The sequence below is a fragment of the Mesocricetus auratus genome, unplaced genomic scaffold, assembly GCF_017639785.1.
Source record: "Mesocricetus auratus isolate SY011 unplaced genomic scaffold, BCM_Maur_2.0 Super-Scaffold_2245, whole genome shotgun sequence".
Lineage (NCBI taxonomy): Eukaryota > Metazoa > Chordata > Mammalia > Rodentia > Cricetidae > Mesocricetus > Mesocricetus auratus.
Window position 1 is genome coordinate 46,197,127 of NW_024429180.1, and position 263,126 is coordinate 46,460,252.

Below are 263,126 nucleotides of genomic sequence, written 5' to 3' on the forward strand. Positions count from 1 at the left end.
GTTCCTAGTGAGTATTTTGCTGCTGCTCTCATTAGCTTGTGTCTTTTCAGTGATAGAGTCCTGATTTGCAGGCTCATTTTAAGCAGAGTGACTTTCGCTCAGGACGTTTCGATGCTCACTTCTTGCTGTTCTGTACTCCCCACTGCCAGCCCTAAGTAACACCTCCGCCCCCACAGCACACACAGGGTTTCTCTGTGTAGCCCTGACTGCTATAGAACTCACTCTGTAGACCAGGCTGGTCTGGAATTCAGAGATCCACCTGCCTCTGCAAGTAACTCCTTAATGGCTGGCTTATGCCAGATTTTGGATTTCCTATCTCAGAATAATGCTAATGGCTTTGGAAATGCAGGCACCGGGCAAGGGCAAAGGGACACCTTGACTGAATATTTGCTCTTTTATTGCCTGCAAACCAGTGGCTATTTGTAAACTACTCTGGGTGGCAGTGAGCAGCCCTCTGAGAGTCTTTTGATTGTGGCATGTGCAGATACAGATACAGATACAGATACAGATACAGATACAGATACAGATACAGATACAGATAAGTGAAGTTGGATTCGCCTTACAAAATGTGTGTGCTGGAGTATCACACCCCATCAAGGCACAGCAGTGTCACCTCAGTCAGTCTCTGCTACGGTTCTCCCTCTATAGCGCAGCTTCACCTGCTCTGGAACATCAAGTGATCACACAGCGAGCTGACTTTTGTCTCAGGCTTCATTGGTTAGTGCCTGTTAAAGAAGCTTCCACATCATTGTGTGCCCTAGTAACTGACTCTTTCTGGCTGCTGGGTGGCATTCAGTTATAGCTGTAACAGGGTTTATTCACATCGGAGATGCCCTCAGTTTGGGGCTATTATGCGTGTAGCTGCTATGGATATTTGTCTACAAGGCTTTTTGCACGAGAGCCATTGCTAGGGAGCAAGCATGTGTAGTTGTTAAAGTCCCAACTGCTCCACATCATTCTCACTGCAGTCAGTCTTCCCACTGGAAAGCTATTCTAGTAAGTGTGTGGTATTTCTTATGATGTATACAGTGTTCTGTCTGCCTGTACACCAGAAGGGGGCACCAGATCTCATCACAGATGGTTGTGAACCACCATATTGAACTCAGGACCTCTGGAAGAGCAGCCAGTGCTCTTAACCTCTGAGCCGTCTCTCTAGCCCAGTGTGCTGTGTTTCTTGGTTTGGTTTTAGTTTATATTTTTCTGTTCCTGTTGACCACATGTGTGTATATGCGCCTATGTATATGGAGAGTGGTATGTGTGGTAAGATTGAAATATATAATGATAGCATATATCGGATACATTGTATATTTAGTGTGTATGTGTATTTATGTAGGCGTAGGCAGAGAGAAGTGTTGATTCCAATCATGTGTCTGATTTTGCTTGGGATTTTGTATGAGTAGTATGTACATCACTGTAAAAATGTGGAGGTCTGTGTGCAAGAAAAACTTGTAGGAGTTGGTTCTCTGTTTCCACCAAGTTGGTCTCAGGGATAAAATTCAGGTCATTAGACTTAGCAGCAAGTACTTTGCTTGGCCTGCTGAGCCATCTTGCTATTCCCTATTATTTTTAATCAGTTGCTTGTCTTACTACTGATGGGTAAGAATTATTACTACTGGAACTCAGTACTTTGTCTGACATACAGATTATATGGATGCACACACATACACACACACACACACACACACACACACACACAACCTCTTGGTCTCTTAGAAGTGCATCTTCTGAAAACATAAGGTTAGTAAGAGCCTATATCAGAGAGAGTTGTGGTAAGAGCTGAATGGGTGACATTTGAAAGTGATTGCCAAACAGGCACTCAGCACAGCTCGTTCATATTGAAGAGGTAAGTGAAAAAGTGTGAGCATGGCCAGTGTATGCTCCACTCAGAACCTCACCTGACCCATCACGACCCCAGAACAGCTAATCCTCTTCCTGTGCCATTTTAGGCGGTAAACTACCATGCAAAGAAATAGCCTAGCCGATACAGCAAATTGGATCATGGCCCCTCTGTGCATCAGTTTCGTTCACAGATTGGTTCTCCAGCTAATTTGGAATATTAGGTGGCAAAAATCTCCTAACATGGACTCCTGCAAGCCTCATAACCCGCTATCTTTATTAAGGAGAAGCTTCTGTAGCAATCGCTGTCTTGGAGTTTCTCCCTACTTCATGCAGTGTGAGAACAAGGGCCAGGACCATGGTGGCCTTGGCCAGATATTTCAGACAATGCACTTCAGACCCACCGTTAGGAACGAGCTGAGAGCCAATTAATTTGATGCCTTAAAAAAATTATGAGTTCAGATGCGGCTCGATTTCCAAGGTTTCCTTTTGAAATCACTCAGCCATTAAAGCTGCATAATCTTGGGAGGCTTTGAAAACATAATTGAGAGATCTTTTTCTGCTTCACACATTTTCTCTCATGTTTATTCATAGAATACGAATCTGTGTTATAATTTACACCAAGTCTTAGGGTGTTTGGCCTCCTCTGTCTCTAAAGCGAAGGAAAAACAACATTTTAAAAGACATTTAAAGAGCTGGAAGCTAACAGCTCAGTCCTGGGTTCCAATTTCCTTGCTCTGGTGACAAAAGACAGAGCCTGAGCTCTGGAGCACCATGAGGGTTGCCCAGCACCCACACAGGAGAGTGCCCATTGACTGGCCGGTTAAAGTCGGAGAGAGAGAAGGCTTATCTTTGGGAATTCTGTGAATTCATACTCATTTTGACATTCTGCTCACCTGCTGAGATGCTCCAGCCAGATCTCCCCGTTGGAGCAATACTCCAGACATAAAAACAGTAGGTCTCAAATGTCCCTGTACATTCAGTCACTTGGGGATCATTTCAGTATCCATGCTTAGACCAGATGTATCCAGATGCTGGGGCAGTGATTACCGACACAGACTTCCTCTTCCTATGCTGATTCCAACGAGCAGCCAGGATGCTGGCAGCTGCCCTGAGTCAGCCAAGCTCCCTCCAAGTGTGGTGCGTGAACCACAAGCTGTAGAATCATCTGGGGCAAATTACAGGCCCTGGCTGCACTGTAGGAACTGAGTCTCAGAGTAGGATATGGGGCATTTGTAGCTCCAGGTGGTTCCTACATTGTTTGAAGTGTAAAAAATCTCTCCTAAGCTTTTCCCTTGTCTACCTATTTCCAGAGATAGGTTCCCACTCCTAGACACACTGGTCTTTCATGTGTGTGTGTGTGTGTGTGTGTGTGTGTGTGTGTGTGTGTGTGTGTGTATACAGGTGCACATATGTGTGTGCATATGCACAAGGAGAGGTCAGAAGTCAACCTCCTCCAGTGCCGTTTCTTGGGTGTCATTCCACAGGCACCTTCCTCCTTATTTGAAATGATCCCCCGTTGGCTTGGGATTTTTCCAAGTAAGCTAGGTTGGCTGGCCAGTGAGCTCCAAGAGTCTGTAAATCTCAACCTCCCCACAGCTGGCATGACAACTGCACACCACTACATGGCCTTTTGGCTTTTTACATAGGTTCTGGAGCTCAAACTTCTGTCCCCACACTTACCGAATGTGCTGTTCTCTCAGCACCATCCTGGTCTTTTAGTTCCTCAAAGATGTTAAACCCCTTCCCTCTTTAGTGCTTTTTGTATACTTAGTAGACACACCTCCTCCTTCCCCTGCTGTCAGTGATTTGGCAGAAGTTAGAACTCCAGGAGTCACTGCATATTTGGGGAAAAGAAGAAATGATGGAAGGTTATTTCTCAAGCTACTTAGCTGTCACTGGGCGTTATAGACACACCATCCCAGAGATGGCCGAAGAAAAACATCTGGAGTTGATGTGAGCTGTAGAGAGACAGAGGAAAGATTTATGTGACTAGGCACAGACTAGGTCTGATCCATTAATGAGGCAGCCACCAGGAAAAGCTAATGTCCAGTGACCAGGAGAAGGTGGTGTCCAGTGACCAGGAGAAGGTGGTGTCCAGTGACCAGGAAAAGCTAATGTCCAGTGACCAGGAGAAGGTGGTGTCCAGCGACCAGGAGAAGGTGGTGTCCAGTGACCAGGAGAAGGTGATGTCCAGGCACCAGGAGAAGGTGATGTCCAGCGACCAGGAGAAGGTGGTGTCAAGTCACCAGGAGAAGTTGGTGCCCAGGTACTGGGAAAAGGTAGTGAACACCCTTAGGGAACTCAGGTCCGCTAGAAGACACAGCTCTTGGGACCTGTGCCAAAGAGAGGACAGGGCAGGAGAACACTGAAAGGCAACGTTGTGCCATGGAGGATGTAGAAATGGAGGGAAGACATTTAATCCTGCCTGTGTTTGTTTTCTGCCAGCTGCACATGTTTAATAAGCCCTCTGCCCTCTTGGTGTTTCTCCATCTTTGATGTAAACCTGAAGCGTCTCAGTCCATCCTCCCTGTTGGCACTTGAACGCCATAGCCTTAGCAAGTCATAAACAATAAACCTTCATTTCTTATAATTATGGGCCCTGGGAAGTCCAAGGGCAAGGGGCTCCTCTGCTGGGGGTCTTCTCTGCAGAGTCCCAAGGTGACACAAGGCACCTTGGTGAGACTGAGCAAGCATGACCAAGAGAGCTTGCTTGGTTTTTTTGTTTGTTTGTTTTGTTGTTGTTTTTTGTTTTTAATAGTAAATGTAGGCATTTTGGATGGATGGGGATGGGACAGGTATTCTGGCACTCGGAAGTCACAGAATACTGAGTGTTACACGGCTCAAATGGAAAGGTATCCTGGAGCTTGGGGTCTAAGGACTACCACAAGCCACAGTAAGCATAGCAGCTTACAGCCCTGTCTCAGGGAAAGGCTTCCCCAGTGTATCAGCTCTGCTCTGGCAGGAGAGGGTCTTCCAGCTGGGGATGTTTGTCCAGTGTAACAGTTTTGCTTTGGCAGAACTTAGTTGCTACAGTTCAGCTCTGCTCCCGGAGTGGAGAGCCAAGTGTAACAACTCCGCTCTGCCAAGGGAAGGTTTTCCCAGCAGAAGTGTTACAGCCCTGCTTGCTCTGCTCTGCCCAGGGTTGTCTCTGCTCTGCCCCAAAAGAAGGTCTTCACCTGAAGCTCATCAAAGGAGTTTATTGGGAGGGAAGAATCCAAAAGAGTGGCTGCCCTCTCTCTGCCAGAGTGGCAGAGGACAGCCGGTAGCGCAAACAGTCACAAGTTGAACAAACATAGGATTTATATAGGGCTTCCAGGATGGGGACTGGTCAGATTTCAATACTGACCTCACATTGGCTAGAGCTCTGCTCGAGAATTGGTTAGTTTTCTGCACAGGGTTAGGGTCAGATTTGGCTCTGGTTTTAGGGCCAAAGTGTGTTTCTTTCTCTGGTCCTTTTTAGCCTTTTGGCTCCAGTTTTAGGGCCAGGGTGCATTTCTTTCACTGACTCTGATTCCAGGGACAAAGTATGTTCCTTTGGCACTGGTTTCAGGGTCAGGGTACATTTCTTTGGTTCTGGTTGCAGGGCCAAAGTGTGTTTCTTTGGCTCTGCTCAGGGTGTGTTCCTTTGACTGGTCCCTTTTCCCCACAGTAAAGCTATTCCCATGATACCTCAGTTAATCTATGAGTCAATTGATCTACATATGAGAATAGACCCCTTAGTGTAAAAATCACCTCCCATCTTAGTTAGAATTTTATTGCTGTGAAGAGACTCCCACGACCACAGCAACTCTATAAAGGAAAACATTCAATTAGGGCTGGCTTACAGTTCAGAGGTTTAGTTCATTATTGTCACGGCAGGCAGCACAACATGCAGGCCGACACGTGCTGGAGGAGCTGAGAGTTCTATATCTGGATCAGCAGGCAGCAGGAAGTGAATGTCACACTAGCCCTGACTTGAGCATTTGAGATCTCAAAGCCCACCCACTAGCGACACACTTCCCCCAACAAAACCACACCTACTCCAACAAGGCTACACTTCCTAACAGGCTACACTTGCTAGTCCCTGTGAGTCTGTGGGGACCATTTTTATTCAAACCACTACACTTCCCAAAGATCTACCTCCAGAGAGCTTTGGGATTACATTTGCAGCAAGTGAATCTTTTGGCAAAACGTTCAAACCAAAGCATGAATCAAGTGGGGATCTTTGGAAATGCAGGTCTGATTCAGTATGGTTGGGGATGGCTGAGACTCAAATTTCTAAACAGGTTCTATCTGGGATAGAAAGGATTGAATACTTGGGATTCATGACAAACTGTGCCTTTGTTGTAACTGTCTATGGAGTCATTCAATTTTATGTCAGATTCCATAGAGTGTTAGAATGAGATATTGGCTTGCATTGTAGTTTTCTAAAGATTTCTGTTCCAAGAATAATGTGTGACAGCTCTCTATTAACCAAACTGCTTATTTAAATGAAATTCTTCAGCTTCCAAATGTCAGATAATATAAAAATTACCATCATCTTGTCTTCTTGTCTCTGAATTGTTGACAGAGAGTGTGCATTAACTAAATTGCCTATGATTTGTGTCTGTCATGATTTTTGTTTCATTAAAATCTTTTCCTTCATTTGTTAAAAATAGACTTTTCACATAATATATCCTGATTATGATTTCTCCTCCCTTTACTCCCGTCTGTCTTTCCCCCTCTCCCCTCCCATCTGAACCCACCCCTTTCTGTTTCTCATTAGAAAACAAACAGGCTTCTAAAGGGTAGTAACAAAATAAAATATAGTATAGTAAGATAAAAATAAAAACTAATATACCCCAATAAGACAAAACAAACAAACAGAAAGAGCCCAAGAAGAGAAACAAGAAACAAATATAGACACAGAAACCAAATCATTCAAATACATAAGAATCCCATAAAAACACTAAACTGGAAACCATAATATACACCCAAAGGGCCTGTGCAGGCCTCTTGAGTATGGCCCGAGTAGAGTCAGTTCATATGTACATTGATCCTGTTGATTTAGAGGCGTTGTTTCCTTGGTGTCCTTCATCCCCTTTGGCTCTTACACTCTTCCAGCCCCTTCTTCTGTAGGGTTCCTTGAACCCCAGAGGGAGGTATTTAATTGAGACATCCCATTTAGGGTTGAGTGTTCCAAAATCTGTCACTCTGTGCCTATTGTCTGGCCTTTGGCTTCTGTATTTGTTCCCATCTGCTGCAGGAGGAAGCTTCTCTGATGATGGCTGAGCAAGACACTGATCTATGAGTAGAGCAGAATGTCATTAGGAGTCATTTTATTTTGTTTTACCATAGGCCCCTGGGCTATCTAGTCTCTGGGTCTTTTAGTACTTCAGGCAGTGTCATGTATGGGTTCTACCTTGTGGAGTGGGCCTTCAGTCAGGCCAGATCGTGGCTGGTCACTCCCTCAAGCTTTGTGTCACCTTTGCCCTAGCATGCCTTGCAGGCAGGACACCATTGCAAATCCAAGGGTTTGTGGCTAGGTCAGTGTTCACATTTCTTCTTTGGTAGCATACAGAGTACCTTTCTGTACAGAAGATGCTAGCACATAGGGTGAAGGCTCTGTGTAGGCGCCAGTTCGACCTCTCCATGTTCAATGAATTGTGTGAATGTTGTCTCCAGCAACAGAACTTTGTCATCAGTTTGTGGAGAGAAACCTCTAGTCCTGGCAACAGGCTGTGTTCCGATAGCCATAGGTTCTTTTCTTTCTTTCTTTCTTTCTTTCTTTCTTTCTTTCTTTCTTTCTTTTTTTTTTTTTTTTTTTTTGAGACAGGGTATCTCTGTGGATTTGGAGGCTATCCTGGAACTAGCTCTTGTAGACCAGGCTGGTCTCAAACTCACAGAGATCCACCTCCCTCTGCCTCCCAAGTGCTGTGATTAAAGGCATGTACCATCATCATCTAGCAAGGTTTTTAAGTATATGTAGACATAAGGGGCCAGCAAGATGACTTGGGGGTAAGGGTGTTTGCTGCCAAATTGACAACCTGAGTTCAAGCTCTACAATCCACAAAGTGGAAGGAAAGAGTCAACCACAAGTTGCCTTGTGATTTCCACAAGCATGGCATGGCACACACACATACATACACAAATAAATCAATTTTAAAAATCTAAAAATATATTTACATAGACTTAAAGCATTAGGAAACACAAGCTCTGTCTTTCAGAAATAGGGAGAAAGGATGCTGAGTAAGAGAACCATTGTTACCAGGAAGGGTAGGGCAGTGGTTTCTATTCCCAGAATTTTAACAGGAAACTCTCCAGAGTGACTGATTTGTCTGTTCTGATCATCCAGCTGTCTGAAAGATTTGGGGACTGCAAATCCTCTCTGGGTAAAACAATGTCACGTTTACAAGAGAATATTGCAGGCCTTTACTCCAAGGCTGTGTGCCTTCTACTGATGAGATGAAGACTAAAGGTTGAGGCAGCAGAGGCAGTGACTGGAGGGAGAAGGCCACAAAGACTATCCCAGGGACGCTGGAGGCACACGGACATGCATATCATTCACAAAGCATGAGTGTGGCATAGGCTGGTCCAGGTAACCAAAGGGTTCACACAGTCTATGAAAGAGACTGATGGTGTGCCCTGGGACACCCTTGATGAGCATGTATGTGTGGTATATGCATGGCTAAGTGGATACAGTCGACTTTGCAAGTCACCTAATCCAACCATTGCATCATGCAGGCTCCAGCGTCCTAATTTCCAGGCAGATGGCAGTCGACTCTATGCTGAGACCTTTCCAGGCAGGTCCATTTCATAACTTTCCTTGTAATCATGTCTGTCTGTGCAGTGTTTCCCACACTCAGTAAACATTGCTTGTAACTAGTACAGATAACATTCGAAATAGTTTCCCTGCTCTTACTAAAAACTGGGGAATGTGCATGACCTTGTTGGGAGCACTAACACATGTAAGTCACCAATCCTGCCTACTTCTCATTCATCAGACCAGAGCCCCCACATAAATGTGGATCCTTCATTCAGAATTGGGTTTTGAGTTCCCATAGTACTTCATTCATAGCTTTGCTACTCTTTTTTTCTTTTGATTGTTCGAGACAGGGTTTCTTTGTGGCTTTTTTTCAGAGGCTGTTCTGGAACTAGCTCTTGTAGACCAGGCTGGCCTCGAACTCACAGAGATCTGCCTGCCTCTGCCTCCTGAGTGCTTGGATTAAAGGTGTGCGCCACCACCACTTTTTATTGAAGTCTACACTTTTTCTTTGCCTTGTATACATGCATGTGTTTACAGTATATCTTTGCTGTATTAACATCTTTAGATATAAAATGGAGAAGTTGGGATTGGTTTAGCTATTTGTCCTATGTAATATATATAATGAGGAAACATCAAAGAATCTCTGTTGTACTTCCCCAGTTCATAATGAATTGGATAAGTCAGAAATTGATAGGTTTATGTTCAATTAAAATTAAGTCTATGTTCAAGAAGTGGGTATACTATTATTCACTTTGGTCTTATTTGCTAGGTTAAAAAGATCAAGACAATATAAGCATCTATAAGCTACAAAACAAATCTAGCTTGGACACTGACACAATGCAAGGTATCTATTGAAAAGATTCAGTCGGATCTCTGTGTAAAGATATGGCTCCATCTCCAAGATAGCGTGTTAAGTGGAAAAAAGTAGGTAAAGAATAAAGCATTTTAGGATGTATGTGTGGCATGCACACAGATACTCCTGGGATGAAAATAAGTGGTAAGAGTGTTGATAACTGGGTGGAAAATTGAGGGGTTCAGACAGAGGCAATAGATGGTGGATGTGATAGCACGTGGAGGCTCACACATCCTAAGGGTAGAATTCATCAGACAATTCCTGTATTGGAAATATTCCCCCGTGCCAATTTTAAGCTGGCACTGTTTTAATAATAGTTGGACAAAATTCAGTTGCCTCCAGTGGATGAATAGGATATAGCTTCAGAGCATAACCCTAGCATCATGTATGTGGGTAGGGGAGTGGCCGCTGTTTGCTACAGATCTTTAGGTGCAGTTTAGGTAGGGAAGAGAGTAGCTTTTGTCTACTGCAATTCTTCGGTGCACTTTAATTCCTCATGCCTCACTTGGCTTGCCCAAGTGAAATATAACCATAAAAAGCTAAATTTAGAAAATCTCGAGTCCCTTCAGCTGCTGAGTACCTTGTCCTGCAATCATGATGGTTCTCCTTTCTTGGTAGAGCTTGCATGCTATCCTGTCCTTGTTCCGTGCTTATCTGTAAGACCTATAGCTGCAGTCTCGTCCCAACTAACAGTATCAATAGCTTCTTCATGTGTGTGGGACACAGATGCTGTGCTCACATAGGAGCCGAAAATATATCCGGTCTAGAAAAGAGTCACTTTTACATAAGCCACTGGGAAGGCTGGGCACACATTTTACATGCAAAAGATCAGTTCCCTAGCCACTGTAAAGCAGATGGCTTTTCTGTGGGTCAAGGTAGCGCCATGCCGCATTGATGGCCAATTTCTGTTGTCTCAGCAGTCCAGCCTAGAAGGAGCTGGCTACTACAGACTCTCTTCACATTCCCCCATAAGCTCACACTCCCTGACAAAGTGAGGTCCAGCCCAGAGGGGGAGGAGGCCCCAGATGCTACTCACTCAAAGCACAATTTTCTCAGTTCCCCCTAGAAGTCATTCCCCAATCTCTAAGCCCAATCTTCATGATTGGGTTCCAAGAGTTTTGAATGATTCTTGTTTCAACTTCCTTCATGTAAGTAATGACAATGTATCCCCTGGTTTCAGCCGACACATTTCTCCTCACCACTCGGAGCACACCTAGAGTTTTGTGTGGTGTCTGTTTTTGCCAGTCACTTGAGTACAATGACTATCTCTTGTATGGATGCCTTCCTCAGCTCTTAAATATTTCTTGTAGATATTAAAAGCACTCTGGGCTTGTGAGGGACAAGCAACCTTTAACATATTAAGAAACAGACAGAATTGAGAACATTTTATTTGTAAAGATTGGTAACATGATTTGTCTTCATTTTCCATTAAGGCAATACCACCCTTCCTTTATGGAGGCAGATGGGGAAACACCATCTGAGGAGACATGGAGTTCAGACTAAGGTCACAGTCAAACACTTTGCATTCATATGCAGCAGGGATACTGGTTGGGAGCTGGAAAGAGTCATTTATTAGTTTTCTGAGACCACTGCCAAGGAATGAAGTCAAGAGCCTGCATCTTCACTGCTTTGGAAGATGATGGACTTCCATTACACCCTGCTGTCCCCAAGGAAGACAGATACCTTGGGAATAAGTCTTTCACTAATGCAGAGGGAGTTTAGCATTGGTTCACAATGCTCCGTGGCTTTTTAGCTTGTGGTAAGTTTTCATGGAAATTGCTCATCTAGTGGATCTATTCAAATTCATATTGTCCTTTTTGTTTTGAAACCCAGGCAGTTCCTAGTAATCATTCTACTCTTGACATCCAGCTACAGATGTATGTGTGCCTGTGCAAGCATTTGGGTGAGGCAGGGACATATATTATTGGCACATATTGACCCCTAAGGAACTTGAAGGTGGTAAAAAGCTTTTGTAGTACCAACAAAGTGAGAATTGGTAATATGGCCTGGCAACAGCAACCAAAGCCGACCAGGATCGCTTTAGGATGTCACCAGACATTTTGCCAAGACCACAATAAGCAGATATCCCATAAGGAGAGAGAAATGTATGGAGATGCAGCAGCCAGAAAGGTAGGTGCGTCATGACCCCTCCATAGCTGCCCTTAGTGGTTTTACTCTTTATCACACTTTCCTTGCCATCCCCTCCAGTCTTGCAGTTTCCCAGAGGCTCTCGGGATGCCTGGAGCTTGACTGACTGGTCAGACGCTCCAGTGGCTTAGAGACAAAGATGGCAAGAAAGAGGACCACGAAGCAGGCGTGGTTCTGAGGGGCCTGGGACAAACTCACAGGCTGAGAGAAGGGGATGCAAGGAGAGGCTGTGACCATCCAGTGTGGGCCTCTAGTGACAGACTTTATTTAAGGCAGTTTGATGATCCCGTCCAGGTCCTCACTCTGGACAAGGGGAAAAGCAGCTAGATAAAACCGGCTTCAAAGATCAAGTGACAGTTAGGAACACTGCAGTTTTGTGTTTGACTACCAGCGGGAGCAGGGAGGGCGTCTGGAAAGAACTTCTTTTTAACTTTTTTCCCCCCTGGTAGAATTTCAAAGAATAAAGACATCTGTAGAAGAGTGGATCTTCTGAAGAAAAAAATAAACGAGAGACGCACATATTGCTAAGGAGAGCAGAAACTACTTGGCCGAACAGATACGCTCTTTCTGGAATCACATATAATGTCTGCGAGGTTCGGGGACTTTGGAATGGCTTGAATGTCCTTTGTATCGGGGGAGCACCCTGTGCTGATTCCCAGGGTTGACTGTGCCACCTTCTGGCTTGCTCTCCAGGGCCTTACACCCGCTTCATTCCTCTCCCCATGAGGCAGGCAAACACTGTCATGACCATTTTGGGGTTCACTTCTACCAGGTCTTCGGGAAGGGCATACACTCTTGCGCCAATTTTTCGGGCCATGGAGATGGCATACCTGAAATGGAGAGCAAACGTGAATCGTGATTAGCTGTAGATGAGGAGGACCCTTCAGGAGCATGCGCACAGCATCTCCAGTCAGGCCAGAGGCTGGTCGCCCTATCTGCCCACATGCGCAGATGAATCTTGGCTCAACAGGCTTCCACAAAAGCCTCACTCCTGCTCTCTAGTCACTGAGGTGATTGTGGAACACGTTTTGCCCTTGAAGGCCTTCCCAACTTTTACCTTTTAAATGTATATATGCATCTATATATGTGTTCTTGTGTGTAGAGGTCACAGGTCAACGCTTTTTCTCCATCACGCTTGACCTTATTTTTTGAGACAGGGTCTTTCACTGACTTGGGCTGGCTGACCAGCAAGCCCCAGGGCGACACCTGCCTCTACCCCAGCACTGGCACTATAGAGTGCAGGAGCACACGTGGACTTTTAGCATGGGTCCTGGGCATGCCCACACAGATCCTGTTTTTGGGTGGCAGGCACTTTTCCAATTGAGCCGTCTTTCCAGGCTCGCTTCTGCCGTTTTAAAGACCAATATGAAGAATATCCTCTTGGGGTACAGAGTGTGGCAGAAAAAGTCCAAGGATGAAGCCAGAATTGTTAGGAACGAACACTCCATGGACTGTATTTCTACTACAGAAACACATGAAGAAAACTGCATGTATAATATCTTGTCATACATAATACCCGAGTGTATCATTTCGTGTTCTGTATACAGATGTTTTATTTATAGTGTGCTGCTGTTAGACTAGTCAGAGTTTTGTGCTCTGTTTTTTTTTTCCAGATGGAATCATCCCAGCTACACAAGAACTTCAGTGCTCTGATAGATTACGTAATCTCGGCTAGCTGTTGGCAGGTGGATCTTTTGTCCCTCGCTTGTTGTACCCTCTTACTGTAGCTGCTCCTCAGATTCTGCCCCCCTACCACTACCATCTGCTCTCCAAAAGAACTTCTTACTTTAGTGACCATATTAACTTAAGAGCACCACCCATTCCTCCTCCTTGATCCCCTCTCAGTAACCTCCTCCATGTTAGTTATTCAGGAAGCAAAGTGAATGTTTCCATCAGAAAACACATAGGGAAAGTTGCAAGAAAATCTGTGAGTGTAAAATAAAAAAAAACAAACAAACAAAATACCCAACCCAAACCACTGACACAGTCTTGTCTCAAAAACAAAACCATTCTTAGCCTTTTGTGGACTTTTTAATCTTTCATTTCATGGTGTGTGTGTGTGTGTGTGTGTGTGTGTGTGTGTGTATGAGTGTGTGTGAGTGTGTGTGTATGAGTGTGTGTGTATGAGTGTGTGTGTATGAGTGTGTGTGTATGCGTGTGTGTGTGTGTGTATGAGTGTGTGTGTGTGTGTGAGTGTGTGTGAACCAGAGGACAGCTTTAGCTGTTGTCCCTCAGGCTCTGTCCAAATTATTTTATTATTTACTTTGGTTTTTTGGGTAGTGTCTCTCACTGCCCTGGAGCTCACCATTTTGGCTAGAGTGACAAAGACAAAGTCTGTCTTTGTCCCCCTGGCAGGGAGATTGCAGCCAGGCCACCACACCCAGATCCACCTGTAAGGCAGACACTCTACTCCCCAACTCTGTAAACTCTTTTCTATAACAAGAGTTTGTTTTGTTTCTCAATGCTAGAGGTCAACCCTGGGTTTCTTGCATATTTGGGATATTCCGCTGCTGACTCTGTCCCCATCCCTTAGTGATTTTTAAAGAATTTGTATCTTGTGTTTGAGGAGCTTGGTCTCGGAAGTCATCTGACTCTGTCTCTCACTTGTGCAGCTGAAAAATTGTGTGACCTTGGCAAGTCCCTGACACTGAACCACAGAGCCCAGGACTGGTTTGTTTCAAGCCTTTGTGGGGGTTTCAGTTTCTGTTTTGTTTTGTTTGTTTTGTTTTCATGGTGTTCTTCTATCTAGAATTTCTTCCTCCTTTATCTGTTTCCTGCCAGCTTACCTGTCCTTGCTGGTGAGCTCAGCTTAGAAGTGTTTGCTTTAAAGAGCTACAGCCCCTTGCTGCCCCCTCCCTGGCCTTGCACATCCGTTTGTATATCTTACCACACTCCATATAACCTCAGCTTAACTCTCTCTCCTGTAGACTGTACAGAGCATTACCGTATGGGAAATGCGGGTCTCTGTTTCCAAAGCTGACCACAGAGAAGAGGGCACTGCTGGGATTTTCAGCACTGGTATTGCCAGTTCGAGATTTGTAAGGGACTCTGTTGTGTCCCTTCTCCCAGAAAGATATGGGAATTCCTGAATCCCATAATATCTGACTATGGCCTTATTTGGAAATACAGTTGCTATAGATGCCACAAGACAAGGTCATGCTTCAATGAGTCTAACATGGCCCGTGTCCTCATACGGGAGAAGACACAGGGGAAGGCAGCCACATGAAGTCACACGCACAATGAGTAGACACAGAAATCAGGATTATGCTTTATGAGCCAATGAATTCAAAAGTTTGCTGGATATTGCAGAAGCCTGGAGTGAAAGCATGGGAGAGTCTGCCTCAGAGCTCTTGGGATCAGTCAGCTCTGATGTAGCTTGATTTTTAGTTTCCATGATTATGAAAGAATGCATTTCTGTTGCCTTAAACTACCCAGCTAGTGTGGTATTTTATCAAGGCATCCCTGGGGAGTTAATTTGAATTCATCTAAGAAAGGTAACTCTGTACAGCAACAGTTGGTACACTTTTTCTAAGAGGCCAGGCAGTGCCGTGACTTGGCCTTTTAGCTAGGATCAAGTGAAGCCCAGACAGTAACTACTTTAGGTTTTGCAGACCCTGCTGTAACTTCTGAACTCTGTTGTTGGAGCAGAGCAGCTCCTATGTAAATGAATAGACTGTGATTCAATAAATCTTTATTTAAAGATGCGTATAATGTGCTAGATTTGGAGACTGTTGTCCTCTGGCTGCCATCATAGAGGCTCATTGTCAGGACAGGAAAATCACAGTGACTGCTGGTGACATTCCTGACACTGAACTTTACTCTGCCTACTCACTTCTGTGGGTATTCATGAGCGAAGTGCTCATATTTGGAGTTTCCACATCAAACTTTCACTTTGAAATCTGTAGATTAGGATTAAGACCCCAGTTTTATAAAACTGTAGCCTTGCTTAGTACTTAGGAGAATATTCTAGATTTTGTTTTGCTCCACTCTAACTCAAGCAATCTTAAATTGCTATGGTACCACACCTAAATTGATGAGACCTTCATAAGTCATGAGAGGAAAAAATCAGGACTTGCAAATAAAGTATTTACAGAGAGCACCAACATCAGATTCCACAACCACCTAGTTGGCACCCTCATCCCTCACTCCAATCCCCAATTTTATTTACATACTTTGCATTGTTGAGTTTCTCTTCATCATCCAGGTTTTCTGTCTTTAGAAGGTCATAGTTTATGGAGCCTGGTTGGATGGCATCAATGAGATCCAGAACTGGGAGGCTGGTACTGATCTTCGGGTCCTAAGTAGAGAGAAAAGGAAGGTTTATCAACACATCCTAGAGTTACTTCTGTCTGCCTCGAGGGAAGTGGGTAGGTCTTTTTTTCTTAAATGTAGAATAGACATAGAAAGAAGAGACTAAAATGTCAGAAAATCCTGCTTTGTGTAAGAAGAGCATCCTAGAGTGAGTGGCAGGAGGCGGGTGTGGGCACAGGTAGACTGAGGATACAGGTAGGCTTGCTGGCAGTAGATGTTCTTTCTCTGAGGACCATGGAAAACTCAAGGTTTCCATGGAGACAGCACCAGCAACAGTGTGATTAACACAGTGACAGCAATCTGCACACTTTTTCCAGCCTCATCTTGTCTCCACAAGCCTCAGAAATCGGCATCTATTCTTTTGTTTTCCTTTTTTTTTTAAAGCTTAAGCTTCTGAAGTTTACTTCGTAATTGACACATAGCATTGTATGCATCCATTATAATTTGAAGTGAGTAGACATTATGAGATGGCTACATCCAGCTAACAAATATATAACCTTACAGAGTGGTCATTTTTGTGTGTGGGTATTTAATATTCATGCTTCATCTTTGTTAGTTTCTTCAGCGCTGGTGTCTGAACTCAGAGCCTCACACATGTCAGTACATGCTGTATCACTGACCTAGGCCTTATATTCCACAGTTAATCTTCATTTACAGAGAGGAGGGAATTTCTGGGGTTAAGTGAGTTGCTAGGAATTGGTAGCGCTAGGGCTTGAATCTATAATTCTGACTTAGCATCCTGGACATTTTTAAACATTTGGATGTTCACATCTAGTATTGAGAATACCTCTCAGTGCTTTTTTTAGTCATGTCCTGGGCAAAAGGAGTATGCCCATGTCACCGTCTAAGCATGCAGAGTCTGGGCAGTGGGCAAGAGGAGTGTGCCCATGCCGTCATCTAGAAACATGCTAAGTCCAATCAGTGCATGCTTGGATGGTGTGAGTCAGGTCAGATTCTAAGGCTCGTAAGAGATACCAGTCTTCTTTCTTGTCCAGTTTTCCAATATAGGTAAAACAATCATTTGTAATAACAGAATGAGTCTATTTTAATATTTTCTCTTGGTTGGCAAAAGAACTGATATGGCTAAAAACAAAGATGGATTCGCACTGGGATTTCTTCCTTTATCACCCATTGCCACCTCCACAGAGTTTTTTGGTGACAAAGCACCACTCAAGGGAAATGGAGAGATCAAAGTCCCACCTCCCTCCCTGCATTCTTCCCTGGGCGTGGAGCTGACAACAGGTGAGGGATGGTGGGCACCTGGTAGATGACAAGGGATTGGATTGGGCTTGTTTCCAAAATGGCTAATCATGAGTGAGCTGCATTCATTGTTGTCGAGTGTCACTGAAAAGAGACCCGCTAGTCTAATCTTTCCTTTCATGTCACCTTGTGGCCCCTTTTAATGAGTGCTGTAAGACTTAGTGAGAAGGTAGAGAAAATTAAACTACAGTGATTTGTGGAATAAGAATCATCAAGCACTCCTAAGAATGAGGGTCAGCATGACTTATCAAAGTCACACAGGACACCACCATGGAATCGGTGCCTGGGGCAGCAGCTGTGACTGGCCAGTTCATCTCATCGCTATGGTTAAGTGAGCCGTGGCCATGCTGCCCCAGGGAAAGGTGCTTTCCCCTCAGTTAGAGGGCAGCACCTGCGGCATTAGTTTCCTTACCTACAAAATAAGGAAAGCACTGAAGACAAGCACAGAGACAAGAGCCCCTGCGACTCAGAAAGCTGAGATGTCTTTGACGATTCCCCAGTGCTCTTCCAAATCTCTTTCAGGAAGGATCTGCTCCCTTCAGTCTCTAGCCTCCATGCTCACCTGTGCTCAGCCACCCAGGTAGAGCGGAAGGTTTGAAGTGGGCTGGAGCTCATCCAGGATGAGCTCACAACAGATAGAGCTCTTGCCACCACCATACCTGGCTCTGTCCTGGCAAGAAGAGACTTTCATTTCTCTTCTCCTTCCTGCAGGGTATGAGGGGTTCCTCCCCACAAATCCTGACCTTTATGTCAGAACACTGAAGTTACAATGCATGGACATTATTGCAATATGGATCAAGAGTCCAGGTGCTTGAGAAAGACTTGCAAACAGACATCCAATTTAATAAATCTTCTAACACATAATGATATTATCAATAAAAATAGGATTAGGATGAGGTACACCACCCAAAAAATAGCACACAAGATATTTTTTGGCATTTTATACTTCTCCGTTATAATGTAAAAAACTCTGAATTGGGAAAGTGTGTACGTTTTAAGAAATGTATTACTGTGTTTATACCACTTCAGAAGAACAGAGCCTAAAATGAGGTGTTTAAAAAAGGTTTTTAAAATTAACCATTAAAGGAAAAGTGATGAGAAATTTGTCAGCCAAATGGCCATGAACATGAAAATAAAAATGGGTCATTTAAGAAAAATCAAAGGGATCACCAACTCTCTAGCGCTGAAGGTCACTTAACATGTCATGAAAACAAAGAGGAGAATAGAAGATGACAATGTTACCTTGAAGCTAGAGATGGATGAGCTTTTCTGAGCATCCTTCAATGTTTCATTCACCCAGTTGACAATAATGTCATCATTGACCTTCTGTCCATCACCAATATCTTCCAGCATATTCAGTGTGTACCTGAATGAAATCAAGAATGAGTTTTGCAGAAAAGTAGCTAAGATGATCTTTCCTTTCTATACACATCATAGAAGAGAGTCTGAACATTGGAGAGGGAAGAGAGTATTTAACAACACTGGTCCCTTCTGCTCATCCTATGTTCATTGCCTCTCTATTCACAGCAGCTGGGAAATGGAAACAGCCTAGAGGTCCATCAACTGGTGAATGGGTAATGAAAATGTGATACAATTATACAATGGAATGTTATTTGACTGTTAAGAAAAATGAATCATGAAATTCCAGGATAAATGGAAGCAATAATTCTGAGTGAGGTAACCCAGGCTAGAGACAAACATATAGTTTCTATCATTTGTGGATACTAATTTTGAATCTTCAGGTAATGTGTGTTCCATTTGGAACACCCATAGAGGTCAGGCAATTAGTAATGGGTTATTGGGATGATTTCAAGCGAAGGCAGAGAGAACACAGTGCTATAAAGTGTTAAAGACAGAATGATGGCACAGGAAGGACTTAATGGGAAGGGTGACGGGAGGTCAGGATAGATGAGGGAATATGAGGAAGGACAATTAAAGATAAAGACCCTTTGAAAAAAGTCCTATAGAAGCCGGGCATTGGTGGTGCACGCCTTTAATCCCAGCACTCGGGAGGCAGAGGCAGGCGGATCTCTGTGAGTTCGAGGCCAGCCTGGTCTACAAAGTGAGTTCCAGGACATCCTCCAAAGCCACAGAGAAACCCTGTCTTGAAAAACCAAAAAAAAAAAAAAAATTCCTATAGAAACCCATGACAGCAGAAGTTTTGTAAAACACACACACACACACACACACACACACACACACACACACACACACACACACACACAGAGAGAGAGATGCATAATTAAATGGAATTACCCTAGACTAACTTAACACAAAAGCATACAGTTTTTATAGCAAACTACAAAGCAAATGCTTTCTTGTACCTGCTACCATTGCTCTGGGAAAGAAGAGCAATCAGGAGAACAGAGATGTGTGAGAAGGAGAACTCTAACCTGCAATGTTGTTCTTAAAGAGACCACACAAATTAAGGAGCAAGGGCCAGTGAGATGGCTCAGCAGGTAAAAGTGATTGCCACACAGACCAGAGAACAAGAGTCGGGTCTCCAGAATTCATGTAGAAGAGGAAGGAGAGAACCAACCCCACAGAGTTGTCCTCTGTCCTCCACACTGGAGCTGTAGCATGTACACATACAACACCCATAAACACACCACAACCACCCCAAATGTAACGAAGAACGTTTTAAATTGTTAAAATGTTGGGAAAATTGCAGCAGTGAACAGAATAAAGGGAAATACTGTAAGTCATTGGCAAAACAGTAAGACAGATGACCTCAGTCTGAGGGTCAGAGTCCCCCAATATATGGTGACTTTAGCATTGGTGTTTTTACAGAGAGAACGTTTGTTATAAGATCCATCCAGCCCTTAAAATTCTCTGACAAGGAATAGACAACCTGCTTCCTCCTGAACTGGAGGAGAGCAAAGCAGGCGAGTCACAGGCGGGCTTGCTGACATCATGGATCAAGTGAGCAGGAATGGGTACCCATCTTCTCAAATTGAAACCAAGAAAGCTGGTGACTGACTCTCACCTCAGGGGGCCTGCCTGAATGAGGGCACCATCCACTCAGGTGCCTTGGCTTAATCTGTCCTCCATCTTGCTCTGGTTCTCCAAAGCACGACATTCACACAAATGTCTACATGGATTTCAAGTTTAAACCCTGGAATTAGAGTAATGCCTAGGTTGCTCTGGGCTAAAACAGCTTCCATCACTGAAAAAGGGAGAACTGGACTTTGAAGCTTTTATCATTTAAAATCTTTTTGAATTAAAACAAATTTAGATTTATTTATTTTATGTGTATGAATGTTTGACTGTATGTATGTATGTATGGGCACCACATGTATACTTAGTGCCTGTGGAGGTCAAAAGAGGGAGATAAGGACTCTAGAACTGGAGTTATGGATGGTTACGAGCCACCTTGTGGGTACAGAGAACCGAACACGGGTCCTCTGCAAGAAGAGCACGTACTGTTAAAATGCTGAGCATCTCTCCAGGTTCTATTTTATTTTTAGTAGGATTCCAGGGGTGTAGGTGTGTGTGTGTGTGTGTGTGTGTAAACATGTTCAGTTACATGCACATGGAGACCAAAGGTTGACATGAAGTGTCTGTCTTAGTCATCTACTGAACTAGGAGTTTACCATCTAACTAGCCTGACTAGCTACTGAGCTCCAAGGATCCACTGTCTCAGCCCCACCAGTGCTCAGCTTTTATACAGGTGATGGGGATCCACACACACACACACTCACACACACTCATACACACACACTCATACACACACACACACACACACACACACACACACACACTCTTCAACTAAACAGAATCATCTCAACCCACACCTTGCATCCTCTTGCTTCAGGGAGTCATCTATGCTTGCTGGCTTAGATGTCCTTTGTTTCCCATGTATCTCTGATCCTTTGAACCCCTCTCAGCTCAAGTATCCCTTCCCCCAAGTCATACTGTATATTATTACACCTAATTTAAGCCTTTTTCTTTGAATTTTTGATGGAGACAATATCCACCATGTTCCCATGGAGATAGGTCCAGGTCTGTTTATCACAATTGTGGTGGTTTGAATGAAAATTGCCCTCATAGGCTCACGGGGAGGCCTACATTGAGGGTGTGGCCTTGTGGAAGGAAGTGTGTCATTGGGGATGGGTTTTGGGTTTTCAGAAGCCCAAACCAGGCCCAGTGTCACGCTCTTCCTGTTGCCTGCTGATCCAGATGTAGAATTCTTGCTGCCCCCCAGCACCATGTGGACCTTGACATCACCATGCTTCCCACTATGATGATAATAGACTAAACCTCTGAACTGTAAGCCAGCCCCAATTAAATGTTTCATTGTAAGAGTTGCCATGGAGCTGGGCATTGGTGGTACACGCTTTAATCCCAGCACATGGGAGGCAGAGGCAGAGGCAGGCAGATCTCTGTGAGTTCAAGGCCAGCCTGGTTCACAGAGCAAGTTCCAGGACAGTAAGAGCTACACAGAGAAACCCTGTCTAGAAAAACAAAAACAAAACAACAAGAAAAAAAAGGGGAAAAAAAAAAGAGTTGCTATGGTCCTGGTCCTGGTGTCTCTTCAGCAATAGAAACCTTAACTAAGACAGTAATGTTTTTAAGGAATAAGCAGAGTCCTAGTACATGCTGAGCATCCAGTAAGTGAAAATATAGATAGTTGGGTAAACTATGTGGAATTAAAGCAAGGAGATGCATGAGATATTTAGTTTGGACTGGGAAAATGGGACCAAATTGCTAGGAAATAATGAGCACCCAGGATCTAAGTATAAGGTGGGTTTAAAAAATACTCCTAGTTTGAAAAAGATCCTGCCTTTTGTATGTTCATAAAGATTTTATGTTACAGCAAAATGGGCCTCTTATTTTCTGTCAGCCAGTATATGCATTATTTGCATTAAGACAGTGCTTAAGAATTTCTGCCAGTGACCATTTCAGTAAGGAATGGTGGGTCAGTAATTATCTCATTAAGTCTTTCCTACATATAAGTTGTACCTCCATTCCCTTGACCTTGGGAACTACAGAGGAGAAGCCAACCTCTACACAAAGGCCTGTCTGTTGAAACAAGACCCACAGGTGAACAGACACCCTCCTCACAGGGCGGTGGGGCATTGCTGCAGTGGCTTCTGTCATTATGGTTTTAAGAGTAACTCTTCATGGTGGTATAGAGTTCTGGTGAGTACCAAGCAATGACATGCACCCCTCGTGGGCTACGGAAGCTGAATGGAACCAGACACGGATTTGTAAGTATAGTGAGAAAGGCAATGGGAAGAAAGGCTAGACTTGGGCTGTAATCTCAAGCAGGCAGTGCAATCAACAATTACTCATCCAGAGACAGCCTCAAAATGTGAAGCAAGGGGCCAGGGGACAGACAGCCCCGTGGATGACAGCACACACAGCTTCTGCAGAGGATCTGGGTTTGGATCTCAGCACCCACATGAGGAGGCTTAGTCACTGTACTTTCAGGTACAAGGGATCCAGCACCCTCTTCTGGCCTCCACAGGTATCAGCATCAGGTCTCCATACTTGACACCAACACACAGATACACACACACACACACACACACACACACACACACACACACAAACACACAAATGCGCATACACATTAAAAAAAATAAAACCAAGTAATGGTCCATGCCTGCCTAGGTTTTCCCCTTTGGAGGCCATTACCCCAAAATTTTATCACACAAAATTTGGGGTGGCTTTGCTTTTAGCTAAAATATTGCTGAGAAGATCTTAGTATGGCTGGTGCTTGCAAAACACACTGGGCTGAAAAGCCTTTTGTCCAAGTGAAATAGCAATGTAAGCTCCAGGTCTAACCAGCTCCTCACTCGACATGGTGTGGATGTAAGAGGCCAGGGAAGATGTGATATCCCACGTTTGCTCTCCTGCCTTTCCGTGCTCAACACTCATTTACTTAGCATTTGATAAGAGGGACAAAGCTTGGTGTTCTGTGAGTTGAGGACCTAGTCCGAAGTCACCGTCCACAGCCTGTGTGACTGCGGAGCATGTCCCCTCTTGCCTGCCTTAGCTTCTGTTCTCTGGCCTCCTCTGTCATTGCCATCTGCTGGCAGTTTACTTGGTTCTAGCTTCTGTCCCCTAATTTATACCTTACTTGCCAGCTGTCCAATCCTAGAATGATTTCCATGCTGCTGAAGGGGAAAAGGAAGGCTTAAGCATACAACCCTCCTTTGTTGTTGGAGGGAAAATGACATGCCATTTGTTGTCTTGATAAATGGCCAAATTAGCATATCTGTGCAATCCAAGTGAAATAAATTCTACCTAGAACTGGATGCAAATTGAATAGATCTGTTACTATGTGGCAGGCTGAGGGAAAAAAAGGGAAGGAAAACAAAGCAAAAACAAATCCCTTCTGGTACCGTTTACATAATCACCAGTCATTTTTCCTCCTTCCGCAGTAATGTATTTCTCTGTCCACTTCCTAGTATGCAGAAATCTTATGTAATAAACATTTGTGAGAGCTGTCACTGGTCATCTGTGTGAGGTCAGCTGCGGCTGCAGAAAGACCTTTCCTCATCTATACACCAGCCCTACAGAAAGGCCACATGTGACTGACACTTCTGAAGCAGGTGAGCACAGAAAATGATTTAGCAGCTCAGAGGACAGCTTGGTCTAGGCCATGAACACAGCCCTCTCCTAATAGTGCACTTAGTAGTCTGAGACCCTTACCTATGCATACCACACACACACACACACACACACACACACACACACACACACACACACACACACACACTCCTCCCCAAACAATGTGGCTAGCAATCTGGTAGTGATTCAGGACCCCACCTGTACTGAGCCAAGTGTACACTCATCTCTGAACAATGGATAGGTTTCCTCTTCCTTTGATGGTTGAAAACAGATAAACTCTTTACTCATACTCCATTATGTCTGGGTAAGACAATGTGCTGAAATTGGATCTGGGTATACCTGCAATAAGATGAACCATCCTCGGATGAACTCCTAGGGAGGTTCTCCTATTTGCTTGCCTTCTGATGCCAGTCTGTAACTGGGTATGCATATGATTAAATTAAGATGCATATGGGAAGGGGCCTGGCACGTGCAGTAAAAACAAACAGCTTATATAAGTTAAATCTGTCAATTAAAATAGAGAGCTACTCAAACTATGTCCCTAGTAACCAAACTTCCTCCTGGCCCCAAAGGAAGCCCCTGAATGCTCTCACTCACGCGGCCTGCTGAGACTCTCAGATGCACAGTTCTTTCTGATCTGCACCAGTGTCCATTTTAAAATAAGTTTCCTTGCTATTTGGGCAATCTCTGTGAGCCTCTCTGTCAATTCCATGAACGGTGAATAACACCGTCAGAACAAATATCACAGTGCAGGGTTTTTTTTTTTTAGGTAATATAAAATATACCACAGAATAGGGCTTGCTGAAGTTCTCTTATCATTAAATTAGATGATTATTATTATCCTATATTGTAACCCATGAGACAATGTAGTTATAACAGTGAAAAGGACTTTTTTTTTTTTTTTTTGGTTTTAACGAGACAGGGTTTCTCTGTATTGTTTTGGAGGCTATCAGTCCAGCCCAGCCTCGAACTCACAGAGATCCGCCTGCCATTGCCTCCCGAGAGCTGGGATTAAAGGCGTGCGCCACCACCGCCCGGCAGACTTTTGTTTTAAAGTACCCCATCCCCCCCAAATATGTGAAAGACAATGAAGCTCGTTTAGAAAAAGTTGATGGAACTAGAAACTGGTGAGACCAGTACTTGGGAACTTTCAGTCAAGTGTGTCCAAACGATGGCCTGTGGGCCCCATGGGACTGAGAACAGCCACGAACTGGCCTAACACAAAACCCACAAACCCACTTAAAACATTGGAGATGTTTTGGAAATTTTGCGGGTGGCACAACCGCATAGTGGTTCCTGAGCACGAACTTGACTGGCAGTGTGGTGTCGCGATGTCAAAGGTTAGATACACCTGTCGGAATTTGAATGTCAATGTTTCCCATGGACTCATGCATTTGAACCCTTGGCTCAGCTGGAGGTGCTGGCAGCGCTGTTTGGGAAGATCCTGGGACTTTAGGGAGGTGGAGGAAGTGACGGGGATGGGCCTCGAGGCTTTACAGTCCTCTCAGTTCCCATTCAACAGGAATGACCCGCCAGCTTGCTGGCACTGCCGTCCTGTCTTCCCCACCTGTCTTCTCTGCCACCAGAAACTCTATCCCTGTGGAACTCTGAGCCAAAGTAACCCCCATTCCCCTTGAGTTGCTTTTCTCAGGCTTTTTGGGGGGGGTTCAAGACAGGGTTTCTCCGTGTAGCTTTGGAGTCTGTCCGAGTGCTGGGATTAAAGGCTTGTGCCACCAGCGCCCAGCTGTCAGGCTATTTTTATTGCAGCGATGAAAAAGGAACTAAGAGAATGCCTTCGTGTGTCATACAGTAAAGCAGGGCTCAAATTTCTTTAGCTCTGGAGTTTTCCATACATTATGACATCATACATTTCAATACCTGCCATCCATCAGTTACAAGACCCCGATTTAGGGAATGGGTAAAGGCATCGAGTGCCAGAGACTAAAATACACCACGATCACTGCTGATTATTCCCCAGCAAGTAGAAACATTGCCAACCATGGAAACTGGGATCTGCAGGTGTGAGACTAAAGCTGGGGGCTGAGGGACACAACCACCCTGTTTTTGTCATGACCTTGTTAGACAGAATATAATCTGACATGTGATTTATAGTGTGCTTTCCTGAAGGTACAAAGTAAATTATGTCACACGGATACAGGATCTCTAATGGAAGGATATAAGATTCAGCCTGGTTAGAGCTATCGGCAGAGAGGGGAAGAATGCAATATTTTAAGAGAACCAAGTTTATTTTTATTTAATTAATTTCCTGTTTGTATTATTTTTACCTAGTAAATACATCACTAGGTAGCAATTCATTAATTAAGTTTACATCTGGCTCTCAAACATATCTAACATTCTCCACTGAAGAACTTTCCTAGAGATCAACTTTAAAATTCTTTATTAATGGGATATGATGAGGTACAAGGGACCGTCATTAGCACTCAGCACACAACGCTACTCAGACTTGGACGACATAAGGGACAGGATAGTGGCCTCTGCAAGCAAAACAAGGAGGTGACAAAGCCCTAAGACTGCCTATCACAGAGAGGTCTCCAAGCTGCAGACAGAGAGAAAATCCAAACAGAACATGTGCACCAGTTGAGGTGATATGGTTAGAACTCAGGGAAACTAAGGAGCCCAGGATTTGCAGTGCAGAGCTTCAGAGCCACTAGTATTTGCATGAAAAGGAAAAGTGTGATCTAGAAAGAAAGCCCCAGGGGGTCCTCAGGGGACTCTTCAAATGTCAGCTGAATTTTGCCCAGGGCATGCATGTGAGGCTGGCAAAAGGCCAGCCTGAACAGCCCTCAAAGCTCACCTGGGCATGAAATAATTTGGTTCCCACGAGCTGAAGAGGAAAGAAACCATAATGCACAGGTCATCAGCTATCATGCTCATTTAGCATCTCGTTACTAAGCAGCAAATGAGCTCTGGATGCAGAGCCCCAAAAGACTGAAGCTGGGTTTAGCCTAACTCCAGCCAGAACAAAAGAGACACATTGTTAAAGGAATGGAGACATACCCAGTATTGAGCAAGGTAAACCTTATGATGTTTGGTGCGTGATCAGAAAAATAAACAGCATGCAAAGAAGTAAGAAAACATGGCTTGTATGGAAGATAAAAGTGAATTAGTAGAAACAAACTAGAAGTCATCACAACTATATCCCTCTGCTCTAGAAGGCAAGCAGAAGGTAAGAAGTTGGAAATAGAAAAGATTCAACACTTTTTGATGTAGACACTATAATATAAAAGTAAATATATATATTTAATATATATATGCATATATACTAAATGGAGTTAATAAAACATGGCAGTACACAAGAGAGAAAAAAAGACAGATTGACTTAAAGATATGATGGCCTATCTCTTCCAAAATGGAACAAAAATAAAGGAAGCAAATTGACAAGAGAATCTTCAAATGATTACACATACACTCAGGGTTTCCCAAACAGGGGTGGGAGTGAATTCAGAACAAATAATTAAGGAAATTAAAAACTACAAGTTTGATGTGAAATTTAAACCAGTACCATCCAAGAATTCAAGGATCCTCAAATATAAGAAACAATTTTGCACAACACATGTAGTCAAATTATTTCAAACTGGTGATAAAGAGAAATCTTAAAAGAGACCAATGGAAAAAACTAGCATATTACATACAGCGAGCAAAGATGAGGCTCGCACAGGTTTTCTGCTGTTAATAACGCAAGTAAGAAGACGGTGAACATTGTTTCCAAAGTAGTAGAAGAAAAATACACTAACAGAATTCTACATTCAGGGAAAATATATTTCAAGAATAAAAAAGAAACTAAGGCTGTTTCTGGCATATAGAAACTGAAATACTTCATTATCAACAGACCTGTACTATTAGGAAGATTCCAGGTATAAGAAAAAGATATAAGGTGGAGACCTAAACCTATAGGAAAGTAATTCACTGCTACTGACACAAATTGGTTGAAGGTAAAAGGATGGGAACCGATAGACCAGGCAAGAGGAAGTAGTAGTGACTATATTAATGTCAGGAAGAGAATGTTCAGAACAAAGGACATGACCAGGCACACAGGAGGTTGCTCTATAATGAGATAAAAAGTATGATTCATTCAGATGAAACAAAAGTCTAAAATACTAATGAACCTGACAATAGGTTTTCATGAGAACTCAAACAAAAACCAAAACATGAAAAAAAAATGTAGCAGAAAAACAAAAGGCACTTCCTTAGTTACTTGACTTATGGTTTTACTGAATTAAACAGCTTTCCTGAGGCTTTCCCACTATGTTTCTAGATAAATAACCCATTCATTAAAATCTCATTCTCCCTGTGGATCATATTACCTTCTCATTAGCTGCCAAAGTAATGCCAGTGTGAGAGTGTGGTTTCCTTCGTTGAGATCTTGTCCAGCGATGCCAACCAGGGAAAATTTAGCTTGATTCTTCCCCAGATCCACTGCATAGTTACAGTTCTCAAGCTGTTAGTGAGGCAGAAAGAAAACAGCTTAAGGCATCATCTTGGTTATAATAAATATCAGGGAAATGATAAAAGATGAAGATACAAAATAAATAGCATCAGTCCTGTGCAATCTCTAATATAGATTGGGTTCTGCACTACTGTGATCTACATTAATTAAAGAGATTTCCATCTGTAAATATAATTCCTCAGCTCCACAAAAAACATTTGATGTGCTAGTGGGAAACTAGAAGAAATTTATTATCATGACTATTCTCATGATTATTCACACCCACATAGCGAGCCACCCTCAGTTATTTGTCTGTGATAGTTCTAAAATAGTTGGATGTTTGGAGATAGATGGACAGTAGATAAACTGGACCAGCCAAGTTGTGAGTACAAAGCTCCAATTCTTTAGGAAATTAGAATGACGATCTTGCTGGGGGCAAAAAAGAGAGTCCTATGGCTTTGCTTTGTCTAATTACCTTAATTGGAGAATGTTCATAATAGTCTGTAGAGACATCCAACATGACTTATAAATGAGTAGTAATCAACTGTAATGACAGGTTCAGTGTAATGGAAGTATTCATGGAGTCTCTGGTGTCAGCGCTTTTATTTAATCCCTGCTAAAGACTCAATGAAGCTTGGCCACCTGGTAGAGTGTTCACAAAGAGCTTTTGCAGGCTAATGCCTGTCTCATGGCCCATCAGAAAAATCATTGTTTACCTTTTTCATATTGCCCCCCAGCTTAGGGTATGGAGGTTTGTTCACTTTGTTCCAGTCAACAGGGACTTTGGTCTTTTCATAGAGCTGGAAGATGATCAGGGCATCCGATAGGTCACTGAACAAAAGAAACACAAAAGAATTCTCAGAGATCCAACATTTTACTTAGGGGCTACAGTACATGAGGCACCTAGTTTCTACAACATCCCCCAGCAACCCTGGAAGCTTGGTACGAATAGCTCCATCTTAAAAAATGGAGAAATTGTGATTCAGAGCAACAGGTTTACTCTCCCAGTGACTAACTAACTATATCCCTTCCACGGACATAAACTGCCTTTAGGCAGGAGAAGAAACATGGTTTTAGCAATAGCACAGGGACACTTAACTGCAAACTTAGTAGGGTTTTGCATAATCCTGAGCTTATGATGTGCATCAAGTTTGTCACTTGCACAATTTTTGTATTAAACACAGTGATAACTGGTGCATGGGGGTGAGATTCTCAGCGCAGCAGGGCACTGTGGCACTCCTGGATCCCATCAATGTACAATTTGGGGAAAATACACACACACACACACACACACACCATAGTGGTACAGTGTGTGGAATCCTGTGCTCTTTCGGGGTCGGTGTGTTGCATATCAAAGATGAGTCCCCAGCTCTTCATACCTGTACAAGTGATTGACTCGAGGGTTAACTCCCAAGGAGTTCATCCAGTTCCTGAATGTCCGCTCTTCCCTCGTCTCACCTAGGTGAGTGAAGACTGGTTAAATATATGCCCTAGGACAGGCCTTGTTTATGATCTAAGTTTATCCACAGTGGATGAAATATAGATGAAAGGTATAGAAGAAATCAGACACTACTAGAGGAGGACTGATATTCTAATTTTTCCCATCTAATTTCTACAAGCATTTCTATAGCATCTAACAAGATTCAGTGTCACCAAGCAGGGTTCATAGAGCCAGCTGGATGAACAGAGGGCGGGGGAAGACACATTTGCCGTTCTAGGTGAGACAGGGCAAAGAACCCATAGCCCTGAATTGGAAGCACAGACCTGAAGCTTCACTTTCTTGGGTCTGTAAAAGCTGAATCGGAATGAGGAGAGAAGAGAGCATTTTGGAAAATAGGCAAGAGTAGTAAGAGTGTCAACATGAGCGCAGAGGCAGCAATAGGCCAGCTCTCCGTTTAGAACCATGGGAAGTGGTGTGTTAGGGATCTAGGTAGTATAGCTACAGAGTTAAGCGAATCTCTGCAGGCAGAGTAGCAGATTTACATTGATGTATCATACAGTGCCAGGCATTGTAGGTTCTTCTGCTTGACTGCTATAATAAATTCTTGAGCAAGGCAGAGATATAATGAAAGCTAAGCCAGATGTGCCTCGCAGCGGTGTGCAAAATTACAGAAGGGTGATATGCATTTAGATTAAACATGCAGAAGAGATAGTAGTTGGTATTGGAGGGGAGCACATTTAACTGTCTGATGAATGGAGGAACAGGCCCCTAAGATCTACTAAGATAATTGGTGTATGACACAATATGAATCCAGAAGAACGGAAAGGGAGAATAAACCATCTAGGAGACATTCCAAATGAAGAATTATTGGTAGTTACTTACATAATAGATTAAGAGGGAAGGGCAGAAAGATATCTTAGTAAAACTTAGTAAGACCGTTAGTTTTGGTGACCAAAATAGCAACAAAATGGGATGCTGAACTGAAATGAGAATCACTGAAGGGGAGCGAAAGAGACAGAGAGTGGAAAAGGCGATGCGGATGAGGAGAAGTGTTCGGTTCCGCCTTGGATGGGCTTTATTGGGAAAGACACACATCGTGGTGCCAAAGCAGCAGCTAGAAATGCATGACCAGTCAACTCGATACATAGATTTGAAACCAGGAGACAAAAACACCAACCAAAGCGGCAGGGTTGGATATGGGCGATACTGTGTTGGTAACTGGAGTAAAGCTGCGTTGAAAAGGACTTAGACAAAAGTAACCCGGACTTCCTTGAGTTAATAACGTTCATTTCATACTAATATTTACTTTATTTTTACACCAATGTAGGAATTAGCTCATGTTTTTTTTAAAGGATCAGTAAATCTCTCTGGGATCATTAGCTGGTAGAAGCTGAACTAACTGAAGTTACATGCCACTTTATATGAGGGCTTTAATCTGCGAAACACGGCTGTCAGGACTCTGCTTCAAAATACTTTCTCATGCCCTAATGACCTCCTAAAGAGCAAAATAGAAGTGAAAACTTGAGCAACGTGTCCTAGTAAAATTTACATATCACATCAGATGGCGAGTAGTGGCCATTTCTTGCCTCTAGGAATTAACACAGTACATTAAGTACATACATTAAGATTTTGGGGTTTACAATTTATCTCATCCAATAACTAAATACATTGTCTTCCCTAAAACAGTTAATTCTAATAATGGAAGATGCCGGTGTATAACGGATGTGATATTATTATATTTGATTATTGCTGCTTGGCTATAATTGACTCGATTAATTCATTCTATTTGTTGTATATTAGAGAGCTGATGGCCTGCTTCTGTATGTGATGGGTTTGCATTTGCTCCTGACTGATTTTCAATTGCCATTGAACCAGAGCATTTTTTTTCTTGAACACCTTAAGAAGCTAGTATTATGGTTACCTTCCAGAGCCCCCCAGTCGATGTCCTGGTTCTCTGGCTTGTGCAAGGCAGGGTATTTGTTAAAGAGGTTGGCAATGAAAGCCAGGTTCAGCTTGGGGTTCCCTCGGACAACATCGGTGGCTGTGACAAACTGCCGGCAGCCCAGCCTCTCTGCCTGTTGCAACATGCATTCTGCCCTCTGGATGTCATCCTTCTCCTGCAATGCAAAAGATGTCAAGAGCCTGGGTCAGGGATCCACACACATTTGGGCATACATAACAAGAAGGAGATGAGGGTCTCATTAATGTGCCAAGTGCCTAACACAGGTAGATACCTGACTACAGCTGCCCATTACGCATACTAATTGCATGCAAATCAGAAACTCACAGGCTCCAGATGAGACCAAGATCCCCTCCCCCCCCATCATTTAACAAATTTGGATGAACAGCTGGTTGCACTTTAAAAGGAACTTCAGGAAAATCTGACATCTTTTACATTGACCTAAATTAGTTTCATTACTTAGACTTTCTTTTGTTATAGCTTTTTTTGCACAGATTTTACGAGAATTTGCTCTAATAAAAATTTATTAAGTAATAGTTTATAATCCTATTTCTAATTCATAAAGACATTTACAGTCATAAGTTAAGAATATCTGATTCATACAATTACTTTTCCCACACTGGGCTAGTTAAAACCCAAAGTAAGGGTCAGCCTCCATACCATTATTGGTAAATGTACCATAATAACTTGGCTTTGGCAAGTCTCCAGTTGAGGACTGTAGCAATGCTCAGGTGAGTAAGGACATCTGTAATCAGATTCTTAAAACAAGACTAAGCTGTCTTAGATGATGATCCAGTCTTTGTAAAGTCTATGGCGTTGCCTACTTCCACAGAGCACAGCCTCATATCGGAATGATTCCTTAGGCTGCTGTTTGAGTAGGAAACATACTCATTTCATGACCATTACTTCTTGCTCTCACTTCATTTCCCCTCCAGAGATGAGTTCACTTCAAGATTAACTCATTGGCTTTAATCCCAGTGACATTAGATGAGTCATGTTACCAGACAACATTTGAGGATCAGAGTTGTAAGTGGTGATAAAACCCAAGGGAGTGAGCTTCAAGGCAGTGGTAGAGCTTGCCTACATGTGTGAAGCCCGGGGGTCTCTCCCAAGCACTGTGAATCACAAACAAATAAAAACAAAACAACAAAAAATACTAACAACGGCATCAAAAGAATTTTTTCTTTTGACTGGATCATCACCCAAGACATATATATGTCCAGGTCAGCTTTCTGTTAGCTTAACACGAGCTAAAGTCACCTGAGAAGAGGACTCTCACCTGAGAAAATGCCTCCATCAGGTTAGCCTGTAGGCAAGTCTGTAGAGCATTCTAGATTTGATTGATGTGGCACTTCCCTGGCGAGTGTAGCCCAGTCACTAGCGAAAGTGCCACCCCTGGGCAGGTGCTTCGGATAGCGTGTATTAGAAAGCAGGCCAAGCAAGCCAGTAGCAGCCCTCCTCCATGCCCTCTGCTTCAGTTCCTGCCCTGACCTTTCCTCTAGGATGACTGCGATTGGGAAGTGTAAGCCAAATAAAATCAACCCTTTCCTCCTCACGTTGCTTTTTGTCAGAGTGTTTTATCAAATCAATAGAAACCTAAGACAGCATATGTAGTCATAGCCCATAAATCAATGGTTATTATGTATGGAGCAATTCAAGATAAAAAATACATGATAAAAAGAGCATTTAATATTTAGAGTTAGGTGGGTGCTGTTGTGCCTTTGAAATTGTGGGCTTACAAGGAAGTGCTCTGTGTGGCACACGGTACTTCATTAGTATCCATTTCTTATCCTGGTGTTTTATGTCCAAATTCAGTTTTCCGTAATGATTACCAAAAATTACTGACAGTGTCCAATGGTTTAACAGGTGCTTAAGCAGGACTGGGGACAAGGTGAGCACTAAAGAACATTTAACACCAAGAGCACAGCGTTCTTTGAAAGAAGCCGGTGAGCACAGCCTTACCCTCAGTCCTGACATGTCAATCACCACAGCGGGAATTCCCTCTTCGTCTCCTTTTGGAGCTACCTGCTCAAGCAGGTGGTAATAAGCTTTCGAGTCCTGAGGAAAAGTTAAGAAATTACAATTTCAAAACAGTGGAGCCAATTGCACACTCAACATACAACCATCTACTAAAAACAAACAACGCATTTCTTATCTCTGTTACTCAGGAGTATAGCAATTAGCTGAGCTAGAAACATTCACTCACTACAATGTCTACACTGTCCAGTTGTATATTATATTTGTTTTCTCTTTAAAGGAGTCTAACAACTAAAACAAACAAACAAACAAAAAAGCAAAAACAAAAATACAGGACCAATATAAACGGCAACACAAAGGTTGTCATCCTCAGTGGGAGAGAAACATCTTATTTACACGAATTAAATTGTATACAGGAAAATATGTATATACCTTTATACTGCTGTAGAAGTCAGTCAGCTAAGGTTTAATTAAAAGAAAAGTGACAGAGAAAAAGGAAGCAGAAGTTTAAAGCAGAGTTGTAAAATACATACAAATGGACAATCAGCAAAAGAAACAATTTCAAAGACAGATGATTGAGACGTTAGCAAGTCATCTTGTGTTGTTTTTGTTGTTCAAGTTACAATTTATTTATGTGTGTATGTGGAGGTCAGAGGACATCTTTTAGTGTGTTCTCTCTTTCCACCACATGGGTCCTGAGGATTGTACTCAGGTCCTCAGGCTTAACATAAAATATTTATCTGTTGAGCCATCTTGATGGCTTCTTTATTGTGTTTTATTTTTTAGACAGGGTTTCATCATGCATCCTGGGCTGGCAGGCCTTGAACTTATGGTTCTCCTCCTGCAACCTCCCAAGTGTTGGGATTACAGGCAATAAGTAGTCTTCTAGTAAAAGGAGAAATATCACCAGGATAAGTGCATTTCCTATTTCTTTAGAAACTAGAAAACACAGATAACCTGGCTTATAATGAATTGGGCTGAGGCTGAATTCTTAAGTTATATTAAATTCTTTAAGACGCTTATTGACAAGTAGAAGTTTTTACTGTCATGATCTTAAAAATACAAATTTATGCTCAGTCAATGGAAGCATACAGAATTTCACTTCATCTGTTAAGATAGTTTAAAAGCCTTTTAATTTAGTTTAAATACTGAAAACTCAGGAGTTGCACTGTTTTTAACTTGGGTACACACCTCAGACACATGTATTGTAGCAGCTCCTCCTACAGACACATGTATTGTAGCAGCTCTCCTACACACACACAGGCAGGCACAAGCGCTGTGTAAATGCCCCATTGACCTTCTCAAAGTCCAGAATGGTTAGTTAAGGGCACGCATAGTCTTTCAGTGAGAGTAAAGCAGGTCCACTTATGACTGAGATGATAATTTTGAACACATAGTTTTCCAACAATGACAGGACAGGACTATTGAACACAAAGGGAAGTGTGGCCTGGCTCCTGTTAGCCCCACTTTGGCTGGTGGTGCTAGAAGAAAGCTGATCACCAGTGAAACTGTGCCTAGAGGAGCCCCTTGGGAATAGGGGAGGGGCTGCCCGGCTACATGCTTTACTCTGATTGGCCCTGCGCCCGATGAAGGCCGAGTTCTGAATACACCATGTCAGTCCACTGGTGTAGCAGCCTGGCGGACACTTGGCAGGTCATGTGACCTTTCCTCTGGCTCTTTCTCTTTGGAGAATGTCTCCTTCTAGTTTAGGAGAGTAGACAGTGAAGTCTTTCCTGACGTTGGTCCCTGTATGTCACCCTGTTCCTCCAGGGACTGTTCTCTAATGCTCCTTAGCGGCTCCACAGGTGCTTTTCACCCTGGTCTATCTGTCACCTGTTACAGCCGTTTCCTCTCACCACAATATAGAATTTTTCATAATATGAAGACCACATGACTGCCTCCCTGGCGATTCTTTTATAGATCTCTTGTTTCTCTGTCTCCTTATTTGTGAAACCCTTAGGGCTGTGGTAAGGATTCAGTGAGTCAATCATAAAAGTACCTAGCGGTGCCTGGCATGTAGCTTACTTACTATTATTAGTAATCAGAAAGATGTGGTCATTAAACATTGTAAAAGGAAACTCTCTGCTGCCGTTTATAAAGTGAGAGACATCAAAGTGTTAACATACACTTTCCTAAGAGTTATTTATTTGCAGGTGTGTGCAGACATGTGCATGCATACGTATCTGCATGAGTGAATGATCTCATGTATCTGTGTGTGTGTGTGCAGGTACGCTTGCCTGTTAATACATAGAGGCCAAAAGAGGGCATTGGCTCTCTTGTAGCTGGAGTTACAAAGGTTTATGGGATGTCAGGCTTGTCATGGAGTGCTGGGAGCGAAACTCTGGTCCTCATGATGAGAACCATCTCTGCAGCCCCTACACCTAGTCTCTTCACCTTAAAGTAGCATTGCCCTTAAACCACCGTGCACTCTTGCTGATCTGCTTCCTGCTGCTGAAACTCAAAGAGAGACTCGTCTGCCTTTGAAGCTGCCTGAGGACTCTGGGCCGATGTGTGTGTGACCCAGAACAAGAGCTGGAGATTGACCCCAGGGGGAGGGGGAGTGGCTCCAAACAGAACCACACTAAGCCTAGGCTGCTAAGGCCCAGCAACTGTCCTTTCTCCACTAACTCCGCAAACCCCCTCCATTACAGTAGGCGTGCTCGGTGCCGGTCCCCTACCTTAATGTCAGTGCTGAAGTTGGTGATTTTGTTGCAACCTGCATTTTCCAGGTGGTAGTTAGCCCACCGCAGCAGCAGTTCCTCGGGAGACAACTTCATCAAGTCCTCCAGGCTCTCTCCTTCTCTCAAAAGAGCGATCAGAGCTGCAGAGGCACAATAAATTAATCAATAACAAATAAATACAATTACCCCAAATAAATACAGAGAGGTTTGGGGACATGTGTTACGCCTGACATGGAGCTCTGTTGGAATAGCAAAGAGCAGCACTGTCCCTTTGGATGTGATATCGAAGAGCCTTTAACATGAAATAAACAACTCACTTATATTTCCTAAAAGGAGTACATTGTTGTGAGATAACTTACTACCCCCATTTTTCAGTTAGTAAAAAACAAGGACCAAGGACTCTCAAGCCTTTGCTTATGAACGCTGGCTACATCACAAAGGTAACCTAGGAGACTTGCTGGAAGTACTCTTGTTGTGCCTCTTGGACCATACTTCATATCACAATGACATTTCTGCTTTGTAGAGATCGATTTTGCAATCATGACAATGTTCTCTTTTCTATTCCCGTCAGTGCTTTATAGTCCAAATGCTTACCTGTATAATTATAGCAACTCAACAATGCAACCAAGTTGCCTCTGTGTTTCCCCCAGATGAATAAACATTTTTCGCTTGGTTGGGTTTAAATATAGTTGATTCGATTTTGTAAATCAATATTCTTTCTCTTGGGTTTTAAGAGTCCTATTTGTTATTTCTTTGTTTTTACTTTTTAAATATAATGCTTAGTATTTGGGTTTCAAAGTGATATCTCAACATTTTCACTGTTTGCTATCATTTGAACGCATAGATTTAAAACATATGCATAGTTGGGGCTGAAGAGATGGCTCAGCAGTTAAGAACTTGGCTGCTCTTCCACAGGATCCAGATTCAATTCCAAGCACCCACATAATGGCTCACAACCATCTATGACTTCAGTCCCAGAGGACCCAACACCCTCTTCTGGTGTCCAGGGACACCAGGCATGCTGGTAGTATGCATACATACAAAATACTGACAAGCATAACATAAATAAATAAATAAATAAATTTAAAATTTAAGTATATGTACTGAAGATTATGATTTAGCTACAGATTTACCTGTTTACATTAGGTCTCTAGACTTATCCATCCACCTTGTATAAATGGAGCTTACAACTTCCTTGAGAGTCAGTAACAAAGAGACCAATCTCTCCCAATCTGGTCCACTTGCTAAACTGTTTGAATTTGATTCCCCTTACAAAATATGCATTAAAACTCATTCTGTTTACTGTGAAGCCCTGTAGACCATCTGAGCGTGAAGCAGTCGCTGGGGTTGGGGTTCCAGACAGGCTGGCAATATATTGCCAGTCCATGGTCTCTAAGAGTCTTTGCACTGTCATTTTAAAAGCCCAGTTTGCATAAGTAGAGTCTGTTACTTTAATTCCTTGGACTCAACATAACTGAGTGGTTTTCTCAGCTGGAGAAAGCCTGATGTCTTTCCCCAGTCACCAACACAGGCATGTTAGAAAGCTACGCATTTACAGAACTCAAGACTTTATCTTACCTTCATTTCTGCTGAGTTCAATGTCAGCAAACAACCCAATCTTGATGACTTGCCACAAAAGTCCCAGGACCAAATAAGGCTTCCCCTCCTTCAGGTCCTCGGCCCCTATATTGACCACATGGCACCCAATGGCTGAGGCGGAGTTCAGAGCCAAGTTCAAGTTTTCCTGAAGGAGAAAAAGTATGCAAGCTTGGTCCCTTCATTTTGCCAATGCTAAATGGTTACTGATTAGCAACAGCAGTAGTATTGTCCTTCTGGAATATTCACAGACCCAGAGGAAAGGTCTTCACTAGTTTAACACTGAGAAAAAGCAGTAAAATAATAATGAAGAAAGGTTTGATCACTGGCATGCTGAGCTTATCTAGTGACCTACCCAATCAAGCCAGTACCCAGTGTAGAAGACCCATTCTGGCAAGAGATTAATGAGTCCTATGTTTGTCTCTTCTGCACTCTGATGAAGCCTACACATTCAGAGCCTCCATTAGCTGGAGGACATCATTGTCCTGTCACTGCCTGTGGCTAAAAAGATAAGTGTTGATGTAAATTAAGGTCATAAAAAAGAACAACAGAATAGTCTTTTGATTTGCAAATTTATTGTCATGGAAAGAAAGTGATATAAATCAAATTCTTGGAAAAGACCAGTGGACTTTTAACAGAACAAGCTATTGAGTATCCATGATAACTAGAAAACTTTCATATGCACACCTGTATACAGGTTCCAGGTTGCTATAGTAACTCATACACAGCTGGAATAGTTGGAGTGTTCCATCTCTTGTATCCTATTTTTGGGCCCATGAAGGAAGGGGTCAGTGTCAGGGAAGTAGAACAGCCTTTTGGTATGTATGACAAACTAAGAATAAACTCCACCACAAAGTCCTTCCCAACCATTCCAAATAGTGAATAGAAAGTGCTGTTTCTATTATAGCCAAGATTATGAGTGAATCTAACATTAAGAGCATTCTCATATGTTCAATTCTTGTTCCCAACTTGGTTAGATTTCCATTTTAAAAGTACACAGGGTTGCTTAAGTCCAAATAGGCAATAACCCATTTTTCATGATTTAAGGTATTAGACATGGTTCCTGAGCTAGAGAATTGCAGTAATGTTAAAATATTGGTACATAAGATAGAAACACACTTATTTGCTGCTGGTGGCTATTTCGGCTAATCAACAAGCAGAGGGATAGATGCAGGTTGTATTTATTCCACTCTTGGCTGTGTCAGCAGCTCTGTGGAGGCCTCCCGAGCATTTCCCGTTTTTCATCCCTTCCCTGCTTAGAGAGGCTTGTCTTTTCAGCTAATTCTGTATACCCGGCATCAATTTACAAATGGCTTGGTAAGGAAAGCTTGAGTCACAACTACAGCCAATATGAAGTTTTTTCTTTAGTGGTCCAAACAGACCCAGTTACTAGCACACCCCCAGGCTCCTTTCTTGACCGCTCCAACAATAAACACGAGCCAGAAATGTGCCCTTCTACCCACCGGCGGTAAGAACCAACAGCCGAGGCCTATGGCGGGGAAGGAAGTCTGAGCGCGTTTCCGGAAGCTGACTCAGCAGCGATGACTCAGCAGCGATGACTCAGCAGCGATGACTCAGCAGTGATGGCTGGCAGTCACACCCAGCCACCACCCGCTCACTCGCACCCACCCTCTTGCATAGATAGCAATGGCAGACAAACCTGAATGGTGAAGGGCGTGAGCTTCTTTTTGTTGATTGTTCTCTCATCAATGGTGTCTGGCACTGACAGGTTGATCATTTTACTGAAAGAGAAACAGTAAAATTAAAGAAAGCAGCCCTTTGGGTGAGTCTGGTGGGATTCTAACTGGCAACACATTATCACCCACAATGTGAATGAGATGTGCCACTGTGGCCTGGATCTGGACGCGATGGGAACCGTCAATGTTCACGAAGCTATCACAATGCAGTGAGTTAAGAAGTGAAAGCCCGCTTCATTCACTCACCTAAGCTGGTTCTCACAGACCCGTGGTTCTCAGCCTTACTGCTGAGACCCTTTAATACAGTCCCTCTTGTTGTGGTGACCCCCGACCTTAAAATTATTTTCATTGCTACTTCATAACTATAATTTTACTACTATTGTGAATCATGATGTAGCTATCCCATATGCAACCCCCAATGAGGTCAGGATCCACAGGTTGAGAACTGCTGCCTTAAACCATCATTGAAAAGCAAATCCCCCATGATTTTCTCAGCCTTGTAAACTGTTCCCACTATTCAAGAGACTGCTGATCTATTTCTCAGTCTATATTATGCCTACATTTCCATTTGCTGTCTGATCAATACATTTAACTAAACATATAATGGCTTGTCCTAACGTTCTGCAGTTATTTGATCAATGTGTGATAAATTTTCCTTACTTAAGTATCCAACACATTGATCAGATATCTAAGCAAGTGTTTATGAAAAACTGCTATTTTCCAAGCTATTGTTTGTTTACTATTCACCAGGGTGTAAAAAAAAGCTATGATCTTAGTGACCTCTGTTTTATTTAAAGAAAGGAAATGAAAATCCAGTCCCCAAAAGGAAGCTAGACTTGATGGTGCAGGCTGCTAATCTCAGCTACTCAGGAGGCTGAAGCAGGAATACCACAAGTTCAAGGCATGTTTGGGCTAGGGAATGGGTTCAAGGCCAGCCTAGTCACCTTACTGAGACACTGTCTTGATGTAGACCAAAAAAGAGCAAAAGGAAGCCTGGAAATGTGGCACGGTGGGTCCTTGCCCAACACACGAGAAGCCCTGGGTTTGGCCCCCTAGGGAAGTACATCCAGAAAGAACAATACCAGACAAATGTAAACACTTTTGCTTATTTATGTGTCCATGTGTGAGCATGTGTGTGAGCATGCCTATGTCACTGTGCATTTGTGGAAGTCAGAGGACAACTTACAGGAGTCAGTTCTCTCCTCCTGGAGGTTGAATTCAGGTCGTCAGCCTTAGGGGAAGGTGCCTTGACCCACTAACCAATTCCACAGTCCCCCAAAAAGCAAATAAAAAATTGGGGAAATGTGAGTGACTATTTCCTCTTAGTAACTAATCGGTTTTTAATAAACTATCTTTTATAGTTACCTTTAAACATATATTTTCACAGCTTTGCTGTGTGTGCACGTGCTTGCGTGTCTCTATGTGCACATTCATGTACATTTATAATAAACTTTCCCTGCTCTGTCTCCATCTCCAGTCTATCCGGGGCAGGCCATGCTCAGATGAAGCAGAATGGCCCATACCCCGCCCCCCCCCATCAAATAACTGCTCAGGCCTGGCATCACTGTGTCTTGGTTTATGTACAAGCTCAGCTGTATACTTCGTGTCTTTTCTCTCCATGGAAACAACAGCAGTTTTATGGATTGTATGACAATTAGCTTCTGAAGTTAGTTAGCTCCCCTGTATCCTGTCAAGTAGAGTCCATAAAAGTACCACACACACACACACACACACACACACACACACACACACACACGCAAGCATCAAAAGGAATGGCCTACAGTAAACACACTCAGCTGCTGATGCTGCAAAATAAAAAAAGGGGGAGAGGGATCCTTTGGAAATCAAGAAGGAGCCTTCGTTTACCAAAGAACGATGCCATCCCCCACAGCGTTGAAGAGGTCATCGGTATTCGGGTTCATGGGGACGACATGCCGACAGTCGGGGTCACTCTCCAGGGCTTTGTTTATCCAGTTGACGAAGGCATACTTTTCTTCCTCTACAAATAAAGAACTGAAGTGACTTACATGCAGTATGAAAACCAGATAAAGACATTATCCACATGGACCTCACATTTTCACACCCAAGAGTGAAACTGCCAGGCTACCCAGCCCATCTTCTCATCATCGTGAATTTACTGGTTTAAAAAAAAAAACAGAGGTCCCTTAAGAAGCAGGCACTAATAAAGATACAATTAAAGATTTCAAGCAAAAATTTTAAAAATGCATGTCATATTTGGATAATTATAAGTAATAAAATATTTTGCGTGGGGGTAATTTAAATATAAATGTGATTTGATATTTACAGGATAAAGCTCAAGATCTTGCCTGTTTGTCCCCTTGTTTTAAATGTTGTATGTCACGGATGATCATTGTGCTATCATTGGGCTTTTTTCTACAGTTATAACAAAGCAGCTAGGAAATGAAGTCATCTGTGATAGAATTCTTCTTTCCTACAAGCAGAGCTACAATGAGTTGATCTTAAAAGTCTTAGGAAAGCCTGAGGCTCTGCCTTCTCCCCTAATCCCATGCTTTACAAATTCTATATCACTGAAAAGAAACATCTCTCAAAGGAATTCTGGATTGTTGAAACATTCAGAACCCTGCAAGCTTCAGAAACAACTGGCCTGGTAGAACATGCCCACTGGTATATAGTGGCACAAATATTACGGGAGTAACCAACCACCTCTGAAGAATTAGATCTGAGACACGTACACATCACACCCCACCCTCAGGGCTCTGGACCTTCTCGGAAGAGGGGTTGGAAAGACTGCAGGAGCCAGAGGTGGTTGCTAACATTAAGGAAACACTGTTTACCAGACACATCTGGGCAGCTGCATAGACGAACACACAGGGACTGTGATAGCGTGCACAAAACCTGAGCAAGCTTCAGCTAGACAAAATCCCAGCATGGACGGGGGAACGTGGGCATGAAATTCTACCACTGTCTGAGGAAAGGGACTATAACGAGGTGACAACCACACCAAGGCAGGGCCCACTCCCAAACTGACTGGGCAACACAAATTGGACTCAATGGAGAAAGAGGGTAGCTATGGGAGAAGTCGGGGGAGGGGTGTATATGTTCAAAATACATCACATAAAATTCCCAAAGACTAAAAGTATAGTATTAATTAAAAAAAGCTTAAAAAAGCTAAACTTTGTCTCGTCAACCATGAGTAATGCTTATCTATCAATGCATCTTTAACACTGAATCATCTTTTAGAAAAGTAAAGTTTGGGAAACGTTGAGTAACTGCAGCCTTTGGCATCTTAGATGCTTCCATTAAGGCTGCTTCGTGTCAGCCTTTGGAATAAACATAAAACTTCTCTTCCCAATCAATACTTTTTGACCACTCAGCAGGCGTTAAGAATAATCATTATACTAGGGCTGGAGTTCAGCTGTTAAAGGCTAGGCTCACAACCAAAAGTATAAGAATAATCATTATACTGAAGACAGTGACTCAAAGGGCTAATTTTGTCCATGAGATGTTTAAATGAGATCACTCAGTACAGGAAGGTCAGTGAAGCTCGGGGCTCCTGCATCCTGTGCCTGGCACTGGCCCGCTCCCACATGGGAAGATGGGTTTCCATCCACACAGGCGTGCTTGCTTCTTCAATTTTACTACTCTGGTTTGGGTACCAAATTTTGACTCTGTAACTCTAGAAAACACTGGTCCTCTCACCTCATTTTATCCTCCTTACCCCTTGCCACTCTCAGACACTCCGGCCCTCAGCCATCAGCACAGCCTACCTGAGTAGGAATGCTGGGTGCCAACGCTGGACTGCTCGGAGGTTCCGCCGATGGCACAGATCCCTTCCTTTTTGTTGATGGCTTTCCGGAAGGTTTTGGCAACCTCAGTGCTCTTCAGGCCATGGAAGACCTGTAAAAACACAATATTTTGGTTCATTTAGTTTCAAAACTTTTTGTTGACAGGGTCTTGTATGCAGTTTAGGCGGCTGGTACTCACTATGTAGCCCAGGCTAGCCTTGAACTCAAAGCAAATCCTCCTGCCTTAGGTTCCCAAATTCAGGGATTACAGTGGTGGGCTACTACACCCAGCTAGATTAAGGCATTTTTAGAAGCCCAAGGTATAGTCAAGAAAACCACAAAGGTAAGACTGTAACGATGAAGCAGGAAGGGAAGGATTTTCTCTCTGGATAAGTGTTGACACTTAGCTCAAGTTTCAAATGCATCCCCTTGAATTCAGTATCATGCCCACCTTGATAAACTCATCAAAGCTGATCTTTCCATCCTTGTCCAGATCACCTGTGGCCATCAGGTTTTCTGTGATTTCTCTTACTCGGTATCCAGGCAGGGGCAGGCAGGCAGCCTTGAACAAGTCGTTCAACTCATTGCAGCTGATGTATCCGTTGCCATCGGTGTCTGTAACACAAAGGACACAGTGAAGCTTTGGGGTAACTCAGGCACAGGCTTTACAAAGGGAGAGAATACTAAATGACAGGTGGGGGAGAGACCAGTCCTGGGTTTCAGCCTGACCCAGATAGAGGCAAAAATCTGCCAAGTGGCCAGTTGCTGTTGGATCCAGACAATCGCATCACTTCCAACATCCTCAGTAAAAGATTCATAATTCCAAAGCAGAGGTTTCAGTGACATGTCATTTAGGAACTGGTGCATGCATGCACATGTAAAAGGGCTTGTATGCAAGTTCATGTGTGTGAGAGAGCACAACATACATGTGGCTGTTGTTCCTCAGGAGCCTTCTCTTCAGAACAGGGTTTTCACACTGCAGCTAGAGCTCACCGATTGGCTAGAGGAGCTGGCCAGGGAGTCCCAGAGATTCACCTGTCTCTGCCTTCCCAGGGCTAGGATTACAAGACCTGTCACCCGCCCAGCATTTTATGTGGGAGCTGGGGATCGAACTCAGGTCGTCACACTTGGGTGGCAACACTTTACCAATTGAGTCATCTCTCTAGCCCCTTCTGCAATCCTTAGGAATTCTTAGAGAAACGAAAACGTAAGCCACTGACGTACGATAAAGAGTAAAACAATATTAAGATAAAGGAACCCAGGTGAAAGCAGGCAAGATGTAAACAATGAGGCAGAGGGAAGGAACATCTGCAGGAAAAGCAAGAGGCCTGGTCCCCGTTTTAACTAGGAAGGAAGTGGTTTTTTCTCAAGCACATCTTTCAGAAATCAACTCTCCTGAGTCATCAACCTTCCTAACCCTGGGGCCCTTTAATACATACAGTTCCTCATGCAGTGGTGACCCCCACCATAAAATTATTCTCGTTGCAGCTTCAAAAGTGTAATTTTGCTATTATTATGTTATTAATCATAAGTATCTGTATGTTCCGATGGCCTTAGGTGACTGATGTAAAAGGGTCTCTCTATGTCCAAAGGGTTGTGACCCACAGGCTGAGAACCTGTACTTTAACTTGTTCATGAAGCAACTTGGTAGAGAATGGTGTAAGGGATCCCAGGTCCACTCACCAACTTTGGCAAAAGCCTCTCTGAGCTCCATCATTTCCTCATCAGACACTGATCCTCTGGCCATTTTCACTGCTCAGGTGACGACCTAGGAGGAAGAGAACATAGGAGTGAGCTCTGTCTGTCTCAACTCTTACAACATCTTCGTGACAAATCCTGTTTATTAGAGGAGGACACGTCCTTCCTCGTCCTCCGTGACTTGTAGCCATCGTTCAAAACGTCCCAGCCTCCCATGTGGGGTCGTCAAAGACAGTGGTCTACAGTTTCTCCCTTCCCTGCGTGGAGACACAGCTTCTCACATGAGTGGAATTGATGCCAAGGACTGCGAATTCCCACCTCTTCTACTTTGAAACGTTCGTTCTTGGGCTACTCACCCTTCGTTAAATCCCCATGTTCTCTCACTAAGAAGCCAGTGAAGGAGAACTACACAGCAGCTCTCCACCCATGAACTCTGAGCTACGGGTTCACCCGGCAGCTGCCTGAGAAGGTCACTGCGGACCTTCTGGCCCATTTGAACGCTGATCCGACATTACAAGGGACGGAGAAAGGGATGACGGGGTTACTATATTTTGGAGTAATTTACCACATTGAGATATAGAATTAAAACATTTAAAGTTTACATATGTATCTTTTCAAATGCCATTATGATCTTAATGCTTGGCCAAGCTCCATAAATTCAAAGAGTTCTATGCACAGGTCTGACCATACATAGTCAAGGATGAAGGAAGGAGGTGACCTTCTAAGAATTCATATGTGAAAATCTGAGGCACTTTTCATGTGTTTTCTCAGAAAAACTTGCTGAGCAACCTGCCAGCCCTGTGCATCACTGCTGCCCTCTAGTGGGCAGAAAGTGAATGAAACAGAAAATGATATCTTTCTGGGCCCCTTGCTAATCCTCACATGTCAACATCCTTCATTGGGAGTCCATGGAAGTCAGCTGCATTTTCTGTTGGGGAAGTTGTAAATAGTGTGGAAGATGGCAGATGGGATGTTTCTAAATATAATTTCATCTTGACCACTGTAAAAAAAAAGTCTCTTTTAAAATGCCTTAAATTTGTGGGAAGGATATTTTAAACTGACTCCTTTTTAAAAATATTTTTTATTTTTACATCATTCTGCGGTGCCATATTCTTCTCAGTGATAACTGACATCCACACAAAAACGGAAACGTTTTAACAGTAAAACCTACAGGTCAAACTACACTACACTCAGCTTTGAAAACTCTGTGCCCATCCATTATCTATGAGTGAGACTTTCCCGCCATGGGCAGTGACAGTAGCTTCAAACTTTTCGTACCCTAGGTAACCTTTTGTTAACAAAATTCTTACATGTAAAATAAAATAAGGAAATAACCAACACCACGAGAGTAAACCAGTAAAAGTAACAACCCCAGGTGTTGTCTGAGATTGGACGGTCCCCTACCTGCCATGTTCTGATCCCCTTGTCACCATATGCATCTATGGGAGCACACTAGTGATCTGACCGCCACCTTCCCTCCATCTCCACGCCTCCTCTTACAATCACTGTTCCCAAAACTCATTTGAACCAAGTTGCAACGGGATCTCCAAGTCAGAGGAGGGTAAACACAGCAAGAGGACACAGTGAGGAACTTCGCAGTTGATGGATGCCTAAAACCTGTCTCGTTTGCCGGAAGTGGTTGAAAACTAAATTCTAGTTTTCTAAATGCTAACACTAAAAGAACGCTGGCTTGTCGCAAAATCCTTACGGGCATTAAGAAGAGGGAATTTGTGGCATGCAGTAAACACCACATTTTATTGTCCCTTGATGACACTCAGTGTAGGCTGATGGCTACATTAGCAGAAGGATTTCCATTTTATGGAGGACACAAGGAATCTCAGCAACATTCCAACTGCCAATTCACTGCCCTCCTCCAGCTGTCCACCTGGGCGCCACACCTTCACTCCCGGTAGACACGCCTCCTCTCCACTGGCTCATCGCTCAGCAATCACTTGGTAAGCATCTCAACTACCTTACTGGAGCAAGATTTGAACTTCACCATTATGGGCCTGTCTGGGAATTGCAGAAGAGGAAGCTCACACTTCTTTGTGTTATGCAACCAAGGCTTCTGTTACAGGAAGGTTGTTGTAACTTCATAAATCATTGGGACTGGGCTGGCTCCCCCTCCTCTATACCAGCACTGCACACCACGTACGCACACGCACACACACGTTCATAGCAGGGTTCCTCCATCACACTGTGGCAATTCCTGGATGTCACGGCCAGTCTGGCTCTACAGCTAGCAGGCCACACTCGTTAGACATCTTATACTTGGTTCATGGGTGTCCTTGGGATGAGACAGGTTCTTACAGTCAACGCATATTTTACAAATGCCCACTATGAGCCAGACCCTGTTTTTATTTCAAGTGATTGGTTAGTTACCTGGAAGCATGGCACAAATACTAAGCGTGTGGTGAGTAAACAGGTCGTGGAATCCAAACCTAGCCCTACCTACGTTTGCACAGAAGAGTGTCAGTTTATCAAATACAGTAAGAGACTGTGAGAAGTTTAAGTGAAAATAGGAGTGAGATTGCACTGTGTCAAAGCAGAACCAAGGGAAATGGAGAGATGGCTCAGCAGTTAAGAGCATTGCTACTCTTACAGAGGACCTGGATTCAGTTCCCACAACAGGTAGCTCACCAACACCTATAACTCCAACTCCAGGACACCCTCTAGCCTCACCTGCACAAATAAAATACACACTAGCTAATGCAGGAAGACAAATATGCATAAATAAAAATATAAACATTTTGTTTGTTTCGTTTCGAGACAGGGTTTCTCTGTGTAACAGCCCTAGCTGTTCTGGAACTATCTTTGTAGAGCAGGCTGGACTCGAACTCACACAGAGGTCCGCCTGTCTCTGCCTCCGGAGTGCTGGGATTAAAGGCTTGTGCCACCACTGTCTGGCAATATAAGTAAATTGAAGCAACCAGAAGAATCACAGCATTGGGTTAAAAAACAAAAATCTAAAAAACCTCCAAAGATCATGGTATAGAAGAGTAAAAATATTTTAGCATAAATACCACATGTCTCCCCAGATTGCATGACTCATCCAAACTAGGACCTTAAAAGGACATATTGGTTATCTTAAAACACAGTATGTTGGTCAGGAGCAAACATCTACTATAAAATCTAGTAATGTTCTCTTGGGAGGCTTACAAGCGGGAGGATAAACTCGAAGGTGCAAACAGTGAGAACAACTTCATGTTTAAAAACCCTCAAGTCTTCAGTGGCTTCACAAAAGAAAAGTGAAGATATGCGGTGTACAAAGTGGATTGAGAGGGGAGGGTAATGTGGCCAGCTGAAGCTGCTGTGACCACTGGGGGCCGTTGTAGGGCCCAGCCTTGAACAGACTGTCTTGTCTCTTTCACCTTCTCACCGAGCAGTAGGACCTAGAAACACAACCCCACTTTTAGAGACAGGGGAGCATCAGGAGCTGATTGCAGTGTTCTGACGTATACACAAGGAAACATATAACCACGTGAAACGCTTTCTCCATGCACATACCCAAAGGCCATGCCTGGCTGGTGTTCCCAATGCAGAGAAGAGGCAGGGTGAAGCTACCACTAGAAGGGTCGGTAAAGTCCTTAACTGAGAGGAGACCCTTCAACTAATTGAACTGAGTGGAGTGTGCAAAAGAGCTCTTCCACACAGTGGGGCAGGACGGGATTAATGTGAGACACTGCAGACAGGTCGCACCTAAGGCGGCCATCGCAGCAGCGGCATCTAACTTCAGATGTGTCATACAGCTTGTGTGCTTGCCTGAGGGGGCTGTGACCATTTTTGCTCACACATGCTTATTCACAGTGCCTTCCCATCTATTAGGCAGGTTCCTAGGGAAGTTGTCACTTTTCAATACTAGTACCACATAGGTAGCAGGAATGGGTCATGCTATGGCATCTGGAGCCCCAAAGGAGGACTGGAGAAATAATGCATGTGTCATCCAGGCCATGGATGAATACTTTCAACTCAGCTTTACAGACCCTGCAGAGCATGGTCCAAATTTTTAATTTCTTTTTGGTGCTAGGGCCTATATATGTCAGTCATGCTCCCTACCACTAAGCTACATCCCCAGGCCCCACCCAGCCCCTCCCTTTAGGTAAAACATTTAATTGCATGTTATTTAGTATGGAGAGGTGATCGTGTGGAGGTGTGGGGTGCCACATCGGACACGTAGGAGTCAGAAGACAACTTGAAGGAGTCATTGCTCTCTTTTTGCCACGTGGGACCCAGGGATCAAACTCAAGTAGTTAGACTAAGCCTAAAGCCCGTTTACCCACTGAAGCATCTCAGCAGTCCACGTGTCCCTGTATAAGAACTGTATCATCTAATCGGGCCCTGCCAGGAACCATTTTGATCAGCAGTCATCTCAGGAACTTCATTTATGAATCACTACCCAAATCAGATCTAAGAGGATGAGTCTCCAGTCATTTACCTGGGTCTCATCTGGCTGCTCGGTTTCCTGTGAGCATTTCTGCTCTTCAGATCAATCGCTGCAGAATCCCAAGACATTTGGCTAAAGGGATCACTAGCTTTCCTTTGGTTCTTTAAATGTTTAAGACTGTCCTTTAGCTCAAGTAGCTCCCAAGCTGCAAAAGCTGGAGTCTGTTCTTTCTTTAAAGATGGCATGGTTTATGTCTCTGTTACAGATACAAGGTGTTCCCCAGGTGGGTCATGTCCAGTGATTCTGAGAATGAGTTATTACCCAAGGACTTGACTCAAGTTTCCTGAAGCCTGAATGTGGAAGCCATTTGTGGAATTTACCACGGAACAGAGTGCTGAGGGTTTCACAGAAGAAAACAGTTCTCTAAGTGAGTGTGCATTTGGGAGCAGAAACTTCTCAGTTTCAGAACTGATCATGAATACAGCAGGAAGAGGGGCAAGGGCCTGTCCTGATGAGATACTCATGGCAACTCTGGGTTCATCCGAATTGAGGTTAGGGACAGTGGCAGCCAGTTATCAACCTGCTAGAGTCCGAGGGCATCTGTCGCCCAGTATCACATCACCAAGGAATTCTTCCGACTGTGTCCCACTTCTCCTGCAACTTGACTCTGTGGTTACGGGAAAACTGGAGAGCTCTGACACTTAGTCCCAGGTGTCTCAGAAACCTCAGGACATCCCCAGGGAAACTACAAAACATCCAGACACCTCCATGAACCGTGAAAAACCAGAAATATGCTGTATAACCAACAGGGATGGTACTGGACTCAGCGCCTGCTTAAGATGACTAAGAAATGAAGAAAACGTCACAAGGTTCTGTAGCGAAAGAAAACACTCTATAGTTTAAAACAGAAAAGTTTGCTTTTTTCTTGGTGCTGTCCTTTCTGTTTCACAGGGCCACTTCTAGAAGAACTAATGGAGACACAGCAACTCACTCTACATCCTCGGATACCGATTCTGCACGCCTATCTTTCATGCAAAGGATGACTCTGAAATCACAGTTCTAAAAGACTTTGTTTTTTAAACAACACAGCTCCAGGGGTTGGAGAAATGTCTCAGGGATTAAAGAGCACTGTCTGTTCTCACAAAGAACCTGGGTTTGATTTACAGCACCCACAACTGACCCCAGTTCCAGGGGCTGTAGCTCCTGTCTCTGACCTCCACCGGCACCATGCACACAATGTGTGCCCAGACATACATGCAGGCAAAACGCCCAAACATCTTTAAAAAATGAATTCAATTACAAATGGCCCCAAATATAAATGGGCTCTTAGAGGGACTCTTACGAATCCTTCTATCAAGGTAAAACTCAACTTTGATGTTTCTTTTCCTTTCTTTCTGCAAATGTACCAGTTTCCCCACAGGCTGCTCTTGGGCACAGAATCCTTTCTCTGCAGCCTGTGACTTCAAGGCCTCAGGGAAGAAGACAAAGGAGGCCTGTGACAGCAAGTCTGGGCTGTGTAAACACTATTGGGAAGCCAGCAGATCAAGGCACTCTAACCTGTTCCCCACGGCGGCGCCCTGAAAGCCTCCATAGGCTGATCATTCAATTGAGGGACTTCTGAAGCCCTACAGACAGGACCAGGCACACAGATTCCAGCCCTATCTCCAACTTAAGAGACCACATTGCCTCACGCTTGTGGTCCAGCACATCCCCCATACCTATGATCGCTACCAAGGTACCCACGCAAACTTGGGAAGCGAGGGTAAAACACCAGGCTGGATTTGAGGATACCTTAGCGTCTCTGCAGCCCTCTCCTTCCCTAGGCATTGTAGCCCAGGGAAGGCACTAGCCTCTTGGAAATCCCTGCTACTACTTTTCATCCTGCAGTCTAACATGGGGACTTTTAAGGACCAAGTTTCTCCCCACACTGAAAGCTTAGGCCATGCCAAATATACTGTTATTACCTGAGTATCAAACACCATTCACCCCATCTAGAAGTTTCTATACAAAGTTCTGGTCTGGTTACTGGGAGAAGCAGAAAGAAGTGCAAGAATGGAGGACCCAAAGACTAGGGCTTCATGGAGCCCACAGTTAAATGTCAAGTTTTGAATATAACACATAGATGATGGTAAATGTAATGCAACATGGTTAACACAATGAGATTTTTGTGGAGCTCATGAACAAATGGGTGAAAAGGTTAAACATATACCACTGAAAATGAGGGAAAAAAACTAGATAGGAGAAATAAACCTAGAGGCCTAGCTAAAATTAAAATAGCATGCCAGGCATTGTGACACAGACCTATAAGCCTAGCACTTAGGATACTGAGACAAGAAGATCTCCTTGAGTTTGAGGCCAGCCTTTGTTACATGGTGAGTTCCAGGCCAGCCGGGACTACCCTCTCTCAATTTACAGAAATACATATAAATAAATAAAAATATTAAACACCCAAATCAGCCCATACAATTCACGGAATGAGTAAGTTCACCAAAGGAGACTCAACTGAAGTAAGGCCAGGGAGTGAGGGAAAGTTCTATGTAGGCTCACGTGAGGAGACCCTGCCTTCCTCCTGGCTGTGTAGCATCAGCCTCCAGCTGGTTCTCTGGGCCTCTGTTTCTTCATCCATGAATTGAGAAAGGAAGTCCCTTCCATGTTAAAAGCATCATGATCCCACTCAGTGGCTGACCAGTGAATATGTAGATTAGAGGCAAGCTTGCAGACAATAGCATGGTTGGTATAGGTGCCCTCCGGAGCAGGCTGTGCCCCAAAGGTGCCTCTTAAGACTTGAGGGAGGGAGGGAGGGGGCCTGGCTCCCAGGGACAGTCACTGTCCCTGCTCTTACCTCATCAGCACACAGAGCCGTCCCAGATGCATCTCCTCCCGGACCCCAGGCAGATGCCCCTGCTCAGCTGCCCAGCAGAGCAGTTCAGAGCAGGAGAGCAGTCAAAGTGGCCTGTGGGACCTATTTTCTGGGATGGCATCACACACTGCTAAAGACAAGCTGATCCAGTTCACTTCTAGCTTCTAGGCAAGACAGTGCACAGACTGTCCCAGAAAGAGAGCCATCTAGTATTCTCTTTAAAAAGACCCAAATAAGGAAACTCTATAACCCTGCTGGTGTCTTCTGTCCCCACCTTGTAACCTAAATCTTTTCTGATACCTTTACAGCTGCTCCTTTCTTAGGCGAATCTCAGAGGGAAAGGAAGGAGCTGCTGAATTCAAATTATTCCTTTTAGATGTTGGCTTAGAACTTTCCAGCCTTTAAATCAATTGTCTTTGGGATTTTCTGATTTTGTACCAACTTCCTTAACCAGTGAACTCGAGAATACCAAAATTATAGGATAGCCATTACAAAGAGCAGGGAGATTCCTGAAGGGGTTAAAAACAGAACTGTCTTGTGGCCCAGCTACCCCACTACTGGGTATTTACCAAAGGACAAGAAACCATTAGGTTAAGAAATATGCACCCCAGTGTTACACAACACTGTTCTTGATAGCCAGGAAATGCCAGGCATGGTGGCATACACTGTAACTCCAGTACCTTGGAGGCTGAGGCAGGAGGATGGTAAGCTGAAGGCCAGCCTGGGCTACATAGTAAGGTGCTGCCTCAAAGGGGAAAAAAGGCCAAGAAATGGAAGCAATCTAAATGTCTATTAACTGATGACTGGATAAAGACAAAGTTGTACAAATGTGGTAAGTATATAAACACAACGAAATTCATACTCCTTAAAAAGATAGGAAGAAGAAAATCTGAGAGTGCAAGACTTTAGATGAACCTGAAGGCAGCCAGAGAAAAACAGATACCACCTCACTAATATGTAGAACATTTTAAAAATGATGATCTTATGGCAGTCGTGAGTAAAACAGAGGCTGGAGTGGCTGGTTGGTGGGTATCAACAAGTACACTGTTGCAGCTGCATGGACGAATAAGTTCAGGAGAGTTGTTGTGCAGCATGGTGACATACATAGTTGATGACAGCATGACATGTTCTTGAAAATGCTAAGGAAGTGGACAGAAAGGGTTGACTACAGTAAAAAGTAACTATGAGGTAGCACACTCATGCAACAATTTCTATATAATATATATATGTATATATTTCAAAGCCACTATTGCACATGAGAAATAATACTGTTTCATATGTCAACTAAAAATCAATTTGGAGCAAAGCATTTAAAAAACAAAAAGCATTAAAAAAACAAAATATATAATATAACATATATTAAACAGTATATATAAACAAAATATGAAAGAAACCCATCTATTTTAAGTCATAGAAATTAAGTGATGGACATAAAGGGGAGACCTCATACTATCTCTGCAATGTTTCTAAGCTCTAAAAGTAGCCAAGACAGTTTATGTAAAAAAAAAAATCAAAGAATCATAGTGTTCACTTGAATGTAATTTGAATATCATCAACTGGGCTATGAAAACCATTCTCTGGCAATCCTAAATGAGTCCCACTTAGCAAACTCATAAATCAGTTATCCTTTCAACTGACATATGCCAAATATCTGCTGCACCCAGGGCCTGGGTTAGACACTGAGAATACAAAAGTAGGCTGTAGCTTGTTTAGTAAGGAAGACAGATACCACTCAATATAGAATTCAGGAGGATTCCTTGGATTCACAGATTCACAGGAAGTGTGTGTGTGTGTGTGTGTGTGTGTGTGTGTGTGTGTGTGTGTGTGTGTGTCCGGAAAGAAAGAAATAAGCCCTAGAGGAAAACACCTAGTGCTACAATTCAAATGTATACTCCAAAGTCGTGTGTTCGAAACCCAACTGTAATGTAGTGCTGTTAAACGGAAGCTAACGACAGTGTTTAGCACAGAGACCTCTTTGGTCATTTATTGCCAATATGGCAGGAGTTTTGTTCTGGTAGAAGCAAGTTGATCCACCCTTCCGTGCCTGAGCCTTCTCCCCTGCCTGCTACCATGGACAATGTAAAGGAATTAAAGGTAGCCCTTCAACCTTCAACTTCCCAGCCTCTAAAACAGAAAGAAACAAATCTCTCTGCATTTACACACTGCTCAGCCTCAGGCATTTGGTCACAGTGGCACAAAATGAACTAAGATGTGTGGACTCAACAGATGAGCCGGAGAGTTCTTGAGGGTCAGCCTTTTTCCTCCCTTATGTGGGCTCTTTGACCCAGAGTCTCTAGAGAGCAAACAGTAGCGAAGGACAGTGGAAAGACCTGGACGATCACACAGCAGCTCACATTTCCTGGATGCTTCATCTGCACCACGATGCTGAGGTCTGGCACTGAGCATTGCGGGGGGTGAGGTTAAACGACCAGCCTAGGGTCATGTCGCTGTGATCTAGGGAAGGCTCCTCACTTTCCAAGTGCCCAGGCTACTGGATTCCTGTATCTGTTCTCTGCCCTTCCTCAGGGTGACCCAAAAGGAAACTCCAAAAAGTCAAAGCCCTCTTGTCATGTTGATTATACTCATACAAACTCAGGGCTAGAACTCTCTGGAGAAAATTCTAAATGTCTCTTCTCTCAAGTTCCTCAGCATCTTAAAGGAAGTGTTAAGACAGTGAGCAAGGCCACCACCGGGGTTGGTCCTTCCTGCCTGCGTCCCCGTGCTCCTGTGGAAGAGGGTCCTGTATTTGGGAGACCTGCATGCTTTGGTCTATTGTGTCACCACTGTATTATGTAACAGATGTCTTGTCTTGGGTACTAAAAATAAAATCTGCCTTCAGGGACACACAGTCAAGTGAAGGAAAGTCATCATGTACGTGAAAGGCTATCCTGAGTAGTTTAGACATGATGTCATCAAGGGTTTGAGAGAACACAGAGAAGGAAGGCCCGGATTCTGCCTGGGAATGGAGGAAGAGGGGAAAGGGTAGAGGAAGGAGAAGGGAGGAGGAAGGGTAGTGAGAGGGAAATGAGAGGGAGGAGACAGGAGGGGCAGGGGGTGGAAGAGAGATGGGGTAAGGCAAGAAAGGGAAGGCTTTCCAGAGAGGGCAGTATCGAACTAAGTCTTAGGGACTCATTATGGAGTTTTTCATGGGAATGAGATGGAAATGGTTCCTTAGAATGAAAGGCAAGTGAAAGCACACAGACTGTTGCTGCTGGCTCGTTAGCTGGTCAGGGATGCAGGATGCTGAACCCCGCACAAAGAAGGCATGGGAGTGTGGTTCTCTTCTTTCTAAAAGGGAAATGTCAGTGACCCAGGCTACAATGCAATGCTACATCCACTCGAGGCAGGTAATAACATGCAAACAAGATGCTTGCACCTAGAACTGTTTCCTTGGTTTATGCGTGTTTGCTTCCTCCTCAGAGCATGGTCTCTGAGAAAATACTGCAGTGAGAAGAGGGAACCAGAGATGCCAGAACTGGGAAAACGGGCCCTCGAGAGTAGAGAAGTGAATCAGTGGCTAGTCTGAAAGAGAGAAGTAGAATGTCCCAAATTTAGTTTGTTCCAACCAAGTTGTGGGGAAACACATCAACGAGAACTTAAGAACCTAAAGATTTGGAGGGAAAAAAACCTCAAGTCTTGAGATACACAGTAAATGAAACCAGGGAGGAGGGGAGGAAAGGCTAGCCATTAAAAGAAAAGGCAAAGATCAGAACTTTTACAGACTTATCTCAGGGAGTTAATTTCTAGTCTATATGTAAGATGTATTATAATCAGCACCCAGAAGTCACCTTTGGTTGTGTATGCCGTGTGAGTGTAAATCTAGGTTTTACACCATGGTTTATCTCTGAGAGAGCTTTACATGGCTTTGTTTTGGCTCCTATGCCAGTTTCCTGATCACAATCTTAGGAGTTCCAGGGATGGTGCTGACCCAGCAGGTGGCACCAGAAACCATCAGCATTGATATTAAATAACCTTATTTTAAGGGTCTCTAAGCCCTGACTTGCCTGAGATACTAACAGTGGAAAGTACCCTGTAACAGTTGAGGAAGTGTGGCCAGACTTGGAAAATACACAGTAATGTTAAGAAAAGCCCAACCACATCCACCATGACCCATGAGAAGTGAGAACACTTTGGGGCCCCTGGTGTTCCCCCCCTGGGGCACACCAAGTGTTAGAACAAGTTCTGTTGGCCTGCTTTGTAGTTTCCCCTGCTTGGTCACTCCCTAATTCTGCAGGCACTTTCTATATTCCAGTTTGAGCTGAAAACCAGTGACCACATCTGTAGATTAGCAATGGCAACACAAACTTTTATATATTCTTAATAATGTGACCTGATTCTCAATCAGCTCAATAGAGCTGTTCCTTTAGAATCTCTGATAACAAGGTCAATTACACACACACACACACACACACACACACACACACAACACACACATACACACACACACACAGAGAGAGAAAGAGAGAGAGAGAGAGAGACATGCCATAGGCAGTTAGCAAATATTTACTAATACCAGCTTATGATAGGACATTACTCATTAAAATTTTAAGTGCCACAAGAGGTAAATTTCAGCGGCTATACAATGCAGTAGAATACTTTCAAAACTGTTAGACTTTGTGTCATAAACCCTCAAGCACTTATTGGCTTGCTTCTCAAATATGTTTGTTAAACTAGCAGACCCAATATAGATCTGGGGTCTCTTACTGATAGAAAATGTGGCATGAGGAACACTCATTCAATACTCAGTCGCATACAGGAATGCTTAAGACTTATTATCAGGTGGCACGTTGGTCATGGTAGAGATCCAGGGTTTCAATAGGTAGACTAGGATGGACCCTTGATTCTCCAACCTCAGGATCTGAGTGTTGGGATGACTGGCATGTACCACTATGCCTGACTACAATGTAGTTTATTGAAGATTCACTTATTTTTATTTAATGTATGTGAGTATTTATGTAAGCATTTATGTATATACACCATGTGATGCTTGGTACCCAAGGAGGCCAGAAGAGGTCATCAGGTTTTCTGGAACTGGAGTTACAAAGGATTTTGAGCTGTCTTGTGGGTGCTAGGAACTGAATCCAGATCCTTTGCAAGAGCAGCAAGTGCTCTTAACCTCTGATCCTTCTCTCCAGTCCTCAATAATGTAGTTTAAATAGACACAGTTTGCACTTTTAAGAAATTATGCACTTTAAATGGAAGAGGCAACTTTGAATCATAACTTTACCAGCTACTGCTATGACCCGTGGATAAATCACCTACAAAATCCCCTAAGCCTTATGAAATAAGGAGACAGTAATCCCAACTATACATAGCTATTTGGGGAAATAAAATAGCAAGTGTATTTCAAATGCTTGGAAATTTTGAAATGTCTATCAAATGGAGTGGTGATCACAGTAGGTATACACCCATAGATGCAATACAGAAAAAAAAAAAACGATAGCAAACAATGGACTCAAGGGCATCTCAGAAAACAATAGTCTCTTCTGTCTACAGATAAGAAATTGACCTCAGAGAGTCAAGAGACTTCTCAGTGTCTGATGTGGTCAAAGCCAGAACAGGAATCCAAATCCAAATACTTTGTACACACTGTATGCACTGTACCTGTCTTTTCCATGAACAGGGACTACAAGCTCTGCTTTTAAAACAATAAAATACAAGTTTCTAAAAAAAAAAAAAACAGACATCTGCACAAAATTGGAGGGAGGATCACGGCCCCGAAAGCGCCAGCAAAACCACTTGGTCATCAACAGAGAACTGCAATGTCTCAACTGTCATTCTCAGTGGTCAGAGGAAACAGAACTGCTGATATCCTGATGAAAAATCTCCACATGAAAGACAGTGAGGTAGGGGGAAATCTGAGAAATTTCCATGTGCTCACTACCCTCCCTCAATCCAAAGAGGAAATTAAAATAAAAATGTTTACAAGCCATTGGGAATGGCGGGGACAGCTCAATCCACAGTTTGAAGATGAAGAATGGTGCTCATCAATGGAAAACTCTACACACACACACACCCCATCCCCCAACTTTCTCATCGATGGAAAACTATACACATCTCCCCCACCCCTTACTTTCTCTTGGTACCTATTACCTCGATTTCTCCATAAGAAATTTATATCACCCTTGTCCTCCCTTGAGTAAGAGCAATTGCTAGGATTTGAGTCTGACATGTTTCCCACAGGCTCCCCGTGTTTGAGCAATCGGTCTCCAGATAATGATGCTGTTTCGGGAGCTTGTACAAACTTTGGGTCTCTGGTCTGGCTAGATGAAGTGAGGCTCCTGGGGTAGGCCTTGAAGGTGGTATTTGCCTTTGGCTCTGGCCCAACCTAGATCTGAACGTGAATAAATCAATCTGCTAGATGTGAACAAATCAACTCGCACATTCCCAGTTCCGCTGGCACAGCGGTTCCTGTCGCAGAGCCTTCCCAGCCCAGATAGATGGTAAGCCCTGAAGGATGAGTCAAAATAGACCTCTCTGCCCTTAAGTTATGCTTGTCAGTCATTTAGTCACAGCTGTGATAGAAGGACAGATTACACATTCTTATCCAAAACACCTGGGACCAGGAGTGTCTCAGAGCCCAGAGTCTTGTAGATCTGGGAATATTTTCGAGGCACCCATCCAAAACCTTGAAATCTAAAATATTTAGGAATCAGAAACTTCCCGAGAATTCTTTCGGCAGTCAAAAAGCTTTGCCTTTCAGGGCATTTGGGTTTCAGGTGTTTCAGTCAGGCAGCTCAGCTACATCAAGGAGCTCAAAGGACCCAGCTTTAGAGACTTCACTTGCAGCTAACAGGACAGTGACTCATGCTAATCTAAGTTCTCTCTGAGCAAGGGTGCACAGCTATCACACAAACACTTGCAGGTAGCTCTTCACCTCGCTGATTGGGAGACACACTTGGACAGATTTTAGTGCTGACTGCTGGAATGAAGGACCAGAGTGCAACTCATTAAATTCCAGCCAGCTATTTCATTAGGGTCCCTTCCCTCTGAGAAGGGTAAGCAGAGAAAAACGGAAACGAACCACCTGTGTGACTGCAAGGCATGAGCATAGCTAACCTGGTAGCCGAAACTGGAACCTCAGCTTTGTCACTGTGGAGGACCCGGCCTCTTTATTCCATACTTGTTCAGCTACTATTGAGCGTGTGTGTGGGAGAGAGAAAAGGATGGGGGAGGGGGATTCCTGTAACTTGTGCTAAACTAAACTAAGAATCAATGCTGCAGCCACAGAGCCATGACTTTGCTGGCCCTTCAATTTAACATCTTAGCTTTCCCTTCCGGGTTGGGGAACTGACCATATCTGAGAAACCGCCTTTGTACAGCTTGTACGTGGGACAGACATAGACCTGCCTCTGAGGCTGAGGAAAACATTTTAACTCAATGAGTGGGTCACAGTTAAAATGATCTTTCCTTTGTAAACAGTCTTTAGAACACCTATATTTGGCAATTACTGTTCAATTTCAGGTATGTGCACTTGGGTGTACAAATTACTTAACTTATTCGCCATTATTAATCATGACACACTAGAAAACGCGAATGCCACTTGACTGACATTATTCTTAACTTCTAAGGCTAAGAACTTTCCCAGGGTTTTAAAGGAAAAGATCGTGTTGTGCAGCCTGTGAATGGCAAATGCCAATTACAGTCACAATCACAGGACTAAGCACGCGGTGACAACGACAACAGAACAGTGTCTAATAAAAGCGGCCACACCACAGCTGCACTTCTTCAGGGGAACTTACACCCATCTGGGCTCAACTTTAGAGCTTTGGTGCACAGATGCATTGTAGTCTGTTGTTTGCTCTGGGACTGTCTCTGGAACCCAACAGTTGATATGACACTCATCCAATCATAGAAAATTAAACAAAATACATGCACGAATAAACCTGGTGTCAAATATAAAGATGATGCCAGTACTCATTTCATGGGATTGCAGAGCTGACCAATGCTTTCTTATGGTCAAAGCCCTTGGAGAAATGGCCAGTTCCAAGAGAGTAGGGTGCGACAGCTGTAGTTATTAGGCTGATAATTGATAACCCTCCTCTCTCCCCCTCCCTCTGGTGCTTGCAACGTCTTACAAGATGGAGCTATTATGCAACTGATGGGAAGACAGATGCAATGATGGAAATTGACAAACTGAAACAACAGGAAGAGTCAGTGATGAAGACAGGAAGTTGAGTCAGAAGGAAGCTGAGGAAAACAACGGGGAAGCCATCTGGGAACACTGGCTACAGCAGCTGGAGCAAGATTCCCCTAGGAGACGGATATCTAGTCAGGAGGTAACTTCTTGCCCCTTCAGAGAGCCATCAGTTGTGATGTCAGAAGATCATTGTCATCTAGCAAAACAGGAACACTTGAAACTCACCATGTCGGCTGACAGATTAGTTCTGAACTTTGATGGACTCTGACTTCAGTTTTTATTTTTGCATTAGTCAATACACAAACTGAATAATGTCATTTCACTGGGTGTGTGAATGGAGAACCATCCAACAGCCCCCAAATAAAAATCCTAGAGAGAAACTTATTCATCCGAACAATATCATTCTGTTGCATCATCTGTCATAAGTCTAGTCACAAAGTCCAATGACTTTATAACCTGACCTTAAAACTTTTAGCAAACCATGAGCAAAACCAGGAAATTTCTTAATTTTACCATATATGGCCTTAATGAGACTTGATCGCTATCTCTGTATCTGCAGAGAGGCCTGTGCTCTTTAGGTAAAAAAGAAAAGGTGAATTGAGAATTTTCTAAGAACAATACAGACTGATTGAATGAAGTTCCTGGGATGTGTCTTTGTGGTTATTGTCACAAACAAGACCTATGTTGGGAATATAGTTCGTGTAAGGATAGCTGGTAATACTTCTATGACTGTATTTAAAATAAAGCAACATACTGCTGTCATGTATTTCTGAAGGCTAAGGTCACTGTGTAATTCCTTGTGTTTCTTGAAGACAGTGTCCACTTGGTACTGTGAGGCAGAGGTGAAGAATGGGGCTTTGGAAAGATGCAGAACAGCAGCAGCGATGCTTTAATTACTGCTGCATCTTCCTGCACAGCAGGCAGCATAAGAACTCAACAAGTTCTAAACTAGGAAGTGAAATTAGAGATTTTCATGTTATGTAACAAATTCATTTTTTAAAAAAAGCAAAAACAAGCCATGTGTGACAAATGTTCATTTCAATCAGTATCATCAGCAGCTGTGTGTGCCAGGAGAGGCAGACAAGGAGCTGGGGTCTGTGAGCGTGGCAGGACAGAAAAGAAAAGAAAGATGCAGTCAATGTTTTACTGACCCTAAGGCAAAGCATTAGCCAAACGTCAGACCCAACAGTGGAGGAAGCGGCAGACAGGGAAACCTGCAGAAAACCTGGTTTTTCAAGTGGCCCTCAACAAAAGTCAGAAGAAGTACAGAGAAGACATAGAGTGAAAAGGAGTGAAACGGCATGGAACTTTCTGGTGGCTTGTGGTCTAGTGCAGGCAGCATGTGGGTAGGCAAGATGGGGAGGGGGAGGTTCCAGTTGGAGGAAGTGGCATGAGAGAAGGCTGAGGAAGTGGGCTAAGGCAAATTTGAGAAGGTACAAAAATTCTTAGTAAAACTGTTAATGAATCATCCCACTGTTACATGAAGTCTGCCAAGGGGTGTCTTGAAGACTCTCTCTCTCTCTCTCTCTCTCTCTCTCTCTCTCTCTCTCTCTCTCTCTCTCTCTCTCTCTCTCTCTCTCTCTCTCACACACACACACACACACACACACACACACACACACACCTCTATGTTAGGCTCCCTGACCTGCTTCAATGATGAAAGTTGCTCCACGGGCCAACATGCGCCCTACCACCACCACAGTCAGCCTAACTGAAACCCAGGCCACCTCCTGCCCCACCCTGACTCTTATGACCTAGGGCCAGCAACTTCAGCACCTAAGCCCACTCCTGATAGCTCAAGGTACTTGAGAGGATTCCTAGAGATCACGTGGCTACAGAAACTGAGCACTTAAAAAAGCAACCAGGTTTGTGGCACTCAGCTCTCCATCCAGATCTACACAATCCATTATCCACAGACTCAACCAAGTTCGGATGAAATGTCTTCTGAAACAATGTGGGCTTTGCTCAGAATACATACTGACTTCTTCCTTGTTATCATCCCCAGTTCATACAATACAACGCCTTAGGCCGCTCTGAAGTATGCAGCACTGAGCATCTGCAGCATTGAGACCGCAGAGGTCTTCTTTCTGTTCTAGTTTAAACGCATACATGCATTGGAATGAAACATTACTCACTGGTCACCCTTCTCCAGAAGGTTCCAAGCTAGAAGCATCAACCAAGCTAGAGCACCGAGGTTTTTTCCCACATTGCTGATTGTTGCAAGGTATAACATACACAGGATATAAAATTCAAAACGGTCCTACCAGACAGAGATTGCTACTGAAACGGCTCCATAAGCAGCCTCTGCAAACTGCCTCAACAGCATCTTGGTATCTTTGTCAGGGCTGAGACCCGGAAGAGCCCTCCCTCATGCTTTTGGTGGCCTGGCAAGTGGATGCTTCAGCAGTCCCAACGTGGTAGGCATTAACTCTGCCGTATTCATTTTAATTCCTTCCCGAACATAAGGGGAAAATATCCACATTCCTTCTTATCTTCATTCATTTCATTCTTATTACTATCTCTATTAAAATATTTGAAGTACATCGTTTCAGTATTTTCTGGGCCTTAAGCCTTTCCTCCAGAGAGTCTACTGTTTTGTTTATCTACTTTAAAATTAGCCAGGTAAGCACTACAAGTGAAGATTAATGGTCAATGCAACTTCCAGAAGTTCATATTTATAGAAAAATTTAAATTTGCCTACACAGACATTCTTTTCAAAAGTTCATCTAACAGAAACCAATTATGATAAACTCTGTGTACATTTGACATCACAGTGTGTGTTGACAAGCCATTACATGCTTTGCTAAGGAAGAATTGTGTTTCTGCTCTTGTTTTTAAATTGCCCTGCTCAAATAGCTTTCAACAGTAGGAGGCACTGGGCTTCAGCATGTGTGCTGGACAGTCTCTGTGCATCATCTATCTGTCCTGGGTTCTGATAATCAAATAAAAGCCAATAGACAACTCCATATTTCCAGGCTCTATGTTTCAGCAGTTTGAAAGAGCTGCCTTTGCAGGCAGAGAGAGGCCTTCCTCCAGAATTTAAGAGAGCATTCATATGCATGGCCTTCAGCCTTAGCAAAGAATCCAGACAACTCTACAAAGATAGCACAAACCACCCACACAAACTGCTTTTGCTTTTAGAGACTAGATGGAAGAGAGGAGACCTCCAATTTCATGTAGTTAGAAAACACAGGCATTAAAAACCCCTTTGTCAAAAATCACTCACAGAAGCAGTCCCACATTTAATAACATGACCTAAGGATGTTAACATAGCCACTGAAGAAAGTCTTTAAAAGAAAGAAGAAAAACAACCACAGAAGCTAAAATTAAACCACCCCCATTAGTATAACGAGAAGCAAAGTCTAAATGATCAATATGCACTTTCCTGAAAACATTTTAAAGTTGACCAAATCAGAGTAAATAGCCTTCCTGAAATAGAGCAATCAGCAGGTATCCAAAACGTGGTTTGGCTTTAAAGATGGGAAAAAAAACAACTAAGTTTCTTGGGGCAGGGGGTGCTGATAACTGCCGAGAACTCAGCAAGAACCAAGCCAGAGAACACCCTCCACCTCCCCCGGCCACCGTAGGTAGCCACAGGCCCCTGGTCTTTAGAGGGAGGCACACGGGACTCAGAGTACAGGTGCTCAGGCCCTTCGAGGCAAAACCCACAGTCCCCAGCAGCAGGACCCCAGCTGTGTCCCAAACACTCCCAAGGAGCAAAGGCACAAGGAGCAACTTTTACCTTGTAGAGCAACTGTCCTTGGTGGCACTGCTGTGTGATCAGAAACACTAGTCCTCCAGATCTGCAGAGCAGCCCTGTTAAGCCAGGGTGTGTGGTCACAAGGCAGGAAGTAACTTCAGTGACAAATCACCAGTCAGGAAAGAAATAGATTTTGTCTTTATAAGGGCATTTTACTCAACATTTTTTTTCCCTGTGTCTCCTCCCCCCCAAATCACCTGACAGCAGGTCACAGTGAAATCCTGGAGCCACCTTCCACTTCCTCCTCCTCTCTGTGAGCATTTGCTCTTTCCTTGGGTCTCTCAGCAGGCCCTGAGCTACTTAAACCCTTCTGATCACAGATAGGGAGCGAAGGTCAGCTTGCTGGCTGAACTCTTTTGTCTGACTCTAATTGCTAAAAGCAAAACCCAGGAGCCTACCTACTTTCAGCAGGGATAAACAAATTATTCATTTCTAATGAAAGATCTGAGGGAAAAGGTGGAGTGTGCCTGAGACAAACTGAAAGGGATTCCCATGGGAGAGCCTGCCTATCCAAATCCAACTCCCCCTCCCCTCATTCCGCCCCCCCATCCCATCCCACTTTATTAATGATGATCTCATTGGTACAAATGAAACAAAATGATCTCTTGAAGCACAGGGCCCGTATAGGAAGGTTACTTATTATATTACTTTACTCATTCTTTTATTTATAGAACACCCATGTGCTAAGGATCTCTTTAACCCAATTGGAGAGTTCAATTATTTAGAAGTTTCCTGTGAAGAACAGTGGGGGGTCATACAGGCAGTTATTGCTAGAAGCCCAGCTTCATTCCTTCATACAGACTGGATCCCGTCATAGGACCGGATCCGAGTTGTGCTGACTGAATATTGAGTCCAATCATCTATATATTTCCTGGAGTCAGTATCTTTCCAACCGTAACAGAGATATTGTCATTTAGCCCTGGGGATGTCTGCTGCGGCTAGGCCCCAGGGTCAGATGGTGAAGATGCCTGCTCATTCCACAAGTGTCTGAGTTTTCTAGGAGCCATCAAGTCAGAGCATTATCCCACTCATTGAGCTGCTCCTCAGACTTCACTGGCTTTTTAGGTCTCCTTAAAAAGTTCTTGCTTTTAACCTACAATGTTGAGATAAAGTCTCTCAGTTTATCTCAGTCATCAGCCTAGTGAGGCAACCTTGTACTAAGAAACCCACAGGGCTCCTATTGGGCAAGAGGGTCTGCTAAAGAATGGGAAGACATGAAGAAGGTTCAATTTTCTCTAGATATGGTCCTAAAGTACATTCTATAATGGTTCTAGTAAGAACTGACAACTCCCTTTTGATGTCCCAGACAACAGTGAGGTGGTGAGTAGGACCCCAATTAATAAATGACAGAGCGAGTGTTCAAGGGCACCCGACTTCCTTTAAAGAAACAGCCAGACATTGCCCGTATAGGATTGACCGCACGATACAGCAGCACAATGCTGATGGCTTCCACTGCTGGGAACAGTCCTCACCCAGGGTCCTGCAGAAGGCTCCATGGACTGTCTTACTAAGGGGAGTATACGCTGACAGCATATCTGTCGGTCTGCGTCTACATACTTGTGGTTTCGGAATGGCGTAAAGGCCAGCAGCCACACCTCATGAAAAGGAACCAACCCACATTTTGTTTACCTGGGGGACAGAAAGCAGGAACATTCTGTATGTGCTTTTGCCTGATCACAGGAGATGGGGGGAATCTGTAGACAAGAAAGAGGAAAAATGCACTCGGGCCTCAGTCCCTCTAGTGTGTGAGTGTCTGCCAGGACCGGTGACAGGGACAGAAACAAAACGTGACCACTGCTCTCGGCGAGGTAGGACAAAGCCTGGCGCAGGGAAACATGTAAGGAAACGCTCAAGGGAGGGCAGAGGAAAATAGCACGATGGAGAGCTGAGAAGAAACATGCAGAGTTTCAGCTGGAATCCGCTTCCGGTCAAAGGCTTGGAGCCTAACCATGCCTACACTGAGCAAGATGAAAACCACTGGGCAGGACATTGCTTATTGCCACCTGGTTGACACAGCCCCTTCTCCCCGATCATCAGCCACCTGTCACTGCCCCCAGCCACATCCTGCATCTCACCATTAAGTCCCTCCCTTGTAATCTCTACACCTGCCTCTCTCCTGATGAAAATCTACCCAGGAGAAGCAGTGGCAGGTGGGGTCTTAGATCAGACTTTCCCGGCAAAGCTTTTTTTTTTTCCTTCCTGATGTTGTTTAAAATTGCTTGTGACAGTTACACAAGAGGGTAACTCTGGGTTTTCTTGTTTTCAGTTTCTTTGCAGACAGGGTTCCCTTCTGCCCTGCACCCCCAGTTAGATCTCCCACCTTGCTCCTCGCTCCGCTGCTCCCTCTCCCACTGAGTCCAGCCTCTGCTTTCTTTGCCTTGTCTTTCTGCCTCCTTTCTCCCTGAATCCATCTGACACCAAGGCCCACTCTAGAGTCATAACCTCAGTCTCTCCACCAGATCACCTGCACAGGGGCGCGGCCGAGTAAAAGTTCTGGATCAGGTAACTGGGGTGAAAGGTCAGCTTTGCTGATGAACTGGTTGTATGACTTCAGACAGATGATTTAATTTCATTGGCCTCCGGATCTTCATCTAGAAGATGGGATGACAGCAGTGTCTGTTTTGCGCATTTGTTAAGAGGAGTAAATGCACAGGGTGCAGCGATCTGGGAAAACTGCCTGTCACAAAGTGCCGTTTGAGTGCTTGCTGCTTCTTTAATATTTATACCAGGCTGTGGACCAGACCCTTCACGTATATTGCTTCATTTATTCTTCACTCATAACACTTAAAGTGGGCATTTTTTCCTTCAGCTCAATAGTACCTTTATTGGCATAGGAGTCACATGGCATAGCATTCACTCTTTCAAAGTAGTTTTATCAGAGGATCTGATCTGTATACACATTATGCTGTACAATTCAAGAATATTTTCATCACCCCCAAAAGAAACCCAGTACCAGTTAGCAGTTCCTTCCTGCTTATCCGCACCTCCCACATTCCCAGCCATCCACAATGACTATTTCCATCTCTATGGATTTGCCTGTTCTCAACGTATCACACAAATGGAACCATGGCTTCTCGTCACCCTTTGATTTGGTTAAGGCAGTGTTTTTGCTAGGTGGCCTTGAGCTCTCCACCCTGTCGTCTCAGCCTACTGAGTGCAGCTGAGGTCTCAGGTGTGTACCTTGATGACCCAACAATCTCACGTCGTTTTGAGTGTATTTGCTTGGTTTTCTCACTTAGCATGTTTTCAAGGTCCATCCATGGTACGCCATGTGCCACTACTTCATTCCTCTTCATTTTTAATTTTATTTATTTGGGGGTTGCACATACCATGACACATAAGTGGGGGGGTCAGATGGCAATTTTCGGGAGCCAGGTGTCCTCCTTCACCATCTGGGCACCAGGAACCAAACTCAGGTCAAGACTGGTGCCACATGCCTGTGTCTGCTGAGTCATCTCTCTAGCCCTTCCTTCCTCTTCAGAAAAGAATGAAGTCCCGTGTTTGAGACTATATCACGTGTTATGACCCAGTAGTCAGTTGGCTGCCATTTGGATGGCTCTACTGCTTTGATACTATGATTGACACGTCTATGAATATTTGTATACATGTTTTGTTTGGCTATGTTTTTTAACCAAATGAACATGTGCACATCATTTTAGAAGTTGCATATTACCCCAAGTCTGATTATAAAGCACCACCCTTGACAACTCTTCTGATTTCTCTTCCCTAGAGACAACTATTCCAACAGACACATCCCTTTCCTCCACTATTAGCTTCAGACTTTCGTATGCTGGACTTAGATTATATCTTGATTGCTTAGATTCATGTACATAGACATGAATATATACACTTATCTCCACTTCATATTTGGAAGTGAATTTGTCACCTGCCATTATCTAAAACAAGTTATAACAATGTTGTCATTAAATCAATATTCTGTTTTTATAATGACTATCAAAATAGTCATAGCTTGACTGGGGAGATGGTTCAGTGGGTAAGGTATTTGCCACACAGTGTGATGACTTGTCTTCAAATCCCCATACCCAATGTAAAGTCAGGCAGGGCCATATATGTCTCCAATCCCTGCACTCCTACAGGGAGGCCAAAGGTATCGACAGGAGAATCCCAGGAATCTTGAGGGCCTGGCTTATGAAATGAGGAATAACAGAAAGAACTTGTCTCAAACAAGGTAGAAAGCCAGAAGTGACGTTTGTGGTTATCCTCTGACATGCACCCAGAGGCACATATGTGCCCACACCCACACTCGTGAATGTACACATAACTTTACACGCAGACACACACACAAAACAAACAACAGACAAACAAAACATAAAACAAAAATCATTCCCAAGCAAGGGCATGCGCCATGCTTTGTATCTTTTTAATTTGCTAGGTTCCTACATACTCATGAATACCACATAGAACTCTCTAGCAGAACTAAAATAAGGCAAAACATAACAAAGCAAAGCATGCACCCATCCTGCTCCTGTGCTCTTGGAGAGGACCTCTGAAGTCTTCGTCCTCCGTCTGGTCTGTGCCCCACTGCATGAGAAGGTCATCTGTCTTAAACTCATCCCGGAAGCTCTTTCTTCTGCTCTGGGCTGGAGGCCACAGGCCTTCTAGTTTCTGCATCCACTTCCTTGTTTAGATGGGGGCACATCCTCTACCAGGTTCCTAAGAATACACGGGGCAAATTTTTCTTGAGACATTGACCAGCTGAAAACATGTATGGCCTACTAGCATTCTTGGAAATTCACCCTGGGAAACATCTTTTTTTCCCCAAAATTGTGCTCCAGCCTGCAGCATTGCTGTTAAGAAAACTGATGTCTTTCTGATTTAATGGTCCCTTGTAAGTAATTTCTAATTTCCTTTTCCTGAAATGTCAGGATTTCTCCTTCACACCGAGTGTCCTGAAGTGTTTGTATGATAGTTCTCAGTGTGTGTGTGCACGCGCGAGCGTGTGCACCCGCTGTGTAAGGATCTCATGGTAATTCTCAGTCTGTGTGCACCCACTGTGTGAGTTTCTCATGATAGTTCTCAGTGTGTGTGTGTGTGTGCGCACGCGCGCGCGTGTGCGTGCGTGTGCACGCGCATGCGCGCACCAACTGTGTAAGGTTCTCCCGATCCCCTTCAGTCTAGGAATCCAACTCTTTCACTCACTGTACTCTTCCTTTCTTCCTCTCCCCCTACCCTGGCCATTTTCCCAGGTTCCCTCTCCCAGGCATTGCATTTACTGAATGCTGTCCATCTCGGGTTGGTTTCTTAACATCCTACCCCCCTCCTAGTCTCTGCCTCTTGGTCCTCATGGTCTGCTGTCAGAATCACCACCCCCCATTCCTACTTAGTATGCTGTTTCTGTTAGTGTTGCTTACGTTTATGTCCCGGTCCATTTTGTGAGGTTGTCACACAGCTCCACAGACTGTGTAATTTACAAGAATAGAAGCATATCTGCTCCCAGTTTGGAGAACTGGAGTCCGGTCTAGGGTGTGGCTTGGCAGGGTCTTCTTCCCACTGCATCACATGGTGGAGATGAAGGGTGGAGCCAAAAGGGAGCTGAACTCCCCTTTACAGTGGCACCAGGCCCACCTCTCCCAGGCTTTTTCTTTTGGGCCACCAACCGGCTCCCAAATCACGACGCAGAGACTTATAATTAGTTTCGAGTGCTCGACCTAGCTTAGGTGTGATTCTGGCTAGCTCTTTTAACTTAAATTATCCTGTTTCTCTTTATCTACCTTTGCCTCGGGGCTTCTTACCTTTCTTACTTCTGTATTTGTATTTTCACTGCTTCTCTGTGTCTGTCTGTCTGGCTTCTGCCCGACTTCTTGCCCTGGCGTGTCCCTCAATCTCTCCTTTCATTCTTCCCTTCTTTTCTATGAGCCCAGAGTTCTCCTATTTATACTCTCTGCTTGCAAGCCTGGCCTATCTTTGTCGTGCCCCCCCCCCCCAGCTATTGGCTGTTCATCTCTTCATTAAACCAATCACGTGCCTTAGGCAGACAAGGTGAAACAAATGCAACACAGCTTTATATAATTAAACAAATGCAGCACCAACAAAAATAACACACCTCTATACAGTTAAAGTAATATTCTGCAGCATAAACAAATCAACACATCTTCGCCTAGTTAAAATAATATTCTACAACACCCACCCATAGGGGCAAAGCCCTCGAGACTAATAACTTCTTTAAAGTCTCACCTCCTTACACTGTCTCAATGGCAGGCAAACTGTAATAGGAACCTATAAGGCATTCAACCCATAGTGACAGCTAAGAGCCTTTTCTTTCCCACTGGGTTCTTTTGTTATAGCAAAGTAGAACATAGGATGGGAGGGGAAGGCCCCATATGAACACTATGAAGCTTCCTGTGTTTAGGTTCCATCTTGCTTCCCAGCCTTCAGAAGGATGCTGTAGCCCAGAGTCCTGAGTTCCGCTGAGTGCCCATGGTGTGACGGTGTGCTATGTACTTTCTCACGTCACAGACGTGGAGGTCAGCTAAATTACTTCCCACGATCTGTGCATCTCATGGCTTCTAACTTTCTGCTGGACTTCAGTGTTTTGTTGTCTCCTTTGCTAACTGTTCTTCAACAAGGTACAGATTCTAGGAGTCTGATGGTTGAGTTGACTTTATTACCTTCTAAGCATGGCACCAGGCATTTCATAGATATCTGTTTAAAATTAGTAAAGAAGACCAAGCTGGCCTTGAAGGGTAGGATTGAAAGCACAGGCAACACACACGAGAAAGACAGCTGCTGAGAGAAAGCAAGGTACATGGTGAACCTGACCAAAACCGAGTCCTGTGATGGTCGAGATGCAGAGCGGGGCGGGGTCGGGGTGAGTGAGTTCAGCTCATCGTAGATCTTCAAAATAGGTTATAGACCTTAAACTTACCCTGAGTCTTAGGGTTTCCCAGAGAGGCAGGATGTGGGATGTGTGTGTGTGGGGCACAGATATATAAGTCTGTGTCTGTGTGTGTCTATATCTGTCTCTCTCTCTCTATATATATATATATGTGTGTGTGTGTGTGTGTGTGTGTGTGTGTGTGTGTGTGTGTATATATAGTGTATTGTGTGAATGTTTATATACATCCAAAGAGATTTATAAGACATGGCTTGTGTGATTACAGACACTGACAAATTTCAAGACCTTCAGAAAAGTCCCTAGTGTGAATTCTAGTAGGCTTGAGATCCAGGAAACACCAGGGTTTCAATTTAGGTGCAAAGGGAAAAAGAAGTCAGTGTCCCAGTTCAAGGAAACTAGCCAGGGAAGTGTTTCTTTCACAGACAGCATCTCAAGTGAGTAATTCACATCATCTTTCAGGGGGGGGCAGTGGGCAGTGGGGAGAACCTGCCTTTTCCTGCATCCAAACCTTTGGTATCTTAGATGAAGGCCACCAATATTAGGAAGGGCCATTTGCTTTACGATCAAAATTTCCAAAGCCACTGTCACCAAACCCTAGAGTAGTGTTTGACTGAGTCCCTGAGCATGCTATGGCTTGTCCAAGTTAACCATAACATTAATTATCACCGTCTCCAAGCAATGGAGAGCTATTTTAGGATTTGTATTAATTTCCCACAAACTAAATAATCTAAAGTAACAGAAACACATTGTTTCTAAGTTCTAAAAGCTAGAAGTTTGAAAGTTGTGTGTCATCTTGCTCCATGTCTGTCCTAGTTCCTGATGGCTTCCAGGCATCTTTCTGTCATCCTCGCTTTGACATCACTCTTATTTCTGACCGAACCTACATTTCTGTGACCACATTTCCCCTTTTTTGAAAGAAGACAGTAATATTGGGTTATGTTCCATTCTAATGATCTCATCTTGATCACCCACAAACACCCTGTTTCTAAATAAGGTCACACTTGTAGGCACTTGCGCGCAGGACTCCAGCATCTTCATTGGGATACAGTTCGATACAGAGGCATACATGGGAAGTGACAAAGTCATGTCTGTGTTTCAGAAAAGCCATAAGGGTGGAGCAGGGGAGTATGAAGTTGAAACCACCTGGAAGCAGGGGATGACCCTCAGCAGGCACAAGGTGAAGATAGCAGCCAGGGGACAGAGAGGTGTGTAGGCCTTAGGGAGGGAAAATGACTGCTCACCTATAACAGAAGGAGATTGGATGAAATAAAAGAGGGGCCAAGAGTGACCCCATTTCTGGTTGGGGAGCTGGGTGGTGTACAGCTGCACCACTCAAGGATGGGGAGCAGTGGGAGGAGACTGTACGTTTGGTCAAAGGCCGCCTTATTTACCAGTTCCCACAGTCCTCACTGGACCACTTTAGTCCGTCATCTGAAACCAGACCTGCCTTAGTGTGCTTGATATCCTCGCCTTTCTACAACTTTCCACGCTCCCAGCTATGCAGACCCCTTTCACGTGCATGCTCTTCTCTATGAACAGTTACTGATGTTTAAAATGTGAGATTGCATTTTGAAGCCTCCAAACACCCTGAGTATCTAACTGAACTCAGCACTTGGGGGGGGGCGGCTTTTGTCCTCATTGCCCACATGCGGTCAACATAGCTTTATATTTCTCTGACAATGTTTCCCAGCTCACTACCGCATTAGGGGCAGCTTCTGGATTCTTCTGGCTCCTGTTTATCCCACGCTCAGCCCCACTTACATATCACTACTGTAAAGGTACACTCTCTTCCCATCACTCTTTGCTCACTGTACCTGAAACTGCTCACCAGGATAATTTGTGGATTCCGCCTCCAATCATTTCCTAGTCTCACACAAACAACACTATCCTTCTGACCTGTCACTCATCTTCCGATCTACCCATCTCCCACTTGCCAATGAGACTCCACTCCCCACCGCCCCCACGGGCTCCCTTCCAATTGTGTCCTAGAACATTAAGTTCTTAGATGCCTTCAGCCCTTCACACCGGCCCTGACTGACATGCCTTCGCTCATCACCAGCTGTTTCTTTCGTCTCCTCTTAGGTCCTAAAGCACTTGTCCACGAGCCATTCTTCGCTCATCACCAGCTGTTTCTTTCGTCCCCTCTTAGGTCCTAAAGCACTTGTCCAGGAGCCATTGTTGATGTTTCTAGCACTCTATCTTTCTTTGTCAGCTAACTTTACGATTGTGTACCTATGTGTACCTAAACACCTTCATCTGCGGGAAGCGGCTGAGGCCCTGAGTGCATGTGCATGGTTGACATGAACGTGGCCATGTCAAAGATCCCAATGCCTCAGACTCACGGGAATGGCAAGAGCTATCACAGGTCAGGCTATGGGAATGACAAGGCCTTTCCCTGGTCCAAATATGGATGCTAATGAATGATTGACCTTTACCAAAAACCAGTATGTGTAGAAACTGCAACTATGTTTTCCTCCTACCACATATCCTCGTATCTACTTTCATATCATATACATCCTATATATATTTTAACACATTATTATTTGTAAATATATTATATTATTATTATTATATATTATATATAGGAGAAAAAGAACGTGCTATTTGTCTTTTAAATTTTGGATTATTTTTTTCTTAATATGATCATATCCATTTTCCTAAAAAGTACCCGAATTTATTTCTTTTGATGACTGCAGTCTGAGACTATTCCCCTGTCTGAGACTATTCCCCTAGGAAGACCTGCAGCCAAGACTTGCTAACCTGCCTCCTCTTTTGTGCTGTGTTTCTGGGCTGCTACTGGTGTGTCTGCTCCTGCATGCACAACCCATCTGATCCCAGCGTTTCTTTACTGGTGTCTGTCATGTTCTCTGTCAGGTCAAACCCAAACTACTAAGGTTGGGGTATTTGTATAATCACTGGGCTTTTACTTCAAACATACTGTATTCCAGGCACTCCAATAACATAACTAAAAGACTGGTTCGTGAATTCAAAGGTATACTGAAGGCTGCCACACACACACACACACACACACACACACACAATAAAATTCTAATACCTCATGTTAAACTCTATGGTAGAGATATATGCAGAGCACTAAAAAGACATGAGTGGCAGGGGGCCAAGCAGTATGGCACATTAGAAGATGTGCAGCTGAAACCACACCAAGAGGTCATCACACGGCTGTTTGCATGACTACCGTAAAAGTATCAAAAGATGATGGACGCTGGGGAGGATGTGGAGAAAGGGGAACACTTGTGCACTCTTGGTGGGAATGTAAATTAGTTGGGCCATTATGAAAAGCAGTATGGAGGTTCCTTTAAAAAGTTAAAAACAGATCTACATATGACCCACAATCATTTTTCTGGGTAGATGGTCAAAGGAATGAAAACCAGAGTTTGGGAGTGAGATCTACACTTCCATGCATATTGAAACACTATCGACAAGAACCAGGTTGTGTTCTCAACCTAAGTGACAAACAAATTAAGTTGTGTGTATACACACACAGCAGAATACTACACTTCCTTCAAAAGAATGGAAATTTGTCACTTGAAACAGCATGGATCAATATGGACTATATTTATGTTAAGTGAAATAAGCCAGGTATGCATGAAAAGGCACATACTGCATGGTGCCTGTTGCTCATATATAGAATCTTAGAGCCATTAAGGACTGAGTATGGGGAGCAGTAGGGAAGATGCTAGTCAAACATAAAATGGAGATGGAGGAACAAATTCTAGAGATCCATTGACTATACTTAATGTATCATATACTTGAAAATTTGCCTTTCAGTGTTGTCATTGTAAAAAATGGTACGTCTCTAATTTAAATAAAAACATATATTGAGAAGAAGAAAAAATGGTAAGTCTGTGAGGTGAGGTATATACCATTTGTCAGTTTTGTGTGTCCCTGTGTGTGTGTGTGTGGCACACACACACACGCAAGTGTGTGTTTACAGATTAGAGGTTAAATTCAAGGTCTTCTTTCACTTTCTAACTTATTTTTGGGGAACAAGGCAGGTCACTGAGCATAGAACTTGTCCAGTAGACCAGAGTGGTTCAGTAGGCCAGAGTGGTCCAGTAGGCCAGAGTGGTCCAGTAGGCCAGAGTGGTCCAGTACGCCAGAGTGGTCCAGTAGGCCAGAGTGGTCCAGCAGGCCAGAGTAGTCCAGTACGCCAGAGTGGTCCAGCCTGTAGAATCGTGCCTCCATCTACCCAGCTTCGGGGTTACAGATGCATATGTGACATCACACCTGTTTTTTTCATGAGTACTGGCAGGAGGGTGAACTTGGGTCTTCATGATAGTGCAGGAAGTACGTTACCCACTAAACCATCTCCCCAGACCAACATTTTGTCAACTAAGGAACAAAAGAGGAACAGGGAGATGGCTCGGTGGGCAAAGCATGTGTGAACCCACAAGAACAGGAGTTCGAATTCCCTAGCATCCACATGTGCGCCAGGTGAACGACGCAGACTGCCTAGAACCCTGGCCATCTTCACACAGAGACAAGGGATGGCTGGAGCAAGCTGGCCAGCTAGACTAGCTGAGCTGATGAGCTCTAGGCTCAAGTGAGAGCCCCTGCCTTGGTGTGCACAGTAGAGAGGGATTGAGGAAGACACTTGATGTTAACCTCTGGCCTCCACATGCACCCTAATGCATGCAGGCGTGCACATACACATGCATTCACCACACACACACACACACACACACACACACACACACACACACGGAAAGGGGACAGAAGCTTGGCATGGTGGTGCACGCCTTTAATCCAGAGGCAAGTGGATCTCTGTGAGTTCAAGGACAGCTTGGTCTATAAAATCAGGTTCCAGGACAGCCAGAGATACATATAGACTCTGTCTAAATAAATAAATGAATAAATAGAGAACATTCAAGTAGGATGGTGTATGGCTGTGCTTGAGACGTGTTTAGATGCTGACCAGAAAATGAGAGGACAGAGAAGGACATCATTTCAGACAGAAGGCCAGCACACACAAACACTACTGCAGACATCTCCCAAGGGAAACTTGGCTTCTGGAGCTCAGGAACTGTACCCTCCCCCAACACCTAATGTGCACTGCATACAGACAAATTCAATCCCAATTTTGATTAGTTGAGAAGGCAAATTGATTCTATAAACACCATGGCATTCACAAGCTAAACCAAAGAGCTAATGTAATTAGATGTTTTAAAGATCAAGCTAACCCTCTCTTGGAGTATGATAGGCCTTTCACAGAATTTATATAGGCAGTTATCACATAAAGGTTAACTTTACATCCTTGTAATGCTAATTTTACCATCTTTAACTGATAAGGGATGGTAATAAAAGCTAATTATAGTTGTTATTGTCAAGTAGATCATGGAAGGAAAAGGGCTATTCGCAGCTGTGGATTGGATTTTCATAAAATGTCAAACCCATAAAAATGTTATCGCAACAGTATTCCTAAGTATTCAAAAATGAAACCCAGCACATGATGAAGGTTGCAGCTATTTCAAAAGCCAACAGTTCACATACCTGTGACTTACGACAAGTCCCAAGACACTCACTGACATTTTCTGACCCACTGCCACTGATAGAGGTATGGGAACAGATGCCGCTGAAATGAATGTGCGCTATCCCTCCTGCAGGTCTCACCCTGGGAAGGCAAGCCCTCCTCCACTTTTGTAAGTAGATCTGATACTGCTGAGGTATTTGAGACTCTCCCAACCACCAACCAAGCACTTAAAGGTTTGAAAATAAAGCAACAGGAAATCAAAGTGTGACTCAAATATTTTAATGGAAGAGTAAACATGTAAAGTGGTGCTCCTTTTAGCAATATAAATATACAGAAATGAAATAAACTGATAAAAGTAATTAAGAGCATAGGCAAAGACCTGGAATTAGAAAGATTTTAAGACACTATCACCGACTGTAGAGTGCTCTAGATCTGGGCAAGGCAGTATCCTTTTGTAATTAAACTTGTATGCATTGGGAGAGAATAAAAAGCCCATCTTTCTTAGAGGGTTACTTGTTAAAATAAAAATCAGTTAACATGTGCTATACACAGTCTTATTTCTGTTCAGTTTTAGCTACATGTGGGTTTTGTAGACTGATTCACATTAAAACTTCAGTGTTTCATGCTGTCATCAAGTTCATTCAGTCCTTTCTTCTTATGACATAGGAGGGGGCTGGGATACGGCTGAGTGGGTCAAGTGCTCTCACCTTGCAAACACAAGGACCTGAGTTCAATCCCCAGGACCTCATAAAAAATAAAAGGCCCAGTGGCATGTGCTTACAATCCCAACAATGGGGCAGGGAGGCAGGTAGATGAGCTTGCTGGCCGGCCAGCCAGACTACTTAGTGAGCTTCCTCCAAGTAAGAGAACATATCTCCAAAGAAAAAAGAAATGCGGATGACAAACAGGAATACCTGAGTTTGTCCTCTGGCCACCACAGGTGCTTGCGCGTGCCTGTGCGACACACACACACACACACACACACACACACACACACACACACACACACCCTCCATCCCCCACACACTCTTTTGCAACTATTAGATGCCCACAACAGACACCTTAACATATAACATTGAACTAAATCTCTTGTCTTCTCTGGTTCCCTGCAGCTGGACTTTCGGGCCATCTCTGGTTATGTTCTCCATTCTTTAAATAGAGATATGAATCAGCTACCATCCCTCCACATATTAGTGCAGCTTCAAGCTGGTTCATATGACACTGTTTCCTTATTTCAGTCAGTCTCCTGCTTATTCAGTAAGCAAGTATTTTTCAGTCTGAAGTAGCGGTAAGAGCAAATGGCTGACTGCTTTGCTTTTGTGATCTTCAGCTTGAAACCCACTATCTGTCTCTGGGTCTTTCAATGTCACAAAACAAATACTAATTACCAATTAAAGGACAGATAGCTCCTAATGTAAGATGGATGACTTCAGTACCCAGTCTCCATCAGCATATAGAACTTCCAGACTAAAACCCAACAAAGATGCTTCAGAGTTAAACTATAACATAGACTAAATGGTCTTAACGGGCATCTGCAGAACATTCCACCCAAAAGATGCAAAAAACACACTCTTCTAATAAGTTCAAGAAACTTTTCTTTATGATGAAGCATATGTTAGGCCAGAAGGCAAGCCTTAACAAATATAGAAAAATCAAAATAATTTCCCATATCTTACTACATCACACTGAAATTGAACTAGAAGGCAAGAGGAAGAAAAATCAAATAAGGTGTTCAAATACAGAGAGACTGAACAATACACTTTAATAAACAGACTTATTTGTAATTATACACACCCATGTGCATCTGTATATATGGGTGCAGTGTCTACAGAGCTCAAATTAAAGGTGGTGGTGAATTGCTCAACCTAAGTGTCGGAAATCCAACTCAGCTCCTCTGAAAGCGCAGTACATGTTCCTAACCACTGAGCAATCTCTTCAGCCCTGGAGGGAATTACAACTGTTTCAAGCACAGATAGTTCTAAAAGGAGTTTAAAGCCATGAGCTCTTACCTTAAAAGTCAGGGGATCTCAAACAAGCAACTCAATGACACATCTGAAGGCCCTAGAAAACCAAGAACAGACAAGTGCAAAACCAGAAAGAGACAAAGAAGATTTGAGCAGAACCTAATTAAATGGAGACCAAAAGGAATCAATGAAGCAATGAGTTTGTTTTTTAAAAGAATGAGCAAACTTTACAAATTCTTAGGCAAACCAACCAAAAGAAGCAGAGTGAAGATTTGAAATTAAAGATGAACAAAGGGAACTTCATAGCACATACCAACATGTTTCCAAATATCATTATGGAAGACTGAAAACATATTATTAAAATGCTGAAAAACCTTGAAGAAATGGTTCCGTTCCTACGTACATATGGCTCACAAAAATTAAAACCAGAGGATGGGAATAACTTATACAGATCTATAATGAACAATAAGGCTGAAAGACTAATAAGGAGTCTAGGAAAAGGCCAGGACTGTCATGTTGACTCACTGCCAAACTCTGCCCAACACTCAAAGAAGAGTTTGCACCAGTATGCCTTAAAATGCTTTATAAGGCGGGCGGTGGTGGTGCACACCTTTAATCCCAGCACTTGGGAGGCAGAGGCAGGAGGATCTCTGTGAGTTCGAGACTGGCCTGGTCTACAAGAGCTAGTTCCAGGACAGCCTCCAAAGCCACAGAGAACCCCTCTCCCCCAAAAAAAGCTGCTTTATAAAACAAAAGTCAGATATGAGCACAATAACAAAAAGAACACCATAGCCCAATTTTGTTGGTGAATTTGGACACAACAATTCTTTTTTTTTATTTAAATTTAAAACGAGCTTGTTTTACACGTCAAACAAGGTGGAAAGCTGGGACCAACACCTGAGGTTGTCTTCTGACCTCTGCATGTGCCCAAGGCACATGCATAAACCCGGCCCCGACGTTCTTATACCTCTATCAAATAAAAGAAACAGGAAAGAAAGAAGTCAAAATATCTGTGTTTGGAATGATATGATCCTATGTTTAAAAGAACCCATTAACTTCACCAGAAAACTCTTAAATGTGATGAACACTTTCAGAAGAGTAACAGGGTTGAATAAAACCACACCTACCAAAATAAGTAGCTTTTCTATATACCATTACTAAGCTTTCCCAAAAAGAAATCAACAAAAAAGTCCATTAAGTGAGAGCCTCAGAAGAATAAAGGCTTTAGCTGTAAGCCAATCCAATAAATTACATACACACACACACACACGCACACACACACACACACACAGAGAGAGAGAGAGAGAGATTCCATATACATATATCAGTTATGTTACTCTAGAGAGGAACGAATACAGTTATTAAAGGTAATCTACAGACTGAATGCAATCCCATCAAACCCCCAAAAGTACTCTTTACAGAGCTAAAAGAATAGTACTGAAACTCACCCAGAAGCACAAAAGACCCAATAGTCAAATCAACCCTAATCAGGAAGAACAGTACTGGAGCTGTCAAAATACTTGATTTAAAATCATACCATGGGGCATAATATCAAAAACAACACGGTAATGGCAGAAAACCCACATGGAATAGAAAAGGAGCCAGAAATAAACACACACATCCACATCCATTTAATTGTTGACAAAGTTGTCACAAGCATACACTGGAGAACCAGCAGCCTCTTTAATAAATAGCTTATCCATATTTAAAAGAATGAAAGGAGATCCCATTCTCTCACTGTGTTAAAAATAAAGTCAGTTTGAAATGGACCAGAGACTTTAGTGGAAGACATGAAACCCCAAACAGGAAAGCATTTCAAGATATGGGCATAGGTAAGAACTTTCTGAAAAGGACTCCATTGGCTCAAGCAGTAATCTCGACAGTTGGCAAATGGGAATCCATGAGAAATAAACAAAACAAAACACAAACTTCTGCAGAACAAAGAAAATGCCAGCAAACGAACAGACAACATACAGAACAGAAGACAAACTTTTGTCAACTCTACATTTGACAAGTGATTAATACCTATAAAGAATTCAAAGAATTAAATCCCAGAAAAACAAAGCATCCAGCCAATAAATGGGCAATTGAGCAGAGTAGTTGATTTTCAAAAAGAAGCACAAATGGAGGCTGGGCGGTGGTGGTGCACGCCTTTAATACCAGCACTTGGGAGGTAGAGGCAGGCAGATCTCTGTGAGTTCGAGGCCAGCCTGGTCTACAGAGTGAGTTCCAGGACAGCCAGGACTGGTCTTGGAACCCCCCCCAAAAAGCACAAATGGCCAATAAAGATATGAAAACATATTCAGCTTCCTCAGCCATGACAGAAATGCAAATGAAAGCTACACTGAGATTTTATCTCACCCCAGGTAGAATGGCTACCATCAAAAAAAAAAAAAAAACAGATCACAGCAATATATAAGAAAAGAGAAGTCCATTTTCTATTGCCACAAATGTGAACCACTATAGGAATAAGCTTGGAAGCTTCTCAAAAACAACTAACTATAGTCCCGACATATAATTGAGCTATGCTACTCCTGGATATATACATGCCACCACACAGTGGAGATGCTTGTACCCCATTCTAAGTACAGCACTATTCATTAGTGGCCAAGATATGAACCAGCTCAGAGGTCCATCGATAGATGACCAGGTAAAGAAACACATATATGATAGAGTTGATTCAACTGTAAACTGCATCATTTTAGGAAAATGGATAAAAATGGATATTTTCACATTAAGTATAAAATAAGATAGATTAAAAAGACAAATAACACATGCTTTCTCAATGTGGAATAAACACACACACAGTGGTGGCTATTTCTCATTGTCGACTATATCTAATATGGATCTTTGAGGTAGGAAAACAAGCCTTTATTTAATCTAAATCTTTAATCCAGATATAATGTGGGCCACACTTTCTATTGGAAGCCTATGTGTACAAGAATATAGAAGGAAGCTTTTGTTCTTTGTTTATTCTCTTCTCCCTAGCAAGTCCATTCCTTCACTGGCTTTAGAGCCTACTTCTTCGGGATTCCAGTCTATCCTGAAGACCAGCTGAGGCATCCAGCCTGGTGAACCAAACAGCTACTTTGTGAGTGTGTGTGTGTGTGTGTGTGTGTGTGTGTGTGTGTGTGTGTGTGTGTGTGTGTGTAAATGGCAGCGATGTGGTATGGCAGCAGTGAAGGGTGGAGTTGAAAAGGATGAGGTCAGAAAGAGCCAAGCACAGGGGCTGGCTGAAGTCTACTCCACACAGCTCTTACACAGGGGAAGGAATCCACCTCCAGTGAGCTGCTGACTGGTTATTCAAAGTAAGCACACACCGGACTAGCCATTAGCTGTGTGGTATCGGAGGCTAGCTATTACAGGTTCATTTTTTTCTCCTTAAATTTTAATTTTGAAATCATTTCAAAATTATCAAAAAGGTATAAAGGTAGTTAAGAGAATTCCTATACACCTTTCACTTGGCTTCACCAAACATTAATCGCTCAGATAGACAATACTGGAAAATTCTAGAGAGGGTGGTGGGTGGGTTGCATTATTACCTCAAAGGGGAAAAGCAGGCATACATTTTGAAGTTTCACAGGACTGACGCATACCCCTCTCTAGTGGACATAGTTCTAAGAGTCCACTTTAGTCACCGAGGGATAATGGATGGCCTTGAAAACAGACTTCCCAGTCAGACCTTCTCATAAGCAAACCATGTTCATTCACCCAACAATTGCTTACTAGACGGCCCTCTGGTCCCAAAGCTGAGCGCCTGCTGTGTGACCAGTGACACAGAACATAGCAGGGCACCAAATATCCAGTGACGATGTCCCAGGGAGCCAATGAAGAGTCCAGCTTTCATACATGAAACGGTGAGACATCCTGAACTTTCTCACGGAAGATGTCCCTAACTAACTGTTTTCAGGGGGATATTTTTTTTTTTTTTTTTTTTTTTTGGTTTTACGAGACAGGGTTTCTCTGTATTGTTTCGGAGGCTATCGGTCCAGCCCGGCCTCGAACTCACAGAGATCTGCCTGCCTCTGCCTCCCGAGTGCTGGGATTTTTCAGGGGGATTTTAACATGTTCTACAGTCACATACTTCCAAGGGAATGAAAGAGAATGAAGACTTGGGCGTGACCAGACAGCCTCAAACTAAATTGGTAAATTATAATCCATTCAGCCAAGGCAAGCTGGTCTAGGAAACGGATGCTCTGGAGTGAAAGTGACCTGTAGTCCAACCCCATCCATCCCTGGGTTTATTTATAGTTCTAGTGACTTAGGGAAACCTCCCTCCAACCCCCTTTGTTTTCAGTGGTTTTCTTTTGAAGCTGCTCTCAGTTTGGCAACCCTACTGCTTCAGTTTCCTGAGTGCTGGGATTCTAGGCATCATTCCCCATGGGGGTGGATGGGCTTCTTAAGGCGTCTTAGGTCCAGGTTCCTTATCAGCAAAAGAGGAAATCAGAGCGGTGCTTACGTCACCGTGCAGCTGCAAGAGGTAAATGAGGAACTGTGTCGGGAGAGTCCTCAGTGCGATGACTTAGCTCCAGCACGTGATCCTTGTGCTAGTAGTCACCCTTACTATTTTTTATTATAACAGCTTTTCCAGCGTTGTTCTCGAAAGATCTTGGACATTGAGGTGGACCGTTAAGGTTAAGGAGTTTATTAGAGTTATTAACATCATCGACAGCATGGTGGGGCCTCTGAAGCCAGATCAGGAGCCACGTGACAGAAGAGGGCCTCCTCTCCTACCTTTCTGAGCATGGTGTGGTTTCACAGAGGAGTCTGCACCCCGACTCTGATTCCTGGGCAGGAGGTAGGAACTAGGGAGTAGGACTATGGCCACGGGTGCTCCTTTGATATTAACTCACTTCGTTGGGTGAAAACCCCTGACACCTGGAAGTCCCTTAGCCAGAGAGTCACAATGTCACAGTAGGGGCCCCTTAGGTCTGTCTGATAGGGGAGGGGCTGCTGCAGGTACTGTGGCCTGAACAGCTGGATTCTCACACTGTGTTCTCACAGTTCTGGTGCTTGATCTTCTGCAAGCCTCAGGCTGGGAGAATCAACTACACTGGAGTTCCCAGTGAGTAAAAACATGGGGGCGTCTCAGATATCCAGAGCCGTCCTCACCAGTGTCTGCTGCACAAACAGACACAAAGTCTGACGTGATCTGGCTGCTGACGCAGTGAGATAAGAACTGTAACTGCAAAATAAAATTTAAAATGAAATTCCAAACATACCCATAAATCAAACGAGGCATTTTAATGGTGGTAGGACTGAGTCAAATTTTGCCCTGGATGCTGATCTGAGGCCCAGGGGTCTGGACAGTCACCTAAGCTATCTGCCGCTCACTCTGTGCCAGTTCTGCCCTTCCCCCGCTGTCCCTGAACTCAGGATTTTAGTGATATCACTGTGCACTTACATCTCAGGTCCATTCTCCAGGAAAGCTGCACTGCCTGTGTGAATGGGAACCCTGCAAAGACCTATGCCTGATCCATTAGAACTTCAGTGATGTGGAGGGGTTGGAATGTCACAGGTCCAGAACCTAGGTAGAAGTCATCTTGGGCTAGCTTCAGCCACCTAACTAGCCATTCCCTGTTCATCTATAAATCAGACTTTCCCTCCTGTGACTAACAAATAAAAAAGCTTTTGTAAAGCATTAGCAAAGCCCTATTATTATCATTTTACCAAGGGGCTAAGAATGATAGAAGACAGCATTTGAGACCGGTAGCTGAGATTTCTCTAGTTGGCTGGAACACACATCTGATGTTTTCACCCCTGTGTTTGCAAAACATCTTGATTTTTAACTTTGTCCCGATACTATAAAAACTTCCTGAACTGACTTCTACGTTGGAAGAACTGTGCTCCTGGGTCGTGATTTCTCATATTTGCTTCAGAATAAACTATCCCTATGCCCTTTGAGATGAGAGTTTTCTCATCAACAGTTATAGCTTCCAATGTGGGACTCCAAGAATAATCCATTTTCCACGAGCAGAGACACCTGGATGGATGCAAGGCACTGCCATAGACCCACTGAGTCCAAGCCGCCCAGCATTACGTCCTCAGGTGGACGGTGATGGCTTCTCTCAGGGCTCTTATCAACTCGCCTTTGCTTTGGTCAACGGACCCTTTGTTTCCTCTGAGGTAATTTTTTAAGGGTCCTATTTGGTTGACACTTCTCTGTTTTGCTTTGTTTTTGTTTTTTTTCCAAGTATTTGGCTTAAGGTATCTACTTTGTTTGCTTCGGAAGCATTTTGGCCTAGACATGTATTCTGACTTTTTGTCTGTCTGATTTCAGGTCTCCAGAGGCATTCCGAATCGGACTGATGCGCCTGTCTTCAGCTCCCGTTCACCTTTGAAGGCACTCTGGTTTCTGGTTTCCCTTGTCTACATTTTCTTCACTTTGGGAACATTTTGACATATGATTATTTGGCTGTCTCCTGACACTCCTCAGATACCAAATTCTCCATTTTTCTATGGCTTCTCTTACTTGAAACTTTTTACTAAGCCTTTGGCTTAGGAATTTTATGCCTGCCTGATCATAAAATCCCTGACATTGTGGAGTTGCCAGGAGAAACTCCCCATAGTGTGCAACCACCCAACAGACATACACCATTCCTGAGCAGAAATGACTTGACTGGGTCATTTGGGAAGACACGCACAAGGGTATGATCTTCCAGTGTCCTGAGCATCCCTATACTTCTGTAAACATGGAAGATCACATGGAGACCCAGTGGGAGAAGCCAGGATCTGAGTGACTGCTGAGAAAGCCCACCGCAGAGCAGCACAAACACCTGGTGCAAACCTACATCCCTAGCAGCCATGCAGAGGCTTAGAATTTTTTCAGGAAAGAGAACAAAAAGTGAGAAAGAAGGTTTCAAAAAAAAGTAGGAAAGTTTTGGAGATAAACCCTCATCCAGGGCTCCAGATGGTTTTGTGATAATTATAGACTTCCAATTGCAAGTATTGGAAAGACGGGGAAATCAACCCAAAGATAACATTGCTTTATCTTTCCCTCAACAGGGAGCATTTGATGTTCCAAAACTGGTATTTTGTGCTCAAAAACTAAAAGTCTTAGGCAATAAAATGAAAGACACGGAATGGGTAGCCTCCTTTACATAGATGTACAAATAATTTTAAAGAGGGGGTAGATTATAAAATTGGTAATTTATAAAAGTTAGAGGTCTGAAAACCATGTGTGAGTTAAAATGAAATAATGAAAATAAATAAATTAAAAATTTAGAGGTTGTATCAGAACTAGAGATAAATTCTGAGAACAACCCCCTAATGAAGACTCTTTCTGACCTTGCCTCTTAATTCTTTACCTCCTAGCAGGACAAAACTCGGCGTCAAAGGAAGATTATGGCCTGGAGAGAGGGGGGAGGGAGGGAGGGAGGGAAGGAAGGAGGGAGGGAAGGAAGGAAGGAAGGAGGGAGGGAGGGAGGGAGGGAGGGAAGGAGGGAGGAAAAAAAGAACAACAAGAAGAAGAACAAGAAGAAGAAGAGGAGGAGGAGGAGGAAGAGGAAGAAGGAGGAGGAGGAGGAGGAGGAGGAGGAGGAGGAGGAGGAGGAGGAGGAGGAGGAGGAGGAGGAGGAGGAGAAGTTCCCTTGGGGAGCTGCACTCACACTTGGAGCTGTCATATTTTCCCTTAAGTGCCTCTATTCTTTTACATTGCATTATCATTATTATATTGTTCTAAAATTCCTTTCAGCATTGAAACCACAAATCAGTTTGACCTCACTTGAGGTCCTTAAAGTTTGAAAGAATTCCTCAGGCTGCTGAGAATGGTGGGAAGCTATGTCTCCTTCCCCTAAACCAGTGTTTCTCAACCATCCTGATGTTGTGACCCTTTAATACAGTTCCTCATGTTGTGGTGACCGACCCCAACCATAAAACTATTTTCCTCACTTCTTTTCCCTATGATATGCTGAAGATTGGGCTGACTTCTAACACTTTTTAACATCAAAATAGATCAGTTTAACTCTGTATGTTCTCACTTGATGAGAGGTTTACAAAAGGTGGCCCTCTGAGCATCTATCATGACCAAAATGTTGGTGGAATGACTGTATGGAGCAGGTCTGGGCTGCCCAATCCAAAAGGTCTAGGAAGGGAACTATACTCCAGACCTACACTGGGCCAAAAGGTAATTCCTGATCAAAACACAACTCAACAACAGCAAAAATAAAAAAAAAATCACAAAATAAAGCAAACTACACTTCTTTTATCTCTTTATGATACAAGCATAAGCATGGGGAATCTGATTTAGCTTCACTATAATTCAAAGGAGTGGGGAAAAAAAGAAAACATTTGGCCTAAAACAATATTGAGAAAATCTCATCAGTAACAGCATCCTCTTAGGTATTTAGCTCTTAAAAAGAGGGAAAAACATTACCTTAAGGCCCCATGAAAAACTTTACCTTTTTATCCTTTGTGCTATGAAGTCTTTCTCACACCTTAAAGAGACAGAGATACTAACGTACTACTTAAAAAACAAAAACAAAACAACATCAAAACCAAAAAACAAACAAGCAAAAACAAACAAACAAAACCAACAACTGGATGCACCTAGATCTCATGTGATTGTGACATGCATATCTATAATAATTGTTTTCATATTGCTGTTTGTGTCAAAAGAATTAACAAACTGTGGCCACTTCAGGTTTTTATTCATTTTTACTGTGTGCTGGAGTTATTATTTAAATTTTTTTGAAATGCCCCATTATAATGTACACTTTCAGATTTACAAATGTGAATATTTTGATGATTTACTAAAAGACCCGATGAAGCCAGATGTTGGTGTCGCACGCCTTCAATCCCAGCACTTGGGAGGCAGAGGCAGGCGGATCTCTGTGAGTTCAAGGGCAGCCGGTCTGTAGAGTGAGTTCCAGGACAGCCAGGGCTGTTACACAGAGAAACTCTGTCTTGAAAAACAAAAACAAAACCCACAAAGGCCTTATAAATTTGCAGACTGTGTCACAAACCGGGGTACTCTGAACATCTTAAAACTGATTAAAATGATATCTTTGGGTTTATTGTTTCATAAAATCTTAAAGCACTACTCATTTATATAAAACATTCATTAGATCATAAAATAAAGACTTCATTCAGCTATAAAATTTAATGTTATATTCATAGATTTTGATAAGAATATCCTTCCAAAAATGTTCCAAATAAACATAAATTAATCACAAATTTATTTCATTTGTATAATGGTCATGGGGAACAAAAATTGAGTAATTTATTCTTCAAAACATCAATATATAAACTTGTAAATGTTTTTATTAAGGCTGGATTACATGTGAAAATAATGAATACAGATCTTTACTAAAGATCTTTGTGTCAAGTTTTCTTTTGACAGTAAGGATCACAAGGGATATAATCCCAATAAAGAATAATATTCAAAATCTGGCTTTTTAAATATCTACCTTCTGTTTTATTACATGTGCATGCACTGTCTACATATGCTTAGTTTTTTCTTCCACTCACTCCTTACTAAATTGGGTCATAAGTGTTCATGTAAACTAAAATTGTTAAACTAGCTCAGTTTCCTTTGGGCTCACAGTAAAACTAAGATTTTAGAGGGAAATGTCCCAACAAGCTAGGGTTGATCACATTTCCAATCCACAAATTAACGGGACAAAATATTAGCAAAAGACAAAGAGAGTGTATTCCATCAACATGACCACTTAAATGAAGCAAGGAGAGATGAGTAATGGTCTTAGATCTTTTCTTTCTTTAAAACAATTTCCATGAGTTAGAAAAAATTTAAAGTCTTGCTTTTAAACAGCAAGATATACATAATTATACAGTTCTGGCTAAGATGGTATCTCCTTGATCTCTATCTTAGTTCTGGTTCTACAACATGTCCCCTACTGCTAGAGGATATAAATCAATTTTAAGAGATGATTACTCCAGCACCAGGTGCACTTATCCCCATTGGAGGACTGCTGAAGTGCCAAACTCTGTATTTCAAGGATTAAGAGGATGACGCATTCTCTGCTTTTAGATCGCCTTGGGTGTATGTGTGCATGGATATAAACACAAGAAAAAGAAAGAACCATGTTACTTCCAGGTTCCATGCTGACTGGAAGAAAAAGACTGTATCCGGGTCCTTCTAGCCATCTCCTGGCCTGCAGACACTGAGCCTCACACCAAACACACCAAAGTCGCCTGGAGCACACTCAGGTGATTTTCAGAAATGCCGGATGATGCTCATCTTTGACTCCACAAGTAAAACCAAATCTTTTCCTCATTTTTGTGTTGCTTAAATCCTTTTATAACGAGATGCCTTACAATTCGCTTATATTTAATATTTTACTTGATACATTCCTAAATGACAAAATAACAATAATCTTGGTTTTGATGAAGTTATAAATGAGAACATTATTTTTTCTCTCATTAACTATGTTTTTTATTATGATTGTTTGTTACCCAGAATGCTCAATTTACTCAAAACTAGTTTTTGTGTTTGAAAGATTCCAGTATTTTCACTGTCTCAATAAAAAGATTATTTTCTCATTATTTAATTTGGATTAGTAAACCTAGCCTTTAAATTACAAAATTTACATTTTAAGCCTTCCAAATGAAACCCCACTTTGGGTTATTTTGCATTTTAAATCCAAATTCTTACAGCTAAAACAAATAAAATTTTTCACATATACGTATTTTTATTAGAGTTAAAAATGTTAAGACAAAACAACTTCAGTCTTTTCTTTCCTTTGTGTGTGTGTGTGTGTGTGTGTGTGTGTGTGTGTGTGTGTGTGTGTATGTGTGTGTATGTGTTTGGTTTGTGGAGACAAGGTCTCTCTAATTAGCCCTAGCTGTCCTGGAACTCACTTTGTAGACCAGGCTGACCTAGAACTCATTGAGATCTGCATGCTTTTAGCTTCCCAAGTGCTGCGATTAAAGGCCTGTGCCACCACCACCACCTGGCAACTTCAGTCCTTTCAAGCATTCTATAACATGCCCATCTTTAACAAAGTATCTTTAACTCCATTTGCTTTAGCTAGACATAAAGAAAAATTTAAATTAAATCTTCTTACCTAAATTATACAGAAGCCACTAGTCTCTAAAAAAACAGCATTCATGGTGTTTATACCCTAAGTACTAATTTTTCTTGATTAATATTTAAGGTGCCATGCAGTTCAGATAATCAGGATTTTAAAATTGATTAAATAATTTTTTGCAAACAAAAAGGAAGTGGGTAACATTATGTGTCTTAGAATTTTTATTGCTGTGATAAAACACTGACACCAAGATCAGTTTGGGGAGGAAGGAGTTTAATCCAACCTCCAGCTCTCACATCACAGGCCATCACTAAGGGAAGTCAGGGCAGGAACTCATGCAGGGCAGTAACTTGGAGGCAAGAACTAATGCAGAGGCCACAGAGAGTGCCACATAATGACTTGTTCCCCACAGCTTCCTCAACCAGATTTCTTGTGCCATCCAGGACCACTAGCCCGGGAGTGGCACCGCCCACAGTGATCTAGGTCCGCCCACATCAATCATCAAGCAAGATTTTGTTGGTGGACTGGGGGTGGGGGGATGTGAATGGAGGGCCAGGCGGAGAGGGAGAAGGGAGATAGGGTCGAAGGAGGGAATGCAAGGTGAAACAGCTAGAATTGAAGGACATTTGAGAGGTGGTATGGGAAGCTGGTGCAGTGGAAATATCCTAAAATATATGAAAGTGATCTTAATGAAGTCTCCAGATAATGGAGGAGATGTAGTCCCAATTGGCCATCTCTTATCACTAAACAAAGCTTCTAGTACCAGACTGGGTTACATTCAATTGAGTTGTTGACCAAAGGAATCCCATGGAAATTCCCAAACAATCCAGGCTGCTGCCAAGACAATGGGTTGCTCTCCACACACTGACAGCAAGGCCCCATTGCTGGAGACAACACCCACACAAATCAATGAACCTACAGAGGCCATCTTGTGCTTACTTACATACAGCCTTTATCCTGTGTCCTAGTACCTTGAATACAGGAAGGTATTTTGCAGGTTAACAAAACACAAACATAAATGCTAACCCAGCCACAAAACTTTAGATCTACGATCTGTCCTGCTGCAAAATATGCTAGGGCAACGATGACGCAAAGCTTGTGGGAGTAACTCATAATGTTTGATTTGACTTAAGGCCCACTCCACAAGATGGAACCCATGCCATACCACTGCTTGGGTGACCAAGAACCAGAGACTAGATACCCCAGAGACCTAGGGTAAAACCAAATACTACTAGTCTTAAAAGAAAAAGCAACAGTAAAATAGCCCTTAATGACATTCTGCTATACTAATAGATCAGCACCTTATTTAGCCATCATCAGAGAGGCTTCCTCCTGCAGCAGATGGGAACAAATACAGAGACTCACAGCCAGACATTGTGTAGAGAGACCTTGGAACACTCAGCTCTAAATGGGATGTCTCCATCAATTCCCACCTCTCAGAATTCTGGGAAACCCAAGGAAGAGGAGCAGAAAGAGTGTAAGAGCCAGAGGGGATGGAGGAAACCAGGAGAAGAAGTTCCTATAAATCAACTGTGCAAAGGTCACACAAACTCACAGAGACGGAAGCAGCAAGCAAGGGTCTCTGATTCTCGTGTCTTCTCTTGGGTTCTTTTTGTTGTTGTTGTTGTTGATTTGCCTTGTCCAACTTTTATGTGAAGGATTTTATTTTAGCTTATTGTATTTTATTTTGTTATGTCTTGTTTTTTTACCTCTTAGAAGCCTGTTCTTTCTCATGAGGGACAGAAAGGGAATGGATCCAGATGGGAAGGGAGGTAAGGAGGAAAAGGGAGGGGTAGAGGGAAGGGAAACTATAATCAGGATACTTTGTATGAGAAAAGAATCTATTTTTAATAAAAGGGGGAAATGTCCTATAGACTTGCCCACAGGCCAATTCTGGTGGAACATTTTTCTCAACTGAGGTTCCTTCTTCCAAAATGTCTCTAGTTTGTGTCAAGTTGACATAAAACTACCCAGCACATTATATACCACATGTAAAAGTTATGCCAGATACAGAGGACAAAAGAAAGGAAAAAACTCAGATCTGGATTATGATGGCTTAGAGTTTTGATACAATCTAGAAGTTTCTTTTTTAATGGCTTTACCAGCTATTCCTCTCTCCTGTAGACTTCCGCCTTGCCTTCTACTCAACCTCATCTACATCAGATCCCAGGAATAAGCCTTCCTAGCTATGTCAGACACACTAGAATATTTAACAAGCAATACATGTGCCTGTCCCCACATGCACAAAATGTGATACTTGTCTAACAGGGGGAACTATGAAAGAGAAATCTAGAAGAAAGCTGTTGTGTCTGCAAAGGCTGGTGGACCGATAGAACTTCAGTGACATGGAGAGGTTGGTACGTCGTAGGTCCAGAGCTTAACTGCAGGTTATCTCCAACTGTCTTCAGACACCTACGCAGCTGTTCCTTGCCCACTTCTGTGGTGAACCTAAAATCCTGAGATTGACAGATTAAATGGTACCTAACATCCTGTGGGTAGCAGATAAAAACCCTTTTGGAATATATTAACTTAGCAAATTCTAGATTCCCAACATCAAAGTGCTGAGAATACTCTCAGGTAACATCTGGGGCCCATAGCCTCTGCTTGGTTGTAACCCACCTCTGATGTTTCCACCAATGTGTATGAAAAGTGTCTTGATCTGTGGCTATCTTTGTTCTGTTGTTATAAAACTTCACGACATTGCTTTCACATTGGAACGTGTAATCTGGGGAAACTGAAATCTGTGTTCCTGGGGGGCTGTGACCATTCTTTGTGGCTACAAAGTAAACTCTCTTTTATACTCCTTAAGTGAGATCGACACAGATCACAGGACCCCCCCCCCTGCTTGCCAGTACACGATTGTACAAGTTCCTGCCACATTTTCACTCCCAGCTTTCTCCACCCGGACTCTTCCCTAGGAAATCTGGGTACTTGGTGAATATCCTTTAAGATTCATAGAGAATAACTCCATGGTCAAGTACTTATCCAGCTTGGTAAATATTTCATGCATATTGAAGAGATGTGTGGCCACTGTTTAGTGGACATGAGCATAAGCGTATCCCTTTTAAATCAATCCCATTAGATGACTTATTAAAAATTCTATTGCCCAGTAATTCCCTGTTCCTTTGATCTTTTATTTTCTGAGACATATTTAGCAGCAGCACCAAAAAATTCCTCTTTTACAGATGGACTTAGCAATGTTTCCTTGTAATCAGGTTTTGCTGTATTTGAAAGTCATGCTGTTAGCTGGTGATGGTCTCATATGGGCATCTCACCCATGGGAGTCTACTTTGTCCAGTGTTGTGTTGCTTGTCCGGCTTTGAGGGCAGCTTTCTTTGTAACTATCTTATCAATGCTGAGCATCGTCTTGTCCCTATTTTAGAATAAGGGCTTCAATTTGAGGACCCTCTGTGTTTCTGCAGGTGTTTCTTTCTCTGACTGTGGCAGACCACAGAACTCACCTCTCCTCTATATGGAAGCAGGGCAACACTAGTACCACCTCCTGAAAGTTCACGTCCAAGTCAGACATCCTGTGGACTGCCGTGACTTCACCTCCAGTCAATGTGTCATGTTCGTGTGATTTAACAACAAGGTCATCTGCGTGTAATCATAACCATAATGGATGTGGTGCTTCTTCTTGACTTGTTGAGAAAAAAGAATTGACACTTACTGAACATTTCCATCTTTTCTCTTCTTAGATTTTTTTCTAGTGTGCATGCACACATGCATGTGGTGTGTGTGTGTGTGTGAGAGAGAGAGAGAGAGAGAGAGAGAGAGAGAGAGAGAGAGAGAGAGAGAGAGACCCTGCCCATGCATGAGTAATACGAGGCAGGAAGTTGACTTCTGTTATCTTCCTCTATCAATCTTGATCTTAGTTTATTGAGACAGGATGTTTCACTGAACTGGGAGCTTATTGGTTTAGTTAGGTTAGTGGGCCAGCAAGTCCTCAGGATCTGCTTGTCTCCCCACCCCAGCTCTGAAGTAGTAGGTGCACACCCCAACACCCCCACAAGCTGGGTGCGCCTCCCTTCCGGTACAGCCAGCACTTTATGCCCTGAGTCATCTCTTTAGCCCCTAATGAACATTTTCAATGTGCCAGCCACTGTAGTAACTCATTCTGATAAAATACCACTTACTGTTTTGTTTAGTTTTGTTTTTTGAGACAGAGTTTCTCTGTGGCTTTGGAACTAGCTCTTGTCGACCAAGCTGGTCTTGAACTCACAGAGATCTGTTTGCCTCTGCCTCCCAAGTGCTGGGATTAAAGGTGTGTGCCACCACCACCCGGCCCCATTTACTTTTCACAGCTTCTTATAGAATAATTCCATGTGTCACAGATTTATACATGTGAAAGACAAGGCTTACCATGCTGAATAACTTAAGCCAAGTCACACAGTTAGTAAACAGTGGTGTCAGCTACTCAAACTTCAGCACCCACATATATCATCTTAAAACACAGAGCAATTTTGCTAAGTAGCAAAACCAGGCATTTTAGATGCCCACAATGTGTAATATCTCTGACAATCTCTAGGGGATATTATACACACTACAATGTAAAAGTGGACAAGGCACCAGAACAAGCCATTTGCAACAAAACGCACTCAGTAATGAACACAGTAGAGGATGGTTAAGTCCATTATCCATCAAGTACCATGTTAACTAAAATAAAGTGCTGCTGACAGAATGTCCCAAGCCATGACTCATACAAGCCTCTTGTCAAACAGTTAGCACAATGTTAGTAAGCACTAAGAAAATGTGCTTATGAAACACCGCGTGTTGATGCTGGCTGTAAGATGGCTGACACGCCAAGATGGCTCTAGGAGCTGAAGAAAAGAGCATATCCTCAGGCTTCTCACATTCTCCCCATTCAAGGCTTCATTAAGCTTCCTATCAACAGTGAACACTGTCACTATGCTCTCAGGAACGTGTGTTTGCAAAGCAGAGTGTGTCGGTGCTGGGTGAACAGTGCAGCACACACCAGTTTTCTCATGGTGTGGAAGAAGAAAGCGCATCCTCTGGTTCCATTACACCCTGGTCTTTCCAATGCTCTATAAGTGAAGTCATCACTGAGAAGCACTAGCAGATGCATGTTGTGGAATATTAGTTTAAGACGTGTTACTTTTGTTTATGCTGTGGAGTATTTGTTTAGTGATGCAGAGATACGTTGTGTTCTATTATGTTGCATGTGTTTAACTCTGTGAAGCTGTGTTAATTCGTGACTGGTCTAATGAAGAGCTGGACAGCCAATAGCTAGGCAGGGGATGGATTGACAGGGATTTTAGACAGAATGAATAGGAGAAGAAGAGAAAGGAGGAGTGAGAAAAGAAAGAAGAAGATGACACACCCAGATACACAACCAGCTACGGAGGAAGAAGGAAAGAAAGGTATATAGAATTGAGAAAGGTAAAAAGTCCAGGGGCAAAAGGTAGATGGGATAATTTAAGAAAAGCTGGCTAGAAATAAGCCAAGCTAAGGCCGGGTGTTCATAAGAGTAAATCTCTGGGTGCGTATTTATTTGGGAGCTGGGTGGTGGCCCCCATAAGAGTAAAAACAAAAAACAAAACAAAACAAAACAAAAACAACCAGAGATGTGTGCTCATAAAACAGAACTATTGTTGGGTGGAGATGTTTCACGCTAAGTTCTCTCTTGGAGTGGAGATGGAGGCTCAATTTCGGGTCTCTTATATTTTGGCTGTGAGCCTAGTCTTTGAAGACTAAAATATCCCTCTGGCCCTGACATTCTCTCTTACTCATATCAGAGTAATGAAAATTAAAATTTTGGTTAATTCCCAGCATCAGTTAGAGTACAGGAAAAGGAGCACTCACTCTGACTCACAGCTAATAGGAGCTTAAATTGAGATTGGGGGGACCACAAATGTGGAATATTTTATCAAAAAAACTAAAATATTTATGCAATTTGGGAAAAATCCTATATTTTTAGAGGAATTACAGGTTATAGAATTATAACAGTATATTAAAAATGAAAATAGATGTGTATATACTTGAATATAAAATGCCTTTTACATTTGATTTTTGTAAATGCCTTTTATTATAAATATACATGTGTTTGTGTGCATGTATGTATGTATATATTTATTGAAAATATCAACACCTATTTCTATATGAAAAGATTATAAGAAATGTTGCTTCTTTTGAGTCTGCATAACATGTTTTTTCTACAATAAACATGTGTAAATCTCATAATCCTTAGTTCAGTGTTTCATTAATAATACCTGGCCAGACTGAGGATAGAGGCCAATAGTTCTCAACCTTCCTAATGCTGTGACCCTGTAATACAGTTCCTCATGCTGTGGTGACTCCCAACCTTAAAATTATTTCTGTTGCTTCCTAATAACTGTAATTTTGCTATGACTACTGCTGGGCTATGATCGTAATGTAAATATTGATATGTAGGATGTCTGACATGAGATACCCCCGTTGGTGGGTTGAGACCAAGAGGTTGAGACCCACTGATCAAGACGCTAAGCCTATAAAATCAAAACTGGAATTGTGTGGTGGTATATTGTTTATGATCTAATAAAGCTTGCTTGAAGGTCAGAGAATCAAAGCGGCCAGCAACTAGAGAGTTCTCACCTCTACAAAATCCTCAGACTAAAAGGAGAGATCCTGCCTCCATGGATTCTCAGGCTGTTATCCTCTAAGATCCTGACTCCTCCCACCCTACATTCCTCTTTCCACCCAGCCATATCACTCCTATCTGCACCTTCCTAGTGTTGGGAGCTGTTTCTGCTTTTGACCAATTGACTCTCATGTAGCCCAGGGTGGCCTTGAACTCACAGAAATCCACCTGCCTCTGTCTCTTGCGTCCTGGGATTAAAGGTGTGGCCACCACTGCGTCTATGACTGTAACTAGCTTTGCGTTCTGACCTCCAGGCAAGTTTTTTTTAGATCATAAATGATATATCAGCACAGTATTGACAGCATAAGATGATTTATACTTTATAATGCGTCAGAAAATTTGAAGAGGAAACTGTGAACTGACAAAACGATGATCTTATCACATCATTTATAAGATATGTATATACATGCACATATATGTGTATCTACATATACCTATGTATCTCCTGGAGTTCTGTGTGCCAAGCATTGTGGCTTGAGAAGAATATGAAGAAAACATTTACTTCCTGCACATTCAGATTCTTTTTTTCCCAACAACTAAAAATTAAGTAGCAATTAAAAATCAATTAAGTTGGAAAAGGAAACTGATCAAAATCTACAAAATAAAAACCTGACTTTGCTACTGAATCATGTCAATACCAATGTGAATGCTTCCATCCACCAAAATTCAATAGACGCTATTTAATACATAAAATAACCCAGTAGAGCCCTTGAAAATTGAGAAGAGAAAGACTTTGTACTCCAACATCAGGAAGTGTGAAAAATCCCAACAAATCCAGCAATTACTCATCTATACTGTGAGTAATTGATTAAGAATTGTTTGAGTAGAAATTACTAATAGAATCACAGACCATGAGCAGGGAAAACCTCTTAGAGGCAAGGAAACAGGGTCACGGAGGCTAAGCAACTGCAGCTGCTTGGAGCTTCTAGACAGTGCAGGTGACAGTTCCCACTTACTCCCCCTCACGTTCCTACGGAGACTGAAGGTAGCACTACGCTGTCTCTAGTATCTCTCATGTAAATTTCAGGATTGTACATGTGAGAAACACACCCTCTGTGTGGACTAAACCACAAATCCACTCCATTTTTCCCATTTCAGGGGGCAAGATCTTGAGTCTGTATCTGGTCAGGTCAATGTGGCCTCCCCAGAGAAAACCAACTTCCCTTGCTTCATCCTGTCTTCAACAGAACCCTGTCCCTCCTAAGTTAGAGGCATAAAACAAGATACCTGGAATTAAAGTGTTGTTGATGTCTGTGCATTTGTTTCCCACGGTGGAGATCACTGGAGAGAAGTCTAGCTAGCGTTCACACAGGAGACGGGGCCTCCAGTCCATTTCCTCTGGAACCCTTTCCTTTCAAGTTTCCTTATTTCTTTAGCCACAGCCTATCAACAACTCCTTTGCAAATCCCAGCCTCCACCATAGGAAGCTCTTGAGGCTTTCAAAGCCCCATTAGGCTAATGTCTCTATGCATTACCCAAGACACCTCTCCTGGACAACGCTTTTCCCTATGGAACTAGATATAAGGGAAACACCCTTTCTGAGAAGCACCCTGGGTCGAATCCCGTCCTTAGGAAAGGCTTTAAGATCACAACAGCTCACAGTACAAGATTACCAAAACCGGTCCTTCCTGTCCCTAACTAAATAATTTCTACTAATGGAGCCAAGCTGGTATTAACCCGCTGGTTCTACTTTCCTTTGTTGCAGTATATTAGCACTTAGTCCTTTCCAAATGCCAGGGTCATCAATGGCCCGCTACTTGCCATATTTTCTTCTTTATACAATTTTGGTCTTCTCTGAACACGTCAAGCACCTCGTTAGCACATACTGCAACATCCATACTGAACAAATGTGGCAGAGAGACATTTCTTCTTCCCAGTAAGACCTGGGCAAAACAATTCGCCTCCACACCCCCAGGTCCCCCAGGACAAATGTCCTGGATGGGATCTCTGTGATGTGCTGAGTCCAGGTATGGAGTTGGAGCTGAGTACGAGAACCTTCCATCTGTCTTTCTGCACCTGTGGAGAGCAGTAGCACGTCACAGCTATCCTATTAGGATCTGATTCTGGGTGAGTTGAAAGGCAATGGTGTAGGTAGAGTTCTGGAATGTACCAGCGGGAGGTACCCCTTCAGCAATGACCAGGCAAGGTTTCCATGTCTCCAGTGTAAACTAGGGGCACAGACTAAGTCTCAAGGCACGGACAATGCAATTTGATGGGTTGTAAGCAAATCTCTATAGCCGTAGTGTCTACTTTTGGAAGCAGAACCTAATGTGTTAAATTCAGAAGAGTGGAGCTGCTTTGCTTGGAAGTGCAGGGAAGGGAAAAACAAAGTCCATCTCCTCTCCCCAAGCTCCTGGGTACCATGTCTCTTCCTTTGCTGGGACTACCTCGCCTGGGGTGATTGGCAGTGGGAAAGAAAGAGCCTTCTTGTATCAGCAAATAAGGCTGTCCCGTGACGTAGGTAGAGAAGGAGTGTCCTAGAACATTCATTAGTGTCAGTTCTGATAAAAACTTTCCGACATAAGAAGCAGTTGACCTGACCTAGTGAGAGCACAGAGACCCTAGTCGTAAAGCAGGGTAACCAGCATTGGACCAAACCAAGCCCTCTGAATGTGGGTGCCAGCTAAGAGGTCTGGGCAGTCTATGGGACCTCTAACAGTGGAGTCAGTGTCTATCCCTAGTGCACGAATGGACTTTGGGAGTCCATTCCCTGTGGAGGGATACTATTACAGCCCAGATACATGAAAGAGGGCCTAGGCCCTCCTCCAAATGATGTGACGGACTTTGATGGTCCCCTGTGGAAGGTCTCACTATCCTTGGGGAGTCGGTGGGGGGGTGGCTTGGGGGGGGATGAGGGGCATGGGAGGTCAAGGGAACAGGGGGATTGATATATAAAATAAGATTGTTTCTAAAATAAAAGAAAAATTTCTGACATGAGTGCATTATAGAAGTGGAAATCCAGCAGAACTGTGATCTTCCTGTCAACTGTGTGGTTTAAGAGAGAGAGGCTATAGCTGCAGTTGCAGGACCCAAAGGTCCTCAACACAAAATGTCCCTGGATGCCCACGCAACCTCTGCTCTCCTCCACCAACTCTTTATAGAAGCTGCAGTCTGCATACACTGACAAATAAAACACATGCCCAATTCAGACAGCAAGAAAAACACAGAATGGTAGATTTGAGAAGCAGAGGACGAACTGCTCTGGACACTGTAATGGAGTCATTACAAAGCCACAGGTGCTTGCTTGACAGAAGCAATGAAGCTGATGCACCTTACAGGCACACAGATGTTTCAATTCTCAAAAGTCCCCCAGTTTTGCAGGTAAAGAAACTGCAGGGGCTCATAGAGCCTGGAAACCAAGCTACCAAATGGCAGCAGGAAGATTCAAGCCCACTAAAGCAGAGCTACACTACACTGCCTTTGATTGACTGTGATGTCCACACTAGAATTCTCAGCAGGAGACATTGCAGAGAAAGATAAAACAGCACAGCAGGGTCTTCCATGTAATAACAATGTGTCCGGTTCACACCCATGACGCATCATAACTCAGAGCACGCAGGACAGTGGCCTCAGTCAAAGAAGTATTACTTAACTTTTTCTGGTGCAAAAACAATTCCTGATATTACCTAGTTGCAGGCTATCTGTTAGTCTACAATGAAGAATGACCACTGCAGCTTGGAAACACCAATTCTTCCTGAGATTCGGGAAAGTCTGAGCAAGTAGCCCTACTCTATCCCAGCAACGTGACACGGAACTGGAGAAAACAGAAAGAAAGATTGGCTCCTGTAGTTTCAGATACGTAGAGCTCTAGGAATAATCTGAAATTTCACTTATACAGTTGAAATTGTAAAGTCTCAAGGCAATATTTAATTAAGGTTTAGTGATTAGCAAGGTGACATGTGCAGAGTGGGCATCTGGTGGATCATTCCAGAACAAATGGCTGAATTCATAAACACAATGTTAAGGACAGATAGGCATTGTTCTTTCATACACTTGAACTGTTTTTTTAACTCCACTATGTAGATCCCATGACATTTCCTTGTTGGCAGTGTTTTCCTTTTGCTTTGAATCCCAGGATCTCTAACTCAAACAAAGGAAAGGAAGTCCTGTCCATCTTGAGAGAGGAAAGGAAACAACTGGCCCCAAGTAACGAAAAGCAGAGGTGAGGCTCTGGTCTTTGAACTGAAACAAGGGTAAAAAAAAGCAGCAACTGCTTCTTCCAAAAGGCTTTATTTGCATCTGAGAAAACACAAACCCATTCTCCAGCAGAGCATGCGGACTTTTGACATAAACATGTGTCTTTAAAGACACACCGTGGTGACAGGCAAAAACTAAAAACATTTTCAGTATGAACAACTAACACCAACAGTTGTAAACTCAGGCCAAGGGAAAACATCTCTTTCTCAAAAGCGTTTCAGTGCCCTCAGGACTCCATACTGAATCGATATGCACTCAAAAATAACTATTCCTTCTCTAAAGGAACCTTTAAAATTAACCCAAGCAAAGGAACACAAGTATATCCAGTTGTTGCTAAGATGTTAGCTGAGATCCATACCGGTCAAACTGTTTAGCAAATGTCTGTCCTGTTTGAAAGAAAAATCAATCCATCCATCCATCAAGACAGGTCTAAGCAAAATAATGAAGATCCTTAGAACATATTTTATACCATCCAACAATGGCATCCTTTCACCAGTGGCCAATCCAAGGTTCTCTGTGCATGCTCTAATCTTAGGACAATCAATAGCATTATCTGTGGGGGTGCTCAAGTCTCTGCTATTGTGCAAGGCTTTTAGCTCATTTTAGCAACATTAAAAAAATGATGCAGGGTGCCTATAACCATGAACTTAGCCACCTTCACACAACCCACTGGTAGAGCAAAAGCACTGCAGTTTGTTTTGACAAGCAGAGGTTCTACCAAATGGTAAAGCCCAGGGGACAAATAAAATGGCCAATGGACCTACACACATCAGGTGACGTAGAGCCTTAGACCCAGGAGGGAGCAGCCTCATTTCCAAGAGACAAAACGGTGTTTCTTAAAAAGTGAGTAGCAAGAGTAAGTGCAGTAGCTGTGCTTTCAAAAATAGCAAACTAAACACAAGCCGTGCTAAAGATTTCCAAACTGAATGAAATGTGGGCTTTCAAAAATCTATCACCTCTCTTTCTCTCTCTCTCTCTCTCTCTCTCTCTCTCTCTCTCTCTCTCTCTCTCTCTCTCTCTCTCTCTCTCTCTCTCTCTCTCCCGTTCCCCCACAAGAAAACATGTAAGATGTGGTAGAATAAATAGCATAGCTGACGTGGGCATAGACGACCAGGGACTTAACTTTCATTACTATCTCATTTCCCTAAGTGGTTGGCGCAAAGTGGACGTAATAGTTACAAAGACAAAATATTTAAAACGGTGGAGGTTACATATTTAACTGCACTAGGTTCTTCTGGCCTGGTAGTTGCCAGAAGAAACCTGCAAGGAATGACAAAGCTTTTTTTTTTTAATTAACAAAATGCACTTGCCTTGGTTTTAGACGACACAAAACTAAGCATGCATTTGAAAGCGGAGCATCAGTCATCGAAACTGAATCCTAGCATGTCTTAGCTGTTAAGAATACAGAACTGGCTTCAGAGATTGGCCCACACATCTTTACCCTTAAGAACAGAAACATTTCTGAAGTTTACAAAATATGTACAATGTATGCATTACTTGAGACAAACCTGGAAACCATATTTGTCTTTCTGTCTGTTTCTTGTCCTGAGGAAATAATCAATCTGATACAGACACAGGCAAAAGTGGAATACATCCATGGTTTGGGGAAGGCCCCTCATTTGGAACAAAACAACCTGTATGACAAAACCACATACTAACACGGGACAACAATTTGTACAGTATCACCCAGACTCTTTTTTTTTAATATTATTATTTTTTCCATTGTTTCAAAATATACACTCACTCCTAAGGAGAAAAAGGAAGACTTGGGTTAATAACTGAATCTGGAAGCCACAGGTTTCCCAGCGTGCCATTAAAATCCCCACACCCTTACTTGAGAAGAGAAACATATAAGGGAGCTGCCCGGAAGTGCCCCTTACTTTTATTCTCAGTTGGATTTCCCCATCTCCATAACAGGTTCTTCCCAGTTTTCGTTCTCGAATCTCCAGAGAAGCATGCAAATACAGGCAAACACGTACCCTGCATCTCCCACAGACCATGCAGATTCACTGACACCATGACAAAGAGGCAGCAACAACACCGCAATCGCTGCCATCCGCTGTAACAGTGAGACCTGGATATCCCTTAAAACACTCTTTATCCTTTAAAACGCTCCCATTCCCACACAGTGTTCGACTTCCTCCAGGAACTTTAAAGGCCCAGAAAGACGAAACAGGTTGCACCCAAGAGACAAGAAGGAAACAGAATGTGCTCTTCGGAGATGAGGGCAAAATGAGCAACTGTGGTCTGTTGCCCACAAGTTCAGCGTTTTTAGAAAATGCCAGTCCAGACCCCAGACACCCGTGTTATGTCATGGAGAAAAGTAAATAATAGTGGCCACTGTTTTTAAGAGTAAGAATAGTAATTACAATTGTCACCAACAGCCTTCGGTACAGCAGCTTGCACGTGGAGCCGCTCCTCCAGCTCCACCGCCTCAGCCTCCCGGCATCCTGCAGAAATAGGGGGCACTAGCCTGGTGCCTGCAGAGTCAGTGGGTGGATTCAGTGGGCGGGGTTTGTGGGAGTGGCCGCGTGGGCCCCGCCCCTCGCTCCTGTCGCCCTAGTCCTCGTGCGCCTGCGCTTCCCACCCGCCCAGAGCTGGCTCCTGGTTGGTGGCGGAGCTATGAGCTATGGACCAGGCTGTGGTAGCGCTTGGGATGCAGCTAATGGAACAGCATCCTATTGAAACTTTGAGACCTAACTGGAGACTCGCTAGACGGTCACTGGCAGCCAGAACTCGGGACAAAGGAGATGGATGTGGGAAAGCTGGTCTGTTTGCTTATAGGCAGGGTCGCGTAGGAGCCCGCCTCTTCGGGCGCGGTGGGTGGGGTGGAGGGGTCTCCTCACAACTAAGGAAACTTGGGGCGAGCGCGTGCGCTGCCTGCCCACAGACCTGGAGCGAGCTCTGGCCTGCAGTTACTTTTCGCGGGTAAACCGCTCCTCTGAAAAACTCGAGGGTTCCCCTGCCAGGCAGACTGCGGGGCAGCCGGTGCCAGGCGCTGAGTTTGCCCTGCAAACAAAGGCGCATTGGGGGCGGGGGTTTTGCTTCTGATGTCGTTATTTCAGTATAAACTGGGATTCCCCTGCCTTTAAGAAACATCTCATTGTATTAAAGCCTATCTTATTTTTGAATTGTATAATTATGGCCAAATTATGTTGGCTGAAAGTTAAAAACAAGTCAATATCATACAAGAAAACAGTTGTGAGTGGTTAGATATTGTGGAACTTCTGAAGGTTTTACAATAGAAGGATTTTTCACATCTTCTTTTCACCAAAACTCCTTCTAAATCTATACTGATAATATTTGAGAGGTAGCGAATGAAATGCCATGTCTACATTTGGAGAGGGGTGCGGTCACCATTTCCTGACCGAAAATTGTGGTGGCTGATTGAATGTTGTACTCACACAGAAAATGTTAGCAGGGTCCTGATTAATAATGGTATATGTTTTATCTGTATTATTAATCTAAAGTTTAAAAACAAACCCACCTCCCCATGTAGCCCAGACTGTTCCTTCTATCTCAGTCTTTCAAGAGTTGAACTTACAAGTGTATCCCCAACTCCTTGCTCATTAATCTGAAATTTTAAAAGTTTGAGAGCAGGGAGTTTGGACTTAGTGATAGCATGAGTGAGACCATAGCGATCCAGTCCAGAAAGAAAGCATTGAGCTTCCTGATTTCCCCTCCAGCTCTCTTATGCCTATCATGCTAAGCCTGTATTAGAATACTTGTAATTTTTTAAAACCAGCAATGTTTCAAAAAAAAAGTTTTGAATGATTATCTTCTTCCTCTCTTTTTCTTGCTTGAACCCAGTAGAGTGCCAGCACAGGATGGTTTCTGTCTAGATACTTTCTAAGTGACACTGCCTTTCAGTAACAACTCATTCTCAGAAACTTCAGTTCTCCTTTAACCCGCAGTCATGAATAGGAGCAATTGCCATTCATTAAAAACACAGCAGCAACCCCTACTTCTTCGAAGACCCTTGCCTCCAAAGCTCCCTAAGTTGCCTTTATGTAAGAAGAAAGTTCGAGCAGGTATGTACAGATATGTGTATTAACCTTCATGTGTTTTTTTCATAGAAATTCCTTGCTTTATATAATTATTTATATAATTATTATGTAATTATGGTAAGGTGATGACAACCAATGATCAACACTATGCTCATCGGTCCTCATTTGTGGATTTGTCAAGTGTGAATTTACTTATGGCTAAATTTATTTGAAATCTTTAAATCAATCGCTCTTTTTTTTGGACATTCATGGGAATGTGTGTTTAGGTAAATGGAAATACAAGTTCTCCAACGCATCTGCACCCAGCTGGATGAGCACGGCTACCTCTGCCTTCCTGTTTCAACTCCCTCCCATAATATAAATAAGTGCTCCTTTCCTGGTCTGTTTAATTCCATGTTTCTTGAATTTTTGTGCCCCCTTCCCCAGTGATTTCTTTAAGTGTAGTGCTGAACAGCAGTCCAAGCTAAAGAAGGTTGTGATGGGCTTAGAGATCATGTGTCAGGTGAACTTTCTTGATGTGTGAGTGTTCTTGGCTGTGAGGTCCATGTTAACAAACCAATAATATATTCTATGTGTTAATAAAGATTTAATGTGTCATCAATGTGACATAAATTATACATCCCTAAAAGATGAACATAGAACCACAAGATTGTGTGCTGAAGACGTTGAGAGCAGAGGCTTGAGGGAACCTAACCTATGTTCTCCAGGATCTCCGTGTAGGGTAACTGAACATTTGTTAAGAGTTCACAAATAATGAAGGTTGACTGTATTTGTTAAGCACAGTACTAGGGAGAGGCGATAAAACAGTTAACAAAGCCAGACCTTGCTCATCTCCTTTCGTTAGTTTCTGTCAAGTAGGATGGAGAGAAAAATTGTGAGCAAATGTAAGCTCACCCTGTGCTAAGTGCCATGAAGATGAGTCAGTTTAGGGCCTGGAGAGAAGGTTCAGTGGTTAAGAGCACTGGCTGCTCTTCCTCAAAGTACCAGGGTTCTGGTCCCAGCACCACACAGTTTCTTGCAGTTTTGGCATTCTCTTCTGGTCTCGGCAGGCACTAGGCATGCACATCATGTAGGCAAAACCCTCATATACGTTTTTTAAAAAATTAAAGATAAGCCACTTTTTTATTTTTTGGTTTTTACAAGACAGGGTTTCTCTGTGTTGTTTTGGAGGCTATCGGTCCAGCCCAGCCTCGAACTCACAGAGATCCGCCTGCCTCTGCCTCCCGAGTGCTGGGATTAAAGGCGTGCGCCACCACCGCCCGGCAAGATAAGCCACTTTTATGGCGTAACTTTATATAATCCTATTGCTCCTGTATGTCTGTATATTTCTCTACTAACTATTGTGTTTTCATAAGCAATAATATATCTTCACCTGAATTTCCTCTACCACTTTTTATTGATTGTATTATTTTGATGCCCGCATTTATATTGTGAGGTTTACTTATAATGTTAAATCTGTTATATTTTTGATTTATGCCTATTAAATATGTGAAAAGCAACATATTCATTACCTCTAATCCCACATGACCATCGTTGCATCATTTCCACATCATTCTTTCTGTGTTTCTGTATTGCCTTGTGTTTCTATATTTACAGCCTGTTCTTTAAATAGCACCCATGATCATACAGACTGACAGTGCGTTACCAGTTTCTGTGTTGGAGATTTTCTATTTGTCCTTTGGTTCCATGCCATATTCTAGTGCAGAATTTTCTCAACCTTGGCACTACAAAGGTTATTTGCTTTTGGCATCTTGGAGAGTATATGACCTTGACTAATGTCAATCCAGAGTACTTTGTTCAATAATAGGTGTTTGAGATATTTGCTCAATGAATGCACAAGTACAGTGGCTCAAGTCTAATTGATAAACATTAAACCCCTGAACAAAAACCTTTAAATAGCCAGAATTGGAACATACTGCTCATCATACACAGTTAATGAGCTTGTTTCTGCTTTTCATCACCTTTCAATTAGCCACTTTATAGTGAGCTTCACAAGAAAAGAAAGTGTGAAGCAACGGGCCAAAGCAGCAGCGTTGGATGCACTGTGTGTCCGGGTCCAGACTGATGTAGTTAGCAGGTCGGAAGGTACTGGGGTAGGAACAGGCTTGAACCAGACTTCGACTTAAAGTAGGATGAAAGAGGAGGTCATGTGGTTTTTTGAGAGCAGAGGAAAGTACTAGAAAAGTAGGGGTACAGTGATACAGTTAAGGATGCTGGTACTCATTTGCTGTTCTCTATCAGCAGAGGAGGAACTCCTTCAGCAGACACTTAGGAATTCTCTACAAGTCCCCCATCAGGTGGTTTGAAAAGGGAAATTTCATGCCCCTCTCCAGCCACCAAAAGGAGAGGGAGATTAAGGGAATAAGATGACAACAGCGCTATCCACAGTCCCTCTCTCTGAACCCAGATATGTCCACATACAGAGAGTGGGTAGTCAAGATGCCCGATAGAAAACTTTCATACCTTCCTACTGAAGTTCTGCCATAGTGAATCTGTTCCCTTCTTACTGGAATGTGATGCATCAGTTAAGACAACAGGAAAGTGGCACTTGTCATTCCGTCCCATAGGAAAGTATCGATGTATCTGATAGAGTGAGATACCCAAGAATACCATGGGTTTCTGGAACAAAGAGAGAAGAGTTCCTAGTGGAGAGATAAACCTTCGACATCTTCTAGTCAGTCCCTATGTCTGGAAGACTGCTTTTAAATTTTCATTTGGCATTTTTAAAAAATGGTGGTCTTTACCAAAAAAAGAAAAAAAGAAAAAGAAAAATTCCAGGTGGGGAAAGCTAATGATGAAAGCCATTTCATCAACAATCACTTTCTCCATTCATATTCCCAGAGTTTTAGTGACAACTGCCCCAAATCTCTCTTTATGTCTTCCACCTTTCCCTACGGCTTGTGTTTCTCCCAGAGTTGCTCTCCAGCCTTTGTTAAGGCGACCGGCTGTTTTCCTTGGCATTATTACAGCTTATTATGTATCTCTGTCAGCTTGATGGAAGTCTCTCTAGCCAAACAGGTCTGTGTTTTGAGGGGGAGTGATGTGCAAGTGCAAAATGGAAAACTTTAGTTGCATTGTGTGAACAGTGTGGTACATAGAAGCTAATCTTACCCCCCCCCCCCCACTTTTCTCTTGTTTAAGCCACTACCAGTCAACTTGAACAGACCCACGTGCAAGTCTCTGAGGATGAAAGCGATTCAGAAAAAGGAGAGGAAGGTGTTTTTCAATCACAAAGACCCCTCAGTATTCAAAGCATCTCTCTTGATCATGAGCATAAGGCTCGTGAAAGAGTGGTTAACATTTTACCACATGCACGCGGCACTCACCCCACCGTCCATTGGAAGATGCCACATAGCACTTCTGGTTCCATCTTTATTCCAAGGTGTCTGTCGGCATCTTCTCGCGTTTTCAGAAAAAAACTGCGCCAAATGAGAAGATCCAGAAAGCTCAAGAAAAAGAAAGACAAAAAAGAATCATTTTTCATAAATAAGCCAGTTAACAACATTTTAATTATCTCCCAGCAGTTTGCGAAACCTTTACCCCCTTCTTACTCTAGGCTTATAACTTCTAGATTTAAGCCAGCAAGTGCAGAGTCTCGCCCTGTACCGAAGACTCCAGACTATACTCAAGCACTTCCTCTTCTGAGAGATGTGTCGCTCAGCCCCGTACCCAGTACTTTATCTATAATACCAGAGCCACAGTGGTCTGAACGACCACCTCGTCCCAACGCCCCACTAAATAAAGTGATACTGAACATTGCTAGTCTCCCGGCAATTCATACTCTGCCGAGGCCTGCTTTACCAAGAAGACCTCCAAGACAGATTGCAATAGGTAAATAAAATTGAAACATGGTCTGCCATAGTGGGGTCAGTCAGAACAAAGGGAAGGGAAGAAATTCAAGGAGATGGATGGCTCCCTCCCCTCTGGGTTTTCAGGGTATTAAGAAGGAATCACCTTTTAAATTGATAATAATTCCTCAGCTTGGGAGCAACAACAGCCATCCTAACTTTATAGAGATACCTACTGGTGCCAACCTGACTACTCTGTTGTATTGATGAGTAGTGTTGATAAGAGCTCATCAGGAAGCTCTGAAAATACAACAGGGTCAGTGGGAAGGTAGGTGCCTGTAGTGTATTAGGTGGGGCCTGAGGTCATCAGGTGAAAATAAACAGCAAGTTACAGGGTGGTGGTCTAGATGATCCCTGAGCTGTGGGGAAGTGTTGGTGGGTGCATCCCAGGGCATTAAGTGATTATGAAATCGCCCTCAAAGGTTTCTAAAGGTTGTCCTTTGTTTTTCTTTTTATCTAGAAAGTGCTGCAGAAAGTGGAAAGGTAGAAACTCCCAAACCACCTGATGGTAAATGCTGGGTTCATTCCGTTCTTTTAGAAATTGTAAGATTATTTCCTCTCGCTACAAGTGTTTGTGTAAGTGTGTAATGTGCACACACCTGTCCCTACCTCATTTCCAGTTCCTTAGGCCATTTATTCAGCCGTTACTTCTTACATCTGAACGATGTACCAGATGTTGTACTAATGTTGAGAATGTAGAAGCTAATGTGTTCCTAATCGAGATAGGGCTGATAGACATGCAATTAGGAGAGTCAACTCTCACCACATACCAGACCCCATTCTAAGTGCCTGGACTTTAGTCATCTAGCAGAAACAAATGAAACCCATTTAAAGGAAAGGTTACATTATTCTGCTGCCAGAGGTGGTAGCAGACACCCATCATCCCATCACTTAGTAGGTGGAAGCAAGAAGATTGGAAGTTCAATGCCAGCCCGGGCTACATAGTGAGTTCTGTTCCAGGGTAAAAGACCTTGTCTAAAATACTGCCCTGTTTTGGACCTCACGTTTATGTCTACCTACAATCTGACAGATGTAGTATGTGGCAGATTATTTATCATTATCAAGCACGCAAAAACAAAAAATGAAAAGTAGCAGAAACAGTATTAGAGGTACCCGGCAGATTTTAAGTAAGGTGCATAAAACATCTGGGGAAGGCACTGGAAAGTAACCCTCGCAGGCATGACTCAGGTGGCCCCACTCCCCAAACTTAGAGAAGCTTATGGGTTAGTAGGGCCGGTGAGCAGTGAGCAAGCTGGAGTCCGTATCTTGACTCATCCCCCTGTCCTCCTTACTCTGTCCCTCCTCTAGTGACCAGCCTGGCCTACAGAGCCTCCAAAAAAAAGTGCTTCTGCAAGTAATATAACAAAAATAGTTGCGGGTTTAAACTGCATGTCATATAATTTTAAAATATTTTCTAATTAGAATTTGCTTTATTCTTGCATATCTGATGCAAGTTAATACCTTTAGGGGATATGAAAGTAAATTCAAATGCAGTTGATCTCTGCTTGACTAACTGCTGGGTGGCTTCTTATTTCCTTTCCTTCTCTGTATGGAAATCTACACACACAGGGAAGAGTTAACTTGCATAGTGCATTGGAGCTACATAAGGACATAAGTGAAGATGTCCCTAGGGAAGTGACATCCTAACTATGCTTTTATGACACCCATTATAAGTTTTGTCAACCAAAAGCTTGTTCATTTCATTTATACTGGAGACTTTTTTTTAATTCTCTTTATGTGTAGCTCCAAACAGGCAAAGGTTTAATCTAAATTTTCAGGTAGGATCTATCGGTGAGCATACAGTTTTATTTGGATAGACAGTTTTGCAACAAGCAAGACCCATGTGGCACACAGACCAGTCCAGATGGTTTTGATGAATGAGCTGGGGAATTGCTTTGGGAAGATCTGGATAGCTAATCCCTTTAGTAACTCACTCTTGTAAGAGCATGAATGTCACTTAACCATCATACTAGGTCATAATACACTCAAGTTCTATGTTTTTCATTTGTTTTACTTAGCTGTAGTTAAAACTATGAGAAAAGTGGACCCAGAGGCCCATGTTTTACGAGGGGAAGGTTTTAAGACTATTGCAGCAACACGCTTTGAAACAATAATGGCGATGACCACCCTGGCCATAATAAATTGCCAAATATATGGAAGGAATGCACTTAGTCTTAAGGTATGCTAGATCTCTTTAATAGTAATGTCTTCTTGTGTTATCAATTGTTTTTTATCTTGAGTTTCCCAATATGGGTTAGTTTCCATTCCATTGAAGGAGTCTTCTCAATTCCAACAGAGATTTTCCAGGAACACATGCAAATTATACCTCTAACTTTACCCATCCAGGTTTGTTTGAGAAATTATACTGTTTTTATTTTTTCATTATTTAGCCTGATAAGTAGGATTGAGATTGTTCATATTTTTAAATTGTCAGAAGCCTTAGACCTTGTGTCAGGTCTCGTGTGAGTCTGGTTTGCACGGAGCACTTGCACTGCCTAGCAAACGAGTCATAGCATTGCTGCTTGTCATTTACTGAGCACACTATGCTCCAATCCCGTGCTTCTCCTACAAATCCCCTTCTGCAAAGTCGGCACTGTCATCTTCATTTCACAGCTGCAGACCTGGAGGTGGCAGGAGAGTGACTTGCACAAGACCTCACAGTGAGTTAGCAGAGTTGCGTTTGTACCCAGAGCTATTTGCTTGTCTGAGACAGGCTCTCCTGAACTGGCCATGTAACTGAGGATGGCTTTTGATCCCCATGCCTCCACCTCCTGAGTGCTGGTATTGTAAGTATGTGCCACCATGCCCCACTTACATGATGACGAGAATGGAATCCAGGGCTCCGTGCATGCTGAGCAAGCACTCTCCCAAAACAAACTACACCCACACTTGCCCACAACTCTTTGGCCTTGAAAATCCATTTGACTTTTTTTTTAAAGAAAGAAAAAGGAAAGAGGAGGATAAGAAGAGAGGATGTTAGTGAGTTCTTAAAGTGTCACCTATTAGCCAGAGTGAAGTATGCATGTTTTTCGTGTTAGTAAATGAATTAATTTTATCACCCCAACAGTCACATTCCTACCCAGAAATCGCTTTAGTTGGCCACGTAATGCATTCTGTAGTCCTGGAGGGACATTTCATCAGGAAAGTACTCTGGTTCCAGATTGCCACGGGCATGTCCAGTTCTTTTTATTCTCAACTAAGATCCCATCTTGAACAAGCATGACACTGTGTAAAAATGCAGAAGTGGTACAAAATTGAGTAACTTAGCAAAAGTCCAGCATAGAGTATTTACATACATCCCTCAACCCCCCACCCTCCTAAGAACGGAAACAGATTACCTACAGAACAATAAAAACATGCTCATTGTCTCATAAAGTAGAAATAATGCAGGCTGGGGAGAGGCTTAGTTGATAAAGCACCCACATCCAAGCCTCGAGACCTGAGTTTGAATTTCTATCCTCCTCATAAAGCTGAGTGTGTTAGCATGAGTATGTACCGTGTGGTCCTGGGAAGAAGCAAGAGAATCCTCAGAAGCTAAAGGGCAGCCTTCTGTGTGCAGTGTGGAACAAATAGATGCAGTCTCAAGGTGGAAAGCCAAGATTGATCCCCAAGACTCTCCTTTGACTGCCACATGTGTCTTGTAGAACACATATACACGTATCCATCATGCATACACGCAAAGAATAATATGATTTAAGACTACGTAGAGTTGTCATTTTTCTCGTTAAAGATCAGAAAAGTTTTGGCAGTGCATCCTGCAGTATTAGTATTAAAAAACTGTTCAACATAGAATTTACTGTTAATAATTGATCTTATTTTCTGTTACTCTCCTTTAGGGATTCTTTCTTCTGCGCTGTCCAGACTTAACACCTGTGGCTTTTCAATTGATATACCTTAACTTATCATTTAATGACCTCAACTACTTTCCTGTGGAAGTGAGTCCACTTTTTTCGTGTCAATATTGCTATAATTTACTGTTGTAAATAAAAGTAGATATTTTATGATATCCTGAAACAAATACGCATTAGACGGTGTCTACAAAGGCTTTACTTAGTAGAAGTGAAGAAAGTATAGCACATATTTCTTTGAAATTCATGGACATAAGCCCCAAATGCTATGTTACACTAAGCTCTCAAATATGTTCTCATTCTGTATAATTCATAAAAATAATTTATTCTTCTTTTAGTAACATTTAAAATTAACTTATCTGTGTGCTTATCAGAAAATTATAAAACCAAGCTATCTTGGGTGGACTGCAGTGTAACAGTTTTTTTCAGCACACGATAGGACCATCTCACTCATGAACTCTCAGCAGATCAAGCTGGTCCACAGTTGATGACTGGGGGAGGGACAAGCACGTTTTCTTAAGTGTTTGGCCCCTGGTAGGTCAACCCAATCCTGTGGGTAGCCTCATAAGCATGACCATATGGGCAGTGCAAATTAGATTCAATAACAGACTATTTAAAACAAGAGAACATGATGTTGGGGGAATGAATCTGGAGTTAGGAGAAGGAGTGGGAGTGAATATGGTTAAAATACATTTGATATACTATGAAATTCTCAAAGAATTAAAAAAATATCTTTGAAATGCTAGTGACCATATAACATTGTAACAAGTTTAAGTTGCCAGCAGCTAAAATAGGACAACCAGGCATAGGGTGACCTAATTTGATATCCTTTTTATAATAAATGAGGCATTATGAATAATTAGGACAGGTTTTGTTTATATTGTCTTATTCAGCATTTTACTGATCATGAGATAACAGATTGTATTATGAAACAACTTTCAGTATATTGACTTTTAGCAAACTGATTTAGCAAATTGACTTATCTGTTTCAAATAGTATTTAAAATATGGTCTCCAACAGTCGACAACATGCCTGTTTCATGAATCTTACGTCTTGTGGAATGAGAGCATCTACATTTTCATGCAAACCCCTGTGCATGGCACAGTCTGTGCTGATAAGAGCTAGGAAGACGTGTGCAAGTGTTACAGGACAAGGTGCTGCAACGTGTCTTATTTCAGAGAGGGCCACTTTTATGTCTAACATGTGACGCTGGGTTTATTAACAAGGATTTCTAAGACATACGAGGATCTTGGTTCTTCACATTTATCTTTCTCCTGAGCAGATACAGGTGAGGAGTGTTTGCCAAAACAAAACAAAACAAAGCAAAACAACAAAGCCTGTCTACCCACTGGAAAACAGAATGCAGGATACAAGGACACAGCTGTCACATGAGAATGTGATGTTAGCATGCAAAGGTGTGATTGTGATGTAAGAATATGATGCTAAAATGCACACCTGCGCTGTCTATGGGGATCCTTTTAAAAGACATGAATCCCGGAGAGGGGGCTATTTAAGAAAAAGTGATCAGTGAGAGGGAACAGAGAGGGCAACACAGGTGTGTGACCATAGTTGAAGTATATCATGTACATGTATTAAAACATCATAATGAAGCCCACTATTTTGTATAATTTACACTATTCCAAAAAAGCTATGAACAGAAAGTAAAAACACAAGAAAAAAATACACCCGCAAATAATACTGAGAAAATTTACAGGCAAAACTAGAGTGACTGTAGTAATACAGACAAATAGAGTTCAAGCAAGATATTAGTGGAGACAAGGAGAAAGAAAAGTCTAGTAGGAGGATATATCGTTATAAATATATGTAATAGCAGAACCACAAGTGCAGGGAGCAAACTTGGACGCAGAACAGTTATTATTGGACAGTCTAACACCCAACTTTCAATAATGCCCAGAACAACGAGGCAGAAGATAAGGAGGGAACAGAGACTGAACGGCACTAGGTAAACCCATGACACAAGCCAACTGGTAGTAGTAGAATACCAAGTTCTCAATTTTAACAGGGACACTTTTCAAAACAGACCATGTGCCAGGCCCCCAAACAAGTCATGATAAATTGAAAAGATTGAAGCCAAGCATGGTGACATGTACCTGTGGTCTCCAGTGTAGGGCAGGCTGAGGCAGGGAGATTATTACCTTGAGAGAAAACTGGATTACGTAAGGAAATTTTGTCTCAGAAAAAAACTAAAACGTTGAAAAATCATAAAAGTATTTTGGCTATAACATAATGATGCTGGAGATAAATAATTGAAATTGACATTTCACTAATATGTAACATGAAAAATAAAGGACCCAGAGACTGATAATTGGGGTTCAAACTTCGAGTTGAAGATCAGAAAAGCACAGCAGCTGGCCACTAGCTTCTTACCTCTGCTTCAGGCTGAATGGACTGGTCCTGTTTCCACGAATTCTCACCAAGCCTCAGACTGCAACCTCTCCTCAGTGTCACTGGAGAATGAATGTCTATACTGACCCTGCTTCTATCTTTTATACCCTTCTAGTGCTGGGATTAGAAGCATGTGATCTGTTACTCTTTTAGACTGAATCAATCTCATGTATCCCTGGATGGCCTTGAACTCAGAGAGGTCCATTTATCTGTTAATCCTGAGTCCTAGGGATTAAAGGTGTGTGCCACCACCTCCTAGCTTCTGGCTGTTGGGATTAAAGGTGTGTGTCACCACTGCCTGACCTCTATAGCTTGAGTTTGCTTTTCTGAATCCTCAGTCTAGCTGTAATAAATCATAAATAATATATCACCATACTGACATGTAGAAATTAAGCAACTCATTTTTCTTACCAAAAGCTACTTTTCACACGGTATATTTTGATCATGATTTTCCCCTCAACCAAGTCCTTACAGATCCTCTTCTTACCCACCTAAATGTGTTCTTATTTCTCTGTGTCTTTAAAAAACAACACACACACACACACACACACACACACACACACACACGCATCCCGCACAAAAAATGGAAAGCCAAACATACAGGCAAAGGGCCAATAAGACAAAAAAAAATGGCCAAAGAAAAAATGAGACAAAAAGGCTACAAAAATACCGTTGAGTTTGTTTTGTGTTGGTCAAGTACTCCTAGGCATGAGACCTACCCTGAAGTGTGGGTAATATACTCAGTGAAATTCCTTTGGAGAAAACTACTTTTTCCTTTGTCAGCAGGTGTCAGTTGCAGACAGCTTCTTGGTTAAGGATAGAGGCCTGTGTTCCCTTTCCCTTCTTGGCGCTGGGAAGTTACGACAGCATGCATTAGACCTGTGCAAACTCAAGCCAAACAAAATTTCAGCATGGAGAGGGAGGAGGGCACAGAGACCCACCCCAAGCTGAGACCATTGGCATTTGATAATTGCTGGGTGAGGGAAACTCAGTTCTCACCCCTGATCGGTCAGGCACACTCCACAGAGTCTTTATACCCAACAATAGTAGTTGTCTCACACAAACTGGACTCGTTGGGGTGGGGCCAACACATGCAAATGAAGCTGCATGGGTAGGGAGGTGGGAATGGGGTGGATCTGGGAGGAGTTGGAGAGGAGGGGTGAATATGATCAAAATTCATTGTATGAAATTCTCACAGAATCAATAAAAGCATTATTTAAAGGGGGGAAAGTAGGCCCATTGAAATTAGGAAAACAGAGCTTTATAGCCTCCTTCATGACTTCGATGTCCTGATTCCCCCCTTACTCATCATCCGGTGTCACCCAGCATTTCTCTTTTTTTCTAAAAGTATTTAATGAGACACACAATACGTTTTTCTATACTGATTTTATTGTATTGGTTTAAAACATTTATAAAAGACATGCATAAGAGTTTGTGTGCTTTTCATTCAATTAACATTTTTTTTTCTACTCCTCAGGTATTTTGTCTTCAAAATCTACAAGTACTGAAACTGAGAAATAACCCTATCAGAGAAATTCCTAATGAAATCCAAAAATTGAAGTACCTCAGGAATTTCTGCATTGCCTTTAATCTCATCAGAGAGCTTCCTACTGGGTAAGGTCAAGCATCTGAGGGGGACACAGAAGTAAATGATTTGTATTTGTTATATTTAGTTATAAAGTATTTAGTAAAGTCTCAGTTTCCCCCTTTGAAAGTCATAGAAGAAGCATTTTGGTTACTTAAGAACCCTCGTGCTGCTACAGTTAGCAGACACACTTCTTAATGTGGTATTCAAAGTAACCCTCCCGGTTACACAGGGCAGTTAGTATAGCTCTGACAAATGCACATCTAAAGGTTCAGGTGAGAGCACTGTGCATACCCACTGTCAGTGCTTTTGGATATGGAAAACACTGCACTTCCAGGCAGGTGAGAGCCTGTACTCTTCAACGGCTGCTGGAAAGCCAGCGACCCAGGTGAGAAGCAAGGGTAGCCTCGGCTGAGATCCAGGTTTGACGAGTGTGTGTACTGTGGCACTTTGGCGGTCACTGGACGACTTCCTATTTTATTTTACACATTAAGTGCCCTGAGAAGCCCTTGCCTGATTGTAAGCAGGGAAGTGGCATAATTAAAGGGAGGAGACTCGAAGGAAGGAAAGCAACAAGTTCAGCTTCAAATGGACGTGTTGGTTCATTTGAGTTTGTGTTGTGGCTGATGTTGTTACTTGGGTTTTCTTCACTGAGACATGGTCTTGTTAAATAACCCAGGCTAGCCCAGAGGTGGTGATGCTCCCAGCCCAGTCTCCTGAGTGCTAAGATCACAGCATGCAGCACTGTGGTAGTATTTTCCTTCATCAAGCTGGGCTCAGACATTCTGCACACTCACAGGAGAGTGTTGTCCTGGAGACAGGAATTCCGACTCATTGGGATATACTAACAAACAAGGAAGGCTGAACACTCTTTTTAAAATGCTATACAGAGAAGCTTTCTGATAGTTATTAAACTTACTTTCTCCAGCTCTGGCTTGGCATTATACAAACAGCTTAATGACACAGTAGAGTTACAAAGACTTTTACAAATCCAAGTGTGATACTCTTGATCCAAATATTTTAAATGGCATCAATTTAATTAAAAATACACATTAAAATGCAGGCTTGACATACTAAACTTTTTATAATCTCAATACCACAGAATACATATAATATTCTATACAGATGTGGAAAATCTAGCTAGCATGTAATATTTTGCTCACCATGAACAGCTTATTATGTGAAGTGCACATAGTGACTTAGAAACTCCTAGCTTTTGAGACCCAGAGTGTCTTTGAAATTTAATGCACTACAACAAATAAAAATCACGGTATATAATGGAAATTTTGGTTGAACATGTCAGATTCCTAGATATTTTGGATAAATGTGAGCTCTTCTTTTAAAAAAAATATCTGGAGAAACAGCAACATGCCGCGCAGTGATAGATAAGAGGAAATTGCAGAGACCAGGGTAAAGGGAACACTCGGTCTGTACAGAGGCAGCCAGATGCATAGAGAAGACAAGTGAGCGGATCCCCTCCTAGGGGGGTGATGGCAAGAGTCAAACACAACAGAGAAGCCCAGTCAGATGAAAGCCAAATGGTCAGAGAAAACGTCACAAAGCACATTTTATGGCCAGCCTGGGCTACACAAGACCCTGTTTCAAAAAATGAAGGAGATTGTCTCTTTCTTTTAATATGTGGTTACATTTTTACTTATGATTTTTGTGTAATAAGCTGTTTTCCTCAGCTGTGTTACTTGGTGACTAAGTTTTTCCAAAAATGTCATGGGGTTCTTTCACTATATTTTACCATTCCTAGTTAGTTCCTTCTAGCTGCATGTCACAAGTGAGAAGGCACTGGGCTCCCAAAGGCCAGCTCAGTACCATCGATACTGAACGTTTTGGCAAGCCACTCACACCTTGACGTCATTTTCTGTTGGAAAGGCTAGACAAAGGGCACTCGATTTCAAGAACACTACAAAAGCCAAGGGAAAATATCTTGGCAACTGTTTTGTAAAGCCTTCCAGTTATTTCTAAAGCCTTTTCTTTTTTTCCTTGAACCTACATTTATACCATGAAATAAAACAACCAGATCATTGGAAGATGCTTTTCCCCCTTGTATTGAAAATGGATTTTTTTTCCTCACATAATATATCCTAATTACGGTTTTCCCTCCCTCTACTCCTGCCAGTCCCTCCTCCCCTCCTCTCCCTTCCCCTCCCACCTGGACCCACCCCCTTTCTGTCTCTCATTAGAAAAGAGATTTCTGAAGGATAATAATAAAATAAAATAAACACATTGGGATTGGACAAAACCAAGAGAAGGACAAGAGCCCAAGAAACTGTAAGACCCAGTCACTCACTCACTCAGTAAACTCATAAAAACATTACATTAGAAGCCATAATATATGCAGAAAACATGGTGCAGACCGATGCAGGCCCTGTCTGTGCACGCTGCTTCAGTCTCTGTGAGTCTGACTACTGCTGATTTAGCAGGCCTTGCTTCACTGATGTCCTCCATTCCCTGTGGTTCTTGCATTCTTCCCCTCATTTTCTGCTGGGTTCCCTGAGCCCCGAGGGGAGCGAGGTGATAGAGACACCCTGTTTAAGGCTGAGTGTTCAAAGGTCTCTCATTTTCTGTGTATTGTCTGACTGTGGGTCTCTATGTTTGCTCCCATCTGCTGCTGGAGGAAGCTTCTCTGATGGTGGCTGAGCCAGAAATTGGTGTATGACTATAGCAGAATATCATTTAGAGTCATTTTATTGCTATATTCTTTTGGTAGAAGAGTAGTATTTGTCTTTACCCCAGGTCCCTGGGCCATCTAGTCTCAAGTACTTGGTCACCCAAGTAGTGTTGGGTGGGTATATGTTCTATCTCCTGGAGTGGGTCTTATGTCAAATCAGATGTTGGTTACCCCTACAAGCTTGATGCTTCCATTGTACTAGCTCATTTTGCAGGCAGATACCACTGGGGAATTGAGACCACTGATGTTGAGAGATATCAATGAGCAGAGTTTGTTGATTGCTGAGTGTCATTAACTCTTTAGGTTGGAATTTTCCTTCCAGCCTTCTGTAGGACAGGATTTGTAGATAACTATTGTTTAAATTTGGTTTTATCATGGAATGTCTTATTTTCTCCATCTATTGTGATTGACAGTTTTGCTGGGTATAGTAGTTTGGGTTGGGGTCTGTGGTCTCTTAGAGTCTGTAGCACATCTGTCCAAGCCCTTCTGGCTTTTAGAGTCTTCTTTGAGAAGTCAGGTGTTATTCTATTAGGTCCTCCTTTACATATTACTTGGCTTTTTTTTCCATTGCAGCTTTTAATATTCTCTCCTTGTTCCATAAATTCAAGTGTTTTGATTATTATGTGTCAAGGGGAGTTTCTTTTCTCCTCCAGTATCCTGTATGCTTCTTGTACTTTGATAGGCTTCTCCTTATTTAGATTAGGACATTTTTCTTCTATGATGTTGAAAATATTTTCTGAGCCTTTGACCTGGGTTTCTTCTCCTTCCTCTATTCCTATTATTCTTAGATTTGGTCTTTTCATAATGTCCCAAATTTCCTGGATGCTTTGTGCCAGGAGTTTCTTTAGATTTAACATTGTCTTTGACCTGTGTATTCATTTCTTCTATCGTGTCTACAATGCCTGAGAATCTCTCTTCCACCTCTTGTGTTATGTTGGTGATGTTTGCATATGAGGATTCGGTTCAGGTTATCACTCCACATTCCTTTCAGTTTCGGTTTTCCCATTGAGATCTTGACCCGTCTTAGTCATTTCCTTTCACTGTTTGTTTGTGTCTTCATAGATTTCTTTAAGAATTTTATCCATTCTCCTTTAAAGACCTCTATCATATCATAGAGGTTATTTTAAGGTCTTTATCTGTTGTTCCAGTTTTGTTGCAATACTTGGGGCCTGCCGTGGTAGAGTTGCTGAGCCTGGTGGAGACAGACTGTTCTGGCTGTTACTGATTGTGTTTTACTCTGGCATACAGACTTCTGGATCTGGGAATATTGTAATTCTAGGTGCTGATATCTGGTCTTGTGGTTTTCTTTTTCCCCTTGATTTCTGTTGTTGCTCTCTGGTTCTTAGGAGAGGGTGATGACTGTGTGTTGCCCAGTAGTAAATTCTGCTGGAATCCTGATAGATGTGGTCACTGGGTTTTCTGGACATTAGAAGCTGACACCTAGGATAGGGATGGGATGGGGGGGCATAGGAGGGAGGAAAGAAGGGTGCTCCAGGAGGATCTGCTTAGGTCCCTGGGAATGGAGGCAGAGAGTAGGGAAAGGCCACAATGGTGGTCTTCTCCAGAGCTGGGAACGAGACTGGAGGAGGACAGGGAGAGTGAAGACCTGCTATCCGCCAGCTTGCCTCCCTGACCAGACTAGGCTGCAGATTCCCTGGGAGTGCCTCCTGGAGTTGGAGCCTGGGGTGATATAGGATAAGTGAGGGGGAGGAAGTTTGAAGTCTCTGTGATGTGATGAGACAGAGAGGAAATCCCGGAGGCAAAAAAGCAAACTATGATCTTGAGTTGAAAACACAGAGTAGATATAAGAAGAAATTGGGGATGACCACTGAATTACAAAGGATTACCTTACATCTCCCTAATCAGTACCACCAGTTTCTCAGAGAAAAGGAGTTTAGACTAACTGGGATTCATTCATTTCTGATATATTTGGTGATATGTCGGATAGATAGAAATAGATGGAATTTCTGGTCTCCAGAATCTCACAGTTGTACACAGGGGCAGGGGCCAAGAGAGGTTAAGTGACACACAGAAGTGTTGGCTCTTCCAGTTGAAAAGATCTGGAGAGAGCACTGTGCAAGCAAGAAGCAACACCTGGGTTAAGTTTTCCAACATGAGAAGACAATGACCAGGGTCAGGTTTGGGCAGGTGCTGCACAGTGTTTGGAGATACGCAAGGACTGTTCACTCGGACACCTGTAACCAGTAAGTGGTGGCTCACTGGCGAGCGTAGGATGCGGAGTGACAGGTGCAGTGAAAGTAACTGAACACAGCATTCTGCAGATCTCCATCTGCCACACTGAAGTAGTGGGAAGTCAGTGAAATCCTGCGCTCAGGACGCCTTTGCTAAAATCCACGCAAGTAACATTCCATGTACTTTGTGTAGGAAGAGATGGCTTTTGAGAACAGCACACACAGAACGGAGGGCTGCCAGGGATTGCGACTGGTATCGTACTTAGATGTTCAATTCCAGTCTTCAAGAAACCATTTCTATTTGTATCCCCCGGGAGACACACTGGTGGTGCTATAGTTGTATGCTACAGAGCCATTACATCCTTTAGTTCTTACTTTGGGCGCTTGATGGGGAAAAACAAAACAAAACAAGGGTTTTTCACTAGTAAAGTCTTAACATAGTTGGGTTGAACAAAGTCCCTCAAAAGTCCAGGTCCACATACAATCTCAGAATGTGACCTTATTATTGTAATTATAATATGTAAATGAGTTTTCAAATTAAATGGGGTCATTCTGAAGGAGGGTAGACCCTAGAGCCCATGACTGGTGTCCTTGGGAGAAGACCCTGTGAAGTTAAATGCTGCTACAAACCAGGGAAAGCAAGGATTGCAGGCAACCCTGGGAGCTTGGAGAGGAGAACCCTCCAGAAGGATTTCATTCCTCCCATGGCTGGATACTGGAGTCCTGGTTTCTGAACCATGGGAGGCTGTGGTGCTGCTTTTTCGGCTACCCAGAATTCGGGCAGGAAACTAACACAGGCACCAAGAAAAACCTTCAGGTGATAAAAGGTTCTTAGCTGTCTTTTGTTAAGTGGGGCTTTTTTTTTTCACTCCAGTCTTTGTCACCAAGTAGTCTTTGAGGACAGAAGAATCACTTTTAGAGGTGTTCATGGAATGTCTACTACCCATAATGAAAAGAAGTTGAAGTAACTCTCAGTGTCTTAGGAAAATGCTTAATTTCTAGATGTTATAATTCCCAGTGATAAGGAATAGTCATAGTTACAACTAACTATTATTCTTTCTATTTAAGGTTATTTTACCTGCATTATCTTGAGGAACTTGATGTTTCCTACAATGAAATTTATAATATTCCAAATGAAATCCACAGACTCAGGTATTTGCAAAGTGGTAGATATCCAGAAAATTATCTATCCCACTAAGGATGTTTTGGCAATGTGATGAAGAACCTAGTCTTTTCCTTTGTGTCAGCCGCAGAATGTAATAAGTGAATCATGAACTTTATTTTTTAAATGTCATTGGAATATCTAGTGTATAGTGTCTGCAAGATGTATTTCCAATGATTTTTTAAAAGTAAAATATGGTGACCTTTTAATAGAATAACAAGCTATTTTTGTCAACTTTAGGGTGTGGGTATATATAGCTCTTATACATTTCGATATATATGTTGAATATATATTAAGTACATATATATCATTTATTATTACACATACATGTATATCATATATAATATACTCATATATACATACATATATGTATATAAATACCCAAATTTGCTTACAAATTAATAAAAGGTCTGAATTCATCTATGTTCTATTTTTTATTTTTGAGACAAGGACTCACTATGCATCCCTGCCTGATCTGGAACTTACTGTGTAGACCAGGCTGACCTCCAACTCACAGAGATCTGCCTGCCTCTGCATCCCAAGTTCTGCTTCTAAAGAACCTGGCTCTGTGTCTTATTTTTATTATGAATTTGCAATAATGACTAATAGGGAAGAAAATTTTTACTAATTACCTCTTAACCAATTTGCCAGGATTGTCATAATCTTTAAGATTATTTTATATAATTGCCTGTTCCTCCTTCAGCACACACAAACACAAACTTGACACATTAATCGCAGTTGTCTTGAGTTATACAGAATTTTATTGACAGTGTTTATTTTTTTATTTAAAACACACTATAGGGGCTAGGGAGATGGCACAGTAGTTAAGAATATTTGCTGTTCTCCCAAGTTCAGTTCCAGACATCAACATTGGGTGGGTGGCTCACAAACCCCCTAAACTCTAGCTCCAGGATTGGATGCCTGGCCTCCAAGAGCACTGCACACATCTCACACACACACACACACACACACACACACACGTAAGTATAAATGACAAAATTAAAATCTAAGACACGTACTCCTAACCTTTCCAATCTTTGAAAATAATTTATTCAAAACTCTGTATCTGTGCGTGTGAGATTGTGTACTTGTGAGGACAGGGGCCTGGGAGGCCAGAGGCTGTGAACTCCCCAGAGCTGGAGTTACAGGTGGTTGTGAGCCAGCTGATGTGGGGGATGCGAATGGAACTTGGTCCTCAGCCAGAGCAGTAGGTACTCTTAGCCGCTGACCCGCCTCTTCAGTCTCTGGAATCTTACTCTATGTCCTTAGTGAGATTTGTGACTCACTTCACAGCTTCCTTAATGACTATCTTCAAGTATTTCCGAATTGTGTTTCTACACATAATATTTCTCTTATTTCCAATATTAGCTGGTTAAGGTCAATACAAAATAGAAAAGATGTACTGTTTTAGACTAAATTTAAAAAAAACATCAAGTTATATAACCAAATTCCATTATTAGTTCTCACTGCCTGGTTGTGTTTTGTTTTGTTTTGTTTTGGAACACAATCATATCTTCAGCAAAATAAGAAGATGTCTTCCTTGGGTTTTCTAATGTTTCTACCAACTTTTTCAGGTCCTGTGTAGTAACCTTTATGTTTTTCTAGGAGAAACCAGCCTGTTCTTTGTTGTTATGGTAGATACAGTTAATTTTTTTCTTAACTTGTCTTGATCATGATCTCTATTGATGTGAAGAGACACTATGGCAACAGCAGTTCTTACAAAGGAAAACATTTAATTAGTGCTGGCTTACTGTTTCAGAGGTTTATCCCATTAGCCTCATGATGGGAAGCAAGGCAGCACGCAGGCAGACAGGTACTGGAGAAGGAGCTGAGAGTCCTTACATCTTGACTCCCAGGCAACAAGAAGTGGTCATTTTTTTACTAGGCATGGCTTGAGCATACATGAGATCTCAAAACCCACCTCCACAGTGGCACACTTCCTCCAACAAGGCCACACCTACTCCAACAAAGCCATGCCTCCTAACAGTGCTACTTTCTTTGGGAGACATTTTGTTTCAAATCTCACTACTTTACCCTGAACCTTTTCGTTGGTGAAGTGTTCAGGATGCTGCCTGTTCCCCACCTCTCTTTCCCCAGCCCCCACTTTATTTTGGAGCTTATCAGGGCTTGCCAGATGTCACGGCTCTTAAGTGAGCTTGGTGAGCCAGGATTCCTTGGGCCTTGACTAGCTGGTGTTGCAGCTTCCAGGTAGTCCAGGCGTCAGGGTTCCTCAGCCTGGGACCAGCAGCAGGGTTACAGCAGCCTGGGCTGGGGTCTGGGACTTCTCTCTAGAAGACTTCTGGTGAGCAGAGTCTGCAGTTTCTCTTCTGAGGTTTCTTTACTCTGGGTTCATCTCAGATCTCCATCCCCTCCATCTACCCCTCTCCCCCTTGCTCTGTAGTTGCTGCTCTGCTGTCCTCACACTACTAAAAGTAAGAAAAATTCACTCAGGGGAAACTTCATATTGTTGTGGCGTTTGTGATCCCTGGGAAAAGACCATAGACTTAATCCAATTATAATTAAAAGATGTATTGATTATCTGCTTTCAGGACGGACAGTCTCTGAGCCAAATTTGAGATTGCCATGAACCAGGGGTATGAGGAAAGGTGTCTAAAGGGGATCACTACCAGAGGACCTTCAATATCTATGCAAGCAAGCAAAAATTAGTCTGCTCTGCCAAGTTAAGAGGCTAAGGCAACTCAGAACAATCTGTGGGTGTCTGCATAAGCAAGTTACAGAAACAAACCAAAGCAGTTAGTCATATCAGAACAAGTTAGTCACGGCTGTGCATTTTTGGGTGAGAGTCACCGAGTCAGGGTTGTTGGGAGCTTATCTTCCAGGAACTGGAGTCAAGAGACAAACGGCTAGCGGGTACCAAGATGGATACCTAGCACACAATGTGGTTTCTTTAGCCGTCACGGTATCAGTATCAGGCCTGATGGCCTAAGTTCATGGAACGAAACACAGGAGGGTTTCTTTGAAGCAGACTCATTGAGCGAGCTCAAGAACCCTGTTTATGCGGCCCAAGAGGGGGCATTTGGGACAATCACATCTTTGCCCCTAAGCACCAGACACAGAAGTTGCTTCACTGCACCACTGTGGGAAATGCTCCCTTGATGGCATAGAAATCACTGAGGCTTGAGAGAGCACACACTGTTTTAAACAGTCCTGGCTGAATCTGCACCTGAACTCTGGTCATCGCCTGAGATCAAACTCTGGCCATCGCCTGAGATCATTGTGTAGTTTCTCAGAGTGTGTGAAATGCTGGCGCTGGCACAGGGGTGCGGGGGTTATCTCTTTGACTCTGGTCTTTTTGATCCAGGCAGCCAGGACAGTAAGTGAGAGTTGAGCAGTTGCTAAGCAGTCAAACATCCCTGCTCCCCAAACCTTTACTTAAAGGAGCACAAAGCTAAGAAGTGCTCACAATGCACACCTACAATGACATCAACACCAGCACTGACTGTAAGTGTCTTCACCGTGCTCCACACTTGCCCATTGCCCTAAGGGTAGGCAGAGTACACTTTGATCTGTCTCATTCTCACCTCACAGGCTAGAAGGGGAGATGGGGTCTTCCCATGGCTTTGTTTATAAGGATGTTTATCCCATTCTCGAGGGCTCTCCATCAGAACCTAGTCATTTCCAAGGCTCTGCCTCCAGATATATTGGGAGTAAGGCATTCATTGTAAGACTGTAGAGGCATTCTTAGTGCTGCAGGAGCCCTCCTCCCAGCCCACCTCCATTCTCTAGTGCAGACACAGGGTTCTAACTGGCTCTTTCATTATGGTCGTATGCAGACTTATTCTTAGTCCTGCTTCAGCCTGAATGCAGGAGCTCCTCCTTTGCCACCCCGTTCCCTGGTTACTCTACATCTTGGTGAAGACTCAGGGTATCCCCAACTCTGTCCTGCTGCGCCTCTGAACCTTTTCTCCTGGCCAATCTTTATTCTTTTGTGTCACATATTGATGCACAAAGACAGGCTCTACCAAGGACCCCACAGTCACCACACTTGCTGAGGATCCAGAGAGGGCAACAGGAACCAGACAACAGAATACCTACCCAACAAAACATGACCGAATATTTACATCAACAAACACTTCAACTATCATAACTCCAGATGCCTGAACATCGAAGACAATGTGCTTCCTCCAAAGCCAGCAACCTATTGCAGTATTCCCTGAGAAAAGCAGTTTAGATGAAGCACGGAACATGAACTTCAAAATAGCATTCAAGGACCTTAAAAAGCATATAAAAGTACTTTAATAAAAACTGTGAAAACAGAATCAGTTGAATGCCATAACAAAAACAATTCAAGACCTTAGACTTTGAAAAAGAAATAGAATCACTAAAGAAAATCCAAATTGAAATAAAATAGAAATGAAAAGATGCCAAACAAAAATCTTAGCGATAAGCTTCACCAACACCAACAGATTATAAGACATGAAAGAGAAAATTTCACATGTTGAAAACAAGGTAGAATAAATGAATAACTCAGCCAAAGAAAATGTTAACTCTTTAAATAAAATCCAGGCATAAAATATCCTGGAATTCTGGGAGACTATGAAAAGACCAAATCTATGAGTAATTGATATAGAGGAAGAAGATACCCAGGTCAGAGGCACAGAAAATATTTTTTTAAGAATCATAGAAGAAAATTCCCGCAATATAAAAAGAAGAAGGAGGAGGAGGAAGAAGAAATGCCTACCAAAGAAGCATATAGAACACCAGATAGACAGGATCAGAAGATAAATTCCCCATGACACATAATAATCAAAACATTAAATGTACAGAAAAGAACAATAACCCAAAAAGGATACTATAAGCTGCAAAGAAAAAAAAACAAATCGAGAAGTCACATATAAAGGCAGGCCCCTTAGAATAACACCCTTATGGTTTTCACAGTCTCCATTGAAAAGTCAGATGTTATTATAACAGATTGGCTTAGGAAACAGAATCCATCTTTCTGCTGAATCTGAAAAGTACACCTTACCTTGAAGAAATGACATCATCTCAGGGCAGAAAGATGGAAACAAATATTTCAAGCAAATAAACCAAAGAAGCAAGCAGATGGAGCTATTTTAATACCTGACAAAGTAGACACAAGACAAACTAACCAGAAGACATCGGGAAGGGCACTACATAGTCAGTATAGGAAAAAATCCACCAAAAGGAACAAAGAAACAGTAATACACACTGGAGAAAACACAACATCTTCAACAAATGATGCTTGTTAGACTGGCTGCATAGAAAAGAATGAAAATGGATCCATATTTATCTTCTTGTACAAAACTCAATTCCAAATGTGTCAAAGACCGCAACGTAGGAACACATAACCTGTATTGGATTGTTTTGTGTCAACTTGGCATAAGCTAGCATTATCTGATAGAAGGGAGTCACAATTGATAAAATGCCTCAGAAGACCCAGCTCTAAGGCATTTTCTCCTTATTGATTGATGAAGGAGGGTCCAAGCCTCTGTGGGTGGCATCATCCCTGGACTGGTGGTTCTGGGTTCTATAATAAAGCAGGTTGAGAAAGCCATGGAAGCAAGCCAGGAAGCAGTACCCCTCCGTGACCTCTGCATCAGCTCCTGCCTCCAGGACTGGTCCCTGTTTGCACTTGCCCTGACTTCGATGGTGAATAGTGATATGGAAATGTAAGTGTAAACCAAACAAACCCTTCCCTCCCCACCTTGCCTTTTGGTCATGGTGTTGAATCAAAGCAACAGAAACTCACTAGGACCTAACCTGAACTTGACAGAGGAGAAAATGGGGAATGCACTTGAGCTCGTTAGCACTGGAAAGGTATTTCTGGATGACACACTGATAGCACAGACACTAAGACCAAAAGTTAATACATTGGAACCTTATGAAATCCAGTTACTTCTGTATGGGAAAGGGTACCATCATGCTGACAAAGCAGCGGCCTATAGAATAGGAAAATGTCATTGTCGACTATATATCTTATAGAGAGTTAATGTCTAGAATACATGAAGTATTGAAACGAACAAACAAACAAACTAAAAAAAAAAAAACCCTGAACATCAAGATAACAAAACAGTTACAAAATGTGGTACAGGACTAAACGGAGACTTTCCCGAAAGATGAAACATATATGATTGAGAAACTCTTAAATAATGTTCAACACCCTTAGCCACCAGGGAAATGCAAATTAAAACTACTTGAGATTCCATCTTGCACCAATCAGAAAGGCCAAGATCAATAACCCAAATGACAGTACCTACTGGTGGGGAAAGAGAAACAGTATTTATAACTAATGGGAGTGCAAACTGGTATACCCTCCATGAAGGTCAATGTGGCTTTTCCTTAGGAAGCTGGGAACCAATGTACCTAAAGCTCAAGATCCACATATACCACTCATATAGCTGCTCATCCGTGTCCATTGCTGCTCTAGTCATAATACCCATGAACTGGAAAAAGCCTAGCCGTCCATCAACTGATGAATACATAATGAGAATGTGGCACATTTACAATCATGGAATATTATTGGGCTGTTAAGATAATTTAAATGGTGAAATTTGCAGGTAAATGGACAGAATAGAAAAAAAATCACCCTGAATGGGTAACCTAGAGCCAAAAAGACAAATACTGTATACATGTTTTTTTCTCATATGTAGATGTTAGCTCTTAAGCTTTCAATAAGCATGCTAAAATTCAAATAATCACAGAGGTTAGGTACCTAGTAAGGGAATAGTCTGGAGGAGAGGATCTCCCATGAAAGGGAAAATAGAATGTAATGTTCTGGAAAGGTAAAGGGGAACTATGAGGATTAAATAGGAATGTGGATGGAAGAAAAGAGTCATGGAGGAAATACGGGAAGGAACAAGCAACACTAAAGGTCATTTGAAAAACCATATGGAAACTTATTACTGTAGAAGCTTCCTAAAATATATACATAAATAGAAGGAATCTAAATAGACTCATCAAATAATGGGGGAGACAATTCCACCAATTAAAATGTCCAGTGCCAGGAATGGGTGACATCTTGTTGAGTCATTGACCAAAAGGGTCACATGAAACCTTCCCAAATATCACAGGTTATGGTCATGGTTATTGGTTACTTTCTGCAACTTTATGGTAAGGGCCTATTGCTGAAGACAATGCATATTTATTTCATGGATCATGGAGAAATCAAGCTAGTGTCTAACTAGAAGCTTCATCCCTACTGATTAGGATTCATGGTGCTAGAAGGTACTCTTCATGTTACCAGAGGATAAAGGTAATCATCAACCCCCTACAAACACTGTGACCTACAACAGTTACCTGTCTGCAAGATACACTAGCTTAGTAGTGGCACAAATGTTATAGGAATAACCAGTCATTTTCTGCTTGGATACCTGATGCTCCAAACTGAACAAGAACCTGAGACTAGATAGGCTACTGACCTAGGTAAAACCAAATACTACTATTCTGCTAAAGGGACATAGCAATAAAATGACTTGTGGTGACATACAACCGGCACAGGTTCAAGCTAGACAGGGTCCCAGAACTGAGAGGGGTGTACATGTAGGGTCTCATTTCTAACCAATAATTATTTGTAACTGATACATGCTGTCAACGGAAAATTCAAGTTTTTAACCAATGGAATCTCACTGGATATAGTAACCACACTCCAGGGCAGGCTCCATGCCTGTGATTAGTTAGTCATCACCAAATGAACTCCACATTTGTTGTTGTTTTCGTTGTTGTTATTGTTTGTTTAGTGTTTTGTTTGTGTGGGTGGAGCTTTTTGTTTTGTTTTGGCACTTTTGTCTTTTGTCTTTGTAGTTTTTGGTGTGTGTGTGTTTTTTAAATAGAAATAGATAAAGATGTGGTTGTTAAGTGGGAGGATCTGGAAAGAGTTGGGGTAGGGGAAGGAATATGATCAAAACATATTATATGAAAAATTCTAAGAAACAAAAAGTATAGGGGTGCAAATGTTCAGATTGTAGCAGTTCTCTGCACCTGACCCCCTAAGTTTGTGTTACCGGTAGAGGGAACATGATTGTGTCCATCTGTCTTTCAGGACAAAATAAGAGCTTGAGGTTTGCCTTGCATTCAGTTGGCCACAAGAACAGTAGTCAAGCTGTATTTGAAGAGCTGTCCCGTTGTTTGTTACTCTGATCATATTTTACTTTGTCAGCAAGAGTTACCATTAGAGAACCCAGTGTGAGGCAAAGGGTATGTGAGACTAGATTGTCCAGGAGAGTTCAGAAACTCCCACCTGCTCAATTATCTAGAGGCTTGTTTCCCTGTAGAGCATTTTGACGATGACTTGGTGTTTGTATGTCTCTCGTTTACAGAAACTTTTCTGTCTACTTTCAGCACTCATTAGAAAAGAGATAAATGACTGCAGGAAACACCACTGAGGCAATGAGAAAAAAAATCAGTCACGTTCATTCCCTTTGAATAAAGGGAAAGGATTATTAGAAACAATTGGCACAGTGCAGAGTGAGGGGACCAAGTTGCCGAGGAGTCAAAGCATACCGTAACAGTGTATTTTGAGGTTACATATTTACATATTTCACTGTTTTTATTAAGCATGAGTGAAAAACATATACTGGTGTTTAGTTTGTCTTTGAACATAATTTTTTTCTGCATGTCACCACACTGTGCCTTTGTGATATAACAATTTTTAGTCTTCCTGCTTATGTGGCTATTTCTTTTTCCACGGTGAAGACGTTTGCAAATACCCTACGTGTATGCATCATCTATCCTGTTCACATGAATGCGCCTCTTTGCATAATGATATATTGGCTCACTTGTTTTATAAGAAAATTCTCTTGATTCTAAGAAAATATTAAAAAGATATTTTATTGCCACCAGTTTTGGTGCCAGGTTTCAAGAATCCCAGTGCAGAAAGGTGCATGACTATTACAAATTGCACGATTAGCTTTTAAAATACCGTTTCTCTTCTGTACAGGTCACTTGACAAACTGGTTGTTGATGGGAATTACATGACTTCTTTTCCACCTGGGATTTTAAGGCTTAATTTGACCAAACTCCAATTTGATAATACGTTCACTAATTGTCATTTTTGGATAGAGTGTTGCTGGAACAACCCCCCACGACTAACTCAAATTTGTTCTTTGTTCATTGTCAAAAATAATCTACATAAAGTTTATGATTTCATCCCAAAGAAACTTCAAAGGTATCTAAGAAGGTGAGTAATTTCAAACATGCTTTCTATCAAAGCACACTTCTAAGTACTGCACTATAGTGCATACACACACACACACACACACACACACACACACACACAGTTCTTCCTTTACCCATTCTTGCTTTGCAGGTATACTAATGTACTCTAAATCAGTCCCATTTTATATCGTTCTCCAGTTATTTCTGAAGTTCAATGATGGTGGACAGTATCTATGCATCCATTAGTTAAACCTCTTCTATGAACTACTAAGTACACGAAGTGATTCCTTTCCAAAATTGTTTAGTCCCAAGGGATATGCATTGCTCCATTCTGCCCTGGGAGATACCAAGAGTAGATCAGGGTTTTTTTTGCATTCAGAATCAATAAGCAATTAGCACTTTGTTACCTAATCCCAAGACTAGGGTCTTTAGGATCCACTCAGATGTTCTATAACTATTTTGACTATATAAGTAAAGGAGATCACCATCATCCTTGCTGGGACTAGAGTTTGTACAGATGTTTATAGTATGTCTAAGTAAAATGGTTTCCCAGGAATATATAAAAGCCTAATATTGACTCAATAAAGAGATACATATCATAGCTTTGATCTTGATTGTCCCTCAGAGAATCATGTGACAACGTCCTTACCACCAAGGTGCTGCTACTGGGAGATTAACAACCTTTAAGAGGTTGGGCCTAGTGAAAGCTTCACAGGTCCTGGGAGACCCTGCCCTTTAAGGAAAAGTGGGCTCCCAAGTCTTTTGCTTCTTTGCCATACGTGAATGGTTGCTCTGCTGCAGACCCCCACTGTGATAAGAGAATATGGCTCAGTAACAGTGTGCTTGCGTAGGATTCAGAAAGGCTTGCATTTCCAGCTTCACTTTTAAATCATAATGCACTGTGACATATTCTTTTGTGTTAGAAAATAGGTTCCTTGCGCACATATTTAACCTGTAGTGCCACTGTATTAGGATTTAAATTTTGACTTAATAGTAGGTTCCTTATCTTGATGTAAGCTCAATAAAAAAACCAAGTGTTAATCTTTGCATTTGTAGAAACCCAAAATGCCCACTTGATGTTCCTTCCTTTCAGCACATCTCGGTGTGACTGGTGTCACGGTCCCAAGTTTGGTGAAGGCTTTCGCATCATCCGGTCCTGTGATATGTTTGGAGCAACACAGATTCCTATTATGTTCTATGTCTGCTCTCCTTCTTGTTATGTGGAGATCAGGGAAAGCAGTTTTGTTTTAGAAGGTTTTCCTAGTAGAAGAATAGCTCTAAATATGGACTGGGTAAGAGAAAGGAGAGTGAGCGATGTCTCCTTTTATTTGTAAAGTCCACAGACGTTTATATAAGAGTGACTCATCTCTTGGAGCACAGGTTCCTTCCGTGTGGAGACCTACAGGTCTCCTCACCCGAGTTCTCTCTGTGGCCCCCCTTCCTTGTGAACGACTGATGTTAGGAGTCATTGCAGAATTGTGACTTGGGGACTAGAAAGGGCCTTTGGAGGCCGGTGAGGGTGTTGAGAATTACCTGAAGAACATGTTTACAGTAAGAAAAACAAATGCTCAAAACGTAAATGCAGAAAGGGCTGTATTTACATTTTGTCTTTTCTTGAACCCATAGTCAATGACAGGCTAGCAGCTCAAAGCCATCACAGAGAACTCTGTTGCGTGAGGCCGCAAAGTCATGTGTGCAGGTATCCAATGTTAGTTTGTATATTTCTGTGAAAACCTATCCAGTGCTGATCATCTCAGTTGGTTTTCTTTTGAGAATAAAAGATTCAATTCCAAATCGATTTTTTTAAATTAGTTTCCCTGCCTCTTAGAAAACTAGTACAATCTTCAGTGGTTACCTTGACTTTTAGTCCACAAAGCTGAGACTAATGCCATGGGCCCGCACTGAATTTACCACAGCCTTGGATGATAGCCAAACAAGAAAGCAGAACTCACACAATGACACTGCAGAGTAGTATCCTCCTAAAGTGGGGCTTGAGTTTATTTTGAAAGGCAGAAAGATGGCTCAGCAGTTAAAAGCACTTGTTGCCCTTGCAGAGGGCCCACATTCAGTTCCCAGTACCCACAGGGTGGCTCAGAAACACCCGTTAACTCTAGTTGCAGAGGATCTGATACCGTCTTCTGACCTCTGAGGGCACCAAGCATATGATGTACATAGATGCATGCAGGCAAAACACTCATACACATAAAATTAATTTTAAAACAATGTGTAAGTTTATTTTGTTCAAAAGAAGGTGTCATAGTTTGACTAAGAACAGCCCATAGACTCATGGATACTTGGTGAACTGCTTGGGAAGGATTAGGAGGTGTGGCCTTGTTTGAGGAAGTGTGTCATTGGGGGCTGGCTTTGAGGTTTCAAAAGCTATGTGCCACGCCCACTAAGCTTTCTACTTCCTGTTTTCTGTTGGAGATGTGAGCTCTTAGCTGTCCTGCAGCCATGCCTTCATCCCAATTATGGACTCTGCCCCTCTGGAACCATAAGCCCCCCAAATACTTTCTTTTATAAGTCGCCCTGGCCATGCTGTATTATCATAGCAATAGAAAAGTATCTAAAGCAGCCGTCCTCATTTTCTTTATCCAGCTTCTGAGAACCTTTCCTCCATCCTTTGGTTTTTCCATAGCCCAACAGAGCTGGTTTTCATCCAGGGATTTCCCTGAGCAAAAGGTGAACACATATTTTGATAAAATAATTTCAAATGGCACATAACTATTTCATATATGTTATGGGTGTGTGTGTGTGTGTGTGCGTGTGTGCGCGTGCACAAGGGTTGTTAATTCAATCTAAAATAGTGATAATTAAATGTAATGAAATGAACTGATTTACATTTCAGCTTGCAGTCTTTGCTATCATAATTAGAGATTGTCATGAAGCATAAACTATGTAAGATTTGTATGTATTGTGTTAAGAATATTTAAAGATGAAATAACAAAGCAATATCTCTTGTAAGAGAATTATTTTTCATTATACGTATGTGTGCTGTGGGGTATCTTTGCTTATGGGTGTAGATGCTCAATGGAGATTAGACACATAAAGTCTCCTTGGAGCTGAAGGGACAGGCAGTTGTGAGCATGGGGGGGGGACAATGTGGGTTATCTGCAAGAGCAGTACATGCTTCGAACAGCTGAGCCTTCTTTCTTGTCCTTCCAAATAATTTTTCTGATTATGGAATTCCATAAGCACAAATGTCAGAGTTTGCTGAGTAGTATATACTGTAATCTCTGGGAAAACAAACTATGTATAATAAGAGAAATAACTACCATATCACACATAGAATCAAGAAAGGGATATTGACAGCATGGTAACAAATTCATTCAGTCAGCATACGATATGCCTATAATCAGAAAATAAGGTAAAAAAATAACATAAGGTTAAGTCTTACTAGTGTTTAATCTATTTATGATCATGCTTGCCCTGAAATATGTCCTGAGGGAAGAAATATGAATTATTTGTTTTTAGAACTAAAAATTGAACCTAAGACTTTGCCATGCTGGGCAAGCCCTCTACCCCTATGGTATGTCCCTAACCCTCTGTTTCCTTTGAATTTGAGACTGGGTCTTACTAAGTTGCCCACACTGGCCTTGAACTCACTCTGTTGCCCCAGCAGCCTTGAACTTGTTACCTTCCTGCTTCAGCCTCTGGAGTAGCTGGGAACACAGGCCTGTACAACTAAGTGACTATTGAGATTTAGCTTGAGTACTTGGGTAGAAATTGAGAATAGACAATAATGTCTTGAGTATTACAGAGACATTTTATAGAAACAGATACACCTAGACATAGGAACAATGTGAAATGTACTTGACGTTATGTCATTATGATCAGTACAAACCCTGTGGCAAAGATCTTGTATAAATCTACAAGGCAATCATAGTGTGTCAGACATATTGTTTCTATAAATTGTAAAACATACAGTTAAGCCTAAGAAGCAAATCTACCCTGTAAAGCCAATACCCTCTGAAAGTCAAAGAAAATGTGTATGTGCTTATACACATCTATATAATCGTTACTATGCTTGAAAATGCAATTGTTTCCATTTTCAGATGCTTCAAACCGCACCAACAATTACACTCCAATTTTAGACCTAAAGCTCTAAAACATTAGAAATAAAAGAAATATGCAGGGACTTGAAGGCACTGTGATCAATTAAGAAAAAAAAATCTGTGCAGGTAAAACTACTCATCCTACACAAAATTATAGGGCAGGTAACCACACCAGAAATGTAACTGTTATAGGCTGCTAATCAAAAGATTAAAAAGAAGACAAACACATTTGAAACAACAAAGGGAAATATATTGTTTTATGCGAATGTCCACAGGCAAGATGGTTCAGTAGCTCAAACTGTGTCCTTAAGGTGTCATCTGCCTCCTAGCAACACTTTAAAATTTGCCTCCCACCCAAGTGGTGTCCTTCCTTTCTTGTTGGCGTGATAAAACTCTGACTGCAGTGGGCTGTTGGGCACAGATTTTTCTTCTTGATTGAACAGTTCTCCCTAGTACGCATATCCACGTCCTCATCCATTCATGTGTTGAAGAACATTTAGGTTGTTTCCATCCCCTAGCTGTTGTGAATAGAGCAGCAGTAAACGTTGGGGGAGGAAGTATCTATGGAGTAGGATGTCTTTAGGCACGTGCCAAGGAGTGGACCAGCTCAGTCATATGGGTGAGGTTTTTTGTTTTTTTAAGTTTATCCATACTGGCAGACTTAAACGTTTGCTTAGATCCCCACTCCTCTTTCTTTGATTTCAGGAGACATTTTTGACATTAAGATCTTCAGACATTTTGCAAAACAAAAAAAAAGTTTTGTTTGCATATTAATTAGTAATTACTCTAGCATTTAAAACTCTTTCCCTCGACATTTTCTAATATTTCTATTGGCATAGTTATGGTTCTTAGCACAGTCTGCATACATATACACACATGCTCGTGTGGTGGAAGAGAGGGTAGCCATCTGCCATACACACTAAGAACTTGTCCTTAGCTTACAGCCTCGTTTCTTATGTGCTTTGATGTAAAGATTTTAAATGGTAGGCTTTGGAATCCACCAAGCTGTTCTTTTATGTCTTTTATTGATTAGTTTAGCAAGTCCTTCCTCATTCCTTAAATTATTGACCTACTGTTTATTTACTCTCCACTTGAATCAATGAGTCTCTCAGAATTGTATCTGTGTAGAATGCTAAGAAGTTCTGCCTCTGGCTGTGTGCACTTGATCTTCACCTCAGGTTGAAATCCACCTCTCTCTGTGCGCCACAGACGTCTTCTATGGTCAGCCCTTTTGTTTCATTTCCTGTTCTGATCACGGACTTGTACATTTAATGTCAGTACTACATGCAGTTTTCGTTATTTCAAAAGAAACAACATCTCATTACACCTACATTAGACGTTCTAAACTAATTGTTGTTTTTACACAAAACTCTCCAGTCCCTGCCCTCTGCACTGTTGGAGATCAAACCCTGGGCGTTGCACATTCTGGTTCACAGGTCTACTACTGAGCTACACCCAGCCCTGCCCATATGCCTTTTTTATCCATAGTGATCACTATAATCTTTGGAATTGCTTTATCTTGTTTACCACCATAAGAACACCACTTTGGATTTTGGTTAGAAGTACTCTAATTAGAAAAGAACCAGCACTTAGACACAGTTATGGTATCTCTCCATCCAGGAACACTGTATTGATTCATTTATGTGATGATGATGATGGCATTGGTTTAGTTATTAGGGGTTCACATATGTTTGATCTGTTTTAGCTACAGTAGAAATAATATGTATGTAGTTTGAGGTCTGAGTCTTCTCTGGACATTATAAGTGGATATCATTACATGTACTAACCTAAACAGTATAATTTTAAAGCTCAGAGTTTTGCTCCATCTAGCTTGGTGGTATGTTCCTGATGTCTAGCTTTATAAATCTGGAAACTAATTCTGTCTGTGATGACTTTTTTCAATTAAAAATCTATTTTTTCATACAACATATTCTGATAACAGTTTCCCTCCCCAATTCCTCCCAGATACTCCCTACCTCCCCACCCATCCAAATCTATTTCTTTCTCTCTGTCTCTCTCATTAGAAAACAAACATGCATATAATTAATAATAATAATAATAATAAGAAGAAGAAGAAGAAGAAGAAGAAGAAGAAGAAGAAGAAGAAGAAGAAGAAGAAGAGATTAAAAACCAAATAAACTTGAATAGGACAAAATAAACAAACAGAGGGGGGAAATAAAACTCATGCACATTCACACACACAGAAATCACACAAAAACACAAAATCAGGAACCATAATACACAAGCAAAAGACCTGTAAGGCAAAACAAAACAAAACAAAAACCCTCCAAAAATACAATTAGAGACATCTTCCAGGTTAGGGATGGGGGCTGTGTCAACTTCCCCTCTCAGCACTGGGACACCATCTGGCTAGGACCTGTGCAGGCCTTGTGAGTGCTGCCATGGATTTCTATGAGTTCCTATGTATATTAGTCCTATTGTGTCTAGAAGGCCTTGTTTCCTTGGTGTCCTCCATCCCCTCTGGCTTCTACAATCTTTCTGTCTCCTCTGCTAGAGTTATTGGAGTTGTGAGGGAGGGAATTGATGGAAATATCCTTTTCAGGGTTGAGTGTTCCAAGATATCCCACTCTCTGCACACGGTCCAGTTATGCGTTTCTTGTTTTTGTTCCCATCTACTGAGGAAGAGCATTCCTTAATGATGACAGAGCAAGATGCTGATTTTTGAGTAGAGCAGAATGCTGTTAGGAGTGTTTTTGGTTTTGTCTTCTTGAGACAGGGTTTCTCTGTGTAACTTTGTGGACCAGGCTGGCCTAAAAATCACAGAGATCCTCCTGCCTCTGCCTCCAGAGTCATTTTTATTGCTGCAGTCTTTTAGCAGAACAGTAGTACTTGGTTTTCCCCTAGGTCTTTGGCTTATTGGGTCTCAGGTTCTTGGCCACCTGAGCAGTGGTGTTCGGGTGTGTGCTCCCTCATGGAGTGGGTCTTCATCCCATCAGATAGTGGTTGGTTACTCCCTTAACCTTTGTACCACTCACCAGCCTATCACACAGTCAAGTCACTGTTGCAGATAGGAGGCTTTATAGTTGAGTTGGTATTTACTTTTCTCCTCTGGTAGTAGGCAGAGCACCAGTGTCATGAACACTCATCAGTAGAGGTGAAGGTTCTAGGTAGGCACCAGCTCAGCCTTTCCGTCTTCAATGAATTATACAGGTGTTGTCTTCAACAACAGGGCTTTTCCATCAGTTTGTGAAGAGCAACTAATAACTTGGCAATAGCCCTGAGTTATTTGGGGGTTTCTGTAAGGGACCCTTTGTCCAACAACTCCATTATATGTTACCCGTTCCTAGCACTGGAGGTTTCACTTGGTGTTGAGTGAGAAATGCCCATTTGGGGCTTTGTCTCCCCTGTTATTTGATGATTCCATTTGTGTTTCTTTCATTTATGTGTATATTTTAAGAAGCTTCTATTGTAGCCGGGCGGTGGTGGCGCACGCCTTTAATCCCAGCACTCGGGAGGCAGAGGCAGGCGGATCTTTGTGCGTTCGAGGCCAGGCTGGACCGATAGCCTCCGAAACAATACAGAGAAACCCTGTCTCGTAAAAACCAAAAAAAAAAAAAGAAGCTTCTATTGTAGTAGGTTTCCATATGACTCCTCGAATGGTCCTTAGTTTTAGCTTTCCCTCCTCACATTCCCTTCCTTACCTTTTTCTCCCCTCCCCCTCCCCATTTGATTCTCCATTCAATACCCCCTATCTATCCATCCATCCAATCCATCCATCCATCCATCCATCCATCCATCGGTATCTATTCTATTTCCGCTTCCTAGGGAGTATGCTCTGGTTTGTTTCTTTGTTTGTTTGTCCTTTCACTACCAACTGTCTTTGTGGAAATTAGTATTCTCAGCCAATTGTGCAGAAAGCCAGGGGTAGGATGGCTGGGTGAGGCTTTCTAAATCTTCCTTGCTACTATACCGTGCAGCGTCTCTGCACATCAGAGCAGATTCAACATCCTCTGGGAAACAGGCACTCCCAAGCAGCCCTTGGGTATCTCTGTGCTTTAACACAAACTCCTCCAGGAGGTGGGGCTTTACTTTTATATGTTTAAACTCATGCATTGTTGGCCTTTGTGCTTATAGTCTGACTCCTTTCCTACCATGGCAATGAGTGACTATTTGAAGATATTGCCACTGATGGGAGGGAGTAGAGATGAGGAGAGACCAATGCTCAACCAAGAGACCCAGAGCCATGAGCATTCCAGATGGCTCTGTCTAAGGCTTCTGCTTCCTTCCTGTTCAGGGAGTAACGTACAGAGAGGCCTGGAGTCTGCTTGCTTAGGAAGTAAGAATGGCCCATTCTGCAGTGCTGGACATGGCCTCTGCAGGCTGTCCTCACGTCTTCTACCAATGATTGTCCACCCCAAATGTCTTCCACTTCTAAACAGTGGGAACTGACATTCAGATGGAGTCCTTTTATCAAGGGACAGCTGAGATGCATGGCATGGAAAATGGACAGGAATTGTGTCTCCTTTTAGAGCCTAGACTCAGGTTCTCATTGAAGATATGGAAAAGCTTACGTGGAGAATTTTACCCAAAGCTCCCAGCTTGTTACTGAACTAGCAAAAGATTTGGTGCAGGACTTGGCACAGACCCCAGGACTCAGGAAGGGTAGCTGTTAATTTTAATTATAGAACTGGAATTTCCTCCAGTCCAAGCAGCGGTTTTACACGGTGACCACTGCCTTTATGCAGCTACTGCTTGGTAGGCTGGTTGGTTGATTGGTTGGTTAAAAATAGATTTTCAAGTCAATTCTCCAGTTTCTGCTACTTATAAAACACAATGGCCTTCCAAGTGATCGTATATCAGTGGTGTTCCTCTTGAGTTTTTCATTTGTTGTTTTCTACATTTGGGGGTTGGGAAAGGATGCAGAGAGTAATATAAAATTGATTCTTCTTTCTGACTTCCCCAAGTTGTGCTTAGTTGAGCACATCTAATATTTAAATGGGATTCCTTTGACTTCTGAGAAATGCTAATGGTCTGGGTGCAGTTAATCTCAGAAATCCATGCATCCACACAGCAAGATGCCAACTCATTTTGATTATCTCACTCTTTTCTGGCAGGTTAGGAGGCCTGTGCCTCACAGTAAGTACTGCTGCATGTGGTTGAGGGGATGGAGAAATGGGTCTGCAATTAAGAACACTGGCTGCTTTTCCAGAGGACCCAAGTTAATCTCGGCACCCATATATGGCAGGTCACAAGTGTCTGTAACTCCAATCCCCTCTTCTGGTTTCTAGTGTCTGTGGGCATCAGATACACACGTGGTGCACAAACATACACACAGGCAAAACACCCATGCCCATTAAATAAAAATAATGAATAAACCAAATTGCTTAAAAAGGAACATGGTTGGGGACTGTCATAATAGAGTATAGTGAAGGATTTACATTTTAATGAACTGTCCCTTTCTTTGCTTTTTAAAATGGAGGTTAGGGGATTTTTCATCCTGCTGGTTCTTAACGTATCATGTAGTGCTACATTTTTTTACATAGCAAATAATTCATATATTTATTCAACTTAATAAATTCTCAAAATAGTGACCCCCAATAACATACTGTGTGAAGGACTTCACACATTCAAACATTTTGAATCTCTTCTCTGATTTAGATGAGGTACGTTTTCTCTGTGTATTCTCATCTTGTAAAATGCATTCACAATTATGGTCACTTACGGCTTTTGTGGAGGAAAAGCCTGTGGTTTAAAGAGATATAACTTATAGCAAACGAAGACTTGGAGCTGGTGAGATGGTTCAGTGGTTACATTGCAGCTGCTGGGTTCATACATTTCTACCCTTGTAACATGATGTCTTGCAGCTCACTACAGAGAGACTGGCCAGCCACTCTTACACCGTGTCATAAGCCTGGACCCGCCTCTAGACCTCACCGATTGGTTTATTTGAAACTTTTATGTGTTTACACACCAGCACTTAGCAAAAGCATTTGCTATCACCTCTCTTCTGCTCACCGAACTATATGATTGCCACTGGGTATTAACTGTCACAAGCTACCAAAAATGGGATTTTCACTGTCTTCGTGTTAGCCCTGTAAATAAAATGATGCTCCCAAAGTGAGACACTAAGCAGAACATGGGAGGGAGGAAGGTGATCAAAACTGGAGTGAGGATAACTAGTCTATCTGCCTAGACGATACCTAGGAGGCATGTGTGTCGGGGCTGAGAGAGGAGATCAAAAGATAAACCATGGGATGGTAAGATGGTTCAGTGGGTAATATGTTCGCCTCACAAGTGGGAAGATCTGAGTGCAGATCCCCAGAATCTATATAAAGTCAGACATGGTAACACGTCTACAATCCCAGCACACCCGGATGGGAGGTGGAGACGAGAGGATCCTCAGAATCGCACGGGCCAGTTAAAATGGTGTATGTATGAGTGAATAGCAAACACTGTCTCAAGGTGAAAGGTCACTTAGGATTGTCCTCTGACCTTCATGGGCACACTGTGGAATGCATGCATCTGCCCCTGAATTCATACACACAAACACATCCACATACCACACACAGAGAAAGCGAGGTGGTTATTACATTGAGCATCATGTGAAGGAATTCCATTGGAGAGTAGTGCACAGCTAAGCTAAGGCTTCAGAAGCAACAGTGGGTTGGTCCCCCTTGTCCGATCCGATGCCAAGTGGAGAAGCTTCGAGGCGCACTTGACAACTTGGTAGTGTTTAGATGTGTTCCCTGGAGTACCAGCAACTAGGGACACTGATGCGAAACATCCAGAGGAATGAAAAGGAAAGAGACTGCTTACTAGTCTGAGAGGAGGCATCAGCCTGGGCAGAAGCTGCAGGACCTTAGATGGGACAAAAATGTGTGTGTTTTCCTCTGTGGGTGCTAGAAATAAACCCCAGGTCTTGTGCAGGAGCAGTAAGTGCTTTTAATCTCTGAGTTGTCTTTCCAGTCCCAAATCGAACAGTTCTTACAACACAACAAGGCAGAAAGGGACTTTGTTTTCATAGGGCAAAGGGAAATACCACCTCTGACTTCTCAAGGTTTACTGGAACAATCTGACAGATATAACAAGAGAAAGAAAACAATGTTGTTAATGTGCATACGGACAAAAAAAAGTGAAAGCGTGGGGGGAATTACATGAGTGTGACTACTCACGAGCCAAGAAGCACTTAGAAGCATATACACTCCTTTTTCTAGAGAGAACAGGAGAATTGGAATGCAGATCTGTTGGTAGATGTATGAGTACACGGGTATTTCTTTTCAACATCAGTATCATAGAATTGCCTAATTGGGACTTTCCAATTTCATTTTCTCTGTTTGGTACTATACCGAGAGAGAAATAAGTATGACCCCTGGTCATTATATATCAGAACAAGCTTTTGCCAGGACTTAGAGAAATCTTAAACATGTCTATGTTTACATTCTGCCTGAATTATTGGTAGGTAATGGCTCTAGGGACAGTTTCTTTGGAATGTGAATGAGCCCAACAGACAAATGTTATCCATGGTGGACGTCTGTCCGAGGATAGCTTCATTCCTCAGTACTTGAGGGCCTGAGGGCATGGAAGCTGTTGTTTCCTTTGATAATCTGGTTTTGATTCATTAAGCAATCAAAAAGAACCTTTCTTATTACATCAAATTTCTATATGTGCCATAAAACACTATATTTGGGGGTCTTAGTTATCTGAGCCCCAGTTGGATCTACCAATGTCTTGAGGAGACTCAGAAGCACAACATGCAGATGAGGTAACAAGCCACGAGCCATGTGGCAACAGGTAAATTAATAGAAATGGGTTAAATTAAGTTATAAGAGCTAGTTAGAAATAAGCCTAAGCTATCAGCCAAGCCTTCATAATTAAGAAGCCTCTGTGTTGCTTATTTGAGAGCTGGCAGGTAGAACAGAGAAAATCCCGACTACGAGAGATTTCTTTAAAAGGCAGGGGGAGAAAACAGTCTTGGGAAATGCATCAAAGGTTATGAGAGAAAGAACCAAGTTACCATTGTCATCATCACTAATTGGGCCACCCTTGTTCAAAAAGCAGCCATGCCTTCTTCAGTCTGGGGCTGCTTATGAACGTGGACAGAGAGGGTCAAACGGCCTGCTCCGCTGTTGGAGAGCAGGCTTTGTGATACCTGGAATATGAGGAGAATCGGGATCGGTCCTCCCCTCAGTGTGCCCACTGGATCTCAGGGTCGCCTTAACATCTCAGAAGCAAGCTGCTTGTCTGTTTGCCCTTGGGAAAATGAGAGCCTGCTCAGTATGCACCATGTTTCAATAAAGAAAGCTGATGTTAAGATATTCTTCCAAAACCAGAACAAATATGTGTGTGGTCACATTCCCCTCCAGCTGACACATTAAGGAGTCAACTAGCATATTCCCCGGGAGCTTGGAGAAGCTGTGGACCACATTTTTAAAAGTTTAGTGAGAAACTGTAAAAATAATCCTTCCATTTTTTCTTTTTCTCTAGTTCCAATTTCATACACCTTGTGAATTACATCCATTCTTTCTACTATGGACAGATGCAAACTTACTGACCTTTCCAACCCTGGGTACTCCTGATTTTGTCGTACACTTTTAATTTGGGAAGTGAGGTATGAAAACGGCAGCATTACCCAAGTCATTTATAGTAATGCAAAATTTGGCTCCATAAGCAGATCAATAGTCTCCATCAGACAGAGACACTTAGAAAAAGTCATTATCTAATTGGAAAGCTATGGCAAGACACCAGATTCTCAATGACCTTAACCGAACATTTCTTATCCCAGAAATCATGGTAATAGCTCCTGAAAGAGTTTCAGACAAGGGTATTTCTTTCATAGAAATAATTGCTTAGTTGAGATTTTACAATTTCAATTTCTCTTTCTATTTGGCAATCCACCCAGGGAGGGACCCAATATGACCCTGGTCATTATGTCTCAGAACTAGAGAACCCTTAAACATCCCAGTATTACATCCGACCCGAATTCGTTCTCATCTTGTGACAGAGGTCTGTTTCTTTCTTCCCCACTTTCCATGGGGCAAATGGAATTACAGAAATTTGCATCAGTGGATACAATGTTTTATATCCTTTAAAAACTTACTTCTTTTTAAAATTTACATATTTATTTTTTGTGTGTAAAAATTATGTTTTGCATACATATACATCTGTGTAACACACTCATGCCTGGTGCCTTCAGAGGCCAGCAGAGATGGTCAGATCCCCTGGGATTGGCATCACAGACAATTGCAAGTAGCCACGTGGGTGCTGGGAATCTATTCCAGATCCTCTGGAAGAACAGCCAATGCTCTTAACCACCAAGCCACGTCTCCAGCCCCAGAAGTCTATCTTTTTGACTAGGATAAATAAATTTAAAAGAACTGAAGGAACAATATTACCTTGCAAAGGCAATAGGACGTCAATGAAGCATGTCTGGGCTCAAGGATCTACATTTTGTCCTATCTGTCAAGACCCTGTCCCAATACCAGACCCTAACATCCTCTGAGAACACTAGCTCCCAAGGAATTCTTTTGGGCACTTGTAAGAAGTTTCAGCATTGGGTCTAGAGAGGCAAGCACCAGGGCCTTTGTGAGACACCCATGCTTGTTATTCAGCTGCTGAGGTATAGGGGCAGGTGGAGTGAGTCCCCCAGAAAGAGGGATTCGGATTTCCATTCTCTGAAAGGCTGGTGGCTGGAGTTGAACTCACTGCTCAAGGAGGCTCCTGGGCACAGAAGCTTAAACTAGGTTCCTTTCCGTCTCCCCACCTTGGCTCTACATTGACTGCAGTCCTGCATTTTGACAGTCCCCAAAGGACAGCAGTGCCCCCTTCCTCTCTGTCCTCTGTGGGTTCCTAGCATGCAATGTTTACAGCCTTTCCAACACTGGTGGTGGCTTCCTTCTGTTCTCTTTCCTCATAGCGGGGCTGGCATGGTTCATCTGCGATGGTCGAGCTTGACTCGCAACTTGAGATTGCACTGAGAAATGCCTGGAGATGGGTAAAGCCCTCCCCTGGCTGTGCCAATGAGGGTGGTTCCAAACAGGGTTAGATGGTGAGTGTTCTGACTAGGAATGCACCAAACTCTAGATGGATTCAGGACATGACGGCGCCACTGGGAGGCGGTGAACGGGTGAGGCAGAGCTGAAGCGAGCATGTCTCCGGAGCCCGGCCTTGGGGACATAAGCTTGCCTGGCATCTTCCTGCTCCTCTTGTCCCTTGCTTGGCTGCCTTGAGTTGAACAGCTCTGCCCCGTCACACCCACCTGCCACTAGCGCTGAAACCTCAGGAAGTGTGAAGAAAATGAAGAACTCCTCCTTCGTGGTGGCTGTCTGAGGTATTTAGGTCACAGCAACACCAAGTCAGACTGGCACACGGTCTAAACCACAGCCTTTTCCTGACCAGGCCCAAGCAATCAGACGCCATTTCATCAGGAACCAGCAAGACTCCATCCCCAAAGCCCTTTGAAAGCCAAATGGACCCAGATCCTAGGCTCCCCGCCGTGCCCACTGTGGGGTCGATGAGCACACCCTTGACACACAGTTCCAGGTAACTGAACATTCCCTAGAATGGTCGCACTCCAAATTTATTCCCCCCGAATGGCATGTGTCATTCTCTTACTGAGAGAGGTTCTTAACTTTTGATGATAGTATCTCTGAATTAAACCTTGACCTCTAATTTAAATAATTTTCAGACATCTCAAGAGATCTATTCAAAAACTGGATAGGAAGCGAGTGGGCAGAAGGCTTCAAGGTACAGCCCCAAAGCTCCCTGACTGTAACGGATTTCAGGTTCCTGCCAGACAGGGCCTTAGGCTTTTGGGCCAACGAACCGCAATAATTTCAACTAGACATACCTTTGATGTGTTTATCAAAACTAATACCTAGCAATTGGTGAGCACCGGTGGAATGCCAGCTGCTCATCATGTGCTTCTCAGTCACTCAACGGAATGCTTAGAGTTAACATCTCTGGTTTCAGGTAACTGAACCGAGCAAAGAAACGACAGACCCTGAACAGTAAGAGAGCGAGGCGGTGAGTGTGAGCTTGTTGGCGCTTGTTAGAGAAACCTAGCTAGCTCTCTGCAAACATTCTGAGCCCTCTAAGCCAGCCCCCAGAAGCTGGTGCCATCCCCGTCACACCCTCTCCTAGTCTCCAAACCGAGAACTCTCTCGGAAAACAGTGACTGATTCACTACGTAGGACACAGTGTCTCACTGTGGCCATTTTAATTTTTCTTATTTTCAATTCCATTTTCTGGTAGTTTGCCTTTATAGACATTTTAAATTTTATGAGGCATACACATAGCATAGCAATACATTAAATCCCCTACTTGGAGCTGGCCTAGGTATTTTTGTTCTTCAAAAGAAAGGGAGGAAGGAAGGCTAGAGAAAGGGAAGCCTAAAGGTACCTGCCCTGCCCCCTCCTGTGGTTTGTTGCAGAAAAGGGAACAGTTTCCAGGGTCTGAGAAACTGGACAGAAGCTGGCTCCCCTCAAAAGAGCGGATGTGCCCTTACCAAGAAGCTGACCAGCACAGACACAGGTGACAGGAAACATGTCGTTTTGCATGTGTCAGAAATAGCTTGAGCCTTGCAGGCCTGTATGGTGTGTCCTGGTGCCAGCCATGATATTGTGCCCCTGCTGAGATGAGAATTGCATGCACTTCCATGAATGCAGCACCAAAACCCAAAGCCCAAGTTTTTTCCACAGAAAATAGGTCAACACTGATCCGGGGTAGAGCATTTGACTGCAGAAAGCCCCCCTTGAGAGTCAAATGCTCCCACGGCCCTTTCACTTCGTTTCAGAGTTGCATAAGGCAGGATGACCAGTGGGTGTCGCAAGCAGCGGAGACCACAGTCTGCCAGCCACCATGCCCATCCCTGTTACCTTCCTTCAGCCCTCCCCCTGGCAAAGAGTGTCTAACATATTGCACAGCACAAAAGAGCAAGGCTTCTGGGAAGATCGTGTCTCTAAAACTGGTGATTGGGCAAGGAAAGAAACACCAAATTACCAGGTGTTTTAGGCCACGTTTGAATTGTAAGTGAAACGATCCTCTTTCGATCCATCCATCAACAAAACAGTTTGAAGGGAGAAACGGCAGGCAGGAAAGGCCCTGCAGAAGCAGCCTTCCTGCTTGGATTAGCTTCTTTTCCAGAACATTCTGCCATGAATGCCATGACAAGATGTGGTCTCCTGGGGCTGTGACTTGAAAGGATGATGAAGCAGCTGCTCTGTGAGGAAGTCACACGTTCAGGTAGCAGGTGTATCTGCTCCTGACTGCTACTGCAACAGCCACAAGCCAGTGGTGTAAAACCACACGGCCTCAGCCGTTCACAGCTCTAGGGAGCTGAAGCTTGAGATGAGGGTCTTCGGGTTAAAGCTGATGGTGGTAACTTCCCTACTGCATGGTCAGCTGATCAGCAATGTGGATTCAACCAGGAGCCCAGGGCGCCCCCTGCAGGTGATGTAACCTCAAGGATTTGGATGTAGGTGTAGGTGAATTGGGGTGGGAGCCCTTTCTGCCTGCCACAGAGGAAATCCTAGACACTTCAGCCTTCACCCCCATTCTCCCCACTACCCTCTAATCCACCCTTAGGCTCACCCTCCACACCCCACCACCACTCACACCCCTCTCACCGTCCACACCCTTCACCCTCACCCCACCCTCACCCTCCACACCCCTTCACCCTCACCCCACTCTCCACCCCATTCCCGTCCTCCACACCCCTCACCCCATTCTCTAACCCACTAACCCTCCACACCATGCTTCCCTTCCAAGGCAACCTAGCTCTTTTGGCTACATCTTCAGCGCAGATGGAGCCTGTTGGCTACCCAATGGAGCCCTCTGCTGAAATGCATGTTCTTTGGGGCATTTCAGGGACACTGATGGAGATGGCTGAGGTCAGCCAACCTCTACTTCATGAAACATCACAACATGACTAATGGTTTGCTTTGTTTGTTTGTTTTGGTGTTTTGACTCCCTCAGCATGAGGGGCTATCAGTGCCCCAAATTTCTGTGTCACCATACTAGATTTTTTTTCCCCTATGGAAAATATTTTTTAATAACTCTCTAAACAGTTTACTAAACGCTTCGAGTTTCTAGGGTTTTTCATCTGTGAAAGACAGAATCTGGCCCACGTGAGACCTGCAGTAGATGGCACAGTTCTAGAACTGAATGTGCTTATGAGAGAAGCCCCGTGCACACTGATGCCCCTCGAAATCAGCTCTGTTTGCCACCGACAGTTCTCACACTGAAGCCCGCCCTGACGGAAGGAAGAGACCAGACAAACGAGCACCAAACTCCACCAGTGAGCACACTGGCCAACATGGCGTCATTATTTATTGTAGCAAGACTTTGGTGACAAAGGAGCACTGTGCAGACATCTGCAGACTTCCTCCCAGACACAATCGCCTTATCACAAAGCAAACTTAACAAAGAGTTCCTGTGTCGGATTCTAAGTAGTGCTGATGTTTAAAAAAAAAAAAAGAGAGCTCCCTAGGTAGGGTTAGTAGCAGAACAGTTTTAGACAATGATAGCATTTGCTAAAAAGTATATATAATTGTAATTATATATTTTTATTTATATAATTTACATATAATTATATGTATATTACATATCTGTGCAAGAAATTACACTCAACGATTTGCAAGAATATAATAGCTGTTGGGCTGTGTGGTAGCTCACAATAGTTCTTAAAAGACAGGATATTTACACTGTGTGTTGGGTAGAAGACCAGATGAAAAGAAGCTGAGCTTAGAGTGGAAAAGAGAGAAAACTTGAATGTAGGGACAGGGGAATCGCTTTCCATTTCTCTGATCAATCACAGTATTTATAAAGGTCACAAACAGTATTGGGAACTGGGTGTTGTTATGCAGCCGTTTGAATCCCCCGAAGTTCTACTTGTGGTGGACTGGAGATGAGGGGTAGGGTCCCAGTGCAGTTCAGACCACAATGGGGAGCACAGACACCACGAGAGCCTATCAAGGTCACAGCACCAAAAGTAAGCATTGCAGCTTGGATGAGAAAGTATTTTGGCAGTCAGGGAGCCAAGAAATACCACAAAGTCACTGTAAGCCTAGCAGCTTACAGCCTAGCTCTGGCAAAAGGTCTCCCCAATATAACACCTCTGCTCCAGCCCCAGCGGAAGCTGTTACAGCTCTGCTCAGGTCCCCTGGAGTGCTGCAGTTCTGTTCTGCTCTGCGCAGTTCTGCTCTGCTCCAGATCCACGCCTGCCCCAGCAAAAGTTGTTACAACTTGGCTTCACTCCAGCAAAAATGTCACACTGCACAACAAAACTCACTCAAGAGATTTATTAGGAGGGAAGAGCCCAGGAGAGTGGCTGGCTCTGTCAGGGTGGAAAAGGGCAGCTCCCAACTGAACAAGCAGTTTCTTAGGAGCAGAGTATTTCCAGGGTGAAGATTTTCACAGTGTTAGTGGGATTTGTCCCTGAGCATGAACTAACTCAGAGATTGGCTGGACTTTGTGCTCAGTGATTGGTTGGTTTCTGTACTGAGTTGGTCAGGGGCACAGTGTGTTTCTTTGGCCAAAGTGTGTTTCTTTGACTGGCCCTTTTTAACCTTTTGGTTCTGGTTTCAGGGCCAGGGTGTGTTTCTTTGACTGGCCCTTTTACCTTACAGCTCTCTAGAGTGGTTCATGAGATATACCTCAAGTTTATCTTCCTGTTTCCCAACTGTTTCTAAGGTGACATTTACTTCATACAGTCAATTTGTATAGTGGTCCTTTCGATTCTGTTTGATTCTTGTTGATTCTTTGTTTTTCACAGTTTCCTGATTTGTAATCCTATTAAATTAGTCACTATAAATGTGCTCATTTTAGAGTTTCAGTCGTCTTGTTTTCCACATGCTTCTCATGCTAATCTTGTTAGTTGACTCCTTCTTAGGGATGACTTCCTCTTTGGGCTGGTAATTTGTTTTTTTAGTTGTAGTTATTGTTGATAGACATTACTTCTTCCCAGGGTAATGAGCTCTGGGTTCTGAAAACCTTCCTTTTGTTCTGCTGAGAACCGTGTATTTTCAGTGGCTCTGGATAAGGCCTTTGTTCTTATCCCTTGGCTTAAGTTTCCCAATCTTTGTAAATAAGATATATTCAGATACCATGTACAAGGTCTGTATTTGCTTGAGTGATTTTTCCCATGTGCTTGTAAGTATGGCAATGTCTCTCACAACTTCCTCAAGCTAGTGGACATTTTAAAAATATGTGTCAACAATCCCCCCCCACACACACACACATACGTTTTCTGTCTTAAGTAAAATTCAGATAAAGCTCTAAGGTGTAAAACGCTGTTATTCCATGAGCTTCATTCATCACCACCCCCCAGGGACTCCATTCACTGTTCTAAAGTTTGATTAGAACCAAAGACTTAAACTATAATTCCTCACCTTTAGTGCTTCAGAAACGTCATGAGGTACAAGGCACTCCAATTAAATTCAGTTTGCCACACAGCAAAGCAAGACGTAGAAGTAGGACAGGGACTTGCATTCCTGAGGTGATTTTTATGAGTCAATATGGCTAGCCTGGATTGAAATTTCCAGAACAGTTCTTTTTAGTCAGGGATTGCCTGTAGGTGACGTTTCCATGAAGACTGTTGGAGGTATTGCTGCTCACGCACACACTTTGATAGATCTGCTGACTCACTTTGTTGGGAGAGGGGCCTCCAGGCCCACAGCTCCTCCATCTTCTGTGGGTCCTCTCCTCCTTTGCCGTCCCACATTCTGCAGTGCTCCCACGGCAGGAGCCCTCACAAACCATCCGCAACAGCGAGACTGCAAACATGGCGGTGGAGAAGCCACCACTGTGTTCACAAAGGAATGGACTGGGTGTGCCTGAACTCATACCTGGAGTGACAGTGGTAGCGCTCTTACCAGCCCATGTCTTGAAGAGATGAGGGAGATGGAGGGCTTCAGAACCAAAGAGGACAGTGTAATAGGCAGAGCAGATACTGCAGCAGGCAGTATGACCTTTGGCCAGCATTCCAGGAGGATGCAGCAGGCAGCCACACCTGTGACTTCTCTGTCCTTCCTCACTCAAGTCTGTTTGGGGGCTGCTAATTGTCCAGGCTCACTTGGAAGCCGTAAGACTGGGGAGCCATTAACACAGAGCATGGATGGCGATTGACATGGGGTGAGCAACAGAAGAGGGGGCACTGAGTGGGTCTGGAGGAACAGACAGAACTTAACTCACACAAGCTCCAGCCTCCACCACCCTTCGCACCATACCGGAAGTAGCAGAATCCCCAGCTCTGTGACCTCAATCTCCATCCAGGAGTTCGCCTCACAGAACAGAGAATTCGAATGTGGGTCTATGAAAGTAGGACTGTTTATCCCTGGATCTCTAAGAGAGACTTTTAGTTATGGCCTGTCGGAGTTTCCAACTAAAGGGCTCTTCTCCCAGAACTCCAACTCGGGACCCTGATTCCTGAAGGCAGTGTGTAGGGCAGCCATGTCTTCCGTGTGCAGATTTTCACCCGGTTCCCTTGTGTTCACTTTTATCCATCTCTCAGACCCTGCTTGACTGTGAGTCTCCTGTTTCTCAAGATGATAGACTTCCGTGTCCCCAGCTTTAGCCCAGGGTGTCTCACACTGTGCTTGGTCTCTCCAGAGGGCAGAGGAGCACCAGAGCCTCCCCTTCCATCCCTCAGACACCAGGGTTCCCAGACTCCCATCAGTTGGAACTGCTGAATTAGTCTCAGCAAACACTTTGCTTTGTTCTTTGAGATTTTTGTATATTCTTAACCTCACTATGTTTCTAGAAAGCGGGAGCACAGAGCATGCAATCAGCCTGTCTGCTGCTGCAGGGCATAAACATCCGACCTTGAAGGCAGAGCTTCTGTTGTGATGGAATTGTAGATGTAGAGGTAACACAGAAGTGTGTTTCAGAAAACTCATCACACACACACACACACACACACACACACACACACACACACAGATCAAGACCGTCCCTACAGCTTTGGCGGAATGATTTCCACACTTATTTTGTAGACTTTGTGACCCCCACACATCCGTGCCCACCTGCTGCCATGGGCTGTGTGTGTGGGAAAAGGCTAAGCTGCAACAGGCTCCGCACTTGGTATGCTTTTGCTTCCAGAAAGATCATCTCCAAGGACAGATAAAGACAGCTGGCCTCTTTCTTTTATTTTTTTTCTATTTTTTTCGAGATGGGATCTCATTATGTAGCCCTGTCCTGGGACTTTCATCAATCCCCTTGCCTCCACATCTAGGATGCTGAGATTACAGGCATGAGCCTGGTTTTTTGTTTTGTTTAAAGATTTATTTTTATTTTATGTGTGTTAGTGTCTCGCCTGCATGGGTGTCTGTGTGAGGGTGTCACATCCCCTGGAACTAGATTTACAGACAGTTGTGAGCTGCCTTGTGGTGCTGGGAATTGAACTCAGGACCTCTGGAAGAGCAGTTAGTGCTCTTAACCACTGAGCCATCTCTCCAGCCTCCCACACTCAGCTTAAGGCTCTTCACTTAAGGAAATCAGGAGGGAATTGCCGGAGGTCATGGTAAATGACTGGGACAATGGCCTGTTCCGTAAGCAGAAGATGGATTGTTCTGTAAGCATGATCTATATGCTATAAACACAAATTTGGTTAAGGAAAAGTCTAGCACTTCATTGATAATAAGATAATTATTAGTGATTATTAATTCATCAATTAATTATTGATTCATCATTTTAAACTGTTAAAAAAGAAAAACACAGGCAGAGAAGATGTAAAAGACAGAGGCGGAAGTGGAAGGAACTAGATTCTCCCCAGGGTGGGAGGAAAGCCGGGGTACTTAGCACAGTGGGGGGGAGTGAGGAGGAGGGGCAGAGGGTGTAGGGGGCTGGCAATGACAATGACAGCACCCCCACACCTCTGCCCCTGAGATACAGCTCTCGTGCCCTCTGTTGACTTTGCAAGGGGAGGTAGGTAGGAGTTGAGACAGGAATAAGCCTGAGTGACAGCATACGGAGTTTTGAGATGCCACACTCGGCCAGGCCACCAGTAGTCTGACCCCAGATAGGTAGGTAAGGGGTTATATGGTATCTCCCATGGGTCCTCAACTCTGCAATGATCTTCCTAAATTCAAAAACTGCTCATTCCTATAATCCCAGTACTCAGGAAGCCGAGGCAAAGGGATCATGAAATTGAGGCCAGTTGGGCTATGTAGGCAAGACCTTGTTTCCAAAAACCAAAAGGAGCAAACAAAAAATCTAACCAACCACCAGCACCAACAAAATCAACAAGCATGGATGTTTTCATTGGTGAGAGAGATGAACTTTATGCCTGTAATTTGGAATGAGACCGAATTATAACGGCACACACAAGGTGAAAACTTAGAGGTAGGAACCAGGCCCAGAAACTTTTAGAATTCATGAGAACCACTTGAAAGTTGTAGGCCCTGGAAATGTCTTTTACATCTTCTCTGCACAAACTATGCCCAGAATTTTCAGAAAGCTCCTAACAAAACACTACAGACTTGTAGACACAAGCCTATGACCCCAGTCCTTGGAGACTGAATCAGGAGGATTGCAAGCTGAGGCCAGCCTGAGCTGCGTAGTGAGACACTGTCATAAAATGGAAAGCAAAACCACACTCAGCCAGGTGCTTTGATCCTGGTGCTTGGGAGGCAAAGGCAGGCAGCTCTCTGTGAGTTCAAGGCCAATCTGTTCTACATAGTGAGTCCCAGGACAGTCAGAACTACATACTGAGATACTGTCTCGGAAAACAACATCAAAATCCAAACAAATAAGCAAGAAAAAGACCACACAAAACTTTCTCCCTCTGCAGTTTAGTAGCTGGATATATGGCATCCCAGCTAGTTTCTCCAACAGAGAACATTTAGGAACATTCGAGACAAGGCTGTGTTACTAGTGCCCTCTGCTGGACATATCTGGTGTTTACAGCAGACAAAATGGGGAAATGATAGAAGAACCTCTCTTGGATGCTGACTAAGGTTCAACTGAGGGTTGCTAGGGGTGGCTGCTGATCTCCAGACTTTTGACACTTGACCCTCAAAAGATTCCTGTGTGTAGGTGGTTTTACAACCACCTGCAAAGTTCAAGCTACTGAGAACCAGAGGCCTAAGTGACTTGTCCACAGTCGTAGGTCTGAGGCCACGGAATGAGCCTGAACCCAGCCATAGAGGAACCACCCTGCTGCTTTATCAAGGGAAATATGTTTTAAAAGATGCTTCAAGTGAGATACAGCTTATCTGACCAGTGTATCCCCATAATCATCCAGAGGCAGCTGCAGGGACTGGGGAGCTGGCTCCCTTGAGAAAGAGGACCTGAGTTCAGGTCCCCAGATGCCCACATGTCTGTAATCCCAGTCCTGGGGAGGCACCAAGAGGAGAATCCCTGAAGCTTGCTGGCCAGTCAGCCTAACCAAACAAGTGAGCATGGAGTCAGCGAGAGACCCTGAACAAGCCAGTGACACAGGCATCAGTGAGAGACCCTGAACAAGCCAGTGACACAGGCGTCAGTGAGAGACCCTGTTACAGAATATGAAGTGAAAAGTGACGTAGGATGACTCCTGACATCACGTCATCCTCTGGCCTCCACGCACACAGTGGTGCCCTGAACCAAACCATGTTCTGCCTGCTGCCCAATGCATGAACTGCCCGACACATTTATTCCCTCAAAGTTTTAATAGATCTGCACTGCCCAAGATCCTGCTGTTTAGCACACTAATGTTTTGAACCAGATAATTTGTTGTGGGAGCGTGTAACAGTATCCCTGTCCCCACTCATCAGACGCCAACAGCAGCCTCCATGGCTGAAAGCCCTGCTTCACACCATGGAACTCTGCTCTTCATTGAACCAACTGACAGACAGATGCCATGGGGGACTCACATCTGCAGATTGGCTGGGCCTTCCTCCTCTAGGTGAGGAAATAGCCCCGTGAAACGACAGTCCTGAGTGACGCAAGACAGGCTTTCCTAATCAAGCCTAGCCTTTGACCTTTGGTCTTGGCCCTGCCCTAGCTTCTTTTGCAATACTGAGGCTGGAGGTTGGAACGGATCTGGAGACAATTAGCTCCCCAAAGATTTTCTTCAGTCAACGATAGTCAGATGCATTCCGTCCGTGCGTCCATCTGTCTGTCTGTCTGTCTGTCTTCTGTCTGTCTCCTCCTCACTCCCACTGAAGACACTTAGACACTCAGCAAAGGCACGGGCACACACATGGAGCTCAGAGTACAGTCTGTGGGAGCTGAAAATATAGCATGTGGGCCTAGAGGTCATACTGAGGTCATCAGGATTGGTGTGCTCTCTTTGGCTGTCAGGAGAGATTCGGACTGAGATAAGGAAGAAGGGGCCACCAAGGCAGGAGAAAAAGCGACTACTGGAGAGAAGCTCTTCCCAAACGCTCGCACTGCTAGAACGAAACAGGCAACTTTTAAGGCATGGTATTTCTCTTGGGTCTCTCTGTTAGTTAGCTTTTTAATCACTGTAAGAAAATACCTGGGTTACGCCAATTTAAAAGAGAAAGGTTGCTTTGGGTTCATAGTTTGAGACTTCAGTCCATAATTCATCAGTCATTTGGAGACTTGGAGAGAAGCAATGCATCATGGTGACAGTAGCGTGGGGTGCCAGTAGTCAGGAGGCAAAGAGAGGGAGACACACACACACACACAGAGAGAGAGAGAGAGAGAGAGAGAGAGAGAGAGAGAGAGAGAGAGAGAAAGACAGACAGAGAGACAGACAGACAGACAGAGAGACAGAGAGACAGAGAGAGACAGACAGACAGATAGAGAGAGACAGACAGACAGATAGATAAAGAGAGAGAGAGACAGACAGAGACAGACAGAGAGAGAGAGACAGAGAGAGACTCCCTTCAAAGGAAGGGCTCCCGATGGTATCACTCCCTTCTACAGAGGCCTGCTGCCTGGTGACTCTACCACCTCTCCACAGTGCCACAGCCTGGCAACCAACCTTCAGCACATAGGCTTGGGGGGGGCAGTTAAGATCCAAGTTATGACATTCCTCCAAGGGTTTAGAATTGCTTTCAGCAAGAGCAGTTGCTTACAGAAAAACCACAGTTAAACAATATTTGTATAATGTTAACTTTCTGCTGATAATGGCCTTTAATGGCGAGCCTTCAAATTTTGGAAATAAAAGGTTAAAAGGTCATATTTGGGATGCTTTTTCTGTACCTCAGATCTTTATAACATGCAGGGACTCATGTCTCTGCTAGAAAAAAAGGGGAGAAGGTTTCTGGCTCCACCCTCCACACCGAAATATAACACTCAAATATTTAACCTGGACAGAACCCTAACCCTAACCCTAACCCTAACCCCAACCCTAACCAAAAAGAAAAGAGCAACAGCCACTGTCGTTGGAGTGTCAGGTGGGTCCAGGAGGAGGGGCTGAAGGGACTGACATTCTCAGGCTGTATGGAGTACCCCAGTGTGGTAACCGCCAGTGTGCCTGTGCCGTGCACAGAGCTGGCAGGACAGGAACTTGTCACTGAGGCAAAGGCAGGTCACTGAGCCCCCACAACCATCCCAGACTTCCTCTATGAGTCTGTTGGCTTTCCTCTTCAACACGTCTTCAGTTCCTGGGCAGGCGTGCAATGAAGCAGTGGCTGTCAGGAGTCTAGGCACTGAGCGAGTTCAAAGATTTCATATCCCCTTTCAGCACTGTACTAAACATAAACAAAAAACAATAATACTGCTGGAGGAACCCGAGCTCCGTTTACAGGAGATGGTATTTTCTTCTGAGTAACCAGTTATCAGTTTAGACACAGTTGTAAAGTGCCTGTTGCATTAGCGTGAGGACCTGACTGCAGATTCCAGCACACAAATAGAGATGTGCACAGAGGTGTGCGCCTGTAATCCCAGCAATGGAGATACCCTGGTCTTGCTGGCCAGCCGGTCTTGTTAATTAGCAAGTTCCAGTTTCTATGGCACAGCCTGTCACAAAAAACATGATGGAAAGTCTATAGGGCCAGGGGTGGAGGGTGGCGGATTGTGCATTCCTTTAATCCCAGCACTTGCGAGGCAGAGGCAGGCGGATCTCTGTGAGTTCGAGACCAGCCTGGTATACAGACAAGTTCCAGGACAGCCTCCAAAACAATACAGAGAAACCCTGTCTCTACAAACCAAAAATAAATAAAAACAAATATAGGAAGATACCTAGTGTCAACCTCTGGCCTCTACATATAAACACATATGTGTACACACACAATTGCATACACAGGCATACATTACATACACAGATACACACAGGCATAAACTACACACTCAGACACAGACAAACTAATTTGTGTCCAGTAAGAGGAGACATTCGAGAAGGAGTGTGGTCCCACTGTGTGTACAACGTATCCTAGTGTGGCCAGTGTCAGAGGTGGGGATCAGGAATCGCGGCAGAAGAAGCCGGAGATGATAGCGTGCTGTGCCTGCCACCGGTGGCCTGATTCTGCCCTCCAGATCTCTCGCCTCTTACAGGTTCAACTGTTGTCATATCAGCACCACCAGCTGGCAACCAACTGTTCAAGCTCTGTGCCTACAGGAGTGCTGCACTTTCAAATGGTAAGTTATTTCCCCAGAGCCTTCGGAGGTAAGGTGACGCACTCCAGTTTCACAGTCCTGGAATCCATAATAAGCAAAAGGGAACAGGAAAAGAGTTCAGATCCAGTAACTGGCAGCTACTATCAAGCCCTTCCCCAAAGGCGCCTCTAGGTGCCTGGCAATGGTGCTTGCTCAGTAGACTTCATTAATTTCTTCTTAATGTTAAAATGTACTTCAGGTGAATGGTACTTAGGGACCAGAAAATGATAATAGGGACAGGGTGGCAAAAGGGGGCACTTTCCCTGATGAACAGCAGAAGACTTCTCTAAAGCCTTGGTCCAGGAATATTGCAGGTACATGGGAGAAGACTGTTTTTTAGTGTTGGTGATTTAATGCATCTTTTTTTTTTAAAGCATCCTTGGGCCCCAGCTTCCTGTTCCAGCTGAAGAACATTGTAGACTATCTGCAAGGCATTTACGATGTTAGTCCCTGCCCTTAGGTCTAAGCCTGTGTGCCTGCTTAACACCGGTCAGTCAGACACTGCCCACTGCTCATTAACCAGCCTTATTGTGGTCATTGCCAGCATGGGAGAAGGCAGAGAATTGATTTCACTGTCAAACAAACATTTGAGGACCTGTCTTAAGAAGTACTTTCTCAACTGGTTTGAAAGAGGAAGTCATGGTTCCCTTTTCTTATTCCACTAGCAACCAACAGTTCTTTTCTGAATGGTCCTGTGGCAAGCAGACACAAACAGAAACTGGGAACTCGGCGTGCAGAGGGGACAGTGTCCCTGCATCCTCAAGTCTATAGGCAGCTCCCCTGGCCAGCAAGGATTAATCACAAAACTCGAGTGCATGACGCACCGGTCCCAAGCACGCTTTCAGGCCTCTGTGTGGGCTCTTGTCTTCTCGCATTCCTTAGTCTCCCCATCCTGCCTCATCCTGCTGATTTCCTGCTGCTGTGGGTTCCTATGTCTGTCCTTGCTAGTCAGGCTTTTCCTGAGTCTGTGCTCACCCACAACTCCATTCCTCTTTAGAATGATGCTGTGGGCATCTGAGAACCCAGAATTCCATGGTATATGGCTCCAAGCCTCCCTCTAAAGCTGTTCAGGACTCCACCCACCCCTCCGGTTTAGACTCCTAAAGGCAAGCTGTGCTGCCTCCATGAGTCCTGAGGAGGGACTGTGAGAGGGAGCCAGTGTGCAAGGGGAGGGAGCTGGTGTCAGCTCAGGGCAAGCTGTGCCTGGACCATCATCCCCAAGCAGAGCAGGAGACTCTGACACCCATGGCTGCTCTTCCGGTGCCAATGAAGGTACGTGTATTCATAAAATAGGAGGGTAATACTGAATTTTAGACATGCAGTCTGTGGACCCATGCTTATACTTTTTACAAACGACTCGTATTTATGAGGCTGGAGAGATGGCAGTTAAGAATACCTGCTGCTCTAAAGAGCCCAGGTTCGGTCCCTGACACCCACAAGGCGGCTCACAACCATCCTTTAACTTCAACTCCAGAGGATCTGACGCACCAAACGTGCACATGGTCCATACATACAGACGTTCGAGCACCACAGGCTGCGTCCACCTCCCCAGCGATGACCCTGTGAGGGCCCATGAGCAGTTCATCGACCGAGCTATCTCCCCAGCCCCTGACATCACTTTTAAAAACACTATTGAACTGTGATTTGCCTTTTTGCTGAGCTTTGGGGAGCTCCTTCAACTTTACACTAAGATGAGTGTCTCATTTATCTGACCCTGGTTCTTCCTGCCTCTCCTAGGGTCCCCTCCGCTCCCTTTCTTAGCCCTGCTGTATGTAGGCCTTCCTCATGTTAGCTAGTGAACCTCCATTCTGTCCTCAATCCACCCAGCACCCAATCCCTTCTCTGTCTTCCTGGAGGAAAGACCACACTGTGTCCCTTAGAGTCATTCATAGTATTGTACTGTACGGAGTGCAAACACCCCTCCACCGCTGTACTGCATGCTGTGGGCTCTACTGCCAAGCTCCACTCCCCACTGAATCCTTCCTCTCTCCACACCTCTCCAATATGACATCTAATTAGCCTTTGGGGGTCATCTTCCAGCTACAAGTGGAAGCAGCATTCTGACAGCACCTCGGTGTTTTAGCATCTACAGACCTCTCCTGTCAGCTCATCAAAAATCCCCACGTGCTCTATAGCAGAGCCTGCGCTTAACTGTCGCCCAGGACTGAACAGCAGGGTTGTGCTAGCACTAGCCTCAGCCTCTCCAGCCTCCAGCCCTTCCCTAGTCCCCCATAGACAAGGGTTCCCTCCATAGCCTTTGCCTCAGACCTGTCCTCACAGAGAATTCTCTTACCCTCCATTTGTTGGATATCCCAGTTGCTATAATTCAAGAAAAGCAGCTCATGAGAGAAAGACGCTGTGAGGCAGGGTTCAAGAGAGGGTTTTTATTATTATTATTATTATTATTATTATTATTGAAAGGGATCTTAAAAGTGGGGAAGGGGAGGGGAGACCAATCTCTAGAGATGGGAGCAGCAGGAAACAGGAAAGGGGGGAGAGAGAATTGAAGAAGGAGAACAGACAGAGAGAATGAGAGAAAGAAAGAGGGAAGGGAGGTGGGCCCTTTTCAAAGGAACATAGTGAATGTGCACAGGTGGTACTCTTAGAAGCTTAGTGGCTGCAGCTGAGGGTGTATCCTGTCAGAACCCCAAGGACAGGTCAGTACTGACACCTGAATACTAACACCAGTGATGCCTCAGACTTGATTGAAAACAAGAGTTCGTTATTTCCCAGGGCCACACAACAAACTTCTCATCTATATTTCTATCCTGCATCTACAGAGTGGCCTGCTCAGTACTTCCCTGTGAGGCTAGGAGGGGAAGTGTGGTTAGAACTCTGGTCAGTCTCCCAGACTGCACTCCAGACAGTTCGCTCGGAGGCAGCCTGTGGAAGTCCTGGACTTTAAATGTCCTCTCCAGAACTCATGTGGAACTTTGGCTGCCATTGTGGGTAGTGCTGAGAGGAGGGAGCTCTGAGGGGTATTTATGGCACAAAGGTTCTACTTCATGAAGGGACATATGCTACTGAGAGACCAGGAGGTAGACAGACCCCCTGGCAGGTAGACAGGCTGGGAGAGGGCACAGCTAGGTGGTAAAAGAGTCGAATTTCCAAGATGGCTAGCTTCTTCCTCACCATCCTGACTTGAGACTTGAGATGAAAGCCTGGCAGCTTCTGTCTCCCACCAGCAGGGCCCCTGCTGATGGCCTGGCTCAAGCTCAAGGCCTCATCATGACATGTCAACAGTTGTGGACCAACCAACCTTCCTATCTGTCTTCCAACTGACCAAGTAGGAGAGGAAGACTCTTCAGATACTTCAAAACCCCCTAGGCCTTTGGAAGAGGCTGGGTTCTCTGCTTGAAGTTGTGTGCAGAGGGTCTTTTCTCCGTGTGTCTGCTGTGTTTCCTCACCACAGTAAATACCTTTCCGTAACCGTTGATTCTGAAATCTTGAGCTTTCTCTACTGCAACCTGTTGAGTTTCCGATTTTTTCCTGCCTTTTTCAGTTAACTGGAAGAGAAAATGAACCTAATCAAGAACCCTAGACTGTCTCACATCTAGACTATCATTTCTAGACTGTATCACTATTGTCATAGGAGTCAATTGGTCATTACAGTGCATTCTTGATGAAAATCTTGAATCCGGCCTCCCTTCCTCTCTCTCACATGTATCTACCTGTCCTTCCAGCATGCTTGATGCTGGAGAAGTGTCTCATCAGATGCTGGCACCATGCTCTTGAACTTGCAGTCTTAAGGATCATGAACCAACTAAACTTATTTTGTGTATAAAGTCCCCAGTCACTGGTATTCTCTTGCAATTGCAGAAAATGAGTTAATGCATTCAGGAAGAAGTGGGCTCACTGCCACACACCAATGTAGCCTTGGCCCTGTGTGGATCACAAGAGAAGGGAAGGCTTGTTTGAATGTTAGATTCAATTTCTCTTCCATCTGAAAACTAACATGGACCCACAGATCTTCCGTGTAAGGTAATACAGTTTCACCATGCTTCAGACCCCTATTTTCCAAACTCATGGCTAGCCCTGGCAGCTAGAGGGCAAGCAGCTGTCCCCAGTGCTTAAGAGAAGACAGAGAGAGAGAGAGAGAGAGAGAGGGAGGGAGGGAGGGAGGGAGGGAGGGAGGGAGGGAGGGAGGGAGGGAGGGAGAGAGAGAAGCGGTGTTCCACTCCACTGCTCTGTGCTCTGAGTCCTGTCTGTGGCTAGTGTGGATCTTTGGCCATCTTTCCTTTGGCTGTGTCTTGACAGCTGAGTGTTGAGTGTACACACTGCATAAGACCTCTCACAGGCCTGGAACTGTGACTAGTTTTCCAAGGGTGTTACTTGCCCATCACTGAACCCTCATGACCACTTCAAATAGCAGATGTATTCATTTGCCAATGATGCTGTGACAAATAGACACTAACCTGGAAGTTTAAACAGCAGGGCATTATTCTCTCATAGCGCTGGATTCCAGACTCTACCAAGTAGTAGTGAACTGTGCCGTCCACTTCTGGTCCTTCCATCGGCTTGGAGGCTTCATCCCGTGTCTCTTCTGGCTTCTGGTTACCGCTCACGACCCTTGGCTTACGGGCTCATCACCCCAGCCCCTGCCTTTGCCTTTGCCTTCTGTGTCTACAGCTCTGTCCATGTTTCTTTCCTATTCTAGGACATCAGTCATTGGGTCAAAGTTCATCCTGACTCTGCTCTAGCTTGAAAGATTTCATCTGTAAAGACCCTGGTTCCAGACACATCATTAGTGCCTAGAGTTTGGACTCTTTCATATTTAGGGGGGTACAAATCAGTCCACAATGGTAAGTACTATTCCAATCCTTCTACTGTAAATTGTGAACTGAGATTCAAGGTAACTGACCCAGAGATCAATAAATACGTGGTACCTAATTATCTGCTTACACCTAATAATCATTATTCCTTGCCTGTGGCAGGTGCCCTGCTGGGTGCCTCCTTCTCATTCCTAACCCTCACATACCCCTCCTGCCTACCCAGGTCACTCATCCAGAAGCAGCAGGTGTGGTATTCAATGTACAGTCCTGACCAGGTCAACACAGCAGAATGTTTCTGGGCAGGCCCACTCTCTTCACCCCACATCTGTTGCCTTGAGGTGGCACCATTCTCTGCCTGCATGTGAGAATCATGACAGTAAGTGACTGGAATTGTTCAAGTGCAGGAAGTCAGTACAACCAGATGCCTCACAATGGGTGATGGACTGATGGGAACAGAGGTCAAGCTAATGAAGAACCAACCACCCAGTGAGTAAACCTGTTAAACAGCAGTGCCACAATTCACGACCTCCCTGCAGGGGACACGGGGAGCTAGGATCACTTCTCTGTTCCAGTTGTCATCTCCCCGGGAAGGACCCTCAGCTAGCATGCTGGGGAGGAACCAGGAACCTGGAATTGCTACAGATGAGTGATTGAAATGATCTCATTCTCCCTGGAGTGAGAAATGAAACACAGCATTTCCTGGTAACGATGCCCTTCCTCAGTATCACCCATGCTAACAGAACCTGGGGCCATGGCGGCCCAGACAGTACAGTATCTCCCTTGCCAGCACAGGGGCCCAAAGTCCATCCCCACGCGAAAATGCAGGTTGGTGGTGAGTAGTTGTAATCCCAGCCAGCGCTGGGGAGGCAGTGGTAAGAGAGTCCGTGGGGCTTGCTTCCAAGTCAGTGAGAGACCCTGTCTCAAAGGAGGTGGATGACACCTGTGAGATTACACTCATGGTTCCTCTCTGGTCTGGCCCATACATGCACATTCACATACAGGCACATACATACTCACACACAGACACACTAAAAAAAAAAAATGTGGCCGGGCGTTGGTGGCGCACGCCTTTAATCCCAGCACTCGGGAGGCAGAGGCAGGCGGATCTCTGTGAGTTCGAGACCAGGCTGGACTACCAAGCGAGTTCCAGGACAGCCTCCAAAGCCACAGAGAAACCCTGTCTCGAAAAAACCAAAAAAAGAAAAAGAAAAAAAAATGTGTGGGACAGGACAATGTCTCAACAAGCCTGAGGACCTGAGTTTGATCTCCGGGATCCATTTGATAGAGGAAAGATCCACTGACACACACTTGTGCTCACATACACATGAACACACATGTACACACACATACAAGTCTAAATAAATGTAACATGCCGTTTAAAAGCTGTGTAAACACACATACATGCAAGCCTTACAAACACAGTGACTCTGAGCCCAGAATTTCATGTAATGGCTGAGACCCAGTGGGCCCCCCAGTTTCACACAGGAATAAATGAAGAAAACACTTTCTCCCGTGCCACAAATGCCAACCCTATCTCTACCACCCATTTCCTGTGGGAATCCAGGAAAGTTATCTCTCTTCTCAGAGCCTTGGTTTCCTTACCTGTAAAATGGGGTGCCAGAATTTACCTTAGAATACTGTTGAGTGAAAAAAACCACACCTGCCTCCCTCACCCTTGATTACGAGGAGAGAATGTGAGCGTTGGATGAGGGTGACACAGCGTCTGAAGTTTAATCTTGTCTCCTGTGCACCCATATTTCTACTTAAAGAGGACCTTGCTTAAATACAAGTGTGGCCAGAGCCCTGCCAGAATCATAAAAGACAAAGCGATTGACACGATGTCCAGACGTAAGGGGAACACTCTGTGCTTCAGTCTGCTCAGTATTATCTCATTAAGAGTCAGTCTCCTCTCCCCAACCCCTGACACAGATGGTGGGGGACACTGGTGGGTGGCGCTGGGGACATCTGTAGCACTTTGATGCCTGCCTTTGTGGTTTGAGAAGCTCAGCCTGGGGCACATGGGTGCTAGGCAATGTGATAGCCATATTGAGAGGGAGTCAGCCTGAAGACATTCTAGGAGGTACTTGGCACTGAGTCTCCTCAAATAGGAGAAGGTATACAGGAGGGAGAGGGGGGAGCAGGCTTACCTGTTCCAGGAAATTGTGTAACTATGAGAAGCATTAGGAAAAGAATTTCACCAGTTTCTTGATCCACGTAAACTTGGTCCTTAGCATTTACACGCAAAGTACCCCCATCCTTGCCCCAGGTCGGTGTGTTTGAACACTTGGTCCTTCTTGGTCCTTACCTTGGAGGTTTGGAACCTTTGGGGCCAGTGTGACTGGCAGAGGTGTGTCACTGGGGCGGGCCTCTGGAGGTCTAGGCTAGCCCTCTGCTTCCTGCCTGCTTCATGTGAAGGAGTCCCTGCCATGTGCCCCTCGGTGAAATCCACTGTTCCTTCCCTGCTCTAACAGACTGGAACCACTAGGGGCAGTGGTGTCCTCCCTGTCATTGCTTCTGGCAGGTATTTTGTCACTGGTGTGAGAAAAGTCACTCCTACTGATCTTCATGGATGTTACAGTTTTTAAGGTTAGGGATGAGAGCACACTGTTTGTTAAAAGTACCTTTTTTTTGCTAAGTGTAGTGACATACACCTCTAGCCCCAGCATGCAGGACTCAGAGATGGAAGGCAAGTTCCAGGTCAGCCAGGGCTTTATAGGAAGACCCTGTCTCACAAAACAAAAACCAGACAAATGAAAATGAATATTTTATCCAAACTTACTTGTTTTTACAATTCCATTCTCTTTCAGATTAAGAAAAAAAGAGTACAGGTTGCATGTGACCAAGGCTGGCCTCGAACTTTCTGTTAGTATAGCCAGTCCTTGATGGGGGAAGCCCTTCTGTGTATATGTTTGATTGGTATACATAAAGCACTGTTGGCCAATAGGGAAGCAAGATAGGTGGGACTAGGAGTCTAGGAGGACTCTGGGAAATGTAGTGAGGAGAGTCGTAGCCATGTGATTCCAGGGAAGAAAGGATGGGTCAGGATGCCATCCTCGGAAAGATAAGTCCTTATAGAAATATTTATTAGTAATTATGGGTTAATAATTAAGTCAGAGCTAGCCATTAAGAAACCATAGCAAATGACCAACAGCTTCATAATTAATACAGTGTCTTGTGTGATATATGGGGGCTAAGCGGCGACGGGACCCAGACAACTGGCGGGAAGAATGCACGTTACAATTCCTAATCTTTGCCTCTACTTCCTAATGCTGGGGTACAGGTGCATGCTCAGCTTTCAGATTCTCTGTGATCTGTTCTTTGAATGCTCATGAAGTTTGACCATGAAGGGCTAGAATAGAGTTGTCCCCTCTAGCTCCCTTGATGTCACATGAACTTTCAAGACTAGCATGGGACAGCAAAGGGGCTGAATATATGTTCCCAAAACAGTGCCATCTAGAGTCAACTGCTCCACATGACATCTCACAGGGACCTTGTTGGATGATTGAAATAGTCATCTAGAAATGAACATAAGGGCAGAGCTGGCATGTATTCCGTGCAAACCGTGGAATGAATAAAACAGGAGACTGACACAGTTGTGAAATTGCATTCAGTAAGAGTCTTTTACTTGAAGTAACAAAAGTTTTGGCCAAACAGAATTCTCATTGAACTTTGTTCCCTTACAGTATCCATCCATTTCACAAGCAGCTTTGGAGGAAGAGGAACTGAGTATTTCACCTTGTCAGTTACAGTACATAAAAAAAAAATAGGTTCTGTTTTTAGCTAAAAATAATTATCCCACTACAACTTAAGTATAAAAAAATTCATTAAAAACAGCCAGTAGCAGCAAAAAAAAAAAAAAAGTCAAACATTTATAAACAAAACCTTAGCAACAACCTTATGCCTAGTAACAAACTTCTGTGCTCCTTGAAAGCATTATATATATACAGGAGGGGGGGTTTAGGTCGTCTTTTTCTTATTATAAAATACTTAGTATCTGAAACAATGTTACCGGGAGCAGACACAATTTGGTCTCATAGTAGAGAGCTTTGAACAAATGCATCAGGACTGTCATGTAGCTGCAGAGGAGAGGCTCTCCAAATGCTGTCTCCGAGCTGTGATCCTAGCACAGCGGGGGCACCTCGAAGACTGGAAACACTGTTTGTGAAAACAAGCCCTGCACCCTGTGAGCAAGGGGATCAGTGGTCAGCAAATGCATTCCTTAATTTCTCACATACATATGGATGCTTGTTCCCATGGCTGGGGGTGGGGAGGGGGGACGGGGACGGGGGCTGGGAAACTGATTTTAGAACACAGGATCTTACAGGAAAAAAAAAAGTCAGCCATGCCAAAACTCTCAGGACTATCAGTTACTCAGCTGCTTGACTACAAGGCCCAGAAGCCTGGTGGATATAGTTGATGTCACATACCTCTAGATCAGCCCCAGCCCTAGGGGCAGTTCCCCTAGTCTTAACTTGGTGGCTGATAGCTCTTTTGTGGCATTGATTCTCTTGAAATGTCTCTAAATGGAGAGAATTGCCTCATTCAAAATCATTCTCCCTTTTTTGGCACCAGCCCTGGATCCAGTGACTAACTGGTTGCTAAGGAGTTTGAAGACCAGGTCACCTCTGTAGGTTGGATCAATGTTGAAAAGCTACTCCCTGCCACCCAGAGTTCTGTGAGATGGCCTGGGGTTTCTTGTAGCACACCATTATTTAATATTTCCCCCTGTCAGCATTGCTACTCCATATCCCCATCTGCCTGGAAATCCCAGGTTCAAGTCTCTTTTCTGGGGACCCTGTCCTGTAAGACTAGAGTATCCTATGAAGAGACCGTGTTCACATAAAAGATGAAAACGGGGTTCCCCATCAAAATCCCTCTCATGTAACAGAATTTACAGAGCATGGATTCCCTTAACCGGGCAATTGGTAAAGAGACAAGTAACTGGGCTTAGGAGATAGCTCAGGTGAAGTAATTTCCACATAACATGAGGACCTGAGTTCAATTTCCCAGAGTCCACATACAAAGTTGGGTGTGGTGGCACATGCCTGTAATTCAGTGTTGAGAGGACAGAGATAGGAGGATCACGGGGACTATGAGCCAGCCTAGTGTAACGGATGAGTTCTAGGTCGGTGGGAGACCTGTCTTAAAAATAAAGATGGACTGTGCCTGAGGGATGACTCCCAAAGTTGATTTCTGGCTTCCACACACATGCACACATACTGGCCCACACACATGAACACACACACACACACACACACACACACACACACACACACACACACACAAACCAGTAATAAATGTTTTAGGCTTTAGAGCCATTGGTCTCTGCGCTGGTTTGAATAGGTATGGCCCTCATAGATTCCTGTGTTTGAATGCTTGACCCATAGGGAGTGGCACTATTAGGAATGTGGCCTTGTCACAAGGCGTGGCCTTGTTGGAGGAAGTGTGTCACTGTGGGGGCAGGCTTTGAGATCTCCTATGCTTAAGCTACCGTGAAGTATGTATGGCACACAGACTCCTTCTGTTGCCTGTGGATCAAGATATAGAACACTCAGCTCCTTCTCCAGCACCGTGTCTGCCTGCGCACTGCCTTGCTTTCTACAGAGATGATAATAACCTAAACCTCTGAAACTGTACATGAGCCCCAATTAAATGTTTTCCTTTATAAGAGTTGCTGTGGCCATGGTGTTCTCTTCACAGCAGTAGAAACCCTAACTAAGACAGTCTCTATAACAGTAGGTCCACTCTACCACAGTAGTTTAAAAACAAAGATAACCCTTCAGTGTTGGATGGAACTTTAATTAAAACTGGCAGCAGGTCAACTGGGAGCATCCTCTCCATCCAACACACCAAGAAATATCATTCCTTATCCCTATTCTGCAATGTATGCCTCACTGTGGGCCCCACGCTGTACTGCCCCCAGTCCATATTCGAGTGCACACTGCATGGCTGCACATGACAGAGGTAACTACGTAAGGGACTGAGGCATCATTCAGTTGGAGTTAGCATTGTGATTTAGCTACTTTGCCATTAAGTTAAGCAATTATGGAGCTGTTGTTATTAAAGTAAAGTACCTGAGCATCTTCTGCAAGTCATGGTCTGGAAAGGGAAGATGACAGTCGTGCTCTGGCAAAACTCACAAATGAAGCCCTTCCCCTGGCACAGCTGCAAAAGAAGGCATCTAAGGTCACACATTGACCCTGCTGCTTGTGCTAGGAACACTGAGCTACCACTTTCACAGAATTTTGTAGAAGCATGAATTTTTCAATGACTATGAATTTAGCCTTTAGAAGAATTGGATCAGAATAACAGCAACAACAACAAAAACCACATTCCACAATGGCTGCCTCGGGACAGAATGGGCTCCTACAGAGTATAGACATTCAAACTAAGAAGCTACAGGGTCCCATCTTGTGTCCCAGGAGGGTGACTTTGGTTAGCTAATGCAGGGCTATGACTCGATGCTCAGTCTGCTCAGGGCCCTGAAAGTTAAATGTGGTCAAGAGTCAAGTGAGAAATCTCTCCCTCCCACTATCCTGGCACTAGGAAGGGAACCTGTCCCAGGTGAGCCCTTACCTCACAGCTGGCCACATGGGCAAGGGAAGCCTTCAGGATGTCCTTCAGCAAGGGGGCCAGCAGTCCTTTCTTGGTCCTGAGGAGGTCATCCATGGAGAACAGATGGCAGTCATCAGTCAGATGGCTGGGAACCTGCCCAAACTCCTTCAGTACACTGTCAGAGAGGAAACAGTTCCCTGAGTCACCTACACTACTAAAAATCTCTCTTGGGGATTGGGCGATGACTCAGGCACTAAAATGCTTGTTTTGTATGAAGAGGACCCACGTTCAAATCCCTAACACCTACACAGAAAGCTGGGCACTGCAGTTAATGCTTGTGATCCCAGTGTTAGGGAGGCAGAGACAGGGGATGCTCAGAGCTCACTGGAGCTTGTCAATCGGTACATGAGTCCCAGGCCAACTTAAAGACTATGACTCAAGAAATAAGGGGATAGCTATTGATGAGATACCCAGCATCAGCCTCTAGCTTCCACATGCATGCAAACACGTGTGCACACACATGCATACAAACACACATAAAATCTCTATCCATAAATTCATGTCTCAACCTTTAGTGGCTATTTGCTTTTGATAATGTGTCTGTGATGTAAATTTAACTATTATCCTATCACTGAACACCTAGAGTAGGTGTCTATGTTACATCTTATTTTAAGTTTATATCTTAACTAAATTTCTTCCCATCTCTGTAAGAATATCCCTAGGGTAAACAATGAGAAGTAGTTTTAGGAAGCCATGCTCTCATTCAGTGGGACATGCATTCTGCCTCTAAGTGAGGGGAGTTTAGTAGGCCGTGGGAATCCTCACAGCAACACTATTCACAAGAGACAGAAGCAGCCTATCCCTTGGTGAGCAGAAAAAAAATCAATAGTGGGATGCTATTCAATCCAAAGGAAGAATCCTGACACATGCTGCAGCATGGCTGGACCTTGAACAATAATCCAGTGATAAAAAGACATATACTCTATGATCCACACACACGAGATACGTAGAGTGGTCAAATCTATAGAGAAAGAAAATGGGTTGCCAGGGTCTGGGATGAAGAGGAAGGAGGGCATGGTAGAATGTTTACAGAGATTGGATTTTGCAAGAGGTCAGAGTCTGCAGATGGACAGTGGTGGTGGCAGCATGATGGAAACACCCTCAGTGTCCATGGACTGTCTTGCAGAGTGGGTGGGAAGATAAACCTCTGTTACATGTGTTCATCACAAACTGTTGAACTTACTATATTTGCATTCTATTTATACTCTAGCCACTGGCCAGGGGTACTTATTTTATCCTTGTCCTGTCCTTTTTAAAAACTTTTGTTTGCTTCCTTCAGTGCTGGGGGTCAAGAATAACAGTTCCTAAGGAGCTATAGATGCTGCGGGAGCCAGGACAGGAAGCACATTCGAGGTAGGAGTGGAGAGTGTTCCAGCTGGGAATCATACCTGTCAGCAAACCTGCAAGTCTTCAACAGCTTCTTGATATGAAACAGCTGCTCCTGGATGTCCTAAGGCAAGAAGCCAACCAGAGGGAATGAGATGCGTGACCACCGGCAACGGTGTGGCAAACCTTAAAGGTATTTGACATACTGTGCTGGCAAACAAAATCAACTTTCAAGCAAATAGCCCCTTCAGCAAGGCCTCATAACCAAATTCTTGAATCTGCAAGTCCTGAATGGACACAGGTTTGTGGAGCCTTGGAAAGAGCCTATACAGACAAGAGGCCCTGGGATCATTCACTGTACAGTCTATCTGCCCTGTGGAGGGTCTGGAGATACTCTGAAACCAGAGTGACGTGCATTTCCCACCATGGGACATCTCTCTCTTCCTACCCTCGCTTCCTCCTCTGAGGAGACATCAACTCACCTTCACCCTATCCAGTTCCTTGGCTTTTGCATAGAGGCTGTGGTGCCCACTTAGCAGGTTGAAGACAGGCTGGTGCCATACGCTGTCCAGCAGCCATTTAGAGAAATTGCTGACTTGGTACTTCCTGAAGTCCCACATCATCAGGATCCTGGCAGGGATACAGGACTCTGCAGATGAGTGGCAGTTGTCACAGAAGTACTTCCCCAGATACTCACAATACCGGAGCCGCTTCACAAACTCTGCAGAGGGCAGGAGAGTGAGACCGTGTTCACGATACTAGGAATCTGCCCTAGGCCACCTCCCCACTTCTATGCAAGGCTCAGACTCGTCACTATTCACAGTGGCAACGCCAGACTCAACTGCCAGGCAGCATAGCTGTGACATTGACCTGGGGATCTCACTTGTGGCCATTTGGGACTTTGCTGTGATAAGACAGATGCCACAGAAACAGAATCCTCCCAAACACTCTTGGAAAATGGGCGTAACAAACTGCAGTGCAGTGAGAGTATTCTGTGTAGAGTCTAGGAATCTGGTGGAGTGCACAGATGCCACCTGCTGCTGACAGGAACTCCAATGACATCCCAGAATCTCTTAGGTTAGCAAAATGCAGCACAGAGGTTTCAGGGACAGCCCACATATGATGAGCACATTCTAAAGCAGGGTACGCACAGTATTAGGATGTAGCCTCCAAAAGAGTTTGTTTATAAATCTGGTGGTGGTGGGGTCAGAGAGAGGAAGAGAGAGGGGGGGGGTTTATTTGTTTCTTGCACTTTTGAATTTGCTAAAACAAACACGTCATGTTTCTGAAATTTCTCTAATAAATTATTTTGGTTCAGTGCTTGGGTTTTCCAAGTATCTAATGGAGAAGCAGGCAGGATGTTGGTCCTCCTGACTGCTGGCTAGTCATGTGGCTTAGTGGGTGATGATGGCCTCCTAGTGAAAGACAGCGCCACCTCCACAACACGCTCACACCAGAAAGTCTCCTGTCTCACTCAAAGCAGTACACAGTCCAGCTCTGGGGATCTTCACTCTGTTATCAGATAACAAGCAAGTGGAACAGGCCCCATACTTACAGGCCCCATACTTACTGGGCTGTATTGGAGTCCCGCATCCGGCACAGAAGAAATTTTGGGCCACTACCGCTGTGTCCCTCCTGAGGACAGAAAACCATAACTGTCACACATTTCAGAGCTGGCCTGGGCAGCATTTTTCATTGATAGAAAAGCAGTTGATAACGTGGTGTGTTCCTTGGCTTGGGGTCCTTAATTTTGTCATTTTTAGAAAATTATATACATATTCAATATGGTTTTATAGTTGAAACCTGTGGGCTTTCTAAATCTTTTAAAAGTCTCAACTGTTCCCAAATTAGAAGTGAGTGTCGAAAAGAACTTTTCCAATATAGAGTCCTTGGGGTTTCCCACTGCCCATGAACAGAAGTCAGAGGTACACTAAAGACAGCCAAGGGGACATGATGGTCTGACATGCTTGGAAAGGTCACATGAATAAATACAATATACATTAGAATAAGAGATGACACAAGACAAAGTTATCAAATGCTCCTGAGAAGGGTGTTCTGGGGACAGCTACACTCTGATTTCAACAGTGACCTAGAATTGTGGGCAAAGTGGTAAATTTACATTTTTATTGCAGTTCAAGGTCAACAAAAATTGTCGAGGTTAAAAAAATACGCTAAATCTCTGCTCAAATATCTTACAGAGGGTTCTGGGAAATTTGAAAGAAGATATCCTGTGCAACGAAAGTGACCTGTCCCCAGTGCCTTGAGGGCAACTTGTGCCCAAGCAGTTATAGCATGCTTCCTGGGATCCACTAAGTCTTAGAGCAAAAACAGCAGGCAAAGATATGGTGGTGTTTGAGCGACCTCTGTGGAGTACAGGGAACATTGCTCCATAGCCCTGAAGTTTGCATGAGAGACCAAGAGAACAGAAAAACTGCATGTGATTAAAACATGTTGCCTGTAACCTTTATCTGTAACCCATTACTTGTTTTCAAAACAAATTACAATTAAACTATTATGTACACACAGTATGTATGTCCACATATACAAACTCTATATATGTTTAGTCCCTTAATGTATAATTTTAGCTATCTCGGAGCATCTGTGATTTCATAGAGATTTTACTTATGTCCTGCTATATTTCTCAACTATGGGCAATCTCCTTGAGCTTAAATTCTTCTTTTAAACCTTTTGTGCATTCATTGTTCTTTTAGTTGAACACTAGCTAGTCTGGAAAATAGAATGGTCTCATCACTTTAAATCATTGTATTTGATTTTTGTTTCAGTACTGGCCACTTAAAATTCTCTTTGGGCCTATTTAATCTACAATTGCTATGGAATGTTCATAACTCGGGAGGGAGAGTTACACTTTTAACTTGTGCATTCTTATGAACCCCCTAATCCTGCCTCCCCCCAGAAAAACTCACAACAGAGTGCTTGATAAAACTAAGGCAGAAACCATCTCCTTTGTTCCCAGCACATTGTGTTTTCTGCATCTGCTTCCATAGAAATCGGATAAGACACGTTCCAAGTAGAACCTGGGATTCCAGGCAGCACCCCACACTTACTTGATTGGCGTGTGAACAGTGAGTATGATTTGAAATCCAGGAGGCACCCAGTCTTCAGCCCCTGGGACCCTAGACTTAGGCATGATTTCCTGTGTTGCATCCACACTGGAATCAAAGTCTTCCCCAGCATGCTCTTCATTCCCAACCTGCATGACACATGACACACGGGGGGGGGGGGACACAACACCTCAGCAATCACATTTCAGGGGGTTAATTGAAAAGTGTGTTTCCCACTAAAATTTACCGCCAGAAATTGGAACTGGTTTTAGCTGATCTAAAGGACTTGGCACGGGCCTCTACTTTCCAGCTGAGGCCCCGCCCCCCCCCTTTTTGTCCTTGTTGATTGCATGTGTGGTGCCTGTGCAGGCCAGAGGGGGGTGCCAGACCCCCTGTTGCTGGAGGGCAGCTGTGAGCTGCCTGTTGCAGGTGCTGGGAACTCTGCAAGAACACAGCGTTCTTTACCCCTGAGCCTGAGCCCACCTGCTTTAGTATTGTTAGTGCATTTGTTTCCAGACTTCCCATGCGATGAGAGGGCTCTGTGACCAGGGATGGTCCTCCATGACCAGAGCAGCCTCCAGTGACTAAAGCAACAGCCAATCAGAGCTTTGCCATGGTCTTACTGTAGAACCCTAGTTTACAAAGCTCAACAGCTCCCTGTAAAACCCTGCATTTTCCTATTGTCATTTAAAACCCAGACTCTTCCAGTCCCTAAACCCCCACCATCTGGCCATTATCATCCAAACCTGTTCCCATGAACCCCACCCCACCTCACTCATACTGTTCACCACACCCAAGTCTCTCTGCTCTTCAGAGCTCCAAACCCCTCCATTTGTGTTCCAATGGCTGTTGCTAAGAACACTTCCCCAAGGATCTAGCGACCCAAGCACCACCAGGCTAACACCTGGGTCAGACTGAAGCTCTCCGGTCAGCTTAGATGCCCTCCCACTCTGGCCCTTCCAGAGTGGTTTTTTGTTGTTGTTGTTGTTTTTCCCAACACTTCTTTTAGCATTTACTACCACCAGGAGGTTCTTTAAGGACAGTATATCCTGCAAGCAAAGCCTCGCATATTTTCACATCTTTCTGTCAGCTAGTAGTGACGCCTGCTTCACCACTGCCCTGCCCTGCCCCCTGCCCTGCTAAGGTCTGCCCAGCACTTTAAAATAAGAGTAATAAGAGGGGAAAATGAGTGCATCTCAGGATACTTGGGAGGATCGTAACATTTTAGCAAGCTTGTAATCCCAGCGCTAGGGAGGCTGGAATAAGAGGACTCTGAAAATTAGAGACTAGCCTAGGTTACACAGCAAGACCTTTCCTCAGAAGAGTAACACCATGGTGTGAATTGTTCAGTACATTTTCTAATGTTTAATGGGTTCTCAGAGTCCTTTTGAGACCTCAGGGACACCTATAAAGCATACGAGGAAACACAAATATTTGAATCCTGCAGGCCCAGTGAGAAATTAAGGACGCTTCATCCTACATCAATTGCCTTCTATACTTACTCCCGAGCTGGCAGCTGACAGGGATCCTGGCGGCCTAGAATTGACTTCCGACAGCACCTGGCACTTCCAGAACCCTCGGAACAACTCCCTGGCTAACAGCCCAGCATAACCGAAGTCTGGCTCATAAGTTACACTGAAACATGAGAGAGAAAAAAAAAGTTGGACAACTGTGCATAGGGAATACAGTCAGGTGGAAAAGAGCACTGGATTTAAAGTCAGAAAACCAGAGTTCAATCCTTCTGATGTTTAATAGCATGGTGAGACCGACCCATTCTTTAATCTAAGCATTGGGGTGGCAGAGGCAGGGGATCTCTGAGAGCTCAAGTCCAGTCGAGTCTACCTAGAAAGTTCCAAGACAGCTATAGCTACATAGTGAGACCCTATGTAGGGGTGGGGCTCTGTGACATCCTCTTATAAGCCTTAGTTTCTGTGTCTATAAAACAGGGTTACAAGTCACAGAGGCTGGAGAGATAGCTCAGCAGTTAAGAGCACTTGTTGCTCTTACAGAGAACCAGGATTTGGTTCCAACATGTACATGGTAGCTCACAACCATCCATAACTCCAGTTCCAGGGTGCCAAAGCCCCTCTTCTGACGTCCATGGGCATGCAGCATGCACATGGTACACATACATACATGCAGGTAAAACACTCATAAAATAAACAATCTAAGTTTTTTAAATAAATGCACAAATACATATGTAAAACTTTCCTAGCCTCCCTGTGTGGTTAAATGAAGACATGTACTTTGCAGAATATGTGTGCATTGTGTGACGATGTGTTGCTGTGATTGGTGTAATGAAAAAGCTGAATGACCAATAGCTAGGCGGGAGAGGAAAGGCGGGACTTCCAGGCAGAGAGAGTAAGTCAGCGGGATGGATCTAGCCTTGCAGGAGACACGAGGGAGAGGTTGGACATATAGTACAGAGTGGAGGTAACCAAGCCATGTGGCATAACATGGATTAATAAAAGTAGGTTAATTTAAATTAAAAGAGCTAGCTAGAAAAAAAAAAGCCTAAGCTAAGGCCAAGCTTTCGTAATCACTAACAAGTCTCTGTGGGCTGGCAGTCCCAACGAGAAAGCTTACTACACATATACAAATAGCCTTTCACACACCATAACACACAGTGACTTTGGGGGTGCTGTGCTCTGAATATGGGCAGTGTCCTCCAAAGTTCCAGATGTTAAGGGATTGGCTCCAGGGACATGATTGACACTTAGGGAGGTGGAACTTGGCAGAAGGTCTGTAGGTCACCGAGGGCAGTAACTGTAAAGGATGGTGGGAGCATTCACTCTTACCCTTGAACCTGACATGATATTCCCAAGACACACTGACCTCACTGTCAACCACACTATCATGTCTTTGAGTTTTCAAAGACACATAAACCTTTTCTCTCTGCAAGCTAGTTGTCTCGGGTACTTTATCATAGCAAACAAAGCTACTATTATGGAGTTGACCAACTGACTTGTAGGTGATAGGCCTGTCTTAGTTTCTTTTCCTGTTGCTGTGATAAAATGATAAAAGTAGCTTAAGGGGCAAAACACCCATGTACACACACGCACACACACACAATAAACCTCAGAAAAAATTAAATTAAAGGAGAAAGAATTTATTTTACTTTTTAAATCTTTTTGTTGTTATTGTTGTTTGTTTTTTTATTTTCTGAGACAGGGTTTCTCTGTGTATCCCTGGCTGTCCTAGAACTCACTCAGTAGACTATGCTAGCCTGGAATTCACAGAGATCCACCCACTTCTGCCTCCCAAGTTCTGGGATTAAAGGCATGCACCACCATGGCCTTGCTAAAATTTTTGATATTATGATCAAATCGTTTTCTTTCCTCCACCACTAACTTACCAAACTAGCATAATCCCTAACAACAATCTATAAACATTTGTTCTTGAAAATGTAGTCTTGGCCTCTCATCAGAGAAATTTCTCTTTGCAACAGACAGAGACCACTACAGAAAACCGCAACCAATCAGAATGCAGAGTTGTGGTGCCAAATGGAGACATCTACGAAGACTCTCACACCTAAGGCTCAGGGAGCACTGCAGAAGAGGGGCTGGAAAATCAATATAGCCAGAGGACTGGGTTGCTTGCTGAGAGACTGTCAAGGAGGATTTATTTTAGCCCAGTCTTCAAGGGACAGTCCACCATGGTAGAGAAGTCAAGGCATTGGGACCTTGAAGTGACTCGTCACACTACACACGCAATCAGAAGAGAGCAATGAATACATGCATGTTAGCACCCAGTCTCCACTCAATAGTCCAGGTTGCCCTGCCCATAGAATGGTCCCACCCATAATTATCACGGTCTTCCCCCATGGATTAACATAGTCAAGATAATCCCCACAGGCAGGCTGAGGGGCCCTACTCTTCGGTGATTCTGGATTCTGTAAAGCTGACAATTAACACTAGCCATCATGGATCCTCGTTTGTGGCTAACCTGGCCACAATATCCGGTATCAGTGGCAGAGTGTTCATGGTGACTCCCTAGAAACCCCCATGTGTATAAGCACAAGAAGACTTGTACCTCTTTAAAGAGTTGCAGGGGCGTCTGCTGCTTTCTGGGATGTCATTACATTCCCCAAGTTCTGTGGGAAAATGAAAGAAAGGGTAACAGGGCCTTTCAGCCTGTCTCACTCAGTTAATGTCATAAGAATACAAAAAATAGGTCCCTGGACTCAGGGAACCTGTAGTGGGTAATCACCTACAGACATAGTGTGAGACTCCAGATAACCACCAGACATGGGATGTTTACATAAACTTCATCAAAACCACATAGCAGATTTAGAGAACATTTACATTTTTGTTCAACTCTTACAAATAAGATGAACAATTATAACGATGCTAGAGACAGGGAAACAGTTTCTCCTTCTCTGCATCCTGGGAGAGGTTTCCACAAACATCCCTGACATGGCCTTGTATGTGATGTTTGCTGGTAGGTATGTGGTATTTGAGGGAGTTGGAAGCAAGGAGGCTCTAAATCTCACCTAATGTAACCAGTTCATCCAAGTCATGTTTGCAGGCCTCTCTCGCCACAGGTGAGTAAGAAAGTGTCTCAGTCACTGGGCCGACCTGGAGCACACCACAACCTGAAGAAAGAAGGAAGATGGACTTCATCACCAGGAAGTGAGACTGGAAGCTAAAGAGATGGGTCAGCAAAGCATCTGTGTAAGCACGAGGACCGGAGTTCAACCCCCAGAACTACAGAAAAAGCTGATCATGGTAGCTTGAGTTTGTAATTCCAACACTGGGAAGGTGTGGGGGGTGGGGTAGACAGGTGGGTTTTGGGAGGTGAGCTAATCAGAGAGTTCCAGGCCAAGTGATAGAGCTTATCTAAAAGTAAAACAAAACACCAAAGGGACAGTTCCTGACACCCAAAATTGTCCTCTGATCTCTCCCCATCCCCCGCCCCGTACAAATCATTACATGCACGTTTAAACACATGTGCATGAATGCATGACTATCACAACAAGCAAGCAGCCCAGGAGTAGAACACCTGCAGGGCGGTGGTAGCAATCACCCAGCACTCCGCAGGCAGAGGCAGGCAGATCTCTGAGTGTAAGGCAGCCTGGTCTACCTAGGTTACCCAAGGGTATGCAGAAACCTTATCTCAAAAAACAAAAACAAAACAAACAAAAATAAGAGTAGAACACCCGCCAGGCATGCACAAGGCCCTGGGTTCAATCACAGTATTGCAAGAAAAAAATGGCAGCAGGTATGGCGATACCCACCTACGGTGTCAATACTTGGGAGGTAGAGGCTGATGAAGTGCACCTTCAAACCTGTCTGGTGTATAGTAAGATGCTTTTGAAAGAAGAAGGAGACAGTGAGGAAGAGGGGGAGGAAAGGAGAAGGAAGAGGAAGAAGAAGAGGAAGGGGAAAGGAACTGCATAGCTCCCAGATGACAGAAAACGGTGAGCAGCTTCGAGGATTAAAAACAGCAGGAAGCTAGTTCAGGATCTCTCATTCACCATAACTAGGTAAAACAGAATGATGCAATCTGTCTACTTTTAGATATGTTTGAAATTTTCCCAGTATAATATAAAGTTTAAAATAAAGCTAGCAAAGGCAAAATTAAAAAAAAAAAAGCAAACCTGGCCATGAAATACATAGTACAAGACACATAATTATACTGGGTTGAGTCATGTCCCTCCAAAGTTCGTGTCTATCTAGAACATGTAAATGTGGCCTTATTTGGCAATAGGATCTATACAGAGAGAAGGGCAAGTCAAGCCATAGCCTCCAGTCCCCAGAAGGGGTTGTGAAGAATTATTAGATGAATTGTGTAGACGTGTTGAGTTAGAGGTTAACTATGCCCATGTGGAAGCTGAGATATGATTATACAGGAAACAGAGAAAGTGGGCTATCTTGAGCCACACAGGAAGAATGTTAAGTCAGACGATCTGGGGAGCCACCAATTGGGTAAGCTTGACAAGTATAGAAAGACACTTGAAAGAGACGCTCGGAGCTGAAAACACAGGTCTCTCAGAGGTGTCCACCAAACGAAGACACAGATGGAGACAAAAATCTGCCAGAAGGTAAATTGGGGGATGGAGCTGAAGACAGGGCTTGCTTTAAGAAATGGGTGCAGAGTAAAGCTAACATTCATTGCCAGCTCCCTGGGTTCCCAGCTGCCCTTGACTGGGCTGGACGCTCACCTCTGCAAGGTGCTATTCCTCTCGCCTCCTTGGCCCTGGCTCCGCACTTCTTCTCTAGGGAAAGACAGTGTGGTGGTTTGAATGTAGTTGGCCCCCATAATCTCACAGGGAGTGGCACTATTAGGAGGTGTGGCCTTGTTGAAGTAGTTGTGGCCTTACTGGAGAAAGTGTGTCATTGTAGGGGTGGGCTTTGAGGTCTATGCTCAAGATACCACCCAGTGTCACAGTCCATTTCCTGTTGTCTTCTGACCAAGATGAAGCTAGGACCATGTCTGCCTGAGTGCCACCATGTTCCCTGCCATGATGACAATGGACTGTAAACCTCTGAAACTATAAACAAGCCACCCCAATTAAATGTTTTCCTTATAAAAGTTGCCATGGTCATGGTGTCTCTTCACAGCAATAGAAACACTATGACACAGAGTGTCCTACCACACTGAGTCCCATCACCAAGCACGTGACAGGTTCATTGTTTGCTAAATGAAAGAGGGCCACTAGGCAAGGAAAAGATGTGGAAGGAAAGCTGAGAATACTATGTGAGAGAAAATGAAGGAAGACAGACGACAACAGCAACCATGAAAAGGCAGAATGAAATCCACGGAAAAACCAAACAAGACGTGCAGCCCTGGCCAAAGGATGGTGTATGAGCACCAATCACAGGCAAAACAGCAGCCATTCATAGGTGCTCAACTTTTCACACCACAAAGTGGCATTATCCCCAACACAGTACACACCAAAGACTCTCAAAACCGACTCACTGCAAATAACAAAACACACACACACACACACACACACACACACACCTCAAAATGTTGTAAGTTAGCTTCAGATTTTGAATTGTGACATTCCTGGCTAACCTGAGGTGTATGTGGCCAATGGACTATGGATTAATCAAAGGACTAAAAAATGTCCCTCCTTCAGGACTGGACAGAGGACAGACAGTGTGCATGGAGATCACCACACTCAGCATTCAAGCGTTTGCCCGACTTGCCTTCATAGCCACTGTCTGAAGAAGTGGAGGACCCTGGCTCCTGCTGTGCGGGGGTTAAAAGGGTCACTTCATCATGAATCTGAGCGTTCCCATGAGACCCTCTGGCTTCCTCTGTGCCCCAGATCTCTGGCTGCTGTTGACTCAGGAGGTTGCATTTCATATTCTCTATTGCTGAGATAATCATGTCTGCAGCATAAAAGTGGACATTTTCCTGAAGGAAAAAAAAAAGTCAGTTCAAATAGGAGCATAGTCAACTTTCCCTTGGAGTACAGATCAGATTTCAAAACTGGAGAAGTGCCACTTGAGTGGCACCAAGGCACATACATAAAACCGTGATTTAACTAAATTATGACGTAACCCACATCCAGAAACACAGATAAAACAAATTGAGTTAATTGACTTTCAGGACCAGAGATTGAACTTAACATCACATACACTAGGCAATCAGTCTACTACTGAGGTCCATGCCCAGCCACCAAGTTGAGTTTCTTGTGATAGAACATCTTCAGTAGGTGGGACCCAGCATCTGACAATTCATCAGTTAGGGACAACTGAGCACATGGTGCTGGAAAACGTCTCCTGGCAGCCTCTCTCAAACACTGAAAAGAATCCTTTGGTTGTGCCTTGCTGGGGTGGTTTCCAAACTTAAATCCGAGAGACACTACCAAAAGTCTCAGGCTCTCGGTGGATGAGAAGATGCACTCACCTCTTCCATGTCAATGGGCAGCATAAACATCTCCAGTGGGAAGAAATCCCATGAATGGTTTCTTCTGCTGCTCTGAGCAGCACCTGTCAACACAGTGAGTCATTAAAAATGGGGAAAGGGGGTCAGGGGCATGGCTTGTGGAGCCAAATTCAGTCTCCTGTTGTACCAGGCACCGCGCCTGCAATCTCACTGCTGGAGAGGTGGAGACAGGAGTATTCTTGGGCGTGGTAGCCAGCTACTTTAGACAAATTAGTGAGCTGCTGGTTCAGTGAGAGACTCTGTCTCCAAAAGAAGGGCGGATGGAGAATGACAAACGCCACCTGACATTGACCTCTGGCCTCCGCATACACATGCATGCAGGTAAACACACAACACAAAGAAACACACACACACACACACACACACACACATGCACACACGCACTGGGAAAACATGGGAAAACAAATTCAAAGATTATCTAAGCAAACAAAACCACTTGTGGAGTACAAGTCTTCAATACCATTGAGAAAAAGTACATTGCTGGAAAGATGTGGGTGGCGGAAGAGGAAACAGCCTTCTGATGACAAGGCCTGTAGACACAGCCTTACTGTCAATCATTTTCACAGGAATAATGGAGTGACTGAGCAGTGTCTGCAGAAAACCACCAAAAAGGATGGGCCAGGGGAGCAAAGATGGCGGGAAGGTGACAAAGTCATGGGAAATACCCATGAGAGTTGGGAAAGTGGCCTTTAGAGTTACAGGATCACTTCCCCAGCTCTTGACCCCAAACTTCCCATGACACACCCAAAGTCATCTGAAAACAAACAGTCGTCCAGCCAAGCCCAACATCAGCCACCCTGTGTCACCCACTCCTTACTGGCAATGGGCACCGAAGGGAGTACTTCCTATCACAGAAGTGCTACCTGCAGCCTTGGAAGGAAGTGAAATTTCATGACAGCCGGAGAAGCTGAGGTTTCCTGACCTGCTGAATTAAAATAAGACTCTGCAAACATCCTGGGGGCTGTGGGTTCTCAATGCCAGACGAATGCAGGCAGTGTCACCCTGATGCCCTGTGTTGAGCAAAGAGTTGGACATGGAAAACCAAGGACATCTTGGCTGGGGTTGGTAAACATTTTGGAGGTAGGATGTAAAGGGCCATTCACCATCTCTGCCACTGTAACTAGAAGGCCACTATTAATGAAAGCAACTAAATTGCTGGCTTGTCTTTTTAAAACAAAAACAGGAAATTGGCAGGGTTTGGCCCCTATGTCATAGGTACAGACCTGGTGCAGAGGAAAAAGCAAGATCCAGCAGAATGGTGCCCAGACCCATTATGCCTTCATCACCAATTGTCTCTTGCCTTGAGTTGGGATTATTACCTGTTATAGCATAAGGAGATAGAGAATGCAAGGATATTCTGTAAGCATGCAGGTCCTGCTCACAAAATAGGGACCAGGAGGTTGTGTCTACAGCCTCAGGAAATGCATCCTCTGCTGCCATTAGAGCTGTGGGTGCCCACAGAAAGCCCCTGTCACAGTGGCGATGTCTGTCCCTTCTACTGCTCACACTAAAGGAAGAGAGAACCCTGTCACTTCCGGGCTCCTGTTCCCTAATTGCACTCAATGACTATCTTCACCAAGCTCAAGAGAGTCTTGTCAGGTATGATGGTACACACCTGCGATCTCAGTGCTCAGGAGTTAGAAGTGAAAGGACTGCCACCAGCCTAAGACCAGCCTGGGATATGGAGTGAGAGCCTGTCTCAAAACAAACAAACAAACAAACAAATAGAACACTTCAGAACACTGACAGCGGGATTGTTGGGAAACCCTGCCTTTGGACAAAAGGGGCCACAGTACTTGTCTTTGCTTTGGGGTTCATTTTGTCCCATTGTTTTTCTAGGAGGAAGACAAAACTGTGAAAGTAATGCCAAGTTGAAGAGCCACTTCTTGTACAAAGTCATGACACATTGCTTTTGGTCTCAAAGGTCATCATCAGTCAGTGGCTGCTTGTGACTTGGTACCATGGTGGTTTGTGTGGGGAAAGGCTTCCTCCGGGAGGCAATGAAACAGCAAACTCTTGTCTCACTTAGCAACCTCTACATTTGCAAGCCACTCTCTACCCAAAGAACTGATCCCCTGGGTGGACAAGAGGAAGAAAGAGGAGGCCTGTTTTGAGAGGCATTTGCTCAGATTTGATTGTCTCAAAGTTACGCTTTGATAGACAGTAAGAAGCAAATACACACGTAGGTGGAGAGCAGGCAGGTGACAGCTCTTGAAGTTATTCTGCAGCAAACAACAACAACAGAATGCAGGCTATTTGAAGCAAGGCTCTAAGCTCACAGCATGGATACAACATAATGAATCCTTCACCATAAAATAAGGACAACCAGCGGAACCTTGCTGGTTACTTTGTGTGGACTAATTCATCCAGGAGTTTTCTATTTTAAGAACATGTACAGCCCTTGTTTCCACACCAATGGGTGTTAGATAGTCCTTGAGAGGAGTACTGTGGCTACTCTTTTCAAATTTGCTCTTTTCTCAGCTGTCTGTGCTGGAACTAGAACAGGTGAGGTGTGTTTGTCACCAGAGGGAGCAATACTATACAGCGAATTCCTTTCAAGTCTGCAAACGCCTTCCCCAACCACAGTGGGTTGCAAGTTCCTAATGTTCTTGCTGCAGACAAGCTAAGAAGCCCAAAGATTGCTTCTGGAACGGCACGTCCTGCAAACAAAGCCTTGAGTATTTTCACACCTGTCAGCTAGGAGTGATACCTACTTCACCACTGACCCTCCCTGCTAAGGTCTGGGACTAGCGCTTTAACTATGCTGAGCTAAAATGATGGCCTGTCCCTCAGTGGGAGGATGAAATGATATCTGATCTACCTTTTGTGACCATCACAGAGTGTGGACTGTGGTGACACTAAATGAGCTCACGAATTGGCTTCCGGTCAAAGTAGAAAGCCATGAACTTCGTTTCTTGTGGCAAAGACATTAGGTAGACTTTCAAACCAAGCCCAGACAAACATGTGGATGGAGAAGAATAAAGGAAGTCACCAGATAGGGTTACCGTCATCTGCAGAAGCTGTCAAGCAAGGAGACTCAAAACGGGCACTGTCCTCCTTAGGGGATGGGGAAGTGGCCACAGTCTTGGGGTTTCTGAGCAGAGATTTGTGCTGAGGCCGAACCTCTTGCTCTTCTGTTGCCAGAGAGAAGTCACCATTCTTTCTCCCGGGGCCATGAGCAGAGGTGCTGCCGATGACATCCACAGTCCTCTCAGACAATGTCGTCTCAGCTAGGGAGTCCCTGTGGGACAACAGTGAAGTGCCCAAGGGAGACGGAGTGTCCACTACCAAGTGTTCCCCACTGTTCTGCACTGTTGGGCTCTTCGGGTGTAAGTCTTGTAGGGGCTGCTCCACACACACTGGGTTGATCCAGGAAGCTTTGTGCCTCAGGAGTCTCACATCTAACTGGCAAGGAGGGTGATCAGTGTCCAGGAGCCGGGGCAAACCATCAGTGATCTCACGGGCACAGCTGATCCCTCCACAGGGATCCACAGGAGAACCGTGCCTGTCTGTGGCCTGGGATACCATCCTTCCAGGTGTGGAGTGAATGTGATCAACACATAGCTCTTCAGCGGCTGCTGCACCACCTGGCATGGTCCCTGACCTCATCACATGGCCAGCTGGAGGTCTGAAGAGTTTATCTGCAAGGAGCGAGAATCAACCCAGATAAATAAGAGTTCAGTTGTATTTTGGGTTATATGTTATTGCCAATAAGTAAAAAGCAAACAAAACAAAACAACCCAAACAAATCACTTTCCTTTATACCTCACATTAACTTCTCCTTGTATTTTCAAACTAAAAATAAATCACTTAAGTCAGACAAACAAAACAAACAAACAAAAACAGCAGTACGCCTAGAGAGTTTGATATAGGGATAAGAAACATTTTTGCAAGTGTGGAATTCATTGAAGAAGCCACAAAGATCAACTAATAATGCAAAATATCAATATGCCAAAGGTATTATGATAAAATTGCCTGTCAAATCAAAAATGGAAATGCCACGTAAAAGTAAAGATACTTTTATATCACTTTATTTGGAGTTAGTTCTAGCCTTACAGTCAAGCAAGGAAGCATTAAAATGAAGGAAGACAGCCACTAAGGCCCTGGTGCCATGCAGCTTGAGTCAACTTGAATATTCATGACATCTATAGGGATTAAGTATTAGTTTCTAATATTTCTAAATGATGCTGTGAATCTAGAATTCATCTTTAAGATGGTTCTGTCTGATTTTTGGCTGTAGCGAATGTGATGATGACTAAAATGTTGATCTTCACACAGAGAAGCTCATTGGCAGGTTCTCTCCAGGCCCAGCAAACATTTCTTTTTAATGTCTGCCTTTAAGAGCACGGCGGTCCAACCAAGTCAGCCTTCACACACACTCAGTCTGTCTGGGCAAGCTAGGCTCAAATGAAGAGTACCACAGCACATGGGATTAGCTGTATGTCTTTGTGACCAAATCCCAGAGAGAGAAAAGCATCTTAAGGATTGATTTGGTTCAGGTTCATGTTTTCGAAGGTTCAGTCCTTGGTCACATAACTCATGTTACTGGGTATAGTGACCTGGTATGTCATGGCTATGGGAGTGTGTGGCGAAGTCAGAAGAAGCCTGAGTAAGACATGCCTTTCACAGCATACCTTCAACGACTTGCTTCTTCCAACCCCCCCCCCACCCACCTACACCCCCACCCCATCCTCTCATCCTCCCACCCCCCCAAATTCCCATAGCCTGCTCAGATGTTGAATCCATCTGTGCATTAACTCACAGATTAGGTCAGAACTGTTATGATTGAATCCTCTCTGAAGACTGTCACAAACACACTGGAGGTTTGCTCTATTCGATCCAGTCAACAAGCAAGAGTATCACATACGAGGGTAACTGAATATGAGAATTCAAGGTTGACTCCAGAGTGTTAACCATCATCCCACTGTGTGGATCTGACTCTCACAGGCACATCTCTATCCAGTGTCCCCTCAACTCCAGGCAAGTTTGTCATATTATCTACTTGACATTTTCCAGGTGAACTTCAACTTTTTTTTTTTGGTTTTTTTTTTTGGTTTTTTGAGACAGGGTTTCTCTGTGGCTTTGGAGGCTGTCCTGGAACTAGCTCTTGTAGACCAGGCTGGCCTCGAACTCACAGAGATCCTCCTGCCTCTGCCTCCCAAGTGCTGGGATTAAAGGCGTGCGCCACCAGGTGAACTTCAACTTAATGTACCTAAATCACACTCCAAAGCCCCTTCACCAAATCTGCCCCTCTCCTTCTTTCCCCATCCCAGGAAGCATATTTCTCAGTCACCTGAACCTAAGATTTAGGCACCATGTGTGACCCTGTGCTTTCGTTGTTCTCCACATTCAATCCATCAGTAAGTTTAGAGTCAGCATGTCCTTCCAAGCTAATGTTTTCTCCCTCTTGGACACCTGCTTATGACTGCACAGTGGAGAGCAGCTCCCCTCCTTCTGCCCTTGCCCATCCACAACCCCAGGTATTCAGAGAAACCCTTAATAAACCTAACCTGGCATCTTATTCCCCTAATCAAGCCCCAGTGGCTTCACATCAAATCAAGAATAAAATCCACACTCCTTACCTTGTCCTTAAGGCATGACATGGCCCTGAAGACCTCTCATTTATTTTTCTCAGCCTCTGCCAGCCCCAACAACACAAGAACACAAGAATACGAGGCAGACAGCAGACACCACCCTAATGGAACAGTTCACCTTCTGCTTGAAATGCTCTTCCCCCAAGTGAACACAGCCTGGCCCTCTCCTGTCATGAATGCCTTAGTTTTGAATTACTTCCTCAAGGAAGTCTTTCCTAACTAAAGGCAGTTCCCTGGTCTCCCCCTAGTCTGACACTCTGTGTAGTTTTCATCACAGAAACATCACTTCCTGATTCTTTGCCAGCTCCTTCTAATGAGTCTTCCTCTGTCCCCAACAATAAGCACCATGACAGCAAGGGTTTTGTCTGCTGTCTGCCTCGTCATATCCCCTGTGCCTTCAGTGGCATGTAAGAGATTAACAAATGTTCATGGAACAGATGAATATAACCAACAAACTGGAAATAAGAGAGCAAGAGATAAACGCCTTTGCTGTTGGTGTGGCTTTTCAGTTACTGGGACATACTTATTTTAACAAGAATAGAAATGAATACATGCCCCCTAAAGATACGAAATTTTTCTCTCTCAATGTGGACATTGATAAGATAAAAATTCAAATACGCCCAAAGAAACTACATATGAAAATTATCCTTAAAAGTCTTTAGATTACTTCAATTTGAAGGCCCCTGTATTCTAGGTCACATATTTTGAAGTAATGCAGATGAAGGATACAGTGTGTGTGTGTGTGTGTGTGTGTGTGTGTGTGTGTGTGTGCTTGTGCACCTATATCTGTCTCTGTGGACCTCCTGAAAAGTTTGCAGGCGTCCCAATTCACCACTGAGAGACCATCACAGGTTGAGAACATCCATGGTAACCACCAGAGCCCTCCCCCCAGTGTTCCGTCTCCATTCTTCTTCCCTCAAATCCCCACCCTGAGCTCCAATTTCGCTTTGTCACACATCTTTTCTTGTCCAGTAACTTTGGATTGTTTTTACAAAATGAAATAATAGCTAGGTTTCTAGAAAGGCCCAAACACAGAACTCAAGGATAAAAAGTGAAGAGTTCCCATCACTCAATGCTCCATGAACCCCTCTTCAGTTCCACAGAGGACTGCCTGCCTGCTGTCCATTCTGTTCCTCCCATGCCTTTTGCAATGAATGACCCCACCTGTGTCAGATTGGAAGATCTGTTTTGTCTTAGTTATTGTTCTGTTGTTGTGAACAGACACCATGGCCAACGCAACTCTTATCAAAGAACACACTTAACTAGGGCCTTGTTTATAGTTCCAGAGGGTTAGACCATGATCATCATGGCAGGAAGCAGACAGGCATGGTGCTGGAGCAGTGACTGATCCAAAGACAGTAGGTGGGGGTGGGGGTGGGGGTGGGGGTGGGGGTGAGGTTGGGCCACTCCCAGTAACACGCCTCCTCCAATAAGACTTTACCTCCTAATCTTTCCCACACAGTTCAACCACTGAGGACCAAGCATTCAAAGATCTGAGCCCATTCTCATTCAAACCATCACAGTCTCGTAGTAGACACGTCCCGTAATTTACCCTATTCTCTTTCAGCACTGTGACTTAAAGGTTATTTCACACACTTCTTATCTTCTTTTTTTTTTATATCTTTACTTTTATTATATGAATCCTTGGCCGTATGTATATCTGTTGACCTTGTGTATGTCTGGTCCCTATGGAGGGCATCAGATCCCTTGGAACAGGAGTTACAAGCATTTGTGGCCCACTATAAGGGAGCTGAGAATTGAACCCCTGCCTTCTCCAAGAACAGCCAGTGCTTTTAATTGCTGAGTCATCTCTCCAGCCCCTTGTCTTAATTTCTTATCACTTTCTACAGTGTTCATGCGCTACAGTTTACACAGTCACAGATAAATATATTTATGTCCAGCTTTTCATTATACTATGAAATGTACATCAGGGAGCAACTTTGTTCATAATATTTTTGCTGGCTTCCCTTTACTTGTCTGTTTCTCTTACTAGATCCAATATTACTTTCTGTCACAGTTCAAAATGGCCCCATTATTCCCTAATAGAGCTATGTAAGTAAATCATGCTTTACTCACTTAATTCTCTACATATTATATTTGTTTATGTAGTTAGGGAAGAGCTAATTGTGGAAATGAAAATACATGGAAAATGAACAGTTTCAAATGGTAAAGTTAACCAATGGTCTGTTGTTTTGTTTCATTTTAAACAGGGTCTCAGTAAGTCAGTGCCTAGATTGACCTTGAACTCCTGATGCTCCTTCCTCGGCTTCCCCCAGAACTGGGATTACAGGTGTGCACACCGTGACCAACTCTTAATGTTTTCTATAAACTGACACGAGTGGGAAGTCAAGCCATATTTGCAAGCATTCTGTACAGAGAAATGAACCTAATCCACTGAGTAAAACCAGACTTCCTCTGCAGAGACTTCCAGAATCAGAGCTTGCTTTCTGTGTTTCACTTCACACAAATGGCCAGACAGTGCTGGCTTTGCTGGGTTACAGAATTAGATCATATTACTACTCAGCAGATCCACAGAACCTCATTATCCCTACAGTCACAGGCAAGCAGCAGCAAAGCAAGAAGCCAGACTGAACACTTATAAGAAAGGAGTGGTTTCTGTGACACGGTAACTGCACATACAAATATGAAAGAAATCTAAATGCAATCACCAAATAACTGAGGAGGCAAAGCCCTAACACTCTTTTCTAGTTTGTTTCTGCCTCTGTGATAAACGCCATGAATAAACACAATTTGGAGAATGTAATGGCTAATCTTGCTTGTCAACTTGACTACATCTGGAAGTGACTAAAACCCAAGCATGCCTGTGATGGATTTTCCTGACTGGATCATTTAAGGTGGGTTGACCAGTACTCTGTTGTGGATATATACCGCATTTAAAAAACCTCATCATCCACTGATGGGCATTTAAATTGACTACATATGTTGGTTATAGTGAGTAGCCACGATAAATTTAGGACTGCAGATGTCTCTGGCATGATGAGTTCACTTCTTTTAGATATTTATCCAGAAAAGAAACTTCTATACTGTAGGAGGAAACCGTGTGCCGCCATTAGCCATGTGACTTATTACAGGCGCATACAGATGAGGTAATAAAAGAGCGGTTTACCGCACCACTAAACACACCCACTTTAGGCATGACTAAAGACGTATATGGACGTAGGCGGTGAACTACATCACTAGCCAGGCCCACTTTTGGGCATGGCTAGGGGCGTTATGGAGGAAGGTATAAAAGACTGAACAACGGAAGGCTTTCGGCTTCCAGTTCAGCGGCGGTGGAAAACTACTCGGCTCATGTGGGTTACTTGTTTGGTCTCTTGTGAGTAATTTCTACAATAAATACTTATTTTTACTTTCAGTAAGTGTGCCGTTTATCGTTGCAGCATCACTATACCATTTGGTAATTCTGTGTACAACACTGGCTGACCCTCCATAGTGTTCCCATAATAGCAGTGCTCTTGAGGTACCACCACTAGGATACAATGTCCCCTTTCTCCACAAATAAAACTCATTATGACACATTTCCTGGTGTGTTACTAAACACACCCAGTAGTAAGCAAACGTGGTTAGAAATGAGTAACTCTTCAAGCACTGCATGTGGTCAAATTCACGAACATTTCCCTATACCCTCTTCAGCCTCTCTCCAGGCTACTTCCCTTCAGACACTGACTTCAAAGATTCACATCACCACATATTGGTCCAGCCCGGCCTCGAACTCACAGAGATCCGCCTGCCTCTGCCTCCCGAGTGCTGGGATTAAAGGCATGCGCCACTACCGCCCGGCTCTCACATCACCACATATGCTGACACACTCTGAATCTCTCGTGTCAAACTGAAAACACTAAGATGCCCAACAGCATAGACCCAAGCTTCTACGGCATCTAGGATCAGAGCAAGCAGAGATTTTCAAAGATTGACTGTAACAGGTGACCATCACCTTAACAAGGTCAGCAGGAAGAGCACAGTGTCTCATTGCAGGGGCTGCTGGGTGACATCACAGGCACGCCTTCCTCTCTGGTCCTCTCTTTAGTAGTTCTGTAGGCTCACTGTCAGACATACAAGGAATAAGGACAGACAGCCATTAGGAGTGATAGGTATGGTGGCACGCTGAGGAGAGAACACTGGATGTTTACCTGAAGGACCCCAGAGTTGCCTCAGATTCGCAAGTGACCAACTTCCTATGGTCAGTGCATGGTTTCCACTTCCCATTCTCAGTTTGCTCAGTGAAAACTCACAGGAGGTCAGGTGCTAATGTATCAATTTGAGACATGAAATGGGACCCCGAGGGGACTTGCCCCAAGTTTTACTTTGGTAATTTGCAGAAGTAGGACAAAATGGAAGTCTGACACCTGAGCCAAAGGTCCTTTCATGAGGAGTCACATGGCACACATGCTGGCTGACATCGACAGGAAATGCTGCTTGGTTTCCTTGGCAATGTCATCTTAAGGATTTTCCTATCATATTTATTTTAAAATCCAGAAGAAGTTGGGAGTGGTGGCTCGGGCCTAGAATTTCAGCACTTGGGAGGCTAAAACAGGAGGAGCTTAAATTACAGGATCAGTTGAGCTACTAAAGAGCTCAAGGGCAGGGTGGACTACATAGCTTGATGCTATCTCAAGAAGCAAGAATAAAAGGAGGATTAAGAACTAGAAGGTTCCCTGGCCTTGGTGGCAGATGCATGCAATTTCCAGCTACTCAAGAGGCTTATGGTTCTAAGCTGATGGACAGCCTGGGCAGTGTGTCGAGATTCTGTCTCAAAATAAAATTTAAAGGGGTTGGGGGTATACCTCGGTGGAATAGCACTTGCCTAGCAAACACACTAGGGTATGGTTTATTCTCTACCCCACCCCACCACCAAAAGAAGAGTCTCATTTATATGCCTCATAATTCTCTACTTTAATATTCTACATACTTATATAGCATATGTTAATATAACATATTCTTTTTGTTTTTCAATGAATCTTCTTAGACCTTAAAAATACCCTGTGTTTGGGAGACCATTGCTCAAGTAATACTTCTGTTTTTAAATGTTGCAGATGCAAAACAATAGCAAACAGCCTGTAACTCCAACATTCAAGAGGCAGAGGCAGGAGGAGCATCATATCATAGCCCAGCCTGAGATATGTGCTATGTAGCAAGACCCTGTCTCAAAAAAAAAAGCAAAAACAAAAAACCATACAAACCACCCAACATTAAAGTAGAAATATACATAAACATAATTAAAAACTAAGTAAGACATTGGAAAATACCTATTAACCCAGAAACATTTGAGCTGATACTTGTACTTGAAAGATGCATAGATTTCCACAGAAGAGTAAAATAAAATGAGTAGCCACGTTGGAAAATGTTTGGCACATCATCAAAGTTGACACAAACCTACCATCAGATCTAGGAACTCCATGACTAGTACATACCTATAAGAAATGGAGAAGGGTGTTCAACAAGACTCACACTTGGATATAAGAGCAGCAGTTACTCATCACAGACAAAAAGAGGAAACCCGCAAATGTCCACCAATCAATGACTTTATAAACAAAGGGTCCCATAAGCATATTGTGAAATAATGCTTAGTCATAATTTAAAATGAAAACTGTCATGAGTGAGCCAAGCAAAAGAAGTCAGACACAAAAGGCACTTCCCATTTCTAAGTTTGTATATGAGATGTCCAGAAGAGGTGAACCTACACGGACAGAGTAAATTAGCAGCTCTTAGAAGAGAGGAGAGGATAAGAGGGCTGGCTAAAGATTGCCAGGCTTACTCCTGAGGCAAGGAAAGTGTTCTAAAAGCAGCCGCAGTAATGGCACCCATTAAAGTTCATTGACTTAAATGAGAAACAATAGTCATATGGCATCTGAATTTCATATTGATCTCAGTAAGCTATTTTTGTATTGAACTAGGAAGAAGTGTCCCTCTCCCTTCAAGAAGACCAAGAGGACTAGGGAGCCGGTGGATCAAAGTGGGGGTCAGAGGAACACCAAGTGCAAGGCTACAGAGGCACTGGAATGGTAGGAGAAAGCAGAAGAGAGAACATACAGAGGGATGATGAACGAGTGAGCCTAAAATAGCGCGCAGAGGAAGTAAAAGTGAAGTTGCTACAACAGCGCCGTCTAGAAAAGAAACAAGGGTGGAGAAGAAAACATTCGTAGATGGCTTCTGGACAGCTATTGCAGACCCTGTCTCTTGAGTAGCCCCCACACTCTGACATGTACCCTGTCTTTCAAACAGCTGAGTGACCTGATTAACAGAGAGGAAACAAGGCCTCAGTGTTAAGCACTGTGGTGTATTTGGTTAGGTGCCTATCTCCTAGAGGAACACACAGAAAGACTTAGAAGCAACAGGATTTCTTGCATTGATTTGAGATATTGCCTGAAGAGATGGAGGTGGAAGAAAGACATTATTAGCCACACTGATAACTGCTGTGGAAGGAGTAAGGCAGAGGAGAGCATTATTCGTTATACTATTCTTTCTACTTTCAAGTGTAAATTTTCCATTAAAAAATATGGTAAGTAAAGAGATTTGAAAAAAGAGTCTCAACATTTGCTATATTCTATGACCTTTGTGACACCCCTATCTTACCTGGAGCACTCCACTCCATCACTTCAGTGTCTGGGTCTTTATGCAAATGCTACCTATGGACCCGTCACCTTTTAATCACCTAGATGTGTGCTATCCCTATTTCTCACCAACTTTTCCTCTATAGCAGTTTTTTTCTGACATCTTCCTCATCAGTTCATATCAGTTCATAGCACAGCATTCATTTTGTGCCTTGAATTGCTCTAAATTTTACACACACACACACACCCCTTTATCCTTTGATTAGAGTATAATCTTTCAGATTATTACCAACCCAGCCAATCCACAACAAAGATAAACTCTCTTGCTTTTCAGATAGCAGCAAAGGGGCCAGAGGATTAGAGCAAGATGAAGACTATTAAATAGCCAAGATGACTAAGAAATACTTGGTATGGGAACAAACCTGGAAGTCCATTAATGCGGGAAGGTGGTCCAGGAATGTTGGCACTTGACATAAAATTAACTTTGGTTCCAAAAAAAAAAAAAAAAAAAAAAAAGGAAGAAGAGGGAAAGGAGGAAGAAAAGGTGAAGGAGAGCAGGGAACCTGCCCAGACCTTGAAACTAACAGAAACCCACCTCTGGATCTTCACAGTCCACGAGAAGATGTTGGGGAAACACATACAGCCTGAAAAGCTGTTTTCAAATGGGTAGACCCAGGAGAACCAGGCCAGACTAATGTAGCCCTTAATTTCTCAGACCCACAGGTAAAGGGAAGAAGTTTAAAGCTCATGATCCAAACTCCCTCCAGAGGAACAGTCCTCATCATGTGCTGCCTTGGCCACGTGGTGATGGTACGCATTTACTTCTCCAACACTAGCTCTCTATAAGACTTTAAAATGAGAGTGAGAAACCAAAGGCTCCTGTTTTTATATGGGATACAGGACAATTCGGATCATTTGGCAATTGCACCGTATTTGTGTGTTTTAATATAACAATTCATGTCTCCTTAGCTATCCCAAAAGCTACCTTTAAAAACTAATTTCCAAATGAAGAAAGAGCAGAGAAGGAAACCACACAGGTTTTTCAGAGCTGGGATGTTCTCAGATCCACTAGAACGTGTTGTGATCAAAAGGGGGTTGAAGAACATAAGGAAAAAATAGTCTGGCTACAACTGTCATTGCTTGACATCAACTAGAGAAAAGACCTGCTCACCCCTCAGACTTCTATGTTCTTCCAGCCACAAACAACAACACATACACACACACACACACACACACACACACACACACACACACACACACACCACCTTTTTTTTGTTTGTTTTTTTGTTTTGTTTTGTTTTAAGAGACAGGGTTTCTCTGTATTGTTTTGGAGGCTGTCAGTCCAGCCTGGCCTCGAACTCACAGAGATCCGCCTGCCTCTGCCTCCCGAGTGCTGGGATTAAAGGCGTGCCCCACCAACGCCCGGCCATCTTTTTTTTTTAAGAGAGGATTTTCAACCTAAGTGCTGGGTGAATCATGCTGGGTGTGTGGTTTCACGTTCTATTAATTTACCATTACCCAGTTGCCAGATGACAAAAAACACCCAACTCTGAAAGCTCCTTTTTCTCCTAAGAAGTATTTTTCCTCCTCAATTTATACTTCATGTTCTGATGGACAAAGAGCATCTACCCAATATAAGAACACTATTATTATTTCATGGGTCAGAAAACTGAAAGTGACCCAGGCAGTAGTGGCACATGCCTTTAACCCCAGCACTCAAGAGGTAGAGGCAAGTGGATCTCTTTGAGTTTGAGGCCAGCCTGGTCTACAAGAGCTAGTGCCAGGACAGTTAGGACCACACAGAAACACCCTGTTTTGAAAAACAAACAAACAATAAAAACCAACCTGAAAGTGATGTCCACACAGCCATCTAATGGCTCTTAGGAGAACCACAGCCTGGAAAGATGCTTCAGTCCCTCCATTCTCAACCCGCAGACCACCTCTATGTGTGAGATAAACCTGGGACAGAAAGCATATGCACACTCACATGCACACGCGCCCACACACACACACACACACACACACACACACACACACACACCTCCCAGTCAGTAAGGTGATTTTATGACAGAGTGATAAGATGCTTCTGAGCTCCATGACCTTGAACAAGGCACAGAATCTCTATGTGCTCCACTGCAATTTCCAGTTTGATGTGAGAACTAACTGAATTGTAGCATGAGTGCCTCAGCCTGGCACACTGTGTTCTCTAAGGTGACTTTGCTATCATTGTCATAATTATGGCAGAGCGATTCCCAGTGCACCAGAAGACAGATAGTCAGGAGGCCCTTCCTTATTCCTCACCCTCTGAGTCTTCAGGTCCTCTTAACTAAGATGTGCAAACCAGCCAGAGATCTTTTGGGGGGCATGGTGAAAAGATGTAATAGGATGGACAGGCACCAGTGTCGCTGGGATTTATTCTCACTGGAAGCTCAAGCGTATTTACTTAAGGAGAACTGCTTAACAGTCACACAACACACCACAGAATCTCTCTGCATCAGTAACATGAATCTATTGTTAGTGACAAGGGAAAGTATTCAAATCTGACAGTTGTGTCACGTGTGGGCATTCAGATGAGCAGGGACATGTCACTCTTTCTTTATTTAGCATGTGACTTACTTCCCACTATCAAATGAAGTACTTTCCACTTGAATATTTGCCCATGGCTCCCCCAGAAATTGCCTGTGTAAAAACAAGCAAATAAACAAGGGGGCTGAAGAAACGGCTCAGTAGTTAAGTGCACCTGTTGCCCTTGCAGAGGACCCAGGTTCAAGTCTCAGCACCCGCATGGTGGTTCACAACCATCCATAGTTGGGGGAGCCTAGGCCTCCCTGTGATCTCCCTGGGCACCAGACACACATGGTGCACGGATATACATGCAGACAAAACACTAAAACATAAACTAAAATAAATCTAACTTGAAACAAACAAGTTAGAACATGGAATGATCCTGGGAGGTGGTGGTGCACGCCTTTAATCCCAGCACTCGGGAGGCAGAGGCAGGTGGATCTCTGTGAGCTCGAGGCCGGGCTGGACCGACAGCCTCCAAAACAATACAGAGAAACCCTGTCTCGTAAAACCAAAAAACAAACAAACAAAAACAAAAAAAGAACATGGAATGAAAACTAACCACCTCTAGGCCTCAGCTTCCACGACTCTCAAATTCCATCAGCGTCCCTTGCACCCCTCCCGACTCTATGCAGACCCTAAGGGACTGACGGAGAAGACACGGTTCCTATCATCTGATGCTAAAAGGTCGTGAGGAGCAGTGCCAGGTGGCAAGGCAGCTGAAGAGGAACCGAGAGCTGCGGGGATGGAGAAACAGACACGCTTTGACCCTTGCCACAGGGCCTTACAAAACGATGTAGCTTGCATAAGGCCTCTGATGGCCTCTGGGGCCGCAACTGTGAGTCCAGCGCCAGCCATTCCCTGCAAAGGCCACCCTTTTGAGTATACCTCACTCCCTGATGTTCACTTATCTTTCAAACTCTCTGGGAAGTGGAGTCTGGGCTCCCTCACCTCACAAGGAAGTGCCTTGACAGATATTTGGCCTTGGGACTGGTCTAGGGAACCCCAAGTTTGCTAACTGGTTCCCAGTCCTTCGCTTTCTCACGCCCCAACTTCAACTGAAGCTCTGGGCAATGGGACTGGCCCGCGGTGGGGGCAGCTCCAGAGTACACGTTTCTTTCGCGCCTAAGCTCTCATTTTGGGTACTACACCTTCTCGAGCATTCTCAGTTCCACAGGGAATCCTCTGCACTTCTGCACTGGTGTCGCCAGGTGGGCCAGCCTGGAATCGCACCAATTCCAGGTCAGCAGGTGGATGGACTTCAGATGGGGTGTGCTGGCTTACGTAGCAAAATGTTTTTCTGCCACCTTGACAAGTCCAAGATGTGAGGATGGAGTTCTCACAATTTGTGTAAGGGCCTATGGGGAACTGAGAAGACCCAGGAGACCATCTGAGTTCAGGCTCTTTACTGCTCCCAATGATGATGTCTGGCCAACAGTACCCCTCTCCTGGCCCTTCCTCTCCCCAAAAGAGCACTTTTTTCGTTTGTTTTCTTTCTTCCTTCCTTCCTTCCTTCCTTCCTTCCTTCCTTCCTTCCTTCCTTCCTTTCTTCCTTCTTTCTTTCTTTCAAAGTCACATCGAAAAAGCCCTCTTCTCCCCTGAGGAACACCTTCCCACAGCCCCCTAGTAACCACGACGCTGTCCTGACCACGTCCAGGACCACCGGTTACTTTCTACCAGCGGACTCCGGTGCACTCATCCTCATTGTGCCCCGCCTCCCGCAGCCAGGCCAATACAGCCCGCCCGCGCTGGTCCGGGCCACCTTCAAGAGGTCACAGCGTTGCAGAACCTTGGGGACACGAAGCGAGGGTCGAGATGCAGCTGGGACGCTGCCGGGACGCCGGTCATCTTCGCTTCCCTCTGTCTGTGACGCCCACATTATGAAAAGCCACGGGAAAGCGAAGCCTGGGGCTTCACCAGGAACGCCGGGACACTGGGACGCCACCGAGTGAGCGCCTGGACCTGTGCCTCGAGACTACACTCTGCCCTCGGACGCCACAGACCCGTCACACCCGACTGAAATGAGCTCGAAACCAAACTGGCACAAATGAGCTCCCAGCCCCCAACGCGCAAGCAGCAAGCTTCCTCCACTCTGTTGTGTCAGCGCTCATATCTGCGAGCCTCGGGTGAACCGCAGCTTACCCGTGCCTCTCGGTCGTTATATCCACCTAATAGCCACCTTGCCATGTGGCAGCGGTAGGTCCGGATCACCTCGTCGGTGTGTGGCCAACAGCTCCGAGGTTCTGATGGTGCTGAGAGAAGCTGCCAACGAAGACAGAAAGTTTTCACCAATAGAAACCTAAAGTTCTCCTAGTTCGGCAGCACGTGCAACCACTCTCAGCCCCTCTAGGTGGCGCTGGGTGCTCTCTGGGGGAAAGGATTGGGACCGTTAATCCTGCAGACAGTCCCAGCATCCCAAGGCTCACTTCTCTACTTCTCTGCAAGCCCGATCTCCATCACTCCTGATGGTTCTTTGGCTTCGCCCATTATCGTTTCCAGGTCGTGGAGCAAATGCAATAAGATTTTTGGATTATTTATCTAGCGTCTCTGAAACATCCTCAAGTGCCTGGGACAGATAATTTTGGAATGGTTTAAACTTAACTAGTTGTTGCCTCTTCAGAGGAAATTAGAAACCGATAAGAAAAAGTCAGCTGAATACTAGCTGCCGGTCATTGTCCTCCCTGTTACTTGTGACCAGTTTGTCTGGGAGTTACACTGGGTTAGACCTGGAAAGATTCCGTGTCAACTGAACACCCACCGGGGAAAGCTTACATTAAAAAGTCAAAAACAGGAGCAGGTGTGTACAGAAGGAACGCAACTTTGATGCCCGCCTGGTCTACACAGCAAGACTATTTCAAGAAAAGTCAATAAGCAAAGTATAAGTTAGTGCTAATATTTGTTGCTCATCTGCCGTGCCTGCCGCCTTTAATTGTTTTATGCCCCCTTAAAAACATCCCTGTAACAAACCATTGCTCCTGTTTCAAAGATGAGGGGTCTGTGGCTTACAAAGTTGTTTAATAACTCCTCTAAGGCCCCACAGCTAGACAGCACAGTCACACTCTTAAGGAAGGTGTATCTGGCAGCAGATCCTAAGTCCAGTTTCTACAGAGCATCAGGTAGGCAGGCAAGGGGACCAAGTGACAATCTTGTTTCAGGGATATCTAAAAGGAAAGAAGTCACCAGATGGGGCAAGAGAAGGAATCTTTTTTATGTATATAAATCATTTCTTTCTCTTTATTACTCAATTTTCAAAAGGATGTGTTAATTCTCCAACATCATCTTCAAGTGAGCAACGAATTATTTTTCTAATATCTCTTGTCAGGAACCCATGAATTTAAATCTATGCTACATGAGCTGGGTGTACAAGTCAGTGGTAGATCACTTGCCTAGTGTAAGCCGTGTTCTGGGCTCTATCCAAGCATTTTCATAATAAGCAAACAAAAAATATATACGCATACACATGTGCACACTTATGCTTAGATTTGTGAAATTTCCCAATATGTCTCTGCCTATGCAATTATAATTTCCCCTGATGTTTCTTTTTATTATTTATTTTTAAATTTAAATTAGAAACAAGATTGCTTCACAAGTCAGTTCCAGGTCCCTCTCCATTTCCCTCCCCTCCTCCCGTGCCCTCCCCCCAACCCCCCCAATATCCCCTCATTTCCCCAGGGAGGGTGAGGCCCTCCATGGGGGTGTCCATAGTCTGTCATTTCATCCAGGGCAGGGCCTAGACCCTCCCCCCAAGAGTTCAGGGTGAGAGTGCATCTCACATTGTTGGATGGGCACCCAAAGTCCATTTGTATACTGGTATAAATACTAATCTACTGCCCAAGGCTCAATAGATTACCTAGGCCTCCTCACCAACACCCCCATTCAGGGGGTCTTGATCAGTACCATGCTGGATTCCCAGGCATCAGCCTGGGATTCAAGAGCTAACCCTTGTCAGATCAGCTGTTTCTGGAGGTTAAACCAGCCCAGTCTTAATCCCTTTGGTCATCAGTCCTCCCTCTCTGTTACTGGCTTAAGAGAAGGAATCTTAGCAACAGCGAATGTCATGCAGAAAAAGTTGGTGTTAAGGTTTGACTCTGAGATGTCTCCCCCAGATTCATTTATTTTGAAAGCTTGTTCCCCCAGTGACTGGTGACATTTTGGGAGACCCTGGAACTTTTAGGACGCAGAGCTGAGCTGAAGGAAGTAGGTCACCAAGAATGGGACTTTCAGGTTTGTAGCCCAGCCCCAATTCCAGTTTTCTGCTTCCTGGTCCACTCCTACACAAACCAGCCTTTGCCTCCACCTCTCCGGCAGAAAGAGTTGTGCCTGCCACCCTGACCTCTGCACTGAAACCCCTCTAAAACTGTGGGTCGAGACAAGCCTTTGCAGCCTGGGGTTAGTTCTGCCAGGCACACCACTAATCAAAAAGTAAAAGCAAATGCCCTGGAAGATGGAGGTGAGGCCCGGTAGTAGAGAGAGAGTTCAGCCCCCAGCACTGGGAGAAAACAACTGCCAAATGGCAGACTAAGTGAAGTTCTAGTTAAGAAAAGGACTCTTAGGCTACGGATATACAGGTCAGTGGCAGATTGCTGGAATGCATAAGGCATCAGGGTGACTTTCCATAGGGAGGGCACTCCAATGAATACTAGAGGAAAAAAGCCCCAAGTTTATTACACACAGTCTTTATATACCAAATCAAAAGTGGGGGAAAGCAAAGAGACTTCCTCACCAAGATACAAAGAATAAGAAAGTCTCAATACCCAAAACATTCAGTAACCACACCCTAAACCAAGTATCCTGTTGTCAAGATAGACAATAGCTCCTGTAGGGAAGAGGGGCCAGTCAAAGAAACACACCCTGAGCAGAGCCAAAGAAACACACTTTGGCCTTACAACCAGGACTAAAGAAATATACCCTGACCCTGAAACCAGTGCCAAAGGAACACACTTTGCCCTGGAATCTGAGTCAGTGAAAGAAATGCACCCTGGCCTTAAAATTGGATCCAAAAGGCTAAAAAGGACCAGAGAAAAAAGCACACTTTGGCCCTGAAACCAAAGCCAAATCTTACCTTAATCCTGTGCAGAAAACTAACCAATCCTTGAGCAGAGCTCTAGCTAATCTGAGCTCAGCACTGAAATCGGACCAATCCCTACCCTGGAAAAACTTCCCCGCCCCCAAGAATTCTTATATAAATCCTGTATGTTCAGCTTGGCTGGTCCAGCTGCTTCCTTCCAATAAAACCCTCTGATGAGCTTTGGGTGAAGATCTTCTTTTGCGGCAGCGACAGAGCAGAGGCGACCCTGGGCAGAGCAGAGCTGTAACACTTGCCCGGGAAACCTTCCCTTGGCAGAACGGAGTTGTTACACTACGCTCCCTGCTCCCAGCTCCCTTGCTCCCTGCTCCCTGCTCCCTGCTCCCTGCTCTCAGCTAGCTGTAAGCTGCTAAGCTTACTGCAACCTGTGGTGGTCCTTGGCTCCTGAGCTCCAGGATTCCTTTCCACCTGAGCTGTGTAATACTCAATATTCTGTGGCTTCCGAGTGCCAGAATGCCTGTCCCATCCCGATCTGCCTGAAATGCCAACAGCTACACCTTAGGCTAAATGTCCTGTTGTTAAAGTAAGACATCCATTAGTTACCTCTCAGGTCAAATATCCTGTTGTTTAACTTTGAACAAGCAATAGTGGGTTTGAACTCTCTGACCTTAAGTCAAGATGAAGTGGAGTCATCTCTATGGGCCCTGACAATTTATGCTGTGGAATATTTGTTTAATAATGCAAAGATGCATTGCATGCTTTTATGTTGCATTTGTTTAACTCTGTGAAGCTGTGTTACTTTGCTTGTCTAATAAAGAGCTAAACAACTAATATCAAAGCAGGTTAGGTGGGTCTGGCAGAGAGAATAAGAGGAGAAATCTGGGAAGAAGATCAAGGAACAAGAAAGAAGGAGAGGGAACATCAGAGCCAGCCACCCACAGCCACAAAGTAAAAAGTAAAGAAAACTATATAGAATAGAGAAAATAAAAGCCCAGAGGCAAAAGTTAGATAAGATGGTGTAAATTAAGAAAAGTTGGCTAGAAACAAGCCAAGCTAAGGCCAGGCATTCATAAGACAGAAAAGGCCTCTGTGTTTATTTATTTGGGAGCTGGGTGGAGGCCCCCCAAAGAGCAAAGAACAAAAACACCAACTATACCTAGCCAGGCTTCACAAGAAGCCACTGTGAGGTAAGCAGAGCTTTGACCCTGCATTTGAACTCAACTGACAGAGTCAGAAAAGGGGAAACCAGTCCCTACCAAACAGGAAGGAATGAGAGAAAACAAACTCCGTAATAAGCTGATGGGGCGTAATGGTGTTATCTCCATGCAGAGGCTGGGGGAGGGAGGATGACCCTGTACACCAAGACACCAAGATGACACCAAGAGGCCTGGAGGGGGACAACGCCAGCCAGAGAAGCTGGGTTCAGCAGCTCTGTTGCTCCTCTTCCTGCCAGCCCGTCTTAAACAGCAATTACCTACAAAAGGACAGATAAGTATTTTCATTTACGAGAGAAACCTAGAACAAATGCATAGAGACAGAGGGAAGAATAAAGTTCACCAGGGACAATGGGCATAGCAAGGGGGGGATACTTATTATTTAGTGAGTATAAAATTCATGCTTAGGATGATAGACATGTGGGAGTGGATTGTAGGGGTGATTGTCTAACCCTGTAAATGAACAGGGTAGATATAGTGAACGTTTTGTACAATTTACCATAGGAAACATACACATGAATAGATTAAAGTCAGTTTTCATGATGCAGTACTCCTCTGGACTAAAAGCTCAAGGGAGTGGAACATGACTGAGAACACTTAGAGACTCTTTCCTTGAGTTTTAACAAATCTGTCATTATTTGCTTCCTGTTAGAGGCGCCAGGGCTGGGACTCTGGGTTGTTATTCTACTTAAGATGGTTTTATTCTACCTAAGCTGGCCTTGACCTCTTGGGCTCCTATAAATCCTAGTAGTCAGGTGTGTAGGTTAGGTGTAGCCCTCATAGACCACATGAATGCTTGGCTCATAGGAAGTGGCATTATTAGGAGGTGTGGTTTTGTTGCAGTGGGTCTGTCCTTGTGGGAGGAAATGTGTCACTGTGGGGGCAGGCTTTGAGGACTCCTATGCTCAAGTTATGTCCAGTGTGGACACAGACTCCTTCTGCTGCCTGTGGATCAAGATGTAGAACTCTCAGCTCCTTCTCCAGCATCATGTCTGCCTGCGCACTGCCACGTTCCATCGTGATGATAATAGACTAAACCTCTGAAACTATAAGCCAGTACAATTAAATGGTCTCCATTACAAGAGTTGCTGTGCTCATAGTGTCTTTTCACAGCAGTAGAAACCCTAATGAAGACAGCAGGACTGAAGACACACACCATACCATGTCACTCAGTGCCCTACACACTTCCCCTGTTGCTAAGTGGCTTGGAGGACAAGGGCGCATGCTTAGAGACGGCCTACCCTGGAAGAAATTCTTTGCCTAAGAGATTGGAGACAGTCAACAAAAAGAGTGTGAACCTATCCCAAAGCACAGCCATGGGTTCAGGCCATCCTCAACCCCTAGGGCTGATTCCTGGAGGCAACAGGACAAGGACCTGATTTGTCAAACTTACAGCAAGCACCCCCTCTTTTGTTGTATAGTTTCTATTTCTCCTCTCTAAAAGACATAACTAGACTAGCAGAGCCAGAAGCTGCACCTGCTTTGTGGTCTATTTTTATTAGTAAAATATGGTATACAGAAAAAAGCTAGGGTTCCACATGAGTGCAGTCCTAATTTGCTATTAGAACTAAAAATATAACATAGAGAGTCCCAGGCTAGCCAGGACTAAATAGTAGGTAGATGCTGTCAAAAAAACTGATGAAAGTAAAGAACTAAAAATAATGAGTTGGGGCTGTACTCTAGTAGTAAAGTACTTGCCTAGCTTGACAAGACCCAGAAACAGTTACTATGCCCAAAGTTCAATTATTTCCATCAGGGCTCTGACATCTTCTCTGGCATGATTAAGTTGCATTTTCATCCTTTTTTTCCTCACCCCTGCCTCAGTGACCCTAAGAGCCACAGTGGTCTTTCTCTTCCTTCCTTAGCATCCAGGTCACCAACCTCATCTTACATCCTCCACAAGTCCCTCCTGGTGCCGATCCCTGCCCTTCAGTGCCTCATCCCTGATATTTAACCCACTTTGTTGCAGCCATCTGGTCTACCTTAGAACACTTCCCAAGTCATTTCCAAGTACTAGAACACAAGTACAGTGAGTGCCAGAAGACACTGGTCTCTAGTCTGAGTTGAAGTGACATCTCCAGAAAGTACATAGATTCAGCATCAACTCCTCTCCATCAGTTCACCTCACCAACACCAATGTCCTTCAGCTTTATTCACCAAGCCATTCTCTACTTTAAAGTATATGCCCTGGCTCAATTTGCATGTGGGGACAAAAGGCACCAACCAGCCAACAAGAGCATCCTCTCATATTCCACTTCCCATGGTTACATTTTTATAATAATCAGTAATTATCATTTGTGTTTATGTATCAGTCTTAAAATCCCCTCTGATTATAACAGAGTCTATGAGATGGAGCCTATTTAATGGGCTGCAGAGATGTCAACATCCTAATTCTGGAACCTGTACTATCATTCATGACTAGGAAGAATTAGATCTGCAAATAGAATCAATTATTAGACTCTAGATGTTGCTTCTTCTGTTTCTGTGAAGACTTCTAACAATCAAGAAATTGGTAAGAGACACCACCCAGGCTCAGAACCAGGACTATGTGGTAGCCCACACCAACACCCACCTCTTCTTTGAACTTCTGGAGCGTGTAAAGGGGCTGGACCTGCAGATCCAAAGCTACAGAAGCTCCATGACAGAAGGCAACAATAAGATTTCCAAGAGGAGTCTCAGTGAGGGCCCAGTATCGATAGTGAACCAGAAGCCAGAGGCCTCAAACCAGACCAATGACTTATTGTAAGAACACTTACAAGTAAAGATGTATGGACTGAAGGATAAGCCCTGTGGTTCACTGGACCACACTACAGCTTCCATGACGAGATGGTTTTAAATTAGTTTTTGTTTGTTTGTCTTGTTTGTTCGTCTTGGGGGGTATTTTTAATTTTGTTGGGTGGATAGGGGGAGTTGTAAGAGCAGAGGGTGGAATCCAGGGAATGGAGAAATGAGTGGGATCAGGATGCATGATGTGAAATCCACAGAGAATCAATAAAAAGTTAAAAGGAGGAGGAGGAGAAGGAGGAAGAGGAGAAAAAGAAAGAGGTAAGGAAGCTGGAGAGATGGAGCAGCAGCTAAGAGTGTGTACTGATATTTCAGAGGACGTGACTTCAGCTCCCAGTACCCACATCAGATGGCTTAAAGCCCCCAGTAACTTGAGCTCCAGGGCAGCCGACACCCTCTTCTGGCTTCCACTGGTACTGATCTCTTGAGGCCATATGGCCCCTCCATATATATAATAAAAGAAAAAACTTTTTAAAAAATTAAATGGGCAAAGATGAGTTGGATGGGCATGGTGATTCATGTCTGTTATTCCAGCACTTGGGAGGCTGAGGCAGGAAGAGTGCCATGAGTTCAAGACCAGCTTGGATTACATAATGAGTTCTAGATAACCTGAGTTATGGATTAAGACCCTGCCAGGCATTGATGGTACATTCCTTTAATCCCAGCACTCAGGAGGCAGAAGCAGGCACATTTCTGTGAGTTCGAGGCCAGCCTGGTCTACAAAGCGAGTTCCAGGACAGCCTCCAAAACAATACAGAGAAACCCTGTCTCGAAAAACCAAAAAAAAAAAAAAGAGTAAGATCCAGCCTCAAAAACAAAAATAAAAAGAAGGGAAGAAAAATATAAAGAAGTTGGTCATTCAACTGTGTAAACTTAAAAGCACGGTGAATTTGGGATGGTGATAGCAACTCTGTACTTGCAGGGAAAAGAATGCAGATCCCGCTGGGCGTTGGTGGTGCACGCCTTTAATCCCAGCACTCGGGAGGCAGAGGCAGGCGGATCTCTCTGAGTTCGAGGCCAGCCTGGTCTACAGAGTGAGTTCCAGGACAGCCTCCAAAGCCACAGAGAAACCCTCTCGAAAACAAAAACAAAAACAAACAAACAAAAATGAATGCAGATCCCATTCACAGATCAGCTCACAGGCTTGGCCTTCTGAAGGACTTCCTCATACCAGAGTAAACATCATTTCCATGGCCATTTACAGACTGCTGATGAGACAGCTTGTGACAGTCTGGCCAACACTGATGACACTGTTATTTTGTGCAGCACTCAGCACTAGGAATCTATGAAGAAGGAAAGATGTTCAGAACAGACCAAAAGAAAAAAAAGCCATTGCAACACTTGGTGGGCTAGGAAGGGCCCTGAGGGCTGATGGCAGGCAAAGGCAGAAGTGACATTGTTGGAGAAGAACTGGGCTTCCTGTGGTGAGTGTTTCAGACCTGCAGCCATGCACTGGCTCACCAGGCCGCACAGAGGAGGGGATTTTCCTTTGTGCATCTGAGAACTGATGAAAAAGCAGATCAGTCAGCAGAAACACATGAAAAACAACAGAAGGAACACCTGGCTGCCTTGTGCTGCTACCCCAAGCTAAGCTCGACTAGAATATAATTAGAAAAAGTGGGAAAATAAGAGATGAGATTCTGAAGCCTGGAAATTGCTCTTGTGCCAAGAGCAGTGGGGCTGCTAAAGGGCTTTGAACCCCAGGGCATGAACAAGCTGAAAGCTTATACCCCAACACACATCCACCTCCCACCCTGAACCCCACCTCTGCCTCCTGTAATCCGAGATTCTGTAAGGCAGAGTTTCCCAAACATCGATGGGCATAAAGTTATCTGGCATCCTGCAGCCTGAAGCACCACCCTGAGCAGCTTCAGGAGATGCTGAAGGCTCTTACACTGTTCTCTGAGCATCAGACTTCTAGAGAGATGTGCTGGTGGGGTTACTTGTCATCTTGACCCAAGCTAGAGTCACCTGGGAAGAAGGCATGCCTTTATCAGATTGGCCTGTAGGGCATTGTCTTCAAGAATGACTGATGTGCGAGGGTCCAGCCTACTGTGGGTGGTGCCACCCCTGGGTAAGTGGTCCTGGGTTGTATAAGCATGCAGGCTGAGAAAGCCATGAGGAACAAGCCTCCCTCCATGGCCTCTGCATCAGCTCCTGTCTCCAGGTTCCTGCTTGAGTCTCTGCTCCGGCTTCCCTCAGGGATGCACCATAAACTATAAGCTGAAGTAAACCCTTTCCTCCCCCAAGTTGTTTTTGGTCATGGTCTTTAACTTAGCCATAAAAACCTAAGACAAGAGGACACTTGTGGGTTTCCACCACTGATCTCTCAGAGCTGTGAGAAGGCGAGGATGTGGCTAGACAGATCTTACAAAGCTCTTTTCTAGCCTCAGATATCTGCGGTTTTCTGGGGTGACCTAATTGCCCAGGCAGAGAACACTGTCACAATGCCGTTAGTCACTTACTCTGAGCACTTTGGACCATTATTTAAGACTCTGCACCGTCAGCTCAGAACTCACAGTGTCTCGTCTGCCCTGTGTTCAGTTTCCAAATGGGTTCTGAAACTTTTTGTTCCTGTTGTCTGCAGTGAGCCTGACCCCTCCCCATTTCTAAAGGTTGATATCTGTCGACACAGAAAACAGCTCTCATCTCACAAGGGGTAAGAGACAGTTTATTATGGAGCCAAATTTGAGTGACCCTGACTGCGGAGCTAGGTTACCTCAGATTCCATGCTCCTAGAGGAAAGAGTTTTGTGGAGTTTTTGTATACTAAAGGAACAAAGAGAGTTAAACCAAGGCATTTAAAAAATAATTGGTAAAAAATGGCAGAGCAGTGATTATAGTGAGAATCTCTCTCTCCAGGCTTCAGAAGCTATCTGCTGACACGCTTAGCTTTGGCCTTGGGAAAACCAGGGCTCTGATAAGTTAAATTCCAAAAAGTTTCCATCTGTTGATCACGGGATGTTAGGTCTGACACAGAGGTGGGCAAGAAATGGCTACTTAGGAAGCCTAAGGTAGCTCAAGATAAAGTACAATTAAGCATTGGATCTGCAACATTCCAACCACTCCCAATCGGTCCATCTTGGCAGACACAGCTGCTTTCCAGGAATTCGTGTTGACACACCAAACCAAAGCCACCAGATTCTGCAGGTGTGGCCACTGAGCCTTGATTTGGATACTTTAGGGACCTGATGGGAAGTTACAGATAAATACATTAGACCCCTTCAAACAGGTGCTGCAGCGAGAGAAACGGAAGTCTATCAGCTTTGGTGTGTGTCAGTACAGCATACATATGCACAAGTGTAAATGAGGCTGTGAATGTACATATTACTGTCCACACACATTGTCTCAGTTACGGTTCCTATTGCTGTGACAGAACACCATGGCCAAAAGCAATTTAGGGAGAAAAGGGTTCATTTGGCTTACATATCCAAATCATAGTCCGTTGAGGGAAGCCAAGGAATTCGGGGCAGGAACTGAGGTAGAAGCTACAGAGGAGTGCAGTTTACTGGCTTGCTCATCCTGATTTCTTTATTATTATTATTATTAATTTATTTAGAAATTTTTACATCCCAACCACAGTTTCCCCTCCCTCCCCTCTTCCCACTTTCTCCCTCGCCTCTTCTCTGCCCCTCCCCATCTACCCCCCCAGTTCAAAAAAGGGGCAGGCCTCCCATGGATATCAGCAAAGCACGGCACATCAAGTCTCAGCAGGACCAAGCACCCACCCCTGTATTAAGGCTGGTCAGGGTAACCCAGCATGAGAGACAGGTTTCCAAAAGCCAGTCAAAGCCTTAGGGACAGCCCATGCTCCCACTGCCAGGAGTCCCACATAACTGTCACACATATGCGGAGGGCCTAGGTCAGGACTATGCATGCTCCCTGGTTGTCAGTTCAGACTCTGTGAGTTCCTTTAATCCCTGATCAGCGGATTCTGGTTCTTCTCACGATCTCCTTGACCCCTCTGGCTTGCATAATCCTTCCTCCCTCTCTTCTGCAGGATTCCCAGTGCTCTGCCCAATGTTTATCAACTGGCATTTTTATAGAACCAAGGACCACCAGCCTAGGAATGGCACCACCCATAATGGGCTGGGCCTTTCCATACCAATCACTAACAAAGACAATGCCCTACAGGCTTGCCTTCAGCCAATCTTATAGAGGCTTTTTTTCATTTGAGGTTCCCTCCTCTTACATGACTTCAGCTTGTGTCAAGATGACCTAAAACTAGCCAGGACAAGCGTACTGAACAGAGAGGCCATAGGTGTTAAGTAACATGCAGAGCACTGAGAACCATTCCGGCACATGGTAAATGCTGAACACGGCATTTATGATGGTGATGAGGAGGAGAGGAGGGAAAGAGGAAGCAGAGCAGGAAAAAGGAGATGGGGAAGAAGAGAAGGAAGAGCAGTGGTGGTGACTGGCTCAGGCCAGGGGCGAGTCTTCTAGAGCTAGTAACAGTGGTTTGCCAGCATTCGCTTAACAGCTGACATCCAGAACCCCACTGGGTAAAGGATTTGACAAGATCAATCCCTAATAACTCTAATGATGTGCTGAGGGCGTAAACACTGGGACACTGGAGTCTCGTTCGTGTCATGCTCCTACCAATACTGAGTGTGCCCCTATTGTTAAAATGGCATCCTTCATTTTATGTAATTACACATATGTTACCAAAACAAAATATCCTAATTTTAAGACACAAGGGTGGGGTGGTGAGATCACTCAGCTTGCTGCCAAGCCTAACAGCCTGAGTTAGATACTAGGACCCATGAGAGAGGTGATTTCTAAATGTTGTATTCAGCAGGGAAGTGGTGGCACACTCCTTTAATCCCAGTACTTGGGAGGCAGAGGCAGGTGGATTTCTGTGAGTTTGAGATCAGCCTGGTCTACAAGAGACTCCAAAGCCACAGAGAAACTCAGTCTCCAAAAACAAAATGTTGTCCCCTGACCTTTACACAACTGTGGCATGTGTGTACATGCACCCTCAAGCACAAATAATAAGTAAGTTAATGCAAATTTTAGACATAGGAAAGCTGGCAAGGTTTGTGTACATTCTCCATATAGGGTGATACCTCAAATGCCAGCTCTTGGGAAACAGAAACAGAATCACTGTGGTCTACACAGTGGTCAACCTGGTCTACACAGCAAGTCCCAAGCCAGTCACAGTTATACAACAAGACCCTGTCTCAAAAAAGGTGAAAGAAATATGTTCTGTGATGGGGATGTCCTTCTGTATATGTTTCTCTTATTGATTGATGAATAAAGCACTGGTTGACCAATAGAGGCAAGAAGATAGGTGGAACTAGGAGATGAGGAGAATTCTGGGAAAGGCAGGCAGAGAGAGACCTCAAGAGGACATCATGTAGCAAAAAAAGGAGTTACAGGTCCAAGCATTCTCTGGTAAGTCAAGAGCACGTTAGTAATAACTAACAAAAAAGATGCCCAAATGCCTCAAGTATCAATTTTACCTCTCACCCCATACAAAAAGTGATATGAAATAGGTCACAAGGCTAAGTGGAGAGGCCAAAGAGTAAGGCTTTTAAACAAAATTTGGAGCAGAATGAACTCCATTTTCTTATGTGAGGTGAACAACGATAGCCGTTATGTTAGCAGCTACTCTTCAGCCAGCTCCCCAGCCGGAGGCAGACCTGAGTTCTTGCTGCTGAGGCCCCAAAAGCCTGTGCTCTAGGGGCCACTCACCAGCATATGATTTGGGCAAGATGCTTCCCTCTGAGCCGTAGTCCCCTCTTGCCTGTACTGCTTGACTGTTGTTGTATAATCTGGACATGCAGGACCCTCAGGAAAGTGACTGCTGAACTCAGTCTTACAGGGTTCCTGCTTCATGGAAGAGTCTACAAGACTTTCTGCAGGACACAGAGAAATGACTGACAGACTGCCAACGCAGATGGACAGTTTGAAATTTCCTGCTTGGCTGAGAAGTGTTCCAGACACACTGTGGCCTATGGGCTGAAGATGGATGTCCCAATGTTACAGAGAAACTTCGGGTGACTGTCCAGGCAGTAAGATACCTCTGTCAATCCTAGTGTTTATATATTATCCCTCTGTGGTCTTTGATAGAGTTGAAGACAGATAGTTATAATTATAGTTTCCCTTAGTTATGATAAAAGATAAGCTACATATAGAACTTTGGACTCACAAGGATGGGATGGATGATATTTTCTTTAACTCTTGCTAAAATATTGTAACTATGTTCTTATTTGATAACTGTTCTGTTATATACAATTTGACTGTGTTAAAGTTAAGACCTTTCTTTTTGTTTAAACAGAAAAGAGGATATGTTGGGGAAGTCTTATGTCAATAAAGCACTGTTGAGCCAATAGGAATCTAGATAGGTGGGACTAGGAGTCCAGGAGGAGTCTGGGAAGGAGAAACATACAGAAAGTCGAGATGCAATGCCATGGGGTAGGAAGCCCGGAACGTCTCTGGTAAGAGACATACTTAGATTAACGATTATGGGGTAATTACTTAAGTCAGAGTTAGCCAGTAAGAAACAAGCAAGGCCAACAGCTTCATAATTATTATAGCCTCCTGTGTGTTTATTTGGGACTAATGTGGCTCTGGAACCAGGATGGCGGGAAGGCTTCTCACAAGGAAAAGGCTTCTCTTTACAGTCCCCTTCTTTGACAACAGATGCAACCCCAGTAACACCTACTGTACAGAGCTGTCATGAAGATTAATGGGGATACAAGGCAGACACACTAGACGTAACAGAAAAGATTAGCATTGGAAACAGGTGCATCAACGCTACCTGCAACTTAGTGGAATCGTCTGTGTTAGCTATGGTATATATCTACTGGGGGTTTACAATGAATCATGAATGATTACACTGATGGGATCAAGTAACATACATATGAACCCCCACCACACACACACACACACACACACACACACACACACACACACACACACACACGTTAATTTCCTCAAAAGTGCTAGAACCTTTCCATTTAGTGATTAGTGCCAAAGAAGGAAAAGGGAAGTCAGCCGAGTTTTAAGAATGTCAACATGGGTCCTTAGAGCTCTGAGCTCCTGACTGTGACCTGCACCAGTTTGGGTCACTTGGCCCCCAGTGCGGGACAGCTGCGCTTCTTCAGCAGGTAAGACAGTTCTCGCTAACCTTCGGTTCCCTGGTGAATCATCAGTAATACCCAGTACAAGGAGCTGACATGAGGACCAAATGAAACACCCACCAGAGGTCTAGATCTTAGATCTTAGTTCAAGTGCCAGCATGCACATGTCAATCACTTGGGAACAGTCACAGGTCTCATGAGCCATAGTCTTCTATTGCACAACATTGACTCTTTAGGACCAATGTCTGAAGGCTCCATACCTTGTCAGACTTGAATCCAGGGTCTAAGCTACATAGTGTCCCCCAAATTAGTAGGTGTCATATTATTGTGAAGTCTAAGCAAAAACCAGACTAAGATCCAAGTTTGGAGATAAAAAATACTTTTATTCCAGCTTCTCAACGATGACTATAAATGAAAAGTAACTGGGCTGAGTTTTATGCCTTTAGCCCAAGCATTCAGGAGTCATCTCTGGGATGGCCAGCCTGGTCTACGTAATGAGTTTCAAGTCAGCCAGAGCTACATAGTAAGACCTTGACTCAAAAAGAAAAAAGATAGATTACTGGCCATTATTTTCTTTCTCTACAATTAATGAGTCTTCCACCAATATTCTATTCTCCAATAGTAGCTAATTTCTACACCATATCAAGGACTCAGGGTAATTTATGACAGAAGTGATATTTCTTTCTTTGACAGTACACAACTTGCTTAAGGCACCTAAACCCCAGTTTATTTGTTTGTTGCATATATGAGTGTCTATTTTAATGTAACAATTTTGAAAATTGAAGTAGTATGAATACATATTACAGCAATCATATATAAATAAGTGAAGCTTACTACCTGTTAAAACACTGAGACTATTACCATAGCTTTTTCCAACTGTCCAAGGAGGAAATAGCATTGGTTATGTGGCTTTTTAATGAAGATTAAATGAGAAAATAAATTATGTGTGGTAGAAATTCTGATATAGTGTAATAGTTTGACAAATGTTGTATTTCTTGAAAAAATTTAGTATTTTGTTTTGTAGGCTTGCACACACACACACACACATGCCTGTGTGTGAGCACGTGTGTGTGCAAGATAGGGAGCATATGTATGTCTGGGAAACTTTCCATCCATGGTCAGCACTGAACCCAGTCAACAAGAACAATCCACACACTGTTCCTTGACCCTCTGCAGTCCTTAGGATTCTGCCGACACGTCATGTCCAGTCAGAGAGTCATCAATCTTACTGTGTAGAGTAAATCAAGAATTCTTTGTAACTCAACCTTTTTTCCTTTGTTGAAACTTCTTCTTGATGGAAAGAAGATGGTTTCTATTTACCCTATGTCCAAGGATTATTTCCTCCACATCCAAATGGATTTGTAAACTGTATAATCATCGCTCGACACATAAAGACCTTTGTGGTGCTGTTCTCTTCTCCCCAAGCTGTTCCTCCAAGATGCTTGTCATTTGCAATCTAAACAAGGCCCAGTTGGTCTCTGTCCTCACCCACAAGCTCTCAGTTCATTTCTCTTTTAGTGAACCAGACAGCTTCAACCTTTTTTTCCTTTTCAACCGACTTAGAGTTCTAAGTAGCTTGGCAATGCGTCCCAGCAAATGTCTTTCTCTTTAAACAAACAAGCTTCTCTGTAGGTGCCTGAATGCAGCAACTGCTTAAGACATGTTTTCCAGCCACATTCTAGGTGCTGAGGGACTGTGTACTGTATCAAAACCCCAAAGCAACAGGTGATGTAAAGAGGTGCTATTCTCTTTGTTCCCCATCTGCTTGATCTTCAAACTACTTGAGAATGTATAGTTCCTGGGCTGTTGAATTGCCTCAGGTGAAGTGCTTGGCTGTGCAAGCATGATGAACTAAGTTCAGTTTCTCCAGTGCCCATGGTGTGGGCGGGGGGAGGCAGATGTAACAGGATCCATCTGTAATCCCAGCACAGGGAAGACAGGGACAAGATGATCCATGGGCCCCCTGACCAGTGAGCCTAGTGAATTGGGAAGACGCAGGTTCAGCAGGAGCATGAGGCAATTGATCATGCTGCACCTGCGGTTAGAAAGCAGAGAGTGATGCATGCCAGTGCTGTTCACCCTCTCCTTTCCATCCATTTCATGACCCCAGGATGGGAGATGCTGCCCACAGTTAGAATGGGTCTTCCCACCTCAGTGAACTCAGTCTAGAAACTCCCTTATGAACATGCCAAGAGGTCTGTCTCCTAGGACATTCTAGATCCTGTCAAGCTGACAGTTGAAGTCAACCATCACAGGAAGGGGGCAGAGGAAAGACATCTGGCCACCCTTCTGCAGGGGTTTTCCTGTTGAGTATGGCAGTCGAGGAGAGGATGGAAGAGAACACACTTGGTATGTTCTGGTCAGGTAAATGAAATTCGTTCTGAAATTGACCCCTCTCCTTTTTGAATAACATTACATTGTGTGTTGGGACTCTATCTCTGAATGGCTTCTCTGGACAGCTTTTAGCTGCCTTCTGTAGCCACCACACTCCTTAAGCATGGAGCCACACCAAGATGCCATCTCCAAAAAGAAGCCCTGACTGTTAAGCCCCAACACTACAAAGTCAAGTGCTGTCTCCTTGAATGGTCATATAAATATTGATCTTCTGAGTTCTCTCTTCCTCTGTCTTACTGGTAGCAGAATGTCTGTCCACACAAGGGACAGAAACAAAGACAAGGGGAATTGAGGGCAGTAAGAAGTATTTAGGTAAGATCTGTTGATCTGAATGTACCTTTGAGATTCCTTTGAAACATAAAAGCATTCCCACTCCACACACACACAATTACTCCTGCCCACAGCCCTGAAGACTCCAGCTGGCCAAGACAGTATGGGTACACCATGCCAACAGATGTTTTGTAATGACAACACAGGTCACAAGCCACCCATTGTGAGAATTGAACAGCAGGAAGATTCAACCATCGTGCAAGCTCCTAACTACCTTGTCTAAAGAGAAATGGGTTTCTGTCTTAGGGTTGTGTTTTGTTTTGTTTGTCTTGTTCCTTGTTTTTCTTTCACTCTCTGCCCCAGAATGACCATCCCCCACATGTCAGTCAGTTCCAGGCAATGTCACTGACTTGGAAAACCAACTATGAAACAAAAGCAACTACAGGAATGATTTGTATGCTCCTGTTCAACCCGGAAAAGACATCTGACGACCACAAACACAGCTCTGTGGCACAAACAGAACACACATATAGCACCAGAAGTCCCAGCTGGAGACAAGAGGCACATTCCTCTTACTTTCTAAGACCCCTGGAATTAGATTCTCAACCTAAGTGCACTCTAGAATTGGAGTGCTGTAAAATGTGTTGGCTTGCTCATTTCTTAAAAACCCTGCCTAAAATTCTTTCCTAGTAAGGGACTAGTGGTTAACTGTTCCAGACCAATCGCTTTGCTCCAGTTGGGCAACTCTTCAGCATTCTGAGGGTTTTATTCTCTGTGCTTGACATGAAAGCCTCTTATGTTCTTTGTTTGGTGGCATAGTCATGGGCATTGAGGGAGATCAGGACCCTGGAATCCTAAACTGGGTTTACTTCTGGGCAGCCTAGAATAAATACACACACAGTCTTTCTGGAACTGCAGAAAGCCTGGAATGGGGGGGGTGGGATTTAATGATTTTGCTAGATCCTTGGTCATGGGCAGAATGATCAAGCAAAAAGTAAGATAAATAAATAAACAATTTAAAAAAGTGTTTTGCAAGCAACAATACCATGATAATAACTGGAGCTACAATCAGCAATGTAGGTGTTAGGGTTCAAGACATGGTTCCATGATGGAGAGCTTGCCTAACAGGCACAAGACCATGGGTTTCCTTCCCTGCACCTCAGAAAGAAGGAGGGAGGGAGGAAGAAGAAGGGAGGGAAAGAGGGGAAAGGAAAGAGAAGGAGGAAAAAAGGAAGGGTTGGTAGAAGATTAAAAAAATCAAATGTAAGTGATGTGGTAACTTCTGTTTATAATCCAGCACTTGGGAGACTGAACAAGGGATCATTAGGAGTTCAAGGCCAGCCTGGGCTACATAGTAAGTTCTAAGTCCCAAGTCAACCCAAGCGACAGTATGGGACTCTATTTCATTTTTTTTTAAAAAATGACAAAAGAGTAAACACAAAAATATATATTGTTTGTCCTATTTATATTGCATTTAAAGGAGATAATAATACCGAACTCCATTTTTTGAGGGATGCATAGGACTATACACTATATACTATAAACATGGTCCTGAGGGCAACGCTTCCCACTGTGGAGCAAGGTTTGGATAGGCTGTGGCTGTGTAGAGGTAAGGTTCGGAGAGGTTATAGCAATCTCTTAGGATCTGAAACGTAATACTGGGTTGCTGTGGTCTGAAGAACTTAATTCCTAATGCAGCACGTGGGATATTGGGCTTCTTGGGAAGTGACAGCTCCAGGTCATAAAAGGAATAGAAACTAGCTTTATGAGAAGGGCTCACTGGGACAAGTTTGTTCTCTCCCTATCTGCATTGTAAGGATGCAGCAGAAAGGCTTTTACCAGTGGGTACCAGCTAGCCCCTGATCTCTGATCTCCCGATCCCAGAGTGTGAGCAATTACTTAGAAGTTCTTCATAAATCATCCAGACCCAGGTGTGCAGCAACCAGACAAAACAAGCTATTTGCTATGTAATTATTAAATAATATACACATGCTTCATGTACTTCATGTATGTTCATATTGTAAGTTTTGTGTTGTTGTTTTTAGATTATGAGATGGAGCTCTGAGAAGACAAGCTTTCTCACCTGGATAAGACTCCATGCTGCCCCTCAGTATTCATGACTGCACTCTAGAGCTTTCCCACCGGGAGGCTCTTTGACAGTTACTTTCTCCACACTATGACAAAATAACAGAAGAACCAAGGGAGGAAGTGCTAATTACATCTCATAGCTTCAGGGGAATTTCAGCACCTCATGGAAAGGAAGGCATGGCCCAGTTCACAGTGGCATCCGAAACTTGTAGTGAAGGCTTGTTCCCACCTTAAGATAGGAAGAGGCAGCAAAGGAAGCCTTGCAGGGAAGGGGAGGCTCTAACACTCAAAGGGCCAACCCTAGAACCTTCTTCTGCCACTCAGGCCCCACGTTCTTGGAGCTCAAGCATACATGCTGGAGACCAGATGCTCAAAGTACAGGTTTGGAAGGCACATTGCAAATCCCAGATACAACATCCCTTCTGCTTGTCACTTTGTTGGCTTCTGTCATCATGTCCATACAATATTGAACTTTCTCAATTTGTCTTTGTTAAGTAAATCGTCAGTCATGTGGGTGGAAGTCCCTGTGTTCATTTCCCAGAGCTGCCAGAGCACAGTACCGCAACCTGGGTTGTTTAAAATAACATGAATGTCTTTTCTCCATTTCGGAAGGGGGAAGGCTAAAATCCAGGTACTGGGTAGGGTTTGCAAATAAGTCACCATCATTCTCAGAGTGAATCTGCTCCGTGCCTCTATCCTAGCTTCTTATGATTGTCTTGGGTGAACCCTGGCTTCAGAAGACTCCAATTTCTATCTCTAACTTCATATCACATGGTCTTTGTGGAGGTTTGAAGAAGACTGGCTCCCACGGGCTCGTACACTTGCATGCTTAGTCTCAGTGATGAATTGTTTAGGAAGGATTAGGAGGTGTGGTCTTGCTGCAGGAAGTGGGTCTGGGGTAGGCTTTGAGGTCTGAAAAACCCCTGCTAGGTTGTCTGTCTGTCTGTCTGTCTGTCTCTCTTTCTGCCTGTTGCCTGGGGATCAGGATGCAAAGCTCTCAGCTACTGCTCCAGTGCCATGCCTGTCTGCCTCTCACCTTGATGATCGTGGACTAACACTCTAGACTAACCCTCTAAAACTGCAAGCAAGGCCCCAGTTTCATGCTTTCTTCTATAAAAGTTGCCTTGGTTGTAGAGTCTCTTCACAACAATAGAACAAGAAGATGGTTTTCCTTCCTAATGTGTATCTCTATGTTCAAATCTCTCCCTCCCTCCCTTCCCCTTATTCTCCTCCTCCTCCTCCTCTTTCTCCTCCTCAATTTTCTCCCCTATTGTTTTATGAAAGTCTTGCTATGTAGTCCAGGGTGGCCTCAGGCCCATCCCATGGGGGGCAGTTATAGGCAAGTACTAGCAAGCCTGGCTTCAAATTTCTCTTTAAGGACATCCACCACTGAGTACACACACTAATGTCACACGGCACTATTACAACTTGATTGCATCAGTAAAAACTCTATTTCCAAATAAGGTCATGACCAAAAGTGGGTGGAGTTAGGACTTCCACATGCAGAGGTGGACTAAGTCCAACCCACAATATCATCTCAGGAGTGGGAGAAACCAGACCAATGTGCTCACTCCAGCCTGCTCCTGCCACTCCTGATTGTGTTTGTGTTAGAGATACTGTGGCATCTGATGGACACCTCCATAGACCCAAATTGCTGATTGGGAGAGATGAGAAACACTGCCTACGCCGGTTGGAGACTGGGTGACATCTTCTCTTCTCTAGTCAAGGTCTCGAGCTTTGTTCACTTAACTCTTTCTCCAGCTTTCACTAGAGCAGACCTTGTTCTTGTACCTCCCTCATGTGGGGTGGTTGGCACTAAAACCAGACATCCCGGGCACACAGAGACGGATGGTATGGTTGTCCTGGCTCTCACTAGCTTTGCCTCTCTTTTCCAGCCTGCTTGTGAATCATGTGCCCTCTGTAGACAGAGGGTAACCCTGTGATGTATTTACATCTTTGTTAAAACTGTAGGATGTCCCAGCTTATTTTTATCCAAGGTCAACACTCTGAAGTACTCAAGAAGCTGTGCATTTTTGTGATTTGGTAAAGCCAAAAGAAATGTTCTGTTCCGTGGAGCCACACCTAAGTGCCCGCACTGTGGTCGGAGAAAATCATAAACCTCAGGATGACACGGCTGAAATCTGGAGTGGCCCTGCTTTGAACAAGGCTTGCAGGGAAATCTGGGGCATTCACTCCTGGCTCAGGGTCTCTGAGAAGAGCCTGTATCGAGTTGTCTCTGCTACCCATCTTCAGCCCTTTCTTCTGCCACACCATGGTGGGGTCCCCACATCCATGTGGAGAGGCTTTCTGAAGACTGTCCCAACAATGGCATGGCTGGTTTTTAGAGACAGCACCCAGTAGACTGGACAGCATTTAAAAGCCTGACCGCAGCCGGGCGTTGGTGGTACACGCCTTTAATCCCAGCACTCGGGAGGCAGAGGCAGGCGGATCTCTGTGAGTTCGAGACCAGCCTGGTCTACAAAGTGAGTTCCAGGACAGCCTCCAAAGCCACAGAGAAACCCTGTCTCGAAAAACCAAAAAATAAAAAATAAAATAAAATAAAAAAATAAAAGCCTGACCGCACTGAGTTCTGGAGAAGATATGGGACTGGAACACTCAAGTATTGGTGGTGGGGAGGTGGAGATACAATTCTCAGACAGGGAAAAGTGTGGTCACCTGGGACTCCACTCTGCTTGGTTTTACACACACACACACACACACACACACACCCCTTCACACACCTTTTAATAAGACACTTGACAACCTCACTCTCTTATTGTGGTGCTATGCACACCCACCCCTCTCTGAACAATGTACATAACAACCTCTGCTCTCTGCCTGCATTGAGCTACACACACACACACACACACACACACACACACACACACACACACACACCATTCTCTAAATAATGGTGTACATTTCTCTACCCCTGACAATCAAATTTAGATTTTTTTTCTACTCAAGTGTGTTTCCAGTGTATCTGGGTTTCGAGAATAGAAAGGCTGATGCAGCCTGATTGGTCTGGGGAGCAAACCCAGTAAGGCAAACTGTCTTTCTAGAGAACTCTTAGGGAGAATCTCCTGTTTATCATCTTATGTCTATTTATAATTATACACGTATATGATTAAAATCAGATGCATTGTGGGAAGAGAAATGCACAGTAAGAAAATGACTATATAACCTACCTCTAACCTGTCAACCCAAACAGAAAAACCACACAAACTAACACCATATTAACCAAACTCCTCTTTCTCTTGAACCACGTAAAAGGAAAACCCAAACTACAATTGGATACCTTCACTCATGTGGCCCGCTGGCAATCTTGACAGTGTTATCCGTTGTGATCTGTACTATCATTTCACTCAGAATAAAGTTATCTCGCTGCTTTTGCAAGTCTGGGTGAGCTCTTTCACTTCTTTGGGTAAGAGGCTAAGAACCTGGAAACAACTGAGCTCGATGCTCTGACACGCAATAGCAAACCATCATCTTGGGGTTTGGGGATTCTAACATGTGACTGGAGAGAGGGGAACAAGCATTCGGCCCATTGCATAACCTTTTATACAAAGACCCAGCCATGGATGTTCAGAGCAATTTGACTTGTGATAGCCACAGCTGGAAGCAACTTGAACAGAGGAACAGTTCTATCCATACGATGAATGAGCCGTAGCACCATTGATATACAGCCTGAGGATGGTCACAGCCTCAAAATAATTAGACTTAGGAACAACAAGAAAGAAGCCAGAATGTGAAAAATGCAAAGTACACACTATGCGATTGCATTCATATCAAATTCTAAAAATGCGTAACAACTTCCAGTAGTGGCAGAAAGCAAGTCAGTCATTGCCTGGGAAGGGAGAGCAGGGAAGATGGGAGAGACAGATTACAAGGGAGTGGGAGATGGCAGAAGTACTCATTATCTTGAGTATGGAGGCAGTTTGGAAAAAAGAGAAAACAAAAGATCGTCTTCAATTAAAAATAATTATATTTCAACATATTTTTATGTGCAAATTATGCTGCAATAAAGTTTTTAAAATTCCATACACATCTATAAAACCCACATCACTTTTCTCCAGTGTTCTGAGAAAGTCAGTGAAGTCCTGGAACGGCTTCCGTCTTGGCTTCCAAGGCCCAGGTCCCAGGGCCTCTTACTGCTATAGGGGGTTCAGATTGGCGGTCCTTCTGGGATTCTGAGCTGTCTGAGATAGACCTATTTTCTCTCTTCATCTTGAGCAGCAAAGCACTGATAGACAAGCAGATACGTTTCTAATCAACCTGCAAATGCTAATATCTCCAGGAATCTGTGTCTCCTGTGATGCCAGGAAGGGGGATAGATTACTGCTCTTGGGGATCCGCCTCAAGAATAAAAAATAACAAAGGAAGGTAGAGGATCCTAACTCGCCAGCTTTGGGTGTGCCCCTTGAAGCCACAGTGATACCGATGGCTGCCCGGATGCCCACATGAGCACTGTGGCTTTCCAAACTGATGCAAAGGATAGCAGAAGGCTGGGGTTTGGGCTCCTTGGGTGAAGAAGTATCTCTGGATACTTCTTTACTCTGCTCATGAAAGAAAGTTAAGTTTCCTCCTCAAGTCCTGTGCTCCCACGCCCGAGCCAAGTGAATCACAGACTAGTGGGCTTTCACACGGCCTCTGCCTTCCCATGCAGCCATGAGGTGCCTCTTATGAGACTTGCGGCTAACTTAATTTTAGTTTGCCCAATAGTTCCCCAAATATTTTTATGGCACATACTTATTCAATCGGTCACTGCATGTGCTTGGCGTTTCTTCAAAAGACAAAGTCTCCCAGAATGCGGCGGTGGACGAAGGCTCTGAAGTGTCATAATGAAGTCATACCACCCCCAGCTGCTGTCTGAAGAGCCCTGCTCCTAGAGGGAATCTACAGGCTTGGGCACTAGCATGCACCTAAGTTCCACTGTTTTACTAAGTTAAGGATTGTCATCGGTAACTAAATTAGTTACTACTGAACTGAATGTGATGGTTCACATCTGTCATCCCAGAACTTGGGAGAGAGAGGCAGGAGATTAGGAGTTCAAGGCTAGCCTCTGCTACATGGTGAGTTCCAGGCCAACCTAGGCCACAGGAGACCCTGTGACAAACAAAAGTATAGTTACCACCAAACTTAATTTTATGTATATGTGCATGTGTGCGTGCGTGCGAATCATGCTTTACCATACTCACCCAAACATTTTTTATTGTCTATTTATTTATTAGTCCTTTTTTCCAAGAAGCTTCAAGCTAAATTTTATTGTCAAATGATATAAAAATTGTTGGCATTCTTAAGACCTTTGGGGTTCAAAATTCTTACTTCCCCCTTTGGGGTAGGCATGTTCAGAGAACAGATCCCACAGAAAAGCAAGTAGGCAGAACCCTTCTATGTGAGCAAGAATCTGAACCAGTTACGTAAGGAGTTGTCTTGAGTCACTGGCCCTTACAAATAGAACACTTCCAGGAGTATACGTAGGCAAACATGGAGGGATAGAGAGAGAGACAGAGAGGCAAAGAGAGAGAGAAGCTAGTACAAAGAAAAGCAAATTGTTACACAGTGAAGTTCCCCAATGTAGTGCATTCTGATAGAAGTCACTCTTTAAATATCAGTAACAGATAAAATTCATTTATTATCTGCCAGGCCCTGTGAGAATTGAGCTTTAAAAAAAAACTAGCAACACACTCAAATTTTAGCCTGTGTTATAGCAGAGGCTGTGAAGGTAGAGAGGCCAGCTGTACAGGCTGTGTAAGTACTGAACGGCAGGGTGTTGGTTTCAACATTTGAGTTTCCCACAACACCCGTGAAATCCAGTGTTGTCTATGAACATGCTTTTCAGTCTATCCATTAACTAGTGTGAGAATGAGGGTGGCCAGATAGTGACTTGTAGCATCTAAATAAGATTTTTAAATCTACCAAAGTGTTTTGTATGTATACGCCTAAAGACAGCTGAAAATGTCTTGGTCTAAGACTATAACTGCCTGTCAAGAAGAGAGAGAAACAGAGTGAGGAATTGGAAAGCAAGAACCCAAAGACATTGTTTGTTTTGCTTTGTGAGGTTCTGTTTGTTTTTTTGAGTCATGTGACTTGGAGTAAGCATGATCTGTCTCCAAGTTCATCTTCTGTTCATTGACTGGGACGGATGCTGGCACAATGAGATCCCAATCTGTGCAAGCTGGCGAGCTAGGGAAGTTCTCTCTCACTGAGCTACAGCCCCAGCCCTTTATGCCCCCCCTTTTCTATCTTTCTCCCCTGCCTCTGATTTTGTGTTTTTGTTGTTATTGTTTTGTTTTGTTTCATTTTTTTTTGAGACAGGCAAGGTCTTGCTGGCTTGGAACTTGAGACTCTCCTGCTTCTGCCTCCAGAGGGCTGGGATTTCAGGTGAGCTCAGTTGCTGTATCAATTCATCTAGCCGTAGTCTCGTCACTTGTATTGGAGGACCAAGGCAATGCTTTAGCACCCTAGTTACCATGTCCACGGGGTTTGGTGCCAGGGTACATATGGCTACCGAGATCCAGCAGACACACTAGTCTTTTCTAAAATTAAATTCAGAATTTACATAGAACCTAACTCATCTTCTCAAAAACTGTTTTTTATTATTTATTTATTTTGGTCTCATATGGCCCAGGCTAGCCTTGAACTCCCTATGTACCTGAAACTGGTGCTGAACCCTTGCTGTTCCTGCCTCTACCCTCTAGATGTGGGGATTACAGGTATGTGCCACCATGTGTGGCTTTCCCTTATATTGAAATTATTCCTAAATTATTCAGAACACCTATGTAAGAGGCTGTTATACTGTATTGTTTAGGAAGGCTAGCAAGAAATGAAGTCTGTGCAGGCTCAGTTACTTTGTAACTGAAACACCTCTGAGCCAGGATAGATTGGGTTTGCGGATACAGAGTGTACAGACTAAGAGGATCCACTGTGGAATCTTTGCCTGTTCTTTGCTTTTAATACAAAATGTATGCCTCACTACATATCGGATGAGCATTTATTGCATCCCTGTGCTGAGCCTTGAGTGAATGGGAGTAGTTACTGGGCTCGAGACAGAAACTGCGCTCGTGAAACACAGCTGTTAGTAAAGAATTCGGATGATCACAAGGACAAGTGGCCAGCCCTTAGAGAATAGGAAGTTATTTTAATTGAAATTTGAAGTCTTCCTTGAAATTTTCCTACATGAGTACTATATTTACATCATTTCTACCTTTCCTTCTCCTCCCTCCAGCCCCCCATACCTCCACTCTTTCTTGTTATTGGCCTCTTCTTCTTTGATTACACACACACACAGACACACACACAGACACACACACACACAGCTGAGTCTGTTACTGTTGCTAATATTTATGTGTTCAGAGCTGACCACTACGATTGGACAACCTACTATCAAGGTACGGAAGCTTAAGTGTCCTTGGGTACTGGGTGGGTTTTGTCAGCTTGACACAAGCTGGGAAGAGGGAACCTCAGCTGAGAAAATGCCCCCAACAGATTGGCCTGCAGGCAAGCCTGTGCGCCATTTTCTAGATTAGTGCTTGATGCAGGAAGGCCCAGCTCACTGGGAGTCATGCCACCTGTGGGCTGGTGGGCCCGGGTGCCCTAAAAACAAATGGGGTGGTCAAGACCTGGACAGCAAGCCAGTAAGCAATGTTCCTCCGTGCTCTGCTTCAGGGCCTTCCTTCAGGTTCCTTCCCTCGGGTCCTGGCTCGGCTTCCCTTGATGATGACTATGAGTGTGATAAGCTAAACAAACATCTCTTCCCCATTGCTTTTGGTCATTATATTTTATTACAGCAATTGAATGCAAACTAGACCACTTTGGAAGATGGGCTGTTGATTTGGGGGGGGGTGTCAATAAGACATAAAGAAAGGGACAGAATGAGATAGGAGGGAGCAGAGGAAAAGACAAGGGCTGGATGGTGAATTCTCCTGGCCTTGACCTTCTGGGATTGTAGGACTATAAGAGAGTTTTCATTTCTGGTCTCATTATGTATTTTGTAGAGCAACTTCCCAAGCTCATACAGGGAGATTACAACCACCTAACTGCACCCTTAGCCCTGAATATTCTGATATGAAGTAACTAAGAGGCATGGCACTGATAGCAGCCACGGGTCTCCAGGAAGCATTGCCCCAGGGCATGTGTTTGCCAGTAAGTCCCCCGCATCACAGAACTTCATTGCACTTGTCTTTTAAATAGAAGGCCACAAGAGGGCACCAGACTTCGCCTTTCTTACTTAAAAACAGCAACCAGTCATTCTAAAGTTCAAAAAGTTGTTTAGTTCAAGGTGAGAAAGGCCTTACTCTTTAACGTGTGTCTCTGCTCTCTAACGAAATTGTAAACATACACCTTCATATTATTTTTCATGAATGTGGATATCAATATTTGCTTTCCAAACTCAATATCTGGGTTGCGCGCACACACACACACACACACACACACACACACACACACACACACACACACATCATTTATTTGGACTCAGGCCTAACAGAGCTGAAAAATTAAATAATGAAATTTCCAAATTGTTTCCTGATACTCATTTGCCAGCCTGAGTAGCCTATGCCTGCCCATAAGTGGTTTGTTTGTTTATATATTTGTCCACTTAGTAAATCTTCCTTCAGGTTTTACCAGGTGTAGGCAAGCTGCTTGGTGTTGAAACATCCATATGAAGCCATGGGGCCTGCCCTCATCGAGTTTATCATCAGGGTTGAAGCAGACAGACAAAAAGGAGTGGCAGTGCTCTGAAGGGGTGTTTCAACACAGTAAGGACACTGGGAAGGGCCTGAGTCACTGCTGTCTGTGTGTCCCCAAAACCCCGAGTGTCCCCAAAACCCCGGGTGTCAGTGGCGTAGAGACAAGAGGCCCTGGAAACTGTGGCTTCACCTTCATGTTGGTCCTTCCCGGGCCTTTGGTTGTGAGTGCTCTGATCTCCTAGACCTCAGTTTACCCGTAGAGTTGAAGCTGTTGTTCTCAACAATCTGTGAGACTCTATCCCTAACATCCAACATACCATTTCAGAGCTCCTTTTCTTTTATGGGTGTGTGTGTTTGGATTGCCACACCACCAATCCTAAGGCATTTTAAGTGTGAGATTCTGCGGCATTCAACGCATTCACATTCCTGTGCGACCACCACCATTTCCGGAACTTTCCCGCTGACTCAAACTGAAACTGTATGCATCAACAGGAATGCCCTCCACCCCATCCCCCAACCCTCTCTCCTCCTCCACCTCCAGGAACTGCCATTCTGCCTTTTCTACCTCAATACTCCTGGTCCTCATGTGAGCACAGTCATGGAGTGTTTGCTCTTCCTGTGGCTTATTTCACTTAGCACAGTTTCTGCTAGCCTCTTCCATATTGAGGCAGGTATCTGCAACTCATTCCCATTCAGTGCTGAAATCGTTGTGTGTATCTGGCAGAGCTCTTTGAACTGAGTGTTTCTGATTCCATCAACTGCACAGCAGTTCAGAGGGGCAGAGCTCTGGCCCCCATGCATCTGCCAAGCAAGCTCTCTGCTCTCTGGATCCAGGCAGGCCAGGCTGGACCTCAGGGGGCCTTGCTGTTGCTCCTCCTGGTCACTGGGCCTGCATTAGCTCCCATGTTCTTGTTCCATTCACCCTGTTGTGGCAAAGTATCATAGATGCAGGAGGGGAGCTTGTAAACAGAATTCATTCATCATAGCTCTGGAATGTCCAAGATTGAGACACAAGTAGGCTCGATTGATGTCTGATGAGAGTCTAATGTGCAGCTGTCTTCACGTGTGGAAGGGACCACACGTGGTTTGTTTTTGTGTTCATACATGTCAGAGGACAGCTCGCAGGAAACAGTTCTCCTCTTCTACCATGTAGGTCTCAGGTGTTGAACTCAGGTCTTCAGGCTTGGCAGCTGGCACTTTTACCCACTGGACCGGCTTGTCGATCCTAGAGTCTCTTCTATTCCTGTTCCCGAGTGTTTTTTTCCATCGGCACAGCGGCTGCACCTGAATCTACCACTGTTTCAGCCAGTAATTGGGGCTCAGCTCAGCGGCCTGGAAGGACTTTTATGTCCCACTGAATCTGACTCCTATCGCTTCGACCAAATGTAGCTTTTAACTAAATCTCTATCATTCTATTTATCAATAAGACTCAGGAGTCAGAGGCGGGGGTGAATAAACCTGCTAACTGCAGAGAGGCTGAGGAGCAACTAGCTGACCTTCCCTCTTCACAGAAAGATGGCCTCCTCCTGCTCCAGCAAGCCAGAAAAAGACTGCCACACCCAAAAAGACTACCACAACCCAAAAGACTGCCACACCCCAAAAGACTGCCACACCCAAAGCCCCTCCCTACTACTCCCTATGCATCTCTCCTTTCGTCTTCCAGGCTCACTCTGACTCTCTGTGATTACTTTCTGTCAACTAATTGCTGGCTCAACCTTCTGGCCCAAGGTTGATTTTATTTAATTAATGTAAACACAAACTCACGGTTCACAATGTGATCAAATATCCTGAAACACCTGAGGGTTCAAAGTCCAAATGACCTAATCTCCTCTCAGAAGCCCCACCCCCTCCACTACCTCCCACTCTCATCTTAGGGTTTAGCTATGGGAGTACTTGTTCAGACCCTGACACATACACTTCCTACCCATGAGCTAGCTATGGCTCTTCATGTGGAACAGAAATCTGTCCCTCCCGGTGTGGACACATTTCCCCACCCAAGCGTCTTACATAGAGAGGACCAAGCAGAATAGAGGCACACTCTTTCCCAGGTTTTCCTTGAGATAGAAGCAAAATGAGATGTCATGAGTAAAAATGTCTGTATTCTGGGGTTTGAAATCTGTATACCCCATCCATGCAGCTTAACAGAGACAGGGAACCCAGCCTGGGCAGCGTGGTGTCAATGAGGTGGTTGAGTAGAGTTGGATTCTGGAAGGTGAAGAAACACCAAAGCCAGTTTGTACAAAAGGAATTGTATGCCTTACCCCCTTCTAGAATGCTCTGCAGTTGGAAAGCACACAGGGCTATGTTGACTTTAAGAGTTTGTCAAACCTGCTCACATTGGATAACATGGTTTCATTTTCAAAGGGCTCACCTCATGTGTGAGATTCTGTCAGAGGCTCACAATGCCCAAAGCCCTACTCTGCTTAAGAATCTTCTAGAATCTTCGGGATGGTGGGGATAGAGTAGAAAGCAGACAGGAGATTCACCACTAGGCCAAGAATCTCACATTTAAGAATAAAGAGTTTGGTGAGTCAAGCCTTCACTTTTCCCTTGACTGAAATAACCTGGTGACATGGACTTGGTATCCACACTTACAATACATGTTGCAGATAAAGTCAGTCAGGGGGACTGGAGAGGAAACTGATGTTGCATCTCCTTCCTGAAGCCTGATTTTTATGGGTAAGCTCCCTAACAATGACGTGGTAGTTGAGAGTATTTGGGATAAAACCACACTGACTTGGTTCAAATCCCAGTTCAGTCCTTTGTAGATGTTCAGCCTTGGGCCAGTTAGTTGAATTCTGTGGTTTGGTTTTCTCTGAGATAGAAATAATAGAAGTGTCTCTATCATCTTAAGTTAAATGAAAAATATAAAACCCCTGGCAAGATGGTGAGCCTGACTGTAAGAGGTTTTGTAACTGCATTCGTATTCTTAGACAGTACTCTAAGGAAGTAAATACACAGAAAGCCAGCAGACACTGGCCTGAAGCCACCCATGACCTTGGAGAAATTGTTACCTCTCTCTTCCCAAATCTGCATCTGTCTGTCTGGATTTTCATTTCAATTATGTGTGTGTGTGTGTGTGTGTGTGTGTGTGTGTGTGTGTGTGTGTGTGTGAGAGAGAGAGAGAGAGAGAGAGAGAGAGAGAGAGAGAGAGAGAGAGAGAGAGAGAGAGAGAGAGAGAGAAAGTTTGTGGATTCACAAGGAGGTCAAAAGGTGTTTGATCCCCTGGAGCTGCAGTTACAGGTACCTGTGGAGGATGTAAGCGATGAGGGTCAAACTCCAGTCCTCTGCAAGTACATCATGAGCTCTTAACTCCTGAGCCGTCTCAGCAGCCCTTGGGAGTTGTCCCAGTTTTCGCCATTCCCCAGGAACATCTAATGAAAGGGCCCAAGTACTGTAAGCTATGCTTGGTCTTTGTTCCGGACCCTTGAAGAGGGTCACAGCCTTTACCTAGCTGAGCGCTAGCGTTTGCCCACCCTTGGCGTCCATCCCAGTGCTTCCTTCTAAACCTCTGCACCCCCTGAGCTCAGCAAGGACCACCAGAACCTCCCCATCCACACTGCTCCCCCACAGCTTCCTGTCTCCAGTACTCACCCCTCTCCTCCCTTTCTAAAATCTGGGCCAAATCCCCAGTAGGCTTTTTAAAGCAAATACCAAGCGGGTAATCATGGTCAGCTGTTACCAGGAGTCAAGACAGACTGCAGTGTCTCTGATAGGGGTCTAGAGTAACTTTCTTTCTTTCTTTCTTTCTTTCTTTCTTTCTTTCTTTCTTTCTTTCTTTCTTCTTCCTTCCTTCTTTCCTTTCTTTTTTTCTTTCCTGAGACAGGGTTTCTCTGTCTGGGTATTCCTGGCTATCCTGGAACTCACTCTGTAGACCAGGCTGGCCTCAAAATCAGAGATCCACCTGCTCTGCCTCCTGAGTGCTAGGATTAAAGGTGTATGCCACCCAGCAAGAATAGCCTTTTCTACAGAGAAATAATAAGATATGCAGTTCGATCTCAGTAGGGGGACCATCTCCCTGCGTCTTCTTCACTTGTATAGGATAAACACAAAAGGTACATGGCCAATTTGGGGTGTGGCTGTGACCAGTCACCTGGGACTAGTGTGCTGCATATTCTGCTTTTTACCTGAACACAATTTTGACAGTGTCCATACTGACCCAAGTCTTGTTCAGCTAGACCAGCTGTTCTCAGACCTCTATCTCCAAAAATATTTACATCACACTTCATAACAGTAGCAGCAAAAACAATTTTATCGTGGGGGGCACTACATGTATTACTTAATAACAGGTAGGTATCAAAAGTATATACTGTAGTGACATTCTAAGGAATTTCAGGAAAGAGAGATTTAATAGTACAGGTGAAGAAACAAAGGCATTGCACCCAAATTGATGGAAAAACTTGCCTATGGAAGAAGATGGTGAACTCCTACTTTGAGAAGTGGGGAGGGGAACCTTATCTCCTTTTCTGTCAACCCGTGGATTTGGCGTGTAGAGCAGTAAGCCTCAAAGTGCAGCTGCCACACTGGCCACCCTGTTACCCATCTGCACTCCATATGCACAGACATGGAGAACATTTTAGAGACTTGTGTTGCCCTTTGATAATCATGTGAAACCCAAGGCTGCCAGGGGCAGATTGGTCTAGCTCAGGGTCCTGAACCTTCCTAATGCTGTGACCTTTTAATACATGTAGTGCCCCCCCTGCTAGTGTGAGTGCCAACTCGCACAGCCACTATGGAAATCAGTATGGAGATTCCTCAGGAGAATGGGACTCAGTCTACCACAAGATCCAGCAATTCCACTCTTAGGCATATACTCAAAAGAGGCAAATTCATACAACAAGATGTCTGCTCCACTATGTTCATAGCAGCATTTTATGTAATAGCTAGGTCCTGGAAGCAACCTAGTAAGCTTTTTCTTTAACATGTGTAAAATACTGAAAGCAGCTGACAGACTCCCTTTGGTCCCCCCAGCGAGGCCACCAGGCATGAGGGCCCATGGCTTGTTCCTCCTCTGCTTTTAGCTACAGACGCTTCCCAGTTTCACGGATCGTGGACCCCTCTGCCCTTCAGCACACAGGCCTTCCAGCGTCTCCCCTTCCCTTCTTCTCCTTCAGAACGACACGGAGGAAAACATGTGTTCTGGGGCTCTCCTTAGAGAAAGTCCACACTGGCAGGCATACACATCAAAGTCGAGAGGTAAAAAGATACAAGGACAGAGAAAGCAGTGAGGGAGAAGAAGGGAGGGAAAACCAATTAAATCACTAAGCCTGTCAAAAATAAAAAAAACCCAAGTAAATAAAACCTAAAACTCAGTAGTAGAAAAACAAATTTAATGAAATAAAATATTTGGGCACCGTTTAGCAAACAGATGAGAAGGTGGAGGGTCTGGGTTCCGGGTTCTGTTCCAGCATCCAAACAATGCCCTCTTCTGGCCTCCTCAGGCACCAGATGTGCACATGTTGAATAGACATACATTCAGGCAAAACATCCACACACGTAAAAATACCTTTGAATGCTTTTTAAAAAGAAGTCTACTTTGAGATAGACACCTACTCACAGAAGTAGAGTTGGGAAATGAAACCAATAACCTGGCCATACTATGTGCAGGGGAAGTCTGCCCTGTCTTCTATGGTGCTGTCGATGTGTCTTTATGGGTTTTCTCTGTGTGTGAGCATGTGTCTGTGTCTGTATGTGTTTCTCATGCTTTTTCTTTGGCTCCTTTTTGTTTGTTTTGTTCCTTTGTTTGTTTTGTCCCCTTGAGGTTTGTTTGTTTGCATTTTATAATGTTTCTCTTTTTGTTTCTTTTTTTAAAATGCCTATTTTATAAAGAGAGAGCAAGAAAGGGTGTGGATCTGGGTAGGTGGAGAGGGAGGAATTAGGGGAATGGAAACTATAATAAGAATATATTGTATGAAAAAACTTTATTTTTTTCATTTTTTATTTAAATTAGAAACAAGCTTGCTTCATATGTCAATCCCAGCTCCCTTTCCCTCCCCTCCTCTCCTGTCCCCCCCAGCCCAGGCCCCCCATCCCCCCATCCAATCCCCAGAGAGGGTGTGACACTCCATGGAATGGAGGATCTCCAGAGCTGAACAGAACATTTTACAAAAATCCTTTGAAGACTACAGCAAGGCTTCTTCATCTTCTTTTTTTCTACTTGGAACTGACTCCCTTTTGGTTAGAGAAAATGTTAAAGATCAATTTGTTTTCTTTTATTCACTGACAGTCTCATACACATATACAATTCATCTTAGTCCCTATCCCCACTACACTGTCTCTTCCCCCTTCTTCCCCCAACTGAAACCCTTTTGGGTAAGACCCATCTTAATTATGGGTAGGAGCATCCCCTGGGCAGGGTAGCTTGGCCTCTGTAAAATGAGTGAAACAGCAGTGTGTGTGTGTGTGTGTGTGTGTGTGTGTGTGTGTGTGTATGTATATGTTTCCCGATTGTGTGTGTGCGTGTGTCCAGATTGTGGGTGTGATGTGGCCAGATGCTATCAGCACTGGTCTTGACTTCTCCATCATGTGGATGGTATCTTGAACTGTGAGCTAAGATAAGCCTTTCTTTTGTCAGAATATTTTATCACAGCAATGAACTAAGAAACTAAGGCACCCTGATTCAAGAAAGAAAGAGGGGAGAAGGAAGAAAAATGAGGTTTCCAATAATAAAATATAAAACATTATTCCTTTAAAATGATCTGACCTGAATCTTACTAGAGGAAAAAATTTATGGAAGACCACAATTACCCTCTGTTCACCCAACAATCTGGTCTCTGATGGTGAGACCTTCCGGAGAGATCACGGGCTACAGACGAGAGTTTAAGTGGTCCATGAAGAACTTTCAAGTCTTACACACTCAGACAAAAAGAGTTAAGAAATTGTTCCATGAAACATTCTTTAAGCAATTGGAAGACATTGACAGGTGTCACACCAGCTGATAGGACACCTGGGAATTAAGATTGGTTACAGTCATTACGATACTCAACTTCAACAACTGTCTCATGAGGTGATAATTATAACAATTTAAGATATGAGGAAGTCAGCGGATGAAGTAATTCTACGGGATGTTGAAATTCCTCGACACACCTCCAGGAGTACTTTGGTTGTTGGGTAATGGGTAAACCAGAGGGCCTCCCTGACAGATGTGATTAGATGGGGTGGAGTGTCTGTCCACAAGCCACAGTCTTCTGAGCTCCAGTGGAATCCAGCTCTTAGTCAACATGAGAGCTATACAAAGAGTATGTGTTCAACCTATGAAGGCATTTTTTAATTTGTATTTTTTTTATTTTATGTGATTTAGTGTTTTGCCACGGGTGTCAGGTTCACTGGAACTGAAGTTACAGAAGTTGTGAGCTGCCATGTGGGTGCTGGAATTGAACCCAGGTCCTCTGGAAGAGCAGTCAGTGCTCTTAACTGTTGAGCCATCTCTCCGGCCCTATGAAGGCATTTTAAAGGAGCCAGGATATCTAAGTACAGTGCAGTGCAAATCTTTAGGATGTTTTCTGCTATTTCTTACAGAAAACTTGTTTTTAGTCTAGAGAATATAAGAAAAACAAAAACAGTTAAGAAGAGAAAAACTTCATGAATAGAAAGGGAAGCTAAGTAATTCATTGAGGCCAATTTTAGGCTCCATCTAGGGCATATTGGCACAGAGAGAAGGTCTTCGGTCTTCAGGTGTCCAAGGTTCTAGAATCTGATTGACCACAAATGAATTCCCCACATTCTTTCCCAGCCAAGTGACCATGGGGGTCTGGAGCAGGCTACCAACTCCAATTTGGACATATGACACAAGCATGTGGATTTTTCTTCACATTTCCAGGGGACTGGTGTGTGCCACATTTATGTTCTCAAAGAAATTATTAAACAAGTGAATTCTAGAAGGAGCATATTTTCCCATTTTATTTTATATGTATGGGTGTTGTCCATCCATGTATGTTTGTCTACCCAATGATGGAACTACTATCAGTCCCACATTTAATACTGCCACTCTGGAGACCAGGGTTCCAGAACATTAATTTATAGTAGGCACTCGAAAACCATTGCTAATCCCAATGGTGAGAATAAGACCACTACCACAGTTTAAAGGCAAATTTGAATCAAGTTTTAATTAAATTCTAGCCAGGTGGATGGGCTCCGGCCAGGTCCATGCCCAGGTTCCCAGGAAATGGCCCAGAATCAAATATGTCAAAGGCTTAAGAAGGAAAACCCATAATTCATTGCATTTCCCATCAGGCCCCATCATACGTCCCCAGCATACATCCCCATCATACGTCCCCATCATACATTCTGACGTACTTCCAACCTGTGAACCTCCCACCCACACGTGACCAAGCACATCCAGTGCAGATGGGTCAAACAAACTTGTTTAGGGGAGTGAAAAACTTGTGGCTTATTATCTCCCATAAACAATGGCCTCCAGCATTTCAGGAACTATCTGTCCTTGGGCAAGGGGCTTGTGGATCAGAGATTTTTTTCTTTCATGGATCTCTTAGGCATAGTAATTGAAACTTAGAATGTAATTAGGCTCTCACACCACATGCAAAGTGTTGTGATGAAGATCAGTGAGTTCTTGTCTCTTCTCTTCCCTTCCCTCTTTATCTATCTCTCCCTCTTTCCCACTCCCCATCCTTCTCTGCAAACAGAAAACAAAATAGGATTCAATGACTAGAACCAAGATGTTGAGTAAGACCACATCTCTGGGTCAATATATAAGTCTGATCAATACACAAACTAGTTTTCACAATTAAGGAGGTGCCTAAAACTGGACTAGACATAAAGATGACTTAATGCTTTAGGCAAGAACATAGTTCTAGGACACATTAATTCCAGCAGTGTAATGTCAGGCTAGGGCAGGTTTGAACCTATGACTGGAGGTGTAATTTGTCCGATTAGTGGAAAATGAGGATAACGAGCCTAGGCCTCCAGGCAGGTGTGACTGTACAGGATTCGCCTAACTATCACAGGGAAATAAAACTCCAGTGATTGTTAGGGTGAACTCATTTTTAAAAAATAAGTCTTGGTGTTCATGTATGTAATCTAAGAACTCAGAAAGATGAGGCAGGAGCATTACTGCAAGTTTGAGGCCACCTTTGGATACATAATAAGTTTCAGACCAACGTGGGCTATAGCATACACCTCTGTCTTAAATAAATAAATAAATAAATAAATAAATAAATAAATAGTAATTGTCTGCCTTTGTAGACAGGTATTCTGAGTTAGAGTTTTTGTTTGTTTGGGGCTGGTCTCAGAAGCTAATAAGGTCTAATTATCAATCTTCACCCAGTAACCCAAATATCTACCAGTCTCTGAACTTTAAAAAATGCATATAACTCTCAACAAAAAGTTCCTAAGAGCCTTCGTTTATATTCATCTATCTACAGGCAATGAACAGGTATAATTTCCCCAAAGCATATGTAACTGTATGTTGAAAGGTGGAAACAAAACTAGAAATTTAGAAAGAGGGAACAGAAGAATGCTACTCCGATGCTCTCAAATCCCTGTCAATTGTCTGTGCCCACCTCCCCAACCCGGGGATAAACACACCCCATTTTGAGATCTTTGCTTTTGAATAGTAGTGGCAAATTGCACAATCTAAATAGCATGGCTAGGTTTTCCAGCAGCTTACACCAGGCTGCAAACATGATGCCTGCTGGTCCTTGGGCAGGTGAGCTGATTATGCAGATGAGTGGCAGAGTAACCAGACGCAGATGGTGGTGTCGGTCCACCCTGCCCATCCTAGCAAACCCCCAGTGCACTGATTTATCTTCTGCCTAAAGAATAGTAGGCTCCAGCTGCTGAGGTCAAAGGCCAAAAGAAACTGATACTGAATCCAGGAATGTTCCTAGCACCTGCGTCTCAGGTTTAGAGCCAGGATTTAGCCATTCCTAGGAGACCAAGGCCTGGGGCTCCAGCCAGGCAGGATAAGAAAATCCTGCTGTTTCAGCCCTGAAGGAATCTCACAAGAACAGTGTCACATAGCCCAGGACATATGAGGCTGAGCCTTGCAACCCACAGACTCCTTTCTGAATCATCAAAATTTGTGGGGATGTCAGGAAGACATTTTGATACCCACTTCTTTACACGGATTAAAAGTAAACCACCTTATACATGCATAATTCACATTTTATCAGTTCATGCATATTCACATCTCAGTGGATCCGATCTAAATATTCCTTATAGGCACGCCCAGAAGCAGGTCTCTTCGTGGAATTTTAGCTGACAATCAGTATCAGCTACCATAGCATCCTTATTGAAAAGTCAGCCATTTGCTCCGTTCCCTTCCAGCGACCTGTGTGTCTATCTCTAGTCTCTGTACTTTCACACGGAGGCTTCTACTCATTTACTAAAAGTTAGCTACTTATCTAAACGCTTGGAAAAGACATGGATGCTTCTCATTGAAGCCACGCAGGCAGCACCACCTCTTCAAAGTGCTGCTGTGATGGGATCGGTTTAAAGGGTTCCAGTGGTTATGTCTCTTCTCCAAGTCTTAAGTCTTCGAGTAAGAAAAGCTTCTGAGCTGACTTGAGGAACATTACACACTGGTACAGACAACCTTCCCCTTTCTGAGGGATATACAATCTATCCAGTACATTCTAAACATTTCTCCTGTGACTAGTCTATCCTGCCCTGTCTCCATAGAAACAGCACACAGCTGGGCTTCCCAGGCACAGGGCTGGACAGGATCAGGTGTTTACATACAGAGGGCAAGCTGTACCTTAGAAACTGCATTATTCACCTCTTTACTTATTTCTGTTGAATCAAAATTTAGTAAAATGTGATTGAATGTCCTTTGGTTCAGTTCACCATGGCATGACAACCTTACTTAATGTCTTTATAAGATTCTAGGGAGTCACTGAATGGATGAAAGAGGTCCCTGTCCCAGTTGATTCAAAAAGCTTGTGGAGACGCGACCAAAATGATAACACTGAGCACATGTGACCTACTCAGAAGAGAAGGGCTTCTGGACAAGATTAGGTGGAGAGTTTCTTCTCTCAGTGGTAGATGTCCTGGATATTTCCTGTTTCGACTACTTTTATATGTATTACATTATTTTTGTTTACCTTGTGTATGTATGTGTGCCCATGAATATGCCAAAGTACCCTGTGGCAGTCAGAGCAAAGCTTGAGGGAGTTGGTTCTCGTCTCCCACCATGTGAGTCCGGAGGACTGAGTTCAGATCATCAGGCTTAGCGACAAGCTCATTTACCCGGAGAACCGTATCATTGACCCGGGTGGGGATGGCAATGAAAACAGCGATTATTAATGAAAACCTCTCTGCAGCTATCACCACCCCTGAGATAACATCTGAACTCCATTTGGCCACAAGACAATGGCACCTGGCCCCAGCTCTCCTCTTCTTCCCCCCCCCCCCCCCAGGTCCTCCCGCAGGAGTCACACATGCTACACCAGGGGTTCTCAACCTTCCTAGTTCGGTGACCCTTCAGGATCGTTCCTCATGTTGTGGTGATCCCCAGCCAGAAAACTATTTCTGTTGGGACTTCGTAACCGTAACTTTGCTACCGTTATGAATTGTGATGTAAACATCTGATGTGCAGGGTATCTCACTTTCGACTCCTAAAGGGGTCGCAACCCACCAGTTGAGAACCGCGGTGCCTGCCTGTCTTCTTCTTTCCTTTAGCAGAAACGCCTTTGTAGCCTCTTGCTGCCTGTCACACCCCCGCATCCCCCGCATCCCGGAAGTCCCAGCCTCGATGCCTCCTCCACCTTACAGCTTTCCCGTTCTTCTGCCCTGTCCACAGGGTCAGAGCCCCTCAATCTCTCGCCCCCCCCCGGGAGCATTTGCTCCTCTCTCACCCCATTTTCATCTCCGCAAGCCTCTTCCCAGAGGTGTAGTGCGTGTCTCCTCACGGGGGCCGAGGAAGATTAGCATGCCGGTGTGGGCAAAGGGAAAGCCCAGCCTTGCCTTCGTGCTGCACACACCCTTGGAAGGAAGATGAAGAGCAATGTGTACATATGATAATAATAAGGGGGAGGAAATGTGTATTGATGTCTTTTGGTTAAAAAAAGTAGACAGAGATGGGAAGATGGTCTACCGTGCAAAGCACTTGTCACAAAAGGGCGAGGGCCTGAGTTCAAGTCCCAGGTACCCATGTAACATGTGGGTGCAGAAGTGCACATCTGTAATCCCAGTGCCCCTAAGGCAAGATGGGGGGTGGGAGGTGAAGAATCTCTGGAAGCTTGGGATCAGACAGCCTGAGACAGGCAAACAACACAGATTCTATCTCAGACGAGGTGGAAGGTGAGGCCTGTGGTTGTCCTGGTTCTGTGGCATGAGGGCACCTGTGAACACAGGAGTGTGCACACACACACAGACACATACAGGCATGCCCACACAAGCACAGAGACTCCAAGCCATTTGCCAGTTGGTATGCTTCATTGATGAGCACGTATGCCACAGAACCTTTCCTCCAGCTTACCACCAGGCAGTTTGTACACTGCACAGCACTTGGAATCTGTTTATTGGAGCTTCTAGTCTGTGTCCAGATGACCCAAGGATGCAGGGCTCTGATTTCTTTCTCCAAATCAACAAGGAGACCTCACAAACTGCAGTCTGGATTTTCTACCCAAGAGCCAGATAAGATCCCAAGAGAAGAACCGGTAAGAATAGAGAGAACAACCAACCAACCAGGAAAAAAAGTGAAGATGAAAAGTAGAGTCTCTCATCCTGGAAGAACACGCATGCCATGGTTTTCGAGATTGAATTCCCTTTGTGTTTACCATAGTAGCATAAACCAGCAGAGGCCCCTTTCCCATTTAATTCCCAAGAGGTACTCTTGGGATCCCGGAAAAGGGGAACCACTGAGGAGATAGATGTGTTTACAGTTGTGGAGAGTCTGCCTTAGAGGCCACTTTAACACGTACTCCACCGTCTCCTCTAATTTCCTCTACAGACCACATCAGCAAGCCATGCTCCACTAGAGCAGGGACAGCGTGTGTATACGGTGTGGTGTGGTGTGGTGTGTGTGGGGGGGGTGTAAGTTTTCATGTATGTGACTGTTCATGTGTACGAATGTGTGTATACAGGTACATATTCACAAATGTCCACTTCTGGTGATCCTTGATCTCCTCCCTCCTTATTTTTTGAGACAGGGTTTCTCAGTGAAACTGGAACTCTCTGATTGGCTGGACTGGCTGCCAAACAAGACCCAGAGATCTGCCTGGCTCCGCCCCTAGTGTTGGAAAGTTAACTCCATTTAGAAATCCCTTTCCTCGCTCCAGGCTGGTGGGTGTAAAGGGCACACATGTTTTCTGAATCAGCATGTCAACCTTCTCTTCTCCGAACTTCTTCCTCCTTTGACCTTCCTTGTCTCATCCATGGGTCAATATCTCTCCCAGTTAAGCTACACAGGTTAGAGTCTACACTCTCCTGTATCCTCAGCTACCCACACATCACCTCATCACTTCTACACCCTGTAGCTGGGTTTTTGTTGTTGTTGTTTTACCCTTTGCTCTTTGGAGGACCACCACCCAGCTCCCAAATAAATACAGAGACTTATTCATTCTTATGAATGCCCAGACTTAGCTTGGCTTGTTGCTAACAACTTTTCTTAAGTTACTCCATTTACCTTTTGCTTCTTTTCTATTTTGTTATATGTTTTCTTTCTCTCTTATTCCGTGTCTGGTGTCTGGCTGCATGGCTATATGGCTGTCCCCTGGCATCCTCCTCTCCTCTTCTCACTCCTCTCCTTCCTCTCTTCTCCTATCCTTGCTCCTGCCTAGCTATTGACCATTCAGCTCTTTATTAGACCAATCAGGTGCTTTAGATAGGCACAGTAACACAGCTTCACAGAGTTAAACAAATTCAGCATAAGAGAATGCAACACATCTTTGCGTCATTAACAAATATTCCACAGCATAAAAAAGTAACACATCTTTAGCTAATATTTCACTACAATACCTTCACAATTTGATGTCTTAAATATTTAATTCCTTCACCACTCCTTTCTTTTTCTGTGGCTAATTTATAATTTCTAGCTCTGTAACATTACTTAGTATTTAATGGACACTTAAATAATGTTTGGTCCTGACGGAATAAAAAATGGACCTGTGCACTGATACTCAATGGGGTGAGTGACTTTTGCTGGTTGTTGAGAGTTAAGATGGATGAAGAAAACTAGACAGGATTGTATGAGTATCAGAGAAAAAGGGATGTCGACAAGAGACACAACCCAAAATCCCCCTGCTCTTATCAACTGAGAATAAAGGAAGCAATCATTGCAATGCCTCCCAGAGCTCACCCACTGTCCTGTCTTAACACTGCCAAAGCCAGGCTGCATCTAGTGATCTCAAGGACCTAAGACCGATTGCCTGAGAACCCAGTGAAGCCTTGTGTATGTTGAATGAACCTTGTTCAAGTACAAACACTGGTTCAGAAGGGCTGAAGTCTATGGGGACCAGGATTCAGGGGACAGCTGGTAGGAGAGGATGGGAAACAGATTGGGTTGGTTAGTGAAGAAGTAACAGCTCCTAAGTCTATAGGGTAAGGGGATCCTATTGAATGAAGGGTCCTCACCCTCTTTATGTAAATGGGTGTCATGGTGGAGGTGTGGGGAAAGGGAGGAGCTGGCCTTGTCTTTCTTTCGGGCACTCTGACCACCAAGTGAAGTCAGGCTCAGTTGACAGCAAACAATAATCACAGAAGCCCTTGCCACCTGTCCCCTTCCTTGCCTGCTCTCTCTCTCTGGACACCACACAGAGGGTGTCCCAAACTCCCACTTTATCTAACAAGTCAAAGACTGGAAATTGTGCATTGGCTCAGACACTCCTCTGTGTGTCTCTTGGCTTTTCCAAGTCAGTTCCTCCATCCTTTTCCAACTCCTGTTGTGATCACTGACACATCAAAGAGGATGAGATGGTTTCCGCACCCAGAACCCCGCCACAGAGCTATTGAAAGCTGGGTGAAGGAAGCCAGGGGCCGCTGGTTATAAGGAAACACAAGGTGTTTGCATCGGGATGGAAGCCTTTGTGCTCATCCACAGCAGAGCCAGGGACTGCAAACTGCTGAGCTGTGGCCTCTCCAGCTTAGGAGGGGAAAGGACTTCTCTCACCTTATTGTCCTAGGGAAGTGCTACAGGTCCTGTTTCCGGCTTGGGCAACCAAAGCCTCGTTGGCTTTTCCTTCCTGTGCACTAAATTTCAGAAGTCACCAAGTTGCTGAATTTCCTCTGGTAACAGAAAAAAAGTCATTATGGTTGAATGCAAGGAACTGATCTGACCCACAGTCAATGAGTTCTTCCTGCAAGTGACAAAGCCTGTTTCCTCCAGCTGATAATGAACCCTGGAAACACACCCAATGTGTGTTTTCAAAAGCAGACACCGCACAGCAAACCTACACGCCAGCGCCTTCATCCATCCAGAGGGAAGAATCATGGTTTTCAATTTTAACTGAAAGTGTTTACATTTGTTTATTCAGCGTGGGGGGTGGGTATGTGGGGGAGGGGCATGTCAGAAGGCAACTTGTGGGAGTCCATTCTCTCCTTCCACCATGTGGGTCTCAGGGAATAAAAACAGACTGTTAGTCTCAGCTGGAGCTATCCAGCTGGCCCAAGAATAACGGCTTTGTTGTTTTTAAGTTTTTTCTATTGTGGTAAGTATACAGGATATAAAGTTTATCATTTTTTGTCATTTTAAGAGTGTAATTTGGTGGCATTAAAGGGACTGAGTCATATTTTAAAATAAGTAGCTAGTAATGACCCCATAGTCTTGATGAAAAATAAAGTCTGCAACAGACATAACAAAGAGAGAGCTATTAATATCATTTTTTTTACAGATTTTTTTCCTTAAAGGAAAAGTATACTGCTCCTACAAGAATAGCATTCTGAGTCTTGGGGAAGAAATGAAAGCCTGTGCACCTCTGGGAAGATGTGGACTTAGGCAATGGGATTAAGGGGCTGTCGTGAGTTCCCAGCCTATAGGAAAGTTGTTGAGTGTAGCACTGAACCTTTACTTGTTAAGCTGTCTCCATCTGAAAGACCCAGTGGCAGCAAGTGGCGTCTCTAAGCATGAAGAACATCATCTCACACCTATAGGGAGGCTGGGTAGAGGGAAACGGCTCTGGGCTCTGTGAGTTTGGGCTTTAGAGTTAGAACAATCTAGGTTCGAAACCCAGCTCTGGTTCTCCAGAGCTCATTGGGAGGTACTTACTCTCTCTACATCTCCTCCTCCTCTTTCTCACCTATGAAGTGGGGATTAATAAAGTGAGCTACTTCAGAGTAGGTTGTAGGAACTGCAGGAGGGAGGAGGGTTAGTTGGGGCAACTCCAGCTATGCTGCCTTAACAGAAGAATCCCTGTGCCTTGCAGCTTAACCTGGCAGAACAACACTCCCTGCTTATGCCACAAGGACAGGACGACGGCAGAAAGACGGCTTTCCACTGACAGTGACCAAATACCTGAGCTGCCTCCAAACAGCAACTCTGGCCTCTTAAGAGGCTCTGGCTTCTCAACATATGGAGGCTTTGACACTTCTGCTTTGTTGTTTAGTTTTCTTTCTTTCTTTCTTTCTTTCTTTCTTTCTTTCTTCCTTTTTTCGCTTGTGTTTTCGAGACAAAGTTTCTCTGTGTAGCCTGGGCTGTCCTGGAGCTCACTCTGTAGATCAGGCTGGCCTCGAACTCAAGAGATCCTCCTGCTTCTGTGTCCCCAGGTCTGGGCTTAAAGGCATGTGCCACCATCAATCACCCTGCAACACTTGCTTTTTATGCCTCAGAGTGTCGTTCCTGGTTATAATCCTTTGAGTATCAATCAGACAGAGCCCACAGAAAGGCATACAGTACCCTCCCCCCCCCAGGGTTATTTATTTGGTGGATTGCTCATAACAGGAGGAAGGAGCCTGTTATGAGATATGAGATATAAGGCACTACAGGGTTGTCAGCAGCTACCAAGGTCCCAGGTCTTTAGTATCTGAAACTGGAGGAGAGGATGTGAAAAGGAAGGGTAGGAGGAAACAACCTTCCCACATTTTCCCCATTTTTTTTAACTCTTGGTGTGGCCAAGCGCACTGTGAACCAGTAGTCAATAGAGTCTGGTGGACAGCATCTACAAAAGGTCAAGTTCCTGGTGTCCCAGGGAAAGGGATAGCAGGTGGCGCATGCCCAGTGGAATTTGCAAATGCTTTGCAGTGTACTGAGAGTGCCAGAAGCCAAGATTAAATGAAGACAAGTGTACACCAGTAATTCCATCTCCATGTCAGGCTGAGGCAGGAGAATCACAAGATCAAAGGCTGCCTAGGCTAAAACGTAAGTTCAATGCAAGCCTGGGCAACTTATATGACTTAGTCTCAAAAGGTAAAAGCCAGCCAGGTTGAAGCTCAGGGGTAGAGCTCAGGCATACATATGCAAAGCCCTAGGCTCTCTCTACAGTGAAGAGAGGGGTCCTGGCCAGGGGAGAAAGGGTGAGGGGAGAGAGGGAGGACAGAGGCAGAGATAGAGACAGAGACAGAGAGGAGAGGGAGACGGGGACACTGAGAGACAGATGGAGAGGGACAGATGTAGAGTCAGAGAAAGAGACAGAGCAAGAAGAGAGGGAGATGGATAGACAGAGAGAAAGAGATGGAGAGACAGAGGCAGAGACATAGAGAAAGAATGGAGGGAGACAGACAGAGATAGAGAAGTAGAGGGACAGAAACAGAGATAGAGACATAGAGAGTCAAGAGAGGGAGAGAAACAGAGACAGAGAGAGAGAAGAGAGGGACAAAGAGAGGAAGACAGGTGTAACATTCCACCTTGCAGGAAAGCTCTTTAAGCAGGGAGGTAAGCAACTCAAGAGATTCAGGAAGTTCCTGAAACTGACCAGATTCACAAAGCCTTTCTCCCAGAATAATCAATAAAGCTGCTGAGAGTCACTCTCACACAAGCCAAGTTGCAAAGACTCTGAGACTACACGAGGTTCCTGGAAGAAGCAGAGACAGGCCAAGCTGCCAAAGAGGTCTAGACCAACCGAGGCATCTGGAAAGGACACTCTCCAACCTGTTGAGCTGCCTGCAGACTGTGCAGTGTGCTCCAGGTTCCCAGCCTTGTGAGCTGTCACCTATGCTGGGGTGGGCTTTGGTAATGCAACTGTTTTTGAGTCATTCCTGCTCTTTTAGTAACCCCTCACCCACTTTCCTGTAAGTAACCCCAATAAAACTCATTGGTTCACTAAGTTGAACTTTGGTGTTACCTGATGGACTTTCGTCCACCATGGGATCCATATCTGGGGTGAGTAGATGTGCCTATTGTGTCTCCCCAGGAAATTTTTTGTCATACAGCAGAAGGAGAGAGAGTTAGTTTCTAGTGGTTGCAGAAGTTTTAAGTTCACTTAACTGCTAACAAAGAGATTTACATTTACTAAAGAAAATGTGTCTGTCTACATTCCAGGCTTGGTTTCCGTCATCCAGCTGCCCCCTTTCCTGACACAGTGTACAAAGCTGAGATGTTCCTATTATCTCCTAAAGGATGAGTTTACCAGGAACAATACTGTTTTGTTTGCGCTGACAGTTATACCCCAACGTTGACTTTATCTGTTTTGCCAGCAATTACAACCCAGGTTAGGCCTAATGGCACAGTTGCTGATAAATGTTTTTATTCTTTCACTTGCCAATAAGATCCTGTGGTCCCTTATCTGGTACTGGGGCCAAATCACCAAGAGCAGAAGTTGAAACACTGATACTTCAAAACCCAGGGCTTCCTGAACAAGCTGCTAGTTGTTTGTGTTGGGTTTTGTTAAACAATGGTCTGGCTTCTGCGCCAGTAAAAAACCCTGGCGCCTCGTTTTTAATGTTATTCTCTCATACATAGCTCTTCACCCTGCATATGACTTTCCTCAGAGTCAAATTCATTTCTTTCCTGAAATGATATGTGTTTTGTCAGCAGCTCATAGAAACTTTGGTTGAAGAGCTGGGAACATAGCTCAGATGGCTAAGTGTTTGCCACTCAAGTGTGAGGGCCTGAATTTGAGCCCTAGGACTTATGTAAAAAGTGTTTTGGGGTGGAGGTGTACCTTTATAATTCCAGTGTTGGGGAAACAGAGAAAAATGGGTCTCTGGCATCCACAGACTAGCAAATATAGCCTTCTCGGTTAGTTCTAGAGCATTGAGAGACCTTGTCTGAGGAGAAAGAAAGAGGCAGGAGGGTAAGAAATGATATCTACACCTACATACACGTTCACACCTGTGCATCTGCACACATACATAAACCAAGCTAAAACAAAACAAGATAAACGCAAAACAAGCCAGGTGTGGTGGCAATGCCTATAATACCAGCATTAGAAGACAGAGGTAAGCAGATCATTCTGGTTCATATTGTGAGTTCTAGACAGGCATGGCTACATAGTGAAGCCATGTCAAAGGAGAAAAAAGAATGAATGAAAGAATGAATGAGTGAATGAAAGCAATCAAGGAAGGAGAGAGAGAGAGAGAGAGAGAGAGAGAGAGAGAGAGAGAGAGAGAGAGAGAGAGAGAGAGAGAGGAAGAAAGAAGAACTTTGCATGGGAAGGCAGTATAGAAGTCATTTTTCCAAACCCCTGAAAACCCTGTTGGCACCTTGGAGAATCATGGCACCATCCTCCATCATCTTCCACTTGAACCATTTTTTCTTGGTAGCCAGCTCACTCAGAGAAATACTGGAGACACCGTACCCTTGATTTTGCAGTTACAGTGCTTGGCCCATGAGATCTCCTTAGCCCTCTCAATCACTCCTGGGGCAGCTGCATGGCAAAGAATAACCAAGAAGTAACTGGTCCCGTGATGCTCGCTCCCATTAAAGCCAGAGTCCAAACCCAAATCTGTTTTTCCTCAAACCTCAGGCTTTTCTCCAGTAAGTGCCCTGCTTCCCACTGTCTTTCAGGGAACCTCAGTTCTCCAAAGAACCCTCTGATGCACCTAGTGCTTTGTAGTTTAACCTGATAGCAAAACTGGGAATAAAGTGCTGTGGATGGTACTGTAAATTTGTGTCACAGTCACGTTTGGAAGGAGTTTTCAGCAATCACATTTGAGAGTCTCCACAGTCCTATAGGAGAGTTAGGTCACTCTCCATTTTACCCGTCACAAAGCTGAGTCTCAAGAGAGTGAGAGCCACCACTCCAGGTGGTACAGCTAGGAGCAGAGTCCAGTAATAATAGCATTATTACTATAATTTTCATGTCACATACAGCGATGTATTTTATAATTACAGCATAGTACTGTTTTGATAATAGTAATATATTATTACTAGTGTTATTATTCAATAATGCTATTCTTATTGTGTATCCTAGGCTGGCTTGGAACTCACTGTGTAGCTTGAATTTCAGATCCTCCTGCCTCCCTCCTCCTTTGGAGTGCTAGGATTACAGGCCTGTGACACCGTGGTCATTATTGAAAAGCTAAAGACCGAACTTGTGGTTTGGTGCGGGCTAGGTGAGCACTTTACCTGCTGAGGCACGTTCCCATCCCTACGCAGGTCCTCTAACTGCTTTATCTCTGCTCTTCTCGTGCCTCTGTGCTATGGGCTCAGTGAGTAATGAAAACCGCAGTGTGTATGATTAGCTGTTGATGCAGCCTGCTTGCCAAAGTAGCTTGTGTGGGCCATGCGGAGACATCGCTCTGGCCCTGCTTTCCCCGCTACTTCCTTTCTTTTTCTAGCGCACCATTGAAGAGATTTGGTCTCCCTCATAAATCTGTCCCCCGCCTACTCTTCAGGCTTGAATCCCAAGAAGCAATTCAGTTCCCATTAACACTACTGCTTGACCTCCAAGCAAGCCACACTCGATCAATGATGTTCTGGGGACTGTGTCTTTGAAGTGGTGAGATCAGACACAGCCAATCTTTGGCCATAGTGGTATAAAATGCTTCTATGTGGCCCACAGGATGCCAAACAGCTGCCTCCAAGCATCCAGATGTTTGGCATCCATGCAGAGCACAACTTTGATTTGTTGGCCAAATATCTCTTTGTCATATAATCAGTCTGAACCCTCCGGGGTGCTTTTTGGCATGATATAGGCATTGTTTGTGTAGATTTTAGTATCTCAGTTTCTAAAATGCACCCCAGAACAACAGACCCCACACTGCTTTCCAAGTCACAGATCTTTCCTTGTTGCTGGCCAGTCTGACAAAGACAAAAGGACAAAGCAAAACAAGTATTTTATAACCTCTTTAATCATCTAACCACGTCTGCCTCAGAGGCCGCCATGGTGTTCTGCTGAGACGCGAGAGAAAAGGAGAAAAATAATCCCTGATTTTCCTCTTTAACGTCACGGAGCCTGATGCAGGAAACAAAAGGACCTCCTTTCATTCATCGAGTGTTCAGTCTTGGATTTTACACAGAGTGCTCAATGAAAATTTTCTCACTGTGGTTTAACCTCCTTGTTGATCTCATACCCAGCTACCCGGAAGGAAGCACCTTTAACAGTGACTTACCAATGAGCACTGAGGAGCTCTCTAGAGAACAAAATCGCTATTTGTTCTCCAGGAAAAGCAATGTTTTACCCACCTTGGATGATTCCAGACACACCTAAACCTCTCTACTTCCTTCTGTTCCTAGGACAAGCTTGCCGCTCAGGTTACCAATAGTCATGTCTATTCTGTTTGTGGCTTTAAGTCCCTGTCAGGCTGTGTGGCTGCCTGCTTCTCCCGTGCTCTTGACACTCTGGGAGCTTTTGGAGGCAGAAGATTCATCATCGACCCACAGTGCGAGTTGTCCATCAGTGTTTATTGGATAAATGATGCACTAAGCATGCACACACACATCCTGGGGATGTGTTAGCAATGTCCTCTGTCTGGACCCTGAAGGTATCTGAGGACAGAGCTCAACTCTTGTCTTAAAGATTATATTGGTCTTCTTGTTGCTGTGGCAGATGTGGACAGTTTGAAAGGACGCATTTATTTGGGCTCATGGTTTTATGGGGTTCAGTCCATGGTTGTTTGGGTCCATGTGGTTGGGCAGAACATCATGGTGATAGGTGCATATGACGGAAAAAAACCGTGATGGAGGAGCAGAGAGAAAACAGTAAGAAGGGACCAGGTTTGCCAAGGACCCCACCATCAGTGATCCGGTTCTCCAGATATCTTTCCTCCTAAAGCTTCCAGAGCCTCCCAACATAAAACCCCTGCTACAGATAGAGCTCCTCGTACGTGGCCTTTTGGTAGTGTATCCAAATCAAAACAATCATCTCCGAGGAGCTAAGTTTCTGCCTTCCATCAGGTCTGCCAAACTGTCCTTTGAGGAGGAAGAGTGTGTGCCTTCCCCGTGACTCCCAGTTCCACTGGACTCTACTGACTCAATCCTGACACGAGAAAGATCATCATCAGTGGCCACATTATAAACACAACCGTCTTTCCGGTAACCCAGCAATGGGGATCCAGTTCCATTCAGTGAGAGTCGGGGGAGATGCTCAGCAAACAAAACAACAGGTGTCTGCTGGACTGTGCCACCATCAAAAGCTGCAATGCAACCTTCATTGTATGGATTAACCAGACCTTGTTTAGGGAGTCACCATTTTCAACTATGTGGAGATTTTTAAGACGGGCCCTTTAAACACCAAAAGGCGCTAACCCAGAGAGGAATGCCTATCAGTTGAGCAAGAACAGATAATGATGAATGAGATATTTGGAGAAAGGATTTCCCCAGATTGTGTCAGCTCCCCCATGTAGAGAGTTGGGAAGGATTGTACCCATGAAACTGGAGAGCCCTGTGTGTTAACATGGATGCTTGTGTAGGTAGCAGAAGCTACTGAGCAATGTGTCATCCCTTAGACAAGCAAAGCATGGGGACCTAGTATCCTTGCAAGTCCTGGGTACCAACCAGTCAAGGCCCTGAGCCACCAGGCTCTGAGTTCCAATACAGATGACTGATAAGTATTGGATCCCTGGTAATTGGGTTCTTCCGTCGATGTAATAAGCCAAATCAATTTGAATTAATAAACCCAGATTTAATAAACAGAGGAAAGCAAAGCAGGGCACTCCCAGGTGACTCACAGGAAGGCAGGAGAAAGAGCACAAGGCAGATATATGGGCGGGTCTTAAATAGCCTGTAGGTGGTCTTAAGCAGTTCCAGGGGAGGAGCTGCGGATGGCTGGCTTTCTCAGGGGCGGGGTCTGGAATGGGAGGGTGGAGCTTCCCAACAACCACTTTATTATCTCTTGGAGACTCTCTCCAACATGTTACTGTGAGTCTAAAATGTCCCCGACATGCTTGTGTGTTTGAATGGTTGGTTCTTAGCTAGTGGCACTGATAGAGGAATTTGGGGAACCTTTGAGACTATAGCCTAGCAAACAGAAGTGGGGTGCTTGGGGGTGGGCCCCAAAAGTAACACCCATTTTCTTTTTTCCTCCTTTTTTAAAAAATTAAATTAAGAAAAAGCTTGTTTTAATGTCAATCCCAGTTCCCTCTCCCTCTCCTCCTCCCATGCCCTCCACAAACCCCCTATTCTGCCCCTTTCTGTTCCCCAGGGAAGGTAAGGCCTTCCATGGGGCATCTTCAAAGTCTGTCATATCATTTGGAGCAGGGCCTAGGCCCTTCCCTGTGTGTCTAGGCTGAGAGAGTATCCCTCTGTGTGGAATGGGCTCCCAAAGCCCATCCATATGCTAGCAATAAATACTGATCATTACCAGAGAGACCCCATAGATTGCCTGGGCCTCCTAACTGACAACCACATTCGAGGATCTGGGTCGGTCCTATGCTGGTTTCTTAGCTATCAGTCTTGTTCAGATCAGCTGTCTCTATGGGTTTCCCCAGCCTGGTCTTGATCCCTTTGCTCCTCACTCCTCCCTCTCTGCAACTGGGTTCCAGGAATTTGGCTCAGTGTTTAGCTATGGGTGTCTGCTTCTGCTGCCATCAGCTACTGGATGAAGGCTCTAGGATGGCATATAAGGTAGTCATCAATCTCATTATCAGAGAAGGGCATTTAAGGTAGCTTCTCCACTATTGCTTAGATTGTTAGTTGGGGTCATCCTTGTGGGTCTCTGAACATTTGCCTAGTACCATATTTCTCTTTAAACCTATAATGGCTCCCTCTATTATGGTATCTCTTTTCTTGCTCTCTCTCCTCTATTCTTCCCCTGACTCAATCTTCTTGCTCCCTCATGTCCTCCTCTCCTCTTCTCCCCTTCTTTTTCTCCTAGCTCCCTCTCTCCTTCCCCCATGCTCCCAATTTGTCCTGTGTTGGTGGCGCACGCCTTTAATCCCAGCACTTGGGAGGCAGAGGCAGGTGGATCTCTGTGAGTTTGAGGCCAGCCTAGTCTACAGGTGAGTTACAGGACAGGCTCCAAAGCAATACACAGAAACCCTGTCTCGAAAAAACAAACAAACAATACCCATTTTCAATCCCTGCCCTAGCTCTTGGCTTCCTGAAGCACTGAGGCATAAATCTGAGCCACAAGCTCCCTCCCCCAAGGATGAAGCCACCCGGGCTCCCATGTCTTTCCTGCTATGGGTGGACTGTACCCTTGAAGAGCGAACCAACATTAGCTTCTCCTCACTCAAGCTGCTTCTGCCAGGTGGTAACAGTGAGATCGAAGAAAGTGACACCATTGTAAAGGCAACAATAGCAACAATCTGTGCCAGGTGTCAGGGGAATCAAATGAAACAACGTACAGAAAGCGGAGGGTTATGAACATTATTTTCCTGTGTTACTTTACGGGGAAAATGAAAAGCAGTTGTCATACTCATTTAGAAGGGAATGGCACGAAGTTATTTATAGCTCTTGGTCTTTTTGACATTAATTCTTTGTACTAATTAAAGTGAAAATAATCAACAAAAGCATGGTGGGGAAACACCTGTGCTACCAATTAAAGGTAGAATATTAACAATCATTCGCAGAGCTGTAGAAGAGGCTCAGCAGTTAGGAGTACGGACTGCTCTTCCACAGGACCAAGGCTGGTTCCCAGCACCCACACCAGGTAGCTCACAATTGGATTTCCAGCTCCAGGGAATCCAACACCTTCTGGCATCTGTAGCACCCGTACATGTTAGGCATACACACGCATGCATATGTGTGTGCACAAACAAAAAAATAAAAACAATAATTTGCATATTTATAAGTTCATTAAAATTTGCATTCACATGAGACGTAACTAGAAGAAAAATGAAATGAAAACTCATCTTTTGGAGGAAATGGTTTTGGTGGATGTCTCAGTTAGGGTTACTATTGCTTCAATAAAATGCCATGGCCAAAAAGCAAGTTGGGGAGGAAAGGGTTTATTTGGGTTACACTTACAGATCATTGTTCATCATGGAAGGAAGTCAGGGCAGGAAGTCAAGCAGTGCATGAACCTGGAGCTGATGCAGAGGTCATGGGGGGAGCTGCTTACTGGCTTTCTCCTCAAAGCTTGCTGAGACCGCTTTCTTATAGAACCCAGAACCACCAGTCCAGGGATGGAACCAGCCACAACATCCCAGTGTTCTCTTGTTAATCCTTATTAAATAAGTTCCAACCTATACAGTTGTATGCTTTTACTCTCAAAATTAGCTTTTGACTGAACGCATTTTGAGTTAGAGAAACCAGAAGCAATGTCATTATCCTCCAGCAAACACTAATTGAGAAGATTCCCTACAGGCTTGCCTATAACCTGAACTTAAGGAGGCCTTTTTTTCAATTGACACTTCCTCCTTTTTGATGATTTTAGCATGCGTCAAATTAACATAGAATTAGTTAGTTGTCAACCTGACACACAAACACATCACTTCAATTAGAACCTTTCTTTTCTCATTTATCCCCAAGATGGAACATTAATATTATCATAATATAAAAACATAAGTAACTTTAGAAGTCTCACAGTCCTTACAAATTCAAACACATTGAAACTCCAGTCTCTCTAAAATATCCAATCTCCTTAAAGAATCTAAAATCTTTCAGCTGTATGCTCCTGTAAAACTCAAAATTAAATTAAATGTCTTCTCCCTTCAAGAGTGAAGAACCAGCGCACAGTCACAATCTGAACCAAGCAAGATCAAAGTCCAACAGTATAAATAACTCAACATCCAGTGTCTGGGGTCCACTCAGTCTTGGGACTCCTGGCTCTGGGAGCTAGAACAACATCCCAGTGTTCTCTTGTTAATCCTTATTAAATAAATTCCAACCTATAGCTGTATGCTTTTACCCTCAACATTAGCTTTTGACTGAACGCATTTTGAGTTAGAGAAACCAGAAGCAATGTCATTGTCCTCCATCATGGTCCCTTCTCTATAACTTAGGTCTGTGACAATGGTGTATCAAGCATCAAGAGGAGTCTGATGACTTTTCTGTGACTAGCTGCCCAAGGAGAGTGGTGTTCCACTGTGTTGGTTGGTGGATCTTGGTTGATTGGTTCCTTTTCCAATGTGACCATTGCATCATTTCTCAATACTGTCTGAGAATTTTTCGATTCCTTTCTGGAAAAACAGAGATTCTTTGCTCATAGGTACCATGGAAACAAGCTATCAGTACAAGGAGCAATAGCCAATCATTGCTGAGCTTGGGGTAGCCAATCTTTGCTGAGCTTGGGGGAGTCTCTTATGGCTGAATTTTCCTGCTGTTGTCCACATCTCAAGTGATACACAGATTATTGTATATTTTGTGAAGAACTTGGAGAAATTACCTGACTGCCAATGCTGACCCATGTATACCCTCTTCCTGCTCTGATGCGGCAAGGAATGCTTTCTCTGGATGTGAAGCATTGGGAAAATACTTCAAGCAGAGTAGAAAATCCAAATTGTTGCTCAAACTGGTTTTTAAAGTTATGAAACTCAGAGGAGGATAAAATATGTTGGGCACGAACTATGGATTCCTTTCCTTTCGTGGGACCAAGAGGAAATTGAACTCTAGAGAAAATAAATGGCATGGCCACAGCAACACAGCTGACTGGCAAAGACTGTGTCCTTTCCTGTTTCCAAATTAGGTTCTGGGATATGACACACAGTTATATTCCTGTGACCTTAGCCTTCAAGAACTTTAATGAGAACAACCACCAGCATGGCACAATAGCCCGAGGTGCAACAGTATCTCAGTAGTAACCAACAGCTCTCCAATTGGATTTAAGGCCTCCTCCACATGAGGGTTACAAAGCCTAGCATTGGAAACCTAGCCAACTGTCCCGGGTTAGTGAGGTCATAGATCTTACAGCTACTACTTTAGTAAACCAGTGCAATTCCTCACTGTGTTCCAAATAGTTATTCTTACACAGATAAGTGCAGCTCTCGGCCCTCTTCAAAGAATTTTCTCTTTGCAGCACATGGAGACCATTACAGAAAACCACAACCGATCAAAATACAGAGAACAAGTGATTCTGGGTGCCTGGCCCCAAATGATACCTTTGCAGAACAACTCCTCTATCTAACTAAGCTCAGGGACCAGTTCAGAAGAGGGTGCAGAAAGATAATAGCCAGAGGGTACCAGGAAGTCTGCTATGAGGGCTTGTAGAAGCGGCAGGAAAGCTATACCCTTAAAGTTGTAACAACAAGGCTTCCTAAACAAGACCTGAGCAAAGGAGAAACCAATTAATATCGTCTAGGGGGAAATCTCCTAGAAAAAGAGCTACTGGCAACTGAGCAATGTTAAGAGTGGAAAAAAATCATCTTCCCCAGGGAAGAGGCCTCCAGATGGTTATCCAATACTAAGGGGTCCACCCTGAAATCATATACATACAAGTAATATTATATGGGCTAAGTAGGTTTACACACACACACACACACACAGACACAAAATTAAAGAAAAAGGGACCATGAATTTGAGAGAAAGGAGTGGTATAATGAAGGGGTGGGAGTGAAGAAAGGGAAGGGAGGAAATAATACAATTATATTTTACTTTCAAAAATTAGAAAAATACAAAAAATAAGTCTAACACAGTAATTAAGAAATAGCTGTAGAAGCCAGGCAATGGCGTGAAATAAATCTAACACAGTAATTATGAAACAGCTGTAGAAGCCAGGCAATGGTGGTGCACGCCTTTAGTTCCAGCATTTGGGAGGCAGAGGCAGGTGGATCACTATGAGTTTGAGGCCAGCCTGGTCTATAGAACAAGTTCCAGGACATGCAAGGCTACACAGAGAAATCCTGTCACAAAAAAAAGAAAGAAAAGAAACAAACAAAAAAGAAAAATAAGAAAAAGAAATAGCTGTACCATGTGTGATTTTTCTGATTTTATCTGATCTTTCTTACGGAATCAAGCTTTTTCTTTTACTCATATGAAGAAAAGGCAAGTGTAAAGTCATGTAACTTGCAAAACTGCATTATAAGTCAATCCCAGATTTTCACTATTATTCTCAGTAACTGCATCAGGTCACGTGACTCCTCGTGGTTTTTTTTTTTTCTTAATATTATTTGAAGAAAAAAAATGGGCTTTTCTCTTAACTTGCTGGGGTTATGCAGCAGGTGGTTAATGGATGCCAAACGTGTATTTGTCTACTTTATTCACTCAGCTAACGACTAAGAAATCAGTCAACTATTAAGAGCCCAGCATTCAGTATTTCTCATTTGCATTGAACTTATTTTTCAAGCCCAAAGGAAGTGGGAAGGAAGGAGCAAACAACAGCTTAGCCTCTCCCGCGCCCACTCCCTACCTCTGCAGTTTTTAGAGTGCTGAGGGTTGAACCTGGGACCTCATGCTCTCTACCACTGAGCTATGGAAGGAAGGAAGGAAGGAAGGAAGGAAGGAAGGAAGGAAGGAAGGAAGGGAGGGAGGGAGGGAGGGAGGGAGGGAGGGAGGGAGGGAGGGAGGGAGGGAGGGAGGGAGGGAGGGAGGGAGGGAGGGAGGGAGGGAGGGAGGGAGGGAGGGGAGGGAGGGAGGGCAGGCGGGCGGGCGGGCGGGCAGGCAGGCAGGCAGGCAAGCAAACATGAAAAAAGGTATCCATTAACTCAGCCATCTGAATCTAACTTTTTGGATAAGTAGGAGGAAAAGGCACCGGCGATTTGGAATTGCCAGTGAATAACTGTAGCTTAAGCAACAGCAAGAACACAGCGAGCCTGCGCTCCACTGTTTGGGAGTTGTCAGGATTCAGGCATTATGCTGGCCTGCCCCCTATCACCTGGCAGGATGCACTCAGGCAGTACCCTGACCAGCCCAGGGTCCTAAGGTCGCTACATCAGGTGCAAAGGTTTCTTTAAGAGGCAAACTCCACCCCATTCCCCTCTCTCTTTCAGGCACCTCTTCGAAGGAGGCAGACGGATCTGTCTCTCTCTCCCCCTCTCTCTTTTCTCTCTGTAGATCTCTGTCTCTCCCCATCTTTCTTTCCCCCCCTGCCTCTTTCTTCTCTCTCCTCCCTCTCTCTCCTTTCCCCACCTCCTTCCCTTCCCAATAAAACTTCCATCCCATGTAAGTTCTGCCTGATAGTGTCTGTTCCCCCCATAGGATCTACCACAGTTCCACTGCAAGCCATATTCCTAACAGTGTTCACTCTTTTGGCCTCCCCACCTCCTCCTCTTCCCTCCCCGTCACCGGCCAGCTCACAGAGCAATCTGCACAATTGCATCCCCCGCGTGATAAAGCATGAAAATTTGCCACTAAAGGTGCTAACAGTGGGATTTTGACACCAAGCTTTATAGTTTTCTTTGCTTCTGCAATCACTGAGCCAAACGGAAGCAGCACTGAGTGAAAAGCTGGGCAAATTAGCCAGCAAAGGTGTTAGAGAAGCCCTGGCCTCTTGAAGATGAGTATAGGCTATTTAATCAGATAATTTCTGGGCCTTTGTGTGAAACACCAGTTAGTTCTTGTCAAATGCAAGTTCCAGGTGACTTAAATGTTGCCCAAACACTGTTTACCGTTTACCACAGACTCAGCCACAGTGGGAGGGACCTCAGCCATGTGCTTCCTCGGAAGCAGACTCAGCTAGGTCCTGGGTGAGCCACACTCTGGGCAGCCATGCTGCTCATGATTGATAGATCTGTACTCCAGCAAAGGATGAGTATTCATATCCTGCTGGGGACATATGGTGTTGGGTCATCAGCCAGATGGCAGGGACACTGGAAAGGGCCTGAACACATGAATAAGCTAACCTGAGCCGGTAGGGGCAATTAAAAAGGTTAGGTGGAGAGCAGCTTAACCAGGCGCTCTGAGTGTGACAGTCAGGACCTGTGTTACCATGAGACATCTGAATACCATCTGGAGTCACCTCACCCCACTGGTGTGAGACAGACAGTTCTAACCTCCTGCTATTACCTGTCTACACTGGCCCAGTATCAGAGAGTCCTGAAGAATAAAAACTTGCTGTATATAAAAGGATTATTTTTGGAAATATCCTCATGGAACTGAATGCCTTTCAAGTCTGTCCCTGTGTCTGTCTTCCTCCTATTTCTTTTTGTTTTTGAGAAAGTTAGTCTTCAGTCTGGTGGATGAAGATGGTACCGGACCAGGCCTGAGAGTTCAGAGAATCTCCAATACCTTTGGTATTTTATACACAGCCCTGTGTGTAGAAATTAAAGTTGATTTTTGAGGGGAGGGTGTATATTTTCCTTTTAAAATCTCAAATGACTTGCCATACTGAAATCCTCTGTACCACAAGACTAGAGGGTCAAGGGAACCCTGCCTTTGGGTCTAGTAAGGCCAACACACGAAGTAGGTGTCAGCTCACTCAGAACCTTGCCTTGTGTCTGGCTTTTGGGCACTTGCCTTACCCAGGATATACTCCCTGTTACAACCAAGAGTCAAGTAGGCAAGCCATCTGAGGTGCGTGGCCAGCTGAAACCACAGCCAGTGTCAGCCTGTGAGGCAGCGCTGAGGCCACACTGGGCAAAAAGCAGGTGAAGTAAATCGAAGAGACCCCAACCTTGGCAGGTAATGGTATGGGCAATGACTTTGATCCTCAGGAGGATGGCTTCTGATTCCCAGCTTGTGTGATTCTTTCTCTGGTAAATAAATATATTGTATTCCCTATTGTACTGACCATCATCTTTACTGGTTAGTTTCCATTAACTTGACACAAACTAGTGTCACCTGGAAGAGAGAGAGAGACCTTCAGTTGAGGAATTATCTTTGTCAGAATGACATGTAGGCATGTTTGTGGGGACATTTTCTTGATTAATGATTGATACGGGAGGGTCCTGCCCACCATGGGTGGTGCCACACCGGGGCTGGTAGTCCTGGGTTGAATAGGAAATCAGAATGAGCAAGACCTGGGAAGAACCCAGTAAATAGTACTCCTCCACAGCCTCTGCTTCCGTTCCTGCCTCAGGCTGTTGTCCCAACTTCCCTGATGACGGACTGTGATGTGGAAGTATAAGCCAAATAAACCCTTTCTTCCCCAAGTTGGTTTTGACCAGTGTCTTATCGCAGCAACAGAAACCAAAGTAGAGCAAGGACTGAATTAAAAAAAAAAAAAAAAGGAGTAGTTAGGAGATGGAGATCATATTCCAGGCCAGCTAAATGGTCTGGGCAATGCGCCTTTAGGCACTTATGTTAGTTTCCCCATCTGTAGAACTGAAGAAGCTGAGCTAGATTCCTAAGGCCTCCCTGGGTAAGCACCAAACAGGCTCACTCCAAACTCCAAGGCGAGGCCCTGATTAAAGAGAGGAATTTGGAGATGTTGTCGTATTGGAAGCTTCTTCCTTATTTTTCTCCTATTGATTATTGTTTGGCATGTACAGATGAACCAGAGATTCGGACATGGTAGGCAAGGATTCCTAAGCTATTTCTCAACCCTTGAGATTGGGGGTTTCCATGTGCACCCCAGACTGGCCTTGAACTCGTAATGTAGCCAGGCTGTCCTGTGCTCACCATCCTTTTTCTCTATCGAGTACTGGGATTACAGAATGTATCACTACGCCCAGGGCCTCTTTATTTTTCTTTCTTAAGCATCAAACTATATGTTGTGTTAAGCTTCTGTGTGTATATGTGTGTGTATACATTCATGTATGTGGGCGTGCACATATATGTCATGGCATGCATGCAGAGGTCAGAGAACAACCTTGGGTGTTGGTCCTAGCCTTCTGTCTTGTTAAAAATGGTGTCTCTTGTTGCTTGTCTCTGTTTGCCAGGGTAGCTGTCCTGTAAGCTTCCAGGGACTCCTGTTTACATCTGTCACTATAAGGGCTAAAGTTATGTTTTGAATTTAAATTACTGTGCTTAAGAGACCTCTAAAACAAAAATGTCTCTAACCTGTGAGCCCATTCATTTGCCCAAGGACAGATAACTTCCTGGATTGCTGGGGGCTGTTGTTCATAGAAGATAAGAAGCCACGTGCTTTCGCCTCAGTAAACAAGGTCGGTTGCCTCAACTGCACAGGGTTGCTTGGTCACATAGTTGAGATGTATACAGGCAAGGAATATTGTCAGGATGTACGCTTGCCCCTGACTGGACAAAGGACGGAAGTATGTAACCTTGTGGGTTTTGCCTTTATAAGGCCCTGACTAATTCATGACCATTCTCTGGAAATTGCTGGTATGGACCTGACCTGTGTCCATCTTCCTGGCCAGTATTTAATGAGACTTGCTTCAAATTTGGCTCAAAAATTGTGGTAGTGGTCTCACTCTCCCCTGGTGGGATGGACATCATCTCATTATTGTAGGATCGAAAGACTGGTGCTATGGAATCTGCTCTCCATGGCTCTGGTGTCAGATCCCCATGCTTGTGTGCCACATGCTTCTTTAGCCAATGAACCATCCCCTCTGCCTTCAAATGGTATGGTTTAAAAAAAAAGATTTGTTTTTTTATTTTATGCTTATGAGTGCTCGATCTGTGTGCATACCTTTACACCAGAAGAGGGAATCCAATCTTGTGTGAGTCACCATGTGGTTGCTGGGAATTGAACTCAAGACCTCTGGAGGTCTTAATCTCTGAGCCATCTCTCCAGCCCCTCAAATGGAATGTATTAAGAAAGCTTCCTGTCCTTCCTTCCTCCCTCCCTCCCTCTGCTCCTTCCTTCTACATACCCTAACCATAATCCTGACTTTAGCTCCTAACCCTTGACTCTAGCTCAAACCCTGCCCAGGACTAGGAAGCAGCTCAGAATTCACTGTTGAATGTGATTAATCTGTTGTGTTCCCCTGGCAAATACCTCTCTCATCTGTGCGTCCTGTAGCCTTCTCTGTACTTTATGCTAGACAAGAACTCCTACCTCACATTGTAGCACTGTAATGGCTTGTTTCTTCCTGTGTCGGTCATCCTGTGTAGTGATATGCCAATTCACTTTTTTTATTTTTTGAGACAGGGTTTCTCTGCATAGCCCTGGCTGCTCTGGAACTCTGTGGACCTGTCCGGCCTCGAAATCAGAGATTCACCTGGCTCTGCCTCCTGAGTGCTGGGATTAAAGGTGTGCACCACCATGCCCAGCTGATTGGTGAAATTATTATAAAGGTTATAGATGTAGGGGCTTGCTGCTCTTCCAGAGCACCTGGGTTCAATTCCCAGTATCCGTAAGGTCCCTTGCAATGTCTGTAACTCTGAATCCAGAGGATCTGAAACCGTCTTTTAGCTTCTGAGGGCACCAGGCACATATGTGGTACACACACATACATGCAGACAAAACAATCATATACATAAATTTAAAGAAAAAAGTGTATGTGTACAAGGTGAAATTTTAAAGTGAATAGAAAAGGTATCAAAGAAAGAGAAACTTTTATTTGTCTGTCTTGCTCTCCCCCAGCTCTGTTTCCTATAGCCATACTGGTAGTGGTTTCTGAGTGGCCCTAACCATGCACATCAAGACAAACTTACTCCTGAGCCTGGAGTCCTAGCTTGAACCCTCACCAGGTGACAGTAGTCCTCTTGACCTCTTGGATATATATATATATATATATATATACATATATATATATATATTTTTTTTTTTTTTTGGTTTTTCGAGACAGGGTTTCTCTGTGGCTTTTGAGGCTGTCCTGGAACTAACTCTTGTAGACTAGGCTGGCCTCGAACTCACAGAGATCCGCTTGCATCTGCCTCCCAAGTGCTGGGATTAAAGGCGTGCGCCACCAACGCCCGGTACCCTCTTGGATATTTTTTCCTAGAGCAGAGACTGCTGTACATATGTCTAGGTAGTGGCTGTGATTTCTTCAGACCACAGGGCCTATGTTCGCTTGTAGTAGATTTTCTGGGATTTCTAGCAGTTGTGAGAAGATCTGAAGATGGATGGGCCACTGTGGAAACTGTGAGGGATCCATTACTGAGAACCTTCATGGGGTGAATCCTCTTCTACGTTATTCCCCTGATCCTAGTTCCAGCCATCTCGAGTTTGCTCTCTTTACCGGCTAGAATCTGAAGTCACTCATTTTGCTTAGACTGCCTTCTGACTTCAGGAAGTAAGTGTGTTCCTTTGCTTCTGCAGGATCTTATCATTGTCCCATTTGATTCCCCAGTTCTAAGTGTGACTCCTTTATAGATGATGCATTGGAAACATGTGGGAAACAATAGAGGTTATCCTGTGTGTGTGTGTGTGTGTGTGTGTGTGTGTGTGTATTTAGACTCTTGACCCCTTAGCACATAATACCTGAAGTGTCTAAATTGCTACTTAAGTGTATGAATTTTCATCTATGTTTCCTGGTCTTCTTGGGATTCTTTTTCTTCTCCTTCCTTCTTTTTTACTTTTAGAGAGTCTTACTATGTAGCCCAGGCTGGCGTGGAACCCACTATGTAGCACTGGCCAGCCTCAAATTCACATCTTCTGCCTCAGTTTCTTGACTGCTGAGATAAAAAACATGAGCCACCATCTCTGATTGGAGGTTCTAGACATCTAGTGCATGATATAAGCCATGTCAACATCTTTGGGCTTAGGATGCTAAAGGTATTGTGACCAGGGGTACATACCCTGTTAAGTCCAGAGAGGTTGCCACTCTGCAAGCAACTGACTAGTCACTGATGAGAGCCTTGGATTTGGAAAACATCCCTGTAATGATAGCCCACTTTGAGGACCATAAACCAATGCCCTAGTTAGATGCAGACTACCTTAAACGTAAGAAGATTTGAATTTCTTTTAGAATTTACCCGAGACACAGGCTGTAGTGATACATACTGAGGACACACTTTCCTAGTAACCCCTGCCATATTAAGCATTGATTGGGATGCAATCCTGACGGTTGGACTGGGGTTTGCCCCAGTCTGTGGCTTTTTGTAGCATGGACTGCAGAGAAGTGTTGCAAGTCGAGATTAGTTCTTATGATGCATATATGAAAAAAATGTTCCAGGAAACGTCTTTTCTTCTTGCATGTTCACATAGTAGCACACCCAAGGCTCTGAGAAGTCCACAGTAAAATCACTTTTTAATTTTTGTGTTTGTTTCCTACAGATAGGGTCTCATGTTGCTCCGGTTGGCCTTCAAATCATAATGTAACTGAGATTAACTCAGAACTCCTGATCCTTCTGTCTTCATCTCCCAAATGCTGGAACTGCAAGCATGAGCTGCCACACCTGCCTAAATAGTGCTGTTTGTTTGTTTGTTTTGTAATACTGGGAAATGAAACCAGGGCCTCCCACATGAGTAAGTGCTCTGCCACTGAGCAATATCCCAACTCTCTACGCTTGTTATTTTTAGCAATAGCACCCTTTATACATAATGTCTGCCAGCAGCCTGAAGAACTACAGCCATAGAAACACACACTGAGTAAAGCTACTTTAGTTTATCCATGCAAGTTCGGCTACCTATAGTCAAATTATCAGCTCCCCTAAATATATGCATTCATCATAGTACAAAGCAATAACACAGTGAACCCATATTATATGGTATGATACAATGATTAGGTGAAGCATAGAAGTAAATCAATTACATGCACACTATTATTAATCCATTAACTAACATTTATATTTGCATACTTAAAAAGCTAGGTACGAGTGAGGTATGGTGACACCCATCTGCAACTCAACATTCAGGAAGCTGAGGCAGTCAGGGAAAATTGCAAGTTTGAGGCCACCCTGTACAGTGGGTTCCAGCCAACCAGATATACAATGAGACACTGTCTCAATAAAAGCAAAAATAAGTAATTAAAAATAAAAAGCAAAGTACCTAAGAAATTCTTTTAGTGAGCCCAACATGGTGAGGCACACCAGTAATCTTGGCATTTGAAAGATAGAGGCATTATAGGCTAGCCTGGGTCATATGAGACTAATTAAAATACATTTTCATAAATACCTCGTCAGGCTCAAGACCTCTTATTTGGTACCTTATTGTCAACTCTATCTATCTATCTATCTGTCTATCTATCTATCTATCTGTCTGTCTGTCTGTCTGTCTGTCTATCTATCTATCTATCTATCTATGCAACATCCATCCATCCATCCATCCACCCACCCACCCACCCATCCTCTATGCTATGCTGGAGATGGAACTCAGGGCCCCATACATGCCAGGCAAGCATTCTACCACTGAGTCCTTCTTTTCCAGTAACTTCCTCTGGCTACATTATAACTAACCTCTCCTAAGAACCAAAGGGTCAGCTGTTGCTCACCTGACATCTTTCCACTACAAAGTTTTCTTTTTCTTTCCTTTTTGAGATAGAATATCACTAACAAACCCTACTGACCTGGAACTTGCTTCATAGAACAGGTTGGCTCAGATTTACTGTCATTTTCTTGTCTCTGCTTCCCCAACAATGACATATGTCCAGCTCCTAAATTTTACACAAAGAGATCTCAATCTCATCATTTCAAAGTTATTCTTTTCATTACAGTCACCGTCTTATCCTGGAGTAGTCCAAAGTATATTTTCTGCATTTCTTTCAAAATTCTATCAGCTCTTCAAGTTCTAGGTCAGAATGCTGTCTCTGCTATACAATCGATTTTAACATCTCATGTATAATTTTTAAACTAATAAATTTCTGAATGGAAAAAATGAACTGTGGACATGACTGTCCATTGATATGCACTGAGGAGGGGAAGGTTGATTGTGGATATGAGGGAGAGCACAGCCAGGGACATCTGGAAGGGTCTAGACTGAACCTGGCAACAAGAGAATAGAGAGAAGGTTGAGGAGAGCAAGAGAGGAAGAGAGAGAGGAGAGAGGGCAGGAGCGAACCAAGAGACCACTGCATAAGCAAAATGGCTGGGTTATGTAAGAAGAGAGAAGCTGGAGCGAGGAGCCCAGCCCAGGTCCTGGGCAGATGGTGGAGTATCTGGATGTCCCTGTAACAGGTAGTTGCTGAGAACTTGGTGGCCAGTGTCTGTTTTGATATGTTAAATAGGTACCTCAGTTAGCCATTTGTCCTGAGTTTGAGAGCTAACAGTCTATTAAAAACCACACAAAGTGACGTTCACTCATGAGTTCAAGGATATTTATGACAACAGAATGAAGACTGAACTGGTATTTCACCACACAGGACCTTCCCTTGTCATTCTGAGAGTGCTTCCAGAAGAAGAAAATCTTTCATAGAAAACCTTTGGTCAATGGCCCAGATTCTGTAGTTTCTCCTCTTTCTTTTTAAAAAAAAATTTATTTTGGCACATTCTCACTATGTAGTTCTTATGTAGTTTTGGCAACTCACTATATAGACCAGGCTAGTCTTGAACTTACAGAAATCCACCTGCCTTTGTCTCCTGAGTGCTGGGATTAAAGGCACATACCACCATGCCATGCTGTAGTGAATTTAGTTGATGCTGCTATGGAAGTGAGGATATGGATGAAGTCTCTCTTGT

At 43.9% G+C, this 263,126-nt stretch overlaps 3 protein-coding genes across 12 annotated transcripts; 1 reads left to right on the top strand and 2 right to left on the bottom strand.

Annotated features, from left to right (window-relative positions):
- Window positions 1-10,788: 10,788 nt before the first annotated feature.
- On the bottom strand, window positions 10,789-102,756 carry Lcp1 (lymphocyte cytosolic protein 1). Of its 3 annotated transcripts, XM_040730263.1 has the most exons (17): window positions 65,752-65,814; window positions 64,105-64,217; window positions 44,964-45,048; window positions 43,732-43,895; window positions 43,263-43,392; window positions 41,380-41,512; window positions 39,477-39,558; window positions 37,799-37,964; window positions 36,218-36,360; window positions 33,525-33,620; window positions 31,524-31,719; window positions 29,541-29,619; window positions 28,878-28,992; window positions 28,040-28,173; window positions 18,378-18,501; window positions 15,737-15,861; window positions 10,789-12,394 (listed from the first exon to the last, which is right to left on the bottom strand). In XM_040730263.1, the coding sequence occupies exons 3-17, from the start codon at window positions 45,025-45,027 to the stop codon at window positions 12,262-12,264; spliced, it is 1,884 nt and encodes a 627-aa protein (XP_040586197.1). In that variant the 5' UTR covers window positions 45,028-45,048; window positions 64,105-64,217; window positions 65,752-65,814; the 3' UTR covers window positions 10,789-12,261. The 3 variants fall into 3 exon arrangements, with proteins under 3 accessions (XP_040586197.1, XP_040586234.1, XP_040586263.1); XM_040730300.1 differs by lacking the exons at window positions 64,105-64,217; window positions 65,752-65,814 and adding an exon at window positions 102,625-102,756; XM_040730329.1 differs by lacking the exons at window positions 64,105-64,217; window positions 65,752-65,814 and adding an exon at window positions 97,286-97,567.
- A 78-nt stretch (window positions 102,757-102,834) lies between these two features.
- Lrrc63 (leucine rich repeat containing 63) lies at window positions 102,835-132,915 on the top strand. Of its 4 annotated transcripts, none has more exons than XM_040730438.1 (10): window positions 102,835-103,023; window positions 104,066-104,286; window positions 107,404-108,093; window positions 108,571-108,618; window positions 110,129-110,289; window positions 111,947-112,045; window positions 115,842-115,978; window positions 121,893-121,976; window positions 130,904-131,143; window positions 132,215-132,915. In XM_040730438.1, exons 2-10 carry the CDS (start codon window positions 104,172-104,174, stop codon window positions 132,453-132,455), a joined length of 1,815 nt encoding a protein of 604 aa, XP_040586372.1. In that variant the 5' UTR covers window positions 102,835-103,023; window positions 104,066-104,171; the 3' UTR covers window positions 132,456-132,915. The 4 variants fall into 4 exon arrangements, with proteins under 4 accessions (XP_040586372.1, XP_012969483.1, XP_040586416.1 ...); XM_013114029.3 differs by having other exon boundaries at window positions 104,069-104,286; XM_040730482.1 differs by lacking the exon at window positions 102,835-103,023 and adding an exon at window positions 103,100-103,183 and having other exon boundaries at window positions 104,069-104,286.
- Window positions 132,916-166,047: 33,132 nt separating this feature from the next.
- Rubcnl (rubicon like autophagy enhancer) lies at window positions 166,048-198,387 on the bottom strand. 5 transcript variants are annotated; one of them, XM_040730604.1, is made up of 16 exons: window positions 198,227-198,387; window positions 190,903-191,011; window positions 184,359-184,994; window positions 181,315-181,397; window positions 180,609-180,819; window positions 179,618-179,671; window positions 177,947-178,048; window positions 177,487-177,547; window positions 174,957-175,089; window positions 173,458-173,603; window positions 171,963-172,027; window positions 170,875-171,113; window positions 170,455-170,516; window positions 169,028-169,181; window positions 168,526-168,616; window positions 166,048-166,632 (listed from the first exon to the last, which is right to left on the bottom strand). In XM_040730604.1, exons 3-16 carry the CDS (start codon window positions 184,960-184,962, stop codon window positions 166,520-166,522), a joined length of 2,118 nt encoding a protein of 705 aa, XP_040586538.1. In that variant the 5' UTR covers window positions 184,963-184,994; window positions 190,903-191,011; window positions 198,227-198,387; the 3' UTR covers window positions 166,048-166,519. The 5 variants fall into 5 exon arrangements, with proteins under 5 accessions (XP_040586538.1, XP_040586658.1, XP_040586577.1 ...); XM_040730724.1 differs by lacking the exon at window positions 198,227-198,387 and adding an exon at window positions 192,346-192,364; XM_040730643.1 differs by lacking the exon at window positions 190,903-191,011.
- Between the last annotated feature and the right edge of the window lie 64,739 nt (window positions 198,388-263,126).

Excerpts from the sequence above, each read along its gene's own strand:
- Lcp1 (XM_040730300.1), bottom strand. The coding sequence starts at position 45,027 with ATGGCCAGAGGATCAGTGTCTGATGAGGAAATGATGGAGCTCAGAGAG. Across the intron at positions 43,393-43,731 it reads GCTTTGATGAGTTTATCAAG|GTCTTCCATGGCCTGAAGAG; the intron begins GTGGGCATGATA and ends GTGTTTTTACAG. Across the intron at positions 31,720-33,524 it reads TTGACATGTCAGGACTGAGG|GAGAAGGATGACATCCAGAG; the intron begins GTAAGGCTGTGC and ends TTTGCATTGCAG.
- Lrrc63 (XM_040730438.1), top strand. The coding sequence starts at position 104,172 with ATGAATAGGAGCAATTGCCATTCATTAAAAACACAGCAGCAACCCCTA. Across the intron at positions 115,979-121,892 it reads ATCAGAGAGCTTCCTACTGG|GTTATTTTACCTGCATTATC; the intron begins GTAAGGTCAAGC and ends TTTCTATTTAAG. Across the intron at positions 131,144-132,214 it reads CTTCAAAGGTATCTAAGAAG|CACATCTCGGTGTGACTGGT; the intron begins GTGAGTAATTTC and ends CCTTCCTTTCAG.
- Rubcnl (XM_040730643.1), bottom strand. The coding sequence starts at position 184,962 with ATGAGGTCAGGGACCATGCCAGGTGGTGCAGCAGCCGCTGAAGAGCTA. Across the intron at positions 181,398-184,358 it reads GACAGCTTCTGCAGATGACG|GTGCTGCTCAGAGCAGCAGA; the intron begins GTAACCCTATCT and ends CTGTGTTGACAG. Across the intron at positions 178,049-179,617 it reads AGGAATAGCACCTTGCAGAG|GTTGTGGTGTGCTCCAGGTC; the intron begins GTGAGCGTCCAG and ends TTCTTTCTTCAG.